The sequence below is a fragment of the Chionomys nivalis genome, chromosome 25 (assembly GCF_950005125.1).
Source record: "Chionomys nivalis chromosome 25, mChiNiv1.1, whole genome shotgun sequence".
Classification (NCBI taxonomy): domain Eukaryota; kingdom Metazoa; phylum Chordata; class Mammalia; order Rodentia; family Cricetidae; genus Chionomys; species Chionomys nivalis.
Genome location: NC_080110.1, coordinates 10607569 through 10895926, shown reverse-complemented (window position 1 = coordinate 10895926; position 288358 = coordinate 10607569). Strand labels below are relative to the sequence as shown.

The window sequence follows — 288358 nt, the reverse complement described above, 5'->3', positions numbered from 1 at the left end:
GTTAAAATACAGACAGACCTCTCTAGAACGTCAACATTTTAAGCCACTGACAGCACCAGAGTTAATGAGAATGTTCTGGTCACGTAGCTGTGGCACGAAAGGGCACCGGGAGTTGCCATGTTTTCGGATGACATCTTGGTCAGGGTGTCAGCTTTGTTTTGGTGGTTTGCTGGGTTTTTTCTTTACCTCCTATGCAGGCTGTAAACAGATTGTTATATATGAGGTGACACAGAAGCCAAAGAATAGCAGCAAATCTCCTTTCAGGATAACATGCGAGTTCTCTCTTTATCCTCAAAGTGCATTTTACCTTGACACCTATGACATCATCTGTTTTCAGAAAACCTGCAGAGCTGGAGGCACCAAAGAAAGGGTGGAAACAGGCGAGCGGAAGTATTAACCATGTCTTTTGTTGTTGTTGTGTTCTGGGATGTTCTAATATGCTGGGGGGTCTTCTGAACATGGAAGAAGAAACTCTTCTCCGCACTAGTGAATTTCTGTATGGATGCTATTCATAGAAACCATTCAATTTCAAGCTTACATCACTACATGCTTTTCAGCTAACTCTCAGACACCAAACCAGTATTGTCTAGGCCCTACATCACCCCAAGGCTAAGTGTGGGGCAGGCAGGCTCTGCCTTTGCATCCCAAAGCTCTCCAGAAATTTCTAGCCAGTCAATGCCGAACTGTTCAACTCTGCCCTGCTTGTCCCTCTGTAGAAAAACAGGGTCCAATTTATGATTTGTCTTCATTCTTTTCTGGCTCCTGACCAAATCCGGTGATCCCCGTGTAACCCAGAATGATGGGCATTCCTTCTCTTCTCAGAAAATGTAAGTAATACATTCTTCTTCCAATAACATTAGCTTCTCCATGTCGTCACTCAGTTGCTTCCATAAATAAAATCCCACAGGCATAAACGAGAAAACTGACCTTCAGTCATTCTGGGAAAGATGGTCATTGGGTTTCAAATCTGGTTCAGAGGCAACTCATCTTACCAAAACATCCTAAGTGACCCACATGCAACTGAGGATAAGAATCCAGACATTCCATATATGAATCTTCCCATTGCCATGTGGCATAATGGTACATGTGGAGGCACACACTTGGGTTAACATCCTATAGGGACACCAAAGTCTAGCAGTGTGTGACCTCCTGCGGATGGACAGAGTGCAGATCTATAAAGGAAGGGAGCAATCAAGCCCTTTCCTTCCAGGGCTCTGCCGATCGCGCGTGCAGCACACTGATGACAATCGCAGCGAAACTGATGCCCTGACTGCCCAGCTCTGTGCCCGGCATTGTGAAATCATTCTTCGCCAGCCTCTCACAACAAAGCTGGGAAGTGGGTGTCTTTACCATCCCACTTCAGAGAAGAGAATTTAGAGGTGAAAGGTCCAAGGTCACACCAGTGTCCCTTAGACTTGACAAAGTCCAAACCCACACTCCACTACTTGCCCTATGCCATCTGTCAAAGCTGAATGAGGCAATTTTTCTCCCATGACCCAGAATTCAAGTACTTGCAAATAATATGTCCATCTGAAGACATTGACTCCTGATTGGCTGGCAGATGGGGCCACGTTCTTTCCAAACCAAACATATTTTGGTAGGTTCTTAGAAGGTTCGGATCCAGAAAATATTGGGAAATAGGCAACCCTCTTAGACCCAGAGATTGCTTTTCCTAGAATTCAGTATCCTCAGGACCTAATGACCCAGGTGACTCTATCTCTAATATTCCCAGGTCACGCTGTCTTCAATATTCTCTGTGGTCAGTGTTTAGGGCCAAATCATTTCTCTGTGTTTTCTAAACTCATCAGAATTTTCATTCTGTCTTGTTTGGAAATCCATCAAGAGCTTCATTCCGATGGACTCATTTCTGATCCCGGCTGTACAGCTGTATAAGCTATGGCCTTGAGCCCTGATTTCCTCGTCTGGAAGAAGACTATTGTAACCCTGGCTTTCTCAGCTCTGTGTGTATAGGCACACTTCTATGTGGGTTTAGAAACATCTTCTTTCATGTTGATGCTGGAAGACAGCCCTCAGCTTCATCCCCAGGAATGTCATCCACTCCCTTGGAGGCAGTCTGCCATTTATTGGGAACTTATTCGGCTAGAATGGATGACCAGGGGGACACGAGGGCTTCTCCTGTTTCCTCTTCCCCAGCACTAGAATTATAAAGGTACATCACCACACTCAGACTTTTTATGTGAATTCTGGGTCAAACTCAGCTCCTCATGCTTGTAAGGCAAGAGATTTATAAATTGTCCTCCGTCCCTCAACTTAAAAAAAAAAAAAAACAGATAAAAATAAGTCCAGTGTGTTGTCCTAAGACCAATTTTGAATATGATTAATGTGCTATGATGATGGTTTAGCCATGAGAAATGGCTCTCGATTTCCATATATGCAGTTTGGAAAAGAAGTATCACGACCTTGTGGAGCTAAGAACAGACAGGGACGTTATGAACCTGCTTTCAAAGATGGCTTGACAAACCAGTCATAAAGTTAACACTGGCCTAGCGCAGCTGAGAATTCAAGAGGTGTATAGGAAGTCTGTTGAAACTAGATGGTTGAATTAATGAAATTTAAACAAATCTAGTAAAGGATGCTAAAAAAAAAAATCAACCATCAGTATTGTTCTCAAGTTCATTCTTCTACTTTTGGGCCAGACGCCCTTGCCTCTGTCATTCAGCTCTGGGTGTCAGTTTCATCCCCTATAAGAAGAGAGTGTTGGACAGGATGATCTCAGAGACCTCTTCCTGGTGAACCACTCTACAAGTCAATGACACCATTGTCGTCCCCCCCCCCTTGTTCTCCGGAGATACTGTTGCCACAATAGTTAGTGCTGCCCCCGACTAACATCACTAACATCACGTAGCAAAGTCCAGTCACGCACAGGAATTCTAAGCAGTGTGAGCGTGACTCCCAATCCCACTTTGTTCATACTGTCCTTGAATAACCTTGGGCGGGGCCCCTCTCTGCAACTAATTCCGTCCAAAGCTCCCCGTGGTTCTACTAATTTCTAACTGCCCTCCAAATGCCCTTACAGTGCTTCCCACAGAAAATCATCAAATTAGGTTTTGTCTTTGAATAATTCTCAGTTACAGTGGTTTCGCTTCTAGTTCATCTCTCTCCCTCTCTCTTTTCTTCTCAAATTATATACCACTCTTTAAGGAAAGCCAAACTTAAGTGACGGTTTAAATAGCTATCGTTTCTACAGCAAAGTCAAGGACTATAAAGAAGGCCGATACCATACCTTCCTTAGGTTGCAACAAAAAGTAGAAACTGCATATTTCACCAAATAGTTTTGAGTAGATGTCTTTCCTAATCATATTGACACTGTAATTCCTGCCCTGAATTTAACAAAAAAGAAATTTAATATTTTTATTAAATACCAATAATGTGAAAATAGTGTAAATAGTTTGCTTTGACGTTACGATAAGGGATTTACATAGTATTTCCTATTAATACTCATGAAATGGCTCAAACAGCAGACGTTCCCAATTTCATGGAACTATTGGCCAATAAGAGGAACAGACCTCATCAACTTAGACCATGAAACCCAACACGGACAAGTTCAACAGAACCGCCACATACGGGCTACCCAGGCATGCTTCAAGCATTATCAGAGCAAAAATTTCATTCATTCCTTGGCTAATGAGTAACTTTTTTCTGAACTGAGTGTCTGAGCTCTTTGTAGTTGCTTGATTGAGAAATGTCTTCCTTTGGGCTTTATGTTTAAACACCCAGTTCCCAGTCAGTGGCCCAGTTTGACAAAGATGTGGAACTTTAGGGAGAGGGAGCCTTGCATAAGGAAGTATGCCACCAGGAGAGGGCTCAGAGTTTAAATTCTCTTGTCGCTTTTTCACCCTCTGTGCTTCCCATCTCTTCATTACAAAAGTAAATCCTCACAGAAGGAGGATGAAGATCACACATTTAAACGAAGAGACTGGGATCAAGAGAAACTTGCCAGGTTTCCTAAGCAACCACTGGAGAGTATCAGAAGATGCACGGCTGAAGACAGTCAACTGTTTGGAGTAGGGGTGGACTCTATCACAAGCCTGCAAAGATCAACAGGCATCGTTGGGTAGTGGATGCTCAGAAGCAGCGCCATGGCCAGAAACTGTGCTGTGTCTCCAGGGAGAACAGGCTAATAATGAACACTATGCAATCAGTGGAGGCTCCCAGCCTCACAGAGCATTCTGGATTGATGCAGTCAGAGCGTGGTGGACCCCACGGCTGTCATCCGTGTTGCAGAGGGGTATGCTGTATGAAGCCTGTGCTAATGTCTCTCAGACACGGTGGGATCCCTCTTCAGCCACACCCTCTGCAAACAGCCTTGAGTTCCTTTCTCACTCGTGCTATTTCTGCTGAAGTTAAGACTCCATGGGATACATCCGACTCTTAATGTCCTCATATTCATAAGCCATGTTCATCACAGGACCTCAGTACATACTTGGCAGATCAAAAAGAATGATCTAGCATAGTGAGTAAGCTCATTCAGACGTTAACACTGCCCAAGAGAGAAGTCGCCTGTTGGACATTTCTCCCGTTTTGACCACCGTTTTAAAACGCACTTTTCGAAATCACATCTATCACGGAGTACTCGCGTGGACCTTTGCACTTAGACTTCATGGCAAAACTATTTCTCAATGCCCACGCACTTCCCTTATTTTTCACCCTGCTGTTTCTAACAAATCAGGTAGATGGTACGTGGGCATAGCACCCCATCCTGGAACCTGAACAACCCCTACCCCACGATACTAATAGAATCTTCATTTCTGTCATGGGAAGAAGAGGAGCCCCAGCTTTGGCTTCTAAGTCGAGGGTAAAGTGGTAGATGGAAGGGGAGGCAGGGAGATTGTTGAGGAATTTGTCTCCGGTAGCCTACGCATCGAGACTGGCAAATCATTAACACGTGAGATAGAGTTCCTTTCTTCTGTTGTTTTTAACCTTTTTCTTAATTATTTTTAAAAACATTTATTTTCCCATTGTGAGCATGGGAATGCTCAATGACAATCATGCCTTTGGAGGTCAGAGGTCAACTTACAGCAGGTCCCTTCCTTTCACCATGCATGTCTTGATGCCGTAACTCAGAACCTCAGGCTCGGTTGCAAGTGTCTAAACCTGCAGCTCTCGGCATGTGGGTCATGACCCCTTTGAGGGTCGCATATCACATATTTACGTTATGATTTGTAACAGTAGCAAAATTGCGGTTATGAAGTAACAGGATAAATCTGCGGTTGGGGGTCAGCACAACATGAGGAACTGTGTTAAAGGGTCGCAGCATTGGGAAGGTTTAAGAACCAGTGGTAATTCCCTGAGCTAACTTGCCTGCCCCTCTGTCTCGGTTTTATTTTAAAACTCTGCCCATCTCCTGTTGCTGGGGCTCTTCGGGACTGAACCCTCCCCCTCATCCTCTCCAGTCTTATTGCCTTTTTACCACTTTGCTTCTCCCAGGCATAAACGCCGCCTGCACTGCCCCTCCCTACTCCAGCATAGCATCACACCCCTCAGTCACCCTCACACCGTGGAATGAAATCCCTCTGACTCGCCACGCTTGCCGTGCGGCCAAAGACATAAAGCCTAACTTCTCTTCATTACAAAAGTAAAACCCGGAAAGCCGACTCCAGCTCGTTTTCCAGACTCGAGCAAAAGTATTATTTAACAAAGACACCTCCTCACACCTTCTCCTGCCAGGTGTCTGACAGCCTGGGAACGGGACAAGTGATACTCTGTAGGAATAGGGACAGTCATCCACAGAGAGGCCAGCAGTTATCCCTGGGCAAATTACAAAACAAAAAAAAAATTCCTATGGGCTATGTTAGAAATATAATAGGAATGCTTGTCAGGAGCCATTTTCACAAAGAATATAGCAGGAACTATTGTTCTAAGGATGTTTGCAGAGAGCCCCACAACCCAACTGTATTGAGAACTGTTTGTTGGCAGAGCCCACCCCACACCCAACTATCTTGAGAGCTATCTCTTAGTGGAACCTGCCCCACATTCCAACTATCTAGAGAACTGTTTGTGGTTGGAATCACAAAAGGAGTGATTCCACCTGCATAGAGAGCACTAGGTGTTCGTGACCTCCTGACCGACGACTCGAGACCTCGTGACCGACTCATGACCATTGCTGCAAGACCCCTTCCTGTCCTTGCCATGCCCCTGCCCCCATCCCAAGCCAAATTCCTCATCCAAGGGCTATATAAGCTGCTGCCATTACACTAATAAACGGAGGCTTTGACAACAGGTCTTGCTTGGCCTTCTTCCTCTTTCCCGCCGATGTCTTTTCAGATAGTGCTTCTCCGGGACCCTGGAATAACTGACCTGCCAGGCGGGTTACAACCCTAGACTAACTGACCCGCCAGGGCAGGTTACAAATGCTGTATTAGCAAATAGGTAATTTTGGTTTAAAGTTGACTTATTCAAATAGCTATAAAGAGCTTTCAAAATACGTGTGACCTTTGACATTGCAATTTCACTTCCAAGACTTAATTCCTAAGTAAAAATCAGGAAAAAAAATACCAATACACACCTGCTTGAAACTTTGATATAGATTTAATTTTTTTTGCAACACAGATTATCAAACATACGCATATGTAAGAAGACTATGATCAGCCATCAGGTACCCACATCTGGCTTTGCTGATCAACGTTTTCTCCAGTTCCTTCTTCATTTCATTCCCGTTATTCTTTTCACCCTTTTGCTTCCACTAGAACAGTTTAAAATCAATGCCGTCTTGTTCAACTCATAAGTGTTTCAATTTAAACCTCTGGGCGGGGGTGGGGGAAGGATTTTTTTCTATTCAGATTTGTAATGAAATCCAGTAATGATTTTTTTAAAAAAAATTAATATGACACTAATGCCACTGGCTTATGCATCCGACTGAGCAACCGTTCCTCTGTGTAGGGGCATGGGGGTGGGGGCGTGCATCTTGTGTGTGAAAGCGGCCGGTAAGCACAGGGCTTCCTGCTTTATTACTCTCTAACTGTTCCTCTGAGACAGGCTCTGTTGCTGAACCTGGGGACTGCAGCCGGCCAGCAAACCCCAGCCATCCTCCTGTCTCTGTCCCCCACAGTGCTACGGTGGGCGCTGAGGATCTGAACTCAGTACCTCATGCTTCTGCCACCAGAACGCCTATTAATGGAGCCATCTCCCCAGGACAGCAAGGATTCCTTAATATCGTCTAAGTACATATTCACATGTAATTTCAGAGTGCTAAAAAAAGTCTTCTTATAGTTTGTCCAAATACGGATCCAAAAGTTCTACAGGGCAGACTCGTTAATATGTTTTTCAGTGAGTATTTACCTTGTCTCTATAATATGTAACCATTTCTTTCCTTTGTGTTATTCCATTTATTATTGAAGGAATCGAGACATGAAATGCCATAGATATTACTCATAATTTGGTCAGTTATGCTCATGTCATTCACTAGTAGTTAGAGCTAATGTCTCAGTTGAGTTCAGAGTCTTGTTTCATTCTGATTGCTAATGTTGGGGGCCAGGGTACCACATAGCTCTGTGAATTTCCTGTCACAGCATCAGAAGATAGAGTAGGCCTGTTCACTCCACTGCAGTGAGGTTTTCGGAATGAAGTCAGATTTTTTTCAACCCAAATGTCTGTCTTAGTTTGCTTTCTATTGTCGTGACAAACACCATGACTGAATTTGTAGAGGACTTCCCTTTGCTTTCCTGGTTGTCCCTTGGTGATGGACTATTACCCGAAAGTATAAGATGAAATGAACATCGTCCAAAGTGGGTGCTGCCTTGTCCTAGCTTAATCCCGATCTGTCCCCTGTGCAGTAGTCTCAAAAATATTCAGGCGTGGCCTACATTTTCTTTGCAGGGGGACTTAGGGACTCTCCCTGACCTTGAACTCATCAAGTCTATGAGGATGCCTGGCCCCGTAAGACTCACGGATCTCCCTGTCTCCTCCCCCTAACCCAACTTTAAAAATCAAAATACTTGCTGCATGTGCCACAACACAAACATGCAGGCCAGAGGACAACCCGGGGAAGTCGGTGCTCAGTCCCCCATGTGGGTTCTGGAGTTTGAATACTGGCCATCAGTCTTGGTGCAGCGGGCTGACTCGGTGAGCCCTCTCACCAGCCCCCAGTCTTGTTTGTTTGTTTATTTTTCTTTTTTTTTTTTTTTTTTTTGGTTTTTCGAGACAGGGTTTCTCTGTGGTTTTGGAGCCTGTCCTGGAACTAGCTCTTGTAGACCAGGCTGGTCTCGAACTCACAGAGATCCACCTGCCTCTGCCTCCCGAGTGCTGGGATTAAAGGCGTGCGCCACCACCGCCCGGCTTGTTTGTTTATTTTTCAATGTAGAGTCTAAGGATCAAATTCAGATCCTCATGTTTGCAAGGGCAAGCACTTTGCCAACTGAGCTATCTCTCCAACCTCAGTTAGGTAGCTTCTAAAGTGTGTTTTCAAAGTAACATATTGGAAATAAGTTGGTTTCAACCACCTGTCGTTAAAACTGTGACTCTGGATACAAAGTGAATAAAATAAGAAAAAGGCTCTCGAAGTTTCCAGAAACTCTAGTGAACACGCTAGATGGTTTAAGTTCTCAATCTTAGTTATGTATTTCATCAATTGAATAGGCTCAGTTTTCAAGTGTGTTTATAAATGTAATAGACATTCAGATGCTCCACAGGACAAATTTATAATCAAAACAAGCAACAGCATCTGTGGTGTTTAAAGAGCTCTTGCGGTCTTCATCAAATAAACCTTAAACCACTCGGAAAAGAATTCCCTTAACTCTTCTGGTTCTGCTTACAAAGTTAATCAAAATCTTTGTAACCTTTCAACTCAACGCACCAAGGTTGGACTAAGTTATGTAGTTTACACGGACATGGAGACAGCCTTCTGGAGTCAGAACCAGCCCCACCCTCTTGAAATAGCACACACTGGCCCTTTTCAGAACAGCTTAATTTGGGTAGATGGAATTCAGCAGCCATCCGCCTAGAGTGAATTCAAGTCTTCACTGCCCGACTGATTTCTGCATTCTTTTCATATTCTTTCTGTCCAGTTCCATCCACAAAAGGGCCCATCTGTTGAAAAACCATCAGCCTTTCTTTGGAACCGAATAGAAGTTATCCCTCAGGGTTGGCAACGCTGCAGCCTGAAGATCCCCCTTTGGAACACGCACAGCCACCTTGGATGGAAATCACATTACCTAACTCTCTGCTGCTGCTGCCACCGCTGCGGCTGCCGTAAACACATAAACACGCACTGGTTTGGCTTCCTCAAGGGGAGGGAACAGGCTATTATGAGATGAAGTCGACACCTTTTAAGAGCTTTTTCTTTCTTGATATTTGCTTCAAATGCTCTGCAGAAGGGACACGGGGCTTTTTGTGAGCCAGTTTGAAAGGCTTGTCTCCGAGGCAATTACGAACAAGACATTGCTAGGAGAGATTCTATTATATAAAGATGGTCAGAGCTGGGAGATATTTGCCGATTGTTTATTTGGGCCAGTCTCGCTCTGCAAAGGGAAGGAGTGGAGGAACAGGGAAGCTCCGCTTCTTCCTCCATGCTCCAGTTACCAAGCAAGTCAGACTTCAATTAAAATGCCCAGAGTGGCGCTCACTCTTCCTCCACTGGGGCCCCAAGCCACACTGCAGGTATCACTGTGATTCTCAAACCCACATGACCCCGGCATTAGGTTCTTACTAGATAAGACAGTTTCTTCCACTGAGTTCAGGGGAAGCAACATAGTATTCCTTCACTGCTCCGAACTCTAACCCGGACTCGCATCTACTTAAACATTTTGTAGATAGGAGCTAAATTTAGAGGACCAAAGAGTCCAAAGGAAATCCAGATTCTCAGTGCACGCACGTGTGTGTGTGTTTTGGAAGAAAAGGGTCAAGGTTGGGTGGAAGGGATCCAGGGTCGAGAGAATGATGGGGAATGAGGAGAGTTGGACATGTTGGTAGGGAGAGTGGATGAGGACAAATTATGCAACAGAAGCCAAGTGATGGGCAGACAAGGCCTCTCTGAGCACTGGCAAGGACACAGAAGATAGGGCAAGGCCCTGATTCACAAAAAAGACACGGGAGTTCACTCTCCAAATGGGGAAGAGAAGGGGATGCTGGCCATGATTAGTGAAGAACACGAGTGAGAGAACAGTTCTGATAACTGTGGAGATAACAGTTGAGGAGGAGGATGGAGAGTTGGTAAACATGAAGGATGGGGAATCTGGACACCAGCAGCCAATGGAGCCTTGGAGATGAGGGAATGAATGATTTGGAAGGACATTAGGCTTAGAGATTTTAGATGGCGTGATCCTGAGTTAGTGGCACAGCTGGGCAGAGCTGTTGGAATTGCCAGCAGGGCAGGATAGAGGCTACGGCTGAAGACCAGAGCCAGCGGGTTAGCAGGTTACCCTCTGGCACATTGAGGCATCCAGCTGACGTCTGGCCAAACCTGGGGGAGAGATAGGTCACAAGTGTGCTGCCAAAACCCTACGTGAGTTCTGGAGATGGGCGGCTGATGACATGTGATAAGTTTGACAGAGGCGAAGGTGTGAGGGAAATTTATGCGAGGAGGGAAGAATATGGCCTAGAGACAAGTTTAAAGGGTAAGGGTGACGCCAGCTCCCAACACCCAGCCTCAAAGGTCAGCCGAATGCGTCTCATCAACTACAGGCGCTTGCAGCTGACCTTGAGAGCTTGCATTCAATCCCTGGAATCCACGAGGAGGGATGAGGGAGCAGACTCCAGAGTGTTGTCTTCTGGTCCGCACATCTATGCCGTGGTACAGGCATGCCCGCCCCACCGACTCACCTATAGGCAACTGTTTTAAAAGATTTTGCTTTCTGTTGTTGTTTTGTCTTCCTTGCCAGGCGGTGGTGGCACACCTTCAATTCTAACACACAGGAGGCAGAGGCAGAGGGATCTCTAAGTTCACAGAGTTTGAGGCCAGCCTGGTCTGCAGAGTGACTTCCGGGACAGCCCACAGTAATGTGGGAGGTCCTTCTGTGTTTGTGCTGCTTTTATTGGCTAATGAATAAAGCTGTTTCAGCCAATGGCTTAGCAGAGCAAAGCCAGGCGGGAAATCTGAACAGAGATAAATATAGAGAGTAGGCAAAGTCAAAGAGATGGCCACGTAGCCGCCGAAAGAGAAAGATGCCAGAACATTACCAGTAAGCCACAGCCTGGTGATGATACATAGATTAACAGGAATGTGTTAGTTTAAGATGTAATAGCCAGCTAGGAATATGCCTGTGCCATTGGCCAAACAGTGCTGTAGTTAATATAATTTCTGTGTGATTATTTGGGTCTAGGCGGCCAGGAAATGAAAGCTTAGTCTCCATCTCCAACACAGGAAAACCCAATCCCAGTGGGAGAGATGAGTCCTCTCTACCTAAGAACAAAAGAGAAGCAGGAATCTCAGGAGTTGAAGGCCCGGCTGACGGTAGAAATACTAAAGATACTAGAATGGGGTTCTGAAGGGCACCCCTGAAAGTTGTAGAAGGGGGGGAGGCAGAAGAAGCAGAGAGAACACATCCTGAGACCATCCAAAGAGGCCTTCGGTGCTGGTACTTAATCATAAGAGGGCTGCTGTGTTAACACCTGAAGGGCATTTAGAGAAATGATTGGCACACAGCCAGCTCTGAAGGAATGTCAACTTGAGAGAGAACAGAATTACCATGTCACACTTTCCCCAAACGCACAAGTGCCCAGCTCCATCTAACCCTAAAGAACATAGTATCATCTTTTCACACAGAGCTAAAGTCCAATTTTTTACCTGTGTGACAGGTAAAATTCTGTCAGAGCCTCTTGTAGATTTCTTACTGGTTTTAAGGTAGAGGCAGTTCAAGACCAGCCTCAGCTAGACAGTGAGTTCAAAACCCCATTGGGCTACAGGAAAACTTGTTTAAAAAAATAAAAACAAGCAACAACAAAAATCAGGGACTGGAAAGCTGACTCCAGAGTTAAGAGCAGGTCTTAACTCTCAGAGAACACAGATTAATTTCTCACCACCCACTTGGTGGCTCATAAACATCTAAACTCCAGTTTCAAGAAATTTGACACTCTCTTCTGATTTCCCTGGCACCACACACACACACCGCACACGTACATACACGCAGCCAAAAGAATCATCCACATAAAATAAATATCTAAACCAGACAGAACTACCTCAAACAAGCAAAGCAAAACAAAGCAAACAAAAATAGAAACTTCAGTATGAAGGATCATTAAAAAATCAAAAATAAGATTACCACATGTTTGGGCAACCTCTTCTAGATGCATGTGAACATCTATGTACATGAAAGTCAAAAGCAGGACTTTGAACAGGTATTTGCCTGTGCGTGTCTGTTAAAGAACTAGTGACCAAAGCCGAGACTCAGAAACAGCACCACCTATGGACGAAGATACACAAACGGAGACAGGCAAATTGTGGGAAGTTTCAGGACCTTAGAAAGACAGACTGACCTGTCACATTCGACAATACAGGTGGACTCCATGAAATTAGCTGGTCACAGGAGATAAGGGCTGAAGGACGCTTTTCTATACATTATCTGATGTCAAGTTCACAGAAAGAATTACGTGGCTACCAGAGGCTTCAGGAAGGGGGCGCTGTTTAAGGGGTAGCGGGGTTCATCTTTCTAGTATAAAAACATCCTGGAAATCTGCTTCTCAATAGAGGGATTACACGATGCCACTGGACTGCCCGCTCAAGAGAGGCCACGTGTTCCTGTAAGCTCGGCACCGAGAAGGCTGAGCACAAGGGGACTGTGAATTCCAAGGCGGTTCTGGGCTACACACCCCATCTCAATGCACAAAGCGACAACAGAAATATCGTGAAGGTGATAGATTTTTATGATATATTGATTATGTATACACATATATGTATATATATGTATATATACACATATCACATTTTTTTTAAAAAATAAGATTAAAATGTAACTTCGGTATCTCCTTTTCTCCCACCTGATAGATGAAAAAGCCAAGGGAAGAGAATTGTTCATCCCGGGCTGCCAGTTTTATGGACATAGCATCAAGACTAGAACTCTGCCAGGCCTGACCCTCACTGCGGGTCTTGGTCCATTTCTCTCCCCCTCTTCCTCGTGTGTGTGTGTCCCTCTTTGTCTCTGTCTGTGTCTCTCTGTGTGTCTGTTTCTTTCTCTCTGCTCTCTCTCTTTCTCTCTGTGTCCCTCTCTGTCTCTGTTTCTTTCTGTGTCCCTCTGTCTCTATGTCTTTCTGTGTGCCTGTCTGTCTCTCTGCTCTCTTTTTCTCTGTATCCTTTCTGTTGCCTGTCTTTGTGTCTCTCTGCGAGTCTGTCTATCCGTCTCTCTCTTCTACCCCCCGCCCCCCGTGTGTGTGTGTGAGCATGCACACACAGTACTGAGGTAGAAAAAAAGAGGAGACAGTTGATTTATGGACAGTGACATTCCAATGAACCTGAAAGGGATCAAGATTCTCCTCGGCTCATAAATGTTCCTGCGTCTGTGCCCTTTCTCCTGATCTCAAACAGCTTTATTCAGATCAGCAGGATCCCACAAGGCCACCCTGGAAAATTCACTACTCACGGCTCCCGGAGTCTGAGGCAGGCCAGAGAGCGGGTGAGAGAAGCTTTTCTGTTCCCCAGCTGTTTCCCCTTGTGATTTAGAAGTTCAGACAGTCCCAGCAGAAAAACAAGAAAACAGAGGGAGCACTTCAAAATGGACTTGGTGTGGGGTCCCTCGTGGGGAAGCAGCTAGTCCGAACTTGCTTCCTTAGGCTCCCTCTACAAGTGGAAAGGAAATCTCTCTTCCCCTTTATGAACATTCCTTTAGCTCCTTATTCCATAAAAGAGACAGAAAAAAAAAAAAAAAAAAGGCTGGCCCCAGAGGTGAAAACCAGTCCTTGGTCCTTCATAGGGGTGATGTCCATGGGTCACCTTCTATTTTCCGTCAGAAATTTCGCTTCCGCGGAGGAAAAAGATGATGTGTTTAATGATTCCTTATACACCCTCCGCAGGGTCCATGCTGGGGCAGTTGATACAAATGGCTTGGTCTTCCCAGAAATCCGGCCAGGTTCAAAGTGTCATCGCTCAGGCCACCTCCCAACCCTACTGACCCTGCTCCTCCCATCTTGATGTGAGACATCGAAAGCACCTCACATCCTCCCCCCCTCCCCGGAGCTCAGAAAGTGTTAGGAAAATCTCCCTGAACAAATATGTCCCGTGATGAACTAAATAAAACATTTGGCAAGGACATTTCTAAAGATCTTTCCACTGAGATTTTTTTTCTTCCCCTCAGCAAGCCTTCAGAGGTTGAACCAGGATGCCTATAAAAAGCCTTCTGCGTTCCCCCGCACACTCTTCATGAATCCTCGGGAAGGATGGAAGAAGACAGGGGTCAGAGATCCGGAGCCATGCCAGATACTGAAGATGCCAGGCTAGCTGGAGGCACCGGCGACTGCACTTCCCGTGCCTGTCTCCTGCCTCTCTGGCTGCCTACACCCCTTAAGGGGATTGGTCATGTCCCTGGCTTGCTTTGCCTGTGTGTTTGCTAGTCACTGCATGGAGGAAGGGCTATTTCCATGCTCAGTTTTCCAGACAGTGGTAGTTTGAATGTAAGTGGCCCCCGTAAGCTCATAGGGAGTAGCGCTATTAGGAGATGTGGATTTTTTGGAGTAGGTATGGCCTTGTGGGAGGAAGTGTGTCACACTGTGGGGGTGGGCTTTGAGGTTTCCTATGCTCAAGATACCACCCAGTGTATCAGTCAACTTCCGGTTGCCTGCAAGATGTAGGACTCAGTCCCTCCTGCAGCGCCATATGTCTGCCTTCGTGCCACCATGCTCCCCACCATGGTGACAACGAACTGAACCTCTGAAACTGTTAAGTGAGCCACCCCAATTAAATATCTTCCTTATAAGATGCCACAGTCATGGTGTCTCTTCACAACAATAAAAATCCTAACTAAGACACAGATACACACAAGCACAGACCTGTCAATCAGCTAGCACAGCAGAAAAGACCGCATAGAGAATCCCTCTAAGCAAGAGGTTCCTCCACACCTGAGCTTCCATCCCTGTCTCTGAGACACACCTGCTGTGTAAAAGTCAGTGAGCCATGCAAGCTACAGCCAGCGCCTCTAGCTAACCTTAGAGAGCAAGGGCCTTCTCGAGCTCATACCAACCATAAAAGCGGAGGGAGAGGCCAAGGATCCTTGCTAACACTCTGCTCTGCCACCCATGCAGAAGTCGAAAGATGACAAGGCTTTCCTAACTTCTCTCTCATCTTCTCTACCTCCCAACTTCAGGAATCCAGGAATTATACCTGGAGAAATGTTCTACCCCCACCCCACCCCCATTAAATGCTGACAAGATGCTTTTTTTCTCCAACAGGAGGATGGACACCTGTTAGTTCATGGTTGCCATCTACAAACTTAAAGGACTGAAGGGTCATACTTCCCCTGGAATACACCAGGACCTCTTGCCACTACCTCTGTCACTTGAATGCCCAGAGGACCATCCGAGGCTCTTCCAGAAATTTACCAGAGTTTCTTGGATCTTTACAATTCCTTGGCCTCTTATCTAAGGAAAGCAGAATTTAACAGCCATAGAAGACTATGGAGATAGGATGTAAGGTTGGGGGCAGGTGCCAGAGAAGAGGGAAAAGAAGTTATTCTGGGGCAGAAGAGAAGAAAGCCATTGAGGGGCAGAGGGGAGCAGAAAGTGAAGAGCAGTCGTTTCGAGGGAGTCCCAAGAGAAGTTTTGTGTTAGGAAGGAACACATAGATGGTGGTAATCAATTAAAGCTGTTGGAAGGGGGAGAAGAAATGGCATTCATAGCTGGATTACCATTATTAACATCCCCTCTAAGATGCACAGTGACATCTCATTCATCCCAATCTGAGCACTACTGTCCTCCTTCCTGAAGTCCCATCTGAGCCATGGTCTCCCCCATTCTGGTTTACGGCAGTTCCAGTCTTCCAGTGACTCGCCTAAATCCTTGGAGTCATACCTGACTCCCTGATCGCACCCTGACCCAATCTACCAAGATGCTGTCTCAATTTGACCTGCAGAATGGAATCCAGAATTGTAACGCTTCTCACCTCTGCAGCCACTGCCCTGGGCCAGACCACCCGAGCGTCTCACTGGGGTTGTATAGATATATCTTCTTCATGTCTACTCTGCCTGTTGGAAGTCTCTTCTTACCACAGCGTCCCATGGATCTTTTGAACATGTCAAATCGTGTCACCTCCTGGCTCAAAATCACCAACAGCTTGCCATTTTATGCAGAATAAGAGCTGAAGCCCTCACACACTATGAGCACTGGAATCCTCTGTGGATCCCTTACTTTCCCTGACACTGTTTGAATACCCCCTTCCCATGCCACCACAGTTCATCAGCCTTTCCCTCAAAAATGTTCCTACTTCAAGTTCTTCCTCCAAGTTAGGATTTTGGACATGGCTGTGTCCCCACATTGCTTAGAACATACATGTCGACATACAGTGGCTATGTGGGGACATTTCTGTGCCTAACTTTCCCATTTCAAAAGGTCAAAGAACTGATGATTCTATCCCAGGTCTATTTTTTATGTCCTGAAGCCACATTTTAGCTTTTGACCTGTGTACCTGCCATCATGAACCCGGTCTGCCAGGTTTTTAGCTAGTTCTTGCCTTCCAACAGCAATCTCTGGCCCAGGGGAAAATGAAAGAAAGGTACAAAGAATCCAGTGAGTTCATGCGAGACATTCCACAGATACAGGAAATTTCAATTTGATCTACACAGCTTAGACTCCTAGAGAAAGCCTTGGTTTCTCATAGTTGGCAAAAGGGTGTGTGTGTGTGTGTGTGTGTGTGTGTGTGTGTGTGGAGAGAGAGAGAGAGAGAGAGATCGAGAGATCGAGAGATCTGTGAATGTAAGCAGTGTGCACACACACACAGGAGAAACTGATAGCCCAAATCCCAAACAACCAAAAACCAATCTTAACTGGGAAAGACATTGGAAAATCTGGCATTTAGAATAGTCATTGGGCGGCAGGGGGTGGGGGTGGGGGTGGGGAGTGTAGTTCCTGAATTTGAATGGCAGAAAAATCTAAAAATACCTTGGCATATCCAAAGTTGGCTTGCTTGTCACATTATTTCACACTCCAAAAAAATGTATAAGTTGGGGGAATAGAGGTGAAGGGAGCTATAATATTGCCTGCTATTCATATCCTGTCTTTCTTCCTAAGAACACATAGTTCCTGCCACTTTGCTCCTGATTTTTTTAAAAACAATTGTGACTGAATTTACCTGTTCACATGTGAACTTTCCCACCTGTAAATTTGTAACCCAGTCTTCGTCATACTCCTTGATGGATATTCTTCTGGGTGTCGGGAAGGAGGATGGGAACAAACTCTTCTGTGCCAGACTCTCAATATCTGACATCCCTCGACCCCCAAATGTAAAGCCCACACCGTTATCCCTACTTCTTATGGTTGGAGACCAAGGCTGGTGGCATTAGATGACTTGCTGAAAGCCATTAGGATATTTAGGACCTGAACTCACCACTGATGCACCCCAAAATCTTTGCCTCTTCAACCTTTCACCTACAGTGATAGCAGACAAACAAGCTGTTCGTGGACATTAAGCATGAATTAGGATCTCTCGCTAATCCCTGGTCAATGAGATATACAGGACACCAGGGCTGGAGAGATGGCTCAGCAGTTAAGAGTACTGGCTACTCGTCCACAGGACCCAGGTTCAATTCCCACCACCCACATGGCAGCTCACAGTTGTCAGTAACTTTTGCTCCAGGGATCTGACACTCTCACACACAGACATATATGCAGGCAAGACACCAATACACACAAAATACAAATAGATAAAATATTCTTTTTAAAGGAATATACAATACACAAAGCATACATCTCTGTTTCCTTCCATGAAGGAAAGGGCACTGCCAAAGAGTGGTGTTGGCACAAGGTGAAGTTTGATGATGAACCAGAATGACCGATTCAGGTCCAAAGAAGTCAAAGGTCATCAGATTCTCAAAAGGGTCCTTTTCAGCATCTTCTGGCCAAGGCTGACAAAGTTGTAAAAATTTATCTCCTAACTTCGAATAATGAAGTGGACATGTTGCCTAGTCTGCTTTGGGTTTAATCCCGAGTACCACATAAATGAGGGGTGGTGGCTTCTGCCTTTAATCCTCGCCCTCAAGAGGTAAAAGCAGAAAGATCACGTGTTCAGCGCCATCCTTCGCTACACAGTGAGCTCAAAGCCTGTCTGAGTTACAGGAGACGCAGTCTCAAAGAGAAAAAGTGCTTAGAACTTTCCACAGCCTTAAACGCCTCTATGATTCTGATCAATGCATCCAGATGGTACCAATTGTAACAGAAAACTCAGAGTAGCTTAAAATGAGATTTACTGTCTGATGCACTAGGACGTGTTGAGTCAGGGTTCCTCAGAGCTAGTAAACAGAGTAACTCTATGGTGTGACCAGGACACACCATTCTCACGGCTTGTAACTCCCCCATCCCCTGTGCAATGACTTGTCTTTTTAAGGCTGGCTTTTGCAAAGATCCGTGATGCCACTCACACATAAACAATAACTGTTACAATTGGAAAAGGAATTCCTCATATCTTGGGAATCCAGCCAATATAGAGCATCTATTATTCCAGGCCCCTCATACAGTGGCTGCCTGGGAAAACACACACACACACACAATACAGAAATGCAGGAAAAGGAATTCCTCATCTTGGGAATCCAGCCAAGAGAGAGCATCTGTCATTCCAGGCCCCTCATACAGTGGCTATCTGGGAACACACATGATGCAGAAATGCAAAACAAACAAAAACCCAACTGCACAGCACATTTGAAACCTCTGTATCATATCTATCAGTATGTCATTGTCCAAGGCAAAGTCCACAGTAAAGCCTACAGTCGAGGAACAGGGACCCATGTAGCTCCTACAAAGACCCGTGACAAGGGTGCAAATTGTATGTGACCGCAACAAATATGGAACTGGCCTTGAGAAATCCAGCTTCCACCTGTAGCTGGGTTAGGTAGAAACCCGTGAGAATGCTATCCTTTGGATGTAGAATAATGAATATTGGCATTCTTTCGTGGTTTAGTATAATACCCTTAGAGGTAGAGAGTGTGTGTGCATGTGTGTGCACACGTGCACATTTGCATGCACAGCACACATGGTACATGCATGTGGAGGCCAGAAGACATTCAGAGCCTTCTTTATCTTTCTTCACCTTGTTTCATGACAGGGAAATAGCTGAACCTGGAGCCCGCTGGTCCACTAGTCTGACTGACCAGTAAGCTCAAAAGCCCCTTCTGTTTCACTCCACCACAACATCCCAACACTGGAATTGCAGATACATGAGCGAAAGAGGATCCAAACTCAGGTACTCATATTACACAGTGAAAACTTTACCCGCCAAGCCATCTCCTAGACCAGTAGAAGTAAAATTTAACTAAGTCTCTTGCTGGCCAGCTATTGGAACCCTCTTGAAAGCGGAGCAAAATGTTTATATATCAAAAGTATAACAAGCAAACAAATGTGAATTGCTAAGCACATAGGGAGTAAAATCCATAGAATTGTCTATCTCTGAAGTAGCACTTTGGTTCCCTTTGAATAGAATCATGCAAGTTCCATTTGAATTAACCACTTATCAGGGTTTAAAGAGTGTGTGGAAGTAAACCATCAAAACTGAGTCCTGGTACTGTTTTTCTCTGGAGCATTAAAGGTCTTGTGGTCTCATAAGTTGGGTCTAAATTGACAGTAGAGCTCTGATTACATGTGAGACTTTGTTATCATTGAGCCCGCTGAATATCTGTCTTTCCAACAGAATCCCACTGATAGAACATCCTAATCAAAGTTCCCTCCCTGTATCCCTTTCTCCCTACACCACACACAAATCCCCATGAACTCATTTTCTCTCCCAGATTCATTCATGCCCATCTCCTTGAAATACCTGTCACCTAGCTGGCCTCTAATCAGCCTGTCTAACTAAGGCTCACAGTCTCAGCAGGCTCCTCACTTGGCTTTTCTGTGATACCAGGGTACCCTGTATGCATTGGTCATGCTGAACTTAGCACACTGTAACCAAAGTAGCAAATGTGTATCTCTTTCTTCCCCTTCATTGTGAGCTGCTTGAGTTCATGGACTGTTTTTTTTAAACTCATCTTCATCCTTTCAATATCCAGCATCATGCTTGGAAAACTGTAGGGGCTGAGAAATATTTAACAAGAAAGGGTACATACTAGCCAGAAGGTCCAACATATTCTTACGGAAAGTACAAATCAGCTATTCGTGGTTGTGTGGGTCATGAACCAGTAATTTGAACCCAGCCTTATGCCATTTTGGAACATTTCCATCTTCAACTTGTATCCTCTAGGGACACCGCACACAGGAAACAGGAGATGATGCTGTCCTGGGGAAAATATCCCCTTTTCTGGTATAGTAATTACAATGGGATTGTAAACTGAAGAATCTGACCAAGGAATGAAAAAAGTCTCAGGCTTTATATGACAGCCATTGGGCCACAATGATAGTTCAGAAGTGTGCAGATAACAGATGTCCTGGATCGTTCAGTGAACATTGGTCAATCGTGGTGGTGCACGTCTCTAATCTCAGTGCTAACGCAGGGGGATTACCATGAGTTCAAGGCCATCTTGGGCTATGTAACAAGACTTTGTCTTAAAAGAAAGAAAAACAAGAAAAAAAACAAATGAATTTGTTTAAAAAATGCACCCTCCGCTGCCTCTCTCTCTGACATTTATTTTATTTTCCCTCTGTCCCCTCTCTCTGTGTCTCCCTGTGGTGTATCTGTGTGTACGTGTTTGTGTGTGTGTGTCCATGTGTATAGCGTTGTCATCAGAGGCCAGAAGGAGGTGCTAGAGACACTGGAGGTGGAGTGACAGGTGCCATAAGACACTAAGGCCCTTTGGATAACAACAAGCCCTCTTAGCCATTAAACAATCTGTGGTCCCCATCAAAGACCTCTTTAGTGGACAACCAGAAATAAAAAAGAAAAGTTGATAATTTGGTTCTCTGGAAGCTTGGGTTTGATTATTTTTTTTTCTCTCCACTTTGGCATCATAGCCCAATGAAAATAAGGCTAACACACCAGAAAAAAAAATTCCACTAACAGAGGAAGAATGGCTCAGAGAGAGAAGTTGAGACCCATGACATTATGGTCCTAAAGATGACCTCATATCATGTGGACCAACAAATACTGTTTCAGAGGGTTGAGCTGCGTCTGTTGCTCAAAAGCAAGTGTCTGACTATTACGAATGTTGTTGGAATGAATCGGTCACTTGGGAAAAAAAATCTAGATGAGCATGGGTGAATAATTATAGCAATAATTAGAAGAAGAAGAGGCAGCAATTTTTGTTAATGTTTTCTTTTAACCCTAGATGACCATGCGGCCAGAAACCTAAGGCAAAGCGCTGTGGAGAGAGAAAAGCCTGCAGGCAGAGGGCTAGTGATTTTCTTAAACTGGGTGATAGATACAAAGAGGACTTCAGGCTTTGTATTCCATTTTTTTTAGTATTTATTTTTTATTTTTAATTGCCAAATTAAAATTTAAAATGTTCCCATCTTGGCACTGGCATATCATGGTATTGGTATTCGCAGACCAGCCAGTACTGTGGAGTCATGCCAATCAAGATAGCCATAGTGGCATCTGGTTTGTTGGAATGTTTGAATTAGGATTTTAGCCCAAGATAAGACAAACGTGTATTAACTATTTATACATATCCCTGTGTGACTTGGCTGCTGAAAGACAGAGGCCGGGACAGTGTGTCTGTCCTCGTAGATTCGCTACAGATGAGACCATCCAGTTGGTGTGTACCCTTCAGGTGCCTCTCCCCCTCCAAGCATCACCCTGTGACATCTCTGGCTCCAGAGGGGTTGTTCTGGTTTGCACAGTGGCAGCATGCTCTGCACTAAACTGATAACTCAAGCAAACTGTACGGAGACAGGATGGTGTATTTCACCCACAAGGACTGGGGGACAGCTCAGTGGTGGCTCTAGGGAGGCTGCCAGAAGTCAGCGTCAGGCCTGGGAGAAGAGCAACCACAAGGAAGGACAAACCACAGCTCCCGGGGTTGCGGTCGAAAGGGAAAGCCTGTCCTACCTTCGTGAAGCAAAACACCAAGGAGAGTCTCTTGCAAAACGGGAAATAAATGTAATTTCAAGTTGTGCTTTGGGTCGTCTCTCTGGGTAGGGAGACTCTTGAGAAATTGTTGGTGCCATCTCCTGGATTGTACTTTGGATAATTGTCATTGACTAAATGTGAGACCCACCGACAGACTTAGCTCCGGAGTCAGGCTGCCCATGCTCAAAGCCCGCTGACCTATTTGGTTCTTCCATGCTTCTTTACCCGTTCACTTCCTATACAATAAAGATGACGACGGCTGAGCATAAATGGACAAATACCACATAATTTCATGTTGATAAGCAGCTTGGAACTGGCAAGGTCACAGAGTTAGGAAGCCGACCAGAGATTACAGGGATCAGGGAGTGGAGGAAGAAACAGGTAGCGGTTGTTTAATGAGCAGAAAGTTTCTGTTTGGAATGTTGGTAAAGCTCTGGTAATGAACAATTGTGATGGTTGCATAACAATATGTGCTTAATTCACTGAATTATAAATTTCTTAGTGGAAATAGGAGTAAATTTTGTGATATATTTGTGATAGACAGATATATATAGACATCTTTTGTGACGTATATATGTCATGACTTTATGACACACACATATATATGTTTAAAATGGAAAGAGTAAGTTTTGTGATATATATACAGATATCTTTCATGACATAAGTATCACAACTTTTTGACATATATATGTATGTATAAATATATCTCTACAACTTTAGACCTAAGATTTTTGCTGCAAACCCAACGCTGAACAGAGAGATTACCTACAAAATAACCAGAGCTGTGTGGCATTGGTGAATGGCAGGGAAAAACCTGCTGGTGTTGAAACCACCCCTGGGGGCGTGGAGGGGTGGGAGTGTCCGAGGGACCAATCATTTTCTCTCCCTTCATCCAGGGGCTGCTTGCCCTTCTGAAGATGGCTGAGCTGTCATGTATGCGTACATTAGCCTTCCCTATGGAGTACCCTTCACCCTCACAGGCAACTCGTGCCTAGGCTAACACTGTACTGCTCGAACGAAGGGATTGCTTTGGTGTTTAATGAGTTAAAGAGAGAACACATTGAGAACTGGGCCTCGGACAGACGATCTTGGCCACTGGAGCAGCAGGAGTTTCCAGGGGCAAACAGAGGTAGATTTTCATGGCTCACGGAACGAAGTCATATTGACACAGGTGGTCTCAGTTCTAAATCCAAATACCCATGTCATGCTGACGGCTGTTGTCATAGTAATCAAGATAGCAATATCTACTTTCTGCGGTCGCTACCGGGAGTAACAAGACCGTGGCGCTGACACGCATCAAGGACTTCTTAATCGGTGATCTAACAGAATTATTCACGTTCATTTACTTCGGAAGATAAGGCAACTGTAGCTAGAAAATCTGATGTCTTAAAACCTTTTTAAATTAGTTTTGGTAAATTAAAAAGTTAAAAAAAAAAACTAACTTCAGACTGGGAAAACAGCTCAGTAGCAGAGGGCTGGCCTCAGATGCATGAGGCCCTGGGTTTAATTTCCTGGGAGGTGGGAAGTACAAAGAAAACATGACTCCAGTCTTCGAGTAGTCCACAAACTTCTAGCATTGTTGATAGAGTCCGCACTTACGGAGAAAAGAGGGCACAAACACTAAAAGGGCTGACACCTTGCTGCTTGGTTCTAACTGACTGCTGTCTGCATTTCCTCGGGGACGCTTGAGTAATGAAAGATAAAGCTCTCACAAGCACAGAGGTTTGGGAAGACGATGTACTGTCGGAAAACACAACTTGATGGGGACCTCTGGAGTCCTCGTTTACTCGCTATGTGTGCTCTCAGTTTAATCAGCAAAGACTCTTCAGAAGAAGCGGAACCTCTCCAGCCTCTGAACAAGCCCCATGGACTTCCCTGGACAGTCAGGCCGGACTGCCATGTAGTTACGGAAAAAGGCTATTATCAGCCTGAGGAACGGGAGCATGGCATGTTGGCTGCACTTCCCACAACTGTGACGGACGGAACAGCTGGCACAAGTAAGAGAAGAAAGATCTAATTTTGGCTCTTGGGTTCTAGGGTGTTAGTTCATTCTGGTGGGAAGGTAGAACAAGCACAGAAACTAGCAATGAGGTGGCAGGGAAGGAGAGATGGGGAAAGAGAGAGAGAATAATCATATACTATGTCTTCACCAATAGGCTCCTTCCCCTTTCATGAGAAAGATGCCTTCCAGCCTCTTTGATAATTTCATACAAGATAGACTGTGGTTTTAAAGATGTCTGAGCGTGTCAGTTTCAAGACTGCTATGGTCTTGGTAAACAAGCAGTAGACTCACGCACTTAGCTAGCGAGTTCCCACTAATACAGTTGGACATTCATTATTTAGTATCTCGGTTAACTTGAACATTGACCCTATAATGCCACTTCCAGTTTGTTAAGTTGTTAAAAGGGTTTCCTAAGCAAATGTAGTACCATTTCAGCCCTTGTTTGGATCCACAAATACGTGTCTTTTTTTGGCTTCATAATTGACTGCATACAGCGGTCTTTCTCCCCAAGTTGTAGCCAGGCTATCATTTTTCTGACTGTGTTCTTGGCGGTCGATGGAGGAGTTTTACCATTCTTAGTTTGAACTTGCATACTTTAATGACTTGGTATTAAAGAAAGAACCTAAAACCAGAAAATGGATAAAGTGTGGCATCCTTACCTAAGGATCTTGACTGAATCACATGACCTGCCTGAATCCTTTCCTCAAAAGAGAGAGAGAGAAAAAACAGAAGAGAAGAGAAGAGAAGAGAAGAGAAGAGAAGAGAAGAGAAGAGAAGAGAAGAGAAGAGACTAGCTCATTGGTAGATCTCAAGACACTATGTTGGAAGAACCTTGGCAGGAGAGTCCAGAGGCGAGTTCCAAATTCTAGCACTGGCTGGATGCAGTTTTCACAGCAAATCAATCGTCTTCATGCATTTGGGAAGCGAGTGCGAGCGTCAGGTTTCGCAAATGCTCAGGTTCACGGTGAGCACAAAGCTAAGTAATAAAGAAGGCATTCTGTACGTGGTAAAGCGCTAAGTGGAGCACCAGCATTAAGAAGGCTTCACTTTGCTTAATTTTTATGCTGTTCGTTTATTTTCCTACAACCTGTTACAAACATTTGTGCTCCCGTGGGTAGAATCTGTGGGTTGGCACCAAACTATAAATGTGTGTTTTTGGCATGAAGACTGCCCATTATAAGTAGCGTCCTCCCTGAGTTTTTGGGTTACCTATACATTTTCGGTTTGTTCTTGAGTCGTCATCTGAGTCATGGTTCTTTGAGTCAAGAAATATAAAATTCTAAACAAGGAATTATCTGGGAATTATCTTTTCACCCATTTTTATTCCCTATGAAAGTGTCTCTGTGTATATATATCTCAGGAAATAACTTGTCTGTTGCTGTGGAATCTCTTAATATTTCAAAGGGATTGCTGTAGAAGATGATAGTACCCGCAGAGAAGGGGCTGATGTATATAGCCCTAAACACACACACATATATACACATATACACAGACACACATGCACACACACACACCACAATGCACAGTCACAAACCTCCAGCCAGAAATAAAACCCCTTTCCTTCCACTGGGCTCTTTTCCCTACATCTCCACCCCCACCCCACTAGCATTCTTTTCTTACAGTTTCAGCCTACCCAGTCATGTCTAGCACTGGGTTTTCTTTTTTTTTTTTTTTAAATCCACAATTTTCAGTTAGATGTAGCAAGTGGTTCTTTGTTCTTTGATAATCTTTAAAGTAAATGTTACTTTTGCATGCGTGTGTGTGTATGTTTATGTGCTTTGTGTGTGTTCAGATATACATGTGTGTGCAAGTTCACACGCCTGTGTGTGCTTGCGTGTGTAGAGGCCAGAGATCAACAACCTCAGATGCAAATCCATATGTGTTGTCCACCTTAGATTATTTTGAGACAGCACCTTCCGTTTGCCTGCAACTCACAAAGTAGGCTAACTAGACTAGCTGTCCAGCAAGGCCCGGGGGTCCGCTTGTCTCTGCCACCCCAGTGCCGGGATTACAAACGTGCACCACCATGCCAGGTTTTAAATCATATCTTTGTGTTCATGTGCCAGTCCTTTTGAGTATCAACCCAGCCAAGTATCGTTTCGATAGAGGGAGCTCTTTCAAAGTCCCTTCGGAGGAATGTACAGAAATGTTTGATTCATGCATTTCTTTTCTCTCTTCCCTGGGTATTTATTGTCAAATACTTCTAGTGTGAGCCAGGCTCCCACACACAGTCCTCCTTCAGCACATATATGATCCCAAATGGTGCCTTACACCACCGAGTTCCTGGGACTAAATACTCCCCCCTCAGACTATTAGTTCTATGGAAGAGTAATTATCCTCCTCTCTAAATTGCTCAGGGCTTCTTCCAGAGGTCCTGAGTTCAATTCCCAGCAACCACATTGCAGTTCACAATCATCTATAATGGGATCTGATGCCCTCTTCTGGCATACAGGCATACAAGCAGACAGAGTACTCACACACACACACACAAAAAAAAACCACATAAATTGCTCAGGGCTTTTTCACACTGTGTCTGCAGCCAGTTATTGCAAAAGTTCTGCCCAATGAACTGATGCGGGTCACCCGACGACATCTTCTGCCTTCCCCGGGATGAGTTCATTTTGACTTCCACCCAGAGAAGAATCTCTGGAAATACACAAAGCATCAGTATAGACGCAAGAGCCCTACCATCTACTGCTGCCTCTGGCTAGTCCTGCAATTTTCAGCATCCAAGGTCTTTTTTGGAAGAGGTGGAATTGGGACATCCTTTCCAGACAGGTTTTGGAATTACATGGACTTCATACATTCCGAGCTGACTGTAGTCTGGGGGCCTAAGGCCATTTGCAACATGATTTTAATGACTGTCATTACTCCTGCGATTACTTCCACCTAATAAAAACTCCCACTGGCTTAATAGTATTGTCTTTCAGTTGCAGTGTCTCCAGACTCCAGTGAGCCACAGAGCATCTGGTCTTTGCCAACATTACTCATCAAAGGAGGATCAAAATCATAGCAACACCCGGCTTGCCGCAGTGGGTAATGGCTTTGGGAAAGTCGGAGCTGCAGCTCAGCCTGGGTCTTTCAAAGCTGCTGATCCCCTCTCATCCAGAGTGCATCTCCTAAAAGCGAAAATGGAACGCACGCTGAATGGGATTTTCACAACAATGAAACCCTCATCATTAGCAATCAATAGTTACAATTCTGTTAACGCGTAAGAGCAAAACACAGCAAGTTAATAGGATTGCTATTTCAGCTTTTTTTTTCTCTAGAAAGAGAAAGAGGTAAAGATTGCATTTAAACTCTTCTGTATCTTTTTTCAGGGACCCAGTGAAAGGGAAGCAGACTGGGTGGGTTCGCTTTCCACCCCCACCTCTGCTATGCCACTAGAGAAGGGGTATATTCCACCTTTCATCCAGAAAAGAAGCTCCCTGCTGTGAAATAACTGCTACCTTATAACTACAGCGCGAATAAAAGTTATCATTTTTGATGAAACTTGTCAAGACCTTTGCATCACGGCTTGGCAGCTTTCCACTTCCTCCTTGGTCCCCTTATTCCATGTAACAAAAGCCTCGGGGTGCACTGATTTGGTGTGGATGTAAGCATGCGTGCTGTGCACTGACGGTGACCTGAACCTGGGCGTCCACAACCCAGAAACTCACACTTATTTACTTTTCTTTATAACCTTAAGCAGATATCAATTCCATCAAAAATACTCTTTGGGCATGTTTATGTACTTAAATTTGTTCATTTAATTTTCACGGTCTTGTTGCTGTTGTTATTGGGTTGCTTTGTTTTGGTTGGTTGCCTTTTGGTTTTTTTTTTTGAGATAGTGTTTCTCTGTGTACCTCTGGCTGTCCTGAAACTCCTTCTGTAAACCAGGCTAGCCTCAAACTCAAATATCCACTTGCCTCTGCCTCCAGAGAGCTAAGATTAAAGGCATGTGCCACCACTGCCCAGGGAAGGTTTTACTTTGTATTCTTAGCTGGCTCTGAACTCACTGTGTAGCTCAGGCGAGCCTTAATCCCAAGTTCCCCTGGCCTCTATCTTATGAGTTCTGAAATTAGAAGTGCAGTGCTCATCACTGTGCCTGGCTGGACAAATATTATAGATGAACAAACAAATTCAGCATACAGCTGGCCATTTCTGAATGCAGAATTATGGCTTCTGGGCAATTCCCTTTATCAACCTAAATGTATAGTATTTCTGATTCAACAGAAATACTGTATGAAAAGACCCAAAACTGTTGGTAAAGAGGAGCCATATTTATAGAAATTTAGATACCTATTACTAAGGCATTATTGATTATAAGACAGACAAGCATTTAATGAAAAAAAACTCATTAAACCATAACCCCATGCTCTCTCATTAGAAATTTTTATTTCGTGCTATGTTTGATGTAATTGAGGCAAATACTACTTGAATAACAGAACCACAGTGTGAGCGTCTGCGTCCCAGATTCCAGGTGCTCAGCAGGGACACTACCATGACTGCCTCCCAGGTGACGGTGACTTGACACAAGCAACTGAGGTGGCATCTTGATCGCAGGGATGCACACCTGTAAAAACTGGGCCTTAGCGAAACACGATGTCACTTTACTTCCTGTGAGCCTGTCGGGAACCTCCGCTAACCGGATATCTGCCTAAGCAGCCAATCAGATCGTGTCTTGGAGCCTTCTCTTTGGTCTTCCTTGGCCTTCCGCTCCTGGTGCTCCACAATGGTCCTCCCAGGTTTGACTGTGTGACAGCTTCTAGTGGACTAAATGAACAGTGGCTTTGATGAGATCTTTTTCTTACCTTAGGAGTCCTGTGTCTTCCAGACTCCCTATCATTTGCTCTGGCCACCTTGCTTCTACTACTATTATTTATAATACATATATATGCATCATATATAATATGCATAATTCATCTCTTGATTACATAACATTTACCCCGTTCTCTTCAGAAGATTTATGTATTTATTGCGAGGATAAAAAGATTATTTTTAATGTGCCTGTTTTAAATTTTGCTGCTAAATATGTAACATGAAATCCATCATTTAACCATTTTTGCAGCAGGATAATTTGTGGGTTTGTGCCCCTGTTGTAATATGCCTTAGTTTTTCCATGTATTTTAAACATAACTGATCGTTACTGTTCCTCTCTCCCCACCTCCCCACCCTTGAAGGATTTAGGGGTCTGCATTGACTTTGGGTAGAAAAGAAACAGTCTATATAGTGCTGGTTCCCAGCCCACTGCTTCCCCACGTCCAGGAAGTCACAGAAGCACAGCCTGTGTGTTAGGTAGCCTCTAAAACATCTTTTCTTTTCCTTCTGTAACAGCTATACAGCAAGATCAAAGAGAACACTTTGTCCCCTGGGCTTCAGCGACTGGCTGGAAAAGTACGGAAAAGCCGTTAACTCTTTCTTAGAAGTCACAAAAGTTACTTAAGTTTTCTCATGACCCTTAGCCAGAGGGGATAGATTGCCTCACACCCTGCTCTCTGTCTCTCAAACAGACACACACACACGCATATGCACACGTGCACGAGCATGCGTGTGCGGCACACACACACCTCCATCTATCACCTTAAAAATTTACATTGTTTACCTTTGAATTTTAATATTCATGTTAGCCTAATTCGCCTGTATAAGAATGTTCAGGGGCACGCTGTGAGCACCCTGTGGTTTGTCCTCACTCTAAACATCCCTGGTCAAAGCAGAGCTGGGGCAATCTCCCCCTCCTTTGGGCAGGGTTGTCCCGGGAGACTGTCCCAGTTGATATGTGTACAGAATGCTGTGCATGTGAATGTTTTCAGCCGACTCTGGTGGAGAGAAGACAGGCTTGTTTGCTAGAGTTTGTCAATCTCTGTGGTGTAAATACACCCACACTGACCTGTTCCGGCACACTAAGATGATGTCTCCGGACACAGCTGAATAAAGACACACACTAGCACACCTACAGGATGCCTTTCAATCAGACACAGTGGCCTGAGGCTAGATGCAATAGTCACTCAGAAGGACGAAGTTGAATGTAACATCCGTACTACGGTACTGCGCCTCTAGCTTACTACTGACAGACCCTAAGTTCCTTCGCTAGCCGGGAAAGGGGTTGGAGATTTAAACAGGTACAGAGACAGAGACACAGGAAACAGGTCATCCTTGAAATAAGAATGCCCCCTTTATTGTGTTCCAGGGCAGCTTATATAGGGATTCTTAACTGATAGCCATTGCTCCAGCCAAACCCACCAGAAACCACTCCCCTGCCATCAGGAACTCCTGAGGGTCTCGTGCTCAGAGCAGCTGCAAGCATAGAAAACAAGTTGTTTACCAGAAATTCACAACCCCCAACAGCTGAGGGCTATGTATTGTTACTATAAAAATTTATTTAATTTTAAGTTTATAAAACCAACTTTGTTTTTGTTTGCAACAGTGTCTCCCTATATACTTCTAGCTAGCCTGGAACTCACTATGTGGACCAGTCTGGCTTTGAATTTTCATGATCCCCCTGCCTCTGCCTCCCAAACGCTAGGATTAAAGGCATGTGTCACCAGCAAATTTAATTTTTAATAATGGATATGTTTAATAACTAGCTTTATAAATTCTGGCAGATGTAGCATTTGGCTCTTAGAAGCCAGCAGGAGCAGCCCCAGCCCATCAAAATGATAAAGAGGACACAATTTGCGGTTCTTTTAAAAAACTATTTTATGTTCCTGCTTACATTCTATACTCCAGATTACAAAACTGGCTCTCCTGCCCTTCCTTTCTTTTGCAATGCTGCTAAGTACAGATAGGTAACTAGATTTTAACAATAATAACATTGACATAAGCAAATATTTTTGAAGTCATCAAAAATCTTGAAAAACACAATTTTGACTATATCTTAAATTTTGAAATAATATATTTAACCGTGAAACATATATAAATCAAGAAGATATTACAAAAGGAACATTTCTGGCAGTGTAACTGAATTGTTTTTTCACACAAGCTAAAAAAACCTTCTGCACAACAGAGAGAGCCTCGAAAGCAAGAGATGGGACATTGAACAGAAGAAAAATATTGGCAAAATATTCATCTGACAGGGAATTAAAGTCTAGGACATATAATTATATAAGGAATTCTACAATGGCAGAGCAATCTGAATGAAGAATAGATGAAAGGGCTGGAGAGAAGGCTTAGGAGTTGAGAGCACCAGTTGCTCTTACAGAATTCAGGGGCTCACTTCCCAGCACCAGTATGGCAACTCAGAGCCATCTGTTACCCAAGTTCAAGGGGATCCAATGCCTTCTTCTCGCTCTCCCTGGACACCAGGGTATGTTTGTGGTACACAGACCTCCAGGCAGGCAAAACACATTTTTAGTTTAGATGGTGACCAGCAAACTCAATTGGTGCAGCATGAGACTCTAAAATTAGTTAGCTTAATAATTTGTTTTGTTTTGGTTTGTTTTTTCAAGACAGGGTTTCTCTTTGTCATCCTGGAACTCACTCTGCAAACTAGTCTAGCCTCAAACTCAGAGATCCACCTGCCTCTTCCTCCCGAGTGCTGGATTAAAGGCGTGCGCCGCCACTGCCCAGCACTAAAAATTTTTAAGCAGATCATCCATTAAGTGAAGAAAGAAGCACCTGATCCATTGAGAGAGGAAACTTCTCTTGTTCTTCTCTTTCCAAAGCATGGGATCCAGGCAGCTTCTGCCTCTTTCCCAACTGCTCTAACTCAGTCTGTCTTCCCCGGCTAAGTCAAAATTCCAAAAACCAGTAGGGACAGTTTGGAGAATTTGGGCACACACCAAGGATACCTTGTATCCTGCTGTATGCTGTCCTACACAGAAAGACCATGGAGAGATTTACAGCAGACTTGTCCAGAGAAGGAAGGGACAGTACGACGCTGATGTCTTTGATAGTTTTGTTGCTGCTGTTTTGTTTTGGTTTTGTTTGTTTATGTTTCGTTTGGCTTTTACCATCAACCCCTGATGGTTTAGAATTAGGCGGGGTTTTCTCGATGGGTCACATTCCATTTATAGTTGCTCAGAAGTAAAACTTCCGGGCGTTCCTGCACACAAAATGCCTCACTAGCAAAGTGCGACACCAGTTGGGAACTGTGTTTACTGATGTGCAACCACTGACTCTCACGTAGGGTTCCACATGCCTTTTCTGTGCAGAGCTGCAGCCTGTCTGTGCCCTATGCACTACCATACACTTCGAGAGCTTCCGGCAAAGGGTTGGAGATTGAAACACACACAGACAGAGAGACAGAGACACGGACCTCTAGTTACTGGTAAGAAGCCCCTTATTCAATAGCGCCACAGAGGCTTATATACCCAACAGTCAGGTGGGCCAACAGGTGAAAACCTTATCCTCTGATCCTCAAGGCAAGGCAATCACGTGCTTGTGAAGCAGAGCTGGTAAACAACTTTGACACAGCTTTCAGTAACTCAAATCAGAAGGAAAGTAAAGATCTCTAGGAGGGAAGAGCAGCTGGAGGCCAGGGCTCGAAATAGTCCCAACACAGAGCAACTTATTAAATAGCTCGTGCTTTATCAAAAACATAAGTAAATGTAAACAAATCGGGCCTGACCTAACTACCGCGGTCTAGTCTCTGCCATCCCAAATAGGAGGTCAGTGTCTGCACTCACTAAATCTCTCCTCCCTTGCTTGTTCTTTTTTCTCTCCTTTGATCCCAGTTTACATTCATTTTCATTTCGTATTTATTCCCCTTCCTCCTCCCCTTGGGCTTGTGCTGGAGGAGAGGGAGGTAAGTGTGTGCCCCGTTGTCTTCTCTGCGCTAGGCAGAGCACATCCTCCATGCTCACACACTTGAGCGCTCACTTCTAGACGGTTACTGAAAACCATACGCCTCTTCTTTTGGGCGCCAGAAATAAAAATCATAGCACCCTATTAAGCCACAGGGAGTCTTCCACACGCTCAGAGGCATGTTCTTGGGCCCTGTTCCCTGGTTCTTCATGCCAGAAAATTAGTCCCGCATGAGCATTCGGCCACTAGCCCTCTGCTCGTTCCCCTAGTAGAACTGAACTTCTTTCTTCTGTATTCCAAAAGTCAGATACAGAAACAGGCTTCTGAGTGTCATTCAACTTGGCCTTGTAGACTTTTCTCCCCAAACAGCTGGGGGACAGCCTTTAAATCAGAGTGAGCTCTAGTAGCTAACCTTCTATCTGTCCCCACCTGTCTTAGAGGATTATTTTCATCCCATTGGCTGTGTGTTGCCCCAATGGCCTTTGGAAATTGAACAAGTTCCTGGCAGCTTTTTGAAAGGCCCCGGGAGGTGCCTGGTCAGCACTTTCAAGCTGTAATTATAAGCGTTGCTTGATAGCTTTCACTTAATACTTCTAAGGCATGACTGGGTGTAATTGATGGTTTTGAAGTGAAATCTTCAAGGGCCACTGTCAGTTCAGGCTTAATGTCCCTTATGATCTTGGAGAAGTCGCTCCAAGCGAAGAGGAAACTTACCTCTCCTTCCATTCTAGGCAAGAGGAATTTTATTAGAATATAGTGAAATTCTTGTAGGAACCATAGAACTTTCCAGAGGCAAGGATTGAATTTGCCATCAAGCCCTCATTTGCATACTTGCTGCTAGGGAAGCCTATTATGGCATGGCCTGAATATGTCACTTTGCAAGCCTTGCTTCTAAGGATCACACACGAAAAGGTGAGACATTGACGGCAGAAAGAGCATTTGCTCCCCCACCGCTTTCCCACAGGGTAGGAGTGTGCTCAAAATAGAGGACAGAAATAAAGGAACTATTTTGAAACAGAGACAAAAGCATTTTGACTCGTGAAAGGAATATCCGCAGTGTTAGAGAATTTCTTTGACACAGTCTAGAAGAAGTCTCTCCTGGTCTTTAGTTATGACTCTGCTTTACCTGATTTATCTCAATCATTGATTTTGCTGTCTCCTTTCTCATCTTCTCTCAACAGCCCCAGGACGATGTCTAGGTATATATTGTCCTTCTTGAAAGCCATTTCATCCCCTTCCGTACTCTTCCACTAAATATATACTATAGAACCTTCCTTATAGTCCATTATATACGCTTTATTTATCTGTTCATTCACCCATTCAACAAAAATATGTGTGATGAGTCTCCCTTTGGCTGGATGTAGTTGAACTGAAGCAGTCCACACTTAGAAAGTTCATCTGGAGAAATTGTGGGGGGTATTTCTTAAGATTTTTATTCTTAAACATAGACAACGTATCTTGACCATCTCCAACCTTAGCTACCTCCTCCCACTTCCCCTGACAGCCACCCAGGTAAGCTCCCTCCCACCTACCACCATGGTTTCTTTTTAAAATTATTATTCCCTGAATCCAGTTAGCACTGCCCACACACGAGAATGAAGTCTATGTAGTTGAAATGAAAATGGCACCCATAGACTTAGAGCGAGTGGCATTATTTGAAAAGATTAGGATGTGTGTCTTTGTTGGGTTAGATGTGGGCTTGTTGGAGGAAGAGTGTCACTGAAGGTGTGCTTTGGGGTTTCTCTTCCTGCTGCCTGCAGATCCAAGTGTAGAACTCTCAACCACCTCTCCAGCACCATGTCTGCCTGTGTGCCACAAAGCTCCCTGCGGTGGCAATAGTGAGCTAAACCTCTGAACTGTAAGACAGTCCCAATTAAATGCTTTCCTTTATAAGAGTTGCTGTGGTCGTGGTGTCTCTTCACAGCAAAACAAACAAAAAGAAAACCCTAAGACAGGGTCTAATTGGAGTTTTTACAACAAAAGTCCAGGCTTCAATGAACCAGAGTAGACTTGGCCATTCATTCCCTGTATGTCAATTAAAGAGTTGAGGAGCAATGAAAAACAGACAGGGATTTATCCTGCGTGGCCACATTGGAAAGAGGACAAATACAGGGTCCAAAGACCCCAAGACCAATATTAACGTGCTGACCTTAAGCAGAGGGAGGGTTGGGCGTGGAGGTGAGTTGCGTGATTAGCTGAGCATCAGTAGCCAGGATACTCTGGTTGGCCAGCATCTCTGTTATCACTGCTACCCCTCAAAGGGGCCAATCTGTGTCCTTCAAGATGAGCTGTTCTGGGATGCCACCTCTCCCTCCTGGATAATGGCCTCCATTTGAGGAGCCATCAGCCCTGCATGGTCCTGCAGCTCCAGGAATCCTATGTAACTCAAGAGGGAAGGTCAAGAGCAATGCTGTCTCCATGCTTTCTGTTAGAGGGAAGAGGGCAGACTGCACGAAATGGATCCAGAGGTACCAGGCGTTCCTTCACCCTGTATCCAGTTGCCTTGTGAGCCAAGAGAGGAGTCAATGCTCCTTCAGGCAACTTCCAGGTGCCTGATCCAAAGGCCCAACAGCCCACCTGCCTTAGCATTTCAAGTTACATTGAAGTTCTCCGCTCTTGAGCGACTCATCATCCTTCTGTGCCGGAGGCTCTGTTTGGCTGACACTGTGTCCCATTGATCTAGTAGACACGGTATGGCTCTAATTAACTCCTTGACTCAAATACTGAGGCATTTGGTAGGCCAAGCAGGCTAGGAAAAGATGGGCAGAAAATCTGGAACCCAAGTCAAAGACAGGCATGAGTTCAGAGAAAGAGAGCTCCGGCCTCTAGAGCAGCAAGTGACCCTGTGATTTGCCTCCTCCTTACAAGTGTTCTGGGACTGGCTCTCCCTCTTCCTCCCCTCCCCATCCCCCATCTGCTACATTGTCCAGCAACCTCATCTCAGTGCAGACCTCTCAACCCCCCACAGTGAGACTGACATGCCACCTACCCATAGTAGCACACCAGCCCAATCAGAAGCCAGCCTTCCTGTGAAGGACATGATTCTCCAATGCCGCAAAAGTACCCTCCCTCTGGGCCCGTTCCAGAGATGTCAGTTCAGACAGAAGCCTATCCCCAAAGTATAGTGCGTGAAAACTGCATTCCAGGCTTCACCTCTCCCCAAAGCCCATACTTAGAGCCAGCGTCTGTGTGACGCTAATGATTATTAAATCAAAAGGCATTCATTTAATGGAGCCATTTCAGGATCCAGCAGTAAATTGCCTTCTGCTGCATGGCTGTGGGCACGAAATGAATACACCACGATGTCTGGGCTGCCGTTCCAGAGGGAGGTGAGGGTGACTGGGAATTTGTTCTCAGCTTGCAAAGCCAGCGAAGAAGGAGAGGAGGAGGAGGAGGAGGAGGAGGAGGAAGAGGAGGAGAAGAAAGAAAGAAGAAAGAAAGAAAAAAGAAAGAGGAAGAGAGAGAGAGAGAGAGAGAGAGAGAGAGAGAGAGAGAGAGAGAGAGAGAGAAAAGACCTCTCATCTCAGAGGGGTTTGTGTCCTCTGCCTCCAATCTCTGTGTCATACAGAATCACACTGGACGCAGAGTCCAGAGATAGGGACCCAACTCCAACTCAGGGTAGAGAAAGAGACCTTCATTTGGCAGCATTCTTGAGATTTATACAGAGGAAGACAATCCACAGTGACTAATAAAGCCCGGAGACAGAAGACTCAGCACAGAGGCCTTGAAACAGGGTGATCTGGAGCACATCAAAGCCTGGAACCGTTCCCACACTCTTCCCTGGCTAATTATGAACGCTACCGGGCGCTGGTCACGTTTCAGGTGCCAGGCTCCCTATTAACATTTTAACACTTTTGCCCTTCTGTCTCCTCTGACCTTCATGACAGCCTCTACCAAGGGGGTGCTATCACTGTGCCCACTGTACTGGCGATAAATCGGGGACTCGGTAAAGTGAATTTGAACAGGTCACAGCTAGCCAGTGGTGAAGCTAAAATTCGTACCCAAGCCCCTCATCTCAAAAGCCCACGTCTCTAGTCACAAGATTAGTTACAGAGCCCTAGTTAAAAGAAATGGGTCATGGATACAGCTCTGGCTGTGTTTGTTAGCTTCTGGTTTCTACTAATGGATAATAATCTGATAACGAGTCTCAAATATCGTCATCATCACCAGATCATTCTGCTGACCTTGTAAGATCTGAGGTTGAGCAATCACATCAAATGTCTCTCCCTGACGATGTCAGCCCATCACCCTGGATCTCACTCTTACTTGAAAGCCAGCCAGTAAGGGCAACCGGATAGGTACAGGTACCTCCTGGTCAAAATTCCACCTTGGTGTGGTAAGTCACCTTCTGAACTGTCCATTGAGGACTGTATTTTTTTTTAATAATTTATTTATTTATTAAAGATTTCTGCCTCCTCCCCGCCACCGCCTCCCATTTCCCTCCCCCTCCCCCAGTCAACTCCCCCTCCCTCATCAGCCCGAAGAGCAGTCAGGGTTCCCAGCCCTGTGGGAAGTCCAAGGACCCCCCACTTCCTTCCAGGTCTAGTAAGGTGAGCATCCAAACAGCCTAGGCTCCCACAAAGCCAGTACGTGCAGTAGGATCAGAACCCGGTGCCATTGTCCTTGACTTCTCAGCAGCTCTCATTGTGAGGACTGTATTTTAAGAATATAAGGGGTTTTTTGTTTGTTTGTTTGTTTTGCTGTGGTAGCACATGCCCTTAATCCCAGCACTCAGGAGGCTGGCGGATCTCTACGAGTCTGACGCTAACCTGGTCTACGGAGCAAGTTCTAGGGCAGCCAGGGCTACACAAAGAAACTATGTCTCAAGAAGCCAAAAAAGAAAAAAATAAATTAAAAAAAGTAAATTTTCATTCTCCTGGATCTTCTATCTCCCTAGAGATACTCAGAAAATGAACTATTCTAAAGCACCAGTGGTTTCATACTCTAGATATGTGTAGTGTGTCGAAGGACCCCCCAAACAGAAAGAGCTCACTGCTTTGCTGTGTGAAAGACCGAGTCACAGACTCCATCCTACCGGACTAAACTCAGGACAGAAGATCTTGCTCCTATAATGACTCAGCTTGAATAAATTATTTTAATCATAATTGTTCCAAAACCTTGGGTGCCCATGGTCCAGAGTCCTAAAAGAATTTAATCAAACTGTGGGCATCACACCAACCAACTCTGGGAAATTTCTAACATAATTCTGAGAGTTAGATCTTTTTCCCTGGCAAATGAGATGGGCGCTATCTCACGCTCAGCCAATGGTAGCTTTCCCCTGACTGGTCCTGCTCCATTAACTCTGAACTGGTCCGTTTACTATTCAGTTTAGAGTTTTGAACTTCTGAAGCCTTATCAGATGCCCTTCGAAATAAAATGCATAACGGATTGATTTTTAATCTACCCACACAGTCCTGGAGAGGACAAACCATGTCTGTAATGATAGGAACCAGTGTGGTGTGGCTAATGAATGGTTCCGTTCTGCCGATGAGGCTCAGAACGAAAGGGATGTTTTCTGCAAGCTTTGTTCTGCTTGAGAAATCTACAGCAGGGCATTTTCACGTGCAGTATCTTATTCTTCCGGGAACCACAGACTCAAGCAGAGTGAGTTTAATACCCTCATTTTAAATTAAAGAGACAATGTTCCCAGCACTGAAATTGCTGCCCCAAGCTTATATAACCAGTAAGGGACAGGAGTCAGGACCAGAATTCTGTCTCATTTTCAGCCCAGTTTAACTCATCTCTGTACACACAGGCAGTAGAACTTACTGTAGCCTGATCTCTGCAGGGAAAGGTCCAGAGACTTCTTTGCCTTTGTGTGCCTGGTACCTGACTCAAGACGAGTAAGAGGTTATTGCAGAGCAGAAATGAAGGCATTTTGTTTGAATATTTACTTTTCAGTCAATGATAGCCTTTTGCAGTTAGGCTAATGATCACAGCCAGAGTTCTGTGTCTTCGGTGTGTACAAGACAGAGTTTACAATGCCATCCGAGGACTTCCTGCACGCAGCAGTGACGATACTAACCTACCTCAAGAGGAGCCTGAAAAGTTAGTCCCTCCTTCTCCCCTAAATCCGTTTTCAATATTTATAACAGACTTCTCCCGAAGCATCCTCTCCTGCAGTGTCTTCTCGGAGGATGCCGTGGTAGGTCCTAATGCAGTGGGGACCACAAGCTGTTCACAGTGACTCTGCCTTGTCGCTAAAGGGCGAATTGGAGCAGAGCTGCTGTTTGAACCTTTACTTGGCCTAATGAACTTCTGTTCACTCCACCAGGGACAATCCAAAACCCTTTGAGATGCCCTAGCAGGAGGGTGTACCCTATAGGCATGATGGTTGGTTTGCTGAACTAATCCAACATTCCTTATTAGACACCCAAAGCAAAAAATAAGAAAATAATAATTGAGGAGCAAAGGGCAGGGGAGAGAGGGGAAAGGGGAAGTGAATGAGAATCAGAAATAAAGATACATTGGCCGTGGAGCACCCCTCCTGAGTTCTGATCTAGATTACAGGACTGATGGATGGTGTGGGATGGTTTTGTGACTTATGCCTTCAACATGGCAGCTCACAGCTGTCTGTAACCCTAGTTCCACAGGATCTGATAATGCTCTTTTCTGGCCTTCCTGGGCACTGCACACACGTGGTGAACATACGTACATGCTGGCAAAATGTGCATATGCATTAAATGCATTTTTTATAATTAAAAGGAATGCAACTCGAGACTTGTGTTCTGTTGAGAGCACATTGAGAACATCCCTTTCCTCTGTCTTATACAGTGATGGGTTAATAAGGGGGTAGTATGTCTAATGGAATGCTTGCTATTCAGAAGATGCTTAATAAATCCATCAACATAGTTGATGGGCACACTATCATCTTCCATGTCCAGAACCACACGGTTACTGTAACCCCCACCTAAATTCAAATGAGAACTTGGCATGACAGAGCCTGGAAGAGTAGCTTTACTCACATTATAGATACCAAAAAGTGGGCCTCTGTTTTCTGCCCAAGTTTCTCTTAATCTACAGCTTTTAGAAGAAGAGTAACGGCACTTCCTTTTCATGTCTGACATCTGGAAGGGATGCCTAGTTATTTTCAATAATCCAGGCTTCTATTCTGGGGAGGAACACCAGCTGGCTTCCCGTTCACTTTGCAGGTCATCTGTTTGCAGAGAGGGAGACGTTTCCCTGGCCAGCTTTCCCTTAGGATGCTGAAGTGTGAGGACTGGCAAGACCCAGGCTCCTTGAGAGCAAGGTTGTACCGCAGGCGTTTTTATCTGCACTCCTCTCCTCCCCACACCAATCTCTCTATGCATAGGAAGATTGTAATTAAGAGTCTATTGTGGACCATAAAGCAGGGAGGGAAAGCTTGCTGCTTTATGGGATGTGAAGGACAAACAAAGAAACAGAGTTACGGCATGATGTAATGGACTCAAACTGCATTGCGGCCGTCATTTCAAACTGACTACATTTAAGGGCAAGACTCTATCCTGAGGGTTATATTTTTTAAACCTATTAATTCTCAGCCGTAAAACTCCTTTTTGAGGGTAGATGCTTCATACACCAAAGACTGCAACTCTAGAATAATTACTATGGAAAGGCCATTGCATATTCTTATATCAAGGGTGTTTTCGCTTCTTAGATCGCACATCCTGGTGGTGAAAGAAAAATGAAGGTCAACATCTCCTTTATACATCACCGTGAGGGACTCCTTGCATCTCAGAGGGCCCATAGAAACCAGAATCTGTGCCATTCTGTGCTTCCACGCCAGGAACACGAGGGTTCTTCCACTCACACACCGAGAACCCATGAACAGGAAATCAGTATTTAGCATATAGCAATGTTAATCCTAAACGACTAATGTTTGCCAGTATTTTCACTCACTTGTCTTAATCTAAATACGACATTTTCCCTCACTTTTGTCTATCTGTTGACAAGTTTGTTAGCATATAAAGCAGGGGCTTCCATCATGGCCTTTTCACATAGGCCCTCTTCTTAGTCCCTCCCATTCCTCTTCCTGTGTCCCATCCTCCCTTGTTGGTCCTCTTCCTAACCCTCCATAGGCCCCCTCCACTTTCATGTTACATGTACTTCACTTCCCCCTGTCCCCCCACTCTTCCGACCTCTTCTTCCTTTCTCATAGACTCCTTTTTGGTTTCATGACTCCCCTCCCCACACACAGAAACTTAAACAAGGATCTGCGTATGATAAGCATGGCAGTTTATGAACATATGCTAGTTGTACACAGTAATGGGTTTCGTTGTGACGTTTTCATACACACCACACCTTTGTAATGGCTCAGTGTGCAAAGGGGAACCTCACAAGGTGCCACAAATACCCCTTTCTGCCACAGCTGCCTTCTGAAGTTATCTCCTTTTAAGGAATATCTATAGTTCCTTTTACAGACCAGGAAATTGAGCCACAGAGAAGCTAATGGACTTGTTTATGGTCATATACCCACTTGGGATTTGAACTCGGTATTCTGATGTCGAAGCCTCTTCATTACATCCTGCACACGCGAGATCATGTCTGAATCATGGCTGCTATTGTCAGTCACACAGTGAAGAGCCCATCTGTACGGAGCCCCATCAAAATGTTGTCTCCTGTTAGTGGTCAGGGCCAGGAAGTAAGGTAACTTCCTCTTAAGAAAATAACAAAACAAAACAATAGATCAAAACAAGGAACTTCCCTGCCCCAGCAGTGAGAAAGCCAAATTAGAGATCAGAAAGATGGCCCTCGGGTCAGCAGTCAGAACTTGTCTATTTGCTTTTGGTGCTCCATTTGGTTTCCTTGTTCGTTGTTCAAGCTGGGGCTTGAACCCTGGGCCTTGCAGAAGGCAGGCAAGTCTTCTGTCACTTAGCTGCCCCCTGCTTTCCCTCTCAGCTTTAGATAAAGAAAGCTGAATCAGAAACGGAGTCTTTGACTTATTTCCCACTTCCATGAGACCTTTTAAGATGACCTGGGGACTGATCTACAGCTTGATTTCTTTAGACCAGCTCCCCTGTGTACAGGTTGTAGCTTAAAGGATACCTCCCCCCACACACACACACAAAGTAGACTATGAGACAAAATACCAGGCCCTGAGGCCTTTCTGTGAAAGGCCATCTGCATGTCCACATCCCAAGCACGGATAGGCGATCTGCATGCCCACTTCCTGACTGAGGCAGCCTGACGCTACACAAGGTGAGTCCTAGAAGGTCACGTCCCCAGCAAGGCTCTTTATGAGTTCCAGACAGTGCGGTGACCCTGCTGTCTGGGATTAGACCTTAGAATGTGGAATTCTCCAGAAAGCTAGTTTCTCTTCCCCACATCAAGTAAACAGCCCGTGGCATCGGCTTCCAGCAGGTGACAACACACGTTCACAGGGCAGCAGTTGAGGAGCTGTGTTTACCTGACACTTAATACCCCGGAAGGCACTGGATAGATGGGGATTCCCATGCCCAGGTAACCTAACCCATGGATTTGCATCTCCATCATCACCCAGCTGTCACCACCTCTCCAGCCTCCAGGAGGTGGCCTGTGGTTCCAGAGAATGATCCCAGTCTCTGAAATAGAAAAAGGTGCTGTGTTGTATGTAATCTAGCCACTGTAAGAGAAAGGAGCTTGTAAGAAAGTAGGTCCTGTGTTGGAAAGAAAGATAACAAGAAAAGAAAGAAAGAAAGAAAGAAAGAAAGAAAGAAAGAAAGAAAGAAAGAAAGAAAGAGACAGATGGATATATAAGTAGATAGATGATAGGTAGGTAGGTAGATAGATAGATAGACAGATGATAGATAAGTAGATAGACAGACACACGGACGGATGGACAGATGGATGGACAGACAGGTAGATGTATAGATAGATGGATGGCTAGATAGATAATATAGATATATAGTATACATGTATATGTATATATACATTGTGTTTGTGGATGTGTATGTGTGAACACAAACATGCTTGTGAGGCCAACCATATAGACATATATGGAAACTAGAGGAGAGCATCTGATGTCCCCCTTAGTTGCCCTCTAACTTTTCAAGATAATATATCTCACTGAACCTGCAGTTAGCCATCTGCTTGGGCTAGGCTGGCTAGCTAGCCAGCTCTGGAGACAGGCCTGTCTCTACCCCCAATGATGGGTCACAGGCATAAGTGGCCATGCCTAGGTTTTGCATGGGTGCTAAGGATTCAAATCAGGTCGGTCCTCTTGCCTTCACAGGAAGCACCTTCCTCCACCAAGCCTGTTCCGTAGCTCCTTCCCCCATTTCTGAGACAGGATCTCATTCTGTAGCCCTGGCTGACCTTGAATTCACTATGTAGACCAGGGGTCCTCAGACTTATGGTAGTCATCTTGCCTCTGCCTCCCAAGTTCCAAGATTCCAGGTGGGTACCACCATGCCTGGTAAAAGGCTGTTGTTAAAGGGCCATTTTCACAGTCTTCAAATGAGAGAAAATGCATCAGTCCAGAGGGCTACAGAGAACAGAACAGGGACCTGAATTCTAGCATCTGCTGGGGAGCAGCTCAAAGACCTACGCCATGAGAGGCCCTCCATAGGCATGACCTCATGAGACTCGAGCACGCGCCAGCATGAGCCAGTGATATAACCTTGAGCCAGTTATGAACACCCCTCAGCCTGCCATTTCTAAAGCCAAGGTAGAAGCAATCAACGTGTGTGTTGAAATCCTCAAAGAGAATGTCCGGGACCGGAGCAGAAAGGAAGAGAGTGGACAGAAATAGAAAGGGGAAGGTAGAGACACGGCCTTCAAAAATGGGAAGAAAACTGGGGAGAAGAAGAAAAGCCCGCTCACTGGGCCTGAGCCTCTAAATAAGTTTCTCTTCCTTGCGATAGGACTGCTTTGTGTGGGTTTACACAGCTAGACAATCTCCTGTCTGCTTCAAAAAGCAGACGGGTAACAGGAAATGGCTTTGAATTCCACGGTGATTACAGCTACTTAAGTTTGACTTACCAAGAACTGTCTCAAACAGATGGTATGGAGCATTTGATTAAGGGCTTATTCTGCAAGCCAGCGGAGAACATTTCTTCCCCCTCTGAATATAGAAAAAAATAACACAGAAAAGGAAGAGGATAAACTGGCCACCTCACCCAGACTCCATTCATATCGGTGCTGTCCAGCAACAGAGCCACCCTAAATGAACATCTGTTTAACATGTCACCCCCAAACCAATCTGTGTAATGTCAACAGCATGGAATGCCAGCACAGAGGATACTAAAGATTATCCAGCCTAAAGTCCTTATTTTATAGTTATAAAATATAAAATATAACCCACAGTCTCATTATAGGAAATGTGGGGCCCGGCTCCTAACTCCAGGTCTGGCATTCACGCTGGCCTTTATACACACATGATGTTCAATTAAAGGGAAACATAAAAATCTGTTAGCACCGTTATTACTAAATTAGCATCAGCCCGTGATGAGCAATTATCAGAACTTGAAGCTGATGGGTAATGCCATGGGAGTCCGGTTAATGAGCCAAAAGCAGAGCTCTTCAAAAAACATTTAACATTAATCAGCATTTGGCTTCAGCTTGTGTCAAGTGTTTTCAAAACAGCACAGACAATTACAATATTCTTAGCTTTGCTTGGTGGAAATACACGATGAAAGAAAGCCAGGGTTTCATAAATGACAGTCTCCAGAATGGAAATAATGAGTCCCCCGGAGAAGGTACAATGTGTTCATCTTCCTCGCGGGCCAAATATAATTTGAGAACTAACGAGGTCACCAAGATCTGACGAATAGGGAGGCTTCTGCCGGGTGAAAATGCAAACGCCTCTTCCGACAGTGGGAGAGCGGAGATAGCCAGGGAGCTGATCGGTGACGTGATTACGTCACAGAAGAAACGCCGGGCTTCGTGCCCACCCCCACCCAGATATGGGTAGCGACATAAAGGAAGGGCTTTTCTGATTGGGGAACTGATGCCCCTTCTAAAGTGACAAAGCAGCATTCTATAAGGAGTTGGAACTCATGTCATGGTGCATGGTCCTGAGAAACCAGCAGAGAAAAGGAACCCTGGGCAATGCTGATGGTTGATCTGAGGATGAGGTCTTCGCCTCTACACTCCAGGGCTCCCAGGGCCATTTTAATTGGACTTTTCAGGTTCGCTGGAGAAGTTCATCTACGATTTTTATATTATTTATTTCTTCATTTTTATTTTAAGGTACAAGCTTAAACCCAACCATTGTTAACGTTGGGTTTTCTGAAGGCCATCTCCACTATTCATAAAGTGGAGACAGGAGGATCAGAAGAACAAGGTCATCCTCCAATATATGGTGCATTCAAGACCCTGGCTCAAGATAATAATTATAATAAACATTTATTACTGTTCATTGATATAAGAGTTTCCTGGTCTTGGCCAGACACACTTGCATGCATATAGTCATTGAGAAGATGTCACTTTGCTCCACAAAAGACTTGTATCCCTTTAGCAGGTGGTGGTTCAGGTTTGGCCTATGGCAAGGGTAGGGGTCTCAAGAGCAAGGCCTAGACTGAGAAGAAATGCGGCATCATTTTTGTCATCTTCTGTTGGCCAAAGCATGCCACAAGACCCATGTAGACTCAAGAGTAAGACGATGGAATTCATCTTGGGATGGGAAGAGCTGCAACATTGCCTTGGAAAGCCCATGGGTGCAGTGTTGGTCATTTGAATATGCATCTCATTTGTATATGCAATGATAACTAAAAGTTTGGCAATTTATGAAAATATTTCATTATAATCTGTGGGAGTAAATCTTCTTCCTCTATCTCCCAAGTGCTAGGATTGCAGGTGTGCACAGCGATCTATGCCCAGTTAATGTGGTGCTGGGAATTGAACCCAGAGCTTTGCATATACTAAGCAGGCTCTCTACCAATAGAGCTGCTCCCTCAGCTTAGAATTACTGTTGCTGTTATTGGCCACAAACATTAAGGAATGGTCAGGAAAATAGTTCAGAGTTTCATCGCAACCAGACACCGTGACTAAGAAAACATGCTCTTTCTGCCCTCTCCTCTGCCATCCTGTGAACATAGCCTCTTTCTTGGTGTTAATATGGCTAGTATGCCCATCAATGTTATTGTACATTTTTTTATATTTATTATTATGTGTACAGCATTCCTTCCATGTGTGCCCACAACCCAGAAGGGGGTGCCAGGTCTCATTATAGATGGCTGTGAGCCACCATGTGGTTGCTGGGAATTGAACTCAGGACCTCTGGAAGAGCAGTCAGTGCTCTTAACCACTGAGCCATCTCTCCAGACCCGTTATTGTACTTTTTTTTTTTTTTTTTTGGTTTTCCGAGACAGGGTTTCTCTGTAGCTTTGGAGCCTGTCCTGGAACTCCCTTTGTAGACCAGGCTGGCCTCGAACTCACAGAGATCCACCTGCCTCTGCCTCCCGAGTGCTGGGATTAAAGGCGTGCGCCACCACCGCCCGGCTCCGTTATTGTACATTTTAAAGCAAGAAGTGGGGGGCCAGGAATCCCAAGATGAGTATATCTGCACAGCTCATCTGTGACTTCCTTCTGGTTATATCCTCCGTACTCTTAGAACTCAGTAATACATAGCTGCAAGAGAAACTGAGAGTGCTATTGTCCTTGTTTTCTAATTCCACATTATGGAAAAGCAATAGAGAAGAAATCCGTAAATGACTTTTGAATGATCACAGTGTCTGCCTCAACTGGTCACCCTAGCTGATCTCCTGAACCAGGAGTTTGAAGTTGTCATCCTAAGAACACTTTAATCCCTCGCTTTGGCTCCCTTTTCTTACAGTTCCATTCCTGCTTCATGGACTATTGAAAAAGCTCCCACGAATCTTCATTGGTCCCTATAGCTGGAGTGAGCTATGTTATTTCTTAAGTCTCTGAGACACTTTCTTGGCTTGGCTGAGCCTACTCTAGCACACAGCAACCTCCTATACTACATACACACTCTCTGGGTCACACACATGTTGTGTGTGTTGTGTTGCCCTCAGCACGTCACACAGCATCCAGCATGTGTAAACAGTAGAAGGAACAGTATCAAGCCCTGTGACTTAGCAACACATAAAGAACAAGAAAAAAAGGTGGCCCGAACCATTTAGCATCTTTAAGGGGCTATTGAGGAGGAAATAGAAAATCTCCTGTATTTTCTTCAGGACTTTGGTTAGTTTGAAGAAACTGTGGCAAAGTCTCTAGAAAATACATATGAGGGTGTTGACCTAAAGCAGGATGAGGATTCTTTATTAAAATTAGGTTAATTTATACTGATCCATTTTAGAGTCAGTTCACAGTGTCTGGTGATAAAGCTGTTCCTATCTTGCAGGTTTATGGAGAATAGCTGGCAAATGGGAAACTTTATGGGCTATTTCAGGTAGAAAAGGAGAGGAGATAAAAACAGGTCTTCCTTCTGCTGTTTCAAGTGCTTAAGAGATCATTATATACAAAGTGGCATGTTTGGAGATGCCCTTGTCTTGATCTCCTTCAGAACCCATAATGGGCACAATGACCATGACACCCATAGGACCAGGAGGCTGCTGAGTACCATTCTAGACTTGCTGAACGTGGGCTGATCGCTAAATCCACAGCTCAGAAGTCAGGATAGGCATATTGATTCCAGAAGAAAGGCCAGAGTCAAGCTGTAGGGTTGATAGAAAATGGGAAGGGCTGAAGATTTCACCCACTGTGAACTGAACTGAGGTAAAGCAGGCTGTACAAATTAACGGACAAAAAAAAAAAAAAAAAACCTCACTCTGTATTAGTTCGTCATCCCCATGTGCATTTCCTAGGAGGTGAGGATTTCGCCAACTGTGTGATGTGTTGTGTCACCAAGTCCTCTGTCCCCCTGGAGCACTGGCCAGTGTGTTCTCATGGAGAACAGAACTGAGAAGGTGGTTTTAGCATAAACTCTACAGTCAGGTCAGCATGATCACCACGGACACTTATTGCTAAGAGGGAGTAAAAAGACACATGCATTGGGCTGATCCCTTTATAATGTACATTTTAAAACCTTCAATGAAACTGAATTAAACTCAGGAATTTGTTTGTCTTTAGACATGGTAGGATTCAAGGTGCAAAGGATATTCTTAGGACCCTGCCTCTCTCTAGCCATCCCTCATCTTTCCTCATTTTGTGTCTGTTTCTCTATTAGCTTAAGACCCGGCTCTCTCCACATTTACATTTGGGAAATGTAACAGGACAGAGAACAGCTTTAGCTCAGATCACCTGTGTAGTTTATGATCCAAAATTTATGGAGAGCTATTCTGCCTCACCAAACACATAAATATCAAGAAAAGCCTCTTCAGGGTTCCCTACTTATGCCTAATCAAGGGAATTGCTTATTCTGATCACTTGGACTTAGGTAATATGCTGACTTCTCTGGGAAGCTAAAAAATTTCTTCTTCTTCAAAAAAAAAAAAGTATTTATGGAACTCATAAAATGGCTTGGCAGGTAAGAGTGCTTGCTACCAAGGCTGATGGATGACCAATGACCTGCATTGGATTCCTGAAACCCATATAATGAAGCCAGTTCCCACAAGTTGTTACTTCAACACATGTGCCGTGACACATATGTACATGTGTGTGCGTGCACGCTCACACAAACAATACTCACAATAAATAAATGCCATAAAAATTTGAAGATAGTTCTGTATAGAGAACAGGATCGAGATGCTAGGTAGACAAAAACCTGACCCTTTTGTGACAGACTTTATTTGTGAACGACTTCGTTATTCATGAATTCAGTCATCTGAGAGTTACTGATATTTCTATTGTGGCCTAGGGATATCGCTCAGTGGTTAGAACGGTGGCCCAGCATGCACGAGACCCTGCATGCCTTTCTCAGCCCTGGAAAAAAAATAATGGTTAATAATTCAAGTGGAGACTTGCTTGACTCACTTGCCTGTTTAGGTAGCAAATGGCCTCTTTACCTTCCAGACATAGCCCAGGCAAAGGAAGTGGAGCCTTCTACCAGTCAGGTTCCAGGCTGGCTATTTTCAGTAACTGGATTCTGCCCTTGTTACCTTATAAGTGCATCTCTCTCTCTCTCTCTCCACGCTCTCACCGAATGGCCACTGGCACCAGGGCTATATGCACTGAGATTCTGCCTGCCCCCAGTTCATTCACCAAACCTGCCACCTCTCGTCTAACAGCTTAGACCACTCCACATCATCTCCAAAAGCTGGGTCAGATTCCAAGACCCAGTCTTCACCAGCCAGTCTCCAGATGGGAGTTGGATCCCCTGAAAGCACTTCCTCGGTCTCTAAATACACAAGAAAATCGGGCCACAGTGAGCAGCATCTGTGGAGGTGCCTGTGCTGTGTTTACCGCACTATAAACAATTGATCTTCTCTGCCGAACCATGAAGAAATGGGAAGGATGCCCAACTGCCCCGAGTCTAGATCACACTTCATCACCAAGCATTTAAAGAGTGTGCCCTGCTGGGTACTGAAGTACTGGCTCTCATAAAGCAGTTCCTCTTTCTCCTGAGTTTCCTTTTCCATTGACTTCAGATTTTGTTACCATTTCTGGCCCTTTTCTTTCCAATATGCTGCTTTCTTATTTCTATGTTCTCTTACATAAACAAATATACATTTAAAGTTATAGATGTATAGATAGATTAGGTAGATAATAGATAGATAGATGGTAGATAGATAGATAGATAGATAGATAGATAGATAGATAGACAGACAGACTGACTATGAGAAAAAAAACTCATGCAAGTAAATTCATACAAAGATCTTCTCAGCCAACCCCATTAACTTTTCAAACATGTCTGGTCATGAATTCTAACAGAAGAATGGGCCTAGGTGCAGGTTGAAATCTCCACCACAAGAAGAGGCATGTTACTGGCAAACCATTTCCCAGTCTGGAACAACATTGCCGAATCATTCTTGGTTTGTGTACTGGCTGCTTTTCCTGAACCACTTCTCGCATGCTCAACCCCACCTCCTCCTGACGCTATCTCTGCGGCATTCAGCTCCATGTCATCTCTGTCCACTCTCACCTGACAGCACCTTGATTGTGTCTTACAGGGGCCTCTGTGTAGAATCTTTGTCTTCCAGTATCAGGTTTTCTCTTGGGCCATCATGAAGGATCACAAGGAAGGGACGTCTCCTTGGTACCAACACATTATAATCCAGAAGTCAAATGAAAGCTAATATTGTGGCCTCTTTGACCACTGAATGATAAAAGCTACTGAATATCTAGTTCTTCTTGAATCTTCTAGATGGGAAGCATTATGGCATAGTTCACAAATCCCCTCCGGAGGGTTTGTGAAAAAGAACATGAGTTGTCTGCAGCCATAGCTAAACCAAGAGGCCATCTGTGTCTGGGCTTCCCCTTTTTGCTGTCTCTCGCCCCCAGCTTTCCATTCTTCTTCTTTGGGGTCACTTTTCAGATGGAACATCTCAGGTTTTGCTTTCAGGAAATCCAAAATTAAGAAAATGTATCCTACCACCTTGTTGATTGTCTAAAAGAAAGAGAGAGAGTCTCAAACTTGGACTAACTGTATCAGTATGACAGATTATTTAGCCACCTTGAAGCTCAATTTCCTCATCTTTAAAGTCAGGACAATATGACTAAACTCATGTTCATTGCAGGGAGGAATCCATGTCCCAGAGTAGCAGGAGGTTAATATCTCTTTCTCCTCATCACTCATATTGAGTGACCTGACAGAGACAAAAGCAGGATTTTTAACTAGAAGGCAGTAAGGTAGAAATGAATATCAACATAAGAAACGAAAGCAGGACAATAGCTTGGACCCAGGAGTGAAGACCAAACCAGACAGTACACCAAAACCTACATCATAAACATAATAATGATAATAACAATAATGGCATAACATAGTTATATGTATAAAGGAAACATACTTCAAATACCACAATAATATTGGTATATGTGTGTGTGCGCGCGCGCATGTGTATGTATGTATATGTGTGCACGCATATGTACATTCATGCACTTGGCTTCCTTTTCTGTATTCCCCCACCTGCTTGTATTTCTGCTTTTTGTCATGTGTTCAAGCAGCAGGAGGCCCTTCCACAGAAATCAGACAAACACAAGACTTAGGCTACTCCAGGACTGCGGGCCAAAATAAACTGGCTTCTTTGATAGGTTACCAAGTCTCTAGTTTTCGATTACAGCAACAGAAAACAAACCAAGACCATCTCCAGTGCAACAGCATAGAAAAGTGCCACTGAAGGGATGGCTATGAGATCTCCGCCATCAGAGGTCTTAAGATTGCTACCATAGAGCTACAGAATAGAGCTTACAGCTGAAAACAGAGCTGCCGATGAAACTCCCTGACAACCAAGTGTAGGACGAGAGTTAGAGTCCAGTGTGGGGTATTGGCGAATGACCTCACTTCACCAGCCAAGAAGTGTATTGTAACAGAATTTAGATGTGGTGGCAAACACAAAAGGACTGGAGGTCACACACCAGATACGGCTACTGGTTGATTACCTGTGACATTAGCGGTCACAACTCTGGTGAAGTTTGTAGAGACCATAGGGTCACTGGTATAGTCCACTCTTTCTAAGAGTCTGAAATAAAGGAGATCTAGTGCTGTAGGTTAAGTGGGCTGCAGGGCTGGGTACCGTGGCTTGTCCTTGGTCGGGACAGAGGAGACAATGATCAGAGCGCCTACCCTGTCATGAGAGCTAGGTGTTACTCCCAAAACACAGGGCGAAAAGTAATGATTAACAGAGTAAAGACTTCGTGTTTCCTTCCAAAAGACTCATCACTCTATCTGGGGAAAGATAAGACCGAACCAGCTCTACTGGCTGGTTTTACATGTCAGTTTAACACAGCCAGAGTCATCAGCGAGGAAGGAGCCTCAGCTAAGGAAATGCCTCCATGAGATTCAGCTGCAAGACATCTTCTCAATTAGAGATCAATGGTGGGGAGGCCCAACCCATGGTAGGTGCTGTTATCCCTGGGCTAGCTGTTGGTCCTGGGTTCTATAAAAAAGATAGGCTGAACCAGCCATAGGAAGCAAGTCAGCTCCCCTCCATGGCCTCTGCATCAGCTCCTGCCTCCAGAATCCTACCCTGTTTTGAGTTCCTGTCCTGACTTCCTCCAGTGATGAACAGCAATGCTGAAATGTAAGCCAAATACACCCTTTCCTCCCCAACTTGCTCTTCGGTCATGGTGTTTCATCGCAGCCACAGAAAGAAACCCTAAGACACCAACAAAAGTAGAATTGTTCCATCTCATTCTTCTTTCTTCTCCTCCTCCTTCAACCTATCTCAGACAGGCAGACAGGCCCATATTGCCATCGAATTTGCAGTCTGTACCTCAGCCTCCCAAGTAGGGCTTGGAGAAGTAGCATTGTGTCTATTGTACCCAGCCTAACACCACCAATATGGTGTTCACCAAATAAATATTGTTTCCTCCTTTGCGATTTGAGCTCAGTGAAATGGGACTGAAAGTATTGGTCTTAGGAATTGCAGAAGAGTTAATCAGCCAATGGTAGGATCAGAAAGCTAGCAAAAATAAGAGAAAGGTGGTAGGGGTTGTCACAGAGCTAGAGTTTGGGGACTGCTAAATATGCTTCCATGGAGCCAGCCAATAAGAGGGCCGAGGAGATAAAGAGTTGAACAACCTTAGTTTTAATCCCTGGGACCCACGTGGTAAAAGAAATGATGGTCACAAAATCGTACCTGGCCCTCCATCCTGAACCCCTCAACATGCACACCCTTCACCTTGACACCCACCATGTACCCCCACTAAAATAAATAATTGTGTTAATGATGCCTCCTGATGATGTCAGGGGCTTCCGTTTTAGCAGCGTCTGATCTCTAAACTTTTCCTTCTGTCACTGAGTAGACAGGGAAAGGGACATGGAGTGGCCCAGAGGATCTCCTGGGGCAAGAGCAGAAGGCATCACCAATTCATCTCAGTCTCTGTTTAAAGGTAAATTCCCTGCAATCCACTGCTGGTTCCATGTGCAACATGGACCAATCACAGATGGGTGTATAGAACAAATCAAATCCTTGAGAAACAGGGTTAAAAAGCATCACATGTAAAACCTGTACAAGACCATATTGAAGTAACTCAGTAAGAGAAGGTCCGGCTCAAGGCACTGAACACAGTTGAGAAAACAGAAAATGCAATCAGCGATGGCAGCAGCTTCCTGCCTGATGTGGCAACCCACAGACGTTTGTAAACATCACCCAACTGCACAGGGGCCAGACATGGAGGAGCAAAGAAAAGGCATGGGGATTGTTTGCCAAAGCAATGAGCCTCTAAAGGCAACTGATTTCTCAAAGCACCAAGAAAACATCAGCAAAATTACACATAAATACAGAGGCAAATCTACAGATACCAGACAGATGAGCCACCACGCCTCAGACTGCAAAGATGAAGGCTGTGGGAGTAGCTGAGGAAGGTATCAGGAGTTAGTGGACAGCCATGTCTTCCAGGGCACTGGCCTATCCAGGCAGGAGGCCCTGCGTTTATTCACCATGTGCCGCCAGCCCTTAGGCAACTGCTCCACAGGGGAAAGCCAACTCTCCACAGTGCTACCACAACCCTAGCATGAGCGGACTGTGGACATGGCTGGGTGGGTCAGTGGTAGCAGGCTCTCCCTTCTCCCTCCTCCTCGCTCATCAAACAGAGGGAGCGAGAGTCTAAGAAAAGGGTGAAGAGGAACAGAGAAGCTAGGAGCCAGGTAAAAGTCAGACACGTCGGATCTTCCCTTTAAAAACGGAAAACCTCCAGTTGGTTGTTAAGGGTAGAATAAGGAGTGAGACATAGGGTTATTGCTGGGGGAAAGAATCCATGTTGCCATGGTGCTCCATGTTTGGATCCTTGGTGATAAATAGATGAACTGATCAATCTATTGACAGCTGCAGACATACATACAGACAGACATACGTTCATATACAGATGAATGAGCAATAAACTAAGAGATCCAATAATTTCTGAGCAGTACGAATAGACGCTACGTTGCTATGTTTTGACCTTCAAGGAGCCAGTTACCTAATCTTTAAATCGAGTTTATCTTCATGACAAATACCACCGTTTCCCCATATCTCAGATGTGGAAACACAGACCTCGAGGCATTTAAGCAAGAAGTGCAAATCCGCAGTTTGAAGGGGTCTGGCGACCAGTTCTGGGCTGTCAGCTTCCACTTACTGCCTATGCTAACCCGGAGTCACTAAGTCCTCTTGCCCCACACTCAACGGCTCATTTGATAAATGTTTAAACTTAGTCGTAAAGAAAGGAAAACAGATTAATTAGGAGCAGAGGAAAACTAAACCTAAAGCAGTCTTCTCATTTTTATTGGAGGGCTTACCATAAGCCTATTTTAAAACTGAGAGTACTTTATGAACTTGCCTACCAGCACATTCGTTACTGCACTTTCGTTAAAACGACAGCCATTAAAGAGAGCACAGGACACAGAAGGTGACTGGCTTCAGCTGTGCTCTTAAATCAGGGAAGGACCTTGTAAAGTTGCAACGCTCTTGGGAAGTTCAAAGATGTTGTTACCCTGCCTGACCAGCACTATAAAACGGTGCATTCCTGACCACGAGGCCTGGTGACCTAGTTGATGTTGTTTTGTTTTCTGTTTTGTTTGGAGACAGACTCTCATTATGTGGTCCAAGCTGACCACTGTGTAGCTCAGGTTAGCCTCAAACTTGTGATCTTCCTGCCTCAACCTGCTGAGACATATATCGCATATCTGTCCCAGAATGACTATCAAATATATTTCTTCCCCACCCTTAACACGATGGGCAAGACACCAATGAACACACGTGATGTGGTTTTATCCATCCAACTCAATTCTGTGCCGCTTTTATTTATGTCTGTGGTTTGGATGCCTACAAAACAATTCATCCATCATCGCCCCGAGATGTCAACCATGACGTCATAACCTCTCAGCAGATTCCAAGGGCAGATGCTCTGGGCTGATCTTTCTCTGTTCATGGATGGCTTATACTTCTGGGTCCTTTGCTTCTGTTATTTGTGACATCGCCTGTGTTGTCCTGAGGTTTGTCTCCACAGCTCTCTATACCCCTGTCCTCACCCTTCCTTGCTGCCTGCTGGAGCTGGGAGTCCCGTGTAGAGCCTTCCAAAACAGTGTGTGCAGCTTCTTGCTTCCTCTCCCCCATTAAATTCTAACTCACAAAGTCTAGCCACCTCCTGAGGGCAGCCTCCCGCCAGCTAGATGGGTCCTGATCTTGTTCTCTGCATGTTTGATAAAGGATTCCCATAAGGAAAGTCTGCTCTTGGTTTCACAGTTGCTTCGTCTTGGGGGAGGGAGGTGTTGGTGAGAGTCTTTTAGAGAAATGTAAATGCAGCCAATCTGAGAAAGTGTGGTTGATAATTTACAATCACTTAACCTTCAAAAGATTCCACTGCCGAAAAGAAGTCAGGTATTTATACAGTTCACAGCCCAGCTAAACCACTCTTTCCCCTTATAACCGGTAGCTCAGCCTTATATGCAAAGGGAGGTTTGAGCCCTTCACTCTACTACCCAGAATGTCTCACAGCAGACCTTCAAGGTCATGACTTGCTGAAGGAGCTGTATTTGATTCCATTTCTGATTTCGCTGTGGTTGCCTTTGAAACTGGATCTCCCCGTATAGCTGCAGCTCACTTTGAACTCCCTGCACACCCCAGGCTGTCCTGAAACTGGAAGTCCCCCTGCCTCAGCCTCCTGAGTGCTGGCAATATAGGACTATGCCACCATGGCTAGCACCTTCGCTCTAAGTCATTGACTTTATAAATGACCTTGTCTGGACACATGCCTATCCTGAATTCACCTTTGTGCCATATGAGAGAAGCTAGCGATACCTTCTGGAAAGACGGCTCTGAGGTTTAGTAGATCAGTAGATATAAGCTGAGTTACAGGCAGAAGGTCTGTGCAGAAATTTAAAGCCATTTGGCTTTCGAAATGTTGCTGTCTAAAACAAGAGCTCAAAATGCACAATGGCAGCAAACAGCCAGGGACCAGCGCTGTGGACTGGGCTCAGTTTGAGGGTTTCTTTTGCAAAGGATAGAAGGAATACAACCCCATGTCTCTCAGAGACCTTACAAAGCACAGTAACTAATTTGGGTGTGGAGGCACAAAACTGTAATCCCAGTACTCGGGGGCAGAGGCGCGAAGATCAAGAGTTCAAGGCCAGCCTTGGATACATAGAGAGTTCAGGAACAATCTGGGGTACCTAAGACCTTGTCTCAAAGAAAAATATTGTGTATATATGTACAGTATATATGTTTATACTTGAGACATTTATGATGAATAAAATGCTACCTTATGGTATATTAAGGCTGTATCATAGGAATACCTAGCAGCAGGTTGATACAGATCAGAGATAACACAGTAACTAATGTGGACCAATGGTTTATTCACACACACTCAAATAAAAACCTCTGAAGACCCCAGGCCTCTGTTGTCAATTTCTGCTGCCCTTGACCACATGTCTCCAGGTGATTGCTAAAGTCCCAGTTCTCTATGTCCCAGGAGAGAAAGGAGAGAAGAATAAAGAACAAAGATATACATATATCTTCATTCTAAAATCCCTGTGTACAGAGTTGCCATATTTGACAAGTACAAATACAAAAATATTGGGGACTGGAGAGATGATCCAGTGGTTAAGTGCACTGACTGCTTTTTCAGAGGACTTGAGTTCAGCCCCCAGTGCCCACAGGACAACTCACAACAGTCTGTGACTCCAGTTCTAGGGCTCTAAGGCCCTCTTCTGGTCTCCTTGGGTACCAGGCATACACATACACACACACACACATACAGACAAAGCACTTGTACACATAAAATAAAAATAAAGAAACCATTAAAAATACTATGCCAGAGCCGGGCGGTGGTGGCGCACGCCTTTAATCCCAGCACTCAGGAGGCAGAGGCAGGCAGATCTCTGTGAGTTCGAGGCTAGCCTGGTCTACAAGAGCTAGTTCCAGGACAGTAACCAAAAAGCTATGGAGAAACCCTGTCTCGAAAAAAAAAAAAAATACTATGCCAGGCACACATACATGCTATTAAAAAAAAAAATTTTGCTTGACAAAATTCAAATTTATGTAAGCACCTGCCCTGTGCCATTCCTACTATGAGAGAGGCTGGGAAATGTCTCCGAGCCAGGAATTTTGCCAGGTTAGAATTGTTTTCATAGGAAAAGAAACAGAATAAATATTGGCTAAGGAGTGAGGGTAGAAGGAGGAAACAGGGCCTGTCTGTGTCCTCACACCCTCCAGGAGGAATTCTGAGGGCATTGGTTCCTCCTGGTCACTGGCCTCTGGAAGTCAGTAGCCTTCTATATCTATATTCTGGAGGCAAAGTATAGATATCGATGCTTAACAAACAGACAGGGTATGATATATTCAGGTGGCTACTGTCCCCTCTAGGAGGATGGGACACTGGCAACACTGTCATCCTTCTCAGTCCACTTAGAGTTTAGGTATGGAAGACGCAGAAGTCCTGCTGCAGAAGGTGAGCGCGCCAAGGAGGGGTACCTTGGAAATCTGTTAAAGATAAGTGGGAACGCGCCACACCCTTCCAATCCTAAGAGCCTTCTCCAGTGGACGGACACAAGGTGTCAACAACTCTGGACAGTGGGAACAGGATTGACAAGAGACAGCTTAAGAAGACATTGCTCTTCAATAGCTCCGTGGTTCTCGTCACTCAGTTCTCCACGGCTTGATCCATTTCCCTAAAAGCTTGGCTTACACTTGGGGTCTACCCTAAAGAGAGTGGCAACAGCAAAGCAAGCTAATCGGGAACATTAAATTCGGTCAAGAACATCCTGGGAAAATTCAAACTTGAGGCCTTTCTTATCTGTTTCTGATGTGCCAGTTTCTATACACTATTAAGACATGAGTCAATGTTTTGCCCCTCAATAGCACTGGCTAATCTGGGGAAGCTTTTAGGGGTGAGCCTCTGCTTCCTAATGACGGTCTCCTCTTGCCCCGGCTCCTTCCCTGAATTAGCTGTGTGGTTCACCCGTTTCCAAGAGTACAGCGTCATCTCTAAAGAGTTGGGTACTAAGCCTCAGCAAGTGTGTGTCCACGGTCCCACACACCGTTCCTGGATGGTTGCTGGGGAGACATCTCCACGCAAAGTGCCCAGTAACAGTAAACAGAGCGGGCGCCTTCTGCCTGGGTCTAAGCCACATTCATTTCTGGGACTGTCTGTCACATGCTTTTCTCACTATTTATACTGCCTTGGACCAGCTACTTGATCCTTAATAAAATTTGCCTCCAAGCTGCCCTGCAGGGAAAATGACCCATCTGGGGAAGGACCCTGCTCCAACTTCCTAACCTCTGACGCTTGCCCTGTGTCCTCTGAGAAGGTTGCAGATTGCGGGGGCTCCGGTGACGGCGGGATGGGGGGGTGTCTGTGCCACTTCCTGGCATTAAACAGCACCAAGCACTTTAGTGTAAATATATTTATATCCCCTGCTCGCGGACGCCTTCTCTCCCACACTGGCTCAACTCTAGATGGCCGGAGCACTGTGGAAACTCGGCCTCTGTTCAAGGTCACAACACTTGGGGAGAGGAGGGGTCGCCCCGATGATGATTTTTTTTTTAACCAATCTTTCCGTTATTTCAGAAAGCAAGAATGGATCTATGGGATGGAAATAATGAGCCATTTATATCCCAAAATGAGACTGCCAGGAAAAACAAACAGCAAAAAAGAACATTTTATCAGAGGCTTTACTGCCCAAGGCTAACGGGGTACAAGGTACTGAGTGTTCGGTGGCTTGGGCCAAGAGCTACAGTAAGTCATGGCTTTGCCTGCTGCCAACCCTATCAGGCAGCTTTAACCACCTGGTGGTGAAGAGCTTTGGTGTCGTCTAAGTGAGTCTGGGCGGATGCACCACGTATTTGATAACCATGTGGCCCTGTTGCCACACGGAACAAGTGCTTCTGCGCAATAGTTGCGCAAGTCCTAGAGGCCAAGGCTGAGTGCCGCGGTGACGGACCTGCTAACCTGATGCTTATGTAACGCAGGAGCCCGCCCGCGGGGCTGCTTCTGGTAGCCTCGGAAAGAATGTCCAGTCTTTGAACTTGGCCCTGCTCTGGCTTCCGGCGCTTCTTTGCCCTAAAGGTGTGTGGAATGGCTCAGCTGTCAGCACCTGCTGGGGAGATAAAGAGCCCATAGGCTGATTCTCTTTGAGCCTCAGTGCAGAGGAATGACAGGACCCAGATGGCCTCCTCGCCATCCCAGCAAGTACCTTATAGGGAGGGAGACTGAGGTCTGTACATCTAAGCTGGAACTAGGCTTGCTACAATGGAGGACAAATGAAAGATTCCCTCAGAGCCGGGAAACTAGCTACTGCAGCACTGAGTGGTCTGTGCGAGGTTCCCTTCCCTGTGGACCGGAAACTCAGCACTCTCCTCTCCTCCGGGCTTACCTGGCACAAGATGCTGCCCTCTCACCTCCGATCACCACACTGCTGCCCACTTCCCTGCCTAACTGTTTCCATCCAGGCTTCCAATCATTCTTGGCTCTGAATGCCAACGCTTTACCAAAGACTGTGCCAAGCACCAGACAGCAGGCAGGGCTTTCTCAGCACCTGGTGACCCCCTGCAGTGCCCTGGTCCTCTGCTCCTGTCAACAAGCTTTGCCATGAACCCACATGACCCCCGCTATGCCATCCCTATTCACCGCCCTGACCATCTCAGCCTTGGAGATGGAGGTCTTGCTTTTAGTTTGCAAGGTTATACACGAATGAGTTATTCTTATGAAAGAACTGTAACCATAGATCTCTCTTGGGGGTTTCTGCAATCCCAGCACTCAGAGGGTTGAGACAGGGGAAGCACGAGTTCTAAGACAGCCTGGGACGGTGCTGGGGGACCTTGCTGAAAAAAGAAAAGTTGATGATCAAAAAGAAACTGTGCCTGTCTTCTACAGAATGAGCTAGGACTAATGGCAAATTTGAGGTGTGGGGTGGGAAGGATGTCCCACACTGAGCAGAATAGCTCCAGGGTCATAGAGGTACAAGACGGTCCCCTCACCTCCTCACGTATTGGTGTGCTGTGTAATGGTCAAGGGAACACATTCTAGAGCTGAACGACCCAGGTTCAGTTCCCAAGTCTGCAAGTTAAAGTGTGAAAAAGCCCTTGATCTTCATTCCTTCATTTTTCCCTGGTAAAAAGAAGGACGATGGGAATATCTAATTGCAACAGGACTTTCTGTGTAATGCCAGTTCCCAAATAATAACACAGAGACTTCTTATTAATCATGAAAGCTTGGTCTTAGCTAATGCTTCTTCTCAACTAGCTCTTAAAAACTTAAATTAACCCATTTATATTAATCTATGTTCTGCCACGTGGCTCATTACCTCTCCTCAGAACCACACATACTACTTCTTCCAGATCTGGCTGGCAAATCTCCTGCCTCAGATTCTTCCAACCTGAGTTCCTATCTCAGCCCGGAAGTCCCGCTTATCCTCTTCCTGTCTAGCTATTGGCTGTTAAGTTCTTTATTAAACCAATCAAAAGGTACCTTAGGCAGGTGAGGAAGGACAGAGACACATCTTCACACTGTGTACAAAAAGATTATCCCAACATCTAATGGCATCTAACAGGGTGGTTTGAGGATTAGCATACACCAATAAATGAGAGATCTTTGTAAGACCCATGAGAGCAGTAAACATTCCAGCTTTGGTTTTGCCCTGAACCAAGTCTGTGCTTTCTACTTTGCAGCCAGATTCTCACTGGAGTCTCTCTTCAAAACAGATGGCTCACTAGCCGAGCTGCTGTCTCCTTGTCTGCAGAGGAGGAAGTAGTGGTTGAATGAGGATGTAAGGGCAAAGTCAGGTGACCATGTTCCGGTCTCTCTGATCTTTTCTGACCGTGGGTAACTCATTTAACCTCTCTGTCTCCCAGAGAGAGTATGATCTCCATTTCTCAATGTCAGGCCCTTCAGATAGCACGGAGACTCCATGTTGTGTTCCTGGTCACACTCTTAGAAATGGCTGCTTCATGACACATTCCTCTATGCTGTCTTTAAACCAGCTCATTCAGTATCATTAGAGTAAGCAACAGTATTCATGTACTCAAAGAATAGGCTTAGATTTTCCTAATGCATATGGAAATGAGTAATGGAATTTAAAAACGTTTGCATAATAATTGAAAATAAACTTTCATGCTGTTTGTGATCTGTGCAACCTAGGAAACTCCGGGTCCCTAAAATCCTCTCATTTACTATAACTTCATTTTTCTGAGATAATTTGATTTTGTATGTGCTTAATATTTTTACCTCTGTGAGGGCAATGACTGAATCATACTACTTTAGGTAACTTATGACATAGTACTTTAGAAATCATTTCATTTAAAATTATAAACAGATACCATGCAGAGAGGGGTGTGCATCCCCAACTAACCCCCAATATCTCTGGGTAATTGTTTACTAGCTGAGGGAAGGTGTGTGGTGTTCCAGGCCCTTGGCAGCATCAGGAAGCATGACTTCTCCCAGCCTCTTGCCCTCTTCCCCTGCCGGTCATTCGTCTGTGTGACACGTGAGCCTGCTTCCTAAAGAGAAGGTAGCCCAGACCACGGTTAAACCAGAACAAATGTTGTCTTTCGTCAGCCTGAAGAGAGATTCCAGGTCCAGAAACACCTGGGCTAAGAACGAAAGAAATTGCCTCCCTGAAAGCTCCTGCTAGGAGGTCTCCAGAATTGGTGCTTTTTCTAAAAGTTCTTCAGCAAGAGCTAGAGTACACACTCAGCACCATGACCACAGCACCCTCCTGGGTTCACGGCCAGAGCACTTTCTCAAGCTGCCAGAGGTTACTCAGCACTTTGATGAATCTCTTCTGTGTTCATTACCTGGGGAAACACAGTCACAGTAAGATCAACGGACCATGAAGAGACTAGGAGACAGTGAACATCTTGGAAGCAAGGGATGTTTCATATTCACTTTGCATCCCTGGAGCACAATGGAGCACTGTACATGCATAAGCATTAAGTATTTGTTCCATAAGTGGGTGAATAGATAATGGATGGATGGATGGATGGATGGATGATGAATGGATAGATAGATGATGGATGGATGGATGGATGGATGGATGGGTGATGAATGGATGAATAGATGATGGATGGATGGATGGATGGATGGATGGATGGATGGATGGATGGATGACTGGATGGATGGATGACTGGATGGATGGATGACTGGATGGATGGATGGAGACACCCGTCTCACACCTAAAGAGCCTTTGGTGCTTTGGTATGGTGTGTTTGTGACAGTCTCATATGTAACCCTGGTCAGGTTGAAACTCCAGACCACGAAGTCCTGGAACTTGGAGGACCCTTCCATCTCTGCTTCCAGAGTATGGGGATTACAGGCGTGGGCCACTATGCCTGGCCTAAGGAGTCTGCAGTCTGAACAGAGAGAAGACAGAATACTTAGGCCATTTGCAGCAAACATTACAAGAGAAAGCCCAGTGCAACAAACCCTTAAATGAGGGGCATGCTCCATATCTTTTCTTCCAAACACCCAGTGCTGAATTAGGGACAGGTCTCAAAAGAAAAGCTTTGGTCTCCTCTAGAGTGCCCCACCCACAAGCTTGATGGCACACAAACACTGCTGAGTCATTGTCACATGGCCGCTTTTGAAAGGCCACTGAGAACGAGCAAAGTATTATTTAATGTAAATAAATCAGCGAGTGTTTATCCTCCCAAACATTTTTCTCCCTTTGTCAACCACAGGCAAAGAGAAAAGGGTACTGGTAACTCTAAAGAATTGGAAGCCAGCGGCCTTTAATTATCCATCGGGAAGGCAGGGCGACCCCTGGGTATGGAAAGAGCTTTGGCGTGGCTTGCCGGGAGAGGCGCTAAGCTTCTGATGTAGCTCTCCAGGTGCACAAACAAACCCATCGATGTTCTCTGTTATTCATTAGTGACTGAAATCCACTCCCATGGAAATGTGCTTCGTCCCCTAGCCCTTGATGCCATTCCTAGTTCACGCAACAGATCGGACATTTTCGTCTATTCCATCGAACACTGACGCTAGCGAGAGGGGAACCCCAACTAATGGGGAAGAGTGATGTTCTCATTACTTTTGGAAAACAACATATGCACCTGGCCAGTTAGGATTTTCCAACAGTACAAAGTGGGAGGGAGTGGAAGGCAAACCTCCTGGAGGCATGTGGAAGTCAATCTTCTCATTTTGTCCACAGAGAGATCCACCGTTACATCTTTGAGATAGCTTCCTAGAAGCATCTACGGATACAGTGCAATCATGTGTGCCTACATATGCCCAGCCCCTTCCGGGTACGCTTGTATTCTTTGGTGATGCTTCACACTCTGGGGAGCACTATTGCACATCTTCACCCCATCTCAGATATTCACTGCATACCCTAAGATGAACCTTAGATCGGTTCCTTAAAGCTAAATTACAGAATCAAAAGACATATGGATTAAGTTTTAAGTTTACTTATACATTACATGATAATGACACTTAACTTTTTTTTTATTTTAGTTTCTCTGTGTAGCTTTGGAACCTGTCCTGGAACTCACTCTGTAGACCAGGCTGACCTCGAGCTCACAGAGATCCGCTTGCCTCTGCTTCCCAAGCGCTGGGATTAAGGGCATGTGCCACCACCGCCTGGCTGACACTTTTGATTAAAAACTACAATAAGACAGTATTTTATTTTAAACTCTAATACCTCAGGCACACAAAGAGTACATTTATTTATGAAACTCATTAGTCAGTGTCTCACCCACCTAAGCACACTTGCACATGTACACACGTACACACACACACACACACACACAGAGTTTATAAACTCAAAACATACCCTGGCAAGAGCTCATTGATTAGGAATTTGCCAGAAGTCCCTGACCACCAAGATGCATGAGACCTTGTGGCAGTGGCTTAGGTTACTGATGGGGCACACTGCCGCTTTGTCCTCCTAATTTATATTATCTGTGGGCCCTGCCATTAACACCTTTTCCTTTATAAGCAAAGTCATCTTGGGACCCTGCTGCACCCCCCCACCCCCCAAGTGGTCAGTTCCTCTCCCCATGGCTCCCTTAGCTGCCTCTCTTGCTGCTTCTGCTCAAGCAAGTGACTGACACATTTGTGAGGAGAACCTGGGTACAAGAATTTCAGTTTCCTATTACCCCTGGCGGGTGAGAAAGTGAGGAGAAGAGCAAAAGAGCCCTGGGCTCTCTCCCTCTGCCGGCAGCAGAATCACATCCAGACCTGGGGGTAGGGGAGCAGGCCTAGAACATTCTCCAGTTTCCCTGGTGTTTACTCAACACACTGCATTAGCCCCCAGCCTGCCGTCTTTCCTATTTGCTCAGGTAAGGTGAGAAGCCATGTGCTCGCTTGATGTTTGTTTTGTAACCAGCTGTAGCCATTTGCTTCTCTGTGCCTCTGACATAAACACATTACCTTCTTGGGGACCGCTGAACCGGGAACTGCTGAACCTGAGAACCCTGAAAAGCTGCATCTGGCCAGCTTGGAAGTGAGTGAGGTCATTTGACTCCCATTGTGAAAATCAGTTGCTTGCTAGAAAGGTCCCAAGCCTTAAGACAGGGGTTCTCAACCACCCTAATGCTGTGACCATTTAATACAGTTCCTCACGTTGTGGTGAGACCCCCCAACCATAAAATTACTTTCATTACTACCTCATAACCTTTGCTACTGTTATGAACCATAATGTAAATATCTGTGTTTTCTTAGGCAAGCCCTGTGAAAGGGCCGTTCAACCCACATGTTGAGAACTTCTCACTTAAGAAGATGGTTTAAGGCATACTTAAAATAGTCTTTGTAAACAATTTCCATAATATCCTATAATAATATAATAAGAGTTATCATATTTTTACATTTACCTCAAAATCAACATCAAAGGACCAGAGACTGGCTTTTTAAAGAGGAAAGCTTTGGAATGAGAGGCAGCTCATCCCTTAACAGTGCTTGCTATCCTTCCAGAGGACCAGCATCCACACTGGGTCCCTCAGAGATGCTTGTACCTCTAGCTCCAGAGGGTCTAATGTTCTCTTCTGGTTCCCATGGAAACATACATACAGAGAGAGACAGAGATGCAGATACAGGAAGAAATAAACTGTTTTTTGTTTTTTTTTTTAAAGTTTAGACTCTGCAAGGAAGCTATTCAGGCTGGAGGAACACAATTCTCTCAAGAAACAGTGGGAGGGAAAAACAAACAGCAACAAAAACATATTCATTTGTTTAAAAATAAAAACACAAAGAAAAGAGGTACTCTAAACACCATGTTGCTTGGTGACCCACAAAGTCACATGGCCTGTCCACGTGGAAGCTGGGAAGTGGGTGCTGCTATTTTGGGTTAGTTCCTTAACTGGAATAGGGAGAAAGGGCTTTGAACTTTTGGTACTAACGGAACTGATAGTGGTCAGATGAGTGGGGAGAAAGGAGTGTTTAATTGTAGATATGCAGAGAACCAAAGCACGGGCATGGATTTAGAACAGACAGAAGCAGGCTACAGCCTGACCAGCAAATCTGGCCCCCTGCCTGTTTGTGTAAATAAATCTTTATTTGGAACACATCTCTGCACATTCGCTTACGTTTTGTTTATGACCCTTTCTCCATGATAACAAGAGCAGTGAAAAATTGCGACAGAGATATATACGATAGAAAACCAAAAAGAAGTGTTCTCTGGCCCTTCCTAGAAAGCCCCTGATAGCCCATTGCCTACAGGAACAGAAAAACAGGATGTGTGTGCAGCTGCAGGAAAGTCCAAATAGCTAAGACTTAGTGGTTGTAGTAGGGGACACGGTGCATCATGGGACAGAGAGGTGAACGTGGCCAAACCCAGTGCCGGTCTAAGGACTCTGGTCTCGTTCCTTCTGGAAATGGATATGACAGCAGTTTGACATTTGTCTCTGTCGGTAGGATGCACACAAGAGATGCAAAGTTGTGACAGATGAGCTCTGCAATTCTTACTGTTTGATATCTTGCTCTACACTGGGGAGCTAGAACCTGACGCCCAATGTCTCAGTCGATATGCAGAGTGAAACGGTAGCTACAACACCCCCTTGTCTGCAGTTTCCTTATGAAAAGGCATTGCGATTCAGGCATGAAGAGGTTAATAGTGAATTACGAGCCCAAGAGAAATCCCCGCCCTTCAACTCTAGTGCCAACATCATCAAATACCGGTCATGGGCCAAACCTGTTTATGTTCTGCCCTATGGCCTAAATGAGAGGCGGGTAGGACAAGAGACAGCCCTGCTAATAACAGCCGTAAAAATAATATCACTCAGATCCGTGGAGATCTTTCTTGGGAAGATCTTGAATCATCCCTCCCGTGGAACTATTTACTTCCAAGTTTATCTCCATCAAAGGCAAAACTCAAACCATACAGAGAGGGTGTGACTCTCCCAAGGTCACTGAGCAAACTGGAACAGCGCATTTCGAAAGCTGAGAACACTATTCAATGTGTGAAAACACAGGTCCGTTTCCAGCCTAGGATGGGCTGGGCTCATGTCTCTTAAACATGAGTCATTTAGAGAGAAGACCCAGGCACACAGGCTGGGTGAGACACAGGTCTTTTAGAGTCATACATTAACCCTACACATGAGATTAACAGCTGTTACCAAAACCTATCACAATCAGAACCTCTTTGAAGGTCTAGCTTTGAGAAGCGGCATGGTCTAACACAGGATTCTGCCCTTTCTGACCATTCTTCAGTCACTGTGCCTATGACATTCAGCGCCTCCTCCCCTCCCCGCACCCCATTCTTATCTTTTTCAGGAGCCTACAGCCAGCATGGCTACAGTTTCTGGTTACTGGAGCTCCCCTTTTATGGCAGCAGAATTGTTACTAAAACCCTCGTTTACTCCTGAGAACCAGAAATCTTTGTATCATAAATAAATGATATTACTCTCCTAGCTCTGACCAGGAGGAAGGCATTCCGGCGTACCCGGTCTTCCTCTCCTCGAGAGAGCACCCTGTCCCAGCCATTTTGGATTCACAGACCAGGAATCTTAAACTCACAATTGACCCAAACCCTTAGAGTACTCAAGCGTCTCCGCTAAGGGGCGCTCCGGATGTACACAAACGTTCTTGGTTCGGGTTCGATACATTGCCCCTCTAACACTGGGTTCTAACCGTTAGCTGATACTTTCTTGGCATGCACCTACTGAGCCCTTTTGTGTCTTGCGTTTGGTGATCTCAGTGCCCTCCTAAGAAGTTGGGAAAGAACCCGGGGTGTAGCTCAGAGAAACAGCATAGGTCTCTCGTGTGCAAGGTTTTACATTCAGTCCCCACAACGGCCCAAGACAAACATGGAGACCAAAATGTCAATCTCCTATCCTGTTCTTGAGAGAAAACCCAGAAGTCTGCTGTTCTCCAACGCAAACCCAACCAAGCACCCGTAACAAATTATATTGCGACTTTAGAGTCAAACCTGGTTGGCACTCCCTCTCTAGGTGACCTTTGGCAAACTGTCATCTGATTGTACTTTCCCTGTCCATAAACTTTGAACAAGCATTAACTACATGAGGAAAGCAAGGCTGGTTAAACAACCAGTATCCTCTTCCCCTGCCATTCTTACTAACCAAGGAACTTACGTGAACACTCCTGGATTACCGGCGAGCTGTGGTCAGGCAGGGAGGTTTGGACGTGAGTTGCAAGTCCAGGGACCAGGCAGAGGCTTCGAGAAAGCTTGTTTGGCGGTATATATCCAATCTGAATTTACCTTGTTAGTTCTACCACTTTCCCCAAGTTCCTAATTAGTCCTTAGAAATTGCTTGCTTGCAACACATGAAACGAAATAGCCCGTGGCAAACACGACAAAGAATTTCTTCCGTGAAGGCAACCGACGGCAGCAGATTCCCAAACTCACACTAGAGTGCTTTTGGTTAGCACCTGCATATTCTGTAAGAGAAAATAAATGCCCCGGGGGTTAATCTGCAGAAGCGGGGTCTCTTCTACTTACAGTTAACTAAATGACACACAGGACAGTATTGTGATGGCAAAAATTGAGGTTGCTACAGTGCCCAGCACAGTCCAAAGTCACTGTGAATGATTGGGATCGTCACTACACAGTGGGGATGCTTGGTACAAATTGACATGGCCATCAGAGACACGGGCAACAACATGTGCTTTCCTGATGTCAGAGAAACCTGCCTCCAAATAATTGTCTTCGTGCTTTGAGAGGCAACACCTGCACATTAACACACTGTTCAATAATGGCTAAGGAATCAAATCAGCCTAGGTGTTCACCAACGGATGAATGGATAAAGAAAAGGTCAATCCACGGTGGCGGGGTGTTCTTCATCCGTAAAGAAGAAGGAAACCATGTTTGCGTGAGAATGGCTAGAGGGTATGGTGCTAAGCTAAATAAGCCAGAGTCAGAGACAAGCATGGCTTATTTTCTCTCGTTTGTGGAATTTGGGAGGTAAATGAGAAATAGCGGCAAAATGGAGACAGTTATGGGTATGGGAGGGAACAGGAGGGAGGATGTAAGAGAGAAGTAAGGGAATGAACATGTATAAACATTCTATGCATTTATGGAAATGTCATAACGATGCCCATTACTTTATATAACTAATGAACAGGAGTGAGAACAAAAATCACCGTGCTCTCTTAAACACTCACACATGGCCCATTTGGAGATGTTTGGACACGTGCGTTTCTGTTTGTGGCTACTGGAACCAGTCTGTCAAAGGGCGAGCTCACAGAAGCTCGCAGATGAAATTCCACCTGGCTGACAGGTCAGAAAGCAAGTTGTCGCCTGCTGTGAATGCCCTGTCTGGTGTCCCTTGTGGACAGAGGATCCGCCCATGTTGTATCGTGCATTTCCTAGAAGAGCTGTCTTCTCCGGAAGACAAAAAAAGAAGGCTGTACTTTAAGGTTGACTTTATCCCATGGGAAGAGGATTTCTGAGAAACCCAAACCACACCTGACTGAAGGGGCATCTGTTGAAACAGCCTTGTGGGCAGTGTTGTCACCCAGTCAATGCAAGGATGACGTTGGTCAGTGATGCTTCCGCAGAGCTGGCTCAGTCACCCCCCACCTTCATCTGCCCCCCCCCAACTCTGCATCTGTAGATAAAGAAAATGAGGTTGTGAAAGTCACACAATCACGTGACCAAACACGTGACTGTTATTGGACTCCACCAGCCCTAGGGCTCAGAGCCGAAGGAGCCTTTTCAAAATGGAATTTGGGCAACCAATATTCTTTCTTTAGGCTGCAGTGTGTGCACCTGTGGAATTGAGAGAGAAATGTGTGTATCCCAGCTCTACAGGGGAAAGGAATCAGTGTCTTTGACAGGACCAAGCAGAATTATCTTTCCTTTCCTTTCCTTTCCTTTCCTTTCCTATCAGTGGTTTGGCCCCAGCTGCCTTGTTTATCTCTCCTTCAGATCCAGGATACGAAGCCAGCTCGGGTCACTGACCCAGAGTTCAGCTTGCTGTTGTCTGCCCAGTGCATCATCAGGAAAGTCTTCAGGCCACACGTGGAGAGCCAGAGCCTCTCCCAGGGCTGAGGTCATAACACAGAAAAGGACGAAGCTTCCAGAGAGCAGGTTTTGGTGTGCCATGAGCAGGGTCATCTCTGTGGGCCAGCCTGCCTTCGGGCACGGAGTCCCCAGGAAACCCGGCAGGAGAGTCGGTTGTTGGCTCATGCGCCTCATAGACACCACACCTGGACAAAGAGCCAAGAGGGAGGAACCTGTGATTCCGCAGTCACTCTGTTCTCTGGGTGGGGTATCTTTGGGGCCCAGCCTCGGGAGGGCTGGAATGTCAGTCACAAGATTCACACCTCAAGTCATGAAATGTGACCCTCTTGCTTCATCACCAGGCAGGCGTCCTGGGCAGTGGCTGCCGTGGCTGCCGTGGTGCAGGCTGCTTACTCCTCGCCTCTGTGCCGCAGGAAAGGCCACATTTGAAACCTTGGATATATTCAGGGCCATGGATCAAAGGGAGTTTGTGAATATCGATTGGGACTGACTGAATATTTATATATGCTCCACTCTGTAGCTCCAGAAGTCGGTAACATATAGCTAGGCAGCAACCAGAACGTCAGGGCCCATGATTCATGACTCAATACCAACTGGGTTTCATCACAGGATAAGAATTAGGCACAGCAAACAACATTAGCTGTCTGTCAAGACTCATGCTAAGCATTTTACTTGCTATTATTGTCATTATGAGCACTGCTACTTTGTAAAACAGTCTGAGATTTAGGGTATACACAGTGCCTTGTAGGCCTTAGATATAAATATCTCCTGCCAGCTTTTTTACTAACTTGGTTTAAGGTGTCTGCCCTTTAACCAAGAGTCTTAATTTTTAAGGTTTTAAATCTGTGAAAAGGTCAGTTTACAGTTTTTGCCTTGAGGTTGTATTTTCTTTAATACTTTAAAATATTTATGTGCATTCATGTTTTGCCTGTATGCTTGTGAGGCTGCCAGATCCCGGAACTGGAGTTACAGACATTTTTAAGTTACCATGTGGGTGTTGGGAATTGAACCCAGGTCTCCTGGAAGAACAGGCAGTGCTCTTAACCACTGCACCATCTCTCCAGCCCCTTCTTTAGTACTTTTGACATCTTCTATTAGCTTTGTTTACTTCTCTGGATTTTTCTTTTGTCCATGTGTGAAGCAAACATAGCCATGGTGAATAAGACAGTATAAATTCAAGAGACGAGTACAAGCAAAGCATCTTCGTATGGCAACTCTGTAGCAAAGGATGCTGCATAGCAAGGGAGGCTGCACTGCAACGAGGCAAAAATGGATGTAGTGTTGATTGGCACAAAGAAGTGGTTTTTAAAGTCTCCTGCTCAGAGAAATTCCTGTCCTCTTTTGCCCTCTTTAGTCTAGGCTTGCCCCTTTCCCAGGTTCTTCATCTCATTGGTTTAAGACACAAGGATAAGAGGCAATGACTTAATTTGGGGCTGAGTACTGCCCCCTTTTCTGATGGGTTCAGTCATGGAGCAGACTGACTGTAACTTTACAGTTTTCAAGCATCCTGAGAGAAGCACGTGCCAGTTGCCCATGCTGGGAGAGAGGGGCCTAATGCTTCTTGCTTGCCTATAACTCTGATGAACTTTATGCATACATCATACTGAAAAAAATGGACCACAACAATTTATTTCTTCCATAGCTGACAAATCTATCTGGAGTCTTAGGAAGTGAGTTCTCCCTACACAGGTTCCCAGTCATGAATCCAAACAACCACAAACCCAGACACTTTTCACTTGCACTAAAGTGTATATTATTTTGTAGTCAGCCAAGATCACACAGAGAAGCTTTTAAAATTTTTTTAAAGTATAGTTATTCTATTTCATGTGACTGGGTATTTTGCCTGCATATCTGTGAACCACATGTGGGCCTGGTGCCCACGGAAGTCAGAAGAGAGCATTGGATTCCGTGGAACTAGAGCTCCTCTGTAGGGGCTGGGAATTGAACCTGGGTCCTCTGTAAGAGCAGCCAGTGCTCTTAGCTGCTGAGCCATCTCTCCAGCCCCCCATGGATTAGCTGTGTGTGTTTATAAGCACTTTTGTTCTTGTCATTGCTCCCTAAAGAATACAAAAAATTCTTATAGTGTTTCCATTGAATTAGGTAATTTAGAGCTGGGTTAGAGTATATGAAAGGACATGACTGGGTTGTATATACCTAGTGTGCCATTTCCTATTAGGGATTTGGGCCTTGGCAGATCTTTGTATCCTTGAGGTGGAGTTTGACTTAAACTGGTGGAAGATTAGAATAAACTGCTGCCCCATTTACCAACGTGGCTACTCTATGCTCTAATGTGTGAAACTGTAGCTTTCGGGTTTTCCTTCAGGTTGTCCTGAAGGACTCCATTTTACGAGGAGCACCTGGCTTCATATAGGCTATAAACACAAAGATGGAATGACTTTGCATCTTGGCATAATGACACCACCACATGTCCAGCATCACCCATAAGGCCCTGATTAATGAGAGAGAGAGAGAGAGAGAGAGAGAGAGAGAGAGAGAGAGAGAGAGAGAGAGAGATAGGACTTTCCTAAAAGTTAATAGGTGCAACCAATAAGCATATCAAAGTAGATTGGAAACACGAGAGTGCATGGCATATTAAAACCGTATTAGAAAAAGTAGGCCCAAGAACTTACCGAACACACCTGACCAATAAATTAGCTATGGTAGGAATGCTTCTACCTGTCCTCAGTGTGCACATCGAGGGAGGGGCAGGCAGAAAACTCTCCACTGTCCCCTGAGCCTTGCCTATGCCTAGGTCCCATTGCTTAGTGTGACCCACTCAAACTGCTGTTCATTTGTCCGGTCACTCCCCTATCCAGTCCCCCTCCTGTGCCTCATGTCTATGATTCTGCACCTCTCGGTCCAACACTGTACCCCTACAGCTCAGCACCTCATCCCCGGGGTCCTATGACTCGACAGCTTAGATCTGGAGGTCTGGCTGGACTCTGCCACCCTGCAGCAGCTCTGCCTGCAGCAGCTTCTCAAGCAGGGTTGCTAGTATACACTTTAAACACCCTCAGGAACTCTGCGCATCTGTATTGACATTCTGGTGCTGTCTGAAGACAATAGGGTCCCTCCGAACTCCCCAAATTGGGCAGCCTCTCCAGCCCTCTTGTAACCCCTTGTGTTCAGCAATCTGTGGATTTATATATATGTGTGTATAGAAAGATATAATTAAGGTGTGGTGTGTAATGTGTGACCTGAGAGCTAATATTAGTCATGCAGATTGAAATAAAAGAAACTGCTTGCCAATAGGCAACTGTCAAGGGGAATCGGGGCTACTCGGCAAATATCAACGAACAAAGCCAATGTAGGTAGGGAGTTCACTGTTATTCGGTAAATCTGTGAACGTGAAGAGATATAAACAGATCTATGGCTTTGCCATAGTACGCTCAGAGCAATGGATTGAGGCAATCCATCCTTCTACTGACCTATGGAGCCAAGTTTATTCCAGAGCAGATACACTCCCAGATACACTTGACTGTTTATTTTTTTTAATTTATTAGATTTTTTTTTTTTAAAAAAAAAAAATACCAATCCAAGTTCCCACTTCCTCCCTCCCATTCCCTCCACACACCCTCCCTCCCCCACATCTAATCCTCAGAGAGGATAAGGCACATTGTGTTGTGGAAGGTCCATGGCCCTCCCTACTTATATCTAGGCTGAGCAAGGTATCCATCTAAAGAGAACAGGATCCCAAAAAGCCAGTACATGCAGTAGGGATAAACCCTGGTGCCACTGCCAGTGGCTCTGGGTACCTTCCCCAGATCTATTGGACTATGCACTGGTTTGTATTGGAGAGTGAGCTCTTTTTTGTTTCTCCCCTTTTCTGAGTAGACTTAAGCATCATCCCTTCCTATAGATTTTAAAATAAGCACATTGAGATGCACAAAAGAAAACTGTCATCATTTTTCTAAATTTACATTGTGTTTATAGAACAATTTTGAAAGAGATGAACACATTTGCATATCAAAGACACATGTACGTTTCCATCTACTGAGATCTCCGTTCCTTCCTCTCTCTCCCCAGGCATGTGTATATCGTGTATGTGTGGAGTACATGTACTTGCTAATGTGGGTGTATGGAGAGTACACACGACCACAACATACAGATGTTGTGGGGGCCACAGGTTGACACGGGTGTCTTTTCTGCCCGTCTCCACTCTCCGATGCTAAAATTACAGGTAAGCAGGCTAGAGGTCCTAGCTGAGGTCCCCACTCTTGGAGAGCAAGCACTTTAACCACGGGGCTACCTCTCCAGCCCTGGGTTTTGTTTTAAGTCCCACGTTGACCGTTCTCCAAAGGGCGTCCTTGATCATAATGCCACTTATATTTTATAAATACCCCATGTACAGAAGGAACAGGAATCAAGCCCATTTTATAAGCAACACTCATTATGACAGCTTTTAAAGGCTCACATAATTAAAAATAAAAAATTTATTTGTACCCTTTAAACTAGATTTTTCTCATTATAACAGATTGACATACTGGGTCAAAGTATATAAAACTACATGGTTTAATCTAACACCATGGAAAAACAAAGTTTGATTTAAATTTCACGCTATCCTGAAAATGGTTATCTGATATGGTCCTGTTAGTTTGAAGAAAATGGTACCAGCTAATGTTAAAAGTTCTGAACTTCCTGTGCACGTATGGACAGGGACTGTAGTTCTGTTGAGCATTTGGGCCTATGGTGAAAGAGCAGGTTTGGTCAATTGACGTAGGCAAGCCAGTTCCAAAAAGAAAGAAAAATGGAAATCGTTCAAAGTGATTCTACTAACGCGGCTAAATTTATGTAAACATTTAAAAGCTGTGATTTGCCCAGTGTTGGGATGAATGTCCATCATCCCAGCACTGGAGAGGCAGAGGGAGGAGGATCAGGGGTCAGGCTCATCCTCTGATTGAATGAGATTGAGGCTAGTCTAGACTACGTGAGACTCCGGAATGGTGGGAACCACAGTGAAAATAACATTGTTACTCCATATCTTTTCCCAGAAGGAAAAACTAAGTGAATCCGCTTCTAGTTATGCGAGGATAGCCTATCTGGAAACGAGATTATATGTGAGCAGAATTTATGATTGAAACCCAAGCTTAGTCTCCTGTACTGTGATTATGTTCCATGTTTCATCTGCTGACACCAAAGCCTCCTCCATGCATTGAACAACAGACAAATGACCAGACAATTCCCTTAGCTGCTCAGAAGACAGACACTATGACCATTAGGACACAAATTCTTTAATTTAGGCAAGGGAGTTTCCTCCGAACACTCGCCTTTCACTTAGGGAATCAGTTAAGAACCATCCTCCCCAAATGCCGCTGCTTCTCAGGACACAGGCAGGGAAACACACACAGAAACACAAAGATGCTCAAAGAAAAGTTTATAGCTGTGGCTGTACAAACTTATAATCTGGATCGGAGTTCAAGTACATCCTTGGCTACATATCAGTTAGGGGCAAGCCTGGGCTACAGTTGTTTCAACCATCTACCCCCTCACACACACACCAAAAAAAAAAAAAAGAATCAAAATTCAGCAGAAGAGGAAACAGAAAGTGGAAGCCTTTCTCAAATTCATTCCAGGAAACTGAGTAACACAATATGATAATAGAGCCAAGCAGAATGCCCATCCAACTGTGTGAGAAAATAATGAGGAAGCCGGATGGTTCCAGATCCATCATGCTTAGTAGACCTCCCAATTTCCTTTGAGATAGTTCACGCTTTATACTGAGATTTGCCGTGAGCCAGTTAACAAGAGTCTTGCTTAACTTTTTCCTTAATGGGAAAATAAGAACTCTCAGAAACAATGCAATATAGATTCTCTTTTAAATCCTCAAGATTATAAAATTGAGCCCTTACTAAAGGGGGGAAATCTGAGAGAACAGAGAAGCATTATGGAGATGGTGAGTCTTTAGACTCTCTTTTTAAATGTACGGATGTTATAGATGGTTGTGAGCCATTATTTGGTTGCTGGGGATTGAACTCAGGGCCTTTGGAAAAACAGGCAATGCTCTTAACTGCAGAGCCATATCTCCGGGGGGAGGGGGTATCTACTCTCTTACCAGTTGTTAAAAAAAAAAAATCACCTTTAAATGAAACTAAAGCAGCTGTATGTGACAGAGCACAAAAAAAATTAGATGGCTCACAGGGCAGCAGCCATGTGTGCTGGAAGATTCTTCTTGGGGGTGGGGGTGAATCCATGATTGTTAAACTCATGAACTTACACAAGTTTCTATTTGGCCAGCCCCTGTCCTCACACCTGCTCTGTGCAGGCATTAGTCTTAAGCACATGTAAAGCAAATGAATACATCTGTGCAGCCGCGGGTAAAAATAAACGAAGCTATTCTTGTAGCACTATCAAAGAGCCCTGGGCAAGGAGGGGGATCTTATTTCATGGCATAAAGTGGTCGAATTCCTCATGTTCGATGACGGCATCGTCTTATTCTCTGTGTATAAAATAGCTGACCTCCATTCCAGGAGGATGTGTGGCGACCAAACTTAACACCATGTACTCAGGGTCTCCAGCGGTGGTTTCACTGCCTCTGACGCAGACCTTCTGAATGTGTTCCTGTCACCAATGCTTGGGACTTAGCCGAAGAGGGACATTTATAGCAGGGGGCGTCATACGGGCTTCATCCCAAATCCAAACATGAACTGCTCCCAAATCTCACCATTCCTTTGAAATGCCCGTGGCTCTTTACAAGGACAAATTAATCAATAAGCAGTACTGATCCGATCATCCCTGAGGTGGACAGAAGAATTTATTGGCTATTCTGAGGCTATGATGTGTGTACTGAACAGCTAGCATAGCGGTGTCTCTGCACCGTCTCTGGGGAGAATTGTATTGCTGTTCACCTCCCTGGTACATTGCTTCCTGGTCTCTAGTCCCAACAATTTCCAGGATTATAAACTGTGAGAACATGAAAGGCACCTTTGTTTGTGCTCCAAGACACAAAAGCTCAGACCCCGAACTACTAGCTAGCTCATCCGGGGACCATGGGCACTTCGACAGTCCTGTGCCTGCATCTGTGAACTGACAGCGATGGACTCATCATGACAGAAATAGGATTAACGGGGAATCGTGTTCACCAAAACGTATATGGGCATTGTAGTCACAGAGAATGAGAACCACGGGTTTGGGAACTTTTCTCCTCCCTCCCGTTCTTTCCAGAGTTCCTTTTGCTATTGTTATTTAGAGTCATGGGTGAGTTTACGGGCCCTGATTTATATATTTACTATTTAGAGCAGATGTGGAAGTCTTTTCTTAAATGTTCTTGTCCCAGTATAGATCTTCTACCACCTGTCCATCTTCCAACACAGTCCTGGGCTCAGTAGAAACATAAGAGAATCAACACCTGGCCTAGATAACAATCTACTATGCTCTGAACTACAATACACCAATAAGTGTTTCCTAAGGGTTGAGGAAAGCCATGGCGCCTCTTCAGTTATGCACAGCAGCGTTACTGGTAATGGGTGGGAAGGCTGAAATATATTGAACTTCAGTAGGGATATCTTTTTTTTTTTTTTTGGATTTTCGAGACAGGGTTTCTCCGTAGCTTTTTGGTTCCTGTCCTGGAACTAGCTCTTGTAGACCAGGCTGGCCTCGAACTCACAGAGATCTGCCTGCCTCTGCCTCCCGAGTGCTGGGATTAAAGGCATGCGCCACCACTGCCCGGCCAGTAGGGATATCTTAATGGGAGCTGGAGAGATGGCTCAGTGGTCTTGATCCACTCTGGTTCTGGGAGATCCAGGGCCCTTCTTCTTGCCTCCACAGGTTCCTACATACACTGTGCACACAAACTCATACTGGCAAACACACATACACATTAAGTAAATAAATACATAATGTTTAAAACTATGATTGTTGAGAAGTCTTTACTGCTATATCACAGTTGTGATAATTAAGTGAAAAAAAACATTCACAAAGGAGTGGGCCACGATACAATCCCATCATTTTGAAGATAAACGTGCATGTTAATAAAATCATCTTAGGGAGTCTATCTGATAGCTACCTTAGGAGGACACATGATTATAGAAATTTAAATCTTCCTTCCATATGCTTCACGGTATTTTCTAATTTTCTGTAGTAGACAGAGGTTGCTTTTCTCATTTTGAGTTTTAAATAATATTTGTTTTGTATTTCTAGCCACTTGTGTTTGTGTGTGCCCGTGTGAATATGTGCATGTGAGCGCAGATGCATGGCCGTGGAGGCCAGGAGCTTCAGAACCCCTGGAACTGGAGTTACAGGCAACTGTGAGCTACCTGGCAAGGTACCGGGAATTGAATCTGCTTTTCTAGAAGAGAAGTACGTGCTCTCAATGACTGTAGCTTCAGAAAAGGAAAAAAAAAATCTAAATGAATTAAGACCTGAGGCAAAGCTCCTTAGAAAGCACTGTCAACAATATTTTGAGGGAAAAAAATGTTAACTCTGAAAAAATAAACTTTTTTTGAAAAAAATCAGGAAGATTTGGGGGCTGAAGAAATGGCTCAGGGGTTAAGAACCCCGACTGCTCTTCCAGGCCAGGTTCAATTCCCAGCACCCATATGGCAGCTAACAACTGTCTGTAACTCCAAGATCTGACTTCCTCTCACAGACATACACACAAACACCAATGCAAGCAAAAAATAAATGAACTATTAAAAAACAAAATCAGATTGTATTTTATTCCACTGTTAAAAGGAAAGAGTCACCCACTGACTGGCACATCTGTGAGGCAGACACGTCCTTTCAGGCTATTACCAGATGAGTTGCACCTTAAACTGCTTCCAAACAGAATCCAGAGCGTATTCCATAACTGCAATACTTTGAGATCTATACATTATAACCATATATAACACAGTGCCATTTATTCCCCTTTTACGACTTGCCAAAATATCACTTTCAGGCAAAGATACAGAGTGGTTAGTTATCTTTCTAATTGTGATAAAAGCTATCGGTTACCTAGCTCCTTCTATGAACCTATGTGTGAAATATTTACAGAGGTATTAATGGCTAATGTTTAATCTTCGCTGCTTTTAGGGTCTGAGTGCTTTTATGCTCATGTTTTAGCTGCTGAAAACCGTAACTCAGAAGCTGAATTTCTTAGCAATCAAGGAGTAGAATCACACTGTACAAACAACAACAACAAAACCCACTTTCTGGCCATTTATTAAAACCACTCTGTGCTAGCCGTGTGAACTAACACACAAACAAGGCTCTGTCCGTGAGGAAGCAGACATCCAGCCAGATGACAGGAAGCACATTATAAATGTGATAACCATTACAAAAGAGAGCCCAGAGAGTGCGAAGTAGGAGTTATTCTGGTCTCCATTATCGTCCTGCATGCAAGATATTTAAACATGAGCTAAAACAGAATTAGGAGTTAACTGGGCAGAGAGTGGGCGTGAGAAAGAATCCCAAGCAAAGGGCACAGTGTGTGCTAAGGAACTGAGAGAGGGTTCGGCTACAGCAATGTGCATGGCCAACCGTCCACAGCTTCAGACTGAAACAGCCAGCATTTATGTCTCTTACGGAGGCAAATGGCTTAGCTGTAACTGTCTGGCCACGGCTGGAGCTAAAGTCTCATTTTTAAATTGCGCATCCTCCTTTGGATCAAGAGCTTTCTGCAACAATTCCTTCCTCATGGAACATGACGTAGACATAAGAGCTCAAATAAAACCATAGGAATGCTTTAAAAGTGAAGACGGCAGAGCCCAGTGCCGGTGACTGACGCCTTTAATCCCAGAGCTTGGGAGGTAGAAGCAAGTGGAACTCTGTGGGTTCGAGGCCAGCCTGGTCAACAGAGCAAGTGCCTGGACAGTCAGGGATACATACAGAGAAACCCTGTCTTGAAAACCAAAACAACAAAAATGCGGATATCATATTCAGACAAACTTCACGGGCTAGAGTCAGCACAAATATCCATGAGAGGAAAACGATTTTGCCCACAGTGGGCACCACTTCAGGAACACACGACACAGGGTGTGGATAAAAAATTTTATATAGCTACAAACTGAAAATTAGTCAAGTATTTAATCCATCACACCTGAATTATTAGTTAAGAACTCCCCTGCCAGTGTGCTGGAAGCGCACCTCGTAAACCACAAAACAATGCTCTCGCTTCTTTTGATTGGCTGTCCGTAGACATTTCTTAGAGTAGAAAAGACATGTTAGCCTTAAGTTTATTACAAAAGAGAATGGTTTAATCAACCTGTACCTGAACTTTATTCCAAAAGAGTTGAACATTGGAAAACTGCAGGTCGAATATCCTTTATTTGAAATGTTTGGACCGGCAGTGTTAGGGATTTCATAGTTTGCGGAGGGAAGTTGAATGTTTGCACAGTTCGTAGAGAGGGAAAGATCAGTGACTCTTAGAATCGCCGGTGTGGACGCCCGTCTAAAGGGCACTACGATAACTTTTATTATTTAATAGTTGATATTAAGTGGTATCTTCATGGACAATGACTGGTGAAATTCGAGTTTAAATCTTATCTACCGTGTTTACTCTCAAAATAGTTAATCCCTTCCTCCTTAGTCAGATAAGTCTCCAGAGTCTTCAAATTTGTCCGCCCAGGAAGAATCCGAGTTCACCTGGTCCTGTCCTCGGGTCCCAGGAAGAGCTAGGGAGCTTCTTAAAATGGAAGGGAAGAGATAGATAAAAAGATTTCATTCTAACCTTTTCTCCCTCCTTCTTGTATTTATTAAGCTTTCTTCTGTTACTTTCTTTCTCCCATCAACAGGAAGCAGGTTCTGGGACATGGGGCCTTGGCTTGCCTCATCTGCCTCCACATGTATGCTTGGCACAGTTCGGAACGTCTGGGCTAGAGATGGTCTGCTTTACATGTTTGCTGAATAAGCAATGTCATCCAAGTTTGCACAACATAAACATCACTGACGCTGACTTGATCTTGCTGAGTTATTAACTTTTGATGCTCCTTTCTCCTGTGCCTTTTGTTGCTTCTTTTGGCGATGAGGTCTCACTCTGTAGCCAGGTCCCCCAAACCCAGCGACCAACCTGCTTCAGCCTGCCAAAGTGGGGTGACAAGAATAAGCCGTCACATGCAGTTGGATTCCCTTCTTAAAGTTTTATACTCTTCCAAAAGATCTCGGGTTACTTAGCAAAAATCGTGCCTGTCGAAAACTAAATAACAGCCTTGTGTGCGTTGGAGAAAGTCCCATCAGCTCAATTGAACTACAAATGGCAAAATCCAATGGTCAGAGCCGGAGAACTGCTACTTTCAAGTGCAGTGCACAGGGATCTAATGTACTTGTCCAGATTCAGTCCTAATAAATGGTTTCTTCCCTTGTCACAACTGAACTCAACTAACCACTCAAAACCAAACATGATATTTAAGCCAGCATACTTATCGGGCAGATAGGTCAACCCCTTTATTAGAATTTCTAATATGAATCCCTTCTCTTCCTTTCCGCTAAGGCCAGGTACAGAATTTCTAATATGGGTCACCACAGGACGGCTGGTGGTTGTAGAAATCAGTACAAGGAGATGCATCTCTGTGTCTTAAGCTTGTGTGCTTTCTTCGGTTTAAACGCAGACTTTGTTAGACGTACACCTGAAATGAGATATACAGGCAGGAGGCAAGGTATTCGGAGGAACTCTGGCAGGCCTTGCCCTTCCCTGACTCCCTCTGCCTTGCTCAAAACCATTAGATTACATTCCTAAAACTACCCACCAGGTTCTATTCCCTTATTTGGTCAATCCTTCTTCCTGAGGCTGACTCCCAAGGCCCAGCTATCAAAAACCCTCTTTGGCTTACCAAATTAACATGCCCTATTATAATTAAACACCTCACCCCAACACGGGGCTTCCCTTTTTAACCTTTATAGACTGCCGTTTTCCTATGTGCCACATCCGTCTCCTCTCTATCCAGAGACAGTCCTTTGTCCCTCCGGGATAAATATCCGTGCCTCCCTTCTCTTGTTCCCTTCCTCTTCTCCCTCATCTTCTACCCTGTCTTTGTCTCTTATTCCCTGCCCTCTGGGGCACACACATCTCCTTGCGCTGAGAGCTTGGTCTTGGCGGTCCTTGTACTCTTCCTGCGGTATTGACACAGGCCAATGAAGAAGTCAACCGCAGACAGAAAGCAGTTTCTATTAAGCGACAGGAGGAAGCCACTTTTCTTCCAAGAAAGAGCAAGTGAAGGGAGCAGCAGTCAGTGGAGAACGATTCCTTTTCCTGTTACCAATCCAAGAACTGGTGTCTTTGTGTCATGGCGTCACCGTAGAGTCTCTAACTCAAGCATAATCACCTCCAGGCCGTCCCCAAGCTACAGCTAGGAGGTTTGTTACAAATGCTCCCTGACCTTCCATGTTTAGTCGTTAAAACCATTGCATGAAACCTTTCAAATGACTTGCAAAGTCAGTCTTTCTCCTTTCCATTGACACCGCTTCAGGCTCTGGTTCCCAGTACACTGTCAACACCTTCCGACTGGGAACGAGGCTGAGCAGCAAGAATACTTCAGGGACTATGGTCCAAGATCTGAGCCTTATAGAGTTTGTATTTCAGTGAGGTATGCCAAAAAGCCTATTTAAAAAAATACTCACATGTGTAACAGCAAGGGGCCCAACGAACGAAAACAGAGGGTAAGAAAGTTGGGAATGGTGCGCTAGATAGATGGATAATTTCTCACAAGTCCTGCCTTTCCACGGAAAACTGGATGGCGGACTTGACCTTGGCTATAATTACACACACCTCTGTGCCTGCACTTGACTAGGGTACTTATCGTTGACCTATATTTGCATTTCTCTGAACTTCTTTTATGAGCGCTGTTCTGGGAAATGGAATAGCACACTAAAGGTTTTGCCTGCCGTGCTGTTGTGTGTGTTCCCAGATGGAGGTTCTCACTGATGAGCAGAGAGGTGGAAATGGGGAGGATCCTGTTCGGCCCTCACAAACTCCTTTAAATTAAAAACCAACCTAGCATCTTTACTCCGATTACATTTCATTCAAGTATAAAAAAATATCTTCAGGGCGCTGGTGAGATGATGGGTCAGTGGTTAAGAGAGTATTTGCTGCTCTTCTAGAGAGCATGAGTTTGGTCCCCGGCACTCTTATTTGGGAGAATCATAACTGCATAAAACCCCAGAACAAGGGATTTGATTCTGGGCTCCACACAGACCTGAATTTTTATCCACACACTGACGTGCACGTACATACACATACTTTGAAGAGTTTACAAACGATTGTAGAAAAGCTTTTTTAAAACCTGCCTGATCAATGTCACTTTCACTGTCATAGATTAAAAAGTGGCGGGTCTGTGAGGTTCCTGTTCTCTTGTTAAACTGAAGTCTTCAAATCCATGACAGGTCCTTTGTACTAGAGATGCTGGCTGTCCAATCAGGGTAAGTTAATGGTCAGTTAGGAGCAAACATGAGAGGTTCTGACAGTCAGGGGTTCCTCTCAGGAACCCTTCTATTAAAATTCTGGGATGTTGTTTTCATGTAAAAGAAAAAATAGAAAACTGGCAGTGATCTCATTGAGGGAAAAATCATCAAATAAAAGCTGGAATAAACCATAATGGTTAGCACTCGAGGCTTTGGAAAATAATAAATAGCATGCAGAAATCATTGCTACAGAAAAGTGAGTGGAAGCCAAGAGAGATGACTCAGGCAGCGGGTAAAGTTCTCGTTGGCAAGCACGATATCTGAGTTCAATCACTGGGACCCATGTGGTGGAGGGGAAGAGCCACCTCCCTTAAACTGTCCTGACCTCCCTGTGCACGCTGTGACACACGTGAATGCTTGCACACACAGACAGAAACAATACACAAACAAAAACAAGTGGGAAAAGTATAGTTGTGTCAACCAGATTTATAAGTCCTCCCTGCCCCCTAAACAATCTAAAAAGCCAGAGACTGGCCGTCCAAGATCAGTAAAGAAACATCTCTAAAGTGTTGGGACCCAGAGTCATTACTCCATACAAAACCAACAAGACAGGTTTGGGAAGTTGTGGGCTGAAGACAGCATCATTCAATTCAGCTCGAAGAACAGTGCCTAACCATTCGTCATGCGTGCATCCAGACGCTCTCCTGCCAGAAAACAATATAGACGAGTCCCTAGCCTAGATCTGGCAGCTGGCACGGATAACCAGTGAGTAAATCAGACCCTTCAAAATGTGACTCACATGGGGATGGAAATGAGCAAAGGTAAGTACAAAGTACCTGGGGAGAACACTCTAGACTGGGAGAGGGAGGCAGGAAAGAGATCAGTTAACATACGAAAATTAGATGCCCGTGAGTGTGACTGGTTCGAAAAAGACTCCGTAGTGGCTACACTCGACCACCAAGAGGAACAGTTGGTCTGCTGCACTCGGTGGATGGGAACTAGGATGTGGCTAGATGCTAGATCCCAAAGGGTCCTGGGTACTTGTTGGATTTCCTGGAGAAGCCCCATCACGGCTATTTCTTTCCCTAACGTTAGTGCAAACAACCACTCCAGCTTGGTTGCTAAGTTGCACAGTCACTCTGCCTGGAGAAGTCAAGATCACGTCCACAAAAAAATGGAAAAGCCTTGAAAAGTCTTTTTTTTTTTTTTTGGATTTTTCGAGACAGGGTTTCTCCGTAGCTTTTTGGTTCCTGTCCTGGAACTAGCTCTTGTAGACCAGGCTGGCCTCGAACTCAGAGAGATCCGCCTGTCTCTGCCTCCTGAGTGCTGGGATTAAAGGCGTGCGCCACCACCGCCCGGCTTGAAAAGTCTTAAGCAGGAAAATTTCATGATTTTTCTGTAGCATCACTTGAGACAGGGGAATGAACTAGTAAATGCGGTGAGTTAAATGTTTATACATCTAGAAATTTTTTTTTAATTTAGAGGATTTTATATTCATTGTGCTTGGTGGTATATACCTACAATTCCAGCAATTAAGAGGTTTAGGCAGGAGGATCATGAGTTGGAAGCCAACTACATAGAAAACCTATCATAAAAAAATACTCGGGAAAGAAATCCACATAAAATGTGTTCTGTAATATACTGCACTCATAAAGCCTAGATATTGCTTCATTACACTCAAACACTATGCTTTGATTTTTAACAACTTTTTTACATCTATTTATCTTGTTTAGGGGAAAGGGAGATCTGAAGACAGTTTGTGGGAGTCACTTCTCTCTTCCCACCATGGATGGGGGTCCCCGGGATCGAACTCGGATAGTCAGCCTTGTCAACAAGCGACTTTACCGTCTGGGCCGTCTCAATGACCATAGCTGTTTTTATTTCCATTTCTCTAAAGCTAAGAAACACGTTCAGATTTGAGCATGGCTTTGGCTCTCTGGGTCTCTTGGCAACTTGGCAATCAGAGTGTGAGGTCAGGCTAGAGCTCTGGAAACAGATACCCAGAGTGTGGATGAGGGAGAGAAGTAGCTGACGATGGAATCGGAGCCTCAGGCCCAGACAGCTGGGTCTGCTCGGAACTGTGGTCCTCTTCTCGGGGGTTTGCCGTCATCACTGAGGTAACAGAGAGCAGAAGAAGACAGGAAACTAAGATTGCACTGGAAAAACAAAAGCTTCGGCTCAGCAAGAGAAGACAGACGTGCCTGTAGGGGCTGCAGCTGATAGAGTCTGCCCCAGAATTCAAAGAGTAGAAACAAAGGGTTCAACAGCAGGAGCTGTCTTTCAGGGTTGTATTCCTTTTTGTTCTTGCTTATATGTTTATTTGGGTAAAACATATGTAATTAAAGTTTACAGTTTTAGCCATTTCTCGGTGTGGAGTTTGGAGGGGTTACAAGTAGGCATAGTGCTGCTCCAGCCACACCAATCATTGACCTCCAGAACTTTTCAGCTCTGCTGAATGCATGCCTATATCCATTCTGGCAACTCCCATCCCTACTCCTGCCAGCTCCTCTTTGTCTCTGCTCTGCTTTTCTTTGTCTGTAAAGCTGACTGCTCTGGGCTGCTCTGAGTCAAATGCATTGAACCACACTGTCCTGGGAGCTTGCTTCACCAGCATAGCATTGTCAGGGTTCATTAGCATCACAATCTCCATCAGAACTGTGGTCCTCTTTGTGGCTAAATACTGCTCCACTATATGAACATACTATATTTGCTTGCTTGTCTGTGAATAGACAGCTAGATAGTCTAGACGTTTTCATGTTTTAGCTACTGTGATTATGAGCATGTGATCTCTTGGGTGTTTTTCTAAATAAAATATTTCAAACCATTAAAGACACACAAAACGTTAAGCAGAGAAGGGTATTTCTAGAGAACAGATGGACGGATGAAAGCTTGGAGTGGGGATGTCTTGCCCCAGGAGCAGAAGGATGTCCCCATGAGCCAGCAGCATGGAAGAGGGATAGAATAAAGGCGAGGTGGGCTGCATGGGAGGCTCAGGCCATTGAAGCCTAAAAGTACAATAGGTATTCCTTACTCACGCCGCCCCATTTTCCCTTAGGATAGTGAGATCATTCATAAAAACTGAAAAGCTGCTTTGCAGGCTTCTAGTCTGTATTGAGAGGACCCAAAGCTGTGACAGAACCCCATCCCAAGTGCACAGGAGAACAAACTACGCCCCTCATTGTCCAGGGGACTGGATCACACTGTCCCCTGCAAGGGCGTGCCCCTTTGTTAGTTTTTTTTCATTGCAATGACCAAATACTTGACGGGTTTGTTTTAGCTCCCAGGAGGTAGAGCTGAACTAAAACTTCTGGAAGGTTCCATAACCACCCTACACTACCAACCGGGGACTGATTGTGCAAACACCTGAGCCTGGGGACACCCTCCATGGGTCTGAAGAGCTCCTGCTAAGCCTCACCTCTTAAAGGTTCCATCTGTCCCCAACACATCCATTCTAAAGAGCAAGACTTTAACACAAGAGCCTTTGGAGGACGTTCAGAGCCAAGCCACAGAGCACCCATGGTCTTGGCATGTCCTAATATCCTCCCCATAATGTCATGTGCAATGATATGACATTCCAGACAAGTGCCCTTTCCTGCATGCCTTCATCCCCATTGTTCACCCTCCCGTCCATTATGTAACAGAAGGCATTATCCCAAATTTCAAGTTCAGTTTTCCCAAGTGGTATAATTTTATGTCATAAGCGTTTGGTGTTTTGTCCACTTGTAAACTCTGTGTAGATAGTATCATATTCTGCATATGCCACTGTATTTACATCGGTGTTGTACCCAAAGACTACGTCTAGATTTATGAGTATTCAATGCTCCATGTTTGTACTTATTGTGGAACTGCCTTCTGGGCCGGGCATGGCCATCGCGGTCTTGAAATCAGAACAGCTAGGATTACCCATGTGAGACCCTCGGAGTTATAAACACTTATCATGGAGGCAGGAAGGGTGCTTGAGGCTGTGGTTCAAGGTCCCTCCCCCTCCCCTAACTATTATGCAATCAGTAAATTGCTGAACTTGGGAGAGGGGCTTCTTCTTCAGGGGTGTAGCTGCCCAAAAGTGGCCTTGCCCTTAGAAGTAACTCTCAAACATGCTCCTGTAAGTCATCACAATTAAACTTGTTGGTTCATCAAACTTGGCTTAGGTGGAATCTTATCTTTTGTCCATTTGTCTTTTCCCTCTCTGGAGCTGGTAACTGTTTAGCCTCCTCAGAACAATTCATGTCATCGCATCATTAGAAGCCATGTGTCAAGACATTTTCTCAAGCATTCCCCTGAGTTACAGATAGAAGCTAGGCGAAGGACCTAGACAATGATGTCTTACAGGCTAACACACATCATCAGCTTCACGGATAAAGTTAAACATCTTAGCTGATCTGCAACTGCTCAGTTTTGCCGAAGGCTTGCTGATGGCGAAACACTGTCAAATATTGAAATTCACCAAGTGAAGGAAGCGGCAGGTTTGGAGCCAGACTCTGACTTTACTACCTGAGTGGTTATACGATGTTGGCCCTGCTCCCTCTCTAAGAAATAGGAAAGGGTTAGAATCCACAGAGCTATTGCTGGGATTATGGGTATTAACACATTCAAGGCATTAGAACAAATGCACAGTTAGGACCCAATAAAACCTTTACAGCAATATATGGTGCTCAGTGGGGTGAGCCTTTTAAAATGTACAATTAGCCCATTGGCTTTCTTCCTGTGATCTGGAACTTCTCAGTGATTTGGGGGCACTTTTTTCATGTTCTACTTAATATTTATTTATTGGTGCTTGTGTGTTGCAAATGCCTTCTTTAGTCCGAGCCTTGTCTTCTTAGTTCATGGCATCGTTTGTCGTAAGGGTTTTATCCAGAATCCAGTTGGGTAGCCGCCCCTTGTTCCCTTGCTTTAGTCTTAATTACAGTAGCTTTACGGTTATTTTTGACGTGCCGGATCGTTCTCTCGTAATCTCTGAGGCATGGATTTCCTCTGGCTCTAAGTTCAAGTTGCCTAGGAGAGGAATCTTTGTGAGAACTTGGGGGTGTGAAAATGAAGGAACATTGTCTTTTCTATGGTGGTCCTCATACCGAGATGGCATCCCACCTAGTCCATGCTCTGTTGCTAACAGGATACTTAAGATGGAGTCACTTATCGGAGGTTAATTTTGAGCCCTGCTTCTGAAAGTCCAGTCACGGCATCAGCAAGTGCCTTCTGATGGTTCAGTCATGGTGGAAAACAGACTCTAAGAGCGGGTGCGTGCAAGAGAGAAGACACATACATATAACAATCTGCTCTCCAGTGACTCATTCTGTACCTTGAGGGGAAGGATGGGCGAGAAAGATCAATCCTCTTACAGATTTCATCGTTTAATTTCTCTTCAAAACCCCACTGCATCTCAAGAATGTTTGTTGCACTGGGAACTCGACTTCATCTTGACACTGAGAGGGGATAAGAGAAATTCAAGCCATAGCAAATGAGGTAACAGCAGCAGGGGTGACTGAAGGATCCCAGCTCATCTTCACCCCTTCTGCTCTTCTAAACCCCTGGCCCCACAGCCTAAGCTCCAAGACAACACACACAGCTATGATCCACCAGACAGGCTGCCCCAAGGCTCTGGCTTCACACGGTTGCCCCCGGTATCTCTTGCCACTGCACAATGTCAGCGGCTAGGCACATGCCTGGCTGGTCTGTTCCCCCTGCACGCTCCAACTTGTATTGATGAGGATAGGTCAAGCTTCATTGTGGATCCCCCATCTTCCCCTTTTAGCCCTTCATTACCCAGTTCCTCCTCGTTGTAAATTCCTGCTATGTAACACCCAGGACAGCCCTATACTCCGATTGAACCCTAGACCACACAGCTGCAGGGTACAATGACACTACCTAGCTTGATCTCCTACATTTTGGTCCCTTACTCATCCATGTGACTTTTCCCATGACCAAAAAGACAATGAGGCTTGGTTTGAAATACAGGGAGAATGACTTTTCAGTATTTATTTTTATTTAAAACTTACTATTGATGTCCTGTGAGAAGGCATATCGTTTCTATTCTGAGGTTGTGTTTAGTAGCTCACCAACCCCTTCTCTTCGTTTGTGTGCTTGAATGTCGCTAGGATCTGTGTCAGTCTGTGCCTCTGAATAGTGATGGTTACACTTGTATTATGATTCTCATGCTTTCCCTTTCCCTCACACCACCTTGATGAACCCTCCCAGTAACGACTATTTGGAAACAGTGCTAGGTTTGTTGTCTTGTTCCTAAGGTTAGAACGAGTGTTTGCAAGACTTGACCGGTGACATTGTTACAAGGTTATCATAGGTATATTTTATTCTATTAAAAAACAAATGCAAAGAGAAGGAAATTTCTTAATATGAAAAAATATTTCATTTTAAAAAGAATGCCTGCCTTTAATGAAGCAATTGTGGGGGGGTTTCCTCTCATGTTTGTTTAACATGGTAAATTATAGCAATACATTTTTAGAACATTAAACCATCCTTGCTTTCCTGGGATAAGCCCAACTTGGCCATACTACAATATTGCTTTTGCTTTTGATGTTACTATCGTCATAAATTTTGACTTTACGCTTTCACATTTCGGAATGTTGTTGGCTTACAATTTTCCTACAGTCCTTTATTCTTTAATTTGGTACTCAAGATTATGTTTGTTTAATAAAATAAATTTCAGGAATGTTCTTTCTTTTCATGTTCTTTGTAAACTTTATATGTTTCATGAAAACTTAGTGATATTTGTCTGTCTGAAAATTACCTCTACCTTATTATGAGTAGATATAACCGGTGGTTAACAGCTTCTAACATCATAGGGTTTAAATAGTTTTTTATTCTTAGGTTAATTTCACCTGATTACAATTTTCTACAAAACTGGCCATTTCGCATTGTTCTTTCAAATTAATTTTAAACTTGAGCTGGCAGCCTTTTATTACCTGGTCTCATTTCCGGTGTCTTTTGTTGCCATGACCCTTCACAATTCCTAACTGCTTTATTTCTTTTTTTTTATTTTTTTTTATTTTTTTTTACTTATTTATTTATTTTTATTCTTTTTTAATTAAAATTTCCACCTGCTCCCCATTTCCCATTTCCCTCCCCTCCTCCCAAATATTGCCCTCCCCCCACTTCCCTCCCCCTATCCCCACTCCTCTTCTCCTCCCCCCCACTCCATTCCCCCTCCCTCTCGATACTGAAGAGCAGTCCAAATTCCCTGCCCTGCGGGAAGACCAAGGTCCTTCTATCTACGTCCAGAAAGGTGAGCGTCCAAACAGGCTAAGCTCCCACAAAGCCAGTTCATGTATTAGGATCGAAACCTAGTGCCATTGTCCTTGGCTTCTCATCAGTCTTCATTGACCGCCATGCTCAGAGAGTCCGGAATCAACCCATGCTTATTCAGTCCCAGACCAGCTGGCCTTGGTGGGCTCCCAATAAATCAGTTCCACTGTCACAGTGGGTGGGTGCATCCCTCACTGCTTTATTTCTTATCTTTGGGATACACTACCAGCTGAAATCGTTTAAGGGTTCCATTAGTCATTGCTTACAGTAGCCCAGAGTGTGACACGTGAAGAGAGACAGGGACACGCGGACGACTGCTTCCCCCCAACCTCTGCCTGCTGTCCCCAGTTCTTCCCTGTGGAGTCACTAAGCAAGACAAGCACTCTCGGGGGCAAACACCGATATTAATGCACCTCCGACGGGTTGTTTCCTGTAGTTTCGGTTAACACTTTATGAGGCCAGTTTACCATGCCCCGAGGCATCCATGACCACCATTTTAACCTTTTGAACATGTGCTCCTGACTTTGAGCCAAGCGTGCTCGAAATGTGTCTGCTAGATTTCCATCTTAAATTACAACTCTGAATGCAGCGTGCTCAGGAATGCCTGTTTTAACTAAGCACGCTCAGGAATGTGCCCTCCCCTACGGTGCTTTCCTACCGGAATATGTATGTACTGGCTCCCCTCATAAAACATGCTTCCCTTCTTAAAGGGGGCAGTTGCCTTGGTAACAACTCCACACTCCTTTTTTGCCTGAGGTCTTCCTCTACTCTTTGAGGTCATGGCTAATGTTCCTTCTGGCTTTGCCCTCACTACCATACAAACCTATTTTTCAGATATAAAAGTACATGACCCCATTAGGGCTGAAGAGATGGCTCAGTGGTTAAGATCACCTATTGCTCTTTCAGAGGACCCAGGTTTAGTTCTTAGACCCCCACATCAGGTGGCTTACACCCACCTGTGACCCCCCCAGCTCCAGGGGACCCACTGCCTCTTCTGGTCTCAGCGGGAACTTGTATATGCACATGCATGCACAGGTAGACACAAACGCAGACACACACTTAAACATAAAATAATTCCTTCTAAAGAATCCTCACACGAACTACTCCCTCCTCAGAAATGTGATCTTGTACAAGGCAAAGTGGTGCTTTCTCCAATTCCTCAGTCCTTTCCTCCCCAAAAGCAGAAGGTCACACAGTCCTCTCTCGAGAGACAGCTTCTGCCCTTTCCAAATGTTCCCTTTCTCCAGTGGTTACTCAGGCACTCCCCATTCCAGGCACTTTCCAGCGGTCCCCTCCTGGAGATCCATCCTGACCCCAACCTCCAGAACCTAATAATGGCAGCAGCAATCGGAGCACCACAACAGGGCTGAGTCCCTGGCTCACTCTCCGCTCACCCTGCACCGGCCCTTATCTAAAGCACCTTCTCGGCTTGGAGCAAGGCAGCGTTGACTTCCTTCATACACACTGGTGAGGAGTCTATCTAGATCACTAATGTAATATGGCTCTCTTCTAGGATTCCCTACTCTACTGACTTAAACAGTGAGAAGTTAAAGCAGTCTGGAGCAATGAGCGAAGCACTGGGACCTAGCCATGGAACACCAACACTGAGGCTGAAGTTGGAAACACGCGGCCGCGTGTCCTCCGCATTGAGAGAAAAAGTGCTTTCTTTGTAGAGGCAGACATAACAGCAGCGGGGCTTTGCCATAGTCCTATTTCCAAGGAAGGAGGAGAAGGAAAGGGATTTGCCACTTATGGAAAAACCGAAGGGTTCCAAATGAATGTCAGCTGCTTCCCATGATTATTCCCGCCTGAGTCCTCACAGTGGTGCGGGTAACGGTGTGATATGAATAGGCAGAGACATAAATCAATAATGCGCACTAAGATGATCCCTGTTTGGTGTATGAGGAAGCCAAGGTTCACCGCGTGACTTGCTCAAAATGATACAGGGGGAAAAGCCGTTGAGCCTCATCCAACTCCAAACTCTGTCATCAGTCAGCCGCAAATTGATGCCGGTGGAGAGGAGGCGGCAGCCGGTGTAACCGGCTGAGCGGTGCTGGGTACTTTAAGGGAGGTCTTTCACCTACATTTGGGTTTGCTTTGCACAGGGCTCTGCAAGGTGGAGCAGGTGATAAGATCTTTATTTTACAGGTAATGATAACAGGGCTCAGAGGGCTGAGGGACCTGCACAAGAATGAGGTCATTCGGCTAGCCAGTATTGGGGTCAACTTTGCCGCCCCCAGCTGTGGGGCCAGGAAGACAAGAGACACCTGGACCACTTGCTAACTGAATGATGTGCTTAAAGGGAACTCAAAAAACCCAACTTCACCAAGAAAACACGAAGTTCTGTTTTTGCTGGGGGTTCTTAAAATCTTCTGGAACTTCTGAGATATACAGGAGTAACAAAAATCACAGGGAAAGCAGCCTAAGATAGCACTCTCTGCTTCACCTGCAAGCATTTGGCAGAAAGGTGTCTTCAAGGGTAAGGATGCATGTGTGTGGCCAGCTATGATACTAGTGCAAAACCTTCTCATGGAGAGGAGTCTATAACCTGGAGCCCAGAAAACTTACCCACTTTTCCTTCGACTTCTCCAGCAAAGCCTGGGTCTTAAAATAAAACAAGGACTCAAAGGAAATCAAATACGATCATCTCAAATCATGTCAGTGACATGTAGATTTAACAGCAGTCCTGGAGGCAAGGAACAGCTGTTTTCTCGGCTTTTTAAATGCCACTTAAGTCCAGCACCGACTTACTCAAGCCAGTAAAAGGGACGTTTTGGCTGTTAATGAACAATTGGCTTCCTCGTTACTGAGCCTCATGCAGTCTCCAGGGAAACTAAAGCCCCAGCTGGGAAGTACTCTTTCTCCATGTTTTCCTATGGCACCAGCTCAAGTTCATGTCCCCTCTCTTCAAGCTTAGCTGAGAAACTGTTACCCTGAAACCTCGAAAAGTGCCTTGGTGTTTCTCCATATCCCCAACTTCAAGCCAATGTTCCTATCTACCTATCTGTCTATCTATCTGTCTATTTGCTTGTCTATCTACCTATCTATCTCTACCTATCTGCCTACCTACCTATCTCTATCATCTCTATCTCTTCCCTCTATCTCTCCCACCACATAAGCCAAGCTGGTCTAGACTCACAAATATCCTCTCCCACCCCCTGCCTTCGGACCAGCACACGCCCAGTGCCAAAAATAGTTCTGTCGGCAAAATGAACAAATTCGGGGAGAGAGGTGGTGTCACTGTAAACTGTGGAAATATTTCAAAAGATAATAAAAAATGCTGCAAAGAATTATAGGCAAATAAATTTGACAATTGGTGAAATGGGCAAATTCCTTGAAAGGCACGAAAGACCAAAGAGCCCTGAAGAGGCAACGGACAGCTGGCGCTATGGCTCAGCTGCAAGAGTACTTAGCGAGCATGCGTGAAGGCCCTTTGGGTCACCCATGCAGCATCTGACTGTCATAAATTCAACAGGCTTCTTCCTCTATAGCAGGGGTTCTCCACACATGGGTCAAGTGACCCTTTCACAGGGACCGTCAGGAAACAAGATTCATAACAGTAGCAAAATTACAGCAAAGACAATAATGCTATGGTTGGGGGTGACCACCGCATGAAGAACAACATGAAAGGGTCTCAGCGTTAGGAAGGTTGGGAATCACTGGTGTGACATGGAATGTTCCTATGCCTTGCATGATCTGAGAGGAGTCACCCTACGAACAAGTCTGGCACATCATATGCCTTCGTCAGGAGTGGAGATTCGTTGTGTACCCACAGATCTGCTCTGCTGAACACCCTTCCCTCTCAGTATGTGTGCGCACACGCATGTGCACACACAAGTTTGTGCTTTTGCACACTTTTCATAGACACAGTGAATTCCTGACCACAGTGGACCTCAGCAAGGCTAGACACGCTATCTCCCTAACTCAAACCATCTTCAAGAGAGGACTTTTCCCTCACCATGAACTTTGGCAAGAGAGTTTGGGCTCTAGCATGCAGCCCGGCTGCTAAGCCTCTCTGTATCAGAGGCGGGGTGTATGTGGAAAGCCAGGAGCGAGTGCTCTGAAGAAAAATCCTGGGGTTTTTCCATCTCCCTAATGACTTGGCCAGTGAGCCTGTGATGGGCAAAAGTCCAGTGGGAGTCGCCAGCTACACAGGGGGCATTACCCCTCAGGCAGAAGAGCATCTAAATGCTTGAAGAGGTTAAAGGGCTATTTTTAAAAGGAAAGAGCACAGCGGATGCCTGTAGCTTGGCGTTAAAAATAAACCCAAGGCCTTCTCCACACTTCACACCCCTCCTTCCCTAGCTGGAGAAGAAGCTCACACAGAAGAAAAGGTTTGCTTGTCTCATTGTTTCTCCTCCTGGGGCTCCCCACCCCACTTTGCTTTTTTTTTTTTTTAATCTTTTCATTTTACTCCAAACCTAGGGTGGGTTAGTGCCTGCTTAGTTTTCAGTTCACAAAATAAGTTGCATTTTCTCTCAGAGAGAGAAAAAGAGAGTCAGTCCCCAGGGACCCCAAAGACCAGGGTGGGTAATGATTTAGAATGAGCCAGTGTCAAGGACTGACTGAAACATTTGTGCTGAGTTTAGCTAAATGCAGCCCTGCCAGCTTTCCCTCATGACTAGGTTATGTATGAGGGGCACAGCCCAAGCAAGAGCTCTTGGCCTAGTACTGTTTACTGTTGGGTTTAAGCACTGAGCCGACCTGAGGTGGGGCTGTCCATGGAAACAGCTTGTCCAGTTGACAATGGATTTCACTGAACATTCAAACATCCTATGGGCCGGGGATTAATCTATGTTAATCCAAAAAACTGCCACCTGCAGATGACAACCTTGATGCCTTGGTAAGAAGAGACCATCAGGAGCCAATAGGCTGACCAAAGGGAAGACACCTATAGATTTCACTGCAGGAGAAAAACCGGGGGGGGGGGGAGGCTGAAAGATCCAGGCCTAAGCAATATAAGATAAGGAAAATGGCAAGTGAATTCATTTATCAAAATAAAGGTATAGGGCTGCAGGTGGGACCCAGTTCTTACCCGGTATGTGAGTTACTCCTGGAGAGTGGGGTGGATGTCCAACCATCACCTCAGGGTTCATGTGCTGGAGGCTTGGTCCTCAGTTATACAGTGTGGGTAGAGTAGGTGGGTCCTTAAGGGGTGGAGCCTAATGGAAGATTAGTAGGTCACTGGGACGCTATCTTCAGAAAGGATGGAGATGGTTCTCAAGGGACCCGAAGCAAGGTTCTTCAAGAGTTGTCTGTTTTAAAAGCATACCTGACCCTCACACCTCTCCCCAGCTTCCTGTCTAATGGTGTGGTTCCCTCCCCCTCCGCTCCTCCCATCCCCCCTCGAGTGTTCTCCTGACAACTTTGATTTTCCCCATCAGGCCCTCACACCAAGGATCATGCTGATGCTGGTCCAGAACTGCTAGCTAAATAAACTCCCTGTCTTCAAGACACTCGTCTGCAGGATTTCATCATACACATAGAAAACCATCTAACACACCTAGGCTTCTAACCTGTAGGGCTCAGCTTCCAGGGGTCTATGTAGCTGTTGCAAGGAGTTGCCATACAGTCATGACATTGTTCAGGATCCATCAAAGATTGTCTTTCCACCACATAAACAGGCAACTATATTTTAAAATATATTCATAAATTATAGATTTATCATTTGTATTCAGAATAAAATTATTCATAGAACATTAACAGATTAAATAAGCTTGTCAATATCTGTTTCTTTGTCAACACATTCCAAAATTCCAGTTTCTTTTAGCTAAGAACTCTAGGATTTAATATATAGCTACCTACTATGCATTTATGCTTTTTGCTATATGTTTATACATATGTACTTTTTTGCTATATTTATTCATTCTAAAAATCAGTGGACTATTAATGCATGATAGTACTCAAGGTACCCCACTAACATGATGCCAGGAATCTTGTGTAAGCCAACACATTTGAGTGAATCAGAATCGACTTACTTGCTGGCATTGTTTTGGCAAGGCCTGAGGACGGCCTACCAAGATACAGAGTTCAGCAAGAGAGACTTAAATACAGGTGAGGTGGACAGAATACTGAGCTGCAGTGGTCAGGTTAAAAGCACGTGGTATTCTACAACAATCCTAATGCATCCAAGTGATGCGCAGTAAATTCATAGTTGTCTTGGTAGATGCAGTAAATAGAGTTCTTTTGTGAGTGGCCGGCAAGACTAGGGAGTCATTATCGGACACACAACCCATGATGTCTACTAAATAAATATGCATATGTGTCTGACAAGACATCTAGCTCTTCCTGATGGCAAGATAAAACTTCAAAGTGTACCTCTCGGTAATGTAATAGTTACAACAATTAAAAAAATTATATATAATATATATGTATGTATGTATATATGTGTGTATGTCTATATTGTAGCCAATATCCTCATGCCAAAAGCCAATAATTTAGCCTAACTTTCTCTAACCACTATAACAAACCTTCCCAACATTTGGGGGAAATTATTCTTGCCTTGCTTTAAGTGGGGAAACAGAGGCAGAGGTGATGGACTTGGTTCTGGTGAATTGTATCAAGTCCAGGCTAAGACATAAATAGAACTAATAAGGAGACACACTGCCTAGTCTCATCTTACCTCTAGATAAGCATGAATGAATCCTAACCTTCCAGGACTGCCCAAGGTTTCTCAACATTGACCTGTCACCATTTCAATACTTCCACCTACCCATTCTTATCTTTGAGTTGGCACAGCGTGCTGGCTCCCTCTCTTACCCTTCCCACCTCAGCACCACTGGATGCTCAGGGGGATAGGAAGTTGCCTGTCTGGGAAGGAAGCAGGAGACGGCCCAGAATTAGAGGGCAAAGCTAGGAGAGTTCAGGAAGGCACCAAGGAGATGGCCTAGAAGGTTCCTAGTGAGAAAGTGACCTTTCACTTCCTGCCTTCAGCACCTCACGGCCAACCTGAAAATTCCGAGACAGCCTGGGAAAGCCAGCGTCCATGAGCACCTGTGAACCGGCGGGCTGTTTAATAATTCACAAAGCAGAATATGCAATAAGTACCCTCCAGGCGTCACATGCTGAGTGAGTGCTATGGTACTAACGGCAAAAAAAAATGGTCCAGGTCATGTCCCCAGAGAAACTGCAGTTGGCTGAAGGAGCCGGTCCTGCCCAGGACCGCGACTGCTGCAGGCCTGCTGGTCCCAGAGTCTATGCTGTGCACCCCGGGCAAGTCAGATTCTTAGGTCTCGAAAGGACGCAGCAACCGAGAGCAGTGGGCGTGGTTTCCACCCAGAGACCACTATGCTCCTATCTCTATAATAGTAAGGACGCAGCAACCGAGAGCAGTGGGCGTGGTTTCCACCCAGAGACCACTATGCTCCTATCTCTATAATAGTAACCCAAATTTGCTAGGCGTATGCTATTCTAGGCTCTATTTGGACTTGTTTAATCTTTTCCACAGTTTTTTTTTTCCAGAGAATGCTATTACCATTGCCATTGTCATTGTACACTTGTGAGGACAGCGCTCACTCGAATGGCTTGATCCTAAGTTCTCTGAAAGACAAGTCGAACACAGCTAAAGGGGACCAACCCTGGCCCAAACCGCCCAACCCTGCCAGGGTTAGTCCCTTTGCGAAAATCAACTTCTTTGGATCAGTGTACTGCTTGTTTGCAATTCATTCCCCGCTCTTTCCTGAGATCTCGAAAAACTACAATCTCTGGACTCCTTGCCATTGGGCGCGTGTGTGCTGAGTTCACACAGCAGGAAACAGTGATGATCTTGGCTGCTTGGAAGAGAAAATAGTTAAGGTGTTTCGCTGACTCTGGAGTGGTCTCATCTCTAGGCTCAGTCTATTGATAGCCCCAGTGCCTCAGCTCTGGGAACGACAACGTCTCTCTCTCTCCCCAAAAGGCAGCAGCGGCTTCCACTATGACCGGTCCCTGGATTGCTTCACATCTACTCTTTGTTCGTTCTGCCCCCTCTTAACGCTGGCGTCGCTGAATCCTTAGTAAGTTTCCTTTGGATGGGTCTGGAGAGATAGTTCCATCTCTACAGACCTTGCCTTGAAAGTATGGGAACCTGAAGGATCCGAGTTCAATCTCCAGAACCCAGTTTTAAAAGCCAGACATTAGGGTTGAAGAGATGATTCAACAGTTAAGAGCATAAGTATATGCTGTAACTCACAAACCTTTAGTTCAGTTCCCAACACCCACATCGGAGGGCTTACATCTGCCTGTCACTCTCTTCAGGGAATCTGAAAGCCTCTCTTGACCCTCATGGGCATTTACATTCATGTGTGCATGTGCGTACACACGTGCACACACTTAAAAATGAAATACATCCTTTTGATACTCCAGGCATCGCGGCATGGACTGTAATCCCAGTGCAGGGAAGGCAGATAGAGATAGATCTCTGAAGCTCACTGGCCGGCCAATCTACTTTGCTTGGCAAGTTCTAGACCAGTGAAATATCCCGTCTCAGAAAACAAGGGGGACAGCAGGCCAGCAGATTTATTACAACGGATGATGCCCGAGGACCAACACCTGAAGCCATTCTTTGGCCTCCATATCTGTTCCTAGAAAGCTGCACCTTATGTTTTATTAGAACCCCAAGGTCTCCATCCAAGGGTTCAGCGCCATGGTACCGCAGGCTATTAGAGAGAGTCTAATAGAAAACACTTAGACACCAGCCGGGCCTCTAGGCAGGAAAGGGAGGCTGCTTTGTCATCTGTCCAGCACAAGAAATTGAAAGCTCTTGTCCTTACACTCATCATAAAAGCCTAGACCAAAAGTTTTGAAGAGATGGCAAGAAAGAAACAGAGCAGGTGCTCTTCAGTCTACTACTCCAAGCTGGCCTTCTTGTTTTTGGTGGGTTTTTTTTGTTGTTGTTGATTTTATTGAGACAAAGTCTCACATAGACTGGGATGACTTTAAACTCCCTACATAGGTAAGGATGACATTAAATTCCTGATATTCCTGTCTCTAGCTTTCAAGTGCTGGGTTTTCCGGCACAGACCACTGCCCCTTGCTTGTCTGGTATTGGGGGTTGAGTCTTTCTATGGTCTAGTATATACTAAATAATAAACTATTTGTTTTTCTGATTTGCTTCAGACAAAGCCTTGCTTGCTATATCTAATCCAAACTGGTCTCAAACACAAAATCCTTCTGCCTCAGCCTCTTGAGTGCTGGGACTGCAGGAGCACACAATTACCTCAGGAAAATTCAGAAATCAACTCTTAGTAGCACTTTGGCTCTGCAGGAGTGATAGTCATTTTTTTCTTAGTGTGGAGAGATGAACTACTTAGGATCAATGAAGCACTTAGCCCAAGATAAACTGAGTTAAATCCCATTTCTCATTCCCCTTTTGCAAGCTTAATTAAGTAACTGAAGTTCCACAAACCAACTGGTATATAACTCTACTTGAAAGGAGCATCAAGAAAAGCCAGAACCAAGGCTGGGCAGTGTAAGAACCCATAAACACACCGCATTCACATCCCTGTTTATTTATTAGGAAACAGAGCAAATTCTAACACAGAAGCTAATGGGAGCCCCGAATGCAGATTTCATTCCCTCCGGGTTCAAATCTTGCCTCAGCACATTGAGGCGGCCCAAGCAGAGAAGAAAATGAACTTTGCAAATGAGAGAGAAGAGAGTCACTGGGGACCTCTCTGTGGGAACATCAAGTCATAGGACAGGTATCATCTGTGGACTCTGGAGAGAAAGACAGTCTCTCCCTTCAAGTGGCATTACTGCTGACGTAGGTGGCTCATGGCTAGTCGGTGGCATTCGGTTGTTGAAAATGGATTTTACAACTTGGCCCTAACATTTGCTGCCTTTGCACAATAAACAGAGCCAGTTCTGGCCCTCAGAAGCCATTTTAAACCCTAGCCCAGGAGACCACAGCCCTTACTTTGCAAGAGTTATGCTTGGCACTAGCTGAACAGCTTCTCCTGTGTTTACAAAATACAATTTGTTCTTCCAGTTTGAGCTTTGCTTCTTAGCAAAGTAAAGTAGACATTTCTCAAGCCCAACTCTCTCCTTTGTTTATGGCTGGCAATTTGGGCTCAGAAGAGAAAACAGAACTCGCTGATGAAGACAGAAAACCGCCGGCCTTCGGGAACTTCCCTGACGAAGAGCCATGGTGACCAGGAGTGTCCATGTAAGAAGCCAATGATGTCTATTTACGCTTGATCTAGTCCAGCCCTTAGCAGAGTCCTGTGGTATAAGAGACAGGAGGGCTTACAGAACATGTGTTTGTGGCTGACTTTTATGTTTTTCGTACTGATTTGGAGTAGTGAAGAAGTCTCCTGAACACATTGATTTATTTTTGTATAAATCTTGAAAACCAGCAGCAATGGGAAAGAAGAATACTATGCTGAACTCTGATCCACAAGAGAGCATTGCCTCTGTCTAGGGTCTGGGAGGGTCTCGGTCCTGTTTGCTGAACTCTCCAGGGAAACTTCAGTTCTCAAGCAGTAATCAGGTCTATATACACAAAACCCTTCCAGCGGCTTGTAAGTTACTCTGAAATGACCCTGGCCAGGAAAATCCTACACAACCTAACTCATGCTCAGAGATTGCCATCTTTTAGGGTGACACAATTCAACCCACCATAAACACATCTTGTTGAAACCCAAAGTCCCCCAATTCCTTCAAACATGATAGTGTTTGGAGAAGGAGCTTTTTAGATGTTGTGAAGGTGAAATGAGGCCCTATGAGTAAGGACGCTAATCCCGTAAGACTGCTGTCCCCATGAGAACTGTTCCAGCACGGTCACACACAGATGTAAAACCAGACCGCAGAAAGGTGGAGGGAAGCCTGGCTTTCTACTAGTCAAAGTGAAGACCTCAGCAGAAGTAACTCTGTTCACATTTGAGCTCAGCATTCTAGTCTCATTCTGGGGTCCCAAGCACCCACTTTGTGGCAGTAGACAGCCCTGGTGAATGAAAACCCAGCCCCTTCACTCTTAGCTTCCCCAAGCTCCAGCCATCCTTGCCTGATCCCTTAAACCTGCCTGCATCGTTTTCCTTATCGGTTACTGTCAGCTTTTCCTGTTAGCTCATGGGCTCTCTTAGTCTCCATTTCTCCTGTGTTTGGTTACTTTCCTCTAAGCTTTGACAAAATGCTTGACCAAAGTAACTTAAAGAAGAAAGTCTTTATGTTAGCTCACGGTTCAAAGGGAAGGTGATCATGGTGGTGAAGGCTTGGTGGCAGCAGCGTGAGGCAGCTGGTCACATTGCAACTGCAGTCAGGAAGCCGAGAGGAGGGGCCTGGTTTCTCCTTATGTGATCCAAAGGCTCCAGCTCACAGAATGGTGCCTCCCTTAGTTAGGTGCATGGTACCTCAATAACCTAATCTAGATGCTCACATATTTGTCTCCAAGGTGATTCTAGACCCTGTCAAGTTGACAATAGAAACCACAACACTCCCAGTAAGTTCTCTGAGAAAAAAATACTACAACTGTCTTCTTTACCGCATTATCCCCGACAGAGCTGAGCACTTGGTAAGAGACTCCGAAAATAGTTGTTAAATAAAATGTGTGTACAAACAGCAATTGAAGAAACTAATGTCACTGAAATCAATTAATTGGCACCAGATGCCTGTCACAAGGTCAGGGATAGTGGGGCTAGTTGGAGCAAACGAAACTGAACTGAACTGGGCAAGTGAAAAAATACTCGGAGCCGGGCGGTGGGTGGTGCAGGCCTTTAATCCCAGCACTCGGGAGGCAGAGGCAGGTGGATCTCTGTGAGTTCGAGACCAGCCTAGTCTACAAGAGCTAGCTCCAGGACAGGCTCCAAAACCACAGAGAAACCCTGTCTCGAAAAACCAAAAAAAGAAAAAATACTCGGTTTGTAGAATACAAATGTTAAGACTTCATTCCTACTCCTCGTGGTCCATTGCTAGCCATTAACACTTTATTTCTCTAAAGAAAATCAAAAGGGGACACAAACGAGCTATTTAAAGGGAAGAGTGGTGATGGGAGAAGGGAAGTCATGGACATTGCAGCCCTGTGTCCCCTTGTGCACTGTTCAGGATCCTTGTCAGTGCATACAGAACCTTCATCAACCTGCCAGAGTTAGGAGAATCCTGCTTAGCGGATTCAAAACAAAAAAGACCCTTAGGTGCCAGATTAAATCTTACCTCCTATAAAAATTCACCCATTTAAAGTACGAAATTCAATGGTTTTAGTATATTTACAAGGTTGTAAAGCTATCAATCTGCCATCTAATTCTGGAACTTTCCATGACCTCCCCAAAGAAAACCCATACTCAGTAACAGCCACTCCCCTTTCTTATGGTCCCTTAAGCCCCTAGAAAGCAACCATTTGTTTTCTGTATCCGTAGATTTACCTGGTCATATAAATGGATTCATATTTTTAAAAAGCAGCCCTCTAACTTGGGCTTCTTTTACTTAGCACAATGCTTTCAAGAGTTCGTATGATTTCTAGCAAGTATCACTACCTCATCTTTTTACGACAGAATCGTATTTCCTAATACATCTCTACCACATTTTGTTTATTCAGTCCTTAGCTAGGGGACTTTTGGGGGGTCGTCCTTTTGTCTATTATAAATAACATGCATGTTTTGTATAAACGTAAGTTTTCAATTTTCTCAAATACGTATGGAGATGTGGCATATTTTGTGCCACATACACGCATAGATTCTGTTACCCCTCTGAAGAACTTAGTTTCTGCAACTCTGCGCCATTCACATGTTCATCCACCAGATAAGGGAAGGGAATCGTGTGAGACACTAGAAAATTACAAATGGTTGACACTTCTCTTTACAGATGGTCCCCAAGGGGGGAGGAAATGATATCGAGGAAGAGATGCTTTTCTGGGTAATAAATGGCTGAGTCTCTCTGGCTTGTTTCAGCCAGTTCTATGGTAGTATTTGATTCATAGTTTGACTAGCTGTCCAACCTTAAGGAGAGGCACCTGGCTAGGGCGTCTTTTCTTCAGGCAGGGTAAGCACCTTCGAGATGCAGCTTGGTGAACGTGATGTTGCTCTCTGTTTGATGGGGAGGTGTTAAGTGTTGCTTCGTCCACTTCATTTTATTTCTGGATATAAACGTTTCAAAAGACGGATGGTCCAGCCCACTTCTGAGCCTCCTAGCTGCCCAATTTTGTCTATCCTTTCTATCTTTAAGTAAAAAGTTTATAGACCTAGAAGCCAACCTCTTTCTGGAGGCTTCCAGCAACATCTCTAACCCTCGGTCTCTCCAGTTCTGATGTGGAAAGGGGGTGGGGGTCGTGTGGTTTCCATCTCAGAACCCATGAGAGAACATTGCTACCTAGGGCACGAGAGACTTGGAAATACACAGTAGCACCATAACTCAAAGTTAACGCGGTTTTTTATTGAGTTAAGCGCAAATGGCTTAGCCCCCTTTCAGAACAGCATCTCTGACCATTCCCACCCTTCACTGATATTTCTGGTCAGGAACTTTGAGGATCACTCACAAAAGCGCAAAGAAGAAATGTCAGCTGTAATTAAAATGGACGATTATGAGACACACCCACAATGAACAGTGAAACAACCTTACAAGAGTAAGTCATGAATACATAATATACAAGTACATAATATAGAACTATAAAACTTGTGTTGCCCACAATCATGTGGCAATCAGGTCTTTGAAGTCAGAAAGAGCAGAGCTAAATGGAGGTGACATTTCCGACCAACCCCTGTCCCCTCAATAGAAGCAGAGTTTACCATCCCCTGTGACTTCTTGGGCCTGCATCTTTGGCTTTCCTCTTCACAGATAGCGGCCCTAATTCACACACACTAGGGAGAGGATCCGCGCCACTGCATAAGCCGTTGACCTCGGCTAGCTACCACCGCTCATATCAGCAGGTCTTACTCTGAGTAGAAGAACTTAATGGCTTTAAAGATTTTGCAGGAGCCCAGGCTGTGCAATTCTGGTGAAAGGACAGATAAATAGACTGACATACAACAGGACACCCTGGAGCAGATCTTCACAAATAGAAATATTTAACTAATCGCTGACAAGGAAGCAAAGGCAATCCAATGGGGACAGAACAGTCTTGCCACCAAGTGATATACTCCCCCCGCCAAAAAGAATGTAAACAAAGTCCTTACACCTTTCACAGAAACTAACTCAAAACAGACAACAGACCTAAAAGGCAGGGCCACACCTGGGCACAGCCATAAAGAAGTATATAACAACCAAGTGACGACCTGTGTCGGTGTCGCGTTAGCTACGTCTCATAGCTTATCACAATACTTAACTCTGGGAGGATGAGATTACCCCAGTTTACAAAGGGACTTTTTCCCCAGGAATGAAACATCATTTTTCTGCTTCACCTCATACCTAGGACTGGAATGCTAATATTCTAGCCAAAAGAGAGATGCTGGAGCAAGACTCTTCACTCCTCCCGTTTGTCTGGAAGCAGTGGCCTTGAACTCATCCCCCCCCCCCATCCTTTCCCTGAGCCAGGAGGCGGAGGGCAGAGGAAGCCTCACTTCAAGCTTTTACCTCCTCCACAGGAAGTTGTACATCTGGGTTAACTGGAAGTTGGATTTCTTTGCCAGTTTTACACAGACGGCTGGCAGATGCCCGAGAACATGCTTAGGTTGTTTCATGAATATGATGGGAATCGCTAATGTATGCAGAACCTCCTGAATTAGAAATTATGCATATTCATCGGCGGTAAATCCTCTGTTGGCCTAGGCGCTCACTGTGTACACAAAACCAGGTGGAGCATACTCTGTAGAGAGCACACAGAGTGACCCTTTGCTTGGTGACACAAGCAGGAACCATGGAATCCCCAAATCTATACCAGATTGTCCTGTCAACTCCCCTTAAAGAATACTGGCTTGGCAGACTCAAAGACTAATAATACCATGCTTTTGTTCAGCTGTGGAAGCTAGATTTAAAATTGCACATGTATGTATGTGTGTTTATGTATGTGTGTGTTGGTAACTATACTGGGAAACTGGTCATGAGAGAGGAGGAAGAAATCTTAAGGGAGGTGGGAAATAGAGGCCGTTATGAATATGAATACATGAAACTGCAAAGCAGGGTAGGGATTGACTTCAGGAAGGAAGAGGACCACCTGGAGTGGGGAGGGAGCCCCAGAAGGGCCTGGGAGAGGGGAATGAGTCAAAACAATGTATGATGCACACATATGTGCAAACATGTCAAGATTAAACCCGTTACTTTGTATCCGAATCTTTAAAGGTTTTTAAAGCATAAAAGTGTGAATCGGGGCTTTGGCTCCATGGGTAAATTATTTGATGTGCAGCTGTGAGCACCAAGCTGGGTCTCCAGAAGCCACAGAAAGCTAGCACCATAGCACACATCTGTGGTCCAGCACCCTTGCACCAAGATGGGGGAGAGACCCAGGAGGGTCTCTTGAGCCACCTGGGCTAGCCTGGGGTACCCAGCGACGGACAGCAAGAGGCCATCTCCAAGAAGGTGGAATGTGACAAGGGACACCCAAGTGTGTCTTCTGATCAACTTGTGTGCTACAGCAAGCAAGTACCCACTGTCATATCCATATGCAAACACATATGCACACACACAGGTGCACGTGTGCATCCATGCACAAATGTGCACAGCAAGGGGGCAGGATTAAAAGTATCGAATAGGGAAAGAAAGAGAAGCAGTGACCTCAGGGGTGCTTAGCCAGGAAGAATTCTCCCGAGATCTATTGGCTGTGAATTAGCAGACGGCACTTTCACTTGGGTTTGAAATGGTGTGTCACAGTGAAATATGGGGAATTCTCTGGGTCTGAGGAAACGAACCCATTTGAGTCTGTCCCTCTGTCCCTCTTTCCCTGACGGGCTGGGAGAACCACGCCATGCTGTGGACACTGAGTGCTGGGCATGTGGGGGAGAGAAATTTAAAGTTAAGCTAAGCAATTCCTTTGTGGGAGAAAATAAAATTGCTGCTGGCTCTGAGATGTTATGGCGTTATGAAATCACCAGACAGTCACTTTCTTTGTCCCTGCCCCCAGTTCCCTGGGACCAGTCAGTCCCCTTCTCTCCCCAATCCCACATTCTCTATTTAATTAAATTGCTTTCAGAAAGAAGCAACTTTAGTTTATTTACCCACACTGTAGCACGAATTAAATCCAGAGTGTCGGCTCTCACAGGAACGAATATTTCGAGCCATAGCTCTAATTGTGGAATGGCTGCCTCTGAGCCCTTTTAAGGATATTTCACAGAAGAGCTAAATTCAAAGAAGAGGGGAAAAACTGGTCCTCCTCTGCCAGAAAAGCAGGCTGGTTCCAATTGCTGCTCCCAGTTGAACTTAGACTCATTCGCAAAGGCTGACAGTTATTCCTCCTGTGGAGGATTTAGTACTTTTAATCCCTTCCTCTTCTGCCCCAGGAAATAATTTCTGATAGCCCCTGTCAGCCCGGAACCATCCATTCTCTCCCGGCACCTGGCCTCCCCCACACTGGCTGTCCTCTTTCCCACCAGGCTTCCTGAAAAGACAGCAGAAGCTGCTGGCGTCAAATGTGCCTGTGACCCCTTCAACAAATGTTTTGGGAGCTCTACGCTCGTGGGCAGAAAGTTGATAGCACCGGAACACATGGCCAGTGCCCAGGAGATGTCACTCCTCTCCTGGACCCCCAGGAAGAGCATCGGAACCCCGAGGCGCTGGAAACCGCATTCATTTCCGAGCCAGCGACACAAGTGTGCTCTGAAAATGAACCTTGGCATCTGAAAAAGCCCCGGGGCGTGATCAATATAATCTTTCTGAGAGTGTGTGTGTCAAGGAGAGAAAGTCATGGAGAGGGATGTGTGCAGGCGCGTGCACTTGTGGTGACTGACAGAGTGAGAATGGTCCGAGGGCCAAGGAGCATCATCGACAAAATGACAAAAACTGGCGTGCCCATGGGAGTCCAGCGTCGATAGGCAGAAGTGCCTGATGCCTTGCATCCAGAGAAATAGAAAGCAGTGGGAAGGAAGTGGGGTCCGTAACAGAGGTGGGAGCTGGAAGAAAGAAGAGGGCATGGGGAAGCTTACTGGGGGCAAAGAGACGCACAGACAGAGGCTGACTTGGGAGGGGAAGTGCCCACCACCAGCCACACTCGGAACCTGCCCTTTAAATGCTGAGACTATCAAGACAAGAAAATAGCTTTTTAATACTCGTCCACTGGGGCCTGTGTCCACCAGACCTTCCTGTCAGAACTAAGGCCTTCTTGCTCTACGTTGGGGGTGTTAGGCACCCACAGCTCCCAGCTCCCAGGGAGAAACAAGTGAAGCCTCTATTGCAATTTCATGTCAAGTTCATCTCCTCTTCCACCCCAGGCTTCTCCTTCTCCCTGTACCCATCCCAAGAGTCCCACTGCTGAAACCTCCTGGGTGAAAACCACAGTGTGCTTCCACGGAAATCGTCTCCAAAGCCATCCTGAGTAAGCCACTGGTCATCTCAAAAAAATGTGGCCCATTCTGGGGATGGGGCGGGGTCAGTTCCCCTCTTATGCTATGGCTGTCCCATGGTGACAGGGGCTTGGAAGGAATGAATAGTAAGATATAACTGTACTTGCTGCTGTGCCATACAGCCTACTAGCAGTGTGAAATTTGTGGGTGATATCACAACCCTGTGGCTCTGATACCCAGAGCCCAGCCATTTTCACTTCCCCCGTTAGACATGAACAATCACACAGAACAGCAACCTCAGACAGACATGCTTGTAGACTTGCTGTGTAGTGCTCCATTGTGTAAATGTACCATATTTTCCTTATCCATTCTTCGGTTGAGGGGCATTTAGGTTGTTTTCAGGTTCTGGCTATGACAAACAATGCTGCTATGAACATAGTTGAACAAATGTCCTTCTAGTAAGATTGAGCATCCTTTGCGTATATACCCAAGAGTGGTATTACTGGGTCTTGAGGTAGGTTGTTTCCCAATTTTCTGTGAAATCGCCGTACTGATATCCAAAGTGGCTGTACCAGCTTGCATTCCCACCAGCAATGCAGAAGTGTTCTCTTTACCCTACAACCTCTCCAGCATAAGTTGTCATCAGTGTTTTTGATCTTGGGGACAGGCCCTTCTTAATGCTACTGCTGAAGCCGTGTCCCCATGCTTGTACTTCCTTGATCCATAAGGACCAGACCCTGTTTGCTTGACTATCAGTGTGCTCCCAGAGGGCCTGGGGAAGGTATACCGGGTAAGGAGCCAAGCATGTATAATGGCTGAGCTGCTGCCCTGCAGAGGAGCCCTTACCGAGGGCGATGAGACTTTTCCAGGCAAAATAGGGTCAGAAAGAGGTCATTCTGGACAGAGGAAGCAATGTGAACTTAACCAGAATCATCCATATGGAAACTGAGGAGTCTTTGTGGGGTGGGTTGGGGTGGATGGGGAGGAAGCTAGACCCAAATGTGGAGATCCTCATAGGTAATTCCTCGTCCTGCAAGAGGTCAGAGGGATAGGACATAAGAACTGTAAACTTGAAATCCCCTTGAATTCTTGGACTGGCCCAAGCTATTTTTCTCCTATCCCATTCTTTAGTGGGGGCCCAGGAAATAGAGACCGGAAGAAGAGAGACAGTTGCTGCGGTTATATCACCATCGCATACGTTGTGTTTCCCAGCCCGAGATTTAAGTCCAGACAGCCCTGAATCCCACTCCCTTGGAGGCCATGAATCTTGAAGACATTGTGCCCCCCACCCCAAACTTGGGGGCTGGCATTCCACACATAATCCTTCTTTGCTTGTCAGGGTCAGAGCACGCCAGTGAGTCACTTCCTCTCCGGTTAGGGTTTGTAACTGAAGAGCTTTACCACATGGTCCTCAGCCCAACGAGTCTTCCAGATGTGTCGACAGGGGTGCCCGTGTCTTCCCAGTTCCTCCCAGGAAAGGACGGCTGTAGCCGGGAAGCTACAGGTGGCTTCAGGAAGTCTCATTGTGGAGCTTGGCCCGCTCCTGCGTACACATGCGCGTACCTCTCCATCTGTGCGTCCCCGCTCCCACACGGCATCCTTCCCCAGGAAGTTGCAGCTGAGCTCCCAGACACTTGGACTCCTATCCTGTAGACTTAAGTCTCGCTTGAATTACAAACCTTCCCACCTTAATGAGTCCTAGCGTGCCCAGCCCCACCCTCCAAGCAGCCATACATTTGCATTCGTATTTTCTGGTATGGCCCAATGGTTTTTGTGAGTAGGCGGTAACCACCGGTCTCCCGCTTTATAAATGGCTGTCGCCTTGGTGCCAACCCTAGACGCTGACAGAATTTTATGAACATTTGAGAAAACCCAGTTTTAGGCTTTTACCTCAAATGTTACACAAATAAACAACACGGTATAGTCTGTGGCTTCAAACATACGTAGTATCACAACGTTTTTGCTTTATTATATATCCCCAACTCCATCTTGTTGAGCCCCAGCTTATGTTTACACATACAAAGTCCTTAGAGAAGTGCTAGTTAATACCATAAAAATATTAGCTGCCTTATTTCTGTTATTATTGATATGTAGGTTTAGAACGCTTCTTGTCGATGCTTTATGGATATCTAGTACTGATCCCACTGTGTTATGCTTATTCTCAAATTGGTGGAATTGAGGTTGTTTCCCACCCCAATCAGTGCATCTAAGAATATTCTTCTGCATGTTTTATGTATTGTCCAAGAGTTGGGTTTGTTGTTGTTTTTGAGAGTATCAGAGGCTTCAGAGAGCCCCGGTGACACCCACCAGTACATATTCCCCTGCTTTTATTCCATCTTGTTTTTAGAATACCTATGGATCATATCTACCCACAAGCCCCACATACCTCCCTACCACCTTCATTTAGTTTTAGGTTTGGGTTCTTCTGTTTTGTAGCCTGCCAAGTCCGGTTGATGGTGGCCGGTGTGCTTGACTTGACCTTATGCAAGACTTGAACCATGGCTGCAGAGGGACCGTGAGTGCAAAGACGGTCTTTTGGAGCATTCCTCCCCATCCTCCGGCTCCTGCTTTCTTCCTACCCCTTCTTCTGAGATGTCCCATGAGCCTTGGTGAGGCCTGACGCAGATATCCCGTTTAGGCTCTCGGAACTCTAACAGGCTATGAGTCTCTGCATGGCTCATAAGCTGCTGCTCACTGCAGGAAGAGGTTTGTCTGGCTGGGTGGACTCTTTAGGTTTTAATCCAAATCAGAAATTCCTGGTATTTCGAGGTCCCCACCTCCAGGGACTGTGATTGAGGAGGTTCCCCATGGAAACTGAGGATTGATTTGGATCGTCGTTTTCAGACAGGCGGTCTTGGGAGTTTCTGGGTTCTCTAGAAGAACTCCTACTTCTGCTTTCTAAAACTGCCTTTATTCTATAGATCTGAAATAAAGGATAAAGTCACTTCTCTCCAAATTAAGCCTGTCACTACTCTTAGTTCCAGGGTTTCTGTGGGAGGGTAAATCTGTGGCTTCTAGGCTTAGCTGGGAGTCTGAAGAGATACATGCTCAGAACTGTGCTACCAAATAAATAAATAATAAAAGATATACAGGGGAAAAAAAGACAGGGAGTGAGGAAATTTTAAGCCAGGCAGAAAATGGAACATGAAAAGTATCCTCTTGTTAAGGATGAACAGCTTGTGTTTGGAATGGTTTGTGTTTCTAATTTTATTACAAGCATGAGCTCAGTTTTTTTTTTCTCTCTGTCGGATACTTTAAAGATTCCTTTGTGAAAAGGAGGAAATAAGTTGGGTTTCCTCCCGGACTCACATCCACATAACTGATTTTGTTCTAAGATGAAGAAAGTCCATTGCCTCATTTGCAAATAAGGTATTTTGTTCATTAAAAAATCCAAGATTTCTGAGTGTGGTGGCACACACCTTTAATCCCAGCACTCAAGAGGCAGAAGTAGGTGGGGGGTCTGTGAGTTCAAGGCCAACCTGGTGTTCATAGTGAATTCCAGGCCGGCCAGGGCTACAAGTGAGACCCTGTCTCAATACACACACACACACACACACACACAGTATTAAGGAGGATAGGAAGCTGGGGTTTTGTGAACCATTTTAAGAGGAACTAAGAATCCTGTTTGTTGGTGGTAATGATGTCACACACAAACACACATATGCACACACATACACACAAACTCTTCTCTCCTTCCTTGTGGGCTGCTAGTATCAAGAGAGTTAATCCTTGCTTTTGACTCAGTCATGTGCAAGACTTCTCTGAGAGGTTTGGTGCCAGCATCCTCTTGAGCCTTTGATGGCATTCAGCTCCGTAAGTGACGCCAGGAACAAGAATTAGGATCCAGTTCTAGGACTGAGGATGACTCACTGGGTAACTTTGGTGCAGCAACAATAGAAAAGTGACTCGGTTGTTCTGTTTGCGAAACTGGGACAGGGATGCTGGCAGCCTGCCTCGGACAGGGATGCAGCAGGACCACGCTTTCCTGATCATCAAGGCTCTGGGGCATGGGCATTACTGGGAGAGGAGGAATGTCAGCAGAAAGGTAGAAGTCAGTGGCAGGCAGCCCAATAAAGAACGGAAGGAGGTCACCTCGCCTGCCCGACACCCTGGGATGTATGTGGTCTGTAAAGAGCAGAAACTAGGACAGCAGCTCCTGGCGCTTGTTCTCCTGAAGTCATGAATGTAGACGACAAGAGGGAGCCTGCATTCTCCTGAAAGCTCCTCGTGCTCTCTGTTGTGTTCATGTGACCATAAAGTGCTTTTCTCATGTGGCTTTCAGAGTCCAGACTGTTCACTAAGGAACAGGATTATGAGTAAGAATTAGGTTGTAATTCAGTAGAGGCGCTTGCCTGTAATCTCAAGCATGTGGAAAGCAAGGACAGGAAGATGCCCACAAGTTTGATGACAGTCTGATCGATGTAATCAGTTCAAGGTCAGACACTGCCTCCAGAATAATAACGACCCAATCAAAAGCAAAATCCAATGAACCTACCCCCACGAGAGGCAGTGGACAATCGTATTAATAGCAATAATCGGCAGAAAAAACATAAAATGATTAAATCTAGGCAGTGCTTGCTTTGTACCAAATATTTTATCCACTTCGTTTCATTATAATTTAAAAAGAGAAATATTATGTTTAAGCAAATCATATGCAATTAATATTAATATATAACATTGCATGTAACTAGTATACTATTAATATTAAACACTATATAACTGATAAATATAATCATATGGAATAATTACTATATGTTATTACTATCCCCACTTATGGCTGAGGAAATTGGGCTTAGAAAAACCTTAAGAAACCATCCAAGATCTGTGTGGTCTTCGATAGCAGAAGCACCCAGACTTAAGTCAAGAATCTTATCAAGTTGGCAGCTGGGACTACCATCCTGGACTGCGGTGTGACCTGATGCTGGAACTATCATCCTATGCTGCTGTGTGAGCTATGGCTCTCACCCGCTACCCACCATCTCACAGATCTCAATCTTGTTCTTCACGTTAGCTAGGAGTACCTAGGGGTAAGGGCTACACAAGAGTATAAAGGATAAAATCATCAATATCTTTCTTGGGTTTTTGTGGGTTTTTTTTCCCTTGTTTTTATTTTTTATTTTTGGTTTGGTTTTTTCAAGACAAGGTTTCTCTGTGTAACAGCCCTGACTATCCTGGAACTCACTGTGTAGACCAGGCTGGACTCCAACTCACAGAAATGTACCTGCCTCTGCCTCCTGAGAGCCTCCATTAAACATTTTACGATGAAAAAAATTTAGAGAAAAAAAATATATCAAAACTGGTTCTAAATCTGATCAATTTTTTCTGATTATTGATATTTACAAAATCTAATCTATTCCAGATGCTCCATTTCCAAACTGCTCTTGTTCCATACTAACGGTGGCTTTACCTAGTGTGTCAAGTGAGCGTCTCAGTATGGCTTTCAGACAGAGACTGCTTCTCTGACTCTCTGGAGTCTGGGGTCATCTGATACTAGTCATCTCCATCAAATGACCTCCAGATATCAGTTAATTCTGAGGTGTGCAGATGGCGAAATCAGTCCCCCCATCTACCCTATGCCCCCCAAACTGACCTCCTGGGTCTGTTGCCAATTTAAAAAAAAAAAAAAAGGTTGATGCTAACACACCACCAAGACCCCTGGGGACAAGGAAGTTCTAAGGGTGGCAATCAAACCGTCTTCAGAACAGACTGGCCCAAAAAGTGAGATGACCTCTTCTACCTCTTCTTGATCATCGAAGCCTTTGATGAGCCAAGGTTATCAAATACTGCCTACGTGGTGTGACAGAGAGATCAGGAGCCATTAAAGAGATGCTTGGGAGTTCCCTGTCTGTGGGCTGACATGGGGATGACTCCTATCCTCATGACATCATGAAATGTCCCATGACTAAAGAACAGAAAAGAAGGCTAGGGGGATGGCTCTTGTCAGCAAAGAACATATCACCTAAGCATGAAGACCTGAGCTCAGCTCTCCAGCATACATAGGATGGATGGATGGATAGATGGAAGGAAGGAAGGAAAAGAAAGGAAGAAGGAAGGAAGACCAGAACAGATGCAGTAGTGTGCCAATAACCTGAGGTCTGCAGAGAGGTAGAGACAGAGTGAATTGTGAAGTTCATCTGGACAGCCAGCCTAACCATCTTGGTAAACTCCAGGTTGAATGAGAGATCCTGCCTCAGAAAATACGAAGAGCCATTGAGCATGAAACCCAATGTTGACCTCTGACCGCCTCATGCATACACATATATGCAACATACACATGCAGTGCACAAGAAGTACAAGAGAACAACATCTGAGAAGATAATAGTAAAAGTTTATCTCCCCAGTAAACAGGACCCCAGCATGCACGGCTCTCTTCCCAAATGAAGAATCAAACAGATGCCCAATATCTGTACATTAAGCATATTGGTTTTTTATTTTTTTTTGGCATACCCCTTTAGAATTACCTACAGCCTATTAGAAGTGGTTAATATAATTATATCATTATAATTATATTATTAGATGTTGCCGTGCTTCAAAATTTGATACTAAGAACTCGCACTATAAAAAGTTTTGCTTAATCCATGTTAACTTATCCCAGGAACTTAATACCCCCACTGACTTGTGTGTGTGTATGTGTGTGTGTCTATGTTCCCTGTTGCATTCCATTGCTATTAATAAGTCTGTTTACTGAGCTGCTTTTGCCCCCAACATTTTGTGCGGTTAGATTTAAATTTCAACACCATTAGATCTGAAGGAGTCAAGGCATTAAGGTCTCAAAGTCCTACAGAACGTGATCATTACAGTCTGAGCAGAATGACACAGGGTCTGTTTGTCCTTTACATATCCGTTCTTGAAATCCATGAGATCGATAATTAACAAAATGTAATCTGAAAATGGGTGGCATTTTCTCCCCTGGAAATTCCAGGTGAAATTTGTTTTGTTTGCTATTTTTTTTTTTTGAGACAAAGTTTCTCTGTGTAATTCTGGAACTTACTCTGGCCTCCTGCTAGTAAGAAATCCACCTGCCTGTGCCTCCTGATTGCTGGGGTTAAAGGCGGGCACCACCACTGCCCGGCCCCAGATGAAATTTTCAAAACTCTTCTGACCCTAGAAGTCTGAATCTTTATTACACAGCCGAGTGAGATTTCTACTAAATTTATACTTCACCAAACCTGTTGATAGAAAAGAGATATTTTTTCTTTCTGGGAAATTGTTTTAATGGTTACCCTTCCAAATGCACGTCTGTAGCATTTTTGAGGTAAATTGATCTATGCCGCCATCCAAAGCTTCAGCAGCAGAACTATGAATAACTGAACATTCCCTAAGGTGAGAACAAACTTCTACATCAGGTAGGAGCCCCAAATCTGGAGAGGGACACCCCTGCATCTTTGGGATGATTCAAAGTGCTTCTCATGACACAAAAAATGTTCCCTGGAAGAAGAAATACAGATTAACCAGCTGGTTTTCTCCCATGACATTTCCTGCCCATCTTATTTTGAACAGATTCAAAACAGATCAATGAACCCCTTTCCCAGTAACATTTTATAAAGATAAACCAATAGTCAACATCTGGCATAATCCTGAAGTGCTAAAGAATAGTTGCCTTCTTTTTCCAACAGAATGTATCCATGTACCCAAAAAGTATATACATGGTCCTCTATGGAAGGCATGGGAAAATCCATTAGAGGTTGTGAATTATAATCTTCAGTGTCTACACTCAGTTGCCTTTAGGAGCCAAGATGTTCCCCCAACAGCGCCAGTTGTCAAGGTTGGCTCTCATTCCATTCTTGATCCACGCACAATTCATGCTCACTGAAGCCTCACACTCTATGACTTGTATCTTAACCTGTATCTTACCCCACTTACAGCCCTGACTTTTTCTAGTTTACTTTGGGGTTCTCAAGATTTTCCAATCCAGAGCAGTTTGCTCCGAGAATGTGTCATTCTCTTGATTTATCTGATTATTTCCTCATGACCCAACTGCATTTAAGCAATTTCAAGCAATGTTGACAAGAAGGATAAGTGGGACCAGTCCCATGAACTTTGAACACAGTTGAGAACAAGGATGTTGCCATGCCTGAGTGATACAGTTGAAAGAATTTTAAAAAGCCATTTTCGAAAAGAGGAATTTAGAATAGACTGTTTTTAATCAAAGGGCAGGATGTTCAAAGAAAAATGAAAAAAAGGGGGGGTGTCAAAGATTAGAGCCCAAGATTATTAATAACTTACGTATGTTTGAAAGAGGCCCTTGTTACGACAAACCTAGCAACCTTTGTTGAATCATCAGTAGTGAGATGTGGGCAGGGTCAGACCCTGCCCTTACAAAGTGGATAATTACTAGTTGCTAACTTGGTGCGATTGATTTCAGGAATGTGGACTGCCACCCTTCCCCACTCAGCTACACTGCCTCCATTATGTGAACGCTGAGTCCCAGTCCCCAGCCTTCCCCACCCCAGCCTTCTCTAGTGAATGCCCAATAGATGTCAGGTCTTGCGCTCTGCATTTTCCTAAGCTGTCCCTTATGACAACCTCACGAGGCAAGCCTTATAAAAGGCTTTGTTTTTAAAGAGGAAAGAATGAGGCTCAGCAATGTAGCCCCCTACCCCCAAGGACTCAAGCAGTTAACCTGGCATTTGAACCAAAATCTGCCACAATAATCAGAGCTCAAGGGCTGGAGAGATGGTTCAGGAGTTAAGATCACTGGTTGCTCTTGCAGAGGACCTGGGTACTGTTCCCAGCAGCCCATGTGGTGGCTCATACCCAGCCACAACTCCAGTTCCAGGAATTCTGACACCTTCTTCCGACCTTCACTGACGCCAGACACACAAATAGTACACAGACACACATGCGAGCAAAACACTCCTGCACATAAGATAATTAAATCTAAAATAAAATAAAAATAAATAACCAGAGTTCCCAAATTCCAGGCTCCCTCCCGCATCTTCCATCCATAGTCTCTCCTGATACCTTCAAGTGACTTTCTCTTCTCTACAGTCTACACCATATGTTGTACCGGATCCTTGAGAACTTCACTCTATGCCAGCAGGTCCTTCTAGAAGCTGCAGCTGTTGTTCCTGCCCACATCTGCACCAAACCCTTTGCTGAAATCACATAGTCTTCCTAAGAAGCATGTAAGGAGAATGTCACTGATGGCGCCCTGTGTCGCTTGGGCTAGGAAACAGAGGGCTGGCTGGGTTCTGATCCACACCTGCCTGTAAGCCTTAGCCCCTGAACTTGCGACTTTACAGCCTGGAGACTCGAACAAGCCCAGGCACTTCCTAGAAGTAATGAAGGCCAAGGCTCATTGACTTCAGGGACACCACCCCAAAGGACAGTGCCCATTAGAACATTCTTCTAATGGGTCATGGACCCAGAGGCCTGGGGACGACTCCCTGCCCAGAACTCCTCCCTACAGGAAGTGTTGGTCCTCACATCTTCAGATACAGCAGGGAGTCAAAATGATACTGAAGGGGAGTGCGTGCTCGCGAGCGCGCGCGCGCGCACACACACAGGTGATTCCTCCTACACAGACTCCTTATAGTGGCTGAGTTTAATAATAGATAATGTTTCCTCCCAGGAAATTTTTCTGACTGTTATCATTGGCCCATAGCAAAGATATCTCCGTGAAACAACATGTGTGCATGTGTGTGTTCCAACTCGTTTCCCTGGCTCTTCTGATAAACAGGAAGCCCATAAGGTAGGAAGGTTGTAGTGGTCACCTCCCCACCAAAGCTGACAAGACTTTCGAAGGCATCTTTCCCAGGCTTTTACAGTGCTGGAATTTGGGGGTTCCTGTCCCTACTGTCTTACAGTTCTTGAGCCGAGAACAATTGAAAGTCCCAGAAGAAAAACAGGTCTCTGGGGAAAGAAGAGGGTAGGGAAGAACACACTCCATTTCTAAATTACCTCTCTTTTTTTATTTTTATTTTTTAACTTTTATTTATTTATTTTTTTATTTTTTTATTTTTTTGCTTTGAGACAGGGTTTCTCTGTGGTTTTGGAGCCTGTCATGGAACTAGCTCTTGTAGACCAGGCTGGTCTCAAACTCACAGATCCACCTGCCTCTGCCTCCCAAGTGCTGGGATTAAAGGCGTGCGCCACCACCACCCGGCCTTTTTAATTTTTCTTTTGGTTTTTGAGATAGGGTTTCTCTCTGTGTAACAGTCCTGGCTGGCCTCGAACTCAGAGATCTGCCTGTTTCTGCCTCCCAAGTGCTGGGATTAAAGACATGTGCCACCACCGCCCGGTCCCTAAGTTACCTCTCTAAATTACATCTCATTTCTAAAATGTCCATCCTCCTCTCTTCAGCCCCCAGCTCTTGAATGCCCACCGGCTCTCTATTTGTGTCTTTAATTCTAATGTCTCTTGGTTTTTCATGTATCTTAGAGTCTTACAACTAGCCTTCCCCAGTATCCCATAAGCCTTCCCCAGGACTCCAATATGAGCTTTCTCTGTTTTGTTTAAAATTTAAATGATGAACTGGAAGCAAGAGAAGTTTCTTAAAAAAAAAAATGTTAAAGCTGTGTTTGTTTGACATCAATCATGAAAAGTTTTATAGCACATAAGAATTTGACTTTGTCACCTAGATGACATTGACTCCCCACACAGCAACTTACTCATGAATTGGGTTGTATGGAATACAACTTAAAAGACAGAAATAAAGTGGAGATGATGTACATTAAAAGCTTCATTTATGTTGGTACATTATTGAGAAACTGTGTTCTTCATGCTTCTCACAATGTTATTCCCTGTTTGGCTAAACACAGATGGGATTCGGTTTCACAACCTCTAACCAAGCAATTTTTGAGGTTATCAAGGTCTAAAACCCAGGGCCTCGTACATGCTGGAGAAGCACTTTGTCAGTAAATATACCACAGCCCTCACCAAGAAAATCTGACAACTGCTGATTTAAGAAATCATGCTCTGTTTTACTTCCAATGAATTACTATCTAGGATGAGAAAAGGAAAGGCTGGGGTGTAGCTCAATTAGTAGAGTACTTGCCAGGCATGCTTGCTCAAGCTGGGTCAAGGCGGCTGTTCAGGGCTGGCACTGCCCACAGTGGGCTGGGTCCTTCCACATCAGTGCAGTTCTGTTGTGGGATATTTGTACAGTGTGTAAAGATGGATTGCAGTGATTGATGTAATAAAGACTTGAATGGCCAATAGCTAGGCGGGAGAGAATAGGAGGGACTTCAGGCCAGAGAGAGGACTCTGGGAAGAAGATTTGCTGTTGAGACACAGGGGAAGCAGAATGCACAGTACGGAGATAAGGTAACGCAACCACATGAAAGAATATAGATTTTAAAATATGGGTTAAGTTGTAAGAACTAGTTGGAAACAACCCTAAGCTAAAGACCAAGCTTTCACAATTAATAAGAAGTCTCCATGTCATTATTTGGGGCTAGCAACAGGGAAAAAAAGATCTGACTACAAAGTCTAGTGCCTAGCACTACACAAACTAGATTTGGGGTTACATACGTGTAACCCCAGTGGCTCCAGCTCAAAAGTTGAAGATCAACTACATAGTGAGTTTGAAGGATATCCTGGTCTACATGAAACTATCTAAAAAAAGGAAAAAATGGAAGGAAAGAGAGAGAATGGGAACAAGCTAATATTGTAGCGATGCAGTAGCTAGCAGAATATTAAGTTTAAGTTTTTCCTTAGCCATCAATCATGAAGAATAACAGCAAACAATGCAAAAAAAAAAAAAAAAGCAACTCTTTTTCAAGGAAGCTTAGCTCCCTACCATACTCAAGACCATAAATAAGTCCTTGAAATAAGACCTAAATCATCTTTTTAGAAGACATTTATTATACTCTCGGTATCTCTGGGCCATCTCAGGAAACCCAAGCTTTAGTCACTGGCGAGTTACTGCCTTTCTGTCAAGGAAAGAATGGCTTGGCCGTTCATTCAAACAGAACAATTGAACGATTTGTTTATATTGGGGAATGGGAGCTGGGAGTAGATGCTGAGCTTCAGATAAGTGATGCTGCTAGGAATGGCCATTCATGGCCCACAATATTGAGAAAAACTCAACTAGCGGACTCCCAGCTCACGGAAACAGCCTTTGAACAAAGCCGGAAGCAGCCAGTTGTGAACAGAGACGGGAGCGTGCCTACAGTACTTGTCCTTTCCCCACACCAGAGGTGGGTTCACAACTAAGACCAAAAGGTGTGCCGGGCGGGCACCATGCGCTGGCTGGGCACCACGTGCGCCCTCCGTTAGCTAGTGTCCTGGCTTTGCTTTCTGCTGCTATGATGAAACACTCCCCAAAACTAACTCGGGGAGGAAAGCTGTTCCTTCATTTTACAATTTAGAGTCCATAGTGGGGAGAAGCCAGGGTCAGAGCTCAAGCAGGAACTCAGTAGCAGAAACTACAGCAGAGCCCATAAGGAATGCTGCTTACTGCCTTGCTTCCCTTGCTCATGCTCAGACAAGGTCACTGCGCAGGGCTGGCACTGCTCACAGTGGGCTGGGCCCTTCTGCATCCAGTATCAATAAGCCCTTGTCCCACAGATATGCCCACAAGCCAGTCTGATGGAGGCAAGTCATCGTTTAAAATTGCCTCCTCTTTCCAAGTATATCAAGTTCACACCTAAGGTTGGCCATACTCCCATCAGTGCCTGCCATTTCCAGAAGAACATAGTGGAGATTCGCTCATTTGTGCAAATGTACTGTCCTGCGGTGTGGTGAGGCATGGGGGACACAAACCCTGTGACGCTGTCAGAATAACGCTGTCCTCACACCAGCCTGTATCACCATCCTCTCAAAGGGACAGACTCTGGAAGCCCTGAAGGCAACTTTTAAAGGAACTGAATTCAAATTCTGCCCTTTTAAAAAGATGATTTATTTTATTTTATTTTAACTATAAACGTGACTGTTTAAGTACTCATGAGTGCAGGCACCTGCTAAGCCAAAGGAGTCAGATCCCCTGTAGCTGGAGGTACAGATAGTTGTGAACCACCGTACATGGGTTTAGGGGATCTAACTTGAGTTCTCTGGAAGAGTAGCAGCATGTCTTAACCACTGGGCCACCTCAGTCCTTGGAGTCTGTCTCCACCACTCAGTAGCTGTGTGAACTCAGACTGGTTAACTCAGGCCTATCTTTCCTCTCCTGCAAAACAGAGAATTAAAGCACCCGCCAAAGTGTTTTGGAGTACCAAAATGGGATACACAGTACAAAACCGATTCTTCACACCTGCCGTTATGTGAGGTTGTCATTTTAATTATTACTTTGCAGAGTGTAGGGCTGGCTGAAGAGGCCTGTGTTTGCAATGCTCAGATAATGAGATTTATGAATCTGAGCACGTTGAATGCCATTTCCTGATATCTAGCTCTGTTTTCCTCTGAACAAGAACGGTAAGGCGTCTAACCTGGAGGAAAAGCAGGATGGTTCCAGAGGGTGAGTTCCACAGAAGACACTTGGAACCCTCTTCGTATCCCAGCTAACTGCGTATTAATCACCGAACACAGCCAGTTCGAGAGGTGTGTCACTTGGGTGTATACAGGGCTTCCATTTCACCTCCCCGCGGTTTGTGTTCAGTTATGAACAAAGAACTGAAAGCCACCAAACCTTTGATAATGGTGATGTTAAATAATTCTGTTAGCGGCTGGGTCATTGATAAGCAATCTACAATCCATGTGGCTGGGTCATTGATAAGCAATCTACAATCCATGTGACCACAGACATTAGGTAGAGAGTGAGGGAGTTTAGGTGAGGGACGTGTCTCCCTAAGAAGGGAAAATAGAATAGGAGACTATAGATGGATAAGGGTGGGAAAAACTGGGGAGAGAGAGGAGTGAGGGGAGGAATATGAGACGGGACAACTTTAACGGCCGTGTGACGGTGATTTAAGTGACACTGCCAAAAATGGGAGACAGAGCCTCAACTGGACATCTCCCACTGCCAGATGAAGCTTCCAACATTGAAAATAGTTTATATCTAATCAAATTGTTGACCAAAAGAATTCCATGGAAGCCCCCAAACAACCCAGACTATTGCCAAGGTTATTGGTGGCTCTCCACAAACTGACAGCAAGGTCCCACTGCTGAAGACAACTCATTGAAAATGGAGGCATCAAACTGGCGCCTACCTAAAGCCTTCACCCCTATGAACTAGTGTTTATGGTACCGGGAGGCATTCTGCATGCTAACAAAGGAAAAAGGTAAATACCAACCCAGCTACAAACCCTTCAGTCCACCAGAGAGACCTGCCTACAAGATCTGCTGGTACAATAGCGGCACAAAGTTCATGGGAGTCACCAACCAATATCTGATTTAAGGCCCACTCCATGAGAGGGAACCCATTGCCCAATGTGGTTTGTGTGTCCAGGAGCCAGAGATTAGACAAGCCTAGGGAAAACCAAACAGTATGCAGATCTACTAAAGGAAAGTAGCAATAAAATTATTCCTAATGACATTCTGCTATACCCATCTACCCGCTATGCTCATAGTGCCTTGCTCAGCTATCATCAGAGACGCTTTCTTCTGCAGCAGATGGGAACAAATACAGAGATTCACAGCCAGACTATTTAGATTTAGAGACCTTGGAAATACCCAGCTCTAACTGGGACGTTCCTGTCAAATCTTTCCCCTGAGGGCTCAGGGAATTACAGAAGAGATAGGATAAGTCTAAGAGCCAGAGGGGGTGGACAACACCAAGGATCAAGGCCTTCTAGACCCAACTGGGCTGGCACACCTAAGAACTCAGACTGTAACAGCAGGGACAGGGCCTGTGGTAATCTGCAACGGAAGGGGTCCTAGAGCTGAAAGAAGTAGACACACACCCCCATCCCTAACCTAGAAGCTATCTTCAATTGATAACCACTTGCAAATGAAAAGTTAATTTTCTCTAAGGACGTCTCACTGTGGAGACAACCCAGTCTTTTTTTTTTTTTTTTTTTGGTTTTTCGAGATAGGGTTTCTCTGTGGTTTTGGAGCCTGTCCTGGAACTAGCTCTTGTAGACCAGGCTGGTCTCGAACTCACAGAGATCCGCCTGCCTCTGCTTCCCCAGTGCTGGGATTAAAGGCATGCGCCACCACCGCCCGGCTTAAGGACAGACCCCGAGCCCAGCAGTAGGTGGCCAACCCAAAGCCAACTCAGAACAGCACGATATCTCTGGGGTTTCTTTGTCTCATGATATTAAGTTAGGGCACTATTTTTCTATTCTACCCTACAGGCCCTTTACAAATATAACTTCTTGGTTTGTGTTTTTATAGAATTTCTACATGTATGAAACAAGTGTGTGACTATATGTTTCTTGTGCTTTTTCTTTGGTTCTTTTTCTGGTTTGTCTGTTTTGTCATATTCCGATTTTTGCTTTTATTCATCTTATTGTATTGCATCATTATTCCTTAGAAGTCTGTTTGTTTTCTAAGAAGAGACAGAAAGGGTGCGGACCCAGATAGGAGGGGAGGTAGGGAGAAACTGGGAGGAGTCAAGGGAGGGGACACTGTAATCAGAATCTTTTGCAGGGAAAAAATCGATTTTCAAAAAGAAAATGAAAAGAGAAACGCAGCCCCACCAGAGTCAGGTCATGGAGAAAATAAAGGGAATTGGAGAAAACCTGCAGGTCCACTTTGCTTCTCAGCCTCTGGGTAAGATCAGATAGACGATAATTGCAGCGAAAGAGCACTTGCCTGCACACATCACACAGTTAAATGCACACACTTCATTACAAATTGTTCAATGCTCTGGAGGAAAAAATAAACTTGGGGAAATAGAATGAAATTGAAAACCCGACGGAAAGGCTGGTAGATAAAGAATGTCCATTCCTCTGTCCCAGGCCCTTTCCTTGACGGTGGAATCTGCCCAACTCCCCCTCCCAAGTTCCGCACCGCAGGCTACAACGGAGGTCTTTGACCTTAGAGACAAAGGTTATCTTAAAGCCCCCAGGACGGGAGATTAGATCAAGCCCAGCAGGCGAAGGAAAGGACTAGGCAGCCTCCTGCCGTGCGGCCACCAGCCTCCTCAGCTCAGCTTCCGTGGCCCTCGCCCTAGACACTCTTCCCCTGTGCTCAAAGGAAATGCTTGACAAAGATTTGGAAGTGCATGAACAGGTGTCTGCGTCCGTGAACTTAGGTGTCCCAGCTCTGCTATGAAACTTCAAAAAGCCAGGAGTTCTGTCCATAAGAAACCTACTGGCTTGAGATCTTGTGATTAGCCAAAAGTCTTGTAGTTAAAAGTCAAGTTGTTTTACTTGAGTGGTCTTTGCTAGCATTGATCTTAATAAAACGTAAATAACAATCTGTTAAATGAGTGACATAATTACAGTGTACAAGAGCATTAGCCCACAATCTTCTCCCTGAATCTACCAGGAGCAAATAATTCAACAATGAGAGGTAGAGCTCCCTAAGGCTCCTTCTCTCCCCATACCTGTGTGTAGACAGGACCATTCTTGTGCAGACCCAGTGTGTACATGCATGCGCACATGCAAGTGTGTCTGTATGTGTCATGTTCAATTTTAAGTTTTGAAATTCTTTATATAATCCGAATAAAGGTAAAGGTTCCAAATCCCATACTGACTTGTTTGTTTCTTTAGCCTCCTGGGGGCTTCCTCTGGCATTTCTTTTCTTTTTAAATATTATGTATACAATGTTCTGTCTGTGTGTATGCCTGCAGGCCAGAAGAGGGCACCAGACCTCATTACAGATGGTTGTGAGCCACCATGTGGTTGCTGAGAATTGAACTCAGGACCTTTGGAAGAGCAGGCAGTGCTCTTAACCGCTGAGCCATCTCTCCAGCCCTGCCTCTGGCATTTCTGAGATAACAGATGATTCTTGCCACAGAACCATCCTCCAACAAGGCATACTGGACATCTATGAAAAAAGACAAGACCTCCTTAACTATATAACAACCCAAAGTTTAACACTGCAGAGGGTCCATGGTTAAAAAGAAACAGAATAGCACAGCACTCAGAGACTGGGTCAAACTGCTAAGGGAGGAGCTCGGGTGGAGTGGGTTCACTCGGAGGCTGGGCCAGAAGATGCTGAGCAATCCACACTTTTATTAATGCGAGGAGCATCTGGTACTTCCCTCATCTCTAACTCCAACAGGAACCGATCTGATGGATGAGTACACAGCAGTAAGGTAAGGTCCTGGGGGTAGGCAAGTGGGGAATGAGAGGAAGGGAAAGTCCTGGTGGCCATCAGAGGGACTTGGTATGTGCTGGGTGATGGCAGCCTGTGGACTCCTTGTGGGTACTTGATCAGTGAAAGGGTTTTTGGGAGGAACTCAGAGGAAACTCTGATCAAGTGAAGGCTATGCATCAGTAGGGGCTGGGAGGTATGGTTGGACATTTCTTCACAAAGATTTGAAAATATTAGCGTTCCAAAGACAAGCAGTTCATAAACCGTAACATCCATTTGCAGTCGTTAGGGGACAGAGTTAGAGAAGGGACCAATGCTTGGTTTCTCTATCACCTAGAGCTGACACCAGTTACTGACGGCTGTGTGCGTGCTTGTGTGTGTGTGTGCGCACGCGCGCTCGCGCATGTGATTACATGATGGAATGGAGGGCCAGACACATGCCCAGGGCGTGGGTCAGAGGACAACTCTCAGGAATCAGTTCTCTGCTTCTGCCTGGGGTTCTGGGAACAGAACTCAAGTTACAAAGCTTGCACACTGACCACCTTTCCCTATTGACACGCCTAGACAGCCCTGGAAGCTGTTTCTTTAATTCCACGTTATGTTTATTCTGCTGCTTCATATGAGGGCCCACAGCATGTCTATTCAGCCCTGATGACGTCACACTCCCTGGGTCTGGGTCATGCCCTGAAAGTCTTTCCTACTGGCTCCTCCATGTTGGATGGCGCATATCCTCAGGGACCAGCATTACACTGGGCTGTACCACACAGTGGTCCCCCGGGGTAAGATGAGCAGTTCAGAAAACGCATCATCACAGATCATCGGCTATAATGAGCAGTAGATTAACCCCGGGGGCACACCAGCGGACCATCTGCCAAAGGTACAGTTGACGAGGTCTTCATCAGTCAGTGCTGATATAAATATCGCCCTCGGTGGAGCATTTAGCAATGTGCCTCTCGGAGCTAAATCAGTACCCTAATTGCGACATCAGTTACGGGCTCCGCTCAGTGATGAGAGGGGCAAAGATATGAGGATGTTCTCAGGCCCCGCTATTTATACCCACCACGTAGGCTTTAATCATCAGCGAGGGGAGTGTGGGCAGCGGTTGAAAGTGGACCCGACTAGAAACTGAGTCCATCGGCTGCCTCTGTGACATTCGTAAAAAAAAAAAAAAAAAAAAAAAAACTTCTAGATGCTTCATTTCTAAGAGGAAACTTAAAGAGTAATGTTTTCCAGGGTGCTAACTGATATTTCAAGGTTGTCTTTTTAAAAAATAATAAATTTTTAAAAGATTTTAAAGTGTATCTTCCAGCCCTTCACACCTTCCAGAGACTGAGAAAAATCAACTTTCATAAGCCCAAAAGTAGACAAGTCATTTCAGCAGAATTTCCTTTTATTCTTAAGGGTAAAAGACAGTGATAGATTCAAAAATGTGTGTAATGTGTCAAAAGCTTGGTCAATGAGGAAAAGACAGATTTCAAGCCATGAAAGCTCGTGGAATGCAGCACACAGTTATTAATGATGTATACACAAAAACCTGAAGACTGTATGCCAGAGATGCAAAATATGATGCAGGAAAAGCAAACATTTGAGAATGGATGGCTGTATTTATCTAATTCTCCTCTCAGAGACCATACTGAGAAATCTACCTATGTATCTGAATAAATTCTTCCAACGACTCAATAACACATATGTTATTATCCATGGGTTACAGATATACATTATGTTCCAGGTGATTATCGTCAATTCATGTAATTAAATATTTAAGTAGAAGTATTATTCAATTGTTCACTTAACTTTAAAGTCTTTCCCACAAACTCTGTTCTGCATACTGTATCAACAAGATAGTTCACCTTCTCATTTATATTCCCTGACCCCCAGATCTGCCCTTTTGGTTTTTCCCTATAAATCGTCAAGTTGTAAACCCCCTGAAACTATTAGAATTTATGCTCATTTCCCAGTTCGGATCTAACAAAGGAACCATAGCTAATCTAGGTTAACTTTTTTGAGCAGATTTTGCCCCAAGACCCATCACTACCCACTGACTATCCACATACCAGGTACCTGGTCCTGTTCCCATAAGCTGGTGGCAAGCAGAAAGGGAGCAAGGGTTGGAGAGATCCAAGAGAGAAGGGGGTCCCACCCCATTAGCAGGAATTTATGGGCCGTGTATGGGCCAGGTTCCCTTGGCAGAGGGTGAAGAAACTAGCAACATAAATTAATAATGGTTTGGAAACTTCCAGTTTAATTCTATTAAGGAATATTTAATAAGCTGAAAAAGTTCACTCAACCATTAAATTTAAAAATACAACTACAAAACAAAGCTTACGTGTGGTGTCAATCTTCCTTTTTGAGCATACGCTGTTGTCTATTTTAGGATTGTTCATAAGCAAAGGCACAATATTAAAAAATTAGCTTCCAAACAAAAGCCTTCAAAGTCTTAAACACTTCTTGTCCCAAGTCTTTGGATAGGGGATACTCAATCTGGCACTAGCGTATTAAAGATGTTGGTGTTGGCTTTAACAAATATCCGTGCACTCATATTCATGCAGCATTATTCAAAACAGGCAAATGTGGAATTGAACCGAGTGTCCATCAAGAGATGGAAAGATAAACACAAAGGTTTGAAAATAGCCAGACTTTGAAAGAAGGCAAGGCAGACACTACATCATGATTGAGTCTTGAAGACACTATGCTCTTGATGTATTGAGATGTTTTCTTCCTGTCAAGTTGAAGGATCCAAACTTAGATCTCATTGAGGTTTCAGCTTGCATTTCTCCAATTATAAGTGAAATACCACCTTTTAGATGCAATTCACTGGTTTTGTTTGTTTTTAGATACAATCCACTGTTAACTATATCGTGCACCTCCTGCTCATATAACTGATTTTTTTTCCCTTGAGAGTTTTACTACTTTATTCTTTTATATAAAGATGTTGGTGTTTCAAATGTTCTAGATGCTAGTTCTCTGCCACTTGCTCAAATATTGCCTTATGATCAGGTAATTTCTTTTAGAGTTTACAGAATGCCTTTGGCCTTATGATTTAACTTATGCTCCCATGTCTTTCTCCACTCTGAAGTCATAGGCATTCTAGCCTATGAGGTCTTCCTTTGATCCCTAAAGTTTCTATTCCAAAATTTAGATCTTCAATCTACCTATACTGAAATATACATATTATTCTTGCATTGTTCATTAAATAATCCACTGGTTTTAACTGATTTATATTATAAAATACATACTGTTATATATACTTGGATCTTAGTTTATATTCCAAGGTTGGTTTTGACTTTGCTTGTTGCTTGTTTGGTTGGTTGGTTGTGTGGTTGGTTTTTGTTGATTTGGTTGTTTGGTTAGTTGTTTGGTTTTTGGTGGTTGGTTAATTGGTTTTGGCTTGGATTTTGTTTCTGGTTTTCTTGAAATACTGAGGATCAAAGCCAGGGTCTTGCACGAGCTAGGCAAGCTTCTTATCCCTGAGCTATATCCCCAGCCCAGATAGCAACTTCTTTTCATTGCATTCTCTGTATTTTCTGTTTTGACATGTTTGGCATGTTTCTTTCATGGTGGATCAGGTAGACAATGACCTAGGAGTTTATTTTAGGCATATTTAAGCACAGTACGATTCGGTGAAACTTTTCTGGTGGTAACTCAATCCCATGTGCTCAATAAAGCTTAAGACCTGACTATCTTGAAATTCTTTGTACAGTGTTGTATGACACCTTCCATAAAGGTAGGTTCTGTAGATTGACAACCTCATAAGGTCTTGAGGAGGATCCAGTGTGGTCTCAGTCACACAGATGGCACAGAGGTCACCAGGCTATTAATCATTTCTGGTCCCAGGTTTCTGGGTGAATCAAAGGTTATGCATCCTTCCCTTCGAAGGATCCACCTGTGTCTTTAACATCCCAGGTTCCCGGAGTGCTGATCTGTGAGCACAAGGACCTCCCACAGGTGCCCACCCTGGGAGAGATGGAGGTTGTTCCAATGTGGCACAGATCTTCACCATGGCAATGGAAAGCCTTGCCATTCCTCCAGAAGCTAAATATAGACAGATTGTTAAATGAACCAGAAGCTTACTTCGGGTTTTAATTCAGTCATTAGCCAATGATGATCAATTCAAAGGTCAGCCCCCCTGCCCTCCCCCTAGAGGTCAGATGAGGGTCTGGCTGAAAGTTTCAGTTGTCTCTTCGTTTGGTTATTTCCCTTGGCAAACAACCTCTTTCTGAGGGCTATGCTCTTGCGATGCTCTAAACATCGGTAATCTCATTAGTATCCAAAAGTCACATCACTTCTGGGAACTGACAAGCAGCTTGTGGAAGCTCCATGCCAGGAAGTGGGACACAGACCAAATAGTCATTTTTTCCTACTATGACAAATCTGCTCATATTCTAAATAGACTTACCGGTGCCACTTCCAAAGAAGAGGCTGTCATTCTACCCAATGCCCCTCACTGCTATTGCAAGTCCCTGCTATCTGTTTTTTAAATATCTGTGCACAAAAAAGGAAACAAAATATCCCCAAGCAAAATATCCACGGATCCAGATGCACTCGTCTAGGTTTGGGTTGTTTAGCTCTTTCGGGAAGCCGTTCCCACATTCCTAGCAATGACAGCCAATCCTGTGGTGTGCCCACAGCAACCTGACAAGGCTGGAACAACAGCCTCGTTGAGAGGGAGTCAGGAGTATACCTAAGACAGAAATATTAAATAGGAGGAGGGTCCTGAGGGGTAGTTTGATCATTGCTAGAGACCATAAAAGGATGAACCCTCCACCCACCGCAAGTCAGATTAAACCAGTGATATCTATTGGTCATCCTTCAGGGTGTCTGGAGCAATTTTGGACTGTTTGAAGCCACTGCATGTATTTGGCCTCGCTTAGGGAGCCATCAAAGGCCACCCCATTCTTGTCTATGTTTGTACTTTGTGTTCCCTTTCACCCATGTCAAACCTGGCCCCAAATCATTACATTGAAAATTCCAGAAATAAGTGATTCATAAGTTTTCAATAACTTCTTTTACAGTACATTGGCATGTATGCTGTTTTACAATTAAATGTTTTAGGTAGTAATAATTCATTGGTACATATTTCTAGGGCTAGCTGCAGAGGCATGGTCCACCAGGCAGGGAAGGCGGGAGGAGCTGGCTGCTGCAATCACAGTGTGACTTCTCACATCACAGAGGACCAGGAAGCAGAATAGCAGACCAGAGCAGGGGTGAATTCAACCCTCAAAGGTCTGTCCTCCTGTGACCTCTGTCAGCCAGCCAGGCCGTCCACAGAAGACTCTTGGCCTTAAGAATGGTAAGTCAACAACAGCTCATTCCAGAGCCACCTGCTCTCGGCCTGAGAGGCAGGCATGCTACACTCAGAGGCTAAGGAGACACCAGCAGACCAACCACCACCAGGCCACCACCACCCAGCCCAATCCCGTTTCTACACCCTGTCCATCGCCATGGAATCCGAGTGTGGTACAGGTAGCTTTCTCTCAATTTAGGAATGCAAACTTTGTTCTGAAGTCTCCCACGACAGATCAAACTATGAATAAACAAATTTGCACACTTCCCTCTTGCTGGTCTATTTGCTGTGGCACTTAAGGGCACTATTACTGTGGCAAAACACCATGACCAAAAACAAGCTGTAGGGGAAAGGGTTGGCTTGCACTTCCGTGTTGGTATAAGTTTGTAAAGTCTGGCTTACACTTCCACATTGCTGTTCATCATTAAATCCGGAATCAAGACAGGAACTCAAACAGGGCAGAAACCTGGAGGCAGGAGCTGATGCCGAGGTCACAGAGGAGTGTTGCTTCCTGGCCTGCTTCCCCATGGCTTGCTCAGCCTGCTTTCTTTCCTTTTATTGGGAGTTGAGACAGGGTTTCTTTTGTGTAGCAGTCCTGGCCATCCTGGAACTTGCTTTGTAGACCAGGCTTGGCCTCACACTCAGAAATCTGCCCGCCTCTGTTTCCCGAAGGCTGGGGTTAAAAGGTGCAACACCACCACAGCCAGCTTCAGCCTGCTTTCTTCTAGAACCCAAGACCACCAGCTCAGGGATGGGCCCCGCCCATAGGGATGGGCCCCACCCACTCACTATGGGATGGGCCCTCCTCCAACAATCACTAGTTAAGAAAACACCTTACAGGCTTGTCTACAACTCCATCTAAGGGAACCATTTTCTTAAGGCTCCTCCCTCTCCAATGACTTTAGCTTATGTCATGTTGATGTAAGACTTTTCAGCACATTATAAAAGGGAGAAAAAGAACACCCTTTTCTGTCCCTATACTTATTTTAAGAGTAGAAAAAAACTTCCAAGGTTAACACCTTAAGAACCTGATGCCTATGGAAAAACCTCTTCCTACTGCCAACTTCTCAGTACCTTTAATCCACTGATTATAAAAATACTGGTTATCAAAACCCTCTCAGGAGTTACTAACACATATCCTTTGCAAGCCGTCTGTGAATGACTTCAGGCCAGACTACAGAGAGAGACCCTTTCAAAACAAAATACCAACGATAAACTTAATTCAAGTTCTGTGTCTCATAGAAGCTTTTAGAAATGAACACACTTCCCAGAGAGAAAGCTATTTTGTGCTTAAATTCCGTGATGAATTGACAGTCACGTAGGAGCAGGACTGGACAACGGGGTAAAATGTCGTGGGGAAAGTCTACCTGCTTGGCTTCTCCATCTCTGAGTGTGCTGTCCCTTCCTCCTGGGTATGAGACAGGCCCTCTTCTAGAGCAAGCATGTCATGATCTGCTACCAAACCAAGCACGTCAGAAATGTTCTGTAAGTGTCTGCAATGGGAAGGCCGTAGAAGATCCCAGTAAATAGCTCTAGGCTGGGAGGGAGAAGATATGACTGAGAAATAGAAGCCTGAGGAAGAAGGTTGGGAGAAAGGTCCAGAGAGCGGTTCCTGAGGCCTTTGAATGAACTTTAGTTAGAATTCCTCAGCAAGCCAGAGCAACATGCTCTAGAGTATCCTTTCTGAGCCCAGAAGGCCAGAACGAAGATCCTGCTGGCCTGGATGCTCCAGGTTACAGTGCCGGCCTCTATACAGTGTTTTACTAGCGAAGATTCTCAAGTGACGACATTTTCTTGCCTTGCTTTTCTGTGAAAATTTCTACTTAAAAGGCACCCTTTGTGGATCAACACACACAGTTCTGAGTTCTTTGAGGTGAAGGAGAGAAATCTGACATTTATTTTTCTATACATGACACAGAACACTCTAGATGCTTTACCACATATAATTCCTGCAACTACAATACTCCGAATGATGAGCAACCTGGTTTAGCACGTACCAGGCATCTGCTGATTCAGCTCTGTTAGATACTGCTATCATCCCTGGCTTATAGGTACGGAAACAGGGATAGAAAAGTTAGGTAACTTGATCATGTGCCTGACCACTCTGCATTTCAGCCCTGTGGGCTGAGAAAACCAGAGCTCAGAGAAGTTAAATGGTTCTCTCAAAGGCATGCCAGAAGTGCAAGGAATGGAACCAAAACCCATCTCTCCTCTATAATCGTAGATCTATATTCTCTGTATCAACCATGACAACCATGGTCTGCAAAGCGGCAAGCATATTATGACAGCTAAGAATTTGCTAGAAATACCCCATATATTGGGGCCCAGCAATGTAGACCGGAGTATGGGAAGCAGGCCCTGCATCAGGCTGTCTTCTGCACGGAACTCAAACTTGCAGTGACCTACGGGACTAAAGAGACAATGGAGTCGGGGCGTCAAGGTTCCGGGAAGCCACAAAGAACCTGTGCTGGCCACGACTGGCCTCGCTTGGAACACAGCTCGGCCGGCTCCAAATTCTTTTTCTCTAGTCTGCGGGAGGAGAGCCAGCCTAGGTGGGTCCTTGACCGTCCCCATCCTGCCTCACCGCACAGATGCAGAGATAGTAGATGCATTTCCGTTTCCGGTCAGCGTTTCCCGAGTCCACCCCTGGCAGCAAGTACTGCTCTTTTGTCTCCCAGCTCCTTCCGCTAATGGAGGAAGTCATTCTGTGGCAGCATGGCCAGCTGCCTGCCTGCTAAGGCCATTATGCAATGAAAATATCTTACAGTCCTGAAACCAACCCCCACCCTTTTTCCCACACTAACGCCTTCATTACCCACCGCTTGGCGGAAATGTTTGCGATCCCCGGCTTCCCCACGGAAGGAGGTGATGGAAGAGCTAAGTTAGCACTAGCATGCATGTTTTCCAGTGGGGGTTCATAAGGATACTGCTTTTTAAGACATTTTCCAAAAACCAATTTAAAAAGACCTTTCCTTCTTTAACAAAAACTAAGTCAAACTCATTGAGCCTCTATAAGCCTTAGAGGTCCCAGAAAAACATGTGCTGCCCAGAGCACTTTATTTCACCTTCAAAGCCAAAAGAGAAGGATCCCAGTGGTCTCAACCTTCCTAAGGCTGAGACCCTTTAATACAGTTCCTCATGCTGTGGTGAGCTCAGCCATAAGATTTTCATTGCTACTTCATAACTAATTTTCTACTGTTATGAATCATAATGTAAATATCTGATATACAACCCCTATGAAAGGGTCATTCGACCCCCAAAGGGGTGACAACCCACAGATTAAGAACCTCTGTTTTAGAAGGACATATACATGAATAAGAGGTAAAGAAAGACCTTTATAACAGGCCAAAAAGGAGCGGAGAGTTCTTAATTAGTAAAGTGAAGCTGAGTTCATTCCCCGGTATCCACAAAAAAATACTAGTCATGGTGGTTCATAATTCTGGCCCTGGGGAAGTGGAGACTTGGGCTTGACAGCCAGCCAGGATAGTCAATTGGTGAGAGCAACTGAGAAAGACACCTAATGACTCTAGTCTCAGCACAAATGCACACACACATGCATGCATGCATGCACACTCAAAATAAGTGGCTAAAAATCTTATCTGCAAAATCTGGACCACAACGTCTCCAAATCAAGAGCACATGCCCTTCTCCTGTTCTAAGGCCTTCTTTATCGCCTTTGAGTCCTCTAGTCCACCTCCTCAGGGCTATCAATCCAAGGTTCCATCAGATATGCAGAATTTAGTGTAGGTGCCTCTCTCAATGTGGATGAAGAAGACTCTAAAAAAGCCATGGGGCAAAATGTCTTCTTATGACTTCATACAAACATGTGTGAGTGGCCCAGAAGAAACACCTAGACTCTTCAGTTGGGTTTGCTAGGTTTTTATAGGTAATGTTTCGAGAGATGGAAGATCACATCTGCAAGGGAAAAGCCAAAGCGTGATGACACGGCTCAAAGGGATGCAGCTCACAGCACCAACAAAGGGATGTTGTGAGCTATGTTACTCTCCCAAAAAACAAGGAAGATCCCCATGATTCTAAAAGACCACCACCTTGCCTTCTTCCTCGTTTGCTTTGAATGCTGACCAAAGATCAAAAGTGAATTCAAAAGCCTACCCATTGGAGGGGAAGAGGGAGATGAAAATGACAGGGAAGATATGGAGGATAAAGAGCGGTTCTGTAAATCGTGCAACCATTTTGCTGAAGACGTGAAACTTGAATGTCACTCAGCATTAGCTTCGCACATTTTCATACCTATCTGTGTCCGTCCGTGATGATCCCAGCACATCAAAGCCTAAAAGGAGAGGCCCCATCCACACTCCCTTAAGGACTATCACAGCGGGCACAAGGATGTCCAGAGTTGAGGCTACCCCATTCCTGCTGACCAGCTAGTGCCCTTCAGGGCATACCATTTACAGAATTGACATTCTGAGTAGAGGAATTTAAAAGTTCCCATAGTAACAACTAAAATTATCATCAATGACAAAATAGGAGTAAATGCTGCACAGACCAACAGAGATGTTTTCCTAGAGTATAACTCCAAAGAGCCCATCATTCCTAGGAATCTGTTGACAATGTTTGGTAGCTGCTTCAGGGCTAGAGAGACGACTCATTTATAAGAATCCTTCCAGCTGTTACAAAGAAACGTACATACACACAAAGCAAATAGATAAATAAGTCCTTATAGATTGATTACCACAGCTATTTGTTACAGTATGAGAAATGGGTTAAGACAAACACACTGAAAGAGCTCTTTTGTGTTTTCTCTTCAGGCACATGGAAGGAATTTACTGATGAAACAGGAAAGAAGAAACGTGAGGTAAGTTCCAATTTCCAGCTATTATGAATAAAGAAGCAATGAACACGGATGAGCAAGTCTCTGTGGTAGGATGTAGAGTCCTTTGGGTATATGCCAAAGAGTGGTAAGAACTGATTCTTGTGGTAGATCTATTTGCAACATTGAGGAACCTCTATGCTAATTTCCATAGTGGCTGTACAAGTTTATACTTCCACCAGCAATGAATATGTGGTCTCCCTTCCCTACCTCCTTTATTGATCTTGGCCATTCTGACTTGGGTAAGAGGAAATCTCAAAGTAGTTTTAATTTGCATTTCCCTGATGGCTAAGGATGTTGAACTCTAATGGCAACTTATCTGTAAGATACAGCGCTGCAATAGTGGCAGAAGTGTTATGGAAGTAACCAACCACTTGCGGGTTTTTGTTATTGGTTATTGGATATAAGACCAACTCCATAAGCTAGAACCCATACCTGTTAGTAAGAGTGAGAACCTGAGAGTAAATAGGGCATGGACCCTAGGGGAATACCTACTACGATTGTTCTAAATGAACAGAGCAATAAAGCCACTCCTGGAGATACTGTGCTATACCCACAGATCATTGCATTGCCCAACCTTCAGAGAAACTCCTTTCTGCAATAGCTAGTAATTAACACAACTATCCAGAACTAGACAACATTCAGAGAGTGAGAGACCTTACAGTACTCAGCTCCAAGATTCATGAGGTGTTTTTCACTACATTCTTCCTTCAAGGATCTACAAAGAAGAGGTAGCAAGACTGTAAGAGCCAGAGACGGTGAATGACTCCACAGACACAGCAAGGCTGGTGAACATACGAATTCAGAGACTGTGGCAGCACACACAAGACCACCAGGGAAGAGAAAATGGGTGCAAAAATCCCACCCCTAGGCCAAGAAGCCATTTGCAGTTGATACTTGCTGGGAAAGGGAACACCAGTTTTCTCCTACGAAATAACACCGGGTGTAATCAACTACATTCTAGGGCAGGTTCATGATCCGGAGTGGCTAACACATTTTGTGTTAGCTACTATTGTTGGGGGGTGGTTTGTGTGTGTAAGCACACTTTTTCAGTTTGGTGTTTTTGTAGTATTTTGCTTTTCTTAAGAGAAAGAATATGAAAGATGGGTAGATAGGGAAGGGGGACGATCTGGGAGGAGTTAGGGGAGAGAAAAAATATGGTCAAAATTTTGTGTGAAATTTTTTTTAAATTTTTTTTTTAAAGAATGGCGAGAGCTACACCAACCTGTGCGAGTCCTGCCCAATGAGGTCTGCGGTGTTGAAATAAAACGTTAGGATTGAGACTCTAACCTTCTCGGAAACTTCTGGCCGGAGTGATATATGGGAAACTGGCAAGGGCTCGAATACGTGGGCGTAAATTAGAGAGTTGGACAGGAGACATGAAAGGACCCGTCTCTGAAGAGTACCAGCCGTGCCAAAGGACTGGCCTACAGCCTTCCAGATGGAGTCCTTTTCTACTGGAAACGGCTGGCTCTGTTGAGTTTGGCCTGGCCTACAAGACATTCTCCAACTTGGCCCAGCTTTCTCCAGGAGTATTTTCTCTTTCTGGGAAAAAAAATTAAAAAGGCAATACCGCACAAAAGAGGGAAGCTATACAGTGAGAAGGCCAAAGAATGTCAGGAATATGAACCATGAGGGAGGAAATTCCCACGCTGAGTCCCGGAGTAATTCTTTTTTCCAGGCAAGCCCAAGAGTCTACAGATTCTCAAAGCCCCCCCCCCTTTTTTAATGGGGGTCATGCAGATGTCATTTTGTAACATGCGGCTAGTCAATACTTTGTTTCTGCCTCTGTCAGCTCCTTCCTTGTGCACCCGAGTAGCCCCTTTTATTAGCTGGAGCCTGAGGAGTACAGCTACGGCTCGGTGACAGAGGGCTTGCCCGACGTGGGCAAGGCCCTGTGTTCAAACCCCAGAGCCCTGAAGAGTGAAAAGGAAAGTGGAGAATGTCGCATGGCATCCTGGATGCCACAACCCCTGTAGCTATTAACCCTTCATCGAACGGCGCTAAGCCACTTTCCCGTATTTCCAAAGACTTGACTTCCACCTCCCTGAGAACAAGGGAAGAATGTGCAGAGATCAACCACTGGTGAGTCACAGATCTCTAAGGCTACTGCCATCTTCAATGCTCAGACAGCGGCACTGAGAACTCAGCTAATCCCTTACCCACGGACAGAGGAAGCAGGGCTGGGAAGTGGAAGGGGGAACGAGCTTCCCGAGAACGAGATTTTAGGACCACTTAGTGCTCAGGGTTTTAGGGTCATTGATCCCAAGTAATAAAATGAATGGATTAAGAACAGGATAGAAAAAGATTATGCTTCAGTGAAACCCATCCAGCAGCCCTTCTGGAGAGGAGATTCCAACCCTAGCCATTACTCTTTAGCTAGCTCATGACTAGCGGACACCAGGGGCTGGAGATTGAGATACACAAAGACACAGACCCCTAGTCACAGGTAAGAGGCACTCTAATCAATAGCCCCCACGGAGGTTTATATACCCAACAGTCAGGTGGGCCAACAGGTGAAAATCTTATCCTCTGATCCTCAAGGCAAGGCAACACGTGCTCATAAACACGTGCTCGTGAAGCAGAGCTGGTAAACAACTTTGACACAGCTTTCAGTAACTCAAATCAGAAGGAAAGTAAAGATCTCTAGGAGGGAAGAACAGCTGGAAGCCAGGACTCCAAATGGTCCCAACATTTATCGACGGCTATCTCCCTAGGTCCTGAAGAGATTTAAAATGGTGCACTTCATACAAACTGACTTGTTTGTGATAGGATGAAATTAGGAATCAGTAACTTGAGCCAAGCTGGAAACTCCACAACTTTGTAGAAGTTGAATAACAGACCCTTTAATAATCCGTGGGCAAATAAACTGCAGGGAAATGAGGCTGTGCTTAGGGAAAACAGAAAACAGGCAGTGTGAAGCACAGGGGTCGAGAGGGACGCTTTTAACTGTAGATGTTTCAATTCAAAGCAAGAACGGCACCAGGTGTAGTGGTGCACGTCTTTAATCAAGGCCCTGCAGAGGCAGGCAGATCTCTGAGTTCAAGGCCAGACTGGTCTAACAAAGCAAGTTCCAGGACAGCCAGGTCTACAGAGAAATCCTGCCTGAAAAGAGGGGGAGGGCATGAAATCAGCAACTTTTTCAAAACTTCAACACAGAAAAAGATTAAATTAACCCATAGTTAGCAGGAAAAAAAGAACAGAGATCAATAAAACAGACTAAACTATAGCTTAGATCCTTGGACTGAAGACTTAGATTGCTAATACTATCCCAAAGATATCTTCAGATGAAATCAAATCCCTGTCAAGAATCTCAATTTCTCTTTAAAAATTAAAAAAATTCACGTGAAATCCTAAACACTAATGTTCCCAGCCCCCACAAAGGACCTTTGACATCGGAGCCAGGACCACTCAAGCTGGGAGCCACAGATAACAATGAAGTTGAAACTTTTAATCTAAGATATGGGAAACAAAAACCCAAAATCAAAAATTCAGGAGCCACCTACAGTTTTAAAACTTTGTAGAAATCTTCACGGAACAGCTACAAGCCATTAGATTGGGCGAAGTGGGTTTTTTTTTATTCTTTGTATTTTGTTTTGTACGTATTTATGTATTTATTTTTTTAGAAAGAACTTGGTATGGGCTGGGCAGTGATGCCGCATGCCTTTAAGCCCAGCACTCGGGAAGCAGAGGGAGGCAGATCTCTGTGAGTTCGAGGCCAGCCTGGTCTACAAGAGCAGGTTCCAGGACAGGCTCCAAAGCTACAGATAAACCCTGTCTTGATAAAACAAAAAATAAAGGAAGGAAAGAAAGAACAAACTTGCTATGTGGCCCAGACTGGCCTCAAATTTGTGGCACTTGTGCCTCAGCCTCTTGCGTGGCTATAACTACAGATATCTGGGTTATATATATTATCACAATATCTGGGTTGAATCGTTTGACGCTGACACTAAAAGCTTAGACGTGTGCATGCGTGTTTGTGGATGTGTTAGACTTCATAAACTCATTTGTTATTTAACAGGGATTCACTCTGTAGCCCAAGCTGTCCTGGAACTCACTATGAAACTGGGACTGGCCTTGAACTGTGAAAATCATCCTGCTTCAGTCCGCCAAAGGCTGAGATTAGAACTGAAAACACCACACATTTTAAATATTTGTGCATTAAAAACAGCTGGAGCTGGTCATCGTGGTACATGCCTTTATCCTCAGCTCCGGAGGCTGAGACGAGACTCGTGAGATCTAAGAGGCAGCCTGGGATACAAAATAAGACCCCGACCCAAAACGATTTTTTTAAAGTATAGCATTTCAATTTTATGTTAAAAATGTCTATTCTAAGTCCGCTTGACCGTATGCAAGTGAGGAGAAAAAAAAGAATCTACTTTTTTGGTGACAGTGATTTGGTTTAGTGCTGTTTTGATAGAGGGGACTTCGTAAGGGCTAGAGTTAAAACTGGGTTGCACTAGTATAGCCCAGGGTGACCTGAAATTTGTCATCTTCCTGAGCTGAACCCCTAAGAATTGAAATTAGAGCTTTAAACCAGCACACCCAGTGACGAGCCTCCACGAAATGCAGCGAGACTTTGCAAAAAGAGAGAGAGCAGCTTGCTCCCTTTACATGTGCCATGCCCTTAGCTCAAGACTCCCCAGGGTGTTCCCTCACTAAAGTTCCTACCTAGCTCTTCCCATTCCTGCCCAGTCACAGCAAACCAGCTCCCCCAAAGCACCCCAATCCCTGGGAGAGCCTGGCTTCTCTCTTCACTGCCCCTGTACCTACACACCCAGGGCTGAGTTCTCTGATGTTCCCATGGCAGTAAGATAAAACCCGCTTGTTCCCTCTCCACAATCAAACTGGTAACTTAGAAGATGGGAAGATAAACGAGAGGTGTTTGGTTGGTTTTTTTTTTTCTTTCCTTTTTTTCCTTCAAGTAACAAATGTTGGTTTGTCTTTCCCAGCTACTTCAGAGTACCAGCATCAAAGCGCTTGAAACCGGCAGAAACCAAAGACAGGCCAGTTCTAGCCGCCCTGTGTGGGATCTGCCTGTGTGCAGGACAAAGAGAGAGCAGCCTCGTGAAAGAAAACAAAAAAAAATCACAGGGGCAATCTAGACTCAAACACACATGCACACATATCCCCTGAAGTTTGTTTTCTAGGTTTTGCCCATGCTGCTTTGAGCTTGGCAAATAGACAAGATGGGGGGGACAGGAAGAGACGCAAAAGACAGCAAAAATGAACTCATCCCCACGAGTAAATCTTGAGCTGACCTAACATCTAGTCTAGAAAGTCTAAAAGACTGGCAACAGACACTTAGGTGTGCTAAGAATTTGTGGGACTCTAAGGTCCCATGCAAATGAGGAAAGACAATAGTGAGTTCACCTGACAGTGAGGCCTATGGTACAACCTCATGCCAGATCTTGTGCTAAGAACCCACAAGGTCACCGTGGGACAGAGGAGTCTGTTCTCCCCGTGTTAGAGGTGAGGAAGCTAATGCTCGGTGAACCAAGGTCAGGTCTCCCAAGTCATGTTCAAAGCAAGACTTAGGTCTGCACCAAGACATATGCTGTCACCCCAGTGTAACAGGAATTGTGAACAGCATTTTGAAAAATGCCGAGCAACAGTCAGCTGTAGGTCATCAGTTGCCAGTCAGCTGATGACTAAAAAACAGCTTACAGCCCTAACCTTAGTATCTATGCATGGGACCTTAGTTGGAAAGTCTTTAGAGAAAAAGAGAATCAAGTTTAAATGATTTTATTGGGTTAGAATGAACCCAGTGACTGCTGTGACTGCTGTCCTTGTAAGGACAGCTAGATTTGGGCTAGATTTGGACACAGATCAGCACCAAGGAGACAAGGAGAATAGAATCAGAGCTGTGCTACGGAAGTTAAGCCACAAGAGCGGAGGACAGCCAGCGCAAGAGCTCCTGGGGCCTTTCATGGAGCCCAGCCCCATCGGCACCCGGGTTTGGAGTGTCTGACCTCCAGAACTGTGAAAGTATTTCTGGTTTCATTTTGTTTAGAGACAGGATCTCACTATGTAGCCTAAGCAGTCCTCAAACTTGTAAATCTATACCAGGCTTTTTCTTTAGGGCCACCCACCAGCTCCCGAAACATAAGACTTATTAATAGTTTTGAATGTTTGGCCTTAGCTCTTTTCTTGCTAGCTCTTATAACTTAACCTGCTTCTCTTCATCTACGTTTTGTCTGAGGGCTCATTACTTTTCTTCTGTAACTCTTAATTTCACTTTTTCTATGTCTGGCTGACTGGCATCTCCGTCGTTCCTCCTTTTTTCTCTCTCGAGCCCAGCTTTCTCCCCCTATTTATTCTCTGCCTCTAGTCCCGCCTATCCTTGCCCCTGCCTCGCTATTGGCCATTTGACTTTTTATTAAGCCAATCAGGTGCCTCAGGCAGACGAGGCGAACCAACTACAACGCACCTTTACTTAATGACACAAAGGCAGCAGAAACAAGCGCAACACACCTTCACGTAGTTAACGCAATATTCTGCCGCAAAAACAAAAGTAGCACATCTTTGTCCAGTTAAAATAATATTCTGCAAACAAGTTGTTCTGCCTCAAGATCTGGGTGCTGGGATTCCAGGTGGACACCACCACATACCAGCCAGGTTCTGCTGTTTAGAGCCACTGAGTTAGAGGTGCCTTGCGACAGCAGCTATGTGGGGGGGGGGACATCCCTCTTTCTGAGTTTGAACATGTTGGGGGGATGGGATTGGAGGTACTGTGTGAGCAGCGGCTCCTGGGCCTCAAACTTGATCACCTGAGCTCAGTTCCCAGAAACCACGTGGTAGGAGGAGAGAAAGAGCTGACCTCTGACCTCTGCATGCATGCCGTGGCACAGGTTTAATCATACACATGTGCACATACATGCACACAAAGAAACATATCATAAGATACTAATTTTTAAAGTGTAAGAGTGTGTGTGTGAGTGTGTGTGTGTGTGTGTGTGTGTGTGTGTGTGAGAGAGAGAGAGAGAGAGAGAGAGAGAGAGAGAGAGAGAGTATTGAAGGCAGAAAAAGAAGGCCAAAGAAATTCAAAAGTTGAGGTAAATAATAGAAAGATGATTTCTGGTGTGCTGGCCTGAGGAATGGAGAAAGCAGCAGAGGGAGGTGGGTGATGCCCTTACTGGAGTGAGAGGCTTTACTGAAGCCAGGGCACACAGAGGAAAAGGGCAAACACTGGAGCCAGCCCTGAGGGGTAAGCTATTTGAAATTGAGGTTCACAGAGGTCCTAACGAACGCACTGGGAAAGAACAGGATGCCACCGCAGTCCACTTGACCCATGAAGGCGACCTTGCCACACTCCACCCAGCCTTCTCACGCCTCATCAGGGCGCTTACGTCAGACTCCTCTTCAGTTACTGAACTCAGGGAACATGCAGTTAGCACTCACACAGCAACTGGTACAGGAGGGTGGGGTGAGGGCCAAAGAACCTGAAGAACCAGGCTGTTAGGAATCTCACGGTAGCTATGTGTGCAGGGTGCTTCGCTTCCCTGACAGCCTAGAACGCACCTTCCGGCTCCATCCAGCTTCACCTCACTGGGCCCACGACACCTTCCCCACAGGTCTCTTGGCTGCTGTACTGTTTCTTCGTTGATGACCATACAGTGACTTTTTTCTTATATGTATTGTATGTGTATATATGTATTGTATGTGTATATGTGTATTGTGTGTGTATTGTATGTGTATATATGTATTGTATGTATGTATATGTATTGTATGTGTATATATGTTTTGTATGTACACTGTCCCACTCCTCTATCTATCATACCACCCCCAACAAGCTGTGAGCTTCACAAAAGCAGCCTCGATTCATCTCTGCGTTCTGTGCTTTTGTGGAGCCTGGCACAACATAACTCATCAGTAAACAGTTGATGAATCAAAGCTCCAAATCCTCTAGAACTTAAGTAGCAGAAGGTTTAAAATAACGGAAAATAGTAGCCAGGTGGTGGTGGTGCACACCTTTAATTCCAGCACTCGGGAGGCAGAGGCAGGTGGATCTCTGTGAGTTCGAGGCCAGCCTGGTCTACAAGAGCTGGTTCCAGGACAGGCTCCAAAGCTACAAAGAAACCCCATATCGGAAAAAAAGAAAATAGTCCGCCAGGCGGTGGTGGCGCACACCTTTAATCCCAGCACTTGGGAGGCAGAGGCAGGCGGATCTCTGTGAGTTCGAGTCCAGCCTGGTCTAGAAGAGCTAGTTCCAGGACAGGAAACAAAAAGCTATGGAGAAACCCTGTCTCGAAAAATCCAAAAAAAAAAAAAAAAAAAGTCATAAATACAGAATTTAGAAAACATAAATATAAATACTTCCTAGTCACATGGATTTCATCAAAACAATACTACCTAAAATAAGAGGAATTCTAAGTTTAAGCCGCTTTAAGAAAACACAGTTCACTTTTCTGAGACCAACAGAGGATTGGCAACAATTGGGGCTGGGAGGCTGTGGAAATATCAGCACAATTCTACCCACCTGCTTGCAAGGGTGAAAACCGCACCCCTCTAAGGAGGTACTTGACCAGTGCCTCTCAAATTGCATTTAGCCTTGGCCAGCGCTAGCATCTGAGGGCACCTGTCGAATGTCTTATACACAGGGCTGCACACAGAAAGCTGAAGGGTTTTCGTGCCCATTGCAGCATCATTTGTTACCGGCATGGCGATCAGGAGTCACTCAAGAGACCTCTAAAGAACCAAGAAAATAAACCTGGGTAGTCCCAGTGTCTGAGATAGATAGAAAAGTGGATAGACAGACAGATATCTTGTAAATCTCAGACAATCTTCACATTTTTTACTTAAAAATGTAGATTGTGTCATAGACGTATACCCTGCCTAACCTAAGACACAACATTTCATCTAACCCCATACCAACCTTATAAATGCCATTGTAAACCACTTAATCTGCATATACACAAGGTTTGCTAAACGGAGCCTGGACAGGCTAAGCTTATTCCCCAATGTTATACAGTAAGGGAAGATGAGTCAAGTGTGGACTCCCAGCAATCTGTCTTCAGACAATCTCTTCCTCCATGCCCCCACACAGCTTTCTGGTACCCAGATATTTTCTTCTACTTCTCACTACTTTATCCTGCTCCCTCTCTCCATCTCTGCATTCACTTGGCCATCAGCATCCTCAAGAACATGCTATATCCTGACTGGGTACCATGGCAGACAAAGGATGCTCTCCCTGACTCTGAGTTTACAGTCCGCAAAGAACACTCCAGGAAACAGACAAGCCTGTACATGAGAGTCTACCGTATGAGCCTCGGAAACAGCTCCCAACATACTGGCATCTGTCATTCCCATTCGCTTCCTTCCTTTCAGGTCCTGCACCTATCACAATGGGAACAACATGAAAATTCTTGCAGGTAAAGTCAGTTACCCAAACAGACTTACACACTCATGACTCTCAGACTAGACCTGGAACCCGCTCCCCTGTAGCCTGTAGTTTTACGAATGTCATTTGGCGTCAACCCACTAACAAGGGCGCTGTGTCTTTCTCCTTCTCTCCAGGAGAATCCAGGTTGAAAAGAGAATGGAAAGGGAAGCGAATCAGGTAACACCTCTCCTCAGAGCTAAGGTAAGAAGCACAGGGAGCTCTTACCTGCTGGCCTTAATTGTCCTCTCCCTTATCACAGGTCAAAGGACTTGAGTTGCAAGCGCCATTGTTCTGCTGGGGCTAGAAAGGAGGCTCACTGAAAGGGTGTGCGATCTTGCCCAGTGATCTGCTCTGTCTGCACTGGAGAGCCTCTGTCTGTGTTCCTTTCCCTAAACAAAGTGCTAAAACTGTCACGTGGACCTCTCAGAGGCAAATTCAACAGCACCCACTTCCTCAGACTGAGACGGGCGGTGAGGGTTCTCTAACACATAGGAAGGTTCTTGACCTCCCTATGATCCTCATATTGTGGTGACCCCAACCATAAAACAAGTTTTGTTGCTGCTTCATAACTGTAATTTTGCTATGGTTATGAATCATAATGTAAACATCTGATATGCAGGACATCTGATATGTGACCCCTGTGAAAAGGTCATTTGACCCCCAAAGCGGTCACAACTCACAGGTTAAGAACCACTATTTTAAAATGATATCTTTCATGGCCCTGGCTGCAGGCATGACCCAAATCAAGCCATACTGTAGACGTCACAGCACCGTGTGACTCAGTTCTGAGCCAACCATAATGAATGCAGAGTCCTGGCCCTAGTCCCACGAATATCCTGGAAGTATTTTTGCCACCCTAAGCTTGGCTTCAAGTGCTACAGGTGAGCAGAAAGAACAGGCGCTGTGGCCCCAGAAGAGAGAAGATACAAAAGCACCCTGACTGTCATGCAGGCTGGGATTAGAGTCGCACTCCAAATTGAGATGCAGAGAAAGCGCAGGAAAACCTGGGGAAAGGGAAACACTGAAGTTGGAAGGCAGTCCAGGTCCACTTTCCTCAGAGATTAGGAGCGAAGCGGCACCCACAGACCTACTTTACAAAGAATTTCAGATCCTCACCCACTCCTAAAAAACCACTCAGGAAGGAGGGGCAAGGAGTGCTTTAATTGAGAAGATGGGAACTATTTACAATAGCCAGGACATGGCATGGAGAGATACCTGTCAACACGCGAGTGGACAAAGAACACGTGCACAGTGAAATTTCATGCAGCCAGAAGAACAATGGAAGCATAAAATGGGTTTGCCTGGAGGTCATTGCGTTAAATGAAAGAAGCCAGACTCAGAAAGACAAATGCTGTCTCTTATACATGGAACCTAGATTTGCGACTCTCTCTCTCTCTCTCTCTCTCTCTCTCTCTGTGTGTGTGTGTGTGTGTGCATGGGTGTGACAAAACTAAAAAGGGGCTCATGAGAAGAAGGGATCTAAGGGAAGTAGAAAACAGTGAGGGTGATGGAATGTGTGTACTAGGAAAGCAGAAGGAAGAGGCCTAGCAGAGGGAAGTAAGGGAACCAAGCCGGCGGGAATGGGCAATGGGGAAAGGAACAAGATGTCTGCAGATGCTGTGCTGAGAGCCTGCTAACTAAAAACTTCGATGGAAGAGAAAAGACTTTGAGCATAAAATCAGACCTGGGTTGGACTGGCCTATACTTTAATATGGCTTAAAATTGGTTTAGTTTAAAAAGAAAACCCATAAGGGGAGGCTAGGATAAGAGTGGAGAAGAAACATCCCCATCTTCTCTGAACCAGCGCTCTGAAGTTCTTAGTCTGGCCCATGAGTTAAATAAACTACATGTGAGCAGGGTTTAACCGTTATGTCTCCTTTGATTGATGGTCAGAAAGCCCAGAGCCTGCACACGAGCAGAGAGTTGACTGCAGGCTGGGGGAGCTGCCCGCTCAGTCACCTTTACAACACTTCAGATTACTTCCAAAAATCCTTTACTCACTTGTCTTAGTTATTTGGGCAATCACAACAAAACACCACAAAATGTGTGACAAATAAAGTGAAATTTGTTTCTCGTGATTCTAGAGGGCGGGAAGTTTAAAAGCAAGTTACCCAGAGGCTCAGTTTCCAGCAACAACTTGCTGCCTGGACATGGAAGGCCATTCTACTGTGATCTTACAGGTAGAAGGAGTTGAGGGAGCTCCTTGTATGTCTTTGCTAATAACACTGGTGCCCAGGGCTGAGGAGATGTCTCCATGGTTAAAGCATTTACCATGTGTGTGGAGAGCACCCACATGTGAATTCTCAGAACGCTCATGGAGCTGGTGCCGTAGCACCTGTGCTGAGATAGGAGACGGGAATCCCCCAAAACTTGTGGGCCAGCAACTCCATGGCATATGAAGCAGAACAAAGAGGCCCGGCTCAAACAAGGTGGGCATCAAGGACTGACACCCAAGGTTGCCTTCTGACTTCTCAGACAATGTGACAGGGAGGCGCTTGCACTCATACACACGAAAACGTGCATGCATACATACATGCTTACTGCACACATAACACACATAACATAAAAGCACTAATCCATTAAGGGGACATCCATCACCATGACAGAAGCAACAGCACATTGTTTTGCTCACAATGACCCATTTGATCTACACGACAGCCTTTTAAGGTAGCAACCATCAGCGCCCTCACTTTAACGATTATGAAAAAGGAGCAGAAACTTTGGAAGACATCTGTAATCCCAGCACTTAGGCAGAAACAAAAGGATCTTAAGTTTAAAGCCACCCTGCACAATAAAGCAAGACTCAAAAGGAGGTGGGGGTGAGGATGAGGAAAAAGCTCAGTCAGTCAACTGCTTATCAGGAAAGAATAAGGATTCCTGGCATTTGGATCCCTGGCATCCATATTAAAGCAAGACCCTATGTATCTCTGTAAGCCCAGGTCAGGCAGTGGGGAGGGGCCACCACGTAGGACATTTCCCAAGGTTTCCAGACCCACTACTGATATCCGATCCTCCTGGGGTGTCTCTTACAAACCCAGATTCTTGGGCACCAGCCCCCCACATACAAAATCAGGAAATCACATGCTTTTAACAAACACTGAGATTTTTTTTTCTTACTAAAGCCAATATTTGACAACCACAGGACAGAAACTACTCTTCTCCTTTCTCTCCTTTTGGGAATCAGACAAATCCTAACACAGGGTAGGCGATTATCGGGTGTTGTGGAACATGTTAACAAATGGAGTCATTAGCTTTTAACCAAGTTCTCCCGAGTCCACCCAGCTAAGCCAAAACATTAAGCCAGCGACTGGGAGCTCTTGTCTAACTAGGAGCTCTCATCTGGGGTGCTGGCCAGCTGTCTATTTAAGGATGCCTCAGCCCCCATGAGACTGGGGAATTCTTCACACTTCTGTCACAATTATTGAACACAGCCAAGCATACATTGAGTTCTCAACAACTATTTGTTAGACGGCAGTTGAATAATGGGAAGATGGAGTTACTGAAGACAGAGTGCCCACTACCCTATTAGCTTATGCATGTCCCCCACTGCATAGTTCCTGGGTCATCACAAGTTTCTAATCCGGTCTTAATTTTAATTGTGCTCCGAACGAAACTGTACAGCTGTCACCCAGCATGTCAGATAACTTGTGGCTCTCGCTCAAATGAAAAGCATCCAAATCAGATAATTTTGCAGTTGCTTATCCTGTCTGCCCCTTCCCCTCCATTCTCCTAATATCCGTATCACTGAAGAAATGCCAGCCAGCTGAGCTCAGGACGGAGCTCATTGGTGGAATACAATGAGTCTTTCTCTGTCGCACCAGCCAGCTCCCAAATACCAACACGAAGACTTATTAATTACGAAAGCTCAGCCTATAGCTTAGGCTTATTCCTAACTAGCTCTTATAACTCAAATTAGCCTGTTTATATTAATCTACGTACTATCACATGCCATTACCTATCTTCGTTGTGCACCCCCTCTTCTCTCCATGTCTCCTGGGTTTCTCTTGTGCACCCAGATTCTTCCTCCTCTTCCTTTCTCTCCCAGAAATGCTGCCTATACCCCCCGCCTAGCTATTGGCCATTCAGCTTTTTACTACACCAATCACAGCAATGCATCTTCACACCATATATAACTATCCCACATTGACCAGCCTGCACAACATAAAACTGAGGTAATGGTGCAGGCCCGTCATCCAGCAGACAGGAGGTGGAGGCAGGAGGATCATCCTCAGCTACGTAGTAACTCCAAAGCCAATCTGGAATACGTGAGACCCTATCTCAAACATAAACAGAAAGAGAAGAGGAAAGCAGTCTTTTCTCTCAGGCCTCTTCCCTCCCAGCTCCCATTCCCAGTCTCAGAAGAGGACGTGATGGCGTCTTAGCACTCTGCCTAGGATCCCCTTACATTCATGATTCTCCTGCCTCCGTCTTCTGAATTCCGGGACTATAGGTGTGCACCACCACACTGGTTCATTCTCTATTGATCAATAATTTCATAATTTAATTCTTTAGGGGAGAGGGTTCTAAAGCCAGGTTTCTCTGTAGCTTTGGAGCCTGTCTTGTAACACACAGAGATCCTCCTGCCTCTGACTCCCAAGTGCCAGGATTAAAGGTGTGTGCCACCAACTCCTGGTAATTGAATGCAATCTTAAGTCCTAGAAACCATTTTTCTAGACGCTAAAAGACTAAATCTAAAATGTACCTTAAAAAAACAAAGGACGGAAGAAAGCCAGGACAGAAACAAGCTAGAGGCCTGGTTCTGCCAGTTTCCAGTCTCCCCGTAAAGCCACAGAAGTCCATTCAGTGGGGGCTAACTGCTGTGAACAACCTGACATAATTCAGATGTCACCCCTGTCTCTGTGGAGCTGAGTGTGGTAACACAGGCCAGGAACCCCGGGTTCCAGAAAGATGAGGCAGGAGGATCATGAGTACCTGGTAACCTGAGCTACTGAGACCCTGTCAGAGAAGAATACAAGAAAGGAGCAGAGCCAGGAGATGGGGAGGAGGGAGAGGAAAGGGAGAACTATGATGTCGCACCCATGCAAAGAGCCGGTGTTGGTTACAAAAGAATCCATAAGAACTTTCCAGATGAAAGGGAGGGTTACGGGTAAATATGGGTGTTTGTGTGGGTGTAAGCTTGTATGTGTGTCTATATGTATATGTATGCCTGTGTGTATGTATGTCTATGCATGTCTGTATATGTGTTTGTATATGTATATATATGTGTGTGTGTATGTGTGAATGTGTTTGTATGTGTGCATGTGTATTGTGTATTAATGTATATATGTGTGTGAATTTGTAAGTGTATATGTGTATAGATGCATGTGCATATTTGTATGTCTGTGTTTATATTCATATGTGTATATGTACGTGTGCTGGTATTGTGTATATATGTGTTTACTCGTGTACACATATTGTATGTATGAGGGTGTGTATATCTTGCTTTGGGTGACAGTAACACAGGTGTAATTATCCATCCACACTCATTGTACTATGTACCCACAAATTGCATTTTCCTGGGCTTGAAATATGTTTCACTTTTTGGATCTGTCTTCTTCCACTGGGCAGAAATATCAAATCATGGTCTACCCTTTATGTACTGTGCTTTCAGTTTTAGGACCATTGGGCAGAAATGTGAGGCTTTAAACAGCCTGTGGTTTCAGACACCAGCGTGTCAGCCCTACAAAGCAAACCAGCAGCGATCCTAATCATAGCTTACTGCAAGTGTTTGGCATTGTGCTGGCTTTTAATACTTAGTGGAATTAAATACTTTAAATACTATGTATATATAGTAGGAATATTTAACACATGAGAATATGGTTCATCAACAGCTTTAAATAACTTCACAAAGATTTCACACACCACTAGTGAGTGACATCCCCCAGACTCAAATCCTAGTTGCAAGTCCACATTCTTTACACACACACACACACACATACACACACACACTCCACACTTGAATATTGTCTTTGTTAGGGTTCCTATTGCTGTGATGAAACCACATTGCCAAAGCAAGCTGGGGAGGACGGGGTTTATTTGGCTTACACTTTGGCATGATAGTCCATCATTCCAAAGCAAGAACACAACAGGGCAGGAACCTGAAGGCAGGAGTTGATGCAGAGGCCATGGAGCTGTGTTGCTTACCGGCTTGCTCCCCATGGCTTGCTCGGCCTGCTTTCTTATAGAACCCAGGACCACCTGCACAGGGATAGCACCACCCACAGTGGGCCGGGCCACCCCATCAATCACTGATTAAGAAAATGCCCCACAGGTCTGCCTACAGCCTGATCTTATGGAGTCACTTTCTTAACTGAGGCATCCCCCACTCAAGTGACTTTAGCGTGTGTCAAGTTGACATAAAACGATCCTGCACAAGTATGTTTATGGCCATACCCAAATCCCAATTCATGGATTTCCCATTGATGCACCACGATCCGTGAGGTCAGTTCTGTGAGATTTGAAAACCAGTGAGCAGGACCTTTCCAGAGAGATTGGAAACACTGGAAAGTTTTAGGCCGTCACCTGATTCTCAGCCCTGGCTTCCATTCCTGAGCCCCTGTTTGCTTTGGAATGTAGAGACTGGAATAACCTAGTAAAGTCAATGAAGAAACACAGAGCTCAGTGCACAGAGAACATGCAGAACTTGCCAAGAGGCAGGGGGGAGGTGCGCCCTCTGTTTGGGTGTTAGGTCACATCCCGCACCCCTCACCCCCACTGCCCTGCGCACTGAGCTGCTGCCAGCACCTTCAGTAGGGAAGCTGCAAGCACACTAATTGGAAAGCCTAGAGTGTTACTCCCGTAATCTCGGCTCTGGGAAGACTGAGGCAGGAGAATCAACTCTAGTTCAAGACTAGCCTGGCCTACATAGCAAGACCCTACCCAAAGAACAAAAACAAACAAGCAGCAAATGAAAAGAAGAACTGGAAGCAATTAGTAAAAGGTGTAGTGATAGTTCATTTGAATTTTAATAAATAAAGCTTGCCTGAAGATCAGAGAGTGAAACGGCCACACTGCTCAGCCATACAGAGCAGACGGTGGTGACACACACCTTTAATCCCAGTACTCACACTAGTTAGCTCTAGAGGCCAGGAGGCAGTGGTGCACATCTTTAATCCTGGCACTGGAGAAGAATATAAAATAGGAGGAGACAGGTCTCAACTCAGTCTCGTTCTGAGGATTCGTGTAGGCAGGATCGCCATTTCGGTCTGAGGCAGAAGTAAGAGCCAGTGTTTGGCTGCTTTGCTTTTCTGATTTTCAGGTTGAACCCCAATATCTGATTCTGGATTTTTATTAATGGTGCGACAAAAAGAAAGACAGAAATAAGCTTTGGCAACTACAACCACAGGCTGCTCTTGCAATCCACGGTCCTCCAATCACGGTTTCTTAGCAACTACAACCACAGGCTGCTCTTGCAATCCACGGTCCTCCAATTACCGTTTCTTATTTTTATTCTCATCCATAAATTTGAACGAGGAATTTCTAAGTGCCAAGTCTATGTCAAAGCCAAGACTGATCTCTTAGGATCAAGCCCACCCCCAAAATTCAGACCCATCCAGTGATTCTCACATACATAGTGAGCCTCATCTCAAGGGAAAACTAACAACTAACTGCCAGTGACCAACTTCCCTTCTCTTGCACGATTGAGAGTCTACAGACCGGAAGAAGACTCAAGTTCTATAACAGCTATGAGACTTCCTTCTGATCCTCAGTTTACTGATCTGCCAAATGACACACCCCAACTCCCTCCAAGAGACCGTCAGGATAATTCTTCATTGTCCTTGCAGCATTGCACAGAAAACACTGCCACCCCTCAGGAACAGACCAAACCCGTCATTAAAACCTGTGCCTAACGGACCCAGCTCAGGAAGTCCAGTTGACAAGAGGGAGGAGGAGGGATTGTATGAGCAAGGGGGGTGGGGTCAGAATCAGGACAGGAAACCCACAGAGACAGTGACCTGAGCTAACGGGAGCTCACGGACACTGGTTCAACACCTAGGAAGCCAGCCTGGGACCGACCTAAGCCCTCTGCATGTGGGAGCCCCTAGCAGGGAGATCAGGACCTGTCCCTGGTGCAGGAGCTGACTTTTGGGAGCCTATTCCCCAAGCAGGGATGCATCGCCCAGCCTTGATGCAGGGGGAGAAGCTTGATCCCGCCTCAATGTGATATGCCAGGCTTTGTTGACTCCCATGGAAGGCCTGACCCTTTCTGAACAAAGGAGGAGTGGTTAGAGGGGATAGATGGGGGGTGAGGGGAATGAGGTAAAAGGAAGGAGGGGAAACTGTGCCTGGAATATAAAATAAATGGAAATTTTTAATAAAATAAATAAATAAAATTAAAAAAATAAAACTTGTGTAAGAAACCAGTATGCTGAATGATTAATTTACAAGGAGGTGTAGCATGTTCTTGGGACATGGAAGGCGATACCCCCAAACAGGGACCTCGGAAAGGACCTCTCACCCTATCCCCTTCCTCCCCATCTCTTGCCCCTGCATTTTCCTCCAGGTTGAGTCACAGAAACTAGAACCTCTTCTGCCAGAGCCAGTCAGAAGACCTAAAAATAGCATCCGAATGACCCCCAGCCCTTCTATGTAACAGCTGACCATGAAGAAGGAAAGATCTTCAGGCCTGGAGGTCCGGCTCCTTCACTCCCAGGAGGAAGACACAGTCCAACAGAGGAGCCGAGAAGAATCCGGACAGACAGGCCTGGCTGCCCACCACCTCTCGGCTCAGATACTCCGGCTCCTTTCCAGCCCCTTCCCCTTTGACACACTATTTTTAACGGCTAAGCTTTTTAACACAGGATCATGTCATTTCCACTGTATTTTGTATGTTTAATCCGAAGGGTCCCGCAACACATAAAACTCTAATTTAGACTTTTTTCTTGCTAACCTGACTTTTGTTAGAGGAGTGTCGGTCATCCTGTGGGTCAACCGCATGGCGACCAATTGTAATTAGAGCGGTGTGGTTCTCGCCCTTCCTGACGCTGCGACCCTTGAAGACAGTTCCTCATGTTGTGGCGACCCCCAACCATGAAGTTATTTTCATTGCTACTTCATAACTTATTTTCTAGAGGAATCAAGTCTCAGTTCCTAAGACCATCGGAAAACAGGCTTTGTGATGGTCACGAGCCACACACTGAGAAGCGCTGAGTTAGCGTGTTTCTCAGTGATGGCGGGTGCAAACCTCGCCAGAGATGGTCAGAACCTCTCTGAGACTTAATCTAATTTGTAAATAGAAATTTGCCACAGCTCATCAAAATTATATATAAACGGTTACATTTTATTGTATGTAAAATATCACTCAATAAAATTGTCAATTTTGCCGGGCGGTGGTGGCGCACGCCTTTAATCCCAGCACTCGGGAGGCAGAGAGGCAGGCGGATCTCTGTGAGTTCGAGGCCAGCCTGGTCTGCAAGAGCTAGTTCCAGGACAGGAACCAAAAGGCTACGGAGAAACCCTGTCTCGAAAATTTAAAAAAAAAAAAAATTGTCAATTTTTTGATTGATCAAGTGATCGATTGATAGATGAGGTTTTATCATACTGCCCAGACTGGTTTTGAACTCCGGCTACATGATCCTCCCACCTTAGTTCACTTGAGAGGAGATGGGTTTACAGACCTTGCCCGCTATGCCCAGATCAAGGTTGATACTTATAAATATCAGCATAACTTAAAAGTCAAGCCCATGAATTTGGGAATTATACAGATACAGGTTAATACTGGTATGATCCAGAAGCAGGCCGGCTGTTAGGACACCAAATTGTTTTCCTTCTGATACAATTCCAGGCAGTGAGCAAGCAGGCCTATCACATGCGCTCATTCCTTCCCAGAGATCATACTAAGTGAAAAGTTATATTTTTTTATTTTATTTTATTATTTTAAGATGGGATTTCTTTGTGTAGCCCTAGGCACCCTGGATCTCCTACCATGCCTGGATCTTCACTGGATACCTTTAATCCCAGCACAAAGGATGCAGAGGCAGGTGGATCTGAGTTTGAGTCCAGCCTGGTCTACCCAATGAATTCCAAAGCTACACAGAAAAACTTGGTCTCAACACCCTCCCTGCTAAAAGAAAGAAAGAGAGAGAGAGAGAGAGAGACAGACAGACAGACAGACAGACAGACAGACAGACCAAAAATATGGGAGATGGTGTCTAGGCAAAACATGTCCTCTTCCACTGTATTATACCCATAAGCCTTTGCTTTATCGTTATAAATCCAGCTACGTTTGCCCCAAGGATATATATCTCCATCCTAAGGAATCGTGACCCACCTTACCGTGAGAGTCACTGAAAACCCAACCATATACTCTTGTGTATTCTGAGTCTCAGCCAATCACCCCAGCCAAACTTCAGTCCATTACAGACCTCCCAATAACCAGAGGACGTTCTGTGAAGGTAACAGTTACAGCAAAAGCTACCAGGGAAGAGCTTTGTCCCTGGTGGGAGGGACGGGTCTGACTTAGCTCAAGCCACTGCCTAGGAATGTGGCCTTTGTTACCTCCAACCTCTAACCACAATGTCTGGAAGAAACAATGACATCGTACCCCCAGTCTCAAGGTGCACACCAGGATGTTTCTGGACCTGTGGTTTGGGGACATTTCCATTCTATTTGTACGTTCCTTGTCTTCTGTCTTCCATGTGGTCACCACAATTCTCAGCCCTTGGTACCTCACAGAATCCCCTCTGGGAATACTGAGTCTGAGTTAGCTGAGTCTGTGTCTACCAAACTGAGAGTCCAGAGTCCCTGTGACCGTTACAGCCTCCGAGTTTAGATTAATCAACATTTCGAATGAAGTCAATGTCGAGTTGTCCCCAGTGATGGTGAGCCTTGATTCCCTTCTCTATCCCTCAAATCCACCTGCCTGTGATGTGGGACTGAGACCTCCTAGCTTCTGTGTCTAGGGCAGCACAATTCCTTGCTCCTTGAACTCCGTTAAATTCAATTTTTTTCAAGCTTTTTTGTCTTTGTTTTTCTAGACAGGCTTTCACTCTGTAGCCCAGGCTGGCCTAGAACTCGCTATATTGCTCCAGTTGAGTTTGAACTACTAGTCATCCTCCTGTCCCAGCCTCCTGAATACCACCACCACACTGAGATTAAACCTTTTATTTTAACAATGGCACCCATTGTTAAAGTTAGCATTATTCATAGTGGGTTTCCACTTAGGGTGGTTATTTGAAAGTATACACACGTCAGACCTATTTCAAACTTTGAACGAATATTTGGAAATGGCTGGAGCTGTTACGGCTAAAACATGAAGCAGTAAGGGCTCCAGCTGGGTGTCAGGGCACCCAGGCTAACTTAGTTTTGTCGCATCACTGTTATCTTGGATGTGAGTGCCTTCAAGACAGCAAGAGACAGAGCTTGAGCCCTAGAAAAAGAACAAAAATGAAATTGGGCAGTGGTGGTGCACGCCCTTAACCCCAGCACTCAGGAAGCAGAGGCAGACGGATCTCTGTGAGTTCGAGGTCAGCCTGGTCTACAGAGTGAGTTCCAAGACAGCCAGGGCTAGGTAGAAAAAACCCTGTCTCAGAAAAAGGAAGGAATAAGGGAGGGAGGGAGGGAGGGAGGGAGGGAGGGAGGGAGGGAGGGAGGGAGGGAGGGAGGGGAAGAGAAGGGAGGAAGGGGGGAGGGAAGGAGGGAGGGAGGGAGGGAGAGAGGGAGGAAGGAAGGAAGGAAGGAAGGAAGGAAGGAAGGAAGGAAGGAAGGAAGGAAGGAAGGAAGGAAGGAAGGAAGGAAGGATACAAATGAGGATGGGAGCAGAGAGTAGTGAAGAGCAGGAAGAACAAGAAGGATGTTGGGCTGAGTGGTACAGATAGCAGCTGTCAACCCCAGGCTAAAACTTCCCCTGCCCTTCTCTCCCTAAACCTCAGCCTCCAGCCAGGACAGCTTTGCGGGGAAAGCCAAAAGGGTTCAAAGCTTCCCTTGGGGTCTCATTTTTCTCTCTGAGTCAGGGAGAATCAAGCTGTAGAATGATCGTTTTCAGAGAGAAAAGAATTAAAATCATCTTTCATGCTTTCAACTTCTCTCAACACTCTCGCAGACGAGGCAAGACACAATTGAGCGATTGTCTAGGAAAACCAGTGACAGTTTGGCAACTGAAATCTGCTGCCTCTGACGCAGGCGTCCTGTCCCCTTGTGTTCAGGGGCAGAGGCTGGGTGGCAGAGCTGGGTGACCTGCAGGGCATGATCTTATCAGGCAGAATCAGAATCGGTGTCTCATCTCCCAGCTGATCTGAGGAAATTTTTAAGGGTGTTTGTGGAATTTAGCTTATACCATACTTCCCTGACTCTTTCAGTGATTGTAGTATGTCCTACCTTAAGACTTGGTCCACTCCCTCTCTAAGTAAAATCCCTCGGTTCTACCATTCACCATAAGTACCCACCCATCTAGCTTCAGACTCTAAAGACAGACATCCTGGGTAGTTCCTGTTTCCCCATAAAGCCGCAGTTCTCAACCTGTGAGTCGTAACCCCTTAGGGTCAAACGAAGCTTTCACAGGGGTGGTCTAAGACCATCAGAAATGTCATCTTCATTACACTATGATTCATAACAGTAACAAAATTACAGTTATGAAGTAGCAACGAAAAGAATTTTACAGCTAGGGGGTCCCCACAACATGAGGAGCTATATTAAAGGGTTGTAGCATTAGAAAGTTTGACAACTGGCCGGGCGGTGGTGGCGCACGCCTTTAATCCCAGCACTCGGGAGGCAGAGGCAGGTGGATCTCTGTGAGTTCGAGACCAGCCTGGTCTACAAGAGCTAGTTCCAGGACAGGCTCCAAAACCACAGAGAAACCCTCTCTCAAAAAACCAAAAAAAAAGAAAGTTTGACAACCACCTCCCTAAAGAGAAAGCAGGAGAGAGAGAATTTAGATCAGCTCATACAAAACTCCTGTTGAGTCAGAGCCTGAAACCCCAGAGAAATAACAAACTTAGGGCAGGGACGAAAGGAATTATAAGGCAGGGGCCAGGAGGGCCAACGAGGCACCCAGAGAAGGCCTGCTTCCAAATGTTTCCTGAGTGGATTGTAAATTCCTGAATAGTTGCTTAAACAGGACCATGGCAGGCCCAGGAAAGACCAGACAGGAAGCTGACCCAAGAAGATTTTATTTTTAAGGTATGATCTTTCTGCAGTCCAGACTGAACTCACTACATGAGTTCAAGACCAGCCTGAAATCCATGATCTTCCTGCCTCAAATCCAAACTTGTGGATTGCAATGTGAGCCGCCACATCCAGCCCCGGGCTCATTCCTGCCTTTCCTCACCTCAATCCGACCCGCGTGCTACAAAAGGCAAGGGATCCCCAGGAGCTGGAGTTGTAGACTGTTCTGAACTGCCAAGCAGGTGCTAGGAATCAAACCCAGATCCCCAGGAAGAGAAAGCAGCTAATGTCCTGAGCCATTTCTCCAGCCCCTTAAGCCGATTTTCTAAACCTAAAAGTACTTTCTAATTACTTGCAGAAATAATTTTTTAAAGTTCATTTTTCATATTCTAAAAGGGTCATAAAATGATTCCGTGCTGTGCAATGAACATGAGTTTAAAAGAGCAACACTGTGAGGGGCGGTGGTGGCACACACCTTTAATCCCAGCACTCAGGAGGCAGAGTTCGAGGCCAGCCTCAAGGCCAGAGTGAGTCCTATCCAGGACAGCCAGGATTACACAGAAAAACATTGCTTCTGGGGTGGGGTAGGGGATGGGAAGCTGGCAACAGAGCACACTTTCTGACACTTCAGAACAAACCCAAGCAACCCTCATGAACAACCACAATAATTAATCTTGTCTTTTTTTTTTTTTTCTTTGAGACGTAGTCTTGCTATGAAGCCCTGGCTGACCTGAAACTCTGTGTCCCGGGAGAGTCACAGAGATCGATCGACCAGCCTCTGCCTCTGGAGTCCAGGGAATAAAAGCCCGAGTCATCACATCCTACCCAAGATCTTCTCAAGTCCAGTGCTTGTGGCAAATGATCTGGCTTCGACTTTGGACCCTTTACTGAGTGACTAACCGTCACAGGCGCATGGCTGGTGGCCTCCGAGCGTGCTTGGTGGATGAGCTGTCTCTCAAAGGCTCATGCTCATTTCCACTTGGCTTTCGTCCTGTCTAGATTGAGGCCCGGCCCTCTCCTCTGAAAAGGGCAGAACTGCTAGGAAAGTCACAAAATACATTCTGAGAAATGGAGAGAAACACCCTAGCTTCCTTCCCTGGCTCCATGGCACTCTAGAATTCTCTGGAACTTTAATGACAGCCAAAAGGAAGAGTTTTTTTCTCCTGACTGCTGGCTGACCCTTCCTTCACTCCCACACATTTTCTTACTTTCTCTGGCTATGATGTAAGTTCAGTCCCCTGATATTCAACCATCCACAGAAAGCTGCAATCAGGCAAAACAAAGAATGTTCCAGCCAGCACACTCATGACTAATGAACACTTGAAATATGCCTTCGGTAATCGCGAAAGACTATTTGTAATTATATTATAATTTAAACTTTCGTTTTAAGACATACCATATTTAGTTAAAATTGGATAAATTTTATAACTTTAAGATATATATTTTACATATGTGTAACATATGCATAAATGTAATATATACAAGATATACATATATATATTGACTTTTTCACTGTAAATTTTATGAAACATAAATACAGATGAAGTTTTGCTTTGTTGTTGTTTAAGACAGAGTCTCATGTAGCTGAAGCTGGACCTTAGACCTTCTAATCTTCCTGCTTCTACCTCCCAAAGCACTGGGATTCCAGGTGTGAGTAACCACAGCAGATGTGGTTTTTGTTGTTGTTTACTTGCTTGCTTGTTTTAAAGCCAGGGCCTTACTCTGAAGTCCAGGATAACCTCACACTCATAGCAATTCCCCTGCCTCAGCTTCCCAAGTGTTGGACGTACAAGCCTGAGCTGCCCTACCCAGCTATTTGTTTGATGCAGTGCTGGGAATGGAACCCAGGGCCTTGGGCATGCTACACAGCATTCTGCCAACAGAGCCACAAACCCAGCTCCTCCTGATGTTCATCTGATGGAGACTTAGTCTCCAGGGGAGATGTGCTGCCCCCCAGGCCACTTTTCAAGGGCACCCTGCAGAAAGAATGTGAAGACCTCTGTGACGATCTGGCTGCTGATAAGCTGCTGAAACAATCATGGTTTGCTCATGTCGGGTTAAATAAAATTATTAAAAGTAATGTCACTTTCTTCGTACCTTTTTGATGTTCCCGTTATTGCTCGCAGTATTTCTGCTAGATGCTGCAGCTCTATAGCATGATCCCAGACTCAGTTTCCCCACTGGCTGGTCCCATAACGTTAAGCAACTTAGCCTCTCTAAATGTGTCTTAACTCGTCTGTAAGCTGAAGAAAATACTGCTGCCTCCTGAATGAGGTAATGTGTTTTACACGGAACAAGGTTTCTTGTTGCTTTTGTTTGCTTGCTTGCTTGCTTGCTTGCTTGCTTGCTTGCTTGCTTGCTTGCTTGTTGTTGTTTAGAAGGCTTAGGCAGGTCCCTGCTCCCAGCAGGTTGCCACTGTTCACTTTAGGTAACCTCAGGGTTAAAGGTGAAGCTTAGGAGTGTGCCTAGTATGTACTGGGGCCCGAGTTCAGCCCTCATGACAGCAAATAACAAACTATAAAAAGAAAAGAATGTTGCCACATCTTCAAAAACAGAAAAATAAGAATTTGAGAGGTGGTCAGGTTTCTCCTATATTTTTTCATACTTGCATGTTTATTTAATTTTTTTTTTTTTTCCTTTAGGCTGTGAATATACTTACAAAGTACTTGGCACATTTAAGAGGTAGGATGGAGGGGGTGGTCCATATCCCACTAATTTTAGATACAAGTACGGGTGAAACAGGAATGGTGTAGATGTGTCCGATCTGATCATAGAGTAAAAACAGCTCATGGTGCTTTCAACCCTAGTCCCAAAGATGGTCCAAATTATTTATCTCCTATTGCACACTCTACTACTTAGGATTACTTCTTCCCAGGGTCGCTCTGGGTGCTTATTTCTTCAGGGCCAGGTTGTGGGATGACGGTTTTGGGTCTCAGTGTTGAGCACTGGCTTGCTCTTTCCTCCTCTGCAGTTCCTCCCACCGTCTTGCCTGCTGTGCACTCATGCAATCCCTGAATGCCTGCACTTGTGGCTGGCACTGACGCCAGTCCTGGTGTTGGGCCATGCACTCCTGCACTGCAAAGTGGAAGGCAGCACAGCCAGAGCGGGTGATCAGCTGGTCCAGTGGGTCTTCTTCCTTGTCTTCTTTCTTCAGCTGTCGGGTCCAGTTATGGCCTTGTGAGGCTGAAGCTGACATCTTGAGGAACCTGCCGGTGCAGAAGAGCGTGCGAACAGGTTACGCCGCGGGCTCTCGGCTATGCAGGAACTGATTTCTCTCTAGTTCTCCGTTTATTTAATTTTTTAAATTATATTTGTTAACTAAGGAATGCTTTTGCTTAAAGAGATGAAATTACTTAAAACACAGCTTCTCTGAGAAATGCAGAACAGAGTTTATGAGACATAGTAGAGATAAATACCTCAAAAAAACCATGTTCAATCCATTTGGCTTCAAAACTGAAGAGTAAAGTTTTATTTGCAACTAGATTCCAGGGCTCAGTACTAAACCAATTTCTAGATAAATCTACATTATAGAATTCTGTTCCTAGAAGATAAAGTGTCCTCTCCTAGATATCCTGCCAAGTTCAACTCACACACACATACATACACACACATACATGCACACACATGTACACACATGCATATATACACGCACATACATACACACACACCACATACTTACACACAAACACACATACATGCACACACATATATGTATACACACACCACATACTTACACACAAACACACATACATGCACACACATATATATGTATACACACACACCACTTTTACCTAATAAATTTTTGCCAAACCTTACCTACAGACCAAGGTATACATATCAATCCTTTACTGATATAAGGTCATAAAGAAATTATTTTAAAATAATTCTTTTGTACACAAAATTTTACCATTTCTTCAAACTAAATTTGCTAGTTAAAAATAATGAATATTTATTTTTAAATAGTGACTTATATCGTGACTGCAATATTTCCTATTGCAGAGCAAAGAACATCTTAGCAGTCTTCAGAGCCGATAGAAATTTTTAGTTTATAATCCTTGATACCCTGCATACAAATGCATAGCACAAATGGCACAACCGTGTTTAAAGCCATGGCAGACACTGCTGGAAATTCTGTCTGTCCTACTCCCAAGCCCAAGTCCGCTCAGTTATTTCCTATAAAACTCAAGTCAGCGATTTAAACAGCAGTTCCGCTCCAACGCGGGCCAGCCCACAGACAGACCGATTTGATGCTTAAATGCTGAAGAACGGCAGTAGTGACATAGGAAACGTCTCCTATAATTAAACCATTATGTTTCTATGAGAGAAAAAAAGAAAACACGTGTGGGTGTGGTAAAGATGCTGTAACGCGGAGCATACAGTAGCTCCAAAGCTGGGTCAAGGGATTAAAATAGCATGCATTGGCACGGAGCTGAGGACTGGCATGTACGGCAAGGGAGCCTGCCGTGGTCGCCACCGAGGCTGCACTGAGGTCATGTGATTCCACTGGCAATCCCACTACAAACGTCTCGGGTTCATCGTGCACCCGGCGTTGAGTTCAACTGCAGGGAAACTATCTTGACTCGGGGCTTGCTTTTCAGGTGTTCTAAAATTAGGAGTTTAATTTCCACAATGGCTACAGGAATATTCGAGTATTGGTTATTGGGTGCATTGTGGTCTTTATGCTTTTGGTTTGAGCGGTAAATAGGTTTTGTTGTTGCTGTTGTTGTTTGGGGGAGCGGGAAAGCACCCCATTCTCAGAACATCAGGATGGCTTCTTGGTGCCATGTTGGCCCACAGCATGTGAGAGTGCGCGCTGGCTCAGGGTCCTGAGGTCACCTGTAGTCATCATGTCACTGATGCGGTTCTGCTCCTCCCTGGAGCAGTGACACAAGTAAGTGCGGGGACATAGTAGTGGAGACGGTGGTGGGAACTGTCCCCCAATCCTCATCTTGGCTGCTGCACCATTACTCCTGAAAAGCATTTCACGTAAGGCCTCCACAGCCTCTTCGGCCATGGTCTTCCACGGGCTTTCTCCCAGGAAACAAGAAGGGAATGAACGGGTTATGGGTTGGCCACAGTTACCTCCTTGGCTATCTAGAGCATCAAGTGGATGGCCCCTCTGAGGAAGCTGTACCTGAGCTACCGCCTCGTTCAGGATGCTTCCCGGCACATCTCCCCTTCATCCCTCAGACCTCAGGACACACAGCTCTCCCGAAACCTGAAGCAGCTGAAGGCCCATCTTCTGTGTGTTTCATTCAGCTTTCTGTTGTCACTGTTTACTGCTTCTGAGATAACGTCTCCCTAGGTTGCCCAAGCTGACTTGCAACTTCTGGGTTCCAGATACCCTCCAATCTCATCTTCTTGAATACCTGAGACTAGAGAACCACACCAGCCCCCAACTACCTTGTGTGTTTTTGTTGTGGTACTTGCTGTAGTTTTAGTTAATTATTTGCAATGATATGACTGAGCCCCTCCCAGGCCTCTAAGTACAAACTCTACCAGGACAGGAAGCTATCTCTATCTCTGGCCTGGAGCCCAGAGCGATGGATCTTTATATCGTTCAATCAATATTCGCTGAATGTGTTAGTCAAGAATTTCCAGACAAGCAAAATCAATAGGGTGTGTGTGTGTGTGTGTGTGTGTGTGTGTGTGATCTCAAAGCAAAATATGCAACTCCAAACTGATTTGTGTTTGTGTTTGGCTTCAAGTCGAATACAAACATTTACGGTAAGCAATTGGCCCCATGGTTACAGAGCCCGACAAGTCCCAGGAACTGCAGGTGAGTCGGTGAGCTGGCGGTGCAGAAGAGTGGATGGCAGAGCATTGGTCTAAGTCTGAAGCCAGGCAAAGGCAAGCTGGAGAACCAGAAGAGCCAATGACAGTTCTACAGACAGGGAAGGGCCGAGAGTCCAGGTCAAAGTCAAGGAGGCGGGGGTAGGGGGTCGGATTTCCAACAAATGGAGGAAGGGTCCATTCAGGCTGTGGGGGGGGTGCGGGGGATTGGATGAGGCTCATGCACTCTGGTGTGGGGAACCTGCTCTACTAAGTCTACTGATTTAAATAATTGCACCTCAAAAATATGAATATACAGAGTAGCACTCAAGAGGATTATAGTAGGTTTCTGAGCAGCCAGAGCTACATAGAGAGGCTCTCTGTTTCAAACACACAACACACACACACACACAGAAAGAAAGAATAATAGTTGATCAATTGTGCATCCTGTGGCCTAGTCAAGAAGACACATGAAATTATATAAATTGGGGTAACAATAAATGATTATGTAAAAAAAAAAAATCAAAAGGCCAGTGAGATGGCTCAGCAGAGAAAGGTACACACATACACAAAAATAAATGTTTAAAAGTATTTTAAGAAAAGACTTGAGACTGGGCATAGTGGCGCATACCTTTAACCCCAGCACTCAGGAGGCAGAGGCAGGTGGATCTCTTGTGAGTTCGAGGTCAGCTTGGTCTACAGAGTGAGTTCCAGGACATCCCGGGCTACACAGAGAGACCTGTCTTGAAAAACCAAAAGAAAAGACTTGATGCCTCCCGCCACTTGGGCACTGAGGCAGAAGGATAATAGGGGGTTCAAGGCCAGAAAAAATGAGAGAGACAGACAGACAGACAAAGAGTAGTGGAGTGGCTGGAGCACAGTTGATACTGAGTGACTACCCACTCACAGCAGCTGCTGAGCTGCCATATTTTCTGTGTTATGTGCTTTTGAGGTATCTACCTTCGTGATGACTGCACTCCTACGCTGGGGTTGGGAGCCACTGGGGAAAGGTAGTTCAATCCTGTTCACGTGACCAGGAGCTACAGCTCTCCCTCTGCCTCCCCTCAGTCTCCGAGACACCACACACACACACACACACACATACACACATACACACTTACACACATACACATTCACACACACTCTCACACACACTCTCACGCACACTCACACACTCTCAAACACTCACTCTCACACACTCACACACACTCTCTCTCACACACACATACACACTTACACACATACACATTCACGCACTCTCACGCACACTCACACACATTCGCAAACACTCACACACACTCGCACACTCACACACTTGCACACACTCGCACACACTCCCACTCACTCTCACACACACACTTTCTCTCTCACACACACACTCACACACACTCTCTCTCTCACACACACACACACACACACACATACTCTCCTCCCCACACAGAAGCAGCCCCTTGTATTCCTGCTCTGTTCCAGGAGTTCCCAAGGCCAGGCCAGAGAACACTGCCTGAGACAGCCACCAACCTATTCATTTCCTAGTCACAGAACCGGACTCCTGTAACTCAAGCAAGCCAACACACACCAGACACCTTCAGCTTACCAGTCCCTTACATGGGCCACAAAACGTCTAGAATACTGGCTGAGAGCCACCTTAGACAGTCTGGCACAGGAGCAGACTCCGTTAGCACTTTACGACCCCTAAGTGTTCTCGGGAACACCGTCTTCTCCGGGATGCCAGCCTCTCTGCCTGCTCCAAAATCTCCCACTTTCGTTTTTTCAGCTACTGCTTGAACTTTTCACAGATATTTATTTTCTCGCACCCTAGTAAGGAAACTGGTGACATTAAAATTCCTCAAATTCTAATAGAATCATGTTTGTTTTCCCTTTTGTTTGTGTTTGCTATCTTGCTGTTGCTGGGGAGTCATTATTTTGTTTATTTTTGCTGTTTGCTATTGCTTCTCATTTCTCAGGACACAGTTGCAGCCTACGTATAGTCAAGGCTAATCTTGAACACCCAATCCTCCTGCCTCAGACTCCAGAATACTCGGATTACAGGCATGGGCTACACGCCTGGTTCTGTTTTCTGTGTCTTTAAGACAGGCTCTCGCTCTGAAATGCAGACTGGGCTCAGACTCACAGCAATTATCCTGCCTCAGCTTCCTGATTGCGGGGATTATAGCAATATAATATAGTAAATATAATAAATCACCTTATCCAGACACTTGTTGCAAATTATTTCTTCCAAACTTGGTCGGTACGTATGGATCTATAAGCACGTATGTATACATAGACACACAAATATGTACACAAAATATTCAGGAAGAAGTTGTTTTAATACATTTATTTTTTATGTGGGTGGGGTGCTATCCCTCAAGCGGTGGAGGTCAGAGTACAGCTTCTGGGAGCTGGTTCTCTCCTTCCAATATTTGGGTTCAGGGACCCAACCCAGGTCTCATGGGGCTTGGTGGCAAGTTCTTTTACCCACTAAACCATCTCTCCAGTCTGCCGTGTTACTCCCCATGATTTTGTTCATTGTGCCTCCCTATTGGTAAGACAAGCAATTTAACATAGGCTTGTCATGTCCATTACTGGGGGGAAATGTGGAAACTGGCTCCGAGAAAGAGGAACGCTTATATGTACCCAATTTTTTTTTACCCATCTACCAGTTGATGGGCATCTAGCCCTTCCTCGTTTCAGCAACTGTTGATAATGAAGCATAAACGAGCACCTGGTGTGTAACTCGAGCCTAGCCCCAGCTTTCCTGTCTCAAATTAAAAGCAAGCTAGCAAGAAACCTCGGGCTCCTTCGTGCTCTGGAGTCTCACATCCCAGGAGTGACAATATCGTCCTAAATGCCACTGACGACCAAGACAGTCTGCTGGGCTTACTCCACACGATCCTTGCCTGTTATTTGTGTTCTTGTTTTGTTTTGTTTTTATGAATGTCAACACACAGACTGGGCAGGGAAAGCCAAGTGTAACAGAAATGTGTCGTACCATTGGTTATATCCTTTCGGCGCAGCCCAGAGGTCTGATCATACAATCTTCATGATCCTACACAGCACAGAAAGGCATCCCAACAGGAGAAAACAGTCGTTAGGGGGTTGAAGGAATGTCACCTGCATGCTGAATATTAAAAATCAAGCATCCACCCCTTTACATAGAGAAATTCATCCTTCTGCCGCAGGTATGGGTAGTCAGCAAAATGGGGGTTGGGGATGTTTTGTTGAGATCAGAGATCTGATCTTACGAGCCCAGACTTAACATAACCTTTTAAAGAAATTAATTGGCTGGGCATGGTGGTGCATGCTTGTAATCCCAGCAACTGGGGAGACTAAGACAGGAGGATTGCTGTGAGTTGCAATCTAGCTTAGCCTATATAGCAGCACTGTGCTTTAGAAGAATAGAAAATAAAAATAAAGAGGATATTTACTGTCCAAACTCTGGAGGAGGATACAAAGATAAAAAGAATTAAGACTTTATTCCCCTGAGCGTTTGACAGAAGTTGGACAGGTAAGATAAATCGCAAATCCTTTCTGTTTGGTTAGGGCTTTTTGTTGTTGTTGTTTTGTTTTTGCTTTTTGACCCAACAACCAGAGTCTCAAGCCTGCCCTCTACCCCAACACATCGTAGACAGCAGTTTTGATCTCCTGATCTTCCTGCCCCTATTTCCCAAGTACTGCCCTTAAATTACAAGCATGCACCACCTCTCCTGGATCATAAATAAATATATATATCGAAAAATAAAAAAAAAAATCTACAGGCCAGGCCTGGTGGTTCAGGCCTGTGAGCCCAGTAAATCAGGAAGCTGAAGCAAGGGAACCGAAAGTTCAAAGCCTGACTGGACTGTGTAATTTCAAGTTAAGGCCAGCCAGGGCGACTTAGTAGTTCTCTCGAAACGAAATGGAAGCAGAGGGCTGGGCGTGTAGCTGAGTCATGGAGCGCTTGCCCAGAATACGCTATAAGGAGGCCCTAGAAGGATAGAAGGAAAGAAGGAAGGATAAGAGAAAGGGAAGGAGGGAAGAGGGGCGAGAAGGAAGGAGGAAAGAAGGGAGGCTAGCCATGGCCCTGAATTTCTGGTTCTCTGAGATATTAGTGCAAGTCTAGTTGGCAGTTTATAGGCTCTTTAGATCCCGCCAGTCTAAGCCTTCCACACAACCGTGGAACCCTGGGTATCTGTCTTCCTGAGATGAACACATTCCTAAAAGGGTATGAGTGAACACAATGTTTATAAAATGATTCTTTTCTACTAAGTGTTGTTGATTTCAGAGGGACTTTATCATCCTCATCTCCCTCCTGGCAACAAGGGAATCACACACAAAGTGAAGAATTCTTTTGGAAGTGAGGAGCCATACCATCTTCTGTCTTTATCTAGAGAGGCACTGCCCGGCTTAAACTGAATATCTTTCTGCCTAAGTATAATAGAGGAGGGTAAAGGCCATTTTATTGCTCCTAAGCCAAAAGCAAAAATTTACTCAACACAAAGTTAGTTTCTTGGGGGTAATTCATCTCTCTTCTCCACTGGAAACTATAAGACAGTTGAGTCTCAGGCTTGAGGGTACTATAGTCTCACCCAGAACTCTGAATAAAGGCCAGCCTCACCCTCAGAGTTGCTGATCCACTGGGCATGGGATGGGACCCAACATTTTGCATTTCTAGCGGGTCACAGCTGGGGCCGCAGTAAAAATACAGACGATGTAATGTTCTGCTTTGCTTCGCTCACCGTACACCCAGAGTCCAGCAGTACAGTCATTGTCCTTAGGGAGCTGAGTCCGCCTCAGAATAGCCAAGGGCTGGTTTGAGGTTGCATAGCTGACTCATGAGCGGAAGAGCTGGGACAGAAAGCCTGATCTGATGGTGGTCTGGTCCCTCAGCATCAGAGAGGAACCTACCCAAGACGACCTGTGGGAGCGGTCACTCATTTTCATTGTTACCTTGACACAATCCAATATCACCCAGCAGGGAGTCCCAGTAAGAGAGCGTCTGGATCTGGTTGGCCCTCCGACATGTCTGGAATCAACACCGGTCCCAGGGTTTGGGGTCCTGGACTGCATGAGAGTAGACAGAGCGAGCTGGGCAGTAAGCACACATGCACTGTTGGCTCTCTGTGGATGTCACGTGACCAGCTGTTTTAAGTTCCCACTGCTTTGACTTCCCTGTCATGAGGGACAGTAGCCGGGAACTGTGAGCTAAACTAGACTCTCTGTCTAACAAGCTGCTTTTTATTAAGGCCTTTTGTGAAAGCAACAGGAACGGGGCCAGAGCAGATACTCACACTAGCAACCAAGGTCGCTGTTCACAGCTAGGTGTGCAGTGTTTCCCAGGCAAAGTTACTTCTTCTCTTGTATAATGCAATGCACTCCACGGTATGACGTGTGTTTTACAGGTGAAAAACCTCAGGTTCGGGTAGGCTAAGAGATGTCTCCACTGTCACACAACCAAACACACCCTGGAGGCCAAACAGGATAAGGCTGGCTTCAGAGCCCTGTGCTCAGCCGCCACTGCCCTCGGACTAAGGTCTTTTCAACCCCCTTCATCCTGGAGATCGTGTCCCTGGGTCTAGGGCTTGAGCCATGACCTACACACAGTGGGGGCACAAACCTATAAATCCAGCTACTCCAGAGTAGAAGAAACTGCACTGCAATTTCTAGGCCAACCTAGGCTACAGAACCCACTCAAGACTAGCATGCGGAAACAAAAATACACCGATAACGCCTTTAATCCCAGCACTGGGAGGCAGAGGCGGGAGGATCTCTGAGTTCGAGGCCAGCCTGGTCTACAAGAGCTAGTTCCAGGACAGGCTCCAAAACCACAGAGAAACCCTGTCTCGAAAAAAAAAAAAAAGCTGAAGTGGTGATAACGCAGGTACAGGAGGCCAGTGGACAGCTGCTCCATTTTCAAAGCCACAAGGCAGCTGAGCTTGCCAGATAAGTGGAGCATCTGAGTCAGGGAGGCACCCACAGCCAGGAAACTTCCTGGCCTCACCAAACCAGCCAGGTAGTTAAGTTCCACTCTGATTTCTGTGAGTCAAATTTCCTTTGCCATATGCCCCCTCCTGCCTAGCCATCTTTTCCTTTTCTCTTTCTTTTCTTTGGTTTTTCATTTAGGAGAGGGATGCAAAACAGAAAGAATTTCTTTTCTATTATTATTTATTACTATTTATTTTAGCATACACAGAAATAGGTCTCACTGTGACATTTCCATATATATATACGTCATTATGTTTTGCTATTATACCCCACCCTGGTCCTCTCCCATTCTTCCCTTGGTTACCTTTTTTCTTTCTCTTTCTCCTTTTTTATTTTTCCCCTTATTTTTATGTATATGGATGTTTTGCCTACACGTATGTCTGTATACAATGTCTGTGCCTCTTACTTGCAGAGGCCACGAGAGCACACTGGAATCCTAGGACTGGGGTTACAGATGGTTGTGAGCTGTCTGTCAATGCTGGGAATCAAACCCGTGTCCTCAGGAAGAACGGCCAGTGTTTGTTACCACTGAGGCATCTCTCCAGCTCAGACTGACCTATTTCTATCAGCCATTTCCCTTTACCAGACCCTTCAAAGCTCCTGAGAAGGTTAGGTTTTGAGGTTCACCAGTAAACTTCTCCCATGCCCTTTCCTTCCATCTTCCTTCCATCCCCTCAGCACGTCCTCAAGACCTCACAGGACACTGGCAATAACCTCAGGCTTTGCGGATGGCCTTCCAGGTAAACACTAATTTGGTTCCCATGATCCCGTCCCTTTCGGTCACCGACCAACCCTGGATTCTCAGAGCCCGGGTGACTCATGTCCATACAGCAGTCCCACCTCTCCCTCCTGATGACTGCTTTTACAGGACACAGGTAAGGCGCTGAGAAGGAGAACATTAGCCAGGACTCTGCTAAGCCTGCGGATGTTCTGGTGACACATAGCCACTGGGCCACCACTTCCTCCAAGCAACTCCATGACATTAACAAGAAGGGGTTAGCCAGCCCACCCAGTCACACCGCTTTTCCAGAACACCAAGAGGGAACTCAGGGCCCCCAGTCACGGTGACAGTCATTGTTTCTCTTCCACGATAAGCTCTTCCGTCCTTCTCTCGGACACTGTAGTAGTATCAGTATATCTTGCATTCTTTTCTGGACAGAAAAGCCAAGTCAGTTCCCTGCAGACTACTCAGGACCAGGCAATCATTCAATGACCTCTAGTCTAGAAAGTGCTGGATGTCTGCTCAGGGCTTTTCCTTGCTCTGCAATCAGCAGCCGTGGGCCATGGCTGCAGGGAGAAGAAGGAAGAGTCAAGCTTTCAGGGGGTCATTGCCCTGATGGTCCCTGTATAGTAGACACAGGAGCAAAGGATGTGGGGAGATCTCAGAGGGACCGCTTGAGGGATGGGCCTCCTCTGGGCAGAGAAGGGCCATAAACTAAAGCAGCGGCAGTTGTCTGTTCACTTCTTAGGAAATCTACCTCCTCCGAGTCCTTTGTTCCTAGGAAGAAATGCTAGGGAATAATCATTTTGTGCACTGTGGATATGTATTGCTGTCACTGGTTTAATGAAGAGTCTACTGGCCAATAGCTAGGCAGGAAGAGGTTTGGCAGAAGAGCCAGACTGAGAGAAAGCTGGAAAGGAGGGTTTGTTGGGGACTATGGACCCTCAGACCCTGAATTTTCGGTGACCCCTTGCCTGCCGGAGTAAACAACTTGTTTTCCTATGCTTGCAGCTGCTCTGGGCTCGAGACCCTCATGAGTTCCTGATGGCAGGAAAGTGGTTTCTGGTGGGCTTGCAGCTGAAAAGTCCCGAGAGCTAGGGCGTGGCTGTTAGTCAAGGAAGAACTCTATATAAGCTGCCCTGGAACACAATAAAGGGGGCATTCTTGTTTCAAGGATGACCGGTATCTATGTCTGTGTGTGTGTTCCAATTTCCAGCCCCTTGCCTGACTCACAAACCGTCACGTGGTAGACAGGCAGGACGGTACAAGGGTTGAGTCATGAGGAAACTCTGAGAGAGGCAAAACGAACATGCCATAATGAGAAAAGGTACTGAGACACAGGTAGAACATAGAAAAGAGATATGGGTGACTTAAATTATAGAGCCAGTTAGAAACAAGCCTAGGCTATTGGCCGACCAATTATAATTAATAACAAGTCTCTGTATGGTTATTTGAGGGTGGGAAAACAGGACAGAAAACTCTACCTACAAAGAACAGTCAGAGGCGAGTACACCAGGCGCTGGCTACCCAGGGGAGAGCAAGATGGGGGCTTGCAACACCTGCGGAGATCTCTGCAATGTCTTCATTCAGACTGACCAAAGACACAGTTCACCATACATTAGAAACTGAAATGACTTGAATAAAATAATCAACTGTTAATTGTGACCCCAAAATAAGACAACAGAAGGGGCCTGCCTTCCCTGGGTGGACACTAGAGCCATGCGACCTTAGGCAGCCCCTCAGATCTCTGCACCAGTGTCCCCTAGCCATATGACGGGGTCGTAGATGTTCCTTACGGAGCCATCATGAGAAGTAAATGTTGATACACTTGATGCTCTCACAACAGCGGCCATAGCATTATTGGAGCTCAATAAACTTTATATAAATATAGAGGTGGTCCAAACATCAGGGTTGCCTCCCGATAAATCGATCAGAAACTGATGGTATTGTAAGGAAGAACTACACTTGAGCTTATCTCATCACAGGGAGGGTAGAGGCAAGAGGATCAGGAGTTTGTGACCATCCTCAAAGGCAGAGCTAGTTCAAGGCCAGCCTGTGCAACGTGAGTCTTTGTCTCAAAACAGAAGGCAAAACCCTTCACCTTACTGCCCCGCAGCCCTTAGCCCTGCTTTTCATCCAAAGACACATGTTCTATGTCTAACAACTTGTGTAACATTATACGAGCTCAATGCTGAGTCACCCTGGCTATCTGCCATCACGGACGTGAACTATGTGCCGATCTTTAAACTGTTCAGGGTCAGCAGAGTTCTGGGCATGGCCAGCCTGCAGGGACCATGGTCACAGGTCCAAGTGTACCTCATGGGCAGCATGAGCTGCTCCATAATCCTCCACGTGAAAGATTGTATAGTGTCTAGTTGCTAGCCGGGCGGTGGTAGCACACGCCTTTAATCCCTTTAATCCCAGCACTCGGGAGGCAGAAGAAGGCAGATCTCTGTGAGTTCAAGGCCAGCCTGGTCTACTAGAGGTAGTTCCAAGACAGGCTCCAAAGCTCCAGAGAAACCTTGTTTCTAAAAACTTTAAAAAAAAAAAAAAAAAAAAAAGTCCAGTTGCTCAGTTTATTGGAGTCATAGATAGCAAGAGGGTCCCGAGACAGAGTTGACCCTGCCACTGGTCCTGGATTTGCCTCATTTGACCCACAAGATTATCTGCCACTGTTAAAGTGTCCGTTTTGTATATTAAGATTTAAAAAGGCAAAAAAAGTAGAGTCACAGAATGGAGATGATTTTTCCTATGTCGTGAATTGGTAATTTAAATAAAAGATCTAATGTTCTCAACCTCTGGGTCGTGACCCCTTTGGGGGTCAAATAACCCTGCCACAGGGGTCACATATCAGATATCCTACACATCAGAAATTTAATATTTAAGACAGTAGCAAAATTAGTTAGGAAGTAGCAATGAATAATTTTATGGTTGGGGGTCACCACAACATGAGGGACTGTATTTTAAGGGGCCGCAGCATTAGGAAGGTTGAAAACCACTGCTCTACATACACATACATGTAACATGTCATAAACACATGCACACATAAGAAATTGAGGAGACAATGTTAGTATTCATGACCCAAGCACAAAATAAAATATAAACCGCAAAATGTGATAAAGCATTAAGGCACAATAAACTGAAGTGTAAGAGACAAAGAAACTCAAGACTGGGGATATAGCTCAACTGCTCAAATGCCTGCCTAGCGTGGCAAAGTCACAGGTTCCATCTCCAGCAGCAAGAAACTTGGTATAGGGACATTTGTCTGTGGTCCAGGAGGACCTCTAAGAATTTGAGGTTAAGCCTAGAAGACACTGTCAAACTGTCTTAAACACCAAAAAGCCAGTTGGGGTGGCACATGCCTTTAATGGCAGCATTCAGAAGGCAAAGGCAGGTGACTGAGTTCAAAGCTGGCCTGGGCTACATAGGAAAAGCCAGGATAGCCAGCGCTACATGGTAAAATCTTGTCTCAAAAAGAAAAAAAATCAAAGAAGGAGAGGTGGGGGAGTGTCATTCTCTCAAAGGGAAAAAAAAATATCTTTCCTACTGCACGTACTGGCTTTGTGGGAGCCTAGGCAGTTTGGATGCTCACCTTACTAGACCTGGATGGAGGTGGGAGATCCCTGGACTTCCCACAGGGCAGGGAACCCGGATTACTCTTAGGGATGATGAGGGAGGGGAACTTGATGGGGGAGGGGGAGGGAAATGGGAGGTGGTGGCAGGGAGAAGGCAGAAATCTTTAATAAATAAATATATAATTTAAAAAAATCTTATTCCACTCCTTTGGTTGTAGTTAACTTTGTTTTTTGTGTTTTTATTTTCCTAGAGAGCATTTCTCTTTGTAGCCTCAGCTGTCCTGATACTCACTCTGTAGAGCAGACTGGCCTCGAATTCGCAGAGATTCACCTGCCTCTGCTTCCTGAGGGTTAGGATTAAAAGTGTGCATTACCACCACCCAGAAAGTTGTGATTAACTTTTAAACATTAGATACCTACTACTACATAGACAATAATTGTGTGTGGTTATGAAGGATAGTGTGATATTTAATACAGGAGCACAGTGTATAAATATTGGATCATTATAGCCTTCCCCTGAAACAGTTTCCTTATTTCTTTGGGGAACATTCAAAATCCTCTTTTTATTTCTGTTTGGGTTTTTTCATTTGTCAAGATGGAGTCTTGTTATGGAATATTTTAAGGTGTGTTACATTTGTTTGTGCTTGAACATTTATTTTTAATGATGTAAAGATGTGTTCCTTTTGTTTATGCTGCATTTGTTTAACTCTGTGAAGCTGTGATTCTTTGCCTGTCTAAAACTCCTGACAGGCTAATAAAGAGCTGAACGGCCAGCAGTGAGGCAGGAGCAAGAATGGGCGGGGCTGGCAGGCAGAATAAACAGAGGGAGAACTCTGGCTGCATAGAGAGGAGCAAGAGGACAAGGAGAGAAGGATGTTAGGGACCAGCCGTGGAGTAATCGTGAAAATAAGACATTCATAAAGAAAGAAAAAAGCCCAGAGGCAAAAGGTTGATGGGATAATATAAATTAAGGAAAGCTGGGTAGAAACAAGCCAAGCTAAGGCGGGACATTCATAAAGAATGAGACTCGGTGTGTGTATTTGGGAGCTGAGCGTCAGGACCCCAGAGAGTAAAAACAACTACAGAGTCTTGCTGTGTAGCTCAGACGGGTCCTGAGAACATTCTCTCCTGACTTCAGCCTTCCAAGGTCTGAGATTGTCGGGCTACGCCACTGTGGCCATCTCTGCTACCTGCTTTGAAATAACAGTTATTAACCACAGTCACCCTAGTTCATTGTTCTTCCTCTTGTCCATTAGTTAAAAGACAAGGTCTCCCCAAGGTGCCCACCACATGTGGCCTTGAATCCTAGCTACCTCCTGAGCCCTGGAGTGGCAGCTGTGCCCCACAGTGCCTAGCTCTCTGCTATGAGATGTCCCAAGTGGGCTGGAGAGGAGGTGGCTTAGCAGTTAAGAGAGCACTGGCTGCTCTTCCAGAGGACCCAGGCTTAATTCCCAGCACCCACGTGGTGTCTCACAAGCATCTGTAACTCCAGCCCCAGGGGTTCCAAGGCCCTCATCTAGCCTCCATGGGCACGAGACACAGGAGTGGTACATAGATTGTTAAATATATCCCTCCAATTCAGAGTCCACCTCAACCAGTAAACCATTCTCTGCCCATCTTCCTCTGCCTCACCCTATCTCTGTTATTCTAAAGTAGTTCATGGAAGCCAGGAGAACTGGGACTACTAAAAAAAATTGACTTAATTACAGAAATTCCACGGTCTCAATTGTCTATAATGTGTGTTTAATAGTATTTGTGCATCGTTTAAAACTTAGGAACAGACTCCAGACTTACACTGTTTTGTTATCTTGGGTCTGCCTTTGCTTTGGAACCTCCCCCATGCCTCAGTTTTCTCATCTGTGAAGTGGGGATGGCTAAGACACTTACAGTGTTCTAAAGATCAGGTGGTGCTTGTGGGTACCTTCATCCCCAGAGGGCTTGCTGTAATGAAACTTTGGCCATGCCCTCAGTACACATTTTCATATACAAGAAATATATATACAAGACCTAAACCTATCTCAAGTGACCACCCTTAGCCTGGGAGTGGGAAAGCTCTAATTCAAGTGAGGTTGGTTCCCCAGGCTGAGCATGGAACAACAAATGAGCCTACAATGACCTTGTGGCCCAAGAAGTCAACACAAGCCGAAGCACAATGCCAAGTCCTATGCCCACACCTCCTTCCCTCAGCTTTGCCCTTTCTGATAGCCAATCCAAAGGCAGCCTAGGGTGAAAGGTGATGCCTTTCAGTTGGGATAGCAACCAAAATGGGTCAAACAAACTCACCTGGGGCCATTGTTTATCACTAAGGACGAACCCACGCTAATGGCAACTGCCTTTGTGAACTGGAACTCTCGACTTCCTAAGCAAACAGTCTCTAGTCATCCTGGATTCAAAGGGCATTGCAGGGCTGCCTTGCATGCCTGGCTGAACTAAGGCAGAGTCTCGGGTAGCAGAGGCTGGCCTTGAGTTTATTATGTAGCCAAGAGCAACCTTGAACTTCTGATCCTCCCAAGTGCTGAGATCGCAGACTTGTGCTATATTGCCCCGTTCATATATTCAATATTACGCCATCGATTCAATAAGATGACTGTTAAACCCAAGCCAGGCATGGTGATGTACACTTACTATCCTAGCACTCTGGTGGTAGAAACCGGAGGATCAGGAATTCAAGGCCAGCCTGGGCTACATGATACCCTGTCTTTAAAACAAGCAACACCACACATATAGAGAGACAGAGACCGACTTAAAACCCAAGAAAAATCATTGGGCATATTTCTGTTTTATCTTGCCATTAAATATTTTATCTGTCATCTTTCTTGGAGAAATATGCTGCTATTTTTGCATTTTTATATATATATTGATAAATACTTTATTACAACTTGAATAATAAATGAACCTTGGTTAAAAAGAAAAAGATTCTCTTACAAATTTACTTCAAGTCAACACCCGTTCAGGAGGCTAAGGAGGAGATTCCAGAGAATTCCAAGCCAACCTGGGCTACACAGTGAGTTCTAGGCCAGTTTGGTACAGAGAGGGACCTTGCCTCAAATAGGCCAAAATGACTCCAGCAATCAATCAAAAACCAGGCTTACTTAAGCTCTGCTGACGTCAGTCTTTCATTTTCTTTGCATTCATCCAACTGAGTGTGACGCAGCCGAGAACAAGGAGCCAATCTTAGCTACGGCCCAACATTGACTCAAAAGTAGTTCTACTCTTAAACAAATCTTCCCCTGAGGCAGATAGTGGCTTTTGTTCCTCAAAACCTGACCGCCGATCCACTCAGAGCTAAAGGCAGCTTGGCCCGTGTCTGTTCCTCTGGATTTGGTTGACGGGAAAGCGCTGTCCATAAAGCGCTCGGGACACAGGCTGCCCTCAGTCGCGTGACTGCCGCCGCGTTACCTAGCACAACCGTTTTACAAGGTACAGGACACCTTTGTCTTCGGGAGCCAAGCAGGGACACAGACACAAGCACATAGCACAACCCGACACGGTGGAGTGTGCCCACCAACAAGGCGTTTCCATTCATTCATTTAAACGACACTTCTCTAGCCAAATGAAACAGCCTCTTCAGGGGATCCGGCCCGTGGGGCCACCAGAACCCGCAATGCTGAGATTATGCTCTCAGCGGACTCCCCACCAGGTCTCAGAAGAAAGCATAGCGGAGTTCATGTTACAGGCACCTGACAGGGAAAAACTGAAGCCCGGATATAGTGACACGTCCAAAACCAGCTGGCTGCAGGATGCGAATCTATGGCCTCTCACGTCAACCCAGGCCTCCCAATGCCCTTGACACCACAAACTGAGTACTGTGCTGAATTTTTTGTTTATTTTGATTTGTTTTTCCTACCCCTTTCTCCTTTGGGTTTTGGGGGGTTTTTTGTTTTGTTTTGTGGGGGCAGAGAGTTAAACCTGATCTAGTGTTCCAGTTACACAGGAGACTAAGGCAAGAAGTTCGAAGCCTAGAATTTGGAATCTGGATAATAGGATGTTGGAGGGTAAGGGGTTAAATCAAAGTAGGCTCACATTCCAGTGACAGTGTGAGGGGGTGTCGGTGTGTCAAAGTCCTCTCTGAATACTCCAGGCCTGTGTCCTTGGCAGCGAAGCTTTCTTTGCCAACACAGGCACACGTTTTTCACTGAGCCTCTGGCATGGCAGAGAGGTACAGGGCAGTGTGCCAAGGAAGAACTCTAAGCCTCAACAGCAACGAGGAAGCTGGCTCCCAAATCAACGTGAAGTATCTCCAAAGGAACCTGATTTTATTGAGAGGAAGACGTATGTGTGTGCACGCACACACAGAGACAGAGAGAGAGAAAGAATCTTAGCAACTGAATAAACAAGTCTCTAACTCAGGTAGAGTGGGTGTTACCCAATAGAAATAAAATGGGAGCTACCTGCATAACTGGAGATTTTCTAAATAGTCATATTAGAAAAGGGAAACAGAATAAATTAATCATTTGGTACATTTTATTTAAATGAATAAATTCAAACTTTTTTCCCAATATGAAATTGTTACCAAAAAAGTTGAGGTTCACTCTTTTGAGCTCTTAGTCCCATTAATAAAATAAGTCAAAAATGGACTCGGAATGAAGTCTGAGAAATAATTGAGTAACACATGAGAAGTAAAACAATAGAACAGGCAAGCTAAACATCCCAGCAGTTCCCGGGACACACAGAAGTCAGACAAACAGCAAGAAAGCCCGGAGCGTTGAGGAAAATGTGTCTAGGCGTGTTGAGCTGTGGGTCTCACTTTAGAGAACACGCAATTCCAGGTTCTTGTATCCCAGGGCAAAGGACCACAGCAAGACTCACGATCAAAGAAAGGAAATACAGTCAGGCAGTGGTGGCGCACGCCTGTAATCCCAACAATCAGGAGACAGAGGGTGGCAGTTGGATCTCTGTGAGTTTGAAGCCAGCCTGGTCTACAAAGTGAGATCCAAGACAACCAGAGAAATTCTATCTTCGGGTGCAGAGTAGGGGCATTCCCAAGAATCAGAATGGGCTAATGAGCTGAGGAAAGGGCCCAAAAAGTTCTGGGCAACGGGCAACATGGTTCATGACCCTTTAGAGGACATTTCCGTATACCAACCTCTCCCAAGTTTGTATATTGAAGGATTTTCTCATTCGGGCTTTATTTAGAAGGAGCCCATGAGAGAATTCCAATCTTCCTATGCCAACTGACACCCTCTGTTGGGACCATTTGGAGTCCTGGCCTCCAGCTGCTCTTCCCTGCTAGAGATCTTTACTTTCCTTCTGATTTGAGTTACTGAAAGCTGTGTCAAATTTGTTTACCAGCTCTGCTTCACGAGCACGTGTTGCCTTGGCCTTGAGGATCAGAGGATAAGGTTTTCACCTGTTGGCCCACCTGACTGTTGGGTATATAAGCCTCCATGGCCGGGGCGGGGGGGTGCTATTCAATAGAGGGCTTCTTACCTGTGACTAGAGGTCCCTGTCTCTATCTCTCGTCTGTGTGTCTTTGTGTGTGTTTCAATCTCCAGCCCCTTGCCCGAAGCTCACGAACTGTATGGTAGCGCATAGAGCACAGACAGGCGTTGTGCGCTGCAACGCTCCATATATTAATCTTGATGTTTCCATCTCAGCTGGTATCATCTGCCTGGCACGCAGGAAGCAGTGGGCATGCGTAAACTGGGTGTGATAACACATTTATAATCCCAGCAGTGGTAGCAGGAGGATCAGAGGTTCAAGATCATGCTTAGCTATGTCGGGTTTGGGCCAGCCTGATCTCATGAGGCCCTGTTTCAAATAAATATGATCAACCTTACCTTACTCCCCCCTCACAGTCTCTGACTTCAGTGTCCGTCCTAGGAGTCCAGCTCCTCTCCGTTGCACCAGCGCATTTCAAGCGCTCAAGACCCTCATGCGGCTAGTAATGTCTGGCTTTGGATCACACAGATCTAAGATGAAGAAACTCCCAAAAGCCTCTGTTTCTTGGGTAGTAGAAATGAGCAACTTGGAACTCCTTAAGGTCATGGGGAACCCTCATTTCCAATTCTGCCCATCCTATGTCAAGACTTTGGTGTTAGCTTCAAACTTTGCACCATTTGAGGACACCCAACCACCCCCCCCACACACACACACCCCATGTTCCTTTATAGCCAGTGGCTCTGGAAATCCAATCAGAAGCCATTGTATTTGATTCCGTTTTTTTGCCTTGTCCTCAGCATGTCCCCTTTCAAACGTGCACTATTCTGGTGCTGTCTTCAGGGCTGCCATGACTGGCAAGTGATTAGGGTGATTTTTTTTTATGTGCCTGAGTTCACAGAGTAAATCACACAGCCTGAGCAGCATGGTGATTAGTGGCTGTGTGCGAAGACTAGAATCGCTGTATGTGCATGTTTCTGAATAATGAGATTCTTATCTCCATTATATGGCAGCGGGGTCAAAAACGACAGCGTTATTAGCTGCTTCACAGGGAACACAATTATCTATTTTGTCTTTTCTTTCTGTCTCTGGGGGTCTCTTTTGTTCTCTCTCTTCCTCCCTCTCCCCTCCCTCCATTTCTCTATTAAAATAAACTAAAAGCCACTTCATTTAGCAGCCTTCCCCCCCAATATCCCTTCCAGATAGGAGTTCTCCATAGGAAGGTATTTCTACAACCTTACCCAATTATCCACCTGTATTCCAATCTAACTTGTTTCATAGAAGAAGCTGCAGTTGTGAACAGGAGAAATTGAAGCAAGGTTACAGAGAAAGAAAGAAGGCTACAGGGACTGAGGGTCCAGCAGGGCTTCCTTAACATTCTTAAGTCCCTAAACTGATTCTCTGGCCTAGAAAAAAAAAGAAAGTAACGTGATGAGGGCAGGTAAGGGAAATACATGAGACGGGAGTCTGATAAAAACCTGTTCTTAAAGATTTATTTGTTTCTTATGTATACAACATTCTGCCTCCATGCATGCCCACATGCCAGAAGAGGATGCCAGATCTCATTACAGATGGTTGTGAGCCACCATGTGGTTGCTGGGAATTGAACTCAGGACCTCTGGAAGAACAGCCAGTGCTCTTAACCACTGAGCCATCTCTCCAACTAAAAACCTGTTCTTTCTCCTGTTCTCAGTCTCTGGTGCTGCTGAATCTTCAGAACAATGGGATCCCGTCTTCTGCTTTAATTACATGTTATGCAGTTTGGTCATGCGTCCTTTTTTTCTGCTGAAAACATGAAGAAATTGGGTAAAATTATAATCTGATTCCCCCAACACAAAGGCCTTTTCAACTGACTAAAGAAATGAGTCCTAACTAGACACCGGCCGGACAAACATCAATTTTGGCACTCATGACGTGAGCGTACGGAGCGCTAGTTAGTGTGATGATGGAGGGTTGATGGAAGGTTCTATAGCAGACCCAGGAAAGCTGTGATTAAATCGCTCATGTGGCTGATCCCTCAGCAAAGAGACTCTTACCCGCCAGCCGCGTGGTGTGGTGACCGTTCTCATATCAAGGCCAAGAGTCAACAAATGTTTACAGAGACGCTCTTTCAAAAAGACATCCGAAAATCAATCTCAGCAGATACGTCTCCAGAAATATTGCTGGGTTTCGGGGGGAGGGGGAAGGGAACCGCTTCGATTAAATTCGAACACGGGGCGCTACAGTGACAGGAGGAACGGCCACAGCAGGGCACAGGTTAACTGCCTCTGCACAAAACAGAGGAGACCTAGAGTTTGTCACGAGGAAGATGACTGGCATCACTTACCATACGAGGGAGTTAACCACACGCATAAACAGCTGTAAAGGTGACTACAACTAGTACATATGTCGGTGAAATGACCCAGAGTTGGAACACTACTATGTAATAAAGAATATACATATAATATATACATATATGCATATATACACTGAAGCGAACTGCTTACGAAACATCTTACCAAGTGTCTCAAGATGGCTAAGAGGGTCTATTATGTCTTCATCAATCATCAAAGGTCTTGTTCTAGGACTAGAAGCTGTAAGAGTTTCTAGGAAGCGTAAAGCAGAAGTCAGGCCGTATACTCAGAAGTGGATAAAAGGTGATGAAATACTCCAGGCCTACACACCAACTCTCCAGCCTTCCCCTGAGTCCACAGCCCTCATTAACTCCCCTTGGTAGAGTTACCACATGCTGACACGCACCGTCTTCCTTCGATATGTTCCTTGCCTATAAGCATGCAGTACCTGGAATTGGGAGGAAGTGGAGGCTCCCACAGGGCAGAAACCTGGTTACAGCGACATCACCCATTTATTGGTTCAAACCAACGGTCAGAGCTCTTGCAAGGAGGGAAGCACCATGCTTGTTGCGTGAGTTCCCGCAGAGAAGAGGACGTTGCCACCATCCCATAGTTTACCTGCAAACCACACAGGATTAGCTGTTTTACCTAGTGCCGTTGAGAAAAATGAAAGATGCTGAGATATCAAGGCAACAGCAAGAGACTAGACTGAGGTTTCTCCAAGGAAATGAGATCAAAGAAACCTTGATATCAAGAGTTCAAGGTGGAGGCTGGAGAGGTGGCTCAATGGTTAAGAGCTCTGGCTGCTTTTCCAGAGGACCCAGGTTTGATTCCCAGCACACACATGCAGCTCACAGGTCTATACTTCCAGTCCCAGCGGTCTGATGCCCAACACACATGCAGGCAAAACAAATAAAAACAAAAGAGAGAGTTCAAGCGAAATATGGTGGGTTTGATATCAGCACTCGGGAGGCAGAGGCAGGTGGATCTCTATGAGTTGGAGGCCAGACTGATCTGCATAGTAAATTCTAGGCCAGCCAAGGATACACACAGAGAGACTCTGCGTTAAAAAATAAATAAGAAAGTTCAAGGGAAGGGACAGTCAGTCCAGGCAGCTGGAAGGACAAGAGGAAAGTCCTCGGGGTAGGAACAAGTGACTGTGGCTAGAACCCAGTGAGCCAGAGGAGAGGGAGCCAAGTGCCCTGGGGCTCAGTCATGTGCTTGGCACGTGACCAATATTCAGTAAACCTTTGCTGAATGAAACAACCAGCAGGCCCATGTTGGCTATACAGGCAGTCATAGGCAGTCATTTTGCCTGCTTTTTTGGCAAGAGTGCAGGTGACCAGAGTACAGAGATAGAGAAGCGTATCAGGTGAGTAAGACTGGGTATTCTCTGGGGACAGGTGACAACGAAGAGTGAACCAGGCCTGCCCGGGGAGATTGTAATTCCAGCTCCTCAGGAGGCTGAAGCAGGGAAGTAGCAAACCTCAAGCCAGGCTGTGCTACCCAGTGAGGCCCACATCACAATCCGAAGTCCAGATAGGTCTAGACACACATCTCAATGGCAAGGTATTATCGAGCGTGCACAGGACCCTGGGTTCAGCCCCCAGTTCCCACCCTCTGAAACCTTCAAGGAAGTCTGCAATGAACCCCAAATTACTGCAGAGGAACATGGGAGCAAAAGAACTAAATGCAGGCTGATGTCATGGGGGGCAGGTTCCAGAAGGCAGGATGTGAACCAGGCTTGGAATCACACACAGGAATGTGGTGGGTGGACCAGACAGAAGAGTGGGCGCTCCAAAAAAAAACCAGTCTGCAAGGTAGCAATCAGATAGAGCTGCATCAATTTCTAGGGCATCATGTAAACTCATTCTATTCTTGTTTGCCCAGTCGAGATGGAGAATCCTTCCCATACACAAAACATAACAACTGGGTTTCCATGTGTTTATTTTGAGGTTGCCCCTTCGAAATCCACAAGCCTCACCTTGAGTGGAGAATTACCCACTTTAGCTTATCTTACAGTGACGTTGGTGAGAGCCCAGCAGCTGGAAGGGGTGTTCTAACTCTTTTTGCATATTCCAGAATCACACCAGTCTGCTCTTCTCACTGGAGCGGTTCCGTTTCTTCTCAGCACCATGTTTATTAAACCCTTCCAGACACTCTCCGGAAGCCTCCAACCACCTATTACAAGGTCTGGAAGATCTGAGTCACGGTTCCACCACCCACCCAGAAGGCCCAGGCGGAGGCTAGGTGTCTTCCGCAACCCACTTTGTGCCACCCAGGGTCTAACCAGGGAAGCCCGGTCAAGTCTAACTCTCAAATGATTCTCCCCTTCTTCTCCATGGCTGCCTATTTTACCCCCATGCCTTTTCTTCCCTGAACTTACTAAGTCATAGCGTGGTTCATTTCTTTTCTTTCCTGTGTTTTTCCGCCCCAAATGGTGCTATGAACTGACACGGAGCCCGCCATATTCCAAGCCCATGCTTTACTACACGGCTTTCGTCACAGACTCCATTCGGTTTTTTGTTTTTGATTATTTTTTAACATCCTTCTGGGAGCCGGGCGGTGGTGGCGCACGCCTTTAATCCCAGCACTCGGGAGGCAGAGGCAGGCGGATCTCTGTGAGTTCGAGACCAGCCTGGTCTACAGAGCTAGTTCCAGGACAGGCTCCAAAGCTACAGAGAAACCCTGTCTCAAAAAACCAAAAAAAAAAAAAAAAAAAAATCCTTCTGGGAATCTTTCTTACCTGTTGGTCTACTTTTTCACAGCTTCTAAACACCCTGATTTTTTTAAAAAGGGTTATAAACAGATACCCCAACTCAAACATGTCAGAAGTCTCCATTCCGTTACCCAAAATGCTCTCGCCCAACCCTGCATGTATATGTACTCTTTTTCCCCCTTTAGATAGTATACTTCTTAGGATTTTTGTTCTTGTTTATTATTAATAATATTATCACTCAGGCTGGAGCGATGGCTCAATGGTTAAGAGCATTGACTATTCTTCCAGAGGACCTGAGTTCAATTCCCAGCAACCACATGGTGGCTCACAACCACCTGTAATGAGATCTGGCGCCCTCTTCTGGCATGCAGGCATACATGGAGGTAGAATGTTGTATACATAATAAATAAATAAATCTTTAAAAAAATAATAATATTATTATTATCACTCGTGTGTGTGTGCTGTGTAGGTGTGCATCCAGGCACAAACATATCATCCACATGTTTATCAGAACTTTTTTTACTTTTTTTGGGGGGAGGGGACGGGTTTCGAGACACGGTTTCTCTGTAGCTTTGGAGCCTGTCCTGGAACTAGCTCTTGTAGACTAGGCTGGCCTCGAACTCAGGGAGATCCACCTGCCTCTGCCTCCCGAGTGCTGGGATTTAAGGTGTGCGCCACCACCGCCCGGCTAGAAGTGGGATTCTCTTAATACGGCTCTGCGGTCCACTTAACCAGATGCAGGCTGAAACAAAGGCTGAGCATTGTATAACTTGGGGCTTTAAACCACGCCATTTTCATCTTTAGTAAGCCCCACCCCCCAGCACTGCTAAACTCTGTAAGCTTGTTTCCCATGATGCCCCGTGGGCTCTGCCAATCCAGCCCAAAATAGCCTTATAAGGCTAAAGATGGAAGGAGCCTTCCACAGAAAGGCGAGAGTTGGGGAAACACAGCTTTGTAGAATGTTCCATTCTTCCCTCTCCCTTAAAGAGAGAGGGCAGGGAAGCACACTAGGCAACACCAAAGGCTTCTAATTCTTTATATTCCTCGATTCCAACCTTTACGTCATTACAAAGAAAAACTCCTTTTCTATGCTGGAGGATGGAGTACGGGGACTTGAACATACTACCCAGGTGTACTCCTTCCACTGAGCTATGTTCCCAGCAGAAGAGAAAACAGAATTCTTTTATCTTTTCCTCCCAATGAATGATACATCCTGAAGATAGGCCCAGAAAACTAATAGAAGAAATGAGGCATAAATGTTAGAGCAATATCTCAGTGCAAGACACAAGAGAGTCTCCGGGCAAGGGGCTGGAGATTGAAACATGCAGAGACACAGACACAGAGACAAAGAGACGAATCCACGGGTCATCCTTGATACAAGAATGCCAACTTTACTGAGCTCAGGGGAAGCTTTACATAGGGATCCTTAACTGATAGCCATGCCCCAGCTCTCGGGATCTTTCAGCTACAGACCCATCAGAACCCCCCTACTCTCCCACCCCCACCCCCCAACTCCCGCCATCAAGGTCTCACACTCAAAGCAGCTGCAACCTGCTCAGAGCAGAGGAAAACAAGTTGTTTTGCTCAGAGCAGCTGCAAACACAGGAAAAACAAGCCATTCACAGGGAATTCAGGGTGTGTGTATGTTGGGGGGGGGGAGGCACAGCCTCCAATAGCTCCTAACATTTTTTGTTTTTGTTTTTTGAGACAGGATCTCCCCGTGCGACCCAAGTTTAATCCAAGATGCTCCTGTCTCTGTGTCCTGAGCGCTGGAGCGATAACCATGAACCCAAATCTCTAGCTGTCACTTCCACTTGAATAGATGGTCTACCCCAGCACTGGAAAAGCAAAGACAGGAAGATGAGAATTTAAAGTTATCCTTGGCTACATGATGGATTTGGGGCTATCCTGGCCTTCATTCTCAAAATGAACAAACAAAATAATGAGCATAATTGACTCAAATTTTATAAAAACACATGCTTTCAAGCACACTAAATACGTGCTTTCAAGGAACACAGAGCCCAGAGACCTCCATTCAGGGATCTCATCAGGGTTGAACACACTCCCTTGTCAGGCAAAGCACGAAGAGCCCCGATCCTACGTCACACATCACAGGGGCTCATGGCTATCTGAGGTCTAAGGCAGAACTTGACCTGAGGATCCTCTAACTCATAAGCCATTGGAACATTTCTTCAAACGCTCACCACACCAACACCTCAGACGGGAAAGAGGTTGCCAGGCCATTCCTGACTGGACTTGGTGACTTGTGAGGGGAAGTAAAGGAGGCACATGACAGTCCCGAACTTTCTCTGCCCCTTCCTCCTTCTCTGTCTAGTGTAGTAGAAAGGGGAGGCTGGAGGGCTATTTATTCCCTGTTAACAAGGGACAAAGAGAGCCCTAACTGCCCCCATTAGTCATTGCTTCAGAGGTCTCTGCCTTCTACTTCCAAGACTGCCTTACCCCCAAGTGACTTCTCTTTGATGCTATTTATGAGCTGGACCATGACCCTCTGGGGAGGCAGGCCAAGGGCATGTGGGGGACATGAATGGGCTATGAAAGCCGTGTTTCTGCTTGGGGCTGGCATTCAGGTTCTCGAGTATATATGGCAGAGAAAACATAGCATTGGTTGTTATTTAGGGCACAGCTCTCCAGAGAGGAAAATTCTTGAGATAAAGTAATACATACAAAGCTATCCAATCAGAAAAGCACTGGGCTTCTCTTCCTGGGGAAAATCCACAACCAGACTTGCTAATGACCCCGAAAACGGAAGGTCTCTGCTCCTGCTGAATCCTATACATTTTTTTCTATCTAATTTTGTCTCTTTCTAATGTTATGTGAAAATTACACAGATGCGAGGTTCCCTCTCCCCAACTTGTTTTTTAAAAACATGTGTGTTCATGTGTGTGGCGGTCAGGAGACGACGTTCCTTTGGCCTACTCTGGCCTTCCTCAGCAGCCACCCACCTTGCTTTTTGAGACAGGGCATCTTAATTAGGGTTTCTGCTGCTGTGAGGAGACACCAGGACCATGGCAACTCTCATAAAGAAAACATTTAATTGAGGGTGGCTCACTTACAGTTTCAGAGGTTCAGTCATTATATCATCACGGCGGGGAGCTTGGTGACATGCAGGCAGACACTGTGCTGGAGCTGAGAGTGCTACATCTTTTAGGCAACAGGAAGCCAACTCACTGTCACACTGATTGAAGCTTGAGAAAAAGAGACCTCAAAGCCCACCCCCATGATGACACACTTCCTCCAGCCAGGCCACGCCTCCTAATAGTGCCACTCCCCTTGAGGGCCATTTTCTTTCAAATCACCATACAGGGTTTTCCACTGTCCCGGGATTCTGGCTGGCCAATGAATTCCAGGGATCCGGCTGGCTCAACTTCCCCTGTGCTGGGATTACCAGCATGTACCTGGTTCCATTTATGTCGTCAATTCTGAGAATTAGATTCAGACGCTCATGCTTATGTGGCAAGAATTTTCCTGGTTGATCTATCTCCCCATCCCCCTTCCCTTCTTTCGAGACAAGGTCTCAAGTAGCACAGGCTGGCTTTGAACTTTCTCCATAGCCAGAGAGGGCTGTGAAGGCCTGATCCTTCCACCCTATCATCTCCAGCTTGAAAACATGAGGACTTGAGTCTGAATCCCCAGCAAACATATAAAAAGTCACATGTGATCACTGTGCTTTTTAATTCCATTCCTATAGCTGGAGTGGAGACAGGAGGATTGCTGGGGCTTGCTAGCAGCAAACCTAGTTTCAGGATCAGTGAGAGACCCTGTCTCAGAGGGAATAAGGCAGAGAGAATAAAGCAAGACACTAAGTGTTATGTATTGGGTGATTCAAAACCTCCATCCGCAAACAGTACTTACCTAGGAAGCACCCCTCAGTCACACCCTTCCAGCCTCTTCTCCCAAAGCTAGAGTCACTGCGTGATTCTGGCCACACTTCATCCTGCCAAAGAGGAGTCTAACCAACCACAGGACATTTAGATGTCTGTCAGCAATGCCTCATAATCAGAATGTTGACTCTAAAGTTGAAATGAAAACAAGTTAACTGTTTCCTTGGGCAGAGACCTCTCTGGAGGACTCAGCCTGGGAGGGGGACTGTCCTGGGTGGAAGGGGTCATCCTGGGGGAGGAGGGGGGCAGAGCAGAGGGGAGGAACTGACTAACTTGTTTAGGTCCCTTCTGACGGCAGATTCTTTTCATGCCTCATCTTATATAATTTACACAAATACCTTTTGACTTCCTCCTCACTTGCCCCATTTTACAGAAGATATAGATGAGGACACTGAGCCCCAACGAGGCTAGACAAGGCCGTATGGGCAGCACTAGAGACAGGACCTGTGGCCCAGTAAGAACCAGCTTTCTTCCCATGTCAAAGTCACCTCTGTTGAACTGCCCCAGCTCTGACATCCCTTCTCTTCCCCCGCACCAGAAATAAACCTACTTCCCAAGATGGTTCAGTCGCTTCATGAGGATTTGCGGATTTATTATTGGCATCTGGTCCAGCAGAGGCTTGCTGAGTTGGAGAGACCCTATAAAAGCCCTTGTGCTATACCATGGTCCAGCTGTCCTACAAAACCTCAAGTTCTGCCTGCTCCCAACACACACACACACACACACACACACACACACACACACACACTGTTCTATTTTCTTCCCTGTCTCCCTCCTAGGAGTTGAAGCATGACTCTCTCAAAGATGTTGAAATCCCAGAACTGTGGGGTCTTATTCAGGAACAGAGTCCTTGCTGGGAGGTGGTGGCACGCACACCTTTAATCTCAGCATTCGGGAGGCAGAAGCAGACAGATCTCTGAGTTCGAGGCCAGCCTGGTCAACAGAGTGAGTTCCAGGATGGACAGGAATACACAGAGAAAGCCTGTCTCAAAAATAGATAGTAGATGATAGGTAGATAGATAGATAGATAGATAGATAGATAGATAGATAGACAGACAAATTATAAAAGAAGAACTAAGGTTCTTAAACTGACTATAGTGTTACACACAGAGAGAAAGCCTGTCTCAAAAATAAATAAATAAATGATAAAAGAAGTTTGATCCTTAAACTGAGCATGTTACAGTCACACATTTGTAACTCTAGCACTCAGAAGCTGAGGCAGGAGGAATGCTGTAAGTTAGAGGCCAGCCTTGGTCTAGGCAGGGAGATCCTGTCTATAAATAAATAGATTGAAAAGAGGAAAGGAACGGCCTCTTGCAAATCATCAGGTTAAAACACAGTGGTTATGGTCGGCCCTAATCCCAGGGAAGGGGACATTTACCATAAGGGGAAATCTGGACACAGAGCCATGAGAAGACACAAAGACAAAGCCATCTGCAAGTTAAGGATTCCAGAGACTAAAGAATCTCCCTCTCTATCCTTAAAAGAAATGACCCACTGAAGGCACCGATATCCCACTTCTGGCGGCAGAACAGAGACACAGTATGTTTCTGTTGAAGACAGTCATTCCCCCACACCTCTTTCCAGGCCCCTCCTAGGCTCTCTCCACTTCTTTCCCGGTCTAGTCTGGTTCCATGACTCACAGTCTTGCCAGAATGGCCAGTGATCTTGATCAGGCTTTGATTTCCTTAAGGAGGAAGGAGGGTCTTTCAGGCTCCCTGCCTTGAAGTACAGTCTCCTAGTTCCCAACATGCGAGTCTGAACTTGGTCCAGCTACCCAGGAAGAGGAAGCCCAGGACCAGGGGAAGGGAGACTGGGCAGTATGAGAATACCCATGTCGCTTTTGCTGAACCTTTTTTACCCATTTGTCTTCCTCCACTAAGTGGAATTGCAATGCAGAGCCACTAAGCTGTCTAAAAAGCTCCTTTTGCACAATGACGGTTCAAGGCTGTCCCTGGCTGGCCTGGTCTGCATCCTCGGTCATTATCACACGGTCCCTGAAACCACCAGGAGAATCATAATCTAAAGCTGCAAAGCATTCATCAAGTTCTTGTCGCGAAATTCTCCAGTGTCATCTCGCCCAAATCTCTTCGCCAGTCTAACTACAGGCGGGAGTAAGGCATAAATCATTACTGTCGCAGTGAAACATCGTATTGATCTTAGCATTTAATCATTTATCATTTGAGAGCTGCCTTAAGGGGATGAGCTTTAACGCTTCCTTGTAACACACTATAGATTTTCTACCCTTAGTTCCTTTAAACTGGACGACACACAATTCTAGTTTACCTGACAAAGCAGCATGATTTGATTTGATGTTTGTGCATTGTCCTAGCGGTCCTGGAACTCATTCTGTAAAACAGGCTAACCTCTGCCTCTCAAGTACTGGGATTAAACGCAGGTGCCGCCATGCCAGCCTTAAGCATTTTATTTTTGAGGTTGGGGTAGGGTGTGACTAGCTAGGCCTCAAACTTGAGACCTTCCTGTCTTAGCTTTCCAACCACTGGAATTACATACAGATGTACGTGGCCACACCTGACTTCAGTCACCCGGCACGAAGCCAGCACCTGTAAAGTGGCAAGCATGGTCCTGGCGCAGTGGCAAGTACAATAGACTCCTTATTTTTCTAAATTATTGTAGTCAAATGGGGTAGACAATAACCGAAGATAAAATAAAATTTAATTTTAGATGGGTGGGTGGATGGGGGAGATGGGTGGGTGAATGAGTTGATAAATGGGTGTGAGGGTGGGAAGGTGGATGGATGAGTAGATGGGTGTGAGGGTGGGAAGGTGGATGGATGAGTAGATGGGTGTGAGGGTGGGAAGGTGGATGGATGTGTAGATAGATGGGTAAATGGATAGGCAGGTGCATAGATAAATGTAACTTAAAGTTCACTTTGTCCCTCTGAAACCATGTACATTCTTCAATGAGAAGTCAGTGGGGCCATATCTTGGGGTGCATCGCTGTAATCTCAACCGCTCATAAGACTAAGGCAGGAAGACAAAAAGTTCAATGCCTTCCTGGGAGACTTAATGAGATCCTATCTCAAAATAAAAGTAACCCTAGGGCCGCAGATACACCTCTGAGGCAGAGTAGCACGCACAAGACACTAAGGTCCTTTCCCAGGAGAGGTTAAAAGGAAAGGCCACAGTTCAAGATTGCATTCAGTGAAGCCTCCACTGTGTGCTTACAGGGTCAAAGTGGGAGTGTCGGAGAGAAGAGGAAACAGGGCACTGTGAAGGGTAAGGTCAGAATGTGTTATATGTGCACAGAGTGCCACAATGAAGCCCACAGTTCAGCAGAAGTTTATGCATTCCCATGAAGATAACGGGCATAGTGGTTATATCTGAGCCAAATTTCAAATGAGTGCGTGGTCCGAAAAGGTGTTCCAAACAGGGAAGACTGTAGGCAGAAGTCTGGGCATACCTCAGTCTGGAAAACCTCAAAACCTCATGTTGGAAGGACTGATCCACAGACTAGTACCACAGTGACCTGGAAAGCGAGGCAGGGGCCACAGGTTACCTGGCCTGGTCTGCCCAACTTCTCGTTATGAACTCGCCCGTCTCTAAAAGTCATTGAAGCTGAATGATTCGGTACACTGAAGTGGTTAAACAAGCTGCTGCCTAGAAACCTCGTGTGATACAAAAGTGGCCTCCCACACCCTGCTCTGTTTCCACTCCGGGGGTGTCAGGTTCCCAGTCTTCTCGGGACAGAACCGCAGAGCGGGCCCTCTGGGGACGAGCCCGTGAAGCTCGAGAAGGGGGTGTTTGGTCAGCCGAAAAGTGCCCTAATCGCTGATTCAAACCTTAGCAGCTCCACCGGAGCAGCCCACGCTGCCGCAAACCTGCTGTGCTGAAACCTGCTGTGCTGGTTCACGTTGGTTCCCTGCAGAGTCCGGAAGCCTCTGACCCTGATGCAAGTGGGGGGCGGAGCGAGTGCTCTTCCTGTCTGTCCAGTGCCGCCCACATTAAAATGCAGTTTGTCCTAAGGTCACTTCTCACAAAAGGAAAGAAGGGCTCAGTGGTTTTTATTTGCTCAGAAGCCCTCAAATCTCACTGTGACTCGGTATTTAAAAATCCAGTTTTTTTTCTAATCTAAATGAAATATATAAGTACTGTAAAAACAGGGAAATTTCAGCCTGGTCTACAAGAGCTAGTTCCAGGACAGGCTCCAAAGCTACAGAGAAAGGAAAATTCAGAGTAAAAAGAATAACCTTCAGATGACAGTCATTCAAGATGATTGCTAAGGTTTTTTTTTTTCCCCTTTTACCCCAGTTGTTTGCTAAGTTTTGAAGAAGTACCTGCTAGCCTTGTAAACCAACATGCACACAGATTCCTACACTCACTATCCAACCATGTCTGAAGCGTTAATGTGCTCGATAAAGTTCAAGTAATAAAGTAGGCGTGGTATAAACCCAGAACACAAGAGACCGAAACAGGAGTTTGAGTTTCAGGCCTACATGAGTGAGTTCCAGGACAGCTTAGGCAACATGAGCCCCTACCTCCAAAAATTAATAAATTAAAAAAATAAATGAATCAATATTATTTTTTTCATACATCGAAAATCATATTTATAAGTAGTGTCTGAATATGAAGAAGCCAAACAAGTGGCACATGCTAATAATCCCAACTTTTGGGAAGCAGAAGCAAGGAGGATCAGGAATTGAAGGCCAGTCGAATTACATAGAAAAGTAGATCCAGCCTGGGCTACATTTCAGGAGACCTTGTCTCAAAAACAACAAAAGGCATTAGGGTATGCTGGTGCACACCTTTAATCCTAGCACTTAGGGTGGGGAGAGGCAGGTAGAGTTCAAGGCCAGCCTGGTCTACGTAGACAGTTCCGGACTAGTCAGTGCTTGTCTCAAATAACAATAAAACCTTGTCTCAAAATAATAATAAAACTAATAAAAAAAAATCTCAATATATGATGAGTATTATAAAAATAGTGTATGGTTTTTAAGGCATTAAAATAATCAAATACTATGTTATGACATAATTCTTTCTGTTGTTTTGGTTTTTAGAGACAAGATCTCATAGCCCCCAACTGACCTAGAATTGGCTATATAGGTGAGGCTGGCTTGAACTCCTGAGAACTTGTTTGGAGGTTCTCACACTCTTGATGGCAGATGGGTCCTCTTCTATTCAGGGAAGGTCCTCCTCTTCCATGAGCAACCAACTTCAGACAGGACACACAGGGGGCTGTAGCAAACTTTCGTGTTGGACTGTCTTTGAATCACCAGACCCCAAATATCAACATGGAAACTTCTTCTTATTAATTATGAAAGCTTGGCCATTAGCTTAGGCTTGTCCCACTAGCTCTTTTAACCTAAAAACTTAAAACCCACTTTTATTAATCTATGTTCTGCCGCATGACTCAATTTACCTCTACTCTGTACCATACATCTGATCTCTTCAGTGTCTCCTCGGCATCTCGCTGGCATAACCAAGTGCCTGGAATCCTCTTCTTCTTCTCCTCTCTCTCCCAGAAATCCCACCTATCCTTTCCTGCGTAGCTATTGGCTATTCGGCTTTTTATTAAACCAAAATGCACCGTGGCAAAGGCACATCTTCACAGTGTAGGAAAAAGATTATCCCACAACATCCACTGAGGCGGCCAAATCAACCCTAGCACCGGTGGGGTGACAGATATGGTGGCCAGATTGGCCTCAACATCCTGGCCTTGGAATCTTGATCCTCCAGTCTCCACATGCTGGAGCTACTGGCACCAGTCACCATGGCTTGATCAAAAAAAATGACTTCTAAGATCTCTGGTATCAAAGTTGACCAGCTTCTTAAACTGCAATGATAAGCCCACAGAGAGTTTCCCTTTAAGAAAAAAGGGCAAGTTTGTTCTCCTTGAGCTATTCATTTCACGTCTAGGAGTCTAGCCGAAGGAACTCAGAAATGTAAATAAAGAATTACGGGCTGGATGTTCCTGCAGATTGGCTTTAAGCCGTAGCACAGGTCCTCTTTGATGGACGTTGTGGCCACTGTCCTTCAGACCAAGGACGAACCTGCTTCCCCAGCATCCTCTAGCCATTGCTGGATTGAGCTCCAGATCCATTGCTCTGTTCTTCTCCACAAAGGCTCAAAGAGGTAACTCAATTATTGGTGTTCTGTCGTCTTTCATGGTTTTCTATTTCTCTAGCCACATATATTATGAAAAAATGCTTTGTCTCAATGTTCTTTCCTTTCTGCATAATTTTTCATGTGATACATAGACGGATCTATGGTTTGTCTTTCCTTTAAACACAACCCAGATGAAATACAGTGCAAATCGTATGGGATGCCTTTGGTGAGACCATCTCAAGTTCATTCCTCAAGTATGTCCTCGAGGACGTTCTTGGGTTTGGGGATTGTCTTAGTTAGGGTTTTACTGCAGTGAAGAGACACTATGATCTCAGCAACATTTATAAAAGAAAACATTTAGTTGGGGCTGGCTCATTATCAACATGGCAAGAAAGTATGGCAGCATGCAGGGAAACATGGTGCTGAAGAGGAGCTGAGAGTGCTACATCTTAACCCACAGGCAGCAGGAAGTGAGCTATCTACCACACTGGGCGTAACTTGAACATATATGAGATCTTGAAGTTTATTCCCACAGTGACACACTTCCTCCAACAAGGACACATCTTCTAATAGTGTCATTCCCTATAGCCCAAGCATTCAAACACACGAGTCCATGGGGCCATACCTCCTCTTCAAACCACCCCAGGGAGTTTCCTGTGGATATGTGTTTTGCTGTTTCCTTGAGCACCAAGGCTACACATGTTAGTGTTTACCACTGAGCTTCACCCACAGCCCCATTTGTTTGGGTTTTGCTATTTTGGGGGGGGGGGGTTGTTTGTTTGCATGGTTGATTGATTTAGTTTTGAGACAGGGTCTCATGTAGCCCTGTCACTGTGTAGCTGAGGATAACCAGAAACCTTTGATCCTTTCTGCAAGCCACTCTACTGACTGAGTTACATTCCTAACCTGGCTGGTTTGTTGGTGTGTGTATGGGTGAGGAGGTATACTTAGATGTACTCACCTCCTGGACAGGCTCAGACATGTGTAGGCCAGAGGTTAATATTGAGGTGTCCTCTTCACCTTTCTCCAATACATACATACATACATACATACACATATATTATATTTTTTTAATTATATATAATTATTAAGTAGCAACAAAGTAAGTTAATGGTTGGGGGTCACCACAACCTGTATTAAAGGGTCTCAGCATTAGGAAGGTTGAGAACCACTGAGTCAGACCATTGTACCTATTATATATTTTACATATTTACTAATTGTCTCGCCCTACAAGAACATAACCATGATGAAGACGCTCAGTCAGTCAGCAGTTCGGCGCATCCTTGGGTGTCTAAAGTCGGACTTAGTCTGGAATGGAGAACTCCAAGCCTGCCACTGCTCTCTAGAACTTACCATTGAACTGGATGTGTCAAACAGGCAAAAACTCGGAGTATACTCCAGTTTGTAAACAGTTAAGTGGGGCAGGACCAAGTAGGTGTGTCCCGGAGAGAATGAAGACAGCAGAAGCGGACTGCCTCCCATGACGGGAAGGCTGTGAGAGATGGACCATGCTTAGAGGCGGGGTGGAACTTGAAGGGATTTGGGGCAGAAACTCAGCTCATCTGTAAGCAGTGCGTAGTCCTGAACAACAACAACAAAAATGATTTATGACGTTTCGTCTGGTAGGCAAGGAGCAACTATGCCAAGCTTGTGACCAATGGCGGAGGTCAGTAGGTATAAGGTGGAGAGAACTAAGGATAAATGAGGAGAGCTGAAGATGGCAGTGCCGGGCAGAACTAGAGAACAGACAAGAAGCCAGGGATGGTAGGTAGCTCATGCCTGCAACCTTGAGAGGCTGAAGCAGGGGTGTGAGTTTGAGGCTAACCTGGGCTACATAGCAAGACCCTATTTCAAAACGCAAGCACAAAGTACAATAAAATGCCTTCGTCCCCAAATCCAACCATCAAAACAATTAAGACCACCAACCATTCAAACTGACTTTCTGGGTGTAGGCAAAAGAAACCCTGAGATTTGGCTGCCTGTGGAAACAGAAGGGGAGATGGAGAAAGCATAGGATAAAACTTGGTTGGATGATTCTATGTGAAACCAATTCAAAGAACCAGATAAAGAGAAATGAAAATTGCAGAGAAAATGAGAATTTCTATTTTAGATGCATCCCATATGGGTTAGTGTCTTAATTTACTTAAAGCAGATGGCTGGCCCAGGACAGACTAATTTATTACCATCCTGTCATTCGGAGCCACGATTTCCTTGGGTTCCTAAGCAACTCTAAGGGAAATGTCAGATTGCATGAAATTTCCTAAACAGATCTTATGAAGTGTGCCCATCCCACTGACAATGTCCCGTTTCCTCAAAATCGCTTATCTTTGACAGCAGTTGCCAGCTCCTCTCTCTTGCTTGAGGCAGATGCATGGGTCCTCCTGGCTGCCAGCAGTTCTGTGAAGTTCTGGGGATGAGAGGCCACGACCAAGGGTCGGGGAGAATGCTGAAGAAAGCTTTGCAGTTGGGTATTTCATTCTGCACACATATACACACACATGCACGGGTGCACACGTACCCACAGGCACACATGCAGCCACATGCACACACACACGAACGCACACACATGTGCACACGCACACACACCCACCAGTGTGCACGTACACACACACACACACACGCACACACACACACATAGCCTAACTTATCTAGTAAAATATTTCAAAGAACAAACAGGCAGTACATGGCCCAGGAATTCAGACACGCTCATACTCCAAGTCTTCCCCGCATTGCAGGTTTCTTTGGACTGCAATAACAGGTGCCCAGGAGCTGCTAAGCTTTGGGCCTGGGCAAGGGGACTGGATCAGACCTAGAACCTGGGAAATGGTGCAGTGGGCAACAGTCAATGCTGAGCTATCTAACTGTTAAGTGCTGAGACTAAGAGACCGCGTGCTCAGCCCTAAAAGGGACATCTTTCTCCACACACCATTCCATGCCACCCCCACCCCGACACCGCTGCCACCAAGCCACAGGGAACATCTCCGAAGAGGATGCAGAAAGGAATGCAAGAGTGGCTATGGGAAGGAGCGTTATGGACTGCTGCCTTCTGGACTTGACATAACTACAGCGCTCACGGACTGCACAGAATCAGTCTAGCCAAACTTCCAGCACAGACGGGGGACTCTCCCTTACTGAGGCACTACTGGCAACTGGTCACTGCTGAGGAAGGGGAGTATTTTTTAATATATTTTACTTATTTGTATGTGTGGCCTTGGTAGGTTGTTCATGCTCCCGTGGATAACCCTACACCCATAAATGAGTGGACAGCACTATTTGGATTAGTAATATATATATATATATATATATATATATATATATATATAATAAAGTTAGGAGGGACTCTGTTGGGGGAATGGAAGGAAGTTGGGGGCAAGTGGATATGATCCCATTTCATCGCATACATGTGTGAATTTCTCAAGAATAAAGAAAAATTAAAGAACAGCAGTAATTAGCGCTGGCCCTGAAAGACCGCTGTGAGGGTTGAAATGCAGTGTGCATCAAGCCACCTAACCCAGCCCGATGCAGCAACACCCACTCGAGAAGGAAGTGTGCACGAAGCACACTTTTGTAAATCCAGCACTTGAGAAGCTGAGGAAGGAAGGTGGCCACGAGCGTCAGGTCAGCCTGGGCTAGCAACGTACTGAATACCAGGCCAGTCAGGGATACACAATAAGATCCTGCCTCCACACCAAAAGTCTAACTCAAAAAGCAGAGTCCTATAATGAACTAAAACTTTTATCTTGTTCTATTTCCCACATCCCTCCATCATCATCCACCTATTCACCCAACTCCTCTTTTTTTGGCCTTTTAAATAGTTTCACTTATTCTTTGGCAATTTTACACATATATACAATGTATCTTGATTGTATCCGCCTCGACACCTGACCCCAGATTCCCAAAACACATGCCTGGCCTTCCTGTTGCCTGTCTTCTTGTTTATATACAATCTACTGAGTCCAGTTCCCACTCCCTTTGCTTGGCTTGGAGTGGAGAGCGGAATGAGATGGTGTCTCACATAGCCCAGGCTGGCCTCAAACTCACTACACAGCTGATGCTGACCCTGAACTCCTCATTGTCCCACCTTCGCTTTCTGAGTGCTGGGATGACAGACCGGCACCCTCACACCCGGCTCCCTAGGCTGTTTCTAAACTCAAACTAAAGCCAGCCAAACAGCGGCCCGCCCTTCCCCCAACACCCGTTGAAAATGTTACTCCCTCGCACTTCTCTGTCCAAAACAGGCTGAGTTAACAACCAAACCCGCTGCCTGCAGTCACAAAATCCCCCGGTTTTCTCACTAAATATTGACTCAGCCCCTCCTGTGTGCTCTGAATCATTTTCTTCTCTGTGGAGCCGAGGGCCTCTTTTCTCTCTCTGGTTCACCCTCGCCGACCCAACAGGAGTCCGTTTTACCATCTGTCCGCCGCTCTTCAGCCAGACTCCCCAGCCTTACGAAGCTCCGCAGGGTTGCCAGCCTACACCTCCAGAAGGAACTACTCTGCTTTTTCCTCTTTCTTTGAAGCTTAATTTCCGTGTCCTTAATCCCTTCATTGTTCCGCTCCTCTCCCACAACCTCTCTTTGCGTCCGTCTGACCTCAGCTAAGTCACACAAAGGCCTCTGAATAGGGCCAATATGGCTGGCTGCATGCGCGCAATCTATTTGCCTGAGATGATCTAACCAGTGGCTCCTCAAATTGAGCCAGTTCTATAAGGTAGTCAGTGTAGCACTTGAAACTGAGCTAATGGAAAAGCTGCAGTATTAGCAATGATTGAATTAAAGATTGACTGTGAGGGACTGGGTGTTATCATTTATAAACGCGGTGGTGACCCAAGACCAGTCCCACAAGGGGTGGTCTAGCAGATTACAACACACCAAAGGAGTAAATGAGGAAGGTAGGGGAAGAAGTCATTGGAGAAGGGCAATCCAAAACTCCAAAAGACGCTGTGATGTTTAATCTTTGTCACCTTGTCTGGATTTGTGGTCATATAGAAGACACACTCGAGCAGCGTATCTGTGAGGACGTGAGGACGTTTCCGGAGAGGGTAAACTAAAGGAGGAAGAGCCATCCTGAATGTGGGTGGTACCACTCTCAAAATGGTTTCAGAAATTGTCAAAGTGAGGAGCTGGGCAGATGGCACAGTGATTAGAAGCACGCACTGCTCTTGGAAAGGACCCGAGTTCGGTTCCCATATCAGGCAATTCACAATATTCTGTAACTTCAGCCCGACAGGGATCTAATGCCTCTGGCCTCCTCAGGCACCAGCAATGGCATGCCATACCCACACACAGACATACGCATAATTAAAAATAGAATCTGAAAAAGAAAGAAAGATACTAGGAGTGTGAGCTAAGGAGTCGGAGAAAGGAGAGGTATAAGGCCGTGAGAGGATCAGAGTCTGCTGTGAAGCATTGACCTTGATGAGGATAAACATAGAGAAAGGACGCGGTGGGGTGAGTCCCCAGATCCAGGCAGAGCGCAGTGGTGCAACTGTATTACGTGAGCTGCCGGAGGGTTTGAGGTAGCTGTAAATTTATAACCTACTGAAAGACCCTTTTACAATAACAAGACATTGCAGTCCAGAAATACCTACATTGTGGATAATAACACAGAAATCTTCAGGCATAGGGGGCTCCCAGTTCAGACAGGGAGAGTCACAGAAATACTTGAGAGGTAATGGAAACCCATAAAACTATTGTCAACACTGAAACACAATGGAGAATCCAGGCGTGGTAGTGGTGGTGGGGACTGTAAACCTAACTTTCAGGAGTGGAGGCAGAAGGACACGGTTTAAAAGGTCAGCCTGGGATACAATGTGTTACTTCTGTTGGTGTGGTTAAATACCATGGCCAAAAGCAACTTACAGAGGAAGATTCTATTCGCCCTACGGATCCAGAGAGGCGGATGTCTATCATGGCAGAGAGCAATAGCAGCGAACCGCAGGCACCGCGGCAGAAGCAGGAAGCTGAGCACTCAGATCCTCAAACCACCAACATTGAAGCAGAGAAAGCAAACTGGAGTGGAGGGAGGCTTGAAACTGCAAGCCTACCCTCAGTGACACACCTCCTCCCGAAAAGTCACATCTCCTAGGCCTCCCCAAACAGGTCTACCTGCTGGGAACCGAGTGTTCAAATGCCTGAGCCTCAAAACACTCCAGAAGGAAAACCCTAGCTGAAACAAACAGAGATATGTTTGCCTTGTAACAGCAGGTCCTTATATAAGTAGAGCGTAAGTTGAACTGGTTATGTAATATTTTAACATAATATTTAAATAGTCATTGTTCTTGCTGGAGTAAGATTTACTGCTCTTTGCTGGAGGACTCAGCAAGATGTAACCAGCACTGGAAAGTGTTGTATCTTGGCTATAAATTGTAAAATTCTAAATGGATGTACTGTAGAGGTTTTTGTGAATTTAAGAGTCTAACAGTGGAATTAGGGATATAGCTCAGGCGCTAGAGTGCTTGCCTACAAAGTCCTGGGCTCAGTGCCCAGCGCTGTATAAACCAGGTGTGGAAACGAATGACTTTAAACCCGGGATTAAAGGAGAATTACAGCAAGAAGATCAGAAGTTCAAGGTCATCCTCAGCTGACGCCGGTTCTAAAATACAAGAGAACCCGGATAGGAAGAAAGGAAAGAAGGGAGGGAGGGAGGGAGGGAGGGAGGGAGGGAGGGAAGGAAGGAAGGAAGGAAGGAAGGCTATAATATATCCTTATTTTTGCATTATCTAAAATATCTGAGATTACCTCCAGCATTTAGGGTGACGCCTGAAGAAAGGATTAAACCAGTAGAAATGTCTGTTTCCCGGTCTAAATCGGTTCTAATCCCTTTATGTCAATATCTGTTACGTGTTGAAACATACGTCATATAATCCCCATAACAACCTGCACAGTAATTATTTCCATTTTGCAGAAATTTCAGAAAGATAAAATGACTGGCCACGACCCTGTTGAAATAGCTTGTGAATGACTGGAACAGGATTCACAGTTGTGTGTGCGCATGCGTGTGTGTGCCCGTATGCACATTCAAGTGTTAGTGGAAATTGAACCTAGAGCCTTGTGCATTCATGTAAGCACTCTACCACTGAACTTTATCTCTGGCATGAAATTATCTGTTAAAGTAACTCTCCTCCCCCGTGGACTATGATAGGATCACATTGTCAATATTCTTTTAATGCAAATAACAGGGCCGCTAAGATGGTTCAGCAAGCAAAGGCACCACCAAGCCAGACAAGCTGGGTCAGGAGCTCACAAGGCTGGAAGGAGAGAACTGACTCCTACAAGTTGTCCTTAATCTCCATGACAGTACACACACGTGCGCATGCGCACACACCATGCTCACGTGCACAGTAAACAATACATAAATGTTTTTTTAATTTTAAATACAAATAATAAAATCAAAAGTAATTTGTGACTCTGTGTACCCCCATCAGTTGTTTCATGGAAAGACGAGATGATTAACCCAAGACTTTCCCATTAGCCTCGCTACACAAAATAGATTTAAAATGTACCGTGCGTGAATTTCTCTCTCTGCCATTCCACAGCTGACAAGCTAGGTTGGCAAGGTGAAGTTAGGTTGGGCTTCATGGAGACAGGTTGTAAAACTGACAAACCAGAAAGCCCCAAATAGACTGTTCATCAGCCCTTAGGCAAGCAGGAGCTGTTGAAAAAGTGCTTGCTCTGCAAAACATCCCCATTTTAAAAGCATACACAGACTGGGGGGGGGGGGGATGGGAGCAGTGGCATAGCCCTTTCCTACCCAGTACAATGGATGAATAGATGGATGGAGGGATGGATGGATGGATGGATGGATGGATGGACGGACGGACGGAGGGAGGGAGGGAGGGAGGGAGGGAGGGAGGGATGGATGGATGGAGGGAGGGAGGGAGGGAGGGATGGATGGATGGATGGAGGGATGGATGGAGGGATGGATGGAGGGATGGATGGATGGATGGAGGGATAGATGGATGGAGGGATGGATGGATGGATAAAAGCACCCACAGGAAAAACACCATCAACAGCCGCAGTGACAGACCGCTACCCAAGTGTAAAGCATTGCCCATTTTAAAAGAAGTCTCTAAGAGCAGGTCCTACAAAACAAAAGATCAGATCAGGGGTCAACGAAAATACAGTGGTCACACATCAGTCCCAACCAGCATGTAGGAAACTCCGGGGAAATGGTTTGGGGTCCCTGATGTGTCAGACGGATCTTGGGGTGTTACAAATCACAGCTGGAAAGGCCAAATCACCCAAAAGCTCTTGAATCAGTGTTCCTTCCTAAACTACAGCTTTGATCCATCATCTCCTGTGTGGAGACAGTGGCTTGTTTTCAGTTTGTGCAATGAAACTAACGCTGCAGCTAATATCCTTGCACACGAGCTTTGCCATACATTTTTGGCTGTTCCTTTAAAAACAAATGCCTGTTAACAATCATAACTTATAGTAATCTTTTTAGGCTTCCTATCAACCTAGGGTTCTTTTATTCTATACCAAAATGATGAGGAGACTGTACACATTTGTTCAGTTGAATAAAATGATGATTCCCAATGGTACTCCAGTCAAACTAATTTCATTCCTAGTGTATTGATGTTCAAACAAAATGGAATGATTCAGGCATGAGATGTTTAAGCCCACCCTTACTATGTGTGAGCTTTAAAAAAAAAAAAAGGAATGATACCTAAAACATAGGTAGTAATATACTAACGTGTATCAGTTCCGTGGACGTTCTTATAGGGTTATCACACCCAGTGTCTAGAAAAGTGTCAGGCCTGGCACATAGCAGCTGTCCAATAGTTGCTGAAATAGCAAACAAATAAATACACACACTTCTGTGATGTACCCCCAAGGAATACCCTTTATGTCCCCTCCAATATCTGACTACTTGCAAACATGACTTTACTAACGACTCCTTCCCGATGGCCCATGTGACAGAAGACAGAATCTGTGTACCATCAGCCACCTTTTGATAAGTGGAAGTTATTCCAGGATCTACGTTCAGAAAATGCACTTTGCTTGTTTTGTTTTTGAGACAGTGTCATTAGGTAGCATTGGCTAAGCTCAAACCTACTCCCTCTCCTCCCTTTGCCCCCCTCTCTCACACACACACAATCCCCCTGCCTCAGCTTCCTAAATGTTGGGATTACTCTGTGCATCACCATGCTTAGCTCCGGAAAATGCTTCCAAGTCACATGCATTAAAGCAGCCGAGAAGACTGATTAGAAGGTGAACTGGGCTGGTTCCTCATCTCTGGGTATATGGTGTTGTACCCCATGTGAACCTAGATCCTCTGAAAGCCACATTAACTCACTTGTTCACAGCTCTCTGTTGCCTGCCCTCCTGGGCATCATTCCTCCACTGTTTAGTAAAAGAAGCAAGGGAGCCAATTCAGTGGGCGTGGCGCATGGCCTTTGTTCCCAGCTCTTGGTAGGCAGAGGCAGGCGAATCTCTGTGAGTTCCAGCACAGCCGAGAGACCCTGTGTCAAAAAAAAAAAAAAAAAAAGAACAACAACAAAAGATTCTGTTGATCAAACTAAGGGCACATGGAATTTCTTCCGAGTGTACACACCCAGTGAATGAAAGACACAAAAATAAGTGGCTCCGCTGAACCTGCATCTTACCCGAGTTTTCGTGTTTTGTGACAGAGTAATCTATATTGGTTTTTCCGTGGTTTTGAAATCATAGCCCCAGGGATTGTGAAACGCAATTACGACTCCTAATTTCATTTCTTTGGCAAGTTGACAGAAATAAACCAAAAACCGTGATTGAGAGCCAATGCTTGCTATTTAAAAAAAAAAAAAAGTAACATCCAATCAAATCAGAGCTTGGTTTCAAAAGAAATGTCATTCTCCTTCTTTGGATCTCTTAAAAAGAAACACTAAAACACTAAAATAAATCCTCTGCAGGGTACTTAGCACGAAGGAGGCTCCAGAGAAATTAAAGAACCTATAGGAAATACTACACACGACATACCTGGAAATCATTTCCCCACTCTTCTCCGAGCAAAATTCGGTCACATGGAGAGCAAGCAAATGGAGCAAGCAGCGGGTGGGGCTCTTTTTCAATTACTCTAAACTGCACTCTCTGAAACAAAGGACCATTTACCCAGTGATCAAATCTATGCTCAGCATTGTTCTCCCATCAGGCAACTTCTGGTTTTAAAAGAGGCTTTCTCTTGAACTAAACCCAGTCATTGACTCCTTTACAACATTAACAACAAATTCTCCCGCCATAAATGGAAACTAAATAATTATCTTGTTTTTATCGCAATCTTTCAATAAAAACAAAAGTTGAAGAGCTTTGGTGATGCTAAGGAAGAAATGCAGTGTGGTTTTTAGAAGACTTTTGAAATGGTGTGCCCAGGCTGAACAAGGCACCAGGTTCAATCCTTGGCACATAGCAAAACAGTAAAAATAAAATATGGTCTAGGCAGGTGGATCTCTGTGAGTTGGAGGCCAGCCTGGTCTACAGATCACATTCCAGGACAGCCAGAGCTGCACAGGAAAACTCTGTCTCAAAAAAAAAAACAAAACAAAAAAAGTGGTGGAGTCTACTGCAACATTGTAAAACAGAAAAATTAAAACCTTGGTATACTATCATTTTATCTTAACTACTGATACATTGTTTGGGGGTAAAAAGAAAAAGTTACCTACAATTCTCTGGGCATGTGGAGCAGGGGTAGAACCTAGCGTGTGCAAAGCCGTGATGAGATCCAAAGCGCTGCCAAGAGCAAAAATTAAGACATGCAGATAAACCTTCTAAAATATCAAAACAAAGGGCTGCCAGATTCATCTGAAATATTAAAGTACATTAACGGGCTAGGGGTGATAGCTCAGCCAATAAAGTCCTTGCTTGCCAGCGCAAGGACCTGTGCTCAGTTCCTAGAACTCACTTTACAATGCCAAAGATGCCCTGCTTGGAAACAGTGCTGAGGATGCAGAGATGGGAGGACCCCTGGTGCTCACTGGCCTGTCAGCCTAGCCTAGCCCACAGGTTCTGGGCCAGAGAGGAACTATCTAAAACTACTCTAGCTGTGCTCTGGCCTCTACATGCACACACACATGCACACACACACACACACACACACACACTATATATATATATATATATATGCACACACATATGAACACGTATGTATATGTATGTGTGTGTGCATTATATATTATGTATATATGTATATATATTCCCCTATGTAGTAGTAGAGTTTTATTTTAACATACAATTTATATACAATTAATATTTGGTTCTAAATGAACAACAATAACAAAAAATAACAAAAATAATAATAATAATAATAAATGAATCTCTATTTTATGTTAACCCATGTCCAGAAAATGATCCAGGACAGGCTATCTTTATTTAGAAGCATTATGCTATTTTTTTCTTTACTAGAAATTTCTTGTAGAATTTAGGCAGGTGGATCTCTGTGAGTTCGAGGCCAGCCTGGTCTACAAGAGCTAGTTCTAGGACAGGCTCCAAAGCGACAGAGAAACTCTGTCTCAAACCCCCCCCCAAAAAAAAGAGAAAAATTGTTAAAAAAAATAAAATAAAATAAATGTTAGACAAGATAGACATGTTGTTGATGCTAGTTACAATTTGACAAAATGACGGTGGGCTCAAAAGATGGCACTGCTCTATGCAGGGGTTTGGCACAAAGTATCAGGGTGCTGCCACACCTCACTTACTCATTTTGACTCTGGACAAAGCAGAAGACAAGTGGCTGCCCAGGCACCAGCTATGTGGCTCTCTCCCTGCCTGAATTTATTTTTCCCTCAGGTGGAATCAAAGTCTTTCTATGAGCAAATGAAAATAAAAGTGTTGTCTAAAGTTATTCAAAAATCAAGATTATAGAATAAGGCCATTGGCTAAAAATAATGTTGAAAGAAAGTTCCACTTGCAGTTTTCCACACTGTTCTATTCTTATCCTCCTATCTCCAGTCAGATCGCCTTTTTTCCATGACCAGCTTATTGATCATTTAGAAAGTTTATTTTAAAAAAAAATTATTTCCACTGTAAAGTGACATGGTGAAACTTTTCTCAGAAGAAAATGTTCAAGCCCCTTACTAATAAAAGAAATGTAGATTAAAATCAGCTGCCATCTTTAAAATATGAAGTAGGCTAGCAATGAAGACCCCACCCCCACCCTGTTCTCAACAATGCAGGGTTTCCCACAGCATCTCACAAAACAGCTTCAGTGGTGTCTTGAGACAGTCATAGCCTCAGGCAGGTTTTCTGGGTGTCATTTAGTAATGTTGCTTGATACATTCATTTATTGACAGAGCCATTTCAGTTTATGGAATATCACCTGCAGAAACAAGACTTGTGTACAAAGATGTACCCATAAAGATGTTGGTAACAGAGCCGTGTGTCATCAGAAAGAAAGAATGGTAAGAGGAAAAGAAGAGATGAAATCAAATCCCATCAGGAGTAAACATACGTATGTGTGTGTGTGCATGTGTGTAATATAACACACTGAAGCAACAATATTTTTCAATTGAAAGTGATGGTGTGGACAGATGATGGCATATGCCTATGATATAACATATACCTATGGTAGCACTTTGGAGGCTGAGACAGGAGAATTGCTCTGAGTTTGAGGCTATCATAGTCTACCTAGAAAATTCTAGGTCAGTCTAGGCTATAGGGTAAGAGCATATCTCAAAACAAGAAAAAAGAAAGAAGGGAAAGACAGAGAAGGAAGAAAGAAGAGTTATAGATAAGCATTGAGGTAGAAATCGTTCCCATTACTAGGTTTAAAAAAGAAAAAATCAAACTCCTTTTATTCATATGAACAGGCAAAAGCAATCCGTAGTGATAGAAGTGAAAACAGTGGCTGTCTGAAAGGGTAGAGGGAAGTAGGCGAAGATTGTCTAGAAAGGAGTAATGGACCATTCTGGAGTGATATTAACATCCCTCCCATCTTAATGTGTGGCTTTTGGAGGTAGGAGGTATACTTCGGGGTCTTGGTTTGGCTCCGTTTGGGTTATTTTAAGGCAGTTTCCGTAGACAGCCTAGCCCGACCTGGAGCTCAGGATCCTTCCGCTTTAGCCTCCAAGTGCTGACATTAGATACACACATACATTAGATACACACCACCACAGCCACTTACCAAAACTCATCAAGGTCTGAACGTGTTCAGCAGCAGAGAACTTGCCTATGACACAAAAGGCCATCGTTTGAGAAAGAGAGGGGTGTAGGGAGAGAGAGGATGTCTAATGAGTATTGTCATGGTTAATTGTCAACTCAACAAACTCTAGAGTCATCTGAGAGATGCCCAGGGATTTTCTTGACTGCCTTAAAGTAGACCTGCCCACTGTGGGTGATGCCATCCTCTGACTGGGCTCCTGGGATTATTGCCCTTTGCTTCTTAGTGTGTGCTCTGTGACCAACTGTTCTAAAACTCTGTTGCCCTGAGTTGCCCCACCATGACAGACTGCACCTTAAACTGTGAACCAAAATAAGTCCATTCTCCTTAAGCTGCTTTTTGTCAGAGTGTCTTACCACAGCTACGACAAGAGCAAGCAAGAGGGCCAGAGAGTTTGTTCTGTGGTTCAGTGCACTGGCTGCTCTTCCAGAGGACCCTGGTTTGATTCCCAACACCCACACAGCAGCCTATAAGCATCTATAACTGCAGTCCCAGGGGATTAGATGCCATCTTCTGTCTTCTGTAGGCGCCAGGTACACACATGGTGCACAAAACTTCGTGCAGGAAAACACCCGCCACATAAAATAAAAAGATAACTTTAAAGATTAAAAAAGAAAGAAACTAAGATAATCAACTGCACATCCTCAAGAAACAACGTCTCTAGATGTTTCTACTTCTCCCTTCTAAGTTTCTTCAAAAAACACGATAGCGGTTCAAGCAAACATAAACACACAAAGACATTCAACCGTGCTTCAAAGAGCCTCGCCTGTCCTTCATGCAGATATCTCTTACCAGCTCAAAGGACAGTGTGCTAACATCCTGGAGCTTCCCCACAGTGCCACAGCGGGATACCAATGGAGTCCTACCGTGAGAAGGTCCCTGAAGGTATGCACTTGCTGGTCCTTTGTTTTTATATTTTGAGACAGCGCTAGGTGCCAACATTAGACAAAGAATTGGATCATTATGAAGCAAACTGGAAGGTTTTATTTCTACGTTCCAAACCCCTCTTGCGTCTGTAGGAAATGACTTCAAACAAGGCAATTTGGATGCCTTTCTGACCAGAAAGGGAGCTATTCTCTGCAGGTGTCATGAAAAGCTCCTCAGATTGAATTTTTTTTTTTTTTTTTTTTCCGAGACAGGGTTTCTCTATAGCTTTGGCGCCTGTCCTGGAACTAGCTCTTGTAGACCAGGCTGGCCTTGAACTCACAGAGATCTGCCTCCTCTGCCTCCCGAGTGCTGGGATTAAAGGCGTGTGCCACCCAGCAAGGAGCTCTTCTGTAGAATCTTTCTTTCTTCCTCTTCTTCATCACTTTCTAGGTCCCATACACTCTAAATATCAGTTGGGCAGGGTGCCACATGCCTATAATCCCAGCACATGGAAAACTGAGGAAGGAACATGAGTTCCAAGCCAGCCTGAGCTACATAATGAGACCCAAGGCCCAGCAGGTAAGGGTTCAAAGTCGGGGAGTTTAACACACCCAAGTAGGTGTGTTATATACACAGAATGCCTGACTTAAAGAATCTACTTCTTGGACTTCAGAAGTAGCTGTACTGGCTGAATCCAACTCAGATACTTCTAGTTCATGCTTTTGTGTTGGTTTTGTTGTTTGGAATTATCCGTGTAGGCTGAGTTTTCCCGTTCCAGGAGCCGCTTTTAAATCGCCACACAGAGGCTTAAATTAATTATAAATGCTCGCCCAATAGTCCAGGCTTGTTACTAACTAGCGCTTACATTTTAAGTTAACCCATATTCCTTATTTATGTTCTGCCATGTGACAGGTCTTTTATTACCATGACATGGTCACCTCCTGCTCCCTCAGTGCCTGATTGGTGGTGACTCCTCTGACTGCGCCCTCCTTCTTCCCATCATTCTGTTTGACTTTCCTGCCTAACTTCCTGTCCAACTACCAGCCTGTAAGCTTTTTTATTAACAAATGAAAGTAATCCATATTCACAGTGTACAGGGTTGTTCCACAGCATATATGTATGAGTGTTTTGCCTGCAAGCGTACTACTTGAATGGTCGTTGTCTGAGGAGACAGGAAGAGTATGTTGGATCCACTGGAATTGGAATTACAGACATGAGGATGCTGGGAATCAAACCTGGGTCCTCTCTGGAAGAGCAACCAGTGCCTTTAACCACTAAGCCATTTCTTCAGTCTCTGGGTCCACATTTTGATACAAGGACCAACTATCTTCTCTTTCTTCATCTTCCTGTCTGGATATCAGGGCTGGAGCCAAAGCCCGCCTCCCTGACCTATTAACCACTAGCGGTTTTCTTTTGCCTGAATCCCCACCCCCTACTTCACACGGGGCTGCCTGCGAACATGACCTTCTCTGCCTGGGTCCCTCTCTCATCTCCCTGCCTTGTTTGGAAACCCTCATTTCAAGGCTCGTCTGCCAGCCTCTGTGGAGCCCCAGGGAAAGCTGAGCCCTGGACATCTTCTGCTGGGACATTGTTCTCTCCCAGCTAGCAAATATTTATTTTTCTTCCATACAAGTAGTACTTAGGAGGCTTGTCTTATAATTGCAGAAATTGTATGTTATGAAATCAGCGGCAAAGGCAAATTTTCCTAGAGACAGTTTTCCTGCCCCATGTTTTTTTTTTTTTGTTTTGTTTTTTTTTTTTTTTTTTTTTTTTGGTTTTTCGAGACAGGGTTTCTCTGTGGTTTTGGAGCCTGTCCTGGAACTAGCTCTTGTAGACCAGGCTGGTCTCGAACTCACAGAGATCTGCCTGCCTCTGCCTCCCGAGTGCTGGGATTAAAGGCATGCGCCACCACCGCCCGGCTCCCATGTTTTAAATAAGACCGAGAAATCATTGTTTGTAAGACAGAATATAATTTTTACTTAGGAAGAAACGTTAGTGTCTTTGGGGAGCTAACAGAGAGTCTAAAACGGGCTTCAAACAGGCTGCCCTATGTGCCCAGCTCAGCTTCGCTGCCTCAATGGCTGATGGGTATTGTGTTGCCAGAAGGCCTCTTAAGGCCTTAATTAATGTCGCAAAATGTTAATGAGGCAATATTAATCACTATGGAAGTTTACTTGTCAAAAGAAAAAGGGCCGGGGAGACAGACACTGTTACATGCTCCAATGCCTCTTTTTTTTTCTTTCTTCTTTTTTTTTTAAATCATTCTAAGAACTAAAAGGGAGTTCATCTCCACTCCCACAACTGGGTCACGGGCTCTACCAGCTCAAGTCAGTGAGTCTCAGCTATGTAAAATTGTTCTGCAGCTCAGCACTTGTCCCGGGACTATCTTATCCTACATTTGACCTGCCCCGTTTGTTCCTTTCCTGTTCATTGATTCCCGGCGACTCCAAGGTAAAGAAATCAAACAGGAAGCTGGGAAGGGAAGAAGTAGTGAAAGATGAAGCCGAGGGCTTTCAAGTGCTCTGCGCCTGTCTCAGAACCAGAAAACCACGACAAGCTCAGAACTTGCTCGGCGTCCTGCCCGACTGAATGCCAGACTTAACGTCAAGTGGTCTGGAGTGAATGCATTCGGTACATACCAGTTCCTCCCAGAATGTTACATTGTTATCTTTATTGGGATGAGAGTGATTTTATCCTTATTAATTCGTGTTAACTTAGTGTAGGGGAATCACGCAAATAACAATGTAACTTAATAAAATGAGATGTGCTCATGGTAAAACGTTCACCTGTACTTCATCCAAAGGAAAAAGGTTTCTTGTTGTTTTCCCTGGACCCACAGCACTCTTCCTTTCTTGACCTCCCATATGCCAGCATTAAAGGCACGTACCACCATGCCTGGCTATCTAGGCTGCTTTCCTGTTATTGTTGTTTGTGTTTTGTTTTTTCGGGTTTTTTTTTTCTTTGCAGTGCTGGGGATCAAACCCATGCTTCCACATACGAAGCAAGTACCTGAGCTACAACCCAAGACCCCTTTGTTGGGTTTTCCTTTTGCATTATGTTTACAATCTGTTTGGTTTTGCTTTACTTTTTTGAGACAGGGTCTCCCCATGTAGAGTCACAATCCTCCTTCCTTGGCCTTTGACCGGCTATTTCACAGTCTTTTATCCTTAAAAGTCTTTGAGACAAGGTGGCTAGGGAGATGGAGCAGAGGTTAAGAGCACTTACTGTTCTTCCAGAGGACCTGAGTTTGTTCCATTCCCAGTGTCCATTTCCTGCAGCTCACAACCACCTGTGACTCCAGCTCCAGGTGATCCAATTCCTCTGGCATCCGTGAACAGTGCACTCATATGCACACATTCACATAGAACGTCTCAAAAAAGGTTTGTAACAAACTTTTGACTTGTTTGCGTTTAGAAACTAGTTAGGCAACCTTTTCTATAGCTATCCAATACTCTTTAAAACAGATATAATTGACATATCAATTTTACTGCTAGTCATTTTATCGTTTTAGCTAACTATTTTTAAAATAATAGGTATTCCAACCTGTTAAAAGCTCTCAATACCATCCACGAGTGAATAGAGTGTGTGAAAATTACGAGGAGCAGCTAGCACACTGCTATCTCAGGTGTGCGCCAACTCACCCAGCATTAGGCGGACACTTTTATTTAAAACACAGATAACTGAAGCACATGTTGGCTAACACCCACTGCCCAAGCCCATGTTTATCTATTCTGTCCAGACTTCACCAGCAACAGAGTGGGCAGCTGGGTGACACTCCGGACTCGCCATGGGAACCCAGAAGAGCCCCTCTAAAGTTACATGGGATTGGAGTCCCCTAAACCCTGCTTCCCTAGACTTTTGCATCACGTTTCATATTGTTTCCACTTAACTTTTTGTTGTTGTTGTTAGAAATGGATCACCGAGTTTTTAAGCTATTCTGTTTTTCCCAGAGAGTTTTCAATGATCATAGTTTGTCTTTATAAACCCAGAGAGAAGAAAACACGAAAACAGGCAATGCCACCAGTTGCTGGGCGTCTTGCTTTTTGACCCAGTGTGCACACATTACCTTACTGTTCCCACATGGCTCTGATAGGTGGCATCGCTAGAGGGTCCACGGTCACTCGGCTGTTGCTTCTGAGATAAAATATCTCAAAGCAACTGTGTACTTCCATTCCAAACCTGGCATATATGCATAGGAGTTGTGGGTGCCCACAGAGACTGGTAGAGTCTATTCTATCCTGAGGGATCAGAGTTACAAGCTGTTGTGAGCTGTCTGACATGGGTAGTAGGAACTGAACCCTCTGCAGTGTAGCAAGTGTTCTTAACCACTGAGCTACTTTTCCAGACCAGGTTAAATGACCAATTATATAATATAAAAGCTGAGCCTGAAATACACACACACACACACACACACACACACACACAAATGCATCTGTAGGGCTGGTGTGCTGGCTAGTTTTATGTCCACTTGACATAAGCGAAAGTTACCTGAAAGAAGGGAACCTCAATAGAAAAATGACTCCATGAGATCCAGCTATAAGGCATCTTATCAATTAGTGATCAATGGGGGAGGACCCAGCCCATGGTAGGTGGTGCCATCCCTTGGCTTGTGATTCTGTGTCCTATAAGAAAGCAGTCTGAGAGCCGGGCGGTGGTGGCACACGCCTTTAATCCCAGCACTTGGGAGGCAGAGGCAGGCAGATCTCTGTGAGTTCGAGACCAGCCTGGTCTACAAGAGCTAGTTCCAGGACAGGCTCCAAAACCACAGAGAAACCCTGTCTCGAAAAAAACCAAAAAAAAAAAAAAAAAAAAAAGCGGTCTGAGTAAGCCAGGGGAAGCAAGTCGGTAAGCAGCACCCCTCCGTGGTCTCTGCATCAGCTCCTGCCTCCAAGTTCCTGCTCTGCCTGAGTTCCTGTCCTGCCTTCCTTCAGTCTTCAGTGATGGACTAGAATGTGGAAGCATAAGCCAAATAAACCCTTTCCTCTGCGAGTTGCTTTTGGTCACGGTGTTTCATCATAGCAATAGTAACCCTGGGGACAGCTGGTGACATGGCTCTTTTAGTCCAGCACTTGCCCAGCATGTACAAGATGCCCAGCACCACAAATCCCCTCCTGGAGGCATGTATTTGTAACCCCAGCACTCAGTGGTAGCAGCAGAAAGATAGAAAGCTCAGTCATCCTCTGACAACACAGCAAGGCCAGGCCAGCCTGGGCCCATGAGACCCTGTCTCAAAAAGAAAAAAAATAAAATTGTAAAAATGCACCTGTGTACTGATGGTTTCCTTTTTCAGTCTCATGGATGCTTTAGTCCAACAGAAATACTGAAGACTCTCCATGAACCTATATACCCACTTTGTGGGATATTTGTACACCGTGTGAAGGTGTATTGCTGTGGTTGGCGTAAGAAAACCGAATGGGCAATAGCTAGGGAGGAGGTACAGATGGGATTTCTGGGGAGAGAAGGAAGAGGAGGAGGAATTTATGAGGGCAGGGCTACCAGACAGAGAGGAAATAGGAGGTGCAAGACGAAAGAGAGGTAACGCCGTGTGACAGAACGCAGATAATAGAAGCAGGTTAGTTTAAGTTGTAAGAGCTAGTTGGGAATAAGCCTAAGCTAAAGGCCAAGTCTTCATGTCATTGTTTGTGAGCTGGCGGCCAAAAGAAAAATCTGCCTACATTATACTTTTTTTTTTTTTTGAGACAGGGTTTCTCTGTGGTTTTGGAGCCTGCCTACATTATACTTTATGTATTTTTTTTTTTGCTAATTTTTAAAATGTATATTTTAAATTAATTCTTCAAAAGTTTCATGTTTGCATGCAAGGCATTGGTCATCATGCCTATTCCTCTCTGAAGTCTTCTCAGGTGCCCACCATCCTCTAGTCTGTGCCCCCTATTCATTTCTTTTTTATTTTTTGAGCTACTATAATTACATAGTTTCTTTTCCCTTTTCCTCCCTCCAAACCCTGCCATATGCCTCTACTTTTTTCCCTCCAAATTCCTGACCTTCTTTTCATTATGTATAGGCATATATATTCCTAAATATAACCTGCTCAGTCTGTATAATATTTCTTGTATGTATATTTTCAGGGCTATTTGGTATTAAGTAACCAACTGACATGCTCTTTTCTGGGGAAGGATATTTCTCCCACACTCAACATTCCTTAGTTTCCTGTAGTTTGGTTTTTGGGGGTGGGGAGGGTTGGTTTTTTGTTTTGCTTTGTTGTTGTTTTTTGAGACAGGGTTTCTCTGTAGCCTTTGGAGCCTGTTCTGGAACTAGCTCTTGTAGACAAGGCTGGCCTCAAACTCACAGAGATCCGCCTGTCTCGGCCTCCCGAGTACTGGGATTAAAGGCATGAGCCGTCACACCCAGCAAGGATTCATCCAGCACAGCAGTTGCTTAATATAAAATATTCAGTCTGTGACTCCAGGTATCCAGAACCAAATGAGTCTGCTACAAATAGCTTTCTACAACAGCTTCAGTTTATTAGAAAATAGGTTAAAACAAGTTCCACATATTTGACTAATTAGCATGTCTCTTTGTTGTTATTGCTTTTATTTTGAAAAGTGAAGAATTGGTTATATAGCAAGAAAACAAGCATCTGAGGGCGAGCCCGGAGCCAGAGGCTGCCCTGAAGTCTCTGAGATCTGCAAGTCATGTCTTTGCAAGGAGATAACTACTCTGGCGAGCGCCTTTTCTTGACTGATACGGACCGGAGAATCGCACTTCCCAGTAAACCTTTTCACCAGCTAGAGGACAGCTAGGATCACTCGGCTTTCCAAACAAACGCCTGATGAAGAACAGGAACGGAGGAAATAGGAATTCAGCTGCAGATGCGAAAGTCCGGGATTATTCTCATAAGCGAGGAGTTTACAAACAGGAAGCTAAGAAAGAAAAAGCTAAGAAAAAAGTCTGTATTGGAAGTTTTAATGACATTTGGATCGATATGTAGGCATTTTCAAGACTTTCATCTTCATTTTAAGCGTTTCTCACGTGTGTCTCTGTTATAGTTTATGGTTTGCAGTGCTGAGGGCTGAATCTGAGGCTTTAAATATAAACTAAAAACACGCTCGACCACAGAAGTGTATGTCCAGACCATCTCCTCATCTTTCTTTTCTTTTGGGGGACAAGGTCTTCCTAAGTTGCTTAGGTTGGTCTTGAACTTGCTGTGTGTTTCCAGGGAGCCTTGAATTTCTGCTCCTCCTGCCTAGTCCTCCAGAGTAGGCGAGTTAAAGCAGTGCTTCGTAAACTTTCTAATGCTGCGCCCCCAACCATAGAATTGTTCTCATTGCTACATCATGACTGTATTCTTGTCACCGTTATGAATCGTTAGTGTGATACTGTGACCTCTGTGAGAGGAGTGTTGGACCTCCTCTCAACTTGTGGGTTGAGACCTGCTGGTGGCCTTTCCTCATCAGTACCTCTGCAAAAGAAACCACGTGAGAGCAAACGAAATTGCAATCTAGATTTCCACTTCCGTTTCCCACCTGGAGTCCCCCGCTTCTGATCTCCACTGAGTTCCTTTTTCATTTGAAAAGGAAAAGAAACTCCGCGTCAGAATGAAACACGCATGAACTAATAGTTACGGTGTAATAGACACAGCAGGACGTGCTCACAGAAACCAGGCAGGCATGGCAGAGGAGACCTGCCCAGGGTTCCACATTCTGTACCAGGGAATAAATAATAAACCTGCTGGAGGTGGCAGAACAGGCCTACCGTCCCAGAACTCCTGAGCCTGAGACTGGGGACCGTGTTCCAGGTCAGCTGAGCTACAGAGTGAGCTGGAGGCCGGCCTAGGTTTAGAGACCCGAAACCCTGACTGAGAGAACAAAAGCAAAACAAAAATAACAAAGCCCCAACAGCTGTCCTGTAGGGCTGACTGCAGCTGGGATCGCCGACGAGATCCTGCCACGCACGGGCAAACACGAGGAAGAAGCGTTATCTTCAGTAGAAAAACATTGTGAAGGGCGCGTTTCATGATCACAGTTTCACCAAGAGAAAGAATTCGGTTTAAAGCATTGCTGGGATCCAGGACAAGGCAGAACCCTTCTTCCCCCAGGGGATCACGTTCCAGGAAGGCTCTGCTACCTTCGTCAACACTTGACAGCCAACGTTAAGCTATTTCCCTCTCTGGAGGTTCAGAAAAATTGGAAATAAGGTATGAAATGGCACGGAGGGTGCTAAGTTCCAGGTAATACAATACTGTGGTCAACGAACTAAACAGACATTAATCTGAAACCAGACTCCAGTCCCCTGAACTGACCGGTATTGCTCAGTCCTCACTGGTTCTGCAAGAAGCCAAACAGCCTGTCTATCTCGACTGTGATCCTAGTGGATAGGATCTAAACCGTGGACAGTGCCTAAGCTCGTTTCAGATGCGTAAGGCTGGTTAAACGATCCTGATCTTAAACTGGGAGCTTTGTGCTGGGCACCCTGACCCACGAGAGCTGACCAGGGCAGATGTAGCCCTGGCATTGAAGCTGATCTTTTCCTAGTCCCATTTTAGTCAGACCAGCCTCCTTTTCTGATGGAAAAGGTTGTTCTCGCAAATGCTATTCTCTCAAATAATTGCAAGTAAATTAGTAAGAATGCATAAGAACTAAAGGAGTGTTCAGTTTAAATAAAATTTATAACAGTATTTAAGACCCCTTCCATCCAAGGTTAAACTCCAAGCCTTCTCCAAACACTTCAATACTCTTCTAGCCTTTGGATAGGGGAAGAAGGGACTTGGGAGAGCTCTCCAATAAAAATCCCCCTGCAGGAAAACATCTCAGGCCTGGTCTGTGTGTCAAGGGAGACTGGTGCTAGCAGACTCAAGAGTTCAAGGTCAGCCGGGCAGTGTAGAGCACGCCTTTGATCCAAGACTCGGGAGGCAGAGGCAGACAGTCTCTGTGAGTTCGAGGCCAGCCTGATCTACAAGAGTTAGTTCCAGGACAGGCTCCAAAGCTACAGAGAAACCCTGTCTTGAAAAACAAAACAAACAAAAAGTTCAAGGTCATCTTGAGCTGCACAGTAAGACTCCTTCTCAAAGTAACAATTAAAATGCCTCATTGATAACACGTGTTTCTTAAAATTCTTTGCAGCTTCAAAGCACTTCCAGAAGCACAACCTTGTGCAAAATGCAACAAATCATATTCTCCCCATTCGAAAGATGAGAACAGCTGAGGTTCAAAGACACCCCCCCCCCCCAACGTGTAGTCCTTGGTACTCATAAGTTTGGAAGGCAAGATTTTCTTTTTAACCAAGTCTAGTGCCTGGAAGCTGAAACAAGATGTCCCCTGGTCATATTCATTCGTTACCTGTTGAATTTCCCTTCAGCCATTTGGTTCCACACATCTTCCCCGTTTCTCTTTTCTTAACTCTAGCCCATGCTTCAACTCCCCTAAGTAATGAATGAGAAAGGGGGCTGGAGAGGTGGCTCAGGGGTTTGCTGCTCTTGCAGAACACCCAGTTTCAGATCTTAGCTGTCACCAGGTGACTCACAAGCCCCCTTACCTCCAGTTTCAGGGGATGTGATGTCCTCTTCTGTCCTCTAAGGACACCAGGCACAGATGGGGCAGATATGTAAATGCAAACCTGTAGGCAAAACATCCATACACATAAAATAAAATAAACCTAAAAAAATCATGAGACTTAAGTAAATCTGCATTTAGCACTGACATCCGATTTATTGAGCACCAACTAGAAGTCAGATCTATGAAGGATTTGAGCAGAGGGAAACGGAATCTTCAACCTTTTGAAAGCATCGCATCGAAGCCAGGCATGTGGGAACATGCCTCTGATCCAGCACGTGAGAGGTGGAGGCGTCAGAATCAGGAATGTGAGGCCAGCCTGGGCTACACGGGAACCCTATTTCAAAACAACACAAAACTAAAAAGACTGCTTTATCAAGGGGAATCAATTATCTAAACACGGCACTCAGAATACCAGTTCCTCCTGGAATTCCCAGGTAAATGCGCGTGTAAATCCTGGAACTAGTTAAACTTCAAGCGACTTCAGAAAGAACAGCTTGGAAATGCTTCTGTACAGATTTGACTTCTAATTGAGGTGAAGCTTCATTCCTTAAACCACCTATTCAACATTAACTCATTCTCCAAACTTGCATCTGCTAGGCTCTGGGAGTAAGGCAGGCACAGCAGTCTCCAATCAAAGGAGTGCCCTAGTTCACCAACACTCAGCCCGGGGCGCGAGGTTCCGGTCTCCTCTACAGCCACATTGGCCTTCTTTCATTTCTTAGAGCTCTGCTCCCTTCCTCCCTCCCTCCCTGACCTTTGCATAAACCCTAATTCTCTTCTAGAGAGTTCAGCTCTTTGTTCTTAGCGTCTCCTCCTCCCCTTGCGGCCCCGGCTCTCGTCCTGCAGCCTGGAGAAGCAAGCTTGCTTCTTTCCCCTTGGGTAATAGATCTTTGAAGCCCACTCCTCCTCCGACCGCATCACCTCTGCGCTTTTATACGTCCTCCTGTGATTGGTCACTGTTTCTCTGTTTTTAGGTTCTTATTCTCCTGGAGGGGCAGGGTCTGACCGGTTTTGTTAGATGCCAGCGCCTGGCACACCGGAGGCCTTCCAGGAATGAAAAACAAACGGATGTGGCTGTCCAAACAGTTCTGTGGGAAGCTGAGCGCTAGTGGGTTCGGGGGGAGTTGGGTTTTGACCAGTCTTGCCTTCAAGTCCAAAAGTATGGGGGGGGGGTGACCTCGAATTCCTAATTCTGTTTTGGCCTCCCAAGTGCTGGGATTACATACTTGGGATTCCACACCTGATTTGGATTAGGGGTTTTCTTGAATTCCAGTGATGTCAGGCCTCCTACCTTCTATCTCGATGACACTGAAATATGGGGAGTTGTTCCATGTGCTTAAGATTGTAAGCTTCCAAACAACAAAAATTCCACGGATCTCCTTAGAATGAGATACAGAAAAGTAACAGCCGTAGCTAGTATTCACGAAAGCGATCCGGAGGGTGAGCCGAAACGGGGGAGATGCTACGCAATGGACAACTGTCTAGTGTGCAGATCATTTCAAAGCGACTACTGACGACTCAAGAGGATATACTGTATCCTCATTGAGAAAAAGGAAAGGGAGGAGGAAGGGGGAGGAGAGAGAGAGAGAACTCAATGAACTTAACCTTTCTAGCCTGCCCTGGCAGAGCTAACCGCGAAGCTTCCGCAGTCCCTGCAAAGGTTCCGGGCACCTTGGGAGCCCCTCTCCAGGACACTACTCGGGGTTCGTTCCTACGGGGAACCCCACCGGACGATTGACACGGAGAACAAGCAGGTCTCGGCTCGCTTCCCTTCCTTGGCCAGACACAAAGCGCGTCCCCCTCCACGCCCGCTCGAGCACCCGCCCGCGCGCCCGGCCGATCTGGTAGAGCTCTAGACCCAGGCCGCGTGCCCCGCCCCGAAGCCATCACCCGCCCCCCTCCTTTCCCTCCCTCTTTCCCTCCATTCCCCCGCCCCTACCCTCCCCCCCCCAGCAACGGTCCTGGCGCGCAGGCGCGATGGCGCGCGCAGAGAAGCAAGCGCGCGCGCGCGGGGCCCCGCTTAAATGCAGGCGAAGGGGGCGGCGCGCATCCTCGGCACCGCTGCCCGCTCGGCACCGCCGCTTCCAACTGTCTCCGCGTGGCACGAGTCTGGAGCCGCGCTCTTTCCCCGGCGGCTGCGGCGGCTGCGGCGGCGACGGCGGCAGGCAGGGAGTGGCTGCGAGCGGCGGCGGCGGCGGGCTCCATGGAGAGCGGCGGGCGCCCGAGCAGAGGCGGCGCTTCCACCGCTGCGCCCCGGCTTCAGTGACCCGCGTCCCATCCCGCGTCGCGCCGGCCGCCCGGCCTCGCCGTCCGTGTCCGCGCCGCCGCCCGTCCCGCCGGCGTCCGAGCGCCGCGACTCTCCGCGTCCCGACTCCCTGGCGGGGTGGCGGCGGCCGGGTCTTCACGGTGGCGGCCGGAGCTGCGGCAGCAGGAGCCCGGCTCTAGGATGAAGTTCAAGCCCAATCAGACGCGGACGTACGACCGCGAGGGCTTTAAGAAGCGGGCGGCCTGCCTGTGCTTCCGCAGCGAGCAGGAGGACGAGGTGAGCGCGGGGACAAAGGCTGGCGGCGGGGCTCGGTCCGGCACCCCCTGCACCTCCCGGCTTGCGGGGTCTCCGGCAGCCCCCTCACCCGGAGCTGCAGACCTTCCGCTGGCCTCGCCAGCTTGCCTTTTAAGTCGTCCATTAGCTCGCAAGCAGTTGGTTTCGTTATACATATATACCTCCTTTTACCAAACGGCCTCCGCTTTTAAAGTTTTTCTGACAATCGAAAGAAAGATGGCCAGCGAGAGGGGTGGAAAGACGCCAAGAGGGACAAGATAAGCCAAAGACCGGGCAAAGTTGCCCTTTTCGGCACGCTGATCTCTCGCTCTTCTGGTTTCTCAAGGCTGCTCTGCGGTGTGGCTTGACGTCTGGGAAGGAGCGGTGTGTAATTTTACCCCTCCGCATTGGATTGATACGGGCTTTGGAGTGTTCGCTGGAAGGGCGATTTTTTTGTTCAGTTATATTTGTTCGATTTTGGAAAACGACTCTCTGTTTTCAACTTGATCTGAGAGGTTAAGCCACTTGGTAGCTGGAGGAAATCTTGTAGCATTGCCACACCTAAAATGAACTGATAGATAAAAAGTTAAACCGTTCCGAATTGTGCTTACCGTGTCCTGTAAAAGGCCAGGCGTAAAGCTGGAGATCGGAATTTAATGGCTTCCTCGTTGCTAGCCCCTGAAGTTATGATAAGTATGACATAGCATACACTCAGTGGCTTAGTTTCGTTATATTAACAAGGGTGCTTGAGAAAATTGTGATCTTTAAGCCGCCCCCCCCCTTTTATTTTTGAAGAAACAAACACTTCAGGTTGATTTGAAACCTGTTAGTGTTAAACCCGAGTCCCGAAGGAACTTCCAGAGAAAGGTCTTTGATGTGGTTCTACTTAGGAGAGAAATACAAGGGCGTTTTTGAAAGTGCACAAAGAAAGTCGTCAACAAGCGTTAAACGTAGTTTACCAAGGGGATGAGGGGGGTGCCTTTGAAGGAAGGGCCGTGCTAGGGCAAGGCAAACTAAATATAAACGCATAGAATAGCGAGTAGACCCAGGGTCCCGTCTGACTTGTACGCAGCTCTGCCACCATATTTTTAGCTTGAGCGTTTACAATGTGTTAGGTACAGCCCGGGGAATGTTGGTTACATTTAATCCTTTTAGCACTGGAGGTAGCGCTGGTCAGCCCTGTTTTATAGCTGAGAAGACGGCTTTGAGCAGAAGTACTTTGCCCAAATGACACAACTAGGAGGCGGTAGAGTCGGAATTCAGGATCCAGTTCTTACTCCAAAAGCCGGTGTCTTGGTAAAGGACGTCTGCTCAGCGACCAGATGCTCCATATCATGAGGCTAACTTCAGAGCCTTTAAGTTGAAATGGTGCCGTGAAATGCTGTTGAAAATTCAGGCCCAGTTTTTCACGTGGTGTGTGTGTGTCTGTCAGTCTGTGTGTCTCCCCTAGGGGAAGTTTTGGAGATGGGAGAAATCAAAATGATATAAATTTTGGGTCTGACAGAGCATTCTTGACGACTGCTTCAGAAGTGACCTTAAACAGGTCCATGGGTTGGTTCGTGTGTTGCTTGGAAATTGCTTCTGCAGGATGCAAGGGAGCTGGGCTAAAAGAATTCAGCTCCGTGGTGTAAAGCTTGCCCGGCATGTGGAAAGAAGCCCTGGGTTCAATCCTGAGCATCTCCCTCTGTCTCTGAAGTTGCTGTAAAATAACTGCAACAGCCTGTTTTCAAAATGAGACGAGAGGATCAAGACTTGGGGGGTATGTTAGAATCCAGTTTATAAAACTCTGGCTTTAGAACCTGCCGGCTCGGAAACCTAGTGAATCAACTTGTTTAGGGGATCTGCTCTGAGGGAAGACTCTGGAATTCTCCAGAACACACAGCCAACTTTGGACATCTGGTTTAGCTCTTCGGAGTTTGTGTTTCTGTGGTTGTGTATAGTAGAGGCTCTTTCTATTGTGTGATAATTACAGAATGAACTCTTAGCAGAACAGCAACTGCTAGGAGAGATTGGGCTTTCCCTACTGGAATGATATTATTAGCCTTTCAAAGCTGCTTGAACCCACCTCTCCAGCTGATGGTAAGAAATGCTTCTCTACTGGGTTAAGAACTCGTAGGTCCTGGTTAGGACATTTAAATATATGTTTTAAAGATGAGAGTAATTTCAGATAAAAAGAGTAATTACTGTTTGACCCTAAAAGGCTACAGAGAGCTCCCATTGGCTCCCCTGAGTGCTGGGATTACAGGTATGAACCTTGATGCCCAGCTAGAACAGGTTCTTCTAATAGTAGAGTCGTTTGCTTTTGTGGGGTGGGGTAGTTTTAAGTGCCCCCCCTTTTCTTCATCCTGTTTAGTTTTCTTGTTCTGCCTTAAGAGGTAGCATAGCACAGGAAGTTAGAAGCCAGAGACCTTGGCATGGTGCTGGGATGTGCCAGGAATCCCAGCGTTTAGGAGACTAGCCTGGGTTAAATAGTAACACCCTTGGAGGGGGGAGTAGAACCAGGCATAGTGGTGCACACCTTAAACACCAGCACACAGCAGAGGGCATCTCTCTGTAAGCTTAAAAGCCAGCCTGGTCTACATAGTGAGACCCTGTCTCAGAAAGAACAAGCACCAAATTTAGGTTGTCCAAGCGACTTGTCCCAAGGTCACAGAACAAGCAGGGCTTTTTAGTTCAGGTCTGTCGTTTCATCTGAGCAGCCTCTCTAGCTAGTTCTCCGGAGAAGCATGATCTTCCGTGTGACTTCAGACAGACCCCTTAAACATCCAGAAAGTAACTTGCATACTGCTTGTGTAGACAGATTACAGTAGCATTATGAGTAGGTAACCATAAATAAATTCCGTTGAACATATTTGCATATATATTTGAAGAGTGGATGTAAAGTGAAGTTTTAGCTGGTAAGGAACGTATTCTACAAGGGCGGTTTGTCACGCAAAGGGAAAAAACAAACAAACGAAAAACAACTTAAAGAGCCTTGGGTAGAGGGTTTAACTCAGTGGTGGAATGCTTGCCTAAGGGGGGGTGGGCAACACAGGACCAAGCCGGGCAGTGGTGGCGCACGCCTTTGATCCCAGCACTTGGAAAACAGAGGCAGGCGGATCTCTGTGAGTTCGGGACCAGCCTGGACTACAGAGCGAGTTCCAATACTACACAGAGAAACTATCTGGGGGTTGGGGTGGGAGGGAGTAAATAGGATCATTGTCATTTATCCCTGGCAGTCACCCTTTCTATAGGTATTGGCATACTTGACCAGCGCGCACAGCACCCCCCACTCAAGGTACCTTCTTTTAAACAGAGTGAGATAAGCTCATCGGTGCCTTTGACTCCCCAAACCTAAAATAGGACCTTGTAGGCCACTAAACCAGCCATTTCTTCAAAGGGAGCCGAGTCTTACATTTCCATCTGTTTTGCCTTAGGGTGATTCCAGGAGTGTTCCTTTTATCAATTGGCACGTTCAGCTAGTAGATGTCTGTTAGTTGTGATAGGTCTTTCTGCAGAGAGCCTTCAGTGTTGAAGTGAGCTTGGGATCAGCCGGCACTCTCTGAAGGCAATGTAATCGTAAGAAAGTGTTCTCTGTTGTGACTAGGTAAATGGCTTACACACACACAATTTAATTGTGCTAACAATTTTAGGAGAGGATGCTGTGGAGATCAGGGTAACTCGGTGGGTTTCCTTCTTTCCTTTCTGTTACTATGTGGGTCCTGGGGATTGAACTTGGGTCCTCGGATTTGTCAGCAGATTACCATCTCACTAACCCAATATGAGGTTTTTTTTTTCTTTTTTGTTTATTGTTGACAGTATCTCCCTCTGTAGCCCAGACAGTCATCCAGCCTCAGTTTCTGAGACTCTAGGCATGAGCCCCTGTGTCTGGCTTCAATCTCGGTTTTATTTATTTATTTATTTTGAAAAGGTAAAATATCTTAAAGCATTTAATATCTAAACAAATCAATCTGTTAATAATTAGTAGTCACAAAATATGCTTAATATAGAAACCCACATTTGTTTTAAGAAAGTGTAAATTGCATTTTACCTCAAAACATAAATTAACCTGCTTAAGAATCAGGAGCAGTCGGGCTGGAGAGATGGCTCAGAGGTTAAGAGCATTACCTGCTCTTCCAAAGGTCCTGAGTTCAATTCCCGGCAACCACATGGTGGCTCACAACCATCTGTAATGAGGTCTGGTGCCCTCTTCTGGCCTGCAGACATACACGCAGACAGAATATTGTATACATAATAAATAAATAAATAAATAAAAAAAAAAAAAAAAAAAAAAAAAAGAATCAGGAGCAGTCAAAATCATGGAGAATTTTAAACATCAGAATAAAATAACAATAAGTACTTTATACTGTTTTGTATCTAAAAAAAGTTTACAACTTCTCATGAAAATAGTTTGAGGCAACCATTCTTTTATTCTTTAACAGATGTTCAATATTATGAGCAACATTCTTAAAATCTTGTCTTACAGATTTTCACACATTCAAATACTGTGGTCCCCTTTCCTTTGATGGGATTTAATCAAGTTAGAGGAAAAAAAGCATGGTATTTTGGTTTGTTTTAAAGGTGGGGGTTATATAGCTCCATGGTGGATACTTGCCTAGCATGTAACTGAAAAGGAGATTGATTTGTGGAAGGCTTTCATGTTTGTAATGAAAGAAAGATGAGAGGTGGGTTGCTTCTAAAGAGTTCATACTAAGAGTTAAATTTTATCCAGTCTTTCCTGGATGGTTTTTATTGTTGAACATGAGTATACATACATGCATGCTTTTCATCTCTGCACTGGCCATCTTCCTCTACGTCGGGCTCCAGGCTACAGTTCACCTTATCTCAAAAGAATACCAGAGCCAGGTAGTGGTGGTGCACTCCTTTAATCCCAGCACTTGAGAGACGGAGTCTACAGAGCTACAAGTTCCCGGATAAGTAGGGCTGTTGTGCAGATAAACCCTGTTTAGGAAAAGAAAAGAAAAGAAAACAACAACAAAGTGAATGCCAGGGCTGCAGATTTGGCCCCGCTAGAGCACTGGCTTCTGGGAGTGAGGCTGGGGGTTGACCTCTACTGCTGTTCTCCCACCAGGCGCGGCCCTGGGGCTTCACCTCAAGATCTTAGGAATGCTAGGCCGGACTTCTGAGTTGTGTTGCCTGTTTGTTTTTGAGACAAGACTCACCGAATTGCCCAAGATGACCTTCTGCTAACTCTAGGTTAGGCAGGCCTTTTGCCTCCCTCTAGAATAGGGGGGTCTGCAGCCAGGGATCACCATTCCCCTCCTGGCTTGAACTTTGTTTTGTTTCTCTGTAGCCTTGGCTATCCTGGAACTCACTCTTGTAGACGAGGCTGACCTTGAACTCACAGAGATCCTCTTGCCCCTGCCTCCCCAGTGCTGAGATTAAAGGTGTCTGCCACCACCACCCAGTCAGACCTCAAATTGTTGATCTAGTCTCTGCCTCCTAAATGCTGGGGTCGTAAGTCTGTGTCACCACACCGGACTCTTAATCACCTCTTTCCTTCCACTCCTAAATGTGGCTGTGCCCTCATTTCCACTTCATGGAATATTCAAGATGAGTAGGCGAGCACTTAGAACGCACTGGTTTTCAGGTCTCTGCTGTGTTTATGTCACGTCTCTTAACCTAGTTAAGCTGATAGTTGGATGTGGTATTTCTGTATCCATCATTATTGCTTGTTTAAATTGATCCAGTTTTGGAGACATACATTTGAAGGTAATGGTTTGATCAAAGTTAACATCTTAGAATACCAATAGATTGCTGGTAAACTATTGGGTTAGACTAAATCACTTGTCCAAAATTTATGTAGGTCTCTTGTTATGGCTTTATTTATTTATGTTTTGTTTTTTGAGACAGGGTTTCTCTGTAGCTTTGGAGCCTGTTCTGCTAGCTCTGTAGACCACCAGGCTGGCCTTGAACTCAAAGAGACCTGCCTGTCTCTGCCTCCCGAGTGCTGGAATTAAGGTGCGAGCTACCACCGCCCAGCTGTTACCGGGCTTTATATAGATTTTTCATTTCCTGCTAGTTTCAGCCATAAACTGCATGGTTTCTTCTCCCACCTCCAAGAATGTGAATGCTTAGAGGAAAGAGTCCTCCATTGGTCCATCCAGTGTGTTCAGTGTCACTGTACCGAGCAAGCTCAGCCATGCCTTGCTCCCTAGTGCTTCCCCTTAAACTAGAGGGCTGTGCTGATTTTTATTACTGTGCACAGAGGTCCCAGGAACCTCTACCCGCCTGAAGATGAAGGATGACAAAGCAGCTTCTGTGTAGATAGCGAAGTTACACCTTTCTCCTAGTCTGAAGAGGGGCCCCTAAGGTGATATGGATCTTTGTGATCTAGGATGTGGCACTCGGAATGGAGGGTTGAGGTGCTGGCTTTTTTATTTTGTTCGATAGCGATGCACTGCACGTGGCCCCTGATATCTACGCAGCTCCGGGTCTCCATAAAGCGTGAAAGGTCAAAAGTCTCTGGGTTTGAGGCAGTGGAATTGGCAGATCCAGGGCATATAGGTGCAGATGAGACGCTTTTAATGAAATGTACTAGCCGGGCGATGGTGGCGCACACCTTTAATCCCAGCACTCGGGAGGCAGAGGCAGGCGGATCTCTGTGAGTTCGAGACCAGCCTGGTCTACAGAGTTAGTTCCAGGACAGGCTCCAAAGCCACAGAGAAACCCTGTCTCAAAAAACAAAAAAAAAAAAGAAAGAAAGAAAAAAAAAAGAAATGTACTAGATTGCAAATCTGCTGTCACCAAACATGGACATCAACAAATCTCTTTTCAAGAGCTGGGCACAAAGGAACACGCTGTGAAGCAGAAGCAGGAGGATCTGAAGTTCAAGGTCATCCTTGGTTACTGATGGTGTGAGGCCAGCTGATCTACATGAGCTCCTGTTTCAACTGAAAGGTGGTGGAGGGAAGAAAAAGAGGGAGAAAGAATGGATATTGGGGATGCGGTACCCATTGACCTGACTCTGGCTTTCATTTTTTAGGGCTCCGACATTCTGAATACCAATGGCTTTTAAATTCCTTTACTAAGTAATGGCTTCCTTGGAGCGGCTAGCCAGCTGCACACACTGTTCCGACCCATTGTAAAATGATCAAGGAAGTCACTTAGCGCAGAATTGTGGGGCGCACATCTTATCCAGCCAGCTTAGCGCAGAATTGTGGGGCGCACATCTTATCCAGCCAGCAGTACCAGAGCATCTCTCACTCCTGCTGAAATAAGAGGCTTGTGACTGGGGGTCAGAACCAGGGGTCGTTGCTTATGCATACGTCCTATGGGGTGCACTTTAAAGCCTGTGATTCGTTTGCCAATCTGGGTACAAAGGGCCAACGCCCGTGATTATTTTAATAGCCTCACTGAGCCTCCTTTAGGTAACAGTGTTATTGAAGTGGGATTTTCAGCCTCGTTCTCCTCAAAATAGAGTTTGAACAAAAGACTCTTCCCCTATAAGTCTTTTTTTTTTTTTCTGCCATCCTGTCTCCATTCTCAGAATTATAAAGCTAGCAGTACTCTGTGAAGAAGCAGTTCTTGGTGAGCTGATTTATCTCTGCAGGCAGGAGAGCATGGGGCTCTAAGTGGCCAGCAGGGCCTGCCTGCTCCAGAGTCTCGATGTTTAGTCCTGCAAGACAAGTGTTTTCATGTAAACAAAATCATTAACAGGTCCCTGTTCTCCAATCAATGTGTGTGTCAGGTTCAGACCCATGTATTCTTATACTGCTAGATTTGTTTAACTCTGGCTCCTTGGTGTCTTGACTGTGAACTTATACCCTATTTGCAAATATTAAATTTAAAACTTACTTGGACATGTTGCCACCCACCCTCAAAGCAGCCATAAGTGCTTTTTCTAAGGCTTCGCCAGCCGTTCTGTTGGTTCAGTGTTGGTTCTGTTGGATTGGCCTCTCTTTGTCGGTGACATGCTTAGGAGCGGTGTGGGCAGCTCAGCAGTGTTCTCCTAGATCCAGTATGACGAGAACAGGGCTTTAGAGGAGCTGAATTACTATGGGCAGCTGAAGCTCTCCAGCCGGGGCAGGTTGAGTCTTTAGCACTCACATGAGAAGCTAGGCATGGTGACATACAGCTCTTGTGGGGTGTGGCAGTGGTGAAGAACAGGCAGGGCAGATCCCAGGAGTTTGCTAACCTGTCTAGCCAAAGCCGTGGGCACCAAGCTTAGTGAGAGATCTGCCTCTAAAAAGGTGGAGCGGGTGATGGTGGTGGTGCATGCCTTTAATCCTAGCACTTGGGAGGCAGAGGCAGGGGGATCTCTGAGTTCGAGGACAGCCAGGCCATGGCTACACAAAGAAACCCTGTCTCGGAAAAAGAAAAAAAGAGAAGACACAAGCCCTCTCTCTACCTCTTTCCTGCACACTCATGCTTGCAGACACACCATCATTTCTCACATAGCACCGCGTCTCTGAGTGTTAGCCAGTAGCAGCCTTTCCAGCAAATGGGAGAAAGTAAAATTGCTTGTGTCTCTGTAAAAAAGCCAATATCCACATTGGGAATTAATTTCGGGGTTTGGGGTGTTACAGAGAGAGCTTCCTTGGTGTGCTGGTTAGTTTATTGGGACCTCTGTTGTCGTTGCAGAGCAGATTGGCCTGAGGCCATGTCTGTAGGAGATCATCTCTGAGGATAGGGCAGGCCCTGCTGCTGTGGGTCGCACCATCCCTGGGCAGGTGGTCCTGGTTGTGTGAACGAGGTGAACACAGCCAGCATGGCTCCGCGGTCTAACTCCCTTTCTGCCCTGACTTCTCCGCAATCGATTATGATCTGGAAGTGTAAGCCAGATTAACCCTTTGCTCCCCCAAGTTGTTTGGCTGCAGCCGAAAGCCCACTAGGACATCTAGCGTATTCGCCCAGGCACCTCCAAACAAGCTCTCAGTGTGCTGTTTGCAACCCGTAGACCTGTTTAGATACACTTTGGCATACTGTAGTAATTTTGCAGCATTTTGTTGAGGATGGTTAGGACATCTGTTACCTTCACAAACATTTGGTGGTTATCACCTTAGGAAAACTTGAATGGGTCACTGTTTTCCATTTGTACAACAGGTGTGTACTCCTTCAGTGTTAGTAAACTGTTACAGCTAAGTCCTTAAACTCACTTTGTACACCAGGCTGGCCTTGAACTCACAGAGATCCACCTGCTAATGCCTCCCAAGTATTAGGATTAAAGGTGCCCCACCAAAGCCCAACTAGAGTGGCTTGTTTTGTTTTAAAGAGATAGACTTTGGGCTTAATGCTGTTCTTGGTCAGAAGTCTTTCCTGTAAAGACAAGCTATTTTAGGCTTGCAGCCCACGTGGTCTGTTTTCAATAACTCTGCTGTGACAGCGATGTAAAAAGCCAGGCGATCTGCAGAAGCCAGCAACAGTGAGGGATTCTAATAATCCGAATAGCACATACTCCCGCTGGCAGGACCGCAAGCATTGAAAGCCAGAGGAGTATCAAGGGTAGCTTGTACGACATACCAAGTTCCAGTACAGCCTGGGCTGTACAGCAAGACCCTATCAAGAATAAAAAAAAGAGAGAAACAACCCCCCTTTTTTTTCTTTGCTTGAACTGTTCAAAACGGGGGCTGTCGTTGCCAACCTTGTTCGAGACCATAAGATCACAATGTTTATCCGACTTGCTTAATCAAATGGCTTTGAATTTTCAGGTGCCTCTTTCTGCCTAAGCATTGCCCAGTGGCTGTTCGTGCATTTCCCTGATCCTGTCTCTCAGCACTGGTCTTCAAGAACTCTTTATTTTATGGGGGAGCAGGGTGGCCAGCCTGTTAGTTGGAAGGATAAAGATCGTGTGGCTCAAGGGTAACTGACCTGTCGGGCTGTGGCAGTGGCTCAGTGGGCAAGGCTGGGTGTGGATGCCAACATCCTTGTGAAAGGCTGTATGGGGGCACATGCCTTTGACCCCTTAGGGGTAGGGGAAATAGATGCCATCCTTTGTAGCCTAAAAGTGAGCTCCGTTTTTCAAGCCTTGTCTTTAAAAATGTAGAGAGTGATGAGACCACCACTCACCGTCCAGCCTCTGCATACGAATACATGCCACATGCATCTGTACCTCCCCATACCCCCAAAATAACTGTGATGACCACAGAACAGACGCTGTGCTTCTTAAATCTGGTGGATTAAATGATCCCATGGGGCCAGAGCTCTAAGCCAGCCTGGTGTACGTCCTGGGTTCCTTCCAGGCTAGCCAAAGCTACACAGTGAGACCCTGTCTCAGTGACCCATCCCCCAATATAAATGAGTGCATAGGTGCAGAGTGGTTTAATGATGGGACTGTCGGTGCTACCCCCCCATAGGCTGTCAGTTGGTGTGTGTTATGTATGCCCTTAATCCAGTGAAATTTAAGAGTAGATTGGTCTAGAATCCAGTTGCAGCCTTGAAAGTGTTTGGAATGTTGTATCTTCGCTTCTCAGGGCTTTAGTACGTGTAACCTGGGTCTTGCAGGTGCTGTTGGTGAGTAGCAGTCGGTACCCAGACCAGTGGATTGTCCCAGGAGGAGGGATGGAGCCAGAGGAGGAGCCTGGCGGTGCCGCTGTGAGGGAAGTATATGAAGAGGTGAGAGCGGTGTTCTATTACACACTGAGGGGTTTTACACGAGGGGCCCTGGCTTCTTGCCGGTGGTAGAAGTGTTGTTATCTGGCAGTGTTTATAAGTCTTGCTATAGTTAACATTTTGCTTAAGGGGTTTCTGTTTGGTTTTTACATGGTAAGCATCTAAAATCAATGTGAACCTTCTAGAATTATGTTAACATGCAACTGTTGATTAGACTTGCTGTTTGATTAGTGATCAATGCATGGCAGAATGGCCTTGCCCGAGAGCTAGATCATTCTTGTATTGAATAGAGACAACTGTGTACCATAATTTTTAAACTAGAACTAATTGCCGGGTGGTCATGGCGCACACTTTTAATCCCAGGACTTGGGAGGCAGAGGCAGGAAGATCTCTGAGTTCCTTATGTCCTAAAATTTGGTAAACTGGGTTCCATCCTCGTGCACAAAATCCCAGGTGGCCTGCTTGTCCCTTCCCTTAAGGATAGAACTTGCCTTACTCGTGGGCAAGACCATACAAGGTGTAAGTGGGGGGGGCATGCCTATGCTCTTGGACTTTGGGGATACATAGGAAAGGTTTCAGAGTCTTGACAGGAAGCATCAAGGTTGCTGTGGAAACGGGGTGAGGAGTTGAGACCCTTTGGCGAGTGGCAGCTGGAGAACTGTAGCTCCCGAGCCCTAGTGAAGGAGAAAGGCAGGTTTCTAAGAAGGGGCGAGTCCGTTAGTTCTTACAGAAAAGACTGTTTTTATTCACAGGTTTTTCCAAATTGTTAAAAGTCTAAATTTTTATCACCCTTGTCATTGGGGGAGGAGGGGATAAATGGAAATCAGCCTAACCAAACAGGCAATTAGGATTTCTGTAGCAAACCACAGGTAGTGGGCCTTAGTACAGCCAAGAAATTTCATGATTAGGCAATAACTTGCTAGGGAAAACCTGAGCTGTTTTGTAATAATCAATGTAATTATTATGAATAAGTCTTTTACTTACCAACTTTTTTTTTTTTAAATAGGCTGGAGTCAAAGGAAAATTAGGCAGACTCCTGGGAATATTCGAGGTGAGTTACAAAATAGCCCCCACTTTACCGGTTCCTAAGTCTTTCCTCACAGCAGCCTGAATCAGTTTCCTCAAACTATCAGTAGGCAAGTCAGTGGTGAGGGCTTGGCGTTGCCATGGTTACCTGTATCTGCCCATACAGTAAAGCTAACACATAAAGACCGCCCTCTGAATTCAGTGTGCACCAAGGAATAGGCAGCATCGTCAGCAGTCCCCGTGGCTCTGTCTTTAGTGTGTGACACCGCACGACAGAGAGTGACTCCCGTATAGGAACTGACGGCAGAATGGAATTTCAGTGAGGGGACTGGAAAGTGATCCTACTCAGAACGATGGGGAAGAGGGGCCGCGTTCTGAAGTCTGTTCATCTGCTGTTCTCAGACATAGATATGCGGTGTGCCAGGAACAGGGGGACTTCCCTTAGCTCAGTCTTTCTGATGAAACCATACACATTTCTTTTAAGTCTTTAGAAATTAAAATGTGTTACTTGGAATTAATGACCCAGCAGAACACAGTAATTAATGAATAATACAGTATACAAACGGCCTTGAATTCTGCATGCCTTTGGTCCCAGCACTCAGGAGGCAGAGACAGGAAAATCTGAGTTCAATGACAGCCAGGGCTAGCTACACAGAGAAACCCTGTCTGAGGATGGGGTTGTGGCTGGAGGCTCAGTGGTTTAGAGGACATGGGTTCAATTCCCAGGAAGCTCACTGAAGCTTATAACTAACTAATAGTTCCCTCACACAGCAGAAGTGCTGCTGCACACAATAAACATTTTAAGAGTGGTTCTTAAGATAGTACTCTTGGTCTGTACATTGGTTTTACAGTTACATAGTGCCATCTCCTGGCTAAACTGAGAAACACAAAATTTTCTGTGTGTGGACATACCTAAAAAAAAAACCTAGTACCAGTTTTTGAAGAAAAGTCATAATAGTTAAAGAGACAGTACACTGTTTAACAGCCCGTTAGTCAGCATGTCCTGCCCGTCAGGAAGTATCACAGCGCATTAGAACTGCTTCCCACCACAGCAGTGACCTTAGTGAGTTGTGGAAAGCAGTAGGAAATGCAGACTTCACAGGCATAAAAATAGGAAGAGGGATTTTGATTTTGTTTTTAGATTCCATTTAGATCTCAGGGTTTTTTTTTTTTTTTTTTTTTTTTTGGTTTTTCGAGACAGGGTTTCCCTGTGGCTTTGGAGCCTGTCCTGGAACTAGCTCTGTAGACCAGGCTGGTCTCGAACTCACAGAGATCCGCCTGCCTTTGCCTCCCGAGTGCTGGGATTATAGATCTCAAGGTTTTATCAAAATAAAGTTGAGTATGTCTAAGTGAAAATATTAAAGTTTCCCATTTTAGCGATTTTCCCGTTGACGGTGCTGAAGCTCCAGTTTCTTCCTTCCCTCTAGTGCAGGCTGACCCCTGGTGTGCGCCACCACCCCAGCCAGTTCCTGTCTCTTTCCTCAGATGGCTGGGAACTGAATCCTTCCTGCCTCAGCCCTCCAAGTACTGACTTTAGAGCCATGACCTACAGTGCCTACTGTTTTTCTAATTAAACAAAAGTTGTGCATATATGCACACACGTGATTGTACATGCATCCATGTAGAGGTGAGAGAACTTTTGGGAACAGGTTTTCCCCACTTAAACATCTTGAATGCCAACTGCCTAGCTTACTAGACTGGATTTTCCCACTGAATCCATGCGTGGTCAGCTCCTGTGAATTAAAATGCTTTGCTTTTCTATTCAAGCAGAACCAAGACCGGAAGCACAGAACGTATGTTTATGTTCTGACAGTCACTGAAATATTGGAAGACTGGGAAGACTCTGTAAATATAGGTAAGCCCCTGTTCCTTTGCTTAGTCACTGCTGACAGCCTTCCAATTCACCTTAACTGATTTCTGGTTACTCTTCTGAGAGGGCAAGGTGAATCTGAATTACCACACCGTGCCATGTGATGTCATTTAAGAAGTCAAAGGTCACTGTTTGGGGGGAGGTGAGGGAATACTGTGTGCTAATAGGGCATGCTTTTTAAAACTGACCTTGTAGTAACTACTGTTTTACTGTTCTCCAGGAAGGAAGAGAGAGTGGTTCAAAGTAGAAGATGCAATCAAAGTTCTTCAGTGTCATAAGCCTGTCCACGCAGAGTATCTGGAGAAACTAAAGCTGGGGTGTTCTCCAACCAACGGAAATTCCACGGTCCCTTCCCTCCCAGATAGCAATGCCTTGTTTGTGAGTGCTGCACAGCCCTCTGGGGTGCCGTCCAGTATAAGATAGAGAGCTGGGGGCCCTTCCCACAGTGTCATGTCACAGACCCGAGGGAGGCTCCTCTTTTCTAGCACATCTGACTGCTGCGGGCGCTCTGCATTGGCCATGCAGGGATTCCAATAGTTTGCATGTGTTTCAGATGCTTTCAAGTCTTTTAAAATAAACAACAAAATAGCATAAAAATATTTTAAGATGCCAAAGCCATGTGGGATTTCTTTTAGAGCCTTAATTGTAACTTTGGTTTTCATTTTTTTAATGGCCCTTCCCTCCCCCGCCCACTTCTGTCAGATAAGTTGTCGGGTATATATTTTCACACATCCCCTCCCCCTTTTTTCTTACAGTACCAGATCTTTGTGTTGGGAACTGAGAAAGATTCTCAGTATTTAAAGAAATATATCCACCTCAAAACATGTTTAAGAAGGCCATAATCTCCATTTGTAAACTGCAGATTTGGGCTGTTTTTGGTTTTTTGGTATGGTCCTATAACCTCTGACAAAGTACTTCAGATCACTATTTCTAAGATTGAATGTTCACAAACAGTATTATATCACTGTCAACCTACTATGACTATTTCCCCTCTTGTAGTGATTCAATATAAAATATAGAAAGCTCATCGTTTTAGGGAATACTGTCAGCAACTTGCATGTGGTTGAGTGCCTCTCATCCTGAAAATGTATTTATAGAAATTTATTTAGTATGCTCAGTTGCCAGTTCCCTTTCTAATCCTTTTAACATAGAATATGTATATTACGGCCACATTTCCCTCAATGGAGACTGCTCTTAAAATGCATTTTTCAGATTTAGTGACATCTCCAGTTAAACTGTGAGTGTACCGCAGGATTATAATGTAGCTTTCAGTCCCAGTCAGCGGTGGCTGCTAATCAAATGGCCATTCCTGTTCAGCCTTTCCAGGCCTAAGACAGAGAGCACATTTGAAAGTACATTTCCCGTTGTATGAGTGTCGGTGAGTGGTCTGTCACGTCAGTTACCTGAGGGGAACTAGAACACAGGAGCCAAGACACCTTGTCTTTGCTCAATTCTGTGAAAGAGTACCTGATCTGAAACTCCGGTACGTCCTCTGAGGTCAGAAGGGAAGGGGGAAAGGAAAGCCTTCGACAGATGTGTGATGGGGAAGAGGAAAAGATCATTCTTTATGCAGCCATTGTTAACCTTTTGTAAATATCCTAACTGGCAAGTATAAAACAGGGAAGTACATTAAGACATTTGTTGTGTAACTTTTAAACCTTTAAAATGTAGTCGCTGCTGAAAATGGTCCTTCCATGTAAGGAAAACTGGTTTTGAAGATGAGTTTGTGCCACAAATGCAACAGAACTAAATAAAAACGTTAGTTTATAAATTAATGCTGTCAGAAAAAGAAATGAGTAAAGCAGAAAAACTCAGCCAGTAGCATTCACTCTGAATTATGTAGTGTGGTCACACATGATCGTTCAGACCTTTTATATTTTTCTCTGTACAAGTCGTGTATTCTGGTCTTTTGTTTTTTATAAAGGAAACATTTTAAAACCCACAGATTGACATTTTCTATCAGTTGCCAATAGACCTCCCCCCCTCACAAATCTCTACAATTTCTCTATGTACTAAACACAACAGAGAAACTGGACTGCTTTGTATAGAATACTGCTTCCAGCTAACAAACTATCACCAGTGCTTGGGGGTTTATGTACATGATATTCTCAGAGGTAACCGTGCATGAACTTACTTTATAAACTCTTGGACTGTGTATTGCCATGTAAAATATGTACAGTATTAATGTCAGCCATCTCTTTAAAAGTTAGCCTATAAATATTGTTGTATAATTTCTTTGGTCAGAAACATTTGGACTAAGCCATGTCACCTGAGTCAGGATTTTCTTCAGTGCCATTTAGCAAACCAACTATCTTTAGTCTATGCAAGTAGCAAAGAATTTTCAGAATGCAGCTTCACTTTTCGGTGTCACTGAGGGCTCCGTAGTGCTCTGCTGGAACCCAGACCAGCAAGATTGTAGAGGAAAAGAACTAAGGCGATTCAGTTCTCTTAAGAATTAGTTGGATCTCCTAAAGGTGGTGTCTACCATCTGAGCCCTCTGCAGTGTGCAGTGCTGAAATTGCTGTTTGTGCTTATTCGGGAAGTAGCTGAATGAAATTGGGCAGCTAAATTTTTCAGTTCCATGTGCCTCCTAAGTAAAACAAACACAAACAAAACCAGAAGATGTTTTTGATTGACATGCAGAAAAGTAGAAACTGCCCTGTGTGGGGCTTTGTAAAGAAATGGCATTTTCCCACCAAGCATGTGCCATCAAGTTCTTTGTCAATCACATTGTAGGAAGCAGAAAAGGAAGAAACGCTTTGCATGGTCTTGTTAGAGGTGGTCTCATTCTCACTGGTGTAAGAATCTTGACTTTTTTACATTTGGAAACATCAAATAAAAATGGAAACATAGTCTGTGTGGATTTTTTTTTTTTTAAGCATAAGTAGTGTTTTCAGAGTTAATCAGCTTTCTGCATGCTTTGCCCAGGAGACTAGAGATGACTTGGGTTACAGTGCTAGCTGCTCTTCCAAAGGAACAGACCCACATAAGAGAGGCCCATAACCTCCTGTAACTCCAGCTCCAGGGTCTTCCGGCCTCCACAGATAACCGGCACAGCCATACTCTAATAAGTGAGTAATACTGATTGATCTAGTCAACCATCCCTACCTCTGAGAACCTGCCTGTCACTCTACAGTCAAACCTCCACTGTCCATCACATACCAAGCACTTGTGCGCTTCATTATGACTGACTGGGATCAGGGAGTTCGAAGGAGCTATCATGAAAGTGCTGCCAATCTTTTTTCGTTTCATAGTATTTAAATATCAAACTAGAAAAGTAATCAGATTTAATAAAGGCCAAAGATTAAAGTTTCGGGGGGCCCAGGTGGTGGCAGCGTACACCTTTAATCCCAACACTCACAAGGCAGAGGCATGTGAGGCCCCTTGAATTTGAGGCCAACCTGATCTATAGAACAAGTTCTAGTACAGCTAATAAGACTGTTACACAGAGAAATCCTGTCTTGAAAAAACAAAGTTTGGGCTGGATTTAGCAGGTAATGCACTCCCTTAATTCCAGCCACGGGAATCTGAGTTTAGGGGACAGTCTGGACTAGCACTCCAGGACAGTCAGGGCTACACAGAACTGCCTGCAAATCCAGCTCCAGGGGGAGCTGACTAATGTAGCCTCTGTATATAATCAGGCACCTACACACATATAATTAAACTTTACAGGGAGATAGCCCAGTCAGTAATGTGTTTGCTAAGCAAGCATGGGACTCACACTGTCTCCAGGAGCCATGTGAAAAGACAGGCTGTGACGGTAATCCAGCATGGGACGGTAGGGACAAAGCCAACCTAGCCTAAGCTAATGGCAGCCTGTCTCAAAAAACAAAAACCAATAGAAAGCAACTGAGTAGGAACAAAACCATTATTATCCTGCAGTCTCAGATTTTCTGAGGTAGAACCAGGCACAATGGCACACACCTTTAATTCTAGCAGAGGCAAGTGATGTGGATCCTTGAGTCAGGCCAGTCTTGTCTACATACTGAGTTCCAGAACGATCCTGAACCAGGCGTGGTAGTGCATACCTTTGACCCCAATACTCAAGAGGCAGGCAAATCTCGATGGCCAGGACTATGCAAAGAAGCCACCTCAAAAGAATAGGATTTTTGCAGTCATAGGGTTGGTATTCCCAATTGCTTCAATAAAGCGTCTGCTAACGCATAGTTGTTTCCTTGACAAGGAGCCTTCATGACAAGTGGCTCCTAAATCTTAGGAATTTAGTAGCCAAAAGTACATTCCTAAAATTCAAAGTTTTATAGCATTTTTTGTCCTACCAAATATTCAGCAAAATGGATGGGCCTGTGATGGAGATGGGTCTTGTATTAATCTGTTGCTTTCGTTGGTTAATTAATAAACTGCCTAGGCCCATTTGATAGGCCAATCCTTAGGTGGGTGGAGTAAACAGAACAGAATGCTGGGAGAAAGAAGCCGAGTCAGTGAGTCGCCATGATTCTCCCACTCCAGACTGACGCAGGTTAAGATCTTTCCTGGTAAGCCAGCTCGTGGTGCTACACAGAATATTAGAAATGGGTTAGATCAATATGTTAAGAGCTAGCCAATAAGAGGCTAGAGCTAATGGGCCAAGCAGTGATTAAAAGAATACAGTTTCCGTGTAATTATTTCAGGGCATAAGCTAGCCATGTGGGCGGCTGGGTGCCGGGGACGCAGCCCTGCAGCTCATATTACTACAGGCCTGCACATCAAAATCAAGCTACAGGTAACCTGAGGCTGGAGATGATTTGAGTTCAATGCTGGTGCCGGAAGCCACTAAACCTGGCTTTCCCCCCATTTTTAGTACCTTCCAGGCCAATGGCATTGGCTAAATTCCAGCAATAAGATGGCAGGTTCCTTAAGGCCTATGTTAAACTTGTAAGATTATATATCTTTTCTCATCTTTTAAAAGATTTTGTCCTATAAACAAAATGGAACAAAGATCCATGATAGTACCTGCCTAGACGTGCAATAAAGGTCCTTCCTGGGTTCAAGCCTCAAGATCACCACAAAAATGTGTAGCGGGAAAGGCTCACTCTTAGAACACTATTCCCAGCCTCAGTGGTATCACAGAAACAATGAAGAGGAGGGTACAGAGTGAAGGAAATAGACAAATTATCACATCCAATGGGTATAGATTTTTATTATTTATACTTCTTTGAAATTATTACATTCAACATGTTTTCCTTTTGTGTTACTTAAAATATAAACCCTGATAGAGTTCTTTAGGATAGGCTGCATGCTTTGTAGCTAAACAAAACGATGTTCTCAACACCAGAAATACATTCCAATAAAATATAACATTTCTTATGGAATACTGAGTTAGGTACCCAATTTCTCATCTCATTTTGTAATTTGTATGTGGGCAGCTTTCCTATACTGTGTTCTAAAACTCTGCTGGGGCAGTAATACAAGCTGATGTAGTTAGTCGCCAAAACTCTCAGAATGTCATATGGCACCACTTAGGTCTACCTGGCTGACTGGACACAAGCTAACTTACAGGACACCCGACGTTCTTCACTGCCCTCGAGAAATGCTAACCACAGCATCTGTGTGGTTTTAATATGCCAATTTGCACTGAGACTTATAAGTACATTCCTGGTCTAGAGTAAGGTTTTCAGTATTATATACAGAAGACTTAAGATCTGAGAGAACCAAGAATATCTAGTCTCACAGTGAGTGGAAAAACAGATGACAAAGCGGAACAACATTTAAACCACAGAGCTCAAACTGACACCTCAGGGCAGTGGTTCTCAACTTCTGAGTCGCAAGCCCTTTCTTGGGGGTCACCTAAGATCATCGGAAAACACAAATATTTACATTACATTAATAGTAGCACAACTGCGTTATTAAGTAGCAAAGAAAATAATTTTATGGCTGGGGGTCACCACAACATTAAGAACTATACTAAAAGGTTGCATCATTAGGAAGGATGAGAACCACTGGCCAGGGTTTCAAAACTGATTTCAAGATGCCAGTTGGGGAAGAGCTCTCTATGCAGTCTGGAGGTGTCTGTCTAGCCTCAGTCCAGCACTGCCTTTCTCCAGGACAAGAGCTGCCACTATTGTGCTGTGCCCAAGCCTATTGTTCCCACTGTCCCTTCAAGAAAAATGTCCAAGCCATTCATTCACATCCACGTGCCCAACCAGTGAACTTGTCAAGTGAATTTCTTCCTTCAGCTAGGGCTAAAAAAAAGGTTTATAAAAAACAAGACCACACATGGGAACAGGTAGGCTGGGAATGACTTCAACCAACTCTAACAGAAATAGAGGGACACAGCATGTCATCCTTGTGGGTTTCTGCTACTCGGCTCCTGCCAGTAGGTTCCCGAGCTACGGTGGCTCAATCTACTACTGCCACGTCTTCAGAGCATTCAAATGTTGCAAACTACTTCTGTGCGAATATCCCGAGTTTCTGAAATACTGACATGTAACTCAAACCACTTTTAACCGACTATTCAGTGTTGGCTAAGAAACCATGGGCCAGATGTAGTGGCTAGAATTCTACCTTGACATGTTACCTATTATTAGTCTTTTAGGAAAAGTACAGGCATATATGTTGGTTCTAGCTTAAAACAAGTTGAGTACAAGTCTCGTCCAAACAATGGGGATTACCCAAAAAAAAAAAAAAAAAAAAGTGATGCATTAAATCAGGAAATCATGATATAAAATGGGAAAACTAAAATCTCAGTGCATACTAGAACCCTGTGTGTGTGTGTGACGCCAGTTACAACCAGGGGCAGTTCTGGCTCTCAGTAATGCTGCCCGATGGCTAATTACTTCAAGTCCTGTTCAGGTGGTTTGGGTTTTTTTTGTTGTTCTGTTTTGCTTTTGAGAGAAAGAGAGAGCTTTCTTAGTTGTGGTCAAAGATGCCCTCTACCCAAGAATTGTAACAGCTGTGTATAGAGTTTTAACATTTACAGTATCAGATAGGGCCATTAGCAATTTTATTTTAAACTTAATATATGTTAACAAAATGCATTTATGTGGAAATCCAGTTACCAGCCATCAAAAACTCTTCTATGTTGAAAATGTAATTTTAATAGATAATTCTTTATCGTACATAGAACACAATAGAATACACCACATTCTGAAGAAACTCCAGAAGTTATGAAGTGGGGAAAAAGCAGATGGGCAACAATATCCACTGCAGGAGACAGATTCCTGACTGTAAGGTTAGCATTTACATGGATAGGACTTAAAAATACCAAGAATCAAAAAGTCAGTGTGGAAAAAGGTGGGAAAGGATGATTTCACATGGGAAAATAATTAATACCAAATTAAAAGTTAAAAAGAAATAGCTGGGCATGGTGGCCTTTATAATCCTAGCAGAGGCAACTGGGTCTCTGAGTTGGAGGCTAGCCTGGTCTTCATAGTGAGTTCCAGGACAGTAAAGGTTACACAGAAACATGCCCTCAAAAACAAAAACAAAAAGGAAAGGGGGTGGGGGGAATTCTCAAAGCAACACGCAGGAACTGAAGAGCTAACAACCCTCCTGTAAGCCGGCTGCTTGGGATTCACTCATTAAATCTGCAAGAAGACTCAAAACTGCCTGAAAAAAGCTCAACTGGCTTCCTAGTAGCACAAACAATATACACAGGTTTCCAGACAAGAACCAAGAGAAAAGTCATAACCTCCATCTGAGGCTCAAACGTGGACATGTGAGTTCTCTATGACATCCACTTAGCATTTTTATTGTGACTGTTGGGCATGCCCAACTTTCAAACATGGCAAGACACCGATGATCACCTAATTAAATCAGGAAACATATATTTAAAACTTCTCGGAGGGTTAAAAAAAGAATAGATACTGATGCTTCATGCTCAGAGCCAGTTTATATTCATAAATTAAGTAAAAATCATCCAGTAAAGTCCTATCACAAATCCGCATCAATGAAACAAACTGGTAGAATTCTCCATTTGCCAATCAATTTGTCAAATGGAGACCAAAACAGAATGTTCCATCTGTTTAAATTTTAAATACGATTGTCACATCGGGAAAGTGAAATAAACACAGTAAAATAAACTGTACAAAGGCAAAGTAGAATAACAAAAAATATTTTACTAAAACATAAGATTTACAGAAGTTTCCAGACAAGCCATACAAAATGGTCACAAGCTTTTTCTTCTTCTTCGTCTTCTTCTTTTGGGGGGATGGGGCAGAGAATCTACACTTGACAGCAAAGTCACAATGTTATTAGTGAGGGCTGTGATGTTTATTTAATGTTCCCATTTTGGTTCAGACAATCAAGCTTGTCCATCTACAGCGTCTAAAGTTAGACTTTGCTAGAGAGCATATGCTAAAAAAACTGGTTAGCTGCACTTAACCACTGCAATTAGATCCCATAAGAGGGGGAAGGAGAAAGGAAACCATAAAATTAAAATAAAACTTTCCCCCTAAAAAATAAAATAAAAACACCCATACCCCTGGCAGCTAACCCTGACAACTACCTTCATTCACAGTGCTTTGTACTTAAACCATGATGGGGAAATGAATCCAAGCAGAGTCACTGCTTTTAAACACTTCACAACAACCCGGATGACACTTCTAGCCTCTGCTCATGCTTTCCAACAGTGAATCAGGACAAGACATAGATTTGCTAATGTGCATGTAATCACCAAAGATGAAAATGCCTGGGCTTTTATTCTGTAATGTTTCTAAGACTGTGTCCATTAAATGCAAACAAAAAAAGGAAAAGTCTTGGCAGAACAGGAGAAGTGATGTACACTTGATGATCTGATTGACTTAAATATTATTCATGGCATATAGCCTAGTCCATGCTCTCGCTGTAGATTAAAAACAAATAAGCAATTGTTAGTTTACTTAGTTCATTAGATTTCTTTCCAAACACCATAAACAGCAAACAAGCACAATTTGTAGAAATGCTATACTATAAATACCCTCCTAAATTCATAGCATCTCCTATAAACTGGATCACAATCAGTTTTCTGAATGTCTTATCACCAAAGCAGTACAATTGTTTTCTAAGGTTCTCACTATTTAGACCAGACTAGCTCTAAACCTTTCATAAAATTCAACAGATGGACTGCATTGTTGTAGCTTTCCCTTCTGAATAGCTGATAATGTTCCTCACTGGTTTTGTTGTAACTGCAGCAGGAAGAAGTCTGTTGATTCCATACTCTACAAACTGCTATATACTTTAAGTGGACCATAAAAATAGTACAAAACAGCTGCAAGTTTTCTAGTCTCTTCACATACTGCTGGTACAGTAGATACTCACTGTGAGATCCATGTGGTTAAACCCACAGTGCAAAATCACCTTTTCTAGATCATTTTTAATCTGAGCTCATTTAAAAAAAAAATCAAATGGCAACAAACTTGTTTTGAAAAGCAGAAGCAGAGTAAATATGAAGTACCTGTTTCTATGGCTTGGGCTTCATTGGTCTTCCACTGCTCGGCTACATCATTTGCTAACGGATCATCTGGGTTAGGAGCACTTAACAAAGCCTGGATTGATAGCAGAACTGTGCGAATCTGCAGTGCTGGGGACCATTTATCTATGAAGGTAACAGGCCCAGTATAATATAATAAAGCATGAAAAACTTCCCTCCCACACATTGGTGCTAGCATAAAAATGAGATTACAATGTTTAGATTCTAAATATGGAATGCTTAAGACAGAAAGGACACAGTAATATAGCATAGGGTGACAAACAACACTTACCTTTCAAAATATCTAAACATATTCTTCCCAACTTGTCTACATTAGGATGATAAATTTTGGTCATGAAACGTACTTTAGGTGCTGCCATTGGGTATTCTTCTGGAAGGAATAGTTCAAGTTTAAAAGTCCCTCCCTCAAAGGGGGAATCTTGGGGGCCAGCAATGACCACATGAAAATAACGGGCGTTGCTCTCATCTGGTTCTGCTTTAATGCCAGGAACTGGTTCTGCCAGCAAACGCTGGGTTTCCTACAATAGAAAAACAAATACTTGTGAAACAAATGTCATTTCACTAGATACCAAAATTAAAAGCTCATCCTTTCTAATTAGACAGAATCTCCCAGTGAAACATTATTTAGCTAATCATTTGTAAATTTCAAAGAAAAGAAATGTTTATTTGACCCCCAAACCATGCCAAAATACTATGTCATACACAGGCACACACAACCCCGCCCCCAATAATAAATGTTAAAAAGGCTGTTTAAACTGGGCGTGGTGGTGCATGCCTTTAATTCCAGTACTTGGGAGTCAGGTGCAAATGCATCTCAAGTTTGAGGCCAGCCTGGTCTTCACAATGAATTCCAGGATAGCCAGAAAATTGACGTAAAAAGAAAAATGACACCAGGACTGTTACAACGAGTAAGGCCATTTGTTTTAAACTTTACTAAAACCCAAACCACTGAACTCTCCCTTTCTAAATAAATTGATCATTCTTTGTATTTAAAAGCCAACTAGAATACTTAAGGATATCAAAATCTCTGAATTCTCAAATCTCTTACATAAAATAGTTCAGTATTTAAAGAAAAGAAATCTTGTATATTTTGAATATACAAGATTTTGCAGTGCCTAATACAATATGAATGTTATATAAGTAGCTAATACACAAACTAAGCAACAATGACAAAATTCCTTTTATGTTCAATAAAGACACACTTTCCTCCCATAGGATTTTTCCATCTGCATCTGGTGGAACCTATATACACAAACAGCTAACTATAATCAAACTGGAGATGAGAACAAGTCTAGGAAACAGTGTGGCGGCAACAGCACACCCTTGGATCCCAGTACTTAGGCAGAGGTGGACAGAACTCCTGAGTTAAAAGTCAACCAGACCTAGAGAGTACAATCCCTAGTAAGGGAGAGACAAGAACATGTTGAGGGCAAGCGGGGTGGTGGTGGCACATGCTTTTAATCCCAGTACTCAGGAGGCATAAGCAGGTGGATCTCTGAGTTCAAAACCAGGCTGGCCTACAGAGAGAGTTCTAGGACAGGCTCCAAAGCTACAGATTTTGTCTCTAAATAAATAAATAAATAAATAAATAAATAAGCAAGCAAATAAATAAACAAATAAATAAACAAATAAATGAATAAATAAAAGTAAAGCAAAATGAAAATGTCTAGGGCACCTAAAAGGGAAGAGAGGTAAGGGATGGAGGATACAAGGTAGGGTGCATTTTTAAAATGCTGCAAGATCCCCAGTGGCAGTAGGCAGTAGCAGACAACAGCAGAGATGGCTGCTGGTCCCTGAGCAATGGCTGGTCCCGACTTGCAAAATGAGGTTGAATATTTATACAGAAGGTTATGAAGGAAGGGAGGAAGGGAGGGAGGAGGGAGGGAGGGAGGGAGAAAAGGGGGGAAGCAGAGAACTGGGGAGAGAGGCAGAAGCGAAGCTGCCTCTCTGAGAGGAAGATGGAAAAGAGAATGAGCTCAGGCAGGAAGCTGAAGATCAGCCTGCCTCAGAGGATGGGGGAGGGAGTGGGCGTGGCTTGTCTCTTAAAGGGACCAGGGACCAAAACCATAACACTGACACTCCGTGAAGAGCCTTTAATGCTTCCCAATAATCATACCACATTCTATTTCCCACGGCTATTAAACCTCAAAATACCCATCCTCACCCCTGTTTCAGACTGATGCTCTGCTTCCTACTTCCTGAGAAGGCAAACATCTTTAAGTTTCCACAATGCCATCTGCACACGTACCCACATGCTGCTGGGCTTCTCACTTGTTCCTACCAGAGCCCTTTACCAGAGCCACCCTCTCCACTAGGCACAGCTCTCCCTCACCTCCACATGAACACGACGCCAACATCTCTCTTGAATCAGTTTTCCTTTTTTGACCTTTCCTCAAACTATTCAAACTTCACGATATTCTTCCTAGCAGGAGGAGGTAGCAAAGCTGGCTCTCCTCACAGCAGACTGTTATAAAGTGAAGCCACAAGCTCGGCATCTTCTGCACATGACCATTTCTCTTCCAGCTTATCTGCCATGTTGTGATCCTCATGAAAGCAAAACACTGTCTGACCTTGCACTTTCAGCCTCTAAATGTGAGCTAAAATTCCTTTAACACTTCAGTACAATGAAAGAAAATGGACTAGAACAGCAACCCAATCAACTTTCTGATCTTCCCCAAATTTTCCCTATGTCAGTTAACCCATCGCTGATCCATCTTCTCCTGTAGGCTATAAATATCCTATCTGATTTAAACTTCCGAGTCTCACTGAGGTAATGCTCAAGAGCAAGAAAGAGCATGTGTACAGCCCTGGGTTGGGCCCCCAGCAAAGTCAGAAAAGATTCCACAAGTCTACCCATGACTATGCTGCTTCTCACAATCCCTTCACCTCTGCTCAAGCCTCCACCAGCTCTCAATCACAGACTAACATAACCTCGACCTTGCTTTCTTTTACTTCCTGGGTCTACTTTTCACACATATTTAAAAGTCAAAGCCTTGCAATGGACTTCTGCACTCCGCCTACCTTTCCAATTCTCCTTCAGCTATCCTCCACCCCAACCTCTTTGTTCAATCCTATTTAACTTCCCTACAGGTCCTCAAACTACTAGGCATACTTCCACTCCAGAAACCACACCATTGCTTTCCCCAGGAAACACAAGGGGGGAAAAGAAATAGTAAAGATCAGTGTAGGAGCAAAGAAATGAAAAAGAACTAGATGGTAACATTTATTTTGGCCCTACCTCAACCTTGTTTTATCCCAGGTTTTCATGAAAAGAGAAGCTGGAAAAAAGGGACAGGGTCCAAAAATCTAAGGCTCCACTCCCTGATTATACATAGTAGCAGCTATTTAAAGCTCTAACAAGTGACCAAGGTACCTCCAAGACCAGATCCTAAAATGGCTCCAAAATCACTCTTCATCTTTGTCAGATGCCACATTCACACATATGCCATCATATGTTTACATACCCTAAGTCAGGCACTCTTCCCAAAGAAAGCATTAGTGGGGTGTGCGGTGTATGCCTGCAGACTTTACACTCTCCAAGGTTAAGAGCACTTGCTGATCTTGTACAACACCAGAGTTTGATTCCCAACACTCAACCATCTGTCACTATTTCCAAGGGCTCCAACTCCCTCTTCTGGACTTTGTGGGCACCCAGAGGCATGCACACAGATGTACACATATAATGACAAAAATAAACTCTTTTTGGTTTTTGTTGTTTCAAGACAGGGTTTCTGTGTGAGGCCCTAGATGCTCTGAGACTTACTCTGTAGACCAGGCTGACCTTGCTCACAGAAATTTGCCTGCCTCTGACTCCCAAGTGCAGAAAATTCATGTAAGCAATTTTCTTTTCTTTTTCTTTTCTTTTTTATTTATTTATTTATTTATTTATTTATTGGTTTTTCGAGACAGGGTTTCTCTGTGGTTTTGGAGCCTGTCCTGGAACTAGCTCTTGTAGACCAGGCTGGTCTCGAACTCACAGAGATCCACCTGCCTCTGCCTCCCAAGTGCTGGGATTAAAGGCGTGCGTCACCACCGCCCGGCAAGCAATTTTCATACCTTAAAAAAATTACTAAAATCACAAACTTTCACTGTCAAGTTTTTTCTCCCCCCTAAACATACCCCTGATTTGGGGCAAGGTCTCATGTAGCCAAGGATGACCTTAAACTTGTGATTTTCTTGCTTTGACTTCCAAGTTCTGGGGTTACAGGCCTGTGCTTCCATGCCCAGCTAATATGCTCGGGAACAAAGGTTTTGTGCAAGTTGGGAAAGCACTGTCAACTCCACTCTAACAAAGCTTTTACCTTTCATTAAGGAATTAAGGGAAACATCTTTTTTTTCCTCTCTCATTTTTTTTTTCTGCCAGTGTTCTAGTGGCACACATCTTTAATCTGTGCACTTGGGAGTCAGAGGAAGGCACATGCCTTTAATCCCAACACTGAAGAGACAGAGGCAGACACATCATTGTGAGCTCTAGGCCAGCCAAGGCTACATAGTGAGACTGTTTTATAAAACAACAAAAACCTTTATCTATAGGTAAAATTGCGAAAGAAAAATAAATTTGCCAATTTTCCTGTCATACTTCAAATTCTAAGTGGAAAAGTTGCAAAGTTTAAGATGTTCATATGAAATGAAATTTACATTTGTATAATACTGAGACACACGAACAATCCCCTCCTAACATACACAAAGATTTTTTAAAAAATATTTTTGTTTCATTTTGAGACAGGGTCTTATGTAGGACCAAGCTGGTCTCTAATTCGGAGATCAACCTACTTTAGCCTCCCAAGCGCTGGGATTAAAACTAGTGCACAATTTTAATTTTAATCCGACTGGCAAAAATAGTATTTTTTTTTTTAGCGACTGTTTGTTTACTTTGAAAGTCAGAGAGACAACATGTGGAAGTTGATTCTTTCCTTCCACTGTGTGGGTTCCAAGGACAGAATTATCAGGCAAGTGCCTCTACCAGCTAAGACAACAGACACAAACTCAATGTTCTTAGAATAGTAATTTATGTGAAAAATAAACTTCTAATAATATCTTTACCCAATTATTAACCCAATATATTCAAAATACTATCTGAACATGTTATCAATATAAATACTATCTCAACATGCATCAGTATAAAAAAACTAACAGAACGGCTTAGATCTTTTTCCATACTGAGCTTTCACAAATTCAGGTTGTACTTTACACTAAGCACAAATATCAATTCTCACCTGTTCCTTAGCTACACCTACAGAGTAAAAATCAAGATAATCTTATTACTGACATGCCATTAAGAATAAATTAACTCAATATACTGAGTAGGTTAAATTTTTGTAGAGCAACTTTAAATTATCACTGTTTTCCTTTCAAAAAGAATCGGAAAGTACTATAGAAGACTTGGAGTCACTAACAAGTAGTGTGAGAATTGCTGCTTCCTGCAGTCAAAACACTATGTATGAAAATGACTGACATAAAAAGGCATCCACAAGAAACATTGGTTAATTACCAAGAAACAATCTTATTTCTTCAAGTGAACACCACCCTCTAGTGGACAAAGACATCAACAGACGAAACAAAAACACAAACTACCCTTTTTAAAAGTTCATTACTTCACTCCAGTAGCTTGTCTTCTTGTTTCTCCTCTCTTCAAACTGTAGCATATGGTCATTTCCCTATGCTAAGGGAAGGATAGCTCTAATTTAAGTATGTCCTAAAAAGGGACCCATTCTGATCTGGATTTCAAATGCACTTAAGAAAGCTAATGCTGGGGGGGGGCACAGGCGGTGAGGGGGGCCAAGGCTGGAGGAAAAAGCTCACTACCCCCACCAGTCCCTTCTCAAGCTCCAGCGAGCACCCTCAAGGCACTAGAGGGTGGTGGTGAGCTGTGGCCACTGCAGAGTGAAGGCGCTGCTGCGCTGGTCACCAAGGAGTGCCAGCGACTGGTGGCCCAGGGTGCCAGGCCTGAGGCCCCCAAACGGAAGTGGGTCAATGATGGTGGGGATGCTGCTTTACCCAGCAAGCGACCATGGGCCAGGCAAGAGAACCAGGAAGTCAAAGGGGAAAGTGGTGTGGGCTGTGACAGAGGTGGCAACAACACTACCAGTAGCAAGTGCTAGGCTGAGGGAGGAAGCGCAACCCTCTGCACCTGAGCATCTGGCCCGGACTATAATTGTATCCACATCAAGGACAACTTCTTGGGGGCAACAGTCTGAGAGATGGGCAATTAGTGAGCCAGAGGGCGATCCCACCGTGCAGCATTCGTGGGAACCAGGTGGCCTGGGTAGAAGGTCACAAGCCAGGCTGCAGGAAGGAGCATGGTGCCCTCATGGCTCATGTGGACACAGTAATCCGCCACTGTGCAGGGCAGCTGAGGAACTAAGTCTTCAATAAAGGCCACGGTGGCGTGTTACTCAGCCAACGAGCTCCAGGACGTGTGGCATCCCCACCACGACGGGCGCTGCTACATCATCTGTATCTATTACCTGCATCAGAACTGGGATATTAAGATCTTCCCTGAGGGTCAGTCAGTGGTAGCCAACATCAAGCCACTCTTTGACAGGTTGCTCATTTTCTGGTCTGACCGACAGAACCCACATGAGGTGAAACCAGCCTATGTCATCAGTACGCCATCACTGTCTGATGCCAAGGAGCGGGCGGCAGCCAGAGACAAGTATATGCTAGCATCGGGACAGAAAGGTGTCCGAGTTCCTGTATCACAGCCAACTACACCCACCTAATGGCCAACCCACAGCTGCATGCATCAGCAGCTCCCTGCTTCAGTGGAGTCCCAGGCCCAGCTGCAGCTCACTAGCCTCGGTGCCCGCTCCCCACCTGCCACTGCTGCTGCTTCTGGCTTGCCTCTGCGCTGTGTGGTGTGGAGGACATAAGGGTCACTGAGGACCAACAAGGAGAGACCTCTGCTGCCCCGTGTTTGGGGCCAGGTTGTGACCTAGGCAGTGGCCGGTGTGGCTGGTGGCCTATGCCCTGCCATGTCTGGTCCATTGTGTGTTGAGCTGAGAGGAGGCAGAATTTGGGGTTGAAATGAGTCATGCTGTCAAAGGTCTTGCTGTCAAAGGTCTGTTGGGGGGGGGGGGCATACTCATACCCCCTCTCCACTCCTCCAGCCTGGAATGTGAAGTGACTCCCCAACCCACTGGCTGTGGTACTTTATGGACTGGGCTGCCATGGCTTGGGCAGACTAAGGTGCCATGAGGAGCATGGGTATAGAGGTTCTGCCAGCCAAGAAATAAAAGTTTACCTCAGAACTGGGGGAAAACAAACAGAAAACCCGCCAGCAATCGCAGTCTCAAAACCTAAACTAATCCTCAATTCCCTATGTGCTTGCCTTCTGTGCCCAGAAAAGCTACTGGCCCCAAAGGGATCCTAAATGTTTAGCCTAAAGTCAAAAGAAGAGAATGGTTCTCTCAACACACGCCCCCTTCTCTTCTACCCCCTGGATGATTTTAGGTGGCAAAAGAGACACTTTCCAAGAGTTGGTACCAGGGACTAAATCTGAGAAGATTTTTAATCTAGTATAAAGCTTTTCTCAAAAAGTTTTATTTGGAGGCTGAAGATATGGCTCAGTTGGCATAGTGCTTGCATTCAGGAAGCCCTGATGTTCAATCTCTAGTATCACACACAGCAGAGGGAAGAGGCTAGAGTTAACAGGAATCCAGACAATCAGCTTGGAATACAGACCTTGTCTCCAAGCAAAATTCCCCAGAAATACAAATGACCTAGAACAACAAAAGGCCCTGGGCTCATTGTACCAGTAAGTAGCAGGTAAGAAAGTATACTACTCCACTTAAGAGTACTAAGCAATAGGTGGGGTCAGATGCTATTTATGGGTCAGAAACCTACACCCTAATTTTATCCCTCCCCAGTAAACTAAATCAATACTTCTGTGAGGTTCAAGGAAAAAGAAATGGACACTGGGGAGCGAAAGTTAAGAATATATAATCAGGTTGTTTCTCGGACTAAAACATTCTCCACTTTCCTATTCCCAACCATCACTCAAACTGGCACAATGGTTTTTGGCTCACTTGCCAAACTTTTAAACTATCAGATAACAAGAACCCCAGGTAGTAAGTGTCAATTGGTAAAGGCAGATGTGACTTATGCCTGCAACCCCAGCACTTGGGAAAGCTCAGCCATGAGGACTGTTACAAAAGGGGCCAGAGTGGGTGAGGAGAGGAAGAAAGGGAAGCAGAGTCAGCAGCATTTATGATGCTTATGTCAACCCAATCGTTGACAAGAAAAAAAGCCTAACAAAATGTCCTTGTAAATTACACTTAATTTCTTTGACTACCATCCCCAATTCTTCTGTCAACCACGCACACCTAAACACATCAACTGCGATAGTTTACACACACCTTATACTCCATAAGGACAGGGGTAATGCACTACTCCCAGATAAGAATGGATGCAATGGATTCATGCCAAATGTTGATGTAAGTGTTCTACATAAATTAATTCACTCAATCCTCATACTCAGTTAATAAATGAAGAGCAGAGTAACCAGTTAAAACCAGGAAACAGCAGAACCAAGGCTTAATCCAGGCTTTGGGCTCTACTCCATCTGGCTTCTTAATCTCACAGGTAATCACGGGTACAGACTAACTGGCCTGCTGGGGCAGTAAAGCGCACAGGAGTTAAGAAGGGACTATTTTCTGACCTTTATAATCATCAGCTCACGAAAGTATATACTAAAGTTCTATGACTTTATAAATTTACTAATGAATGTTTATTAGTGCTTGCTGCTTGTTTTGTATGTAATGCTGAAGTGTCAACTTTTTTTTTTCCGAGGCAGGGTCTCACTCTATAACTCTGGAAGACTTACTATGTAAACATGTAAACCAGGCTAGCCTGAAATTCGGAGATTTACCCCAGTCAATGCTTCCTTGAGTGCCCAGCTAGTTTTAAAACAAAACAGGCTGTCTCACTGTCTCCTGAACTCAACACTGTACCACAATGATCTTAGATTCACAGCACCCTCCTACCTTTCAGTATTGAGATTACAGGTGTGAACTATCACACCCAGGTTTCAAATTGTGGGAAGCAAAACACATTTCTCACTCCTTTTTCCCTTCCTCCCTTCTCAAAGGAGGGAAGTAAAATGATTTCTGCTCAGTCTGGAGGCTGAGCCGCACAAGTGTGATGACCTGAAATTGTCTCCTCTGCACCCATACCAAAAAAGCTAGATATGGAAACAGATTGTAACCTTAGTGCTAGACGGAGCTCAGAGGTATTTTGGGGGTGTCAGGGATTGCTGGCCAGCTAGTAGAGCCAACCAGCTAGTTAGCCTAGCTGGAACATCAAGCTCCAAGTTCTATATGAAACATCCTGTCTCAGAATATGGAGGTGGGGGAAATAACTGAGGGTTCCGTCCCTCCGACCTCACAAGTGCACCTAAGGGCAACTAACGCACCCACACATACCCAATATACAGCATACAATAAATAAAAGAATAAACTTCAGTTCTATATGAGGAAAAATGAACAGGTCTTTAGAGAATGGGGAGGCCCTGGCCTGTCATGTCCAGAGGCCTCTTCTAATAGAAAGGGCTTAGGAGGGAGTCCTCTCCCTTCTCAGGGACAATGCAGCTACTGTTGTAAGTGGGAGAGAAGTGTGTTGAAGAACGAGACTCACCCTCCTGAGTTCAGAAGAAACAATAATCTCATTTATTTTCCATTTCTGTACTTTAGAAGTATTCCTAACCTTTTTAATGGTATTGCTTTTCAACTGTAGGTGAACTTTAACAAGTTTGTTTTTTAAGATTCTAATGCATATATCTCAAAAGGCCTCCCATACCAGCTCTCCAGAATTTGGGGGAGGGGGCACTAAATACTGCCCCCTGGTGATACAAATATGTAGCCACATCAGTGAAAAACAGTGGCCTGTTGGTTGAGCAAATGGGTGGATTGGTAATGTTTGTTTGGAGGATTGTTGGGGGAATATTTGTCTGCAACGACACTCCCACTCTGAAACTGTTTACTTTTAATCAGAGTGCAGAGTTAGCAACTAGCAGCTGACCAGAATTAGCCATAGAGGTTTTGGATAACCCAGGATACAAAGAACACAGGAAGTAGTAGGGTTAGGCTTAGAAAGATTCAAGGATCTTTTGGATCAGGAGAGAGAGGATGTAGCTTGTCACTTCTCTGCCACTTCTCTGATCAATCAGGTTTTTACCCCATATCTGACTCAGGATTTATTTAATAATGGAATAATATAAGTAAATGTTTTAGAGGATGATGGTAAACTCCTGAATCTCCTGCCTTCATCTCCTAAGTTCTGTTTTTGTTTTTTCAAGACAGGGTTTGTAGCTTTGGAGCCTATCCTGAAACTAGCTCTGTAGACCAGGTTGGTCTCAAACTCACAGAGATCCGCCTGCCTCTGCCTCCTGAGTGCTGGAATTAAACATGTGTGCCACCACTGGCTGGCGCTAAATTCTGAAATTCTAAGAATATGTCACTACTCCCATAGTTAGATTTTTTTTTTAGTATATATAACAAATGCCAGTCTTTTAAAAATTCATTTTAAGTTCCAGGACAGGCTCCAAAACCACAGAGAAACCCTGTCTCGAAAAACCAAAAAAAAAAAAAAAAAAATTTTTTTTCATTTTAGAATTTGAGCATTACAGTCTTAACCATTACATCAAGCATGACCAGATTTGGGCTATTCTTGCTGATTTCTAAAGATATTTTAAGCTTTATGGCAAATAAAATACTTTAAAACTTCCATCTTTTTATGTTTCCTGAAAGACTTCCAAACATTAGAACAGTTAAAGATACATCCCTACTAGTTCATAAAACACTCGAAAAATTCTTCATAGTAAAATTGTCCTTTGAATATCCAGCCTCAGATTAGATTCAAGACATTCAAATGATTCCATTTTTTCTAGTCCCTAGTTTAGTGAATGAGGTTAACACTTCAAAGTAACAAAACCACTTCATTACTTTTATTTTTTAAAGACAGGGTCTCCCAATGTAACCTGAATGTACTAGAACTCACTATGTAAAGACCAGGCCGGCCTCAAACTCAAATATCCACCGGCCTCAGACTCCTCAGTGCTGGGATTAAAGGTGTACACTATCACATCCAGCTAACACCCAATAGCCCAGCTATTCCCACCAAACCTAAAACTTTAGACTAGAAAATTAACAGACAAGCTTGCCTATCCTGCAGACATGGCACTCACCTTCGGTATTTTTAAATCAAAGGGATGTAAAGACATGAAGCTTAACCTATGCAGGTGTCTTTGTTGAGAAAGTGACAGCAGATGATGTGTAAGACTATAACTCTTGGGTCTGGAGAGATGGCTCAGCAGCTAATAGCATTGGTTGCTCTTTCAGAGGACCCAAGTTCAATTCCCAACCTCCCACTTGGCATCAACCATCTGTAACTGTGGTGCACAAACAAAACACTCAATAAGATAAAAATAAACAGCTTTACAACAACAACAAAAGACTAACCCTCCACTACTCAGCCAATGAAGAAAAGAGAGACTTAGGTTCAGGCGCCAATCTGTTGGGGAAGGCTGCTTGTTCTTCCCAGCAGCTCAGACCCAAAATAATTACACAGAAATTGTATTAATTAAATCACTGCTTGACCAACAGCTTAAGCGTATTTCTGGCTAATTCTTATATCCTAAACTAACCCCTTTTTATTAATCTTTGTATTGCCGCATGGCTGTAGCTTTCCAGCAAGATTCTGGTGAATCTGTCTCCTGTGGGAGGGTGCATGTCTTCTCACTGACTCCACCTACTTTCTCCCAGCATTCAGTTTTCCTGCCTAGCTCTATTCTGCCCTATCACAGTCCAAAGCAGTTTCTTTATTGATTAACCAATAACAACACATATACAAAAGGCCTTCTCACACCACTGCATGGCAACAGTAATGGCAAAATGAGGCTTATAGATAGCCATAGTTCCTTTGATCACTTCATAAACAAACATCCTTGTTTGGCAATCGGCACACACCCATAGGCACATAAACACCCACCTACACACTTTTAAGGATTTCACTACCCCCTTAATAGAAGTTAAGAATAGTATTAATTCCTCACTTTTGGACACGATGGCACTCTCCTGTCAGAATACTTTGAGTAAGAAGCAAAAGGATCAAGAGTTTAAAGTTATCCTCAGTTACACAGTGAATTTAAGGCAACCTGGGTCATAAGATCCTGTCTTAAAAACAAACAAAACCAAAAACCAGCAAAAACCTCTGTGTGACATAAGAATGCAAAAGAATCCACTGTAGAAAGAATAACAGTAGTTACCACCACGGCAACAAAGAGTAGAAGAGTTCTAGTAGGAGCATCCTGTACTGGACACCAGCAATCTAATGCACACACTGCATACATCAACTCAATGAAATCACTGCTGTCCAATTCTAAATCCTGTTACTAGCTCTTTGACTCTCCTGCAGATTGAGATGCCTAATGCAATAGATGCTGCTCCTGCTTACATTACCTAAATAAAGCTGCCTTCGTTGCTTGGTAACGATATAGTCTAAAATTAGAGAAGTGAAAAGGGGACAAGCTGGCTAGTTTTTTTGTCAACTTGACACAAACGAGTTATCTGAGAAGAGGAACCTAAATTGAGAAAATGCCTCCCTCAGACTTCCTGAGGGCAGGTCTGTGGGGACACTTTCTTGAATAAGGATTGCTGTTGAAAAGCCTAGCTCACCTTGGGGGGTGGGGGCTTAAATACCATCCCAGGTGGGTGGTCCCTGGTTGTGTGAGAAAGCAAGCTGAGCAAGCCGTGGGAAGCGACCCAGTAAGCAGTGTTCCTCCATGGCCCCTGCTTCGGTTCCTGCCTTGGCTCCCCACTTTCCTCCTCAAGTTGCTTTTGGCCACGGTGTTCATCACAGCAACAGAAACCAAAGTAGGACAGGAGGATAACAGACTGGGAATAAGGAGAAAAGAAGCACTCCTGTGGAACTGAATGGGGAAGAACAGATTATGTCAGCTACAGTCTCTTGTCAAAGACCTTTTACGTAGTTTAAAACTCTTTTAATCCCAGCACTCGGGAGGCAGAGGCAGGCAGATCTCTGTGAGTTCGAGGCCAGCCTGGTCTACAAGAGCTAGTTCCAGGACAGGAACCAAAAGCTACAGAGAAACCCTGTCTCGGAAAATCAAAAAAAAAAAACAAAAACAAAACTCTTTTAAGATAGTACTAATTTCATAGCACAAAACTGAAATCATCTAGGTAATCTGAAGTATTAAGGGGAGGGTGTCATAGCCAAAACACCTTAATTTAATTCCAATTTTAGTTGGACATGTTTGCTACAAAACCTTATGCACTAGTCAATCACTTTCTAAAATTAAGGCCTACCCTGAACAAAGACTCCCCAGCACTAAACTTACTAAGCGTTCTATTATTAGAATGAATTAAATATTACTGTTACTGGACACTCCCTTTTGTAGTATCTCTTAAGCTAAATACTGTTCAATAGTCTTTCTGCCAAGAGGAAGAATATCATATATAGATTGTACCCCTAGTACATATACACAAATGTTTAATATCTAAACAAGTAAATAATTTATTGCCAATGAAAATTGTTTTGGTGTTTGTAGCTGTTCTCTAAATCCTGACCCTGCTTCAGTTAAGTGAAGTACTAGATTACAGGCACATGTCACCACATCCAACTTCCAAGTTTTTTGTTCTATTAACTTGTTCATAGAATTCAAAATTAATTTAAATACAATCAGTCATATTCCTAGCAACAAACTCTAGTCACATTTGAGAATGTTGTTATTCTTACACAGACAAAATCCCCAGAACTGTTTAAGGTGTGCACTTGCTGGCGACTGAGACTCTGCCAGCTTCGTTCCTCAAGGCTGGCTGCATACTGATAAACTGACATTTTTTGCAAATTGTACCACAAATTTTTCTGGCTTAGAAGCTAGTGATCACACGTTCACAGGTAGAGCAGGGACGATGCAACACTAAGCATATCTGTACTGTTGGAGTTTCAGTCTATGTGCTACCAAAGCCAGCATAATGTATTGTAAGTTCTCTCAGCTCAATTTGGATCTCAAATGCAGCAACCACAGCACAATGTCGTGCCTACAGATGTCCCTAACAGATGCGACCTATGCTTCTAGTAACAAACAGAACAAAAGAAGTAGGGCAGCTCAATTTTTTGGTGAAGCATGAAAAGACACAATGGTCTAGATCTGCACTCAATCTAATTATGCCAACAGCATAATTTAGTTTCAGAAAAGAATTAAGAGCCCATGGGCTAATGAGATGGCTCAAAGGTAAATTCATTTGTCATCAAGCCTGATAATCTGCTCAAATCTGACTGCCAGGACTTATAAAAGGAAAAAAACTAACTCCTATAAATGTTCCTCTGATATCCACCCACCCCCAAAAATAAATGTAATAAAGCCCAAAGCAAAGACTATGTCACACTAAAGATAAAGTAATATGGCTGGGTGTGGCGGTGCACAACTTACAGTCAAGGTTATAGAGAAGGCCTGTCTCCAAAAAAATAAATAAATAAAAATAATAAAAATAATAAAAAATAAAAATTAAATAAATAAAAAAGCCCTAAGATTTTTAAGAGGATGTCTCTCTCCAGACAAGCCCCCTTGGCAGGGCTGTACAACCTCAGGCCAGTGCCAATGTGGTCTGCATGAATGGCAGCCTCTACTGGGTACCATTTTGCTGCTTCCAAAGTCAACTTTTTTATAGTTTAATACATGAAAATGGATTTTACATGCTGATTTTTACACAAAGCATCTCATTTTCCTAACCATTATTGGTAAACAGGTATCACTGGTTTTCAAAATGGTTGGTTCATTTCAGAATTAAAGTTAGGGTTATGTATTCTGTGTTAACTGGTTCAAAATTTTCACTCAGTAGGATACAGTGTATGTCTAGAGTGCAGTAGAATCTTTGCAGAAAATCAGTTAATAATAAGAACCAATACCACATAACACTCAGTACTGTGTTAGGCTTTGTTTTTGCACTCTAACCACCATAAAGGTAACAATGAGAGAGAAGGGGGGAGGGGAGAGGAGTGAAGAGACAGACAGACAGACACTGAGACTCAGTCAGTCAATCCATCCCCAGAAAGGTCAAATAAAGTTACTCAAGTACTACTTGGCAGAGGCAAAAGTCAAGCCAAAATAATCTGGCCCTGGGTTTTGTGCTTCTACTATACATAACCCCAACCACACATCATATTCCCTACAATCAGCATTTTGCTCTGGGGTATTTTAGCTCCACAAATGCACACAATTCTACTATCTGGAAATCTAATGACAGTTAAAATTAACCCGAAGTGCTGTTGGATGCCACTCAGTGCACCTTCTTACACATTAGCTACTGTATCTATCTCCACCAACCAGCATGGGCCCAATCCCCAGTATCCACATGTGTCTCAACTCTATACTAGTGGAAGAAATGAGCATCTCCATAAGGAAAAGAAAATGACCAACTAGGAGTAGGTGATGTTCAAGAACTTATATGTAAGTCTAAGAATTTGGGAAGCCAGACAGTGGCTGTAAACGGTAGAAAAAGTGGTGGTGGGCGTGGCAGAAACAATGAGACATTGTTCCAACTTTCACAAATTTACACTTTTGCTCAACAGCTTTTTATAGTCTAACTACACAGGTTATACACTTACAAAAACCAAATCCAAGGGCCAACAAAACCAGGCTCAATTTGTTCTTTGCTCTTCCAGCAGCTTTAGTAATCTGTCTGCTGTGGGAGCATCTTCAGCCAACAGCCTTTAAGATACCAGCCCACTTGGGCATGGTCTCTTATACTAGAAATGCAACTGTAAAGCCTGCGCTGGCTCTCTTGCTTCAGGCTCTCTCTTCGGGCTGTGGACTGAGTTTTCCCCTTCCCCTAATTCTCATTGCCAAGCCTCTATTGCCTCTACTTCCAGCCTGGATGCCATCATCCAGTCTATAGTTCCTGCCTGGCTACTGGTCAAGAAGCATTTTATTAAAAATAATGCGAGTGACAGGATAAAAGACCATTGTCCCACAGCATCAGTCCACTTTGCTTCTCTCTTTCAATCCCTCTCCCCACTTAGCTCTTTCCTTCTACCATCCTTAGTTTTTTTGGTTTTTTTTTTGTTTTTTTTTAAGCTATCTCACTATGTAGCCCTAGTTGGCCTCAAAACTTAGGTTGGTCCTTCTCCTGTATCTCCTAAGTTCAGGAGTCTCCTCAATTAATAACAAACATGGCCTCAATATTGACTGTTTGTCTTATTAAAGATCTTAGGAATGGGGAGACAGCTTTGATCCCCTGCACTAGACTAAAGCCAAGCAGGTTCCAGGGTTCTCTCTCAACCAGCCTAGCGTAACAACAAGGCTTGTCTCAAAAAACAAGAGGGACAGTTCCTGAGGAATGATCCTTAAGATAAGGCCCCTTGTTTCCACACAGATCACCGTTAATGTGTGTACTCTCTACCTCAAAGTTTTTATTTGTTTGGGCTTTTTGTTTTGTTTTGATATTTTTTTTTTAAGAATATAAGGACTGGAGAGATGGCTCTGCATTCTCTTATAGAGGACACAGGTTTAGTTCCCAGTATCCACATGGTGGATCACAAAGCATCTATAACTCCAGTTCCAGGGGATCGATGCTCTTTTCTAGCCCCACAGGCAATCCTGCATTCACATGGTGCACATATATTCATGCACGCAAAACTCATACATGTAAAATAAAAATAAACCTTAAGTAAAAGAATTGAAATGAAACAGCATGAGAAAATCTGGAGCACGGAGCTATCTGCTCTATTCCAACTATGGTAGGATGGCAGTGAAAAAGGCCAGCCTGAGCAACTATCCTCATTCAAAGTAAAAGGAGACAAGGGTGGGGCCGGTGAAGCAGTTCAGCTCTTAAATGCAAAGGCACAAGCCACCAAGCCTGACAACTTAGTTCTACCCCGAAAATTCACAAGGTTGAGAGAAATGAGTCCCACAAGTTGCCTTCTGGGTTTCACATGTACACCGGGCACACACAGGGCACATACACATGTACAATAAAATAAAAAGAAAAGCATTTAAAGTATCAGGTTAAATTCAATCATGCCATGTGGATAGCCTAAAAATAACATAACAAAAAACAACTGTGAAATAATTCAACAGTACATTTTAAAAAGATGAATGAATGTGGGGGCCAATGAGATGGTTCAGCAGGCAAAAGCACTTGCTGGTAGGCTTGAAGACCTGAGCTGGATCCTCAAAACTCAGAGGAAGGAAAGCACCAACTCCCAAAGGCTGTCTTCTGACCTCCACAAACATGCCATCGCACTCACACACCTGCATTCACATACACATAATAATAATTTTTCTTTAAAAAAAAAAAAAAGGACCAGTAGGATTGCTCAATGGATAAAAGGTGCTTATCACTAAACTTGAAGACCTAACTACAATTCCCTGAGCCCACAGGGTGGAAAGGGAGAACTGACTCTCAAAAGTTCTTTTCTGCTCTCCACATGCACACTATAGAATGTGTACATGCAAGACACATACAAAAGTCAATGAAATGTACAATATTAAAAATATAAATGTAGAACTCATTTCGTGATGCTAGTTTTACAAAGTCATTAAAAAAAAAAACAAAACCCTTAGAATAATTGATTTAAGCCAGACGATGACAGTGCACATGTTGAATCCCAGCACAGGAAGCAGAGGCTGGTGGATTCGAGTTTGAGGTCAGCCTAGTCTACATAGCAATTTCCTGGACAACCAGGGCTACATAGAGAATCATGTCTCAAAAAACAATAACAAAAATAAGTAGCTCTGGCTGCTCTTCCAGAGGACCCAGATTCAATTCCCAACACCTATATGGCAGCTCACAAATGTCTGTAACTCCAGTTCCAGAGGATCAAAACATCCTCACACAGAGATACATGCAGGCAAAATATCAATACACATGAAATAAAAAAAAAAAAAATTAAAGCGTAGCAGTTGTTCCTGCAGAGCTTTGCAGCTGGTTTGACTCTGGAGTGTTAGCACCTGTCTTTGATGTCTTCTGTGACTGCTATCTTTTTGTGTGTGTGTGTACCCCCCCTTCTGTTTGAAGTATGTAAATCTTACCAGAGCAGTTCCTAAAAGGTTCAAAGCCTATGCAAAACTTGGTTGTGGGAGGAATCATAACCTGTGACTGGGAATTGCTGTAGCATTTGTCTCTTTGAGGAGCTTCTGATAAGAGGTTATGGTGTCCGGAAATTGACTTGCCAAGGTGTAAATTACATAACAATAAAAAAACCTTTGTAAACTACAGTCAGTTCACCAGCCTCCAAAGGCTAAAAATCATCCTAGAGTGAACCCTGTTTCTCCCACAGATTCACACAAACAGAACATCCAACACAACATTTTAAAAAAAAAAAAAATTTGAAATAATATAAATAAAAACAATACAAAAAAGCTAGCTAGATTTAGCCAGAATACTTAAAGAGACTGAAGCTGGTTTAAACCTTGAAGCCGGCTTGTATCTTCAAGTAAGTCATTTAATCATCAGAACCATCTCTGAAAACATCTTACAAAAATGTACACAAACACATCTACAATGGTGGAATATGGATTACATTAAGAGTCTTTAATATGTAATGATTACTTAAAGCTAGAAAAGCATAAACTGGGCAGTGGTGGCGAAGGCCTTTAATCCCAGCACTCGGGAGGCAGGAGCAGGAGGATCTCTGTGAGTTCAAGGTCAACCTGGTCTACAAGAGCTAGTTCCAGGACACCCTCCAAAGCTACAGAGAAACCCTGTCTTGGAAAACAAAAACAAAAAAGAAAGTATAGCAGCCTTCCCCTAAGCATAACTAACATCCTACAGATCTCTACAGGACTGAAGCATCACAAGAGCATCTTATTGCTACCTGTAAGCAGCGCCATGTCAAGCACTTTTCTGCCTTTACAAAAGGTCTACACTGGAAAATTGGTGTTAGCTATGAAGTCAACACCTCTCACTTATCTTCCTATGACTGCTCAACTCTCAACAATGTGGTCAAGGGAAACAGAAAACTTGTTCCTCAAGGATTCTTTTCCTATTGAGTATCACCTGACACTCATCCAATTTGGAATTTATCCAATATTGAAAGAACGAAGTAAAGCACCATTTCCCACTAGACATCCAGGGATGATTTAACTTAAGAGCAGGCAAATTCATCACTGTGATCAATAAATATAGAAATATCATAGGGAAGGAAGCAAAAAAAGGACCTATCAAAGAAATAAGATGACAGGGAAGATTGCGAGGTGTTACATCTCACTTAGTTTTGTGTGTGGATGTCAGAAGACAACTTGCAGAAGTCTGTTCTCATTCTTCACAAGGTTGGTGCCTAGGAATTGAACTCAGGTTATCAGGCTTGGCAGCAAACACCTTTGCCCACTGAGCCATCTAGCTCACCAGCCCAACTGTGAGATCTTACATAGCAGGTGGAGTTGGAACCCAAGCCTATAAACAATGGAGACCCCTAAAGATTACATTTTCAGGTGTCTCACTGTGAAAAGGTGTTTGTGAAAGAAGAAAAGGTGATGGGGGAAAATCCAGAAGAGGACAAAAGAGGATAAAAAAAAATCTGGAAGAGCAATGGATTTCAGACAACTAAAACTAAGTTGGCACTGGTGAGGCTGGCAAAGGAAAGAAACACTAGCAGTACTGATAGACATATGAGAGAGAGTCCAGAAAATGTAAATTTTTCTCTGTAAAACAAAGTTGGATGAAACATACAAAACTTCCATGTGAAGATAAAAATCAGGAAATGAGATAAATCTAAAACCCAGTTTGTTCTATGTTTTGTTCAGTCACCCATAACCAAGGTCTGGAACTCACTATACAGCCAAAGATTACCTTGAATTTCTTTCTGGTCCTCTGCCTCTAATTCCTCAGTGCTGAGACCACACGCATGCACCACGACACCCAGTAAATATATGAGCACCTGTTGGGATTCATGGCCTTGTTGTGCAAGCTAGGCAAGCATTTTTCCAACTAAGCTACATACACGTCCAGTCCTAGTAGAGATTTCTTCTGCAGGTTATGGAAGTATTTCTTTTGGAATTAGTGGTATCGTTCACATGGCTCTCAATATATCTTTGGTTTTTTTTTTTTTTTTTTTTTTTTTTTTTTTTTTTGGTTTTTCGAGACAGGGTTTCTCTGTGGTTTTGGAGCCTGTCCTGGAACTAGCTCTTGTAGACCAGGCTGGTCTCGAACTCACAGAGATTCACCTGCCTCTGCCTCCCGAGTGCTGGGATTAAAGGCGTGCGCCACCACCGCCCGGCTTTTTTTGGTTTTTTTTTTTTTTTTGGTTTTCAATATATCTTTAAAAAAAAAACCACTACATTTCAAAACTTGAAAGTATTGAATTTTACATCATATAAATTATACCTTAAAACAAATGAGATAGGCAGTGGTGGCACACGCCTTTAATCCCAGCACTCAGAGGCAGAGGCAGAATGATCTCCGAGTTCAAGACCAGTCTGGTCTACAGGGCAAGTTCCAGAACAGTCAAGGTTACAAAAAGAAACCCTGCCTCAGGGGGCTGTGGAGATGGCTCAGAGGTTAAGAGCATTGCCTGTTCTTCCAAAGGTCCTGAGTTCAATTCCTAGCAACCACATGGTGGCTCACAACCATCTGTAATGGGGTCTGGTGCCCTCTTCTGGCCTGCAGGCACACACACACAGACAGAATATTGTATACATAATAAATAAATATTAAAAAAAAGAAACCCTGCCTCGAAAATCCAGAAAATAAATAAACAAACAAATTAAGCAATTAGTTTTTTCTTCAATATTCAGTGAGAATATTGAATAAAAATAGGAATTTTCCCTATTACTATTTTTAGTATAGAACATTTGGTTCAATAACTGGATTTTTAATAATGTATTGACAACCTTCTAAAATGAAAGAACTTTTTAAATTAAAATTTGAATGTAGCGGCAGTGTATTCCTATAATGCCAACGTACATAATTGGAGGCAGGAGGATCAGAAATTTAAGGTCATTCTATACAGCAAATTCAAGGCCAGCCTGAGATATGAGATTGAGGGGTTTTTGTTGTTGTTGTTTTGAGACACTGTTTCCGTGTAGCCTTTAACTCAGAGATCCACTGGTTGAGTGCTGAGATTGAATAGGTGTGCCACCTCCTCCTCACTAAGACCCAGTCTTAAAAACAAAGTAACAAAAAACCCAGCTGTGAGGAATATTCCTTTACATTGTGTGAATACATGTCACTATGACTGACTGGTTTAATAAAGAAGCTTGTAGGGATATAGCCCCACCCATTGGGGGCGTGTTCGCCTCGGGCTAATGTTTACGGATAAATCTGCCGGGCGTGATCCCAGCAGCCCCTTTTTCTTCTTTTGCTCCGCTGTGCTCCGCGGGAACCTGTGGTCCTGTAAGTCTATTTCCTTATTAAAGCTGTATATATCTATATAATCTGTCTGCATTCATTTGGGCCACCACAGAAGCTGACTGGCCAATAGTTAAACAGGTAGAGGTTAGGTGGGGCTGCCAGACAAAGAAATGGAGAAGAGGTGTCTAGGGAGTTGTGAAGAGATGCAGAGGAAGCAGATGGGAAATTAACTTGCTATACTGAGAAAAGGTATCGAGACATGTGGCAGGGCGTAGCTTAGTTAAAATGTAAGTTAGCTAGTAACAAGCCTGAGCTACTGGCTGAGCATTTATAATTAATAAGAAATCTCCATAAAGTTATTTGGGAGCAGCAATAGAATACTTACATTCATGGGGTCCTAGCTTCAACTCTAGCACAATAAAAAGCAACAACAAAAACACAGATAGACATGACTCAGGGGGAGAGGGGGGCTTAATGAGAATAGCTCTTCTACTGCCAAGGGTAAGAAATATCAAAGGTTTTTTGTATTGTTTTGTTTCTTCAAGACAAGGTTTCTCTATGGCTTTGGAGCCTGTCCTGGAACTAGCTGTTGTAGACCAGGTTGGCCTCAAACTCCCAGAGATCCACCTGCCTCTGTCTCTCGAGTGCTGGGATTAAAGGCGTGCGCCACCACTGCCTGGCAAGAAAAGCCAAGTTTTATAATTGTGAATCACTGTTTCCAACTGTGAAAAAAAAATCATCTCTAGGCTAATATCAAGAATTAGCTGTGCAGGCAGGAGAAAATTATAAGGAATGCAGTTTTTCTTATTCTCTCCAAATGGAAGTCAGATACAAATAAATACCTTCTCTGGAGTTAACAAAATGGAAAACAAAAAAATAATCTGAATCCACTTTTAGACTTAGTAGAACACAAAAGTGGGTTTTGTGATGGGAGGATGGTTCGAGACAGGGTTTCAACAGTTCTGGGATCAGAGTGTTCTGCCTCCGAGTAATGGGATTAAACACCCAGCCAAAGACAGTTTTGTTTAAAGTTAATATTCAAATGGTTTCATAGTGATAGGACACTTGAATGTCTTCCTATTAAAAACAAAGTCAAATCTGGTATCACAGGGCTGTAATGAATCCTAGCATTTGGGAGTGCTGAGGCAAGAAGACTCCTTGTTTGAGGATACTGGCCACGCTGCAAGACGTCTTCTCATGGGTAAGGGAGGGATTCAAAGAGAAGACAGGAAACAGCGAGTGACCTGGTGACAGCTGTTTTCTAGCCTAGTCTCAAAGAACCACAAACTGCATTCAGGGAACTTGAGCAAACCTACAACAAACTTCAATACTATATTAGGTAAAAGCCTGTGATTAAACAGTAAAGAATTTGGTGGGGGGTGGGGGGACAGAGCCTGGAGAGATGGCTCAGCGGGTGAGCACTTGCTATTCTTACAGAGGAGCCAGATTTGGTACCTAGTACCCGCAGAGCAATTTACAACTGTCCTTAACTCTAGTTCCAGGGGATCGAGCACCCTTTTCTGGCCTTCATAGACACCACATGAGGTGCACATACTACAACATGTAGAAAAAATACTTAAACACACACACACAAGATTTTTGCTTTAAAGCAAGAAAACGAAGTACCTAGATCTTTCACTTGAACATGCTTCCATTTCACTAGTCCACATATAAAAATACATGTGTAGTACTTAGCCCAGGGAACTAAACCACTTAGGTTTAAATTAATACTCCATAAATCCCTGAACCCCCTGTGCAGGACAGTTATCTATAAAAAGGGATAACACAGTCACAGAATTATTGCTGGAATTAAATTAATGTATATACTGTGTGCTTAGAACAATGACTAGTTCATTACCAGTAAGATACCACTATTATATAGAATAAAAAACTGTATGGTCAACCTCATTTCAAGAATAGTTGCCACTGGACTGGAAAGATGTCTCAAAGGTTAAGATGTCTAAGAGGTTCTGGCTGCTTTTCCAGAAGTCCTGAGCTCAATTCCCAGCAACCACATGGTGACTCACAATCATCTATGAGATCTGGTGCTCTTTTCTGGAGTATACATATCTGCAGAACATTGTACGCATAATAAATAAATCTTTAAAAAAATAGTTGCCACAATTTTGGGTATGGTGTCTCATGCCTATAATTCCATTATTTGAGAGGTTGACACTGGAGGGCTGTAGAGTTCAAGGCCAGCTACACAGTAAGTTCTGGGACAGCATGATTATGACAAATAAATATTATCACTACAACAGTATCTGGTATCACCTAGAAGACAAACCTCTAGGCTATACCTACAAGAGATTATTTGGATTAAGTTAGCACATGGGCATTCCTATGAAGTATTACCTTGATTTGTTTAATTTGGTTGAGAAGACTCACCCTAAAGAAAGGGCTTGCTTGATTTCTGGGCTGTGTAAGGACGGGATATTAACAGAACATGAACATTCACTGCTCTTGGCTTCCTGTGCACATACAACTTGACCAGGGACCTCAAACTCCTGCCTTTAGCTTCCCTACCAGGATGAAATGTACTCTTGAACTGTGAGGGGAAATAAACCCTTTCTTGGGCTGGAGAAATGTCTCAGTGGTTAAGAGCACTGGCTGCTCTTCCAGAGACCTGGGTTCAATTCCCACGTGGCAGCTCAAAATCATGCTTAACTCCAGTTCCAGAGGATCTGATGCCCTCTTCCAGCTTCCATGGACACCAAACATACATACAGACAAAACACATGGTGTGCAGACATACACATAGGAAAACACCTGTACAAATAAAATAATTTAAAAAAAAGAAGAAACCTTTCTCTTTCCTTAAGTTTTATGGGGGTTTTTGATTTTTGATCTGGTTTTTTGAGACAGGGTTTTTCTGTGTAGCCTTAACTGTCCTTGAACTCACAGAGATCTGCCTGCCTCTGCCTCCCAAGTGCTGAGATTAAAGGCGTGAGCCACCACCATGAAGCATTTTTGTGAAATTTTTAAACACGGCAACAGGAAAAGAAAACAATACCCTGGGCTAGAGTATAAGACCATATCTAAAAGAAAAAGTCACTATATACTACAACTCTCTATTGAACATTATCCACAGACTAAATCTGAATTTAACAATCTAAAAACTGACAAAGCTTTGCCTGCCAAAGAGTGTTTTGTAGTACTAAACAGAGATCAAATACAGGGCCTCACACATTAAACAAATACCGTACCCACTGAGCCACCTTCCCATACATCCCTTATACAGCCAAGGTAGTACTCAAACTCACTATCTTCCTACCTCAGCCTCCTGGAAGGCATAGCAGTGACATATCACTATTTCTGGCTGCTCAACAGTGATTAATGTTCACTCTGAACGTGGTGACCAAACAGTAATGATTTTCAACAAATCCTAACCCTAAAGCTTTTAAGATGTTCCACAACAATCACGCATACTGGACCACTGCTTTCTCTCTACCTTATTCCATACAACTTTCCAGGAGAGGACAGAAAGACAAATCAGTTATGAGAGAATGAAATGTGCCCAAGGAGTCTTACCAGCTTAAGTTTTCTTAGCTACAATAGCTGTAATCCCTAAATCTGTAAAGACTAAGAATACAAATTGATTTGTCTAAAATTAACCAAACTGACAAAGAGACAAATGATAGCACTGAAAATTAAAGGACAGCTTGCAAAGCTGAACAGCCAATTTTCTTTTTTAAACCAAGATGTATCAGTAATTAGATGCTGAAGTCAACGTTTCAAAGTACTTTAGGGACTGGCTATGGATCAGCAGTAGGAGCTCAAGTATAAAATGTGCAAAGTGAGGCTAAACTACATAGTGCTGCAGGACTAAAAAATAAAAATCAAGAATGTGTCTGGGAAGGACATACCTCCATAATATCAACACTTAGGAGGCTGAAACAGAGGATCACAAGGAAGAAACCATCCTGGGACACACTGCAAGGCCCTGACTCAAGAAGAAATAAAAGACAGTAAGAAAAAAAAGGAAGAGAAGAGAAGCAGAACACTCACCAAACAGGAAAGCAGAACTGGGAAAAAGAATAGCTAATCTCAAGAAACTGGCTTGCTAAACCTATAGCTTGGCTGTTTGACAGGTTGGTTTTGAGATAGCCTTATGTATTCCAAGCTGGATGAAATGCAATTGGAAGAGGATAACCTTTCAAGTTCAGGATCTTGTGGCATCTACATCCTGAGTGCTCAAACTACACCCCATAGGCCACCAAACCCAGGGCGTTTACATGCTAGGCAAGCAACCACATCACCAGCTTACTAGATTTTAATCAAGTAAGTCAACTCCTTAAATTAGCTACCATTTTACCACAGTACTTTGTCACCCATGACTAATTTTTAAAAGACAAAAGAATGTCACTCTGGATGTTCCAAGCATACTCACGATCCCAACACTCTGGAAGCTGATGCAAGACATCAAATTCAAGTCAAGACCAACCTAGTCTCAAAAACAAATGGGATCAGAGATGGCTCAGTGAGTAAAAGCATAAACCTGCCAACCTGAGTTCTATCCCAAGACAGAACTCATGGTAGGAGAACCAACTCCCATAAACAGTCCTCTGAGCTTCTCAATGTGCCACGGTCCATGTAAACACAAGCAAATACATACACACACGCTTACTTAAAAAAAAGGGGGGGGCAGTTCAAGACAGGGGTTCTCTGTGTAGCACTGGCTGTCCTGGAATTTGTTCTATAGATCAGACTGGCCCAAAACTCAGAGATCCATAAGCCTCTACCTCCTGAGTGCTGAGATTAAAGGCATGCACCACCACACCCTACTAAAAATTAAGATTTTTAAGATAAGAGTATCCTATCAGTGTAACATAAAGCTGAAACAGATTTATCTGTTCCCGATATAGCCAGTTTTTCTTTATGATAAAAGGGTGAGATAAATCTCTCACTTTAGGAATACTTTTGAGTGGCCTTTGTTAGCTTTAAATTGAGACATCCTAATAACAAATGATGTGGTGGTCTAGATCCTAGAATCCCAGCATTCTGGAGGCTGAAGCAAGATCTCAAGTTTGAGGACAGTTCAGGATAGTTGGGCAAGACTTTGTTGGAGAGCACCAAGGGGGTGGGAGTAGAGATTAATAGCTAAAAAAACCAACTACCAATACCCAGTATCACCCACAAAAAATGCCATATAAACAAAACTATTAATATTGGAGAGCACAGTTTAAAAAGCTATCAACAAGCAAGTAGTTAAAATCCTACAGGCAGATCTATAAAGACTGAATCAACTTGAAGCTAAATTGTTGACCAGGTGGGTGGAGAGGATATCAAGCATTTGCATGAGTAGAGGAAGAAGCAGAACACCCGTGAACTGAACTACTGTGGTCTTTCTGACAGGACACAAGTGTCTGTAGTGAAGAACTGAAAACCTGAAAGGTAGATGGGTGAATTTTAACCGTCTCTCTGGACACTTTAGAGCTTTTCACCTGTTTGGTCTTACTCTTGTTTTTTGATGAACTGGGTGTGGAACACAAAAGAGAGGTCAATTGGTAAGAGGGCTTGTCTAGCATAGAAGCACCACAGAAAACTAGGTGCAGTGGTACATTTGGAGGCAGGAAGATCAGGAGTTCAAGGACATCCTCAGCTTAAAAAAAAAAAAATGAAGTCTAAGGCCAGTTGGTTTAATATGAAATCTTGGGTACAAAGAAAAAAGAATATATATAAGTACACATATATATGTGTGTATGTATATATGTGCACATATATATCTTTTCAGACACTGCTGGTTCAAATGAACACTACTAACATAGCAACAACATCAAATTATACCATCACAGCTCCTCTAAAACATTTTCCAAATAAATCTCATTCAATATATCAATTAGTATTGCAGTGTCTTATCATATATATACCTTGATATTAAGCAGCAATGCTAGAATCACCCCAAGTTATAATACAACTTTAAGAAGTGCTAAGTGCCATACAGCAGAAAAGAGGGGACTATGTGGACATAGAAACAAGACAATTAAAACTAAGGTAGACCTCTCTTAGGACAGGATTTATGAGAAAAGAGCACTTTGAGACCAACAAAGGCTACACAGTGAGACCCTGTCTAAAGCAAAGGAGAGATTATCTTGCACCTTATTGCCATCAAGGTATCTGTACATTCTTTGTCATTTCCAAAAGAGAGACAAGAAGGTCACACTTCCAATTTTAAGACCATAGGAAAGTCATTTTAATCACTAGGCTGTGAAATATGTTATCTAGTTCACAAAATGTCATCAAGGATCAGTGGCTTTAGAAACATACAAATATATATTAATAACTGCCCAAAGCAAAGTGTCTAAATCAAACTACTTAGCATTTGTGAGATAAGAATAGTAATACTGCCAGGTATAGTTTATACTTTTAATTCCACAACAAGAAGGCAGATGCAGGGAGATCTCTTGAGTCTGAGACCAAGAGGAGTTACACGAAGAGGTACTGTCTTTTTTTTTAAAAAAAAAAAGGCTATTTATTAGCATTAATAAACCTTACCCTTTGAAAGCCAAAGGCTACCAAGAAATACAATACTAATCCAATAGAAGAAAGTATGGCCTAAAGCCTCAGCTACCCTTTCCCACTGTTCTAGTCACATAAACCCCTGTACAGTAGTAACCTGTTTGAAACAAGGTCTCATATATCCTGGGCTGATCTCAACCCCTTAAGCAGCCAAACCCTCCTGCCTCTATCCACTGGATCTGAAGTATTAACCACCATGACAGACAGGTGTGGTGGCACACACCTTTAAAGTCACAGACAAATCAGTTTGAGTTCCAGGCCGACAGGGCTATAGAGGAACCACTGCACCAAAAGAACAAAAACAAACGAAGAAATACCATGACTGGTTTATGTGCAGTGTTAAGGATGGAACGCAATAGGCTTGCAAGCATTCTACCTGAGCTACCTCCAGTCCAAAAGTTACTTTTCCAAATAAACTTTAATGTAAATATGTTTTCTGCTTGGGGTGTTTGCTTGGTGGTAAGGCATTTGCAGAGCATGTACAAAGCCCTGACTATTTTCAATCCATCTAGAATTTTTTTTCCTTATTGCAGAACCTACATAATACAAAAATGGATACTAAAAAATATTCTAATCTCTTAATCTGCCCCAGTGATTGAAAAAAAGTTCTTTACAGCTAAAAGTACTAAAGTCAATTAATACTGAATAAGTTAAAGGCGCCTGCAACGAAATACTGTAAAGATTATATTACAGCACGAGTTTACCACTACCTTGTTTTAAAATAGCAAATGTCAACACTGAATATATACATAAGCATTGTGTACCAAATGAACTATGAGCATTTCAACTTTCTACTTTAAGACATTTCTGTAAATTCATAACTAATATTCCACAGAATTCATTTTCTCATCCAAGACTTTCATATTACTGCAGAATATTAACCTTCAGAATCAAACAAAAGTGAAAAGTAACATCAACTATTAGGTTTACTGTACATTTTTGAGGATTATAGTCATTATCAATCCATACTCGATGGTCTGTGGTGGGAAGAGCAGTCGTTTTTCCTTTTTTTTTTTTTTTGGTTTTTCAAAACAGGGTTTCTCTGTAGCTTTGGAGCATGTCCTGGAACTAGCTTTTGTACACCAGGCTGGCCTTGAACTCAGAGATCTGCCTGCCTCTGCCTCCCGAGTGCTGGGATTAAAGGCACGCACCGCCGCCACCCGACTCAGCAATCATTTTTCAAATGGAATCCTGATTAACACGCTCACTAGTGGCCATGTGTCTATCAGAATTTAACGACAGTCAGGATCTCCCCCCATGCACGACCTAACAATTACAATCTACTTGGAAAAACCCCGAGATTCATAATATAGAGGTAAAAGTCTCCGTTAAGACTCCAGTGCTCACAACTTATTCTTTCTTCCTAAGGACTTTTGTCTCACAAATGGTCTTCTTTTTCTAATTCAAGCACCTTCTGTCAGACTCACACACAGTTGTGACTGCCGGACGGCCTACACAGTGCATCACATCCTCCAAAAAGGCCGTCGATTCAAGTAGTACAAATCTCGCCTTAAACTTTCAAGAGTGAACGCTGCTATAATACATGCTCACTAGATTACAGCAAGCAAAACGAAGCTTCAATTTGGGCAACTCACTGGCACACTGAGCGGTGCAGATTTTTAATATCCTTCGTTTAAAAAAAATGCCCCTCAAACATTTAAGATTTAGTCTTCTTGGACTGTAATACCTATCGCTTCTGAAGACTCAACGGGGTGATGTAAAGACTTCAGAAAAATCAAGATACGACTCTTTTCACGGCTCCAGACGTACTTATCAAAACACAGTATTCCTCAAGAGCCACGGAACCGTTTAATATTTAAGGCGCAGGAACACGGCGAAGGCAAACTATTTCGCTCATCATCATCCCCGTAACCGAGGCCCTCCAAAAACCGTGGATGAAACTAGCGCCTCGGAATAGAAAACACTTGGCACAAAGAGTTTGCCAACCGGAGTGAAATCACTTCGCGGTGATCACCAGCAGAAAGACACGGGAAGCGAACGCGGAAGCCAGGGCGACCGGGCGCCAAGCCCCCAGCGGCGCTGAGTGCGGGCAGCCGGGGATAACATGTGCGGTAGGCGGCAGGGCGCACGGCCCTTCTCCCGGAGCCGCCTCTCGCCAGCGGCCCCGCCCGGCTCCCGGGGCCGGTTCATTCATTCTGCACCCAGGACGGCCGCCGATGAGAACCGTGGCTCCGCGGCGGAGTGGACGGCCCGGGCCACAACCCGCGCTCCGAAGCCCAGGCCACGCCGCGATTCCCGCCCGCGGATGAAGAAAGCCTACCGAGGCCCGCGGCCGGTCCCGCGCCAGCCCTGGAGCCCGCAGCCCCGCCCTCCCCCCCCGGCACCGGGCCGGGCTTCCCCTCCCCAGCCGCGGCCCCACGGCCCCGGAGCCCCCGGTGTCCGGCGTTCAGCGGCGGCCGGAAGTCTCCCCAGCGCCCCCTCCTCAGCGCCCGACTTCCTCGCCGCCGAGGCCAGACCCTTCTCCGCGATGCCTCGGGCCTATCGGCGGCTGCCGAGGCAAGCAGATGGCCGCGCGGCCCGGGGCGCTGGCGGAGGGGAGCCGAGCGAGAGGCCCGAAGTCCGCCTGGGCGGTTACCTTGATGATCCTGCGAGGCAGCCCGGCCATCTTGTCAGAACCCGAGTTCGGCCTCTGCTCTTGTCTCCGGCTCCGCTCGCCTCACGCACGAGTGGAAGTCCCGGGCTCCACTTCCGGGGGACGTCGCCGCGCCCGCCGCCGCCGCTGCTGCTGCCTCCGCCGAGGCCCCTCGGGAAATGTAGTCCCTGCTTGGGCGCGGGCTTCGGGCGGCCTTCCCTCCGACCTGCTGGCCCCCTCCCCCGCACTCCCCGCCCCAACCCCAGCCGGGGGTGGCGGAAGTGACGCTCGCGGCGGGGCAGGGACTTGGGGGAGGCGGCGCCGAGCTGCTTCTTCGCCCGCGGCGGAATCTGCGCGAGACTGCGCGTCCGGCGTCCACGAGCGGCTACGTGCGGCCGACCACGCCTGCGCCGGTGGGCAACGTCACAAAGACCCGGCCCCCGACGCAGCCCATTCATTCTTTCGTTCCGTTTGTTCATTTAATGTCGCCGCAGCGCGTAACCGCGGTTCGGGTCAACGCGCGCACGTTCCAAGCGAGGAGCGGACCGGAACTCGATGGCAAAGCTTCTAACTGGGAAATTCGCTAATTATCAAGGCCCTGACAAGTAATTCTAAACGTTTAAATTTCACATTTAAAGGGGGGGGGTGGCCTGTCTGGCCCCACCCCCACCCCAAAAAAAGAGGAAGAGGCGAAAGGAATGTCTCTAAATGCCTGGGCCTAGCAGGATTTTTATCCTTTGGGTTTATTGACTTTTCGGCGAAAGGGTTCGCTACGGAACCCAGTCTGGCCTGGAGCTCTCTTTACTATACCACTTCAGCTGCCTTTGAACCCGTGATTCTTCTGCTTCTGCCCGCTGCGTGCTGGGATTGTAGGTCTATGGCACCACTTAGGGCTGAGCCTAGCACTCGAGACTTATTTCCTAACTAGAATGATCCACCTAGAGGATCCGAGCATTCTGTAATCCCTAAAGGAGTTGTACTATCTATCGAGTGAAGGCCCTAAAAGTGTAGGTGTCCCAAGAGAGATTGTTGGGTGTTTTCATTTCCTTTTGCTATGACAAAGTACCCCACGAGGGCAATTTAAAGGAAAAAAGGGTTCATTTCAGCTCAAAAGTACAGGCCACAGCCCGTTATAAGGGAATAGTCGCAGCAGCAGGCACAATCAGGAGTTTTACATGCTAGTACTCACCTTTCTGTTTGGACAGCCCAGGTCACATCCGCAATTAAAATAGCTGTCCATAAATCAGTTAAGACAACCCTCCACAGGGATGCCCAGAGGCCCTTGTCCTACTGTTTTCTACATTCTATCAAGTTGACAACACTAACCAACACTGTCTGGTGCCTTCAGGGTCCACATCCAAGGATACCACCGTGCCAGAGCGACAAATGGAGCCATTTCTCCAACCCTGTTCACGACACTCGAGATGTTGCTGCTTCCATTTTAACATGCGGTGTAGATGGGGGTTTTTCCTAAGATTATAGCAAAACGGTGCAGCTACTTTCCCAGCAAGTCTTAACAAACACAGGCCTTACCTAAGAATGGCTCCCAGTGCAGGAGCATACACCGGTTGTTGTTTTACCTTCTGGTGTTGGGAGCTGTGAACCCCCAGATCCTGAATTGATTGTAAACAACTTCTTATGCTTGCCGCTGCTCTGTGCACGAGACCCTCAGGAGTTCCTGATGGCAGGGGAGTGGTTTCTGGTGCCTTTGGCTGGGGCATTAAGGATCCCTGTATAAGCTGCCCCTGGACACACTAAAGGGGGCATTCTTGTTTGAAGGACGAGTCTCTGTGTTTCTTTGTGTGTTTAAATCTCCAGGCCCTTGCCTGGCTCATGAATGATCCTGTAGTGCAGGCGCCGCAATACAGGAATAGTACCATTCTCTCACGTAATACAGGCAGGCGGTACATTCTGGTTTTGTTTTGTTTTATTTTATTTTTTTGATTTTCGAGACAGGGTTTCTCTGTAGTTTTTGGTGCCTGTCCTGGAACTAGCTCTTGTAGACCAGGCTGGCCTCGAACTCACAGAGATCCACCTGCCTCTGCCTCCCAAGTGCTGGGATTAAAGGTGTGCACCACCACCGCCTGGCTTACTCTTTTGGCTTTTTGTGGGGGTCAGCCTCCACCTCCCAAATAAATCACAGAAGGAAGCTTTTTCTTTCTTATAAAGGCCCGGCCTTAGCTTGGCTCATTTCTAGCCAGCTTTCCTTAAATTATCCCATCTACCTTTTGCCTCTAGTCCTTTTCCTTTTCTTCCTTCTGTATATCTTCCTTTCACTCTTACTCCTTGGCTGGGCCCTAGCGTCTTCCTCCACTTGTCTATTCCTTCTCTTTCTAGCTATACTCTCTGCCTGCCAGTCCCGCCTGTCCTTTCTCCTGCCTTGATATTGACCATTTAGGTCTTTAGTAGACCATCAGGTGTTTTAGACAGGCAAAGAATCACTACTTCATAGAGTTAAACAAATGCAACATAAAAGAATGCAACACATGCCAGGCGGTGGGTGGCGCATGACTTTAATCCCAGCACTCGGGAGGCAAAGGCAGGCTGGCAGATCTCTGAATCTAGGCTGGTCTACAGAGCGAGTTTCAGGACTGGCTCCATAGTTACTGAGAAACCCTCTCTCAAATAACAAAACAAAACAACAAAAAAGAATGCAACATATCTTTACTAAAACAAATATCAGGGGACTGGAGAGATAGCTCAGTGGTTAAGAGCACTGACTGCTCTTCCAGAGGACCCAGGTTCAAATTCCCAGCACCCACAACTGTCTGAAGTGAAGATCCAGTTGCAGGGGATCTGACACCTTCACACCAATGCTCATGAAATAAAGTTAAGTAAACCTAAAAAACATTTAAAAAAAAACAAATATTAAAACAAATGATTCACAGCATAAACAAATGAAACACATCCTAAAATAATAATTTGTAACATGAATTCTACCTGGTATTAATAATAAAAAGTTGGAGTCAGTTATGGGGTGAAAGCTGAAGGACCAGAGACAAAGAGCAGCCAGTCACTAGAGAGTTCTTACCTCCACCAATGCTCGGACCAAAGGGGTGATCCTGTCCTCAGACTGACTGCACTGAGCTCCTGTCTCCTCTCACTGCCCAGTCTCATTTCTCCTGTTTCCATCTCCCTAATGCTGGGATCACCTCTGTGTGAGATGTTTCTCTTTCAGACTGGATCAATTTCCAATTTCGCGTAGCCCAGAGATCCATCTCCCTGTCTCCCGAGTTCTGGGATTAAAGGTGTGCGCCACCACTGCCTGGCCTCTCTGGCTAGCTAGCGTGGCGAGCTCTGCGCTCTGATCCTCAGGCAAGCTTTATTTGTTAGATCATAAACAAAATAATCACCACAAATATTCTACAACACAAACAGGGGATGATGAAAGCATGCGGGATTGACACAGCTCGGTGAGGGTTACAGTAAAAGACTGCAGAAGAGGTGGATCACTCCCTGCTGCACTTAAGAGTCCATTGTAGGAAAGACAGCGATTGCAGTCTAATGTGTTAAGCTGTAACAGGTTTTCCCAAGGCGCTATTGGAGCACAGAGAAGCATTAACTGCCTTACAATTCAAGGAGGTTGTTAAAATCTTAAAGGAGCTTCTAAATCAGTGGCGGCCCCCAGCCTTCAAATTATTTCCATCACTACTTCATAAGTGCAATTTTGCTATTGATATGAACCACAATGTAAATATCTGTGTTTTCCGATGGTCTTAGGCAATCCTTTGGCAGGGTCGAATGACCCACAAGTTGAGAATTGCTGTCCTAAATGGTGCACTAGAGTCTGTGGGACATGAAATAGCCTGTAAAGCAGCCCTTTACTATGAGGAAGAAGAGAAAATGCAATAAGGAAAACTCAGAATATGAGCACAGAAAATCGAGGAAGAATATGAGAAATGTTTTATGCTGGGTTGTAACACATCCGTACATGTGTACTATTGGCTACAATACGGTTCACGAGCTGGGAAATGGGCCTAAAGATTTAAACACACAGAGACAGACAGACAGAGACATATGGGTCATCCTTGAATTCCCCAAGAATGCCCTCTTTATTGGATTCCAGGCAGAGAGAATAAATAGAAGGAGAAATCTGGGAGAGAGAAAGAAAAGGAACAAGAGAACAGGGAGAGGAGTACGTCAGGGGCCAGCCACCCAGTCAGCCATGGAGTAAGAAGGAAAGTAAGACATAGAGAAGGAAGAAAGATAAAAGCCCGGAGGGAAAAGGTAGACAGGAGAATGTAAGGTAAGCAGAACTGGCGAGAAACAAGCCAAGCTAAGGCAGGGCATTCGTAGCTAATAATAATACGCTTCCATGATTTATTTGGGAGCTGGTTGGCGAGCAACTCAAAAAACCAAAAGAGTTAGATATGCCACAACAGACATCCAGCATCCCCCTCTGTGCACTGTATTACCTGTATAGACGCTTCAATTACAAAGCATCTGACACGATTTAAAAAGACAGAAGGTTGCCAGAGGTGATGGTGTTCACGTGTAATTCTAAAATAGGAGGCTGAGACAGGAGGATTGTTTTGAATTTCAAGCCAACTTGGCTTACATAGTCGGTGTGTACAGAGCAAGATCCTGCCTCAAAAGAGGAAAAAAGGAGGAGAGAAGGAGGTTTAGGTTCCTGAGCTGTTCGAAGTTGTTTTGGGCCTCTGGAGGGGGGTGGGGCATCATGACAGGAAACCATTTACCTATGGTGTCAGAGAAGCAATAAAGACAAGTAGCTGGTGTCCCAGTGTGGGTGTCCTGTGATCAAAAGACCTCCCGTAGAGGATCTAGGGAGATGGCTCAGTGAGTAACAAACAGCATCTGTTGCGAGAGTAAGAGAAGCTGAGTTGAAATCTTCAATACTCATATAAGTAAAAACTAGACATGGCCGACCGTAACAGCTTTTCCACGGTCTTGTGCTTCAGAAAAGACAAGTGAGAGACCCGAAATGATGGTGCAGACCTATAACCCTAGAATTCAGAAGGCAGTTAGAGGCCAGCCTGGGCTATATAGCAAGGCTTTGTTTACAAAAACGGGAGAAAGAACGAAAGAAAAGAAAATTCGTTTGGAAAATATTCGTCTACCCGTCACCTTCAACAGAAGCCCTGTTTCAACCCACAGCAGTCTTCAGGAAGAAGTATTTGTTTACAAGTTCCCTTATTGTTTCTGGCAGTGTTGGGGAAACTGTTTCGTGGGTGGTCGAGACAGAAGTGTCTGTGAGAGAAGGGTTCATGGCTGCTGACTCAGGCAAGCCGTGGGTGGGGAGGAAGAAAAGGCTAAATACCAACACAAAACAAGACAGGGAGACATGCCTGCTGCCTTACAGGCCTGCCTCCAACATCAGAAGCCAAACTGTTAAGCAACCCAGGGAGGGCCTGAGGAATGCGAGAGGAGTCATCACGGGTCATCCCTAGTCCCTCATGGCATTATCTCAGTGGTCCTGAATGACAGGAGATACATTCCAGGAGGTTCTGCATCACAACACTTGCCTTTGTTGGTGCTTTCTGTTTTCTAAGACACTGGTGTTCTCGAGAGCCTTCCACTGGACGGTGATTCAGCTTTTGGCAAGAAGGGTGGCAGGAGCAGGTAACAGCAGAACCTCCCGACTGTCTCTGTGCACCACCCTTTTAGGTTCCCAGAAGTCCTGCGTTCCATTCCCTGAGGTCTGCCAGTGACTGATGGCACACTCAGCTCACCCAGCCTAAACACTCTTGTCATTTCCTCCCACCTGGCACGCCCCACCCAACTTTGTTTTCCAGCCACTTCAGCCGACTTCCTGATCATCCCCAGTCTGTCCCCAGTGCTCTCCATCCCTCATTGCATCACTGCCTTCAGGAGATGGCCCACTTCTAGAAGGACTAGACAAACCTTGGTTTGTTTTCTTCAATGGGAATGTAGTTCACTGGAAGAGCGTTCTAATAGTTATGACTTCCTGAATTCAAAATCAGCACTGGAAAGAGAAAAAAGATGAAGAAAGGAGACCGGTGGTGGTGATGGTGGTACACACTTTTAATTCAGGAGAATCTCTGTGAGCTCAAGGCTGGCTTGGTCTACAGAGTGAGTTCTTGGACAGCCAGGGCTGTTACACCAAGAAACCCTGTCTTGAGAAAAAAGTAAGTCAAATCCATCTAGTAACAGGGTGGTCTAGTTGGGTCCGAGATTGTAGCAGAAACACACATTGGCTCAATCTCAATCTCCTACTAGCATCTGAAACAAGGGGCAGTTTTGTAAGACTAAGTCTTCATTTGTAAGGAACAGGAAGTCTGGAGAAGTCAGAGTAGTTATTGTCTCTGGTCACTCCTCCAAGGTCACCTCATGCTCACAGCTTTGGATAAAGGCCAGCTCCTCTCAAAGGGGCTGGGAATTGCCTCTCTCATACTTCCAGGCCTATGGGGATATAAAGGAATGTGTGCTTAGTGCAACTGAGCCTGAGGTATAGAAATACTATTTACTGCCTGCAATTCTATTACACCAGCCGTACCTCATTTGAATAACACCTTCGTGAATTATATCCCAGTTTTGGTTTGTCTTCTGCTTTCTGTAAGTCCAAACACATACACCAACTTCAAGCTAAAAATCATATTTAGATAGATTAAGACATTTCTGTTTTCATTTTGCTTTTCTCCTCCTCCTTTGCCTCTTCTTTTGAGGCAGGGTTTCTCTGTGTAACCCTGGCTGTCCCGGAACTCAATCTTTAGACCAGGGTGGCTTTGAACTCAGAGATCCTCCTGCCTGTGTGTCCAAGTACAGGATTAAAGGCATGCTCCCCCTAATCCCCCCCCCCATTTTATTACATTCATCATATCATTCAAAAAGAAAAAGTAGGGCTGGAGAGATGGCTCAGAGGTTAAGAGCACTGACTGCTCTTACAGAGGTCCTGAGTTCAATTCCCAGCAACCACATGGTGGCTCACAACCATTTGTAATGAGGTCTGGTGCCCTCTTCTGGTCTGCAGCATATATGTAGGGAAAATGCTGTATACATAATTAATAAATAAATCTTTTTTAAAAAGTATTTTAGGGCATAGGAAATAATCTAACTCCTTGGGGTAGGTGGTCATAAATTTACTGTGCATATTTCTTCTAAGTACCCATGTGGTGTAACTTTAGCCAGCAGAGGTTGAGCCATTACTCAATGCCAAGCCCTGTGCTGAGCATTATTTAGTCTGCCTCTTGGGTCTAGAAATAGGCAGCAACATAATTGTCTGCCTTTTTCACAGAATAAACGGAGACTTAAAAATATCACATAATTTAATTCACCCAAATTATTTAGTTAAGGAGTGGGAGAGTCCAGATTTAAATTTAGGGTATTAATTTGGATTAAATTGATAAAGTCAAGGCCAGAACCCACTTGTTAACTCCTCTACTGCTACCTTTCTAACCTTCAGCACCCCCTAGTAGCTATTCAGATGGAAAAGAAGACGGTCTGACTTGTAGAAAACCTGAGATTTTTGTTGTTGTTGTTGTTATTTGTTTGTTTTAAGATAGGATCTCACTATATAGTTCTGACTGACCTGGAACTCATTATGTAGACCAGGCTGGCCTGGAACTCACAGAGATCTTCCTGCCCCTGACTCTGCGTGCTGGGATTAAAATCACATGTCACCATGCCTGGCTTCTAAAGGCTTTAAGTATGGCATAATTCCAGCTGGGCTACACCTGGCTGAGCATCAGAGTGTTAGTGCCTAGCCCTAAACCCCACTGGGCTATACCTGGCCCAGCTCCAGTGTGCTTGCACCTAGCTCTAATCCTGACTCCTCTTGTCACCCTATGTGGATCTTGCTGAGAATTTCCCAAGGATACAAAGGACCGACCTCGACAAAAATACTTCTTACCAGGGTAGGGGCCTGGCGATTGAAGAAATAAAAGACTATGAAGACACATAATAAGAGAGAAAACATAGAAAGTATTGGGAGGGCATTCCAGTGACTGAAATTCTGAAATTCACCCGTGTTTATTTTTCCACAACTTTTATACCCAACATAAAGGGGTGAGGAGGTAACCAAAGATTTTATTAACATGATACAAAAGGATAGTTCACACAGTCAATGGTTTTATCACTCTGAGACATCAAATCATTAGCGTTCTGTTGTCTGGGTAGCCAAGGTGCTCTAGGTCAGTATTTTGAAGATAGCCTTCCCTAGGTGACCTCACAGTTACTAAAGAAGGAGCAGAAGTACATTTGCATATCCCAACTGCCTATCAGGATGGTGTGAATTTATCTTAATTTCGAAAGAACAAAGCACTCACCTCCTGAGTTAGTGCAGGCAACTATACTTGCCAAAACTCCAAACTCTCTGACCATCAGACAAGGTGGAAATGGCCTGCATTTTTCGGCCTCCACAAAAGACTATGCAAAACTTGGTTCTGGAAATCTGGAATACTGTGGTACCTGATGAATCGAGAATTTGCACTTGGCATTGTATTGATCGTTTTGAGCATATGGAAGCCAACTGGCTTAATTGTAAATATGGAGCAAAATAAAATTGCCCTGGGCAAAGGGAAAGCGCTTCAGTCCACTGAGGCTGGACCCCTTTGCTGCTGCAAAAGGGCAAGTTCATTCTTAAAGTGTCTCTGAGTCTTCTTTTAATGGACCCGCGTGAACCCACATCCACACAGGTACACATGCTACATTTTGGTGCCCAGTGTGCGTCTGAAGAAGGATAAAGGATACTCTGAAGGACAAGAGGAGTCTGCCACTTTGAGACCTGGAAGGTTAAGCGCCCTCAGGGTAAGGGGACTCCAGGATTAGAAGGGCCATGGGAAACTTCCCATCTCAGGGACAACAGTATTTGCAGTTATTAAATTGCCTGTTAAAAGGAAATGGAATGAAGGCGAAGGAAAAACAGTTTACAGAGCTGCTGGTAGTAAACGGCATTGCCGTTGGCTTCAGGCAACTCCTCGTGCTCAGTTGAAACTGAAAGTATGGAAGCAAGTTATGAGAGCTTCGAGGAGAACTCATCAGAAAGGAGAGCCCATACTGTTAACCCACACCCACGCTGCAACACACGCAACACGGAAGAAAGACAGAAGAGTAAATACAATGTGGATTGCTCGTAAGAACTTCAGAGGGGGAGTAAAGTATAGCTCGTGGTCTGCATTCAATTTAAAAGCATGAAAACATTTACATTTCAGTCTGGACCCAATTTTTTGGATGAACCGCCACAGTGTGGGTGAGGAAGTCATTGATCACCACACAAATTGTAGTCCTTTGTTTTTGTCCGGTGACCAAAAGCAGGCTGCTACCTCAGAAACAGTCTTGTGCCAAAGATCAGGGAGGCAGTGTTGTTAAAGGGAAAAAGACCACACAACACAATCATATCAATGTTAGATGAAGGTTAGAGTGAAATTGCAATATCTGTCTGGGCAGAACATAGTTATTTCAGACACAACATGACAATTAACATAGTTATTTCAGACAAAACATGACAATTAACATAGTTATTTCAGACACAATGTGACGATTTTGATATACACCCTTACCAGTTATTTTAGTTACATTTAGTTTATACAAACATTAATTAGCTTGGTTAATATATCTGGACCATGGTCAGAGTCGCTGACAACCCAAATGTGTTGCCTGTTGGAGGCAGGGTCTCTCTGTGTAGTCCTGGCTAGCCTGGAACGTGCTACCTAGCTCAGACCGCCCTTGACCTCGCAGGAATCCTTCTGCTTCAGCCTCCTAAGTACTGAGACCACAGGTCTGTACCACCCACCTGGCACTTCTTTGTAAAGTTTTGCGGCAGGAAGTCCAGGTCATCACAAACTGGGTAACTTGCCCATCATTTCCAGGGCAGTTACCTCATTCTGGTTCTATGATTTTTTTTGCCTATTTTGCCATTTTATGACTCTGAATTTGAAACTATTGTTTTTTTCTTAGATAGGCTTTTGCTGTACAGCCCTGCCTGTCCCAGAACTCTATGTAGACCAGGCTGGCCTTGAACTCACAGAGATCCACCTGCTTTTGCCTCCTGAGTGGTGTTTCGATCAATCAAAGGTTTCACCACTATTCTAGGCCAAACTTTTAGGTGCACCAATGTAAACTATTTGCTAGTGTTTTGAGTTTATTATTTATTTATTGGAATGTCTCTTTTCAGATATCCCCATGACCTCTTACATTTGGTCTCCAAGTATTGGGAGTTCCTTGGCTTAGTTTGGAGCCACCTTCCATTTTATCTACGTCTTCTTCCTACACCAGCCCATAATTTATTAAGTTTTTGTGGCGCTGGAGATCAAACCCAGGGCCTCATGCATGCTCTAGCACCAAGCTACACACCCAGCCCTCATTCCTACGGCTTTATATTCTTTTGTAGCCCAACCTCCCCTCTCGAAACAAATCTTCCAGTCTGCTTCGCTTTATATCACCACTTGGGCATCTCAGATGACTCCCCAACTCAAGAACTACAAAATGGAATTCACTCCCACCGTTATCAGACAACTCCCAATCTGCTCTCTTAGTGTTTTCTCTCTCGTGCTTTGACTAACCTTCAAGCTAGTCAACAAAGCCACACCCGGAATGTCTCCCTCTCAGCTCTTAACATCCACATTTGAATTCTCGGACGTCTTGTCTCCCCTGAGAAAACTTAATTCATCCATCATGGGGTAATAGTCTAGTGTCTCTCTGAGTATTAACATAAACTTGCTTTTGCTGTTATTTTAAACACTACCTGCTACTAGAAACGGGAGGGTAGCGATTGTGTTGTCTGAGCACCTTCTGCAACCCAAGAAGCCAGAACAAATGCTGGCCCAGGGACCCGCCCATCCGCCCTCCCCGCTTTCTATCTGCGACCAGGGCTACTTTCCCCACGGAAACTACGACTCCCAGAATACCCTGCGGGCTTGTGGCGCGCGCGCTGGACGCCTTCTTTAGGACGGGGACTGAAGCAAGATGGCGGGCCCGCGGTGAGTAGCTGGGTATATAACCGCTGACTTCTCTTCCTTTGGGACAGGCCTGGAAGGCTTGTCCGTAGGCGTTGAGGCTTTTCTGTCTGTCGCCGCCCGCAGAGCGAGGCTGCCGGTGTCCAGCAGAAGGGCTGGCGTATGGTTGCTCCTCCTCCGTAGCTCACAACCCGTGTGCTGGTGCGCGTCCGGCTGAACCATGTTCTCGCGACTCCTGAGACCCGTTCTGGTCCAAGTGTTTCTGTCGGTTTATGGGTCATAGTCCTCGTGCACCTGTTCCTCCAACAGACCCACCAGGGTGTTTGATTTGGAACGGAATTCGGTGCCAAGGGGCTCACCCTCGAGGGTCATATGCAGCCATGGTTGGACCCTCTGCCGGGTATATCAGCATCGAGCCGAGGAAACTTGCTGTCTCCCACAAATGTTTTGATTTTGGACATGTAATCGGAAGACGTGGGGTTGTGTCCCATGCATGCCACCAGTTATACAGTGGACTACTAAAATAATACATCATTAGACTTCTCTCGGCCTTTGTTCCTATCACCTGCCTGGTAAAGCTCAGAATGTAAGGAAAACCACAATAGTGCAAGCCATTATTGCACACCACTATCGCACGCTGAACGAACTCTGGCTTAGCAAGTCGCCCTGTTCTGACAGTGCAGGAATCAACCTGCAAATAATGAGAGACTGTGCCCTATTCCCTTTGATGCCTACTGAGCTAGGGGAAGGAATAGATAGCCATTGAGACAAATTGAAAGTAGGGGCACCATCATTATATACGATTTATTTACAACATTCATAAAAATTGTGATTGTTTCCCTCAGTTTACCACGGAATACTTGGTAATTTATTAATTAATTAATGACTTGCCTCAGATTTTCCAGTTTCTAAGTGAGCTCCGAAGTCTTTGTTAGCAAGTCCTTTAAATTTTCATGGTTTATTATAAATATGCCTTGACATATCTTTAAATGTTAGGTGACAGGAAGATGAAATGGCAACGAGGGCACTTTATTTAAAACCCGTAAGATGGTTCCTCTTACACTTTTCATGGGCCAAAGATAGGTCTTGTTGAATATTTTATTTCATCAGAAACACTACTACTGTAAGCGATACGGTCTTATGTGGTACTTGGGAGTTAGTACGTAGACACACTAGTGTTTCAGGAGTATTCTGTGTGAATGACTTCCTAAGTAATTGCATCTTTACTGACTGCATTGAGTGCTGAGGTTGCAGTCAAGAGAAATGATAGTGGACTTAGTTCTTGGGTTTCCTTTCTTTTTTTTATTATTTACTTTATTGGTGTTTTAACCTATATGTATAAATGTGTGAGGGTGCTGGTTCCTGGAGTCACAGACACCTGTGAGCTGCCATATGGGTGCCGGGACTTGAACCCAGGTCCTCTAGAAGAGCAGTCAGTGCTCTTAACCACTGAGCCATCTCTCCAGCCCGGGTTTCCTTTCTTATAGTTTGATGTCATTGCTCTTTGTCCCGTTGTTGAACTGTGTGGAACTGAAAAGTTGAAAAGCCATGTTTCCAAAGGCTAGTGCTAGCTAATAGTTCCTATCCTGTTGTAGTGTTTACATTCGCCTTTATGTGATTTTTCTTTTATCTCTTAAGCAGGAATGAAAATCTGTGTGCCTAGAAACAGATGTGAGAAGCGGTTTCTCCTCACGATATCTTTGTTCACGTCACCTCGTAAAGACCATGGCCACCACAGTGAAATGGGTGACGTCAATCAGGACTGTCTGGAAACATTTATTTCCAACCCAGAGTAAGTGAAGCTTCTGGGAAAAAAAAATGTTTTAAAAGTCTTATGCCTCTTCAAGTATAGAATATTTAAAATATTTAGTTATTCTACATGCCTGTTGTTTGCAACAATAAAAAGTGACAGAATTTAAATGTCAGTCAAAAGGGGAATGGATAAATTATGCTACGTCTTAACTAAATATCGTGCAGCTGTTACCAACATGAACAGATCACCAGATAGATAGAGAAAAGAACCTGATATATCAGAGAATGATCCTGTTGTGGGCTTAGAAGATGATTTGTGTGTGTGTGTGTGTGTGTATACATGCTGAGTAAAAGATCAAGGGTAATCATTGGCCGTCATTAAACCACAAGCAGGATTTAGGTGAATTGGTGAACTGGTAGAAGTTAACGTCCCTTTAGGAGGAACATTAATACTTAGCATATTTTACAGCTGTTACTTTTTTCAGTAGGTCTCAAGATTTGGAAATAAAAAACAAATCCACAGGCCCATTTCTCAGGGACAATCATTTGTTAATACTGTGGGAAGTTTTTTCCCTTATGGATATAACCATTAAACAAATAAATGTGCTTTCTTTCTGAAGATCATCGCAAAAGTGTGTTAATACATGCCTAATATCAATCTGTTGACACAAATAATAGAATGTAAAAGTCCTGCTTCTCACAGCGCTCTGCTTTCACCCCCCTCACCCCCCAGCAATGAATCGGGGCATTGGAGCCAAGACAAACCTTTGCTCACTTAACTCCTTTTTAAAGCGGTGTTCAAACTTACTAAATCCCACTTTTCTTTTTTTCATTAATTAAATATTTTATTTCGAAATAATTTCATAGCAAATTGTGGAATTGTACACCTGTAATCCCAATGGCTTAGGGTCAGTGTCAGAGCGGTACAGGGGTCAGGTGCTAGTTACTGTTTTGTTGTCTTGGGACAGGGCCTCGCTGTGTGGCCCTGTGGCTCTGATATGGATTATATGAAAACCACATGCCCAGCTTTGATAATTCTCCTTTTAGTTGGTCTGTTTTTCATGTGTTTTTAAAAATTGCACGTTTGTCTGTGGAATTGGTTCTCTTCTAGCATGTGGGTCTCAGAGATGGAACTTAGGTCATCAATCTTGGTGGCAAGTTGAGAGAAACATCCCTACTACCTAGACCCCTTTCTCCCTAAGTGATGCCTAGCCCTCAGTCTTCACAGTAGTTAACATGGGGCTATTTATTTGTCCCTCTTTACTGAAGTGATGTTTTTACTGTTAGATTGCTCATTACATTTGTACTGTGGCCCTAGTCCACATTTGATATCCTCAGTCCCTCTTGTACCCAACAGGAGATTAGAAACGGTTAACTGATTTGAGTTGACTGGGATTGTAAGACTAAAGACTATCCAGTTAACTGTGAACTAACTTAAATTGTCCTATTTTTGACATTTTATGTGAAAAAGTAGGATATTAACATTGTTGGCAAAGCAAAACCAACAGTTAGAGAGAAAGTACAGAGCATCCAGAAAAAGACCTTCCGCCAGGCCACACCTTTAATACCAGCACTCCAGGAGGCAGAGGTAGGCTGATCTCTGTGAGTTTAAGGCTAGCTTGATTAGCAAGTTCCAGGACAGGCTCCAAAGCTACAGAGAAACTCTGCCTCAAAAAACCAAAAGAAAAAAGGAAAAGCCCTTCCTTGTGAGGGAACATTAAAAACTCCTGTATGTAATCAGCATCAGATAAGGATTTGGTGTTTTTTAAAGCTTATGAAGCTGTTTGAGCTGATGACAACTTAGGGGCAGAAAAGAGAGCACGCCTTTAATCCCAGCACTTGGGAGGCAGAGACAGGCGGATCTTTGTGAGTTCGAGGCCAGCCTGGTCTACAAGAGCTAGTTCCAGGACAGGAACCAAAGCTACAGAGAAACCCTGTCTCGAAAAACCAAAAAAAAAAAAAAAATAAATAAATAAAAAAATAAAAAAGAAAAACTTTTTACAGATTAAAAAAATGCATAGTTTGCCTGGCCTTTATCCTAGCACTTGGGAGGAAGAGACAGGCAGATCTCTGTAAGCTCAAGGCTGGTCTGGTCTACAGAGCAAGTTCCAGGACAGCCAGGACTGCACAGAGAAACCCCGTTTTGAAAAAGACCAACAACTACAAGAATAAAACATAGCTATTGCATCTGTAAGTGTTCTAAAAATGAAATTACTCTTTGAAGTGTGAGCATTTTAAGACAAGTTAATTTTGAACAAATTATTTGTATTTCATCACTTAAACAGTCTTTATAAACCATGCTCCTTAGAATGCCCAAATACTTTATGTTCTTTTTTGGAAAGGTTGGACTATCCAGATATTTTTATTTTCTCTTTTCATCCCTGGTCTGAGCTATTCCTCGTCTGTAGGGAACCTTGTATTCCCGTTAGCACCGCCTCATGTCTTCAGGGCAGCTGAGACAGCTGCACCAGAAAGGCCTTCTGGAATGTGCAAGCTCGCCTTTCCCCCAGAGCTTACCCAGCTTGACAGCACAGACCCTGTGTACTGAAGCTTCTTGTCCATCCGTCTCCCAGAGCAGACCTGCTCATTACTCATGTGAAGCAGGAATGGTCATACTTGTTGAGTCCCTAGCACTAGCACAAGCCTGTTTTATAGCCAACAGCAGACATTGGTGTCGTCACACCCAGCATGGTAGTGCACGCCTTTCATCCCAGCACACAGAAGCAGAGGCAGGTGGGTCTCTGATTGAGGCCAGCCCGGTCTATAGTGTTCCAGGATAAGCCGGGCGGTGGTGGTGCACGCCTTTAATCCCAGCACTTGGGAGGCAGAGGCAGGCGGATCTCTGTGAGTTCGAGACCAGCCTGGTCTACAAGAGCTAGTTCCAGGACAGGCTCCAAAACCAGAGAAACCCTGTCTCGAAAAACCAAAAAAAAAAAAAAAAAAAAAGAGTGTTCCAGGATAAATTGAAGACTATATAGAGAGACCTTGTTTTGAAAATAACTAAAAAAATAAAAAAAAGAAAATATAAAGCTTTTAAGCCAGATGTGGTGTGCCTTTAATCCTAGCACTAGGGAGGCAGAGGCAGGCTAATATCTGACCTCAAGGGCACCCTGGTCTATAGAGTGAGTTCCAGGACACTCAGGGTTGCATAGCGAGATCCTGTCTCAGTAAACAGCAACAAAAAAGAAACAAATATTGGTTAATGTTTAAATTTGCTTTTATGCTGAACTAAACTATTTTA

The 288358-nt window shown here is 44.7% G+C and overlaps 4 protein-coding genes, 1 long non-coding RNA gene and 1 pseudogene across 7 annotated transcripts in view; 3 read left to right on the top strand and 3 right to left on the bottom strand.

Annotated features, from left to right (window-relative positions):
• Window positions 1–159393: 159393 nt before the first annotated feature.
• Window positions 159394–199285, bottom strand: LOC130866575 (cytochrome c oxidase assembly factor 4 homolog, mitochondrial). 2 transcript variants are annotated; one of them, XM_057758109.1, is made up of 3 exons: window positions 180191–180255; window positions 179826–179939; window positions 159394–159949 (listed from the first exon to the last, which is right to left on the bottom strand). In XM_057758109.1, exon 3 carries the CDS (start codon window positions 159937–159939, stop codon window positions 159676–159678), a length of 264 nt encoding a protein of 87 aa, XP_057614092.1. In that variant the 5' UTR covers window positions 159940–159949; window positions 179826–179939; window positions 180191–180255; the 3' UTR covers window positions 159394–159675. The 2 variants fall into 2 exon arrangements, with proteins under 2 accessions (XP_057614092.1, XP_057614093.1); XM_057758110.1 differs by lacking the exons at window positions 179826–179939; window positions 180191–180255 and adding an exon at window positions 199034–199285.
• Window positions 199286–213796: 14511 nt separating this feature from the next.
• On the bottom strand, window positions 213797–218496 carry LOC130866568 (uncharacterized). The gene is made up of 3 exons (XR_009056354.1): window positions 218291–218496; window positions 216666–216746; window positions 213797–214593 (listed from the first exon to the last, which is right to left on the bottom strand). It is a non-coding gene; the product is annotated as an uncharacterized LOC130866568 (long non-coding RNA).
• Window positions 218497–218746: 250 nt separating this feature from the next.
• Window positions 218747–235517, top strand: Nudt4 (nudix hydrolase 4). 2 transcript variants are annotated; one of them, XM_057757690.1, is made up of 5 exons: window positions 218747–219227; window positions 229668–229778; window positions 230782–230826; window positions 232572–232656; window positions 232892–235517. In XM_057757690.1, exons 1-5 carry the CDS (start codon window positions 219132–219134, stop codon window positions 233092–233094), a joined length of 540 nt encoding a protein of 179 aa, XP_057613673.1. In that variant the 5' UTR covers window positions 218747–219131; the 3' UTR covers window positions 233095–235517. The 2 variants fall into 2 exon arrangements, with proteins under 2 accessions (XP_057613673.1, XP_057613672.1); XM_057757689.1 differs by having other exon boundaries at window positions 218749–219227; window positions 232569–232656.
• A 4963-nt stretch (window positions 235518–240480) lies between these two features.
• On the bottom strand, window positions 240481–272720 carry Ube2n (ubiquitin conjugating enzyme E2 N). The gene is made up of 4 exons (XM_057758018.1): window positions 272498–272720; window positions 242349–242595; window positions 242042–242182; window positions 240481–241450 (listed from the first exon to the last, which is right to left on the bottom strand). Exons 1-4 carry the CDS (start codon window positions 272525–272527, stop codon window positions 241410–241412), a joined length of 459 nt encoding a protein of 152 aa, XP_057614001.1. The 5' UTR covers window positions 272528–272720; the 3' UTR covers window positions 240481–241409.
• LOC130866164 (prolyl hydroxylase EGLN2-like) lies at window positions 244851–248799 on the top strand (annotated as a pseudogene).
• A 10623-nt stretch (window positions 272721–283343) lies between the features above and the next one.
• Window positions 283344–288358, top strand: part of Mrpl42 (mitochondrial ribosomal protein L42) — a 16841-nt gene continuing 11826 nt past the window's right edge. Inside the window, exons 1-2 of the mRNA XM_057758094.1 lie at window positions 283344–283389; window positions 285007–285157. Of these exons, the coding sequence (XP_057614077.1) occupies window positions 285091–285157 (67 nt within the window). The 5' untranslated portion in view covers window positions 283344–283389; window positions 285007–285090. The remainder of the gene's footprint in view (window positions 283390–285006; window positions 285158–288358) is intronic.

Excerpts from the sequence above, each read along its gene's own strand:
- LOC130866575 (XM_057758110.1), bottom strand. The coding sequence starts at position 159,939 with ATGTCAGCTTCAGCCTCACAAGGCCATAACTGGACCCGACAGCTGAAG.
- Ube2n (XM_057758018.1), bottom strand. The coding sequence starts at position 272,527 with ATGGCCGGGCTGCCTCGCAGGATCATCAAG. Across the intron at positions 242,183-242,348 it reads ATGTTTAGATATTTTGAAAG|ATAAATGGTCCCCAGCACTG; the intron begins GTAAGTGTTGTT and ends TTACCTTCATAG. Across the intron at positions 241,451-242,041 it reads AGCCCAAGCCATAGAAACAG|CGAGAGCATGGACTAGGCTA; the intron begins GTACTTCATATT and ends TTTAATCTACAG.
- Nudt4 (XM_057757689.1), top strand. The coding sequence starts at position 219,132 with ATGAAGTTCAAGCCCAATCAGACGCGGACGTACGACCGCGAGGGCTTT. Across the intron at positions 219,228-229,667 it reads GCAGCGAGCAGGAGGACGAG|GTGCTGTTGGTGAGTAGCAG; the intron begins GTGAGCGCGGGG and ends TGGGTCTTGCAG. Across the intron at positions 232,657-232,891 it reads GGAAGACTCTGTAAATATAG|GAAGGAAGAGAGAGTGGTTC; the intron begins GTAAGCCCCTGT and ends ACTGTTCTCCAG.